We start from the raw sequence: 288,358 nt of genomic DNA, 5'->3' as shown, positions 1-288,358 counted from the left end.
ACTCCATATACGTGTACATGGACAGCATTTGCGCTCGTTATCACAATATCCGTTTAGGTCACACCTTCGTTTAATTTAATTCCCCTCACGTAGCATGTTTTGGCAAACAGCTACCATCAGACTAGAATTGAAGACAATGGTAAATCCTTAGTCTTAATTCAAAACGATACCATTTGTGCCACAAACGACCAATGCTTCTGACACGGGTGTTACCGTACTATATCATCAAACATATTGTTCAACTGAAAATAAATAAGTTAAACGTACAATCTAGAAGGAAACTTAGAATAAAGACCACATTATTTGATAGTCCTATTAAACGAATTTCACTTTATAAGGGGATCATCAGACTGTAACTTACTATCGGCACCAATCACTATAAAACAATGGTTAACAACTTTTGTAAGGAAATATCATCGGAAAAGTGTGTTACAAGATCTGTCTGAGTAAAAGTTATTTCGGATAGCGGTGCCATGAAATAACATCAAAGCTACAACTACGTCGTGAATAAATGAGAAGACGAAGTACTTTATGCTAACAGAATAATTTTATTGTGGTAAGCTTTCTTATTTGCTCGCTCATGTTGTCTTGTTCTGCAGCGTAGTTAACAGAGCCGTTACAGTTCTTCTACTGCGCCTTTCATACGCTGTAGTTTGACGGATTTGTGTTCTCCTTTTATAAACTTCATCATTTACATTTTAATTTTATTCACTCTTAATCTACATTATATGCCAAATAGGCCCTTCATTACACTCAAATGATTTATGAGCCCTCCGCATTTTCATCAAATACGGCTGTGTAATTGAGGCTTACTTCTATTCCCGTTAAACTTTCATTACAGTTCTGTTCATTTTCACTATTCACGTTATCGAGGACATTCAGTAGGTCTACTGAAGTTTCGTAATTTTTCCGATTTCATGCTTCTACCGGTAGGCAAAATGTGACAATAGGCTCTTCTACTTCAAATCATTCTGATGTTGATCTAATCTTCATCCGTGTACTGTTCAATTAATTTTTCTATTCTCATCCAAGTTTTTTCAACGACTTTTCATCTGTACAGTATAAAATTGGATTCTGGTTTACAAATCATAAAAAAAGAATGCTTGGAATGTTTGAATGAATTAATTCCTGTTCAAATAACTGGAATTTGCCTCGTCTGTCACAGAGGTTAATATTTGCGATGCAGTTGTGCTTTTCAGTTTCTGACGTTTTAATTGTTTTGCAGGCTACGGCGCTGGATTTGCTGCCGGCGCTGGTGGTTACAGACACGGTCACAGCTACTACTGAAGGCACTTCGTACCATGCGCTCTGAAACGTTCAAGTTCGGAAAGCTGCTTATCTCTAGGCTCTCTAATTTTATTCACAGAACCATTTTCATATTTATTCCTATTTAACCATGAGACAAGCTGCTGATCTTGTAGCTCCATCTTCATCCTGTTGCTATAAACAGCAGTCGCTGATATAGTGTACAAAAATAACGTTATTTTTGTTGTTAAACACAGTAAAATAATGTTTCTGCCTTTGTGTTACTTTATACAACAGTGCTTCTCTGAATAACTACTGAAGTTGTATGTATATATTTTCTGTTGATTTTTATACATTTTGTATGATTTATTAATATATGTCGGACAAGAAATAAAATATATATTTGAATAACAACAAAAAAGTTTTTCTAAACATATGCGTGGTGTTTGAGTGCAGAAATTATTATCTTCAGACAAGACATGAGTGCAGAATGTTTTATTGGAATTCCAGCACAACCTCTTAGACTGCCTATACGTCATGCGGAGGAAAAAGGTGATGTACGCAGTGAAATACCCTCAGTGTTTATGCACTAAATTTTGGAAGTGACACGCTTTCTTGAATACGAAGGCAAGGTACTAATCTATTACGATTGGCGTTTACTAATATTTTGTGCACTTTCCAATGCGAAACTCTTGATTTAAATTTCCGGTATAAAAGAAGTGAAAACGAAGTTTCTGTTGGATATTAAAGAATATTATGTTCACTACTTAGTACATAGTAGGTAGGGGAGTTGATACTGAGAGACACGTTAATACTAGACGTAGCCCATATGTAGTTTGTAAATAGTTTACAGAATCCACTTTCTGCAAGTACAAAGCTGATGAGGTGCTATGGAACCTTCACATGTTGCTCCATACCGTCTAGACTGGATTCAGAAATATGCCCACACTTCACTGTTATATTTCTTTTATGTGTTAGGACGAGATTTTCGTGTCCAGATTTTTTGACGAAAATCTAAGTCATTCCACAATTGGTGCTGAAATTCTTCTGTGAGGTAAAAGTCACACATAATATCTCATCATCCAGCCCTTTATAACTACCGTTTCATCTCGGGGAGCGAGCAGTGTTACATAGAGTGTAAACCACGGGACTCTTTTTCACGAGATGTGATGCTGAAATCTTCACTCTGCCATCCACAGATTAGTATCTTCTGGTGTTGCTCATATGATGAAGAGAAAACGCCACCCATTCTCGTTGAATTCAAGCTTGCGATCTCTATGTAATGACCTCATTGTCGACTGATGTTGAATCGGAATACAATGTTCTTCCTACTCGTTACCCAATTATGGGAGTTATATATTGCTATTAAACTATTCACTTATCGTTCTGTATTAATCAGCTTTTACTAAGTAATTTTATTTGATTGCATCTGAAAGTGATATCGCTGGGCATTCTTGAATTTCTTTCGCTGATCTTACGAATGAGTATCTTCATTACCAGTTGTAATCTACCTACAGTGATTCTGCAGCCATCGCTATTTTTATGAATTATACTGGTGGCGTAAGGCGCTCCTTTTTGCTAGTCAGTGATCACAGATTCTAAGCTTCTAAAATGCAACTCTGCATTTCATAGCTTAATAGCAGCATATCCGCATACGTTCTAACCGACCTTGAATCTTTAGAATACAACTACATGAGCATTATGGCCCACTGTGGCCTTAAACGTGGTCATTGACCTTTTTAAGATCATTCCATGATCCTCAAGATCATGCATGACGTCGTAGATGATATTGAACTCACGATGTTATCATCCTAATCTTTGAGATCATCGTCCTCCTGCTTGTCTCCAGCCGATCATAGCGCAGTATAAAAAGTAAAAGAGCTAATGAAATAGCCCAATCATGTTAGCGGAAAATTAAAAATACCGTCCAATGTCCATGACTCCAACCAATTACAGTGCATTGATCCCCAGCCAATTATAATGGAATATTTAAAAAATCCAAGATGGCAGAAATAGCTCAACTCTATTAATGGAAAATTAGAAACACTATCGCCCTCCCCTTGTCCAGAAGTATGTGCAGTATTGAAAGTCAAAGATAATGGAAACAGACCAATTTTATGCTTTATACTCCATGCTCCCTTCCCTCTCTCACCAAGCAGTCAGGATGTAGGATTAGGCAATAGCTCAAGTGCATAAATAGGTAATTAAAATCTCTCCCCTCCCCAAACTTTAGCCAATTAAATGCAGTATTAAACATCTAAAAGTAGAGAAATAGCCTAATTGTGGATGGAATTAAAAAAAAAACGGCAACGAATCTGTGCATAGTATCAAAAGTATGTGTAAAAATGGTAGCAGACGAGGTACTGGCAGAAGTAAAGCTGTGAGGACGGGGCGTGAGTCGTGCTTGGATAGCTCAGTTGGTGCCGGCACGGTAGCTCACCGTGTTCGGTCAGAGGGTTAGCTGCCCTCTGTAATTAAAAAAAAAAAAAAGAAACTGAGTTAATCGATCACCAGCGAACTTAAAACGGATGTCTTACGACGTCCGCCCCAAGCAGATTCAACGAACAAAAGGGAACAAAATGAGAAAAGTTGGTAGATCTCTTGCCTGCGAAAGGCAAAGGCCCCGAGTTCGAGTCTAGGTCCGGCACTCAATTTTAATCTACCAGGAAGTTTCGGTATCAAATTAGTTTATTTTCGACGTATGCATCAAGTCACGCCCCGTTCCCTTCTTATTCTCAGCCAACCATAGCGCAGTATTAAAAATCTAAGATGACTGAAACGAGCAAATTGTGCTTTATATTACACATCCCCTCCCCTCTGTCTGTAACTATCACATCACAGTATTAAAACGATGCACAGAAATTGTGTCAGATTACATTATTTCTGACATGCATTTAGCACTCTCCTCTTCCCATCTCCAACGAGTCAGTCCATAGTATAAAAAAATCACACCAGCTACTGATATGCAGTGAAAATTACAAAACTTCCACTTGAAATTCAAAAAAATATTCATTATTTCCTAGAAAGTCACATACTTGTGACATAATATTAAATGATGTGTAAAAATTATGTGTAAGTTCCAATATATATACGAACAAATCAATTACGTACTTTACACTCCTCTCCCCCTCCTCATGCCAACCAGTCAGAGTATAGCATTAAAAATCTCTCCGGATGCAGTAAAAAAATTATGCGACCTCCACTGTACATCTTGCTCATGTGTTGGTTCACATCTTTCCACCTACGTCTCGTTATTAATATACTCTCTCGTAACGTTTTTGAAAAACTGTAAATATTGTGATCTCAAATATTCTTTCATCACAGACATGCATAGAGTGCACATATTACGGAGCATCAGTTCTGGTCCTTACCTGCCACTGCCAGGTACAAACAGTGGCCCACTGCAGAGTTACCTCTGCATGTCTCAGCTAACCCGGATAAGGCGCACACCAACTCACAGACACCTGTGTGGAAACAGACTATGGAGCGAGTAGGAAAGAAAACAAAAAAGAACTCAAACACAAAATATGGTAGATATAACACTTATTATAATAAATTTTACGGTCAATGTTTTTTAATTTCTTCCACTATATGAGCAGTTTTAATGGATTACTAAATTTCCATACAAACTATACAATTTACATTATATACATTTTACATACTCTGTTTCCTACATATAATGGAATTAGTGTTTCATTGAATTTCCATGGAAAAGGAAATACAATTTACAATTAAATCAAATTATGATGGATCACAATTTTTTTTATACATGAAAGAAGGTATTCATCTCAATTTACATATCTTACACTCTTCACATTTTTCCTGCATCAGAAGATGTTACTCAACTCCCATTACATTTTTACACTATTTCCATTTTTTCAATCCTCAAAAAAATCTGCTATCTACAATATTCACAGTTTACATTATTCATGTATTTACTTTATTTGGATTCATCATTATCATTTTTCGTGAAGTAATGTCAGCAGGCCAGTGTACTTACCCTACCAGGAAGTATATATCGTTTTTCGTCCTTACCAGGTAAAGTGAGTTTAAATCGTTTAATAATCTAAACAACATGCTGCTTGTAGTGACTGATAAAATGCTCAATGGTTTTCACTTCCGAATCCAGCCACATTCGGGCTCAAGTACGTATAGTTTTGCTCGTAGGCCTACTAATACTGTGAAGCGGCCCCCACTCGGTTCGTCTTCCATCTGACCAATCATCTGTTCATTCACCAACAGAATATTGGTTATTCGGTGGGAGTCCCGAAATGTCATACCTCGTCACTCCTGATATCCTCATAGCTTGATGTGGTATGTGAGGCTATCAGTGTCTGCCTAGCACAATTTTACACATTTTGGCGGAAATCTGTTCAATGTTTATCCGTAACGCAAAATCACAAATGAGAGTTTTCTAAATATCTAGAATCACCATTGTAAATGCGATTGGTTACTCGAAAACGGCATTTAGTCTGCTAAGTACAATTTCCTTAAAAATAACGCTGCTTTGAAAATTAGGTTTTACAATTAACGCAGCTACTCCGCAGCTGCCCTTCCATGATGTTGCAAGTGTGATGTTCCGCATCTTCAGCATATTTTGCATGGTCTTGCCGAACATAGCATTGTTCGAGTTCAGGCCGTGGGACAAATCTTCATTCATTTCTGCAGCTTCCATCATTATCGAATACGGCATAGTTCATGAGTTTGAAGAAATTTTTCTCAAACTCGATCCATGCATTGATACTGTTTTGTGGTATTAATCTCTAAGTGTGGCTTCATCTAGGGAGCTTACCTGAACGATAAAATTCTATGAATTTTTTCAAACCATATTGTTTATCAAACGTTGTTTCAGATTTCTTTTATGAATAACGTCGTTTTTTCCCATTCAACAATATCTTTTCTTTTTAATGTCTGAAAGGAATGCCATATTTGCTGGACATAAGGGTTAATCTGAATGTAAATCGTGAATGGTTTCAGGGCATTCAAGATCTGCTTCCAGTATGTATCACGTGTTCCAATCGTCTAGAACGTTTTCCATATCAAAATTTTTGAAGCTCTCTGAAGGAAGCCATTTTAAATTAGATCCAGGAAGATGCTGCAACATCGCCCAGCTATACAAGTTATTCACATCGAGAAAAAATATGTAAGATTTTTTGATGGTTTTCATGATAATTGTAGAAGAATCTGTTGTTGACAACTGCATACCTGAAAGAACAATCAACAATTTCCCCTCTGATGCCTCATTCCTCAAACTGAGATTGTTCAATATCGGTTATTAGTTGCAAATCCCCTTTAGCAATTTTCAGCAGAGTGTCCAACACCAAACTAGGTGAGATAATGTAATTTGTAGGGTCTAGTTCGTATGTCTGCAAAAGTTTTCAAACGTGTTGACAAGGAACAGCATGGCAGTTTTCAAATATCAATCAGAGTTTTCTTCGAATGCCTTACAACTGAATGCATTCAGTACGCTGCAGGCTTTTTTGTATTCGGTCTCAGTTATTGTTTTGCCTGTCAGTAAACTCATAAGGCGGGTCCACACTGAGTGCGACGCGAACAGCTGTAGCAAAGAAGAGTGCTTATTTGAATGCGTTCATCAGGTAGAATCCGCAACTGTGATAAATTATATGTAAATTGAAGGCGGAGAGCGGAGGAAAGGGAGAGGATCATTTCTGTCTGGTACATTGGGATATTACGCGGTATCAGCGGCGACGAGAGAAAACGTGTACCGAACTGGACTTCGAACCATTGCGCCATGCGGAACACAGCATTATCGCAAGTGCGCGGACTACCTCGGCACGTCTCCCGCCTGATCCACGATCCCATCGAGAACTATCTATCAACAGTTCCTGTCCATTTCCTCCATGTTCGCTACTCTGGGATTCCCACAGGAGGCCTGACGTATTTGTGCATCCGCACAGAAAAAGGAGGATCCATTGCCCAGCTAGGTGTATTATTGATGTAAGCTGGAGAAATGAATTAAAATTTTACCCACGGCTGGGACTCGAACAATTCTATATTCGGCAAGACCATGCAAAGTATGTTGAAGATGCATAACATTATACTTGCAACATCAGGGGAGAGCAGCTGCATTAATCGTAAAACCTAATTTTCGAAGGAGCTTTAATTTTTAACAGACATTCTGACGATAAGAAAGGACAGGATGGTAGGACATAAATAAGACATAGAATGATTTCCATAGTATAGAGGGAGCCGCAAAAGGTAAAAACTGTATAGGAAAATAGGGATTGGAATACATCAAGAAATAGTGAGGATGAAGATAGAAGTGCTACTTTCAGATGAAGAGGATAGCGCAGGAGAGGAATTCGTGGTGGCCCACATCAAACCAGTCAGAAGACTCAAAAATGGTGTATTGTGTTCATTTACATGAATGCATGGTGCCTGTTCTTTCGGACATGTCCGGAAGAACACACATTCATATAATTAATAAGCCTAGCTGGCCATTGGATCCAAGTTCTTCAGGACAGATGCAGAAATACGTCCGACCTCCTGTGGGAATCTCAGAGTAACGAACATGGAGGAAATGGACAGGAACTGTTGATAGATAGTTCTCGATGGGAGTGTGGATCGGGAGTGAGGCGCGCCGAGGTAGTCCGTGTAGTTGCGATAACGCTTTGTCCCGCATGGCGCAATGGTTAAACGCACCTGCCTAGTAGTGCAATACACAATTTGACTAGTCTCCGCTGATTCAGGGTAATATCCCCATGGAGCTGACGGCAATAACCTCTCCCTTCCCTTTCTTCCGCTCTCCACCTTCATGTAGAGGAGACTGCGCCGCCCCGCTCCGAGGCGCTCATTGTCGTAGATGTAGCGAGCCGAGACTGTTAAGCGCCTCATTTGCCGTGCTGCACCCTCAGTTAAAGAAGAAGAGAAAAAACCGTCGCCACTGGGTAACACCGATGTTAAAGAGTAAGGCATTGTACGGTGGAAGTAATCTTTTTAGTGGACTGCTTGCAGCCAACAGTGGTCAGTTGGAAAACTTATATCCACTGTCTTTCGAGGACTTCCAACATCTGTTGGATGTGATCGAACCATCCATAAACAAGTACGACTTAAATTTTAGACGTGCTATATCTAACAAAGAGAAAGACTGGCAATAACTTCGCGCTTTCTGACAACTGGAGATTCCTTTGCGAATTTGTTGTATGTGCTCAAAATATCTAACGAAGTATACCAATGATTGTCATCGAATTTTGCGACGCTTTCAATAATACCCTGAAACCCTTTGTAAAGGTAAAGCATTTACCGTCAAAATTAATACGATATAGCCTAATTTTTCATTTCAGTGTTCTGGTGATGAGGAATGCCTACACGATTCTACGCTAAATGTCGTGGAATACGTATTAAATATGACACTTTTCATGAGAGTCTTGGCGATTCAGCTTCTACTAACGAACAAGAAATGGCGTGCCAGGGAAAGATTTTCAAGTAAACGTAACAAGAAAGAAGATCCGACGCTTACAGCGTCTTGGAAAATGTGTGAAATGTACGTCCTGATGAGTGTTCTACTTTTGGGGAATTTATTACAATGCTGCTCCGCCAGCTTGACAATCTGAGTAGATCAGTTCTAACGCACAAGATAAACAATTTGATATTCTAACCGGAGACTGATTTTCATTCACAGCATCTAACAACATATAGTTTTTCTTCTTCTGTCGTCCGTTCTCCTCAATGCAGTTCTGTTCCTGAAGAGCTCCTCCCCCCAGTGCAGTCCTATTCTGCAACTTCTCCCTCGAGTGACTTCCAGTCACCTCCGCCCCTCTCACTTCAAACACATTCCCCTAATCAGCCATGCAGCAGCAATAGAAACATGGTTATTTTTTGATTATGTTATTGGATGTGTTAATGTTTGCAGTGAAAAATGATATATTTAAAGAATTTTGGTCCTGGAAACAGTTGTTCTGCAAAGGTGTCAGTGTCTGAGGTGGCATAACTGTGGAGTCTTAGAAAATTTGACAGTCAGTAGTGGATAGCTGCGGTGTGCAGCAAGCAGAATTTTTTTCGTTGAGTTTACAGTGTAATGCATGGACACATTTTTGGGACTACGTGAGTTGCAGAATTATTGCAAGGAGGAATGATGACTCAGAACAATGGTTGGGTAGTAAACGGACATAAAAAAGGTTTTTAAATGAAACAAAATATTATTTGATGAGATAAAAAGTTTATTTTTATTTTTGCAGACTTGTATTGTTGATCCACTTCACCCTCGTCACAGTCGAGTTTTTGATAATTATTCTACTGATTATCTTCTGAGTTAATTTACTGTATCTTGGAAGTTATTATGTCAAATGAGTTTTCATATTAGAGTCTATAATTGCACTCATTTATAAGTTCCTTCCTAACCCATTTTCCAGAATTTAAAGGTTGAGTCATGTGTCTCATTGGCACTCTGTGTCAAGATTATCAGCCCAAGTTCCCTTTACCAAATGTAGTTAGTTTTTAGCAGTATTTTTTTAGCTGTTGCTGAGTCTTGCTGTGCTGCTGTTTCTGTCAATACTTCATTTTGCTGGTGAGATTCACAATACGTGAATGCTTCGTTTCCTTTACACAATGTAGGTTCTGTCAGTTTCCTTATTTCACCAGGGCCATTTGTCAGTGCAGAAATTTTCTTGTGTTTCAGCTTACATTCTTATACAGTTCGACATTACAGTGTCGTTCAAACAGTTCGCACTGACCAAGTCTACTGAGTGTGAAATTATTGGTTTGATTATTTATTTGCTTGTAGGTGAGATTGGTTTTCAAATGCACAGATTCTTTTCAGTTTCATGTAAGTGATGAGGCTTTGAGTTCAGTAACACACTCAGGTTATCAGTTCACATTCCTTGGTCTGTGTTTAAGATAACACACATTCAAGTAATATTACATAATGATCATCATCCGTCTACCGCATTCACCTCTGCTCCAAGAAACTCGAACAAATTCCATAAGCAGTGACCGAGCGACGTGGCACATTAGTTAGTACACAGGACCCGCATTCGGGAGGACGACGCTTCAAACACGCGTCAATCCATACTGATTTAGGTTTTCCGTGCTTTCTCTCAATCATTTCAGGGAAATGCCAGGATGATTCCTTTGAAAGGGTGTGGCCGACTTCCACCCCCTCATCCGCTGGCACCTCGCTGTTTGGTCCCATCCCCCCAAATTAGCCACCCATATTCCATTTAGCAGCCCTTCTCAAATACTTTTGATGGCTTTGGTTCAAATGGCTCTGACCACTATGGGACTTAATTGCTGAGGTCATCAGTCCCTCAGAACGTAGGACTACTTAAACCTAAGTAACCTAAGGACATCACACGCATCCATGCCCGAGGCAGGATTCGAACCTGCGACCGTAGCGGTCGCGCCGTTCCAGACTGTAGCGCTTAGAACCGTTCGGCCACCCCGGCCTGCATACTTTTGATCCCTAAGTGCATTCTGTTAACTGTAACGTGTTTCTGTGATTAGAGTATCATTTTTATTCGTGTGTAGATATTTACGTACATAAGCTTGTAACCAACAACAACAAAACCGCATTCAATAAACATTTCGTTGTACAGTTAATTGCTTCTTAGTTATGAAGGACGCTCTGAAAGAACGTTTTAAAACATTATGAACACTTGTTACAGGAGAACTCACTCGGCGGGACCACAAGATCCTGTTAAAAACACACCAATAATGACCCCATCTCTCAAAGACAGGAACGCACAGCTTGGTACAACAGGTAGTTCAGATTATCTCAAATACAATTACAATCAAGGAAATTAACTGGTTAAAATCTAAATCTAACCACAAGACCTCTGTTTGTCTAACGGCAACCAGTGCCTTGGTACAATTGATCTGACTCTAATTTCGACCAGAAGCTGATTCATTAAAACAGTGATGGGGTATGAAGTATAAAGGAAGGGCAATATAATACCGCAAGAAATTTTCAAACGAAAACTAGCGTCTAGTACAATACTACAGCCTATATTTACGACCAAAGAGCCGACCGAGTAAAGCTCTGAAGGTCGGGTACAAACCAGAAAATAATTAGCAGGTCGGATAGACTATGACACCAATCACCAAGAGGATTACAGAATGTTACTCCCCTTTATCAGTAAGCAGCTCCATGGATCCTCGGTGCGCCGAGGCGGTTACTGAGTGGTGGCGATGACAGCCAGGTAGAAGGGGGCAGCCAGGCCACGAGCGTGTTCTGACACAGATGTCACCAACCAACCGAAGAGATGTCGGCCTGCTGCTTGTAGTCGACGCTGACCCCAATGAAATACTCCAGTATCCTTGCTCTGCGCAGGCCCTCCTTGCATAGCTCGTGGCTTCGACTGCTCGGACCTCGAGACCGCCTGTTGTCGTGACGCTACCGCCAGTCCCCAATCTTGGTGCCACATTTCTCACGCCAGCGAACCCGTGTAAACATCGGCAAGCAAAGAGCTTCTGGGGACACAACCTACAGATACCAACTCATACTTATAGATATTGACAACAGAGCTGAAACATGTTCATGTTTTCGAAACACTGAATAAAGACGTTTCTATAAACGTCTACATCATCGAGTATTCAGATTATGACTGAATGGCTGTAGAAGATAAGACAAAAGAGAAATAAGGGGAATGACAAGTAACTCATTGTTGTACCACTGCATATTACCACAATCTTTCGAGAGAGACAAGTGAATTGGTTTATGTTACAGGTTGGTGATATTACTGACATATGTCATTTACATTACATAAAAAACTTCTCGAGGCTCGCACGGAATAGTATCACTGCTCCCATTAGATCCACTGTGGTATGTGAATGCTTACTCTGTTGTTTTCATTCTCAGGTAAGATAATATGCACACTCAATTAACTGTGTTCAATATATACCAGTTGGAAGTATCTAATGAGAAATAGTTAATGATGGGAAATTGCGAAAAATACTTAATAAAATGAAAATTATTTAATTTGGAAATTTCTGATGAAAGGAACTTTGGACCCTGACAGTATTAAATGAAATTAACCTCGTCGCGGAAATGCTCACTTACAGTAGCTGAAACTCACAAATGCAGAATGTGTCCACCTCCAATTTATTTCACTGCAGGCAACAAGAGTTATGTAATTTAGCCCTGTCTTACCGGCAATAGATGTTCAGTTCTATTCTGCAGCAGCGTAGCTGCCAGTGACAACGCTACTGGGATTCTATAAGCTGAAAGAAAAAACCACTGCACTGAATGCTATAATTTGCCACATCTCATGAAAGACAACACTCTAGCCACTCACCATTTTGTTCATTTGCTAACAATGCTCTTAGTGCTCATTGTATTAAAAATGCATTCGAAATGTATGCTATTTAAGAAAATAGGGAGGATGATTATAAATGAAAATTAAAATGAAATCAGAATTTATTTAATTTTCTCAAAATTGCAAATCTAATATTTAAACTCCTATTAATAAAATTATTTTCAGTCCTATCAAACACACCAAACGCTACAGAAGTATAAAACTGCTGTCAGTTTTACTTCTAAATTATTAAGTCAAAAATCTCCTTTTAACTAACAGTTGTGGATGGAACTTTCTAACACCTTAGGCATATGACTGATAAATCGTCTCGTTTATCTAACACTTGAAATCTCTAAACAATGAAAATTAAAAAACTATGATAATCGCTAAATGCATGCAAAGCAATGCGGAAAAATATATTTTTTGGTTGCTGAAGCATTTGTGCGTCAAAACCAAATTCCAAAAGGCTTTCCTACAGTAACAGTCAATTCTTAGCTCTCACCCACTTATAAAAATTTCTCATCTTCAAAAGGGAACCGCTTGCTCTGACCCAGAGTTCCTCAGCTGAGCCGACCGATCGTCGTCACATCTCGTTCAGGACTCGACTGCGACCCGTGCTCACCGTCGCTGCTGTTCTGCCTACCACGATCTTTTTTACTCAACAATGTATTCCTTAATACTCAAAGACGATGTATCCTGTCATGTGTCCAAGCTTTACAAATGTATCCGTGGAAGTTAAAATCCTTGCAATCGATCTGTTTAATTAAAAAGGTTGATAAACTCGTGCTATCGAAAATATGTGTGAGTAAATCGATACATTACACTAAATCGATACATTACAATTACAGCCGACTAACATTTTATTATATATAAAATTTCTTCTTGATGTAAGTGTCAGATAAAGTGTATAAGTGACAGACAATGTGTTTCTCTCAGATTCTTCTATAATTGAAGTCAAATTGGAAAATGTTCCCATTTCATACAAAGTAAGTGGCCTTCTCCTTACACGTACCTTTTACAGTCACCATTATGACTGGTAAAAACGAGTTTGTGAAATTTATGAAATTTAGTAATAAACTGAAACTGTCATTCCTGATTTGTGCAAATACACAATGCTTATTGGAACCAATCGCTGCTTATAGTCATTATACAATTCTGGTTCATATCCGATGAGGTACATTTGCATAGTCGATTCAGTCGTCGCCTCCTGTGTACACTGTAGCTATAACCAGTACTTCCCGGTTTAAATTGTATAGAGGCAGTGCCTATGTGGAATTGTTTACTCAAAAGCTGTATGCAGTAGCTGAGACTGTAAACATCTTTGTTACAAAATAGTCATCTGATATTAAACCCCTTGGCCGGGGGTGCTGGAAGGGGAGGGGTGGGGAGCTATGGGGGCAATAGCCACCTCCCCCCCCCCCCACATGGAATATCATATTACACTGGATAATACGACATCAGAAATCACTGAATTTATTACTTCAACAGTTACTACCCCAGTCTGGGGTTGACATATTCAGTAAAAGGAAACAGAGACGAATGAGCACGGCAATTTGGGCAGAAGACGGAAATATCCAGTGAATTTTTTTACAGATTTTTTTAAATTCATGTCAAGTTCAAGTTTTTACTTTCACGCCATTTTCTGAAGCCAGAAAATTAATGAAAAGTTGTTGTTGTAAGTTGACCTTTTTATGGTTAACGTAATTTATAAAATCTCCCATGTTAAAATAAGTTTTTTTTACCCTGAACTCCAAAATATTTACCAAAAACTACTTTAAGCAGCACCAAATTTTACCAGTTTGTCGGTGGAGGGACCCGACTCTCGTTTTGTTATGTTGTATTCCATTCCCCCAAACCCCCTCCTCCCCCATTAGCCCCCTCCCCCTTGATCGACATCGAGAATCGGCGTTTTGCTGTGCAGGAGTCTGCACATTATCACAGGTGCGTCCCGATGTGCAGCAGGCCTGGCTTCGGTGTGAATTACTGGCATTACTATAATGTGTTCATCATTTTGTAAGTAGGCTGTTTAGGTTTTTATATTGGTAACGCCACGTAGCGCTCTGTAAGAATATCACTGACAGTGCTGTGTGCGGTCTGTGGCTGATTTGCGTTGTTGGAGTATTTGGTATCGTAGTGTTGGGCAGTTGGATGTGAACAGCGCGTAGCATTGCGCAGTTGGAGGTGAGGTGCCAGCAGTGTGGATGTGGGGAGTGGGATCGCGGAGTTTTGAGACCGGATGATCTGGACATGTGTCCATCAGAGAGAGTAAATTTGTAAGACTGGATGTCATGAACTGATATATAGTATGACTTTTGAACACTATTAAGGTAAGTACATTGTTTGTTCTCTATCAAAATCTTTCATTTGCTAACTATGCCTGTCAGTCGTTAGTGCCTTCAGTAGTTAGAATCTTTTATTTAGCTGGCAGTACTGGCGCTCGCTGTATTGCAGTAGTTCGAGTAACGAAGATTTTTGTGAGGTAAGTGATTCATGAAAGGTATAGGTTATTGTTAGTCAGGGCCATTTTTTTGTAGGGATTATTGAAAGCCAGATTGCGTTGCGCTAAAAATATTGTGTGTCAGTTTAGTGTTGATCAGAATAAGTAAAGAGAGAAATGTCTGAGTACATTCAGTTTTGCTCCTTTTCAAATACTTGGTAATTTTTTTGTAGAATAAGTTGTTGTGGTGCACCACTTTAATGACATAGCCACTAAGATGTGAATAGACGTTTCCCTAATCTGCATTGTTGTCTTTAGTGTGCTATTTTTTCTGCTTGTGTGTTTGTCATGTTTAGATATAAGTTATTGCATTTGCTGCTGCTGTTTGCCAGGCATAGTTCTACAGAATTTTATGTTGTATTAAGCTAGTTTTACTACTGATTTATTTTTCTTGTTGCTGCACATTGGCTCATATTAGTTGTAATGTTGCATTTGCTTTGCTAATTTAGATATATTGCTGCTTGCTTTGCCAATTTGCATTTTTTTTGTATTTGCTGTTTGTGTTAATTGTTTTGTACTGCTGCATTTCCTCGTCCCTTAGTTTATATTTCTGAACTCAGTAGATTTAAGTTAGCTTATGAGGGTGGGATACTATATAAGGAACTAACTATGGAGAGTAGGGAAAGAATGCATTGAGAAGTGATATGAAAAAGATTTTGGCAAAAACGAGTAGTGTACAATGAAGGATAATTATTTTGAAAGAGGGTATGGACAAAACAGTAGGGTTTAGGGACACCAGGTATAGATAGGACTTTGGGAATAATGAAGAACTAAGGGAGATCTCCAAGAAGTAAAGAAAGTTTTGTTTGCAAATCAAATATTACAAGTAACGCAGCAAAACAAACCCTGTCCTTTCCTTTTGTGTTATCCCGCTAAGTGTTCGTGTGCCCTTGTGTATTTGTGTTCTTCCAGTCTCTGTGTACTGTTTCATAGAACTTTTTTCTCTTCTAATACTAAGCTACATTTACTATGATGAGGAATACTGTTATCCTCAAACATAATTTGCATTAATACTATGTTATTTACTCTGTAAAGATGTTTAGACATTATTTATTCTGTTCTGTTTTAATGCTCATGTGTGAAATTAATGTTTCGAAAACTATTCTCATTATTTTATTTATTTACTTATGTCATAATCCCTGTAACACTTACGTATATGTTTATTTCTATTCTTTTGTAAAGCCTGTATTACTACAAATGCTATCTGTATTATTATGTTTTAATGATATTTTCTGTACCTTTGTAATTGTATTCTCATGTTATAAAATTGTAACTGACAGCAGTTCATCAAATTAAGTAACTTATAAGCATTCATTTCACTGCACACATTTCTGTTGGTCATAGTATATTCACAATATGTGAGAAGTTGGACTGTTAGTGTTTGCATGCTTGTTAATAATTCAGCAATGGACTAGTTAACAGTCTAGGACAATTCCAAAAACTTTGTGAGTGCGCAAGTGGTGGTTTATGGACTTGCTATATTGTCCGCAAGACTCTTCAACAGATGGCTGCTGGGCGAATCTACAAGGACTACAGTGGGTCTGCATCTTTGATGGCCCACAAGTACCATTATTTCTACAAGGACTGCAGTGGGTTTGCCCCTCTGGTGGCCCACCAATACCGTAATCTCTAACAGGACTACGTGGTCTGCTGTGTGATGACCTACCTATCAATATTCTTCAAAACTTCGACTGACTCTGCTGTGGCTTTGCTCTGTTGTGGCCCATTACCTGTCTTCATTTCAAGAATCAGCATTGTCTTTCCGTTGGAAGGACAACACTACTTCTTCAAGACTGCATGGAAATCCACTACTTCCGTGTGCATTTTCTTTTACTGCTCAGACTTTGAGAAAAAAAAACTCCAATTACTACAGTGATGAATGATCAGGACTGTCTTTATGGACTGTGGGAAAAATTTAGCTTTCGACCAACATTGTATCGGTAAGTGTGTGCATTTGATACATTTGTTAGCGTTAATATAATTTTTTTTAACAAATATGTATTGGCCAGTGCCCAAAACAATTTGTAAAATTTTTTGTGAGGAGCATAGGGGGTAATGTAAGAAAGCTGTTTAGGTTTTTATATTGGTAACGCCACGTAGCACTCTGTATGAATATCAATGACAGTGCTGTGTGCACTCTGTGGCTGATTTGCATTGTTGGAGTATTTGGTATTGTAGTGTTGGGCAGTTGGATGTGAACAGCGTGTAGCGTTGCACAGTTGGAGGTGAGCCGCCAGCAGTGTGGATGTGGGGAGTGGGATGGCGGAGTTTTGAGAGAGGATGATCTGAATGTGTGTCCATCAGAGAGTGCAAATTTGTAAGACTGGATGTCATGAACTGATATTTATATTATGACTTTTGAACACTGTTAAGGTAAATACATTGTTTGTTCTCTATCAAAATCTTTCATTTGCTAACTATGCTTATCAGTAGTTAGTGCCTTCAGTAGTTAGAAAATTTTATTTAGCTGGCAGTATTGGCGCTCGCTGTATTGCAGTAGATCGAGTAACTAAGATTTTTGTGAGGTAAGTGATTCATGAAAGGTATAGGTTATTGTTAGTCAGGGCCATTTTTTTGTATGGATTATTGAAAGTCAGATTGCGTTGCGCTAAAAATATTGTGTGTCAGTTTAGTGATGATCAGAATAAGTAAAGAGAGAAATGTCTGACTACATTCAGTTCTGCTCAGCTGTTTGAAAATCAAATAACGTAAGGGGTTTAGCAGCACAGTAATTCATAAATTTTTCTAAGGGGACGTTTCTATGTTCCACAATCTGAGCAAGTACGACGGGTATTTCTTGATCATGAATCTATGTGAACAAAAGACAACGGATGACTATGAAGAAATTATTTTAAATGCAGATCGTGTTTCTATTATACCAATGACTGTGGTAAACTACAAAACTTTGACAAAGAGTGTTCCAGTAACACATCACGAGTAGATATGCAGTACAAATTTCACCTTTATTGATTCACTAAATTTTATGATGTGTTCCCTTGAAAAATGTCCTTGTTACCTGAAACCAGAAAAACCCAAGAGAATGAGGGCATGTTTATCCGATGATCATCAAAAGGGAATATTTGTCTGGTGATCATCAGAAGGGAATTTTCACACATGAATATGTGTAAGCAATGAATCAGTTCCTTCTGAAATTGCGAACCCTCAATCGAAAAGACTAAAGGCAAGTCCACACTGAGCGCGTCGTTCCGCGCCGCGCAGTACTCAACGGCTCTGCGTGGGTCTGCACGCCCAGTTTGGACGAGGAACTGCGCCGCGTCGTGCTATTTTTCGCCTGCTGTCGGTACATCAAAGGAAGATGCGCGTTTGCACGCCCTCAGTTTGGAGGGGGGCTTCGGCTGGCGGGCGTGTAGTGTACTGCATGCGTAAATTCACCTTGTGACAGATAACTTGTTCTCGCTTTGTAGGCGGGAGGTGTCCCCCAGAATGGTGTAGGACCGGAAACAAAGTGAAAACCTCTTAGATCTGTATAGTCAAAGGCGGGAACTGTGAAATCCGTAAGGCAATAATCACCACATAAAATAAAAAAAAATATGCTTGGCAGTATTAAACAAAATAAGCCCTCAGTCACAAATCTTAAGTCTTTTGACCAGATTTAAACACTTCTATTAGTGCCTTCATCCGAAATTAAATTTTCAAATTGGCCTATAACGTCCAAGATGCTACTGCAGGCGGGTGTTAAATGACTGCACAATGGAGAATAATAAACGCTAAAATGAAAATTTGGATCTGTCTGACTCCCCCCTGAAGCAGATCTTAGAATCTCTTAATGCTCTTTAACATATAAATTCCAACCTAAACAGAAATGAATGATTAAGGAACTAATTATACTAAGTGAGAAACTTTGTTGCTGCTTATACATTTATTGTATATTAAAAACAATCTTTATTACAATTGTTATATTTCCAAACCAAAATTACTGATCCATTGAACAGCTCTGCGCTTTTATTATGACTGCGCGATATAAAATAAATTACGCAAAATGACAGACATCATCTATGTACCAAACACAAGAAGACATTACTTTTAAAGATGATCTACAATGGAGTGCAACGTCAGTGGAAGGTAGTTATGAGTTCCAAATGCTTTTAGTGTTTGTTAGTGTCCAAAACCGAACGCGTTGCCGCCATAATCAGGCGAACGCATTACTGAATAGGTGTCTCTAATTCAGCTGCTCATGAGTCTATTATGTTGCTTCCTAGGTGCTCAGTAAAATACACACATCAAAAAAAGTTTTGCCTCACCTCGGTTTCGAGAGTTCCGGAACCTGTAGAGAAAATTGGAATAGAGAGCAACATAAACACCATTTCAGCCCTTTTTATTGTTCATGAAAACCACACATTGCATGTCGTACCACCATACAACGAGAGCTTCAAAGGTGGTGTTCCAGATTGCTGTACACCCAGTAGCACATCCTCTTTCATCGATGCATGCCTCTGTTCGCTGTGGCATACTATCCATAAGTTTATCAAGGCACTGGTGGTCCAGATTGTTTCACTCCTCAACGGCGATTCGGCGTAGATCCCTCAGAGTGGTTGGTGGGTCACGTCGTCCATAAACAGTCCTTTACAATCTATTCCAGGCATGTTCGAAAGCGTTCAAGTCTGGAGAATATGCTGGCCGCTCCAGTCGAGCAATGTCGTTATCCTGAAGGAAGTCATTCACAAGGCGTGCACGATGGGGGCACGAATTGTCGTACATGATGACGAATGCCTCACCAATATGCTGCCAGTAGCGTTGCACTATCGGTCGGCCAATGGCATTCATGTGTTGTACAGCCGTTACAGCGCCTTCAATGACCACCAGCGGCGTACGTCGGCCCCACATAATGGAACCCCAAACCAGCAGGGAACCTCCATCTAGCTACATTCGCTGGACAGTATGTCTAAGGCGTTTAGCCTGACCAGTTTGCCTCCAAACACGTCTCTGTCTGACTGAAGGCATATGGGACACTCATCGGTGAAGAGAACGTGATGCCAATCCTGAGCATTCCATTCGGCACGTTGTTGGGCCAATCTGTACCGTGCTGCATGGTGTCGTGGTTGCGAAGATGGAACTCGTCACAGACGTCAGGAGTGAATTTGTCTCTGAGCACTATGAGACTTAGCTTCTAAGGTCATCAGTCCCCCAGAACTTAGAACTACTTAAACCTAACGAACCTAAGGACATCACACACATCCATGCTCGAGGCAGGATTCGAACCTGCGACTGTAGCGATCGTGCGGTTCAGACTGTAGCGCCTAGAACCTCTCGGCCACCCCGGCCGGCTCGGGAGTGAAGTTGCGCATCATGCAACCATTGAGCACAGTTTGAGTCGTAACGCGACGTCCTGTGGCAGCACGAAAAGCATTAATCAATGGTGGCGTTGTTGTCAGGGTTCCTCTGAGCCATAATCCGTAGGTAGGCGGTCATCCACTGTAATAGTAGCCCTTGGGCCGCCTGAGCGAGTAATGTTATCGACAGTTTCTGTCTCTCTGTATCTCCTCCATGGCCGGATAACATCGCTTTGGTTGACTCCGAGACGCCTGGACATTTCCTTTGTTGTCCGCAGCTCGTGATCTTGTGGCTAGCGTTGCTGCCTCGGGATCACGGGGTCCCGGGTTCGATTCCCGGCCGGGTCGCAGATTTTCTCTGCCTGTGGACTGGGTATTTGTGTTGTCCTCATCATTTCCTCACCATCATTCGTGTGAATAAAATAGGACTGTATAAAAGTTGGGACTGAACGGGCGCTGACGACGTCGCAGTTGAGCGCCCCACACACCAAAATCATCATAATCATCAACTTCCCTCGTTGAGAGCCCTTCCTGACACAATGTAACAATGCAGAGGCGATGGAACCGCGGTATCGACCGTCTATGCAAGGTTGAAGTACGGAGAACACTAGCCGTGTACCTCCTTCCTGGTGGAATGAGTGGAACTGATCGGCTGTCAAAGGAACTGTGTCTGTGATACAATATCTACAGTCAACATCTATCTTCATGAGTTGTTGCAACTGGGGTAATGCAAAACGTTTTTTGATGTGTGTATGTAACTGTTATACACTGTATTTTACATATATTTCAATAAGTACACCATAAAAAGCATCGTCTAAATGATGGAAGTACTTTAACCACCGGAGGATGTCTGCTTCATCTAGCAGATAATATTACGCCTATTTATAACAATAATTGTTTAAATACCTACATGATCATGGTGATAGGAGTGTCACATTTAAAAACGTTTGATTTGTGTTACGTGGAGACAGATACCTTCAGACACATACAAAGGTGAATGTTACTAACAGGTAGCTTCATAGCCCTTGCACATTCCTTTAGGAGCATACTGCGTACTTTTCCGTCCTCATACGTACACATGGCTCTGAGCACTATGGGACTTAACATCTGTGGCCATCAGTCCCCTAGAACTTAGAACTACTTAAACCTAACTGACCTAAGGACATCACACACATCCATGCCCGAGGCAGGATGCGAACCTGCGACCGTAGCAGTCGCGCGGTTCCGGACTGAGCGCCTTAACCGCGAGACCACTGCGGCTGGCCATACGTACACATAACTGTTACAAATCACAGGAAACATGCATCAACCAGAGAGCATTCTAAGACCTGTCATTTTGCATGGACAAAGTTATGGGCGGAGGGATCTGTAGTGACGTGGTCACAGTGATGTACACGAGGCTGTGATCACATGACTGCAGGATCTATTTTGATGATACACGTTTTCCGTGATTTGTAACAGTTACGTCCATGTATGAGTGCAGAGAAGTATATGGTATGCTGCTAAACGAATGTGCAAGGGCTAGGAAGCTATATGTTACCAAGGTTCTTTCCTACAAGACGTGTTGTGAAAGTTGTTCTTGTAAGCTGATTAGTATTTACAAGACCGTATCTATAACATTCGTGATGCACATGTGTGGGAACGTGCCAGTCCCCACGTAACACGAAACCAACATTTTTATCACCAATATCCTGTAAGTAATTTAAACAACATTTCTAATGCGCACGTGTAACGTTGTTCACTAGTATGTCTTACTTCCTTAATGTTCTTTTGATATTATATTGCTGACATTTGATAATGACCTAAGGCTGGAACTGGCCAGTAATGTAATTTATATGCACGGTACATTAAAAGAATAAAACAGACAGCCTACGGTGGTTAAAATGGTTCCATTATTTAGACGATACATTTAGGTTATGGAACTGTACGTGAAGGAATTACAAAAAGTAACAACGGAACGGCAGGAGCTGTCAGAGGGTGACACTCAAATCTGAAAAATGCAGTAGCCAGGGGAAACTCTAAAAAAAAAAAAAAAAAAAAAAATAGGTTTATAGTCAAGGACAAACTTAAAGAATGTACAATTGTACAGATGGCAACATACACGACATAATGCGAAGATAAGTAATGAAAATAATCTACTCATTACGGTACAACAGTACTGAGACAAAGCTCGCATTAAAAAAGTAGGAAGAAGTACGTTTTTTCCGCGAGTGTAACTTCAAGGTAATTTATTTATATGTGAACACGAATGTACTTCAGAGGCTTCAGTGTAAACATTCTCGAACGATCGTCTCCATTGAGTAACGCCTCGGAATGTACACAGCGCTTTGGTAGGAAAGATAACACACGCACGGCAACGTAATCACTGGCTGCGCGATAAGAAGAGAGTTGGGTTGGCTACAGTCGTCAGGTGGGCGCGACCATTAGTTTAACAGGGAAAAAACATTCAGTATTTCCGCAAGAAAGTAGTTCACAGCATAGCTGCACGTAGCAGCGGCGGGCGTTCCGATACGTGCACGCCCGTGACGAGTTTTGAAACTGCCCTGGGCTGCGGCCACTGCGTCTCAGAGCCGGGCCGAATCGAGTGCCATGCAGGAGGACGATCTGGCCGCCACGGGGACCCGGGCTTTCGCCGCTCCCGTTTGCCTGGGCCTACACGGCACCTCGTGGCAAGAAACGGTTTGGCGCGAGCGGGGGTGGAGCAAGAAGCGGGAGCAGACTTTTTCAGAGGCTTACGCACGGCACTGTAGCACCGCCCGTATAAATGGGCACCGATCGACAGTAGAGGCATCAGTTACACCTTAAGTGTGCGCCAAGTGAACTCACAAGCAGATATGATCCGTGGGCAGGTGAGCTGGAATGGTAGCTTTTCGCTATTCTTTAGCTTCATATAAATTGGCGACTCAGTTATTGACTTGACTTATTTGTAGTTGGTCTTAATGCTATGACTATTTCTCAAGAGAAATATTCGATTGTATTCTACTATTGCATCAGAAACAAGTTGCGGCCTAATATTTTCGCAAGAATTTATGATAATCGTACGTGGATCTGCACATCTTAATACTCGGCAAGAAGGTGATAAGACAGGAAGGAAGGAAGATTAGTGTTGACGACGTAGATATTACAAATGAAGGACACGCTAAAAAGGACTACTTGAAACAGTCTTGCACCCTCTGTATCTACCATTTAAGCTATCCTCAGTTAAGAATTGTAGACTGAGGTATTTTAATCGATTAAGAAATTTTTAAAACGTCCCTTGATAACGCAGTCATGGACCATTAATTCGTAGTATGGTGGAGGTTACAGCTATAACCATTTCCAGATAGCCCTTACTCAAGAGAAATATTCAATCGCAAATGAATATCTGATACTGCGAGAACAGTTTCACACGGAATCCTTGGCAGAATCAGCAATAAAAAACCTATTCCACCTTGTGAAACAAATATGAGACAGGTTAACAAGGATGTAATAATTCCCGGTGTTGACAGGGGTGAATATAACCGAAGCATCAGTTTGCTAAGTCATTGCTGCAAAATATTGAAGAGAGTTATTTAGGAAAGAATGGGAAGCCTGTAGAAGGCGACCTTGGAAGAGATGAGATTGTGTACTGGAGAAATTTTGGAACACGCGAGGCAATGCTGATTCTATGTCTTATCTTAGAATAGGCTAAAGAAAGGCGAACCTACGCTTATAGCATCTATGCATGTAGAGAAAGCTTTTGGCAATGTTGACTGGAATAAATTATGAAGGCAGCATGGATACAACACAGTGAACGAAAGTTTGTATAGAACTTGCACAGAAACAAGACTGCACTTAGAAGAATCGAAAGGCTTTATATGGAAAAAGTGGCTGAGAGAACGAGGTAGCGTTGTGGACTATCCCCGATGTTTTATCGCCGATGTTATTCAATTTGCGCACTAAGCAAACAGATAAGGAAACAATGGCGAAGCATGGGAAGGGCACTAAAGTTCAAGGAGAATATATAAAAGCTTTGAGATTTGCTGATGACACTGTAATTCTCTCCGAGACGGGAAAGGACTTGGAAGGGCAGTTGAACGGAATGGGTAGTGTCATGAAATGAGGTTATACGATGAGTATCAAAACAATTAAAACAAGAGTAATGGACTACAGTTGATTTAAATCAGGTGATGCATATGGATTTAGACTAGGAAATGAGACACTAAAATTAGAAGAACAGTAAAATAACTGATGATGGCCAAAGATGAGAAGATATAAAGTGCAATTTGGCAATACTAAGAAACGCGTTTCTGAAAAAAGAAGTTTTTTGACAGTGAATATATATTTAATTGTTAGAAAGTCTTTTCTGAAGCTGTTTCTCTGGAGAAAATCTTACAGGAAGTGAAACACGCACGATACACTCTTCAGAAAAGAAGAAAATAGAAGGTTTTGAAATGTAGTGCTAGACAAAAGTGCTGTAGATTTGACTGGTAGATCAGATAACTAATGAGGAGGTAGAACATCTAACTGGGGGAAAAGATATTTATGGCTGAACTCGACTAAAAGAAGAGATAGGTTAAAAGGTTACAACCTGAGGCGTGAAGCAATCGTCAATTTGAAACGGAAGGAAGTGTGAGGAAAGAGGGAAGATGAAAGTTGTAGAGGGTGAACAAGGCATGAATACAGTAAGGAGTTTCAAATGAATGTACATTGTATAAGATAGGGTAGCGTGAGAGCAGCATCAAACCAGTCTTCGGACTAAAACTACTGCCACCGCAACAAAAACAATGTCCCACTGTCGAACATTTTGGAGGGTGGTTATACAAAATCGCCTCAAATCGGTGGAGGGAATCAGTCGTGAGTTACAAAATGCTACTATCAGTCCAGCCAGCAAAGTGACACTGCATGGAGCAGAATGGTCGAGCAGCTCCTCATAAGGCAAATGTCTTAGTCAGTACTAAACGACAATTGAAATGGCGTAAAGGGCGACACCGATGGACAGTGGATCAGGCTATACCCTCTGGCAGTCCGACGGAATGGTCCGTGTTTGACGATTGCCAGAGAACATTACCTGCTAACGTGTGTAGTCTCAACAGTTACGTATGAAAGAGGTGGTGTTACCGTATAAGAGCGTTTTACGAAGTTTGGATGTGGTCCCCTCATTGCGCTTAAGGAAACTCTAAATGAGGAAGGTAAGGAAAAGTCTTACACCATTGTTACCGCCTACAGTAGAGGAACGGTTCGGAGACGCTGACTGTTTGTACCAGCATGAGAATGCACGGTGTTATACAGAAGCAACTGTGAGGCGAGGGTTTGGGACAATTACATTCCTGAAACGGTCTGGCCTGCCGAGAGGGGACTAGTTTCGGGATTCAGGATATCGACTTCTGTCTAGCCCACAGCGTCCAGCAACACTACCTTCTCTGGTTTCGACTCGTGAGGACGAATGTGCTGCCACCTCACTGAAAATGTCCCCAACAGAGTACAAGCCACCATAAAGTCCAAGTATGGACACTCCCACCTCAGTGCCGTCCAACAGGTGTCCGGATACTTTAAATCATATGGTTTACAAACTTTCGTGTACTAGATTTCGATGAGAAAGCGCATAGAGGAGGCTACAGGACAATATTATGGTCTGAATTACGTAAATAATGCAAAAGATACTAATGAGGGATCTAGGAAAAAATATTCAAGGAAACATTTCTGTAGTATTTAATGTTACATCAACAGCGATAGCATGTGTAAATGTTATGGCCACTCAATCAGAAACAAACCAGAAAATGAAGAAGAGTAATAACAAAATTGTACCAAAGTTCACCAGGGAAAAATTTTGGGGCAAGTGTCAAAACTCCATAAGCGGATGACAGAATAGGATACCCTTATATATATATATCGCCTCCGAAAACGTATCCATTTAGTAATTCACTACTTCGATCAAATAACATTCTCATAAGGAATTTGGAAATATCATTTAAAACGTGAATTGGGATGTCCATTCTTGTTCGACTTTGTGTTTAATCTTTAAGCAGTTCACTAAATTTTTTGTTTTGCTTTGTTTTCTTTCCAAAGTGCTCACCAAACGAGATCGAAAACGGCATCGTAGGTCTGCTGTGGTTGAAGGACAGTTAAATTATTAACGATTTATTTTATAAATCCGAGCAGTATTTTGCCTGTCTAAGCATTGTTCATTTCTGGATTCGATGTTTGAAAGCCCGCTACTAAATAAATATCAGAAAACGTAATCACGTGACATTGCTTTAACATTTTGTTCCAACTGATTTCCAATGAGCTATATCGTCCTCTATAATGCTGGTTGTTAGATTTTTGTATTTGTTGGAACACCATAATTTTGTATATAATCATTCGAATTTTGGGGGTAAAAATTAGTATCACCAGACGAAAGGAAAGTATGCTTTCAGAATGAGTATGGAATAAATAATTACAAAAGGTGATTGGTGGTATGCCATTTCGATCTTCTCATTGTTACTAGATAGTCAAGATATGATTGTATACTTGACAGATGTATGATACTTTCTTTCATATATGAATTTGTTTTCAAATTTGCGTCGTTAACTGTCTTCAGATATTGGCAGCACTGTTGCTGTTGGGGATTGCTGCAAAGTGCCAGCAGGCGCTGTGCGGTCACGCCCACTCCTACGCCCACCAGACGGGTCCCGTGGTGGGTCCCGCCCATCCAGTCACTGTGGGACACGCCGGTTACGGGGGATACGGACACGGACACGGAGGACACACTGTGGACTACGTGGTAAGTCTGTAGTTTGTGATGGCGGTGCTACACGGCGCTTATCTAAGCGATTCCGTTGATAGAAGACTGACTTTCTCCCGCTAATCTCATTAAGTGCGTCCTAGTGTCCTCTTAGTGTCATACTGGCGAATAATAAATATGAACAAACAGTCTTTAAATTTACACGAAAATTAAGTTAATGGGACCGTTCACTGTCTTCGAAATACGATCCCCTACTTACATCTTGGTCAGGAATGTTCCTGTATAGTGAAGCACCATGGATAAACACGGAAATAATGAGAGAACAAAGCTACCAACAATTTACAAAATATTTTATTTTATTTAGTTTGATTTAACCAGGGGGACAAGACAACGGTGCTCCTCAGCCCCTGATGCTCACACCGAAACGAAGTTCATTGCGTAGTATAGCTCCCTGGCATTCTAGAAAAGCCCACTAATATCGTTAAAGCGTAGTACGAGCCCGTTGCTAGATATCCGTTGCAAAATACTTGAGCATGCATGTTTATTCCCCTTTATAACTGGCTCGAATCATGCCGCAAAGTCTAACTTACTCCAACGTTAGTCACTCAAAATTAATGTCTTATCACTAAGAGAGACCTTAATTCGCATGATCACTCCTTATGGATGTCACTGAAACTGTTTTTCCTTTGTCATTTGGGGTCGTTTGGTCTCAGATTCATTATACTTCCCAATGACTCTCACTTGAAATACACTTAGCTGTTCTATCTGTAATCAGGAATCAGTACCGGTACTAGAAAGAAAACCTTGTTGAGGAGTACGTGCGCTCTGCTCTAGCGTCTTCGCCGAGGTTCTTTCATGGGCCACCATCAGCCTCACTCATTCGTTGTGCTGAACTCACCAACAGTGCATGAACGTGTATCAATTCCACAGATGTTGCGCATGTATACGTTTCAGGTTAGTAGCACCTTCCGATTTGCTCCCAAGGATATGACAGTAACACTCGGCTAAGGTTGGCTCCGCTCTTTCCTTTTGATCAGTTCTCTCAGGCTCTAATGGAGGTTAGACGGTTGGAGAACCGAGGATTTATATCGGCTGGAACTTTTATCATCTGAGGGCAGCACAATTTTCAGTTCGAGTCTTTCAGCGCCATTGCCACCTGCTTAACCCTCAGTTATAGTGAACTCTGTTTCTCTTTGTATTTGAAATCCAAAGAGGTGGGGGTTAATTTTTCTATGCAGCTTGTGTCAGACTAGTATTAAGGTTTTCTCTGTAAATCCAGGCATACCCGAAGTACGAGTTCGAGTACGGGGTGTCTGACGGGCACACAGGGGACCACCACTCCCAGAAGGAGCACCGCGACGGAGACGTCGTGACTGGCGAGTACTCGCTCAAGGAGGCGGACGGCAGCGTGCGCACCGTCAAGTACCACGCCGACAAGTCCGGCTTCCACCCTATTGTACACCACTCGCACCACGGTGAGTAATTCCAAAAAGATACTTTTTTAACAGGTTGGAACGTACTCAACAGAGCAAGAGTGCTGTTCATTATTTCCTCTCAGTACCACCAGTTACTTCAGTTCTGTACACATACTGTGGTTTGCTACATAATATCTGAATAACTGTGTAAATATAGGTCCTATTTTCTGTGTTAATAAAGTTACGGATCTTGACCATCTGGCTTCTCATAATAACGTCATGATCTATTTATTCACTATAAAGAGACATGTGAATATTCTGTAGCGATGTACCCAATAAATGAAATAAATTCCATATACGTGTACGTTGACAGTGCTTGTGATCGTTATCGCAATATCCGTCTAGGTCCAATCAGATAACGTGTTTCGACATGTAGCCATCATCAGATTCGAATTGAAGACAATGGTAAATGCTTAGTCTTAATTCAAAACGATACCATTTGTGTCACAAACGACCTATGCTACTGACACGGCTGTTACCATACTATATCACAAAACATTTTGTTCAACTGAAAATAAATAAGTTAAACGTACAATCTAGATGGAAACTAGAATAAAGACCACAATGATTGAATAGTCTTTTTAAACGAATTTCACTTAACAAGGGGATCATCTGACTGTAACTTACTATAGGCACCAATCACTATAAAACAATGGTTAACAACTTTTGTAAGGAAATGTCATCGGAAAAGTGTGTTACAAGAACTGTCTGAGTAAAAGTTACCTCCGGTAGCGGTGCCATGAAATAGCAGCAAAGCTACAACTACGTCGTGAATAAACGTGAAGTATTTTATGCTAGCAGAATAATTATCTTGAAGTGAGCATTCTTATTTGCTCGATCATATTGTTTTGTTCTGCTGCGTAGTTAACAGAACTGTTCCAGTTCTTCTACTGCGCCTTTCATATGTTGTAGTTTGACGGATTTGTGTTCTCCTTTTATAAACTTCACCATTTACAGTTTTATTTTATTTAGCCTTAATCTAGCTTAGATGCGAAATAGGCCCTTCATTACACTCAACTACACTTCTGAAGGATCTGCATTTTAATCAGATTTGGCTGTGTAATTTAGGCTTACCTTTAGTTTATGTTCCCGTTAAACTTACATTAGAGTTCTGTTCATTTTCACTATTTACCTCATCGAGGACATTCAGTAGGTCTACTGAAGTTTTGTAATTTTTCCGATTTCATGCTACCACCCGTATGCAAAATGTGACAATAGGCTCTTCTACTTCAAATCATTCTGATGTTGAACTAATCTTCATCCCAGTAGTGTTGAATTAATTTTTCTTTTCTCATCTAAATTTTTTAACAACTTTTCGTGTGTACAGTATAAAACTTGATTCTAGTTTACAAGTCATTAAAAAGTGTGCTTGGCTTCTGAATGAAATTTTCACTCTGCAGCGGAGTGTGCGCTGATATGAAACTTCCTGGCACATTAAAACTGTGTGCCGGACCGAGACTCGAATTGGAGAACTTCGCCTTTCGCGAGCAAGTGCTCTACCATATGAGCTACCAAAGCACGACTCAGGACCCGTCCTCACAGCTTTAATTCCGGCAGTACCTCGTCTCCTACCTTATGCTTGGCTTGTTTTAATGAATTAATTCCTGTCCAAATAACTGGAATTTGCCTCGTCTGTCACAGAGGTTAATATCTGCGATGCAGTTGTACTTTTCAATTTCTGACGTTTTAATTTTTTTTTTGCAGGCTACGGCGCTGGATTTGGCGCTGGTGCTGGAGGTTACGGAGACGGTCACAGCTACTACTGAAGGCACTTCGTACCATGCGTTCTGAAACGTCCAAGTTCAAAGTGCTGCGTACCTCTAGGCTCTCTAATTTTCTTCACAGAACCATTTTCATATATATTCCTATTTAACCATGAGATAAGCTGCTGATCTTGTAGCTCCATCTTCATCCTGTTGTTATAAACAGCAGTCGCTGACATAGAGTCCTTGTGCAAGTTACTTTTGTTGTTAAACACAGTAAAATAATGTTTCTCACTTCGTACTGCTTTATACAACTGTGTTTGTCTTAATAACTACTGAAGTTGTATGTATATATTTTCTGTTGATTTTTATACATTTTGTATGATTTATTAATCTATGTGGGACAAGAAATAAAATGTCTATAAGAATAACAACAAAAAAGTTTTTCTAAACGTGTACATGGTGTTTGAGTGCAGGAATTATTATCTTCAGACACGTCATGAGTGCAGAATGTTTTATTGGAACTCCAGCACAACCCCTAACTCTGCCTACACGTCATGCGGAGAAAAAAGGTGATGTACGCAGTGAAATACCCTCCGTGTTTATCCACTAAATTTTGGAAGTGACACGCTTTCTTGAATACGAAGGCAAAGTACTAATCTATTACGATTGGCGTTTACTAATATTTTACGCACTTTCCAATGCGAAACTCTTGATTTAAATTTCCGGTATAAAAGAAGTGAAAGCGAAGTTTCTGTTGGATATTAAAGAATATTAGGTTCACTACTTGGTACATAGTAAGTAGGGGAGTTGATACTGAGAGACACGTTAATACTAGACGTAGCCCATATGTAGTTTGTAAATAGTTTACAGAATCCACTTTCTGCAAGTACAAAGTTGATGAGGTGCTAGAAAGACTAAATGTTTAGGATCGGACTTTCGCAGGTTGCTCCATACCGTCTTGTCTGGCTTCAGAAATATGCCCACACTTCAATGTTATATTTTTTGATGTGTTAGAACGATATTATCGTGTCCAGATCTTTAGACGAAAATCTAAGTCATTCCACAATAGGTGCTGAAATTCTTCTGTGGTGTGAAAGTCACACAAAATATCTCATCATCCAGCCCTTTATAACTACCGTTTCATCTCGGGGAGTGAGCAGAGTTACATAGAGTTTAAACCACGGGACTGTAATGTACAAATCTTCAATCTGCCATCCAGATTAGTTTTTTCTGGTGTTGCTCATATGATGAAGAGAAAACGCCACTCATTCTCGTTGAATTCAACCTTGTCATCTGTTTGTAATGACCTCATTGTCGACTGATGTTGAATCCGAATACAATGTTCTTTCTACTCGTTACCCTATTATGGGAGATTTCTATCGCTATTAAATTATTCACTTTTCGTTCTGTATTAATCAGCTTTTACTAAGTAATTTTGTTTGATTGCATCTGAAAGTTATTGATATTGCTGGGCATTCTTGAATTTCTTTCACTGATGTTACGAATGAGTTTCTGCATTACTAGTTGTAATCTGACTACTGTGGTTCTGCAGCCTTCGTTATTTTTATGAATTAAGCTGGTGACCTAATTGCTCCTTTTTGATAGTCACAGATTATAAGCTTTTCGAATGCAGCCCTGCATTTCATAGCTTAATAGCAGCATATCCACATATGCTCTAGCCCACCTTGAGTCTACATCTACATCTACATCTACAGGGTGATTCAAAAAGAATATCACAACTTTAAAAATGTGTATTTAATGAAAGAAACATAATATAACCTTCTGTAATACATCATTACAAAGAGTATTTAAAAAGGTTTTTTTTCACTCAAAAACAAGTTCAGAGATGTTCAATATGGCCCCCTCCAGACACTCGAGCAATATCAACCCGATACTCCAACTCGTTCCACACTCTCTGTAGCATATCAGGCGTAACAGTTTGGATAGCTGCTGTTATTTCTCGTTTCAAATCATCAATGGTGGCTGGGAGAGGTGGCCGAAACACCATATCCTTAACATACCGCCATAAGAAAAAATCGCAGGGGGTAAGATCAGGGCTTCTTGGAGGCCAGTGATGAAGTGCTCTGTCATGGACTGCCTTTTTCGTAGGACTCTCCATACAGTTGATTGTGGAATTTGCAGCTCTCTGCTAGCTCTGCGAGTCGATTTTTCTGGGCTGCGAACAAATGCTTGCTGGATGCGTGCTACATTTTCATCGCTCGTTCTCGGCCGTCCAGAACTTTTCCCTTTGCACAAACACCCATTCTCTGTAAACTGTTTATACCAACGTTTAATACACCACCTATCAGGAGGTTTAACACCATACTTCGTTCGAAATGCACGCTGAACAACTGTCGTCGATTCACTTCTGCCGTACTCAATAACACAAAAAGCTTTCTGTTGAGCGGTCGCCATCTTAGCATCAACTGACGCTGACGCCTAGTCAACAGCGCCTCAAGCGAACAAATGTACAACTAAATGAAACTTTATAGCTCCCTTAATTCGCCGACAGAGAGTGCTTAGCTCTGCCTTTTGTCGTTGCAGAGTTTTAAATTCCTAAAGTTGTGGTATTCTTTTTGAATCACCCTGTACATCTACATGTACATCTACATCTACATGGATACTCTGCAAATCACATTTAAGTGCCTGGCAGAGGGTTCATCGAACCACCTTCACAATTCTCTGTTATTCCAATCTCGGATAGAATGAACACCTATATCTTTCCGTACGAGCTCTGATTTCCCTTATTTTATCGTGGTGATCGTTCCTCCCTATGTAGGCCGGTGTCTACAAAGTATTTTCGCATTTGGAGGAGAAAGCTGGTGATTGGAATTTCTTGAGAAGATTCCATCGAAACGAAAAACGCCTTTCTTTTAATGATTTCCAGCCCAAATTTTGTATCATTTCTGTGACACTGTCCCATATTTCGCGATAATACAAAACGTGCTGCCTTTCTTTGAACTTTTTCGATGTGCTCCGTCAGTTCTTTCTTGTAAGGATCCCAGACCGCGCAGCTGTATTCTAAAAGAGGACGGACAAGCATAGTGTAGGCAGTCTCCTTAGTAGGTCTGTTGCATTTTCTAAGTGTCCTGCCAATAAAACGCAGTCTTTGGTTAGCCTTCCCCACAACATTTTCAATGTGTTCCTTCGAATTTAAGTTAGTTATAATTGTAATACCTAGGAATTTAGTTGAATTTACGGCTTTTAGATTAGACTGATTTATCGTGTAAATGGATTGAAGTAAATGAACACAATACATTACTTTTGAGTCTTCTGACTGGTTTGATGTGGCCCACCAAGGATTCCTCTCCTGCGCCAACCTCTTCATCTCAGAGTGTCCTCATTTATTTGCTGGACGTATTCGAATCCCTGTTTCTGTCTACAATTTTTACAACTCCCTCTACACAATGGAAGTCATTCTGTGATGTTTATGCCCTACCATCCTGTCCTTTCTTCTGGTCAGAATGTTCGAAACAACAGATGTCACGCTGGGCAATGGATCCACCTTCTTGAGTGCAGATACACAAATATGTCCGACGTCCTGTGGGAACCTCAGAGTAGCGAACGTGGGGGAAATGGACAGGGACTGTGGACAGGTGGCGCTCGATGGGAGCGTGAATCGGCCACGAGGCGTGCCGAGGTAGTCCGTGCAGTTGCGATAACACTGTGTACCGCATGGCGCAATGGTTGAACGCACCTGTCTAGTAGTCAGGAGATCCCGGTGCAATACATGCAGGGTGTTTATAAAAGAATATCGGTGTTTTAACACAAGGGTTGTGTGTACGGCGCCTCCGCTACCAGCAGACGTCCCTGAATTAAGAAACCGGATCGAAGCAGCTGTTGCTGCAATCACTGAAGACACACTTATCAACGTTTGGGAAGAACTCGGCTATAGACTTGATGTGTGCCGTGTGACAAATGTTGCGCACATTGAACGTATATAAGGTTCTTGGTAAAACTGTTTGAGTTGCTCTTCCATTTGACATATCATTATCACTGTAAGTTTAATATAATAAATATTACAAAGCGTTTAAACCCTGACATTCATTTATAAACACGCTGTATTTTGACTCGTCGCCGCTGATTCGGTGTAATATCCCCATGGAGCTGACGGCAACAACCTCTCCCTTTCCTTCCCTTTCTGCCGCTCTCCACCTTCATGTAGAGGAGACTGCACCGCCCCGCTTCGAGGCGCTCATTGTCGCAAATGTAGCGATCCGAGACTGTTAAGCGCCGCATTTGCCGTGCTGCGTCCTCAGTTAAAGAAGAAGAGAAAAAACAGGTTGGGTTGGGGGGTTGCTTTGAGGAAGGAGACCAGACAGCGAGGTCATCGGTCTCATCGGATTAGGGAAGGACGGGGAAGGAAGTCGGCCGTGCGCTTTGAAGGGAACCATCCCGGAATTTGCCTGGAGCGATTTAGGGAAATCACGGAAAACCTGAATCAGGATGTCCGGATGCGGGATTGAACCGTCGTCCTCCCGAATGCGAGTCCAGTGTCTAACCACTGCGCCACTTCGCTCGATCGCCACTAGGTAACATCGCTGTTAAAGAGTAGGGCATTGTACGGTGGAAGTAAAATTTTTAGGGGACTGCTTCCACGTAACAGTGGTCAGTTCGAAAACTTTTATCGACTGTCTTTCGAGGACTTCCAACATCAGTTGGATGTGATCGAACCATACATAATCAAGAACGACTCAAATTTTAGACGTGCTATATCTAGCAAAGGGAAAGACTGGCAATAACTTTGCGCTTTCTGGCAACTGGAGATTCTTTTACGAGTTTGTAGTAAGTGCTCAAAATATCTAACTAAGTATACCAATGATTGTCATCGAAATTTGCGCCGCTCTCAATGATACTCTGAAACTCTTTGTAAAGGTAAGGCATTTACCGTCAAAATTAATACGATATAGCCTAATTTTTCATTTCAGAGTTCTGATGATGAGGAATGCCTACACGATTCTACGCTAAATGTCGTGGAAGACGTATTAAATATGACACTTTTCGTGAGAGTCTTGGTGATTCAGCTTCTACTAACGAAGAAGAAATGGCGTGCCAGGGAAAGATTTTCAAGTAAACGTAACAAGAAAAAAGATCAGGCGCTTAGGGCGTTTTGGAAACTGTGTGAAATGTACGTCCTGATGAGTGTTCTACTTTTGGGGAATTTATTACAATGCAACTCCGCAAATTTGACAATCTGAGGAAATCAGTTCTAATGCACAAGATAAACAATTTTGTATTCTATGCGGAGACTGATATTTATTCACAGCATCTAACATCAGATAGTAGTTCTTCTTCTGTAGTACATTTTCCTCAGTACAGTTTTGTTCCTGAACACCTCCTCTCCCCAGTGCAGTCCTATTATGCAACTTCTCCCTTGAGTGCCTTCCAGTCACCTCTGCCCCTCTCGCTTCAGTTGCCCCTAATCAACCATGCAGTAGCAATAGTAAGACGGCTATTTATTGACGATGTTATTGGATGTGTTAATGTTTGTAAAGGAAAATAATATATTTGAAAAATTTTGGTCCGAGAAACAGTTGCTGGGCAAAGGTGTCAGTGTCTGCGGTGGCAGAACTGTGGAGTCGCAGAATCTTTGACAGTCAGTGGTGGATAGCTGCGGTGTGCAGCGGGCGGAATTTTTTTTGTTGAGTGTACAATGTAATGCGTGGACACATTTTTGGAACTATGTGAGTTGCAGATTTATTACGAGGAAGAATGATGACTCAGATGAGGTAACATTTTGTCTACATCAGAACTTAGAAGTACAGTTTAAAGTATGAAAACACAATTATAGAAAATAATTGAACGTTCTGGCGTCTATAAGATTTTCTGCTATACCTGCTCTTCTTACTACATAGGACAAACAGGACATGCCTTTACAACCCGATATAAAGAACATCTTTTAAGAAAAAGTGGCACTACCACCCAAAATTCGTATTTTGCTGACCACCTCGCGCCTAAAGCTATTCATGATATCAACATTTTGCACATCGAGAATAAAGGGCGTAGATTAGATACTATTGAAGAATTAGAATTTTTTAAACATCTTTCTCGAATTAATAGCCTCATTCTCAATGAGCAGCTGCAGTTGCGTAATAAAAGCTTCTTCAGCGATATAAAGCCGTTGAAAGGATCCTGTAGCCACCTTTCATTAGTCCGGTAGCCCATTTTCATTACCATTTCTCTTTCTTTTCCTCGTTTCTCTATTCTATTTACTCTCATAGTAGTGTGATTGAATGAATGTGGTTGTGTGTCACGTTGCTAGACGGTGGCGTAGTCTGCTGCAGAAAGTCTGCGATAGTCGTACAGATTCAGCAGCAGTTGTACAGAATAGCCAACTCTCGTAGTGGTCAAGTAGCAAAGAGGTTTTCGCTACTTGTGAGAAATCCACCTTCGTTAGGTTGGTGGCAGAAATGGCATCTTTGGGTTTTCCGGGCCATGCGGAGCATGGAAGAGGCTGGAGGAGCGGAAGGCAGTCTGCCGCCGGTACGGGAAGCGTCCACAGCTGTGCTCCAGTCGAAGAAGGGTGAGTTAGACTGACCGCGTGGCGCGTTGTTATTTGGCGAGGGGAGAGCTGTTAGCCTTTGGTCTCGCTTTTCAGATCTGGAAGATTGCTTTGCCTTGTCGCAGCGAGGAATGCAAAACTTTGGCAGATTTTTCTTTTAGCAAATTTCTGTAGCAGACTTGGATCCGCCGGAAGAGCGCCACACAAAGGTGTTGATAAGAAGTGAGCACTCGCTTCTGTATGAATGTCTGTTTGCCTTCAGCTGTGCCTGTATAAGCTTTCACCTTTCTAAATATTTAGAGCCTTGCCTTCTCGTAAATTTTCCTTACTTTCTGTGTCTTTCGTCCGTGGGGAGCCAACCACGGGGTAGAACATTATAGTTGTTGGGCTACCGGCATCACTAACTGTCTGATCGCATGTTTGTTTTAGAAAATGTTAACATGATTGTATGATGTGATATTGTTGCAACTTGCCCACGATACCTCACGAATAGTTACACATGGCGACCCTGCCAGGATTTCGGTAAACCAGAAATCTTCTGATGCACAGTGAGGATTAGTTATTTTCGGTTGGATGTGCTAATTGGTATATTGTCTTTCTGTGATACAGAATTTACGTGAATTTATGATACAGGTGTGCATTTTCTTACATGTTTTATCTTGTGTATGTATTACTGTATAGAGATTGTGATTTAGTATTCAATTGTGTTACAAGTGTGGGATGACTCTTGTCCTGTGGCATGTATCGGTGTCATATAGTAAATCTTGGGTGCTTTGTGGGGACTGTGAGTCCATTAGGAGACTTTGGCATTATTCTTGTTGTATTTTGGAGCACGGAGTAACTATCCTTATGATGGAGACGCGTAGCTGTTCAGGGAGCCGCGATCGGAAAAACCTGCCAGACAATAACTCTGAACAAGGACGAGGTCAAAACGTCGAGCGCGACCAGGAACGAAACGCGGAAAACGCAAGTACAAGTGTTGTCCATCCTGAGCCCGCTGTAGTGATTTCGAATCATTCGATAGATGCAAATTCATTACAGACTATGCTACGACAATTACTAGACAGTAATAGGAGACATATCGAGGAAGTGAATAAAAAACAAGCGGAAGAAAATAGGAGACATAGCGAGGAAGTGTATAAAAAACAAGTGGAAGAAAACAGGAGACATATCGAGGAAGTGAACAAAAAACAAGCAGAAGAAAATAGGAGGCATATCGAGGAAGCAAATAAAAGATTGACTAGTGAAATAGTACAGGGTGTTGGGGAGAAACTGGCGATCATTGACCAACGCATCTCCGCCTTAGAAGAGGGGCAGCAAGTCATTAGCAAGCAGGTGATGGAGCAAGAAGAAAGGTTTGCTGGGAATATACGTATACTAGCAGAACAATGCCAGAGTGAACAAGCGGCTCTTGAGTCCCGAGTAGGACAAAATTCCGCCAGGGATCTCCGCGCGTTAGCAGAACAATGCCAGAGTGACCACGCGGCTCTTGTGTCCCGAATAGAGGACACTACGGCTAAGTGCCCGGGGTCCACCTTAGCGCGCAGGTAGAAACCCTCAGCCAGGCGATAATAGTTCTCGAGCGAGAGCAAGGGCTTACGCAAACACAACAAGACACGGCCCACCGAGAGATGCGAGAAGAAATAGCCAGAATTTCAGACGCAGTGGCGCGTAAGTCTGACAATAATAGGGAAACGATTACCTCGTCATCAGCGGATGCAGACGAAATACGGTCGGTAACGAAATGTCCGCGTGGACAGTGTGAAATAAAAATACAACAAAGAGGGGTTACCGAGGGAATATGTGAGCGCATGGCCCGTTTAGAACTTCACCTAAAAGGGTTAAAGGCCCATGAAATTGAAAGAAATGAACGAAAGGGCCATTATTCCGACGATGATTCCGGGAACGATGGCGAATTTGATCATCGTCATGATCACGGATCTCGTACCAGGTGGGAACGGCGCGGATCCCCTCAGGAACGTTCACCAAGGGAAACTCACGAATTTGACTTTAAACATTTTCTGACCGTGAGGAAGTTTGAAGTCTTCCGTAACTCGGCTACGGGGATTCACCCGCGGGCCTGGTTACAGCAGTTCGAGTTCTCCCTCCCTCCTACGTGGCCCAGTGCGCACAAGATGGAGTATATGTGCGGCTACCTCGAAGGTGAGCCAGCGGCGCGGATGAGGTCAATTGCACGCAATTGCTACACTGTTGGGGAGTTTCGACAACACTTCCTGTCGATCTATTGGTCAGTGGCAGCCCAAAGTCGTGTAAAACACCGACTCATTATGCTACCAGAGTTAAACAGGTCAAAATTCTCCAGCCCTGTGCAGATGTTCGAGCACATGCAGCAGGCGAATGAACATCTTGACGATCCTTATGGACCTGCGGAAATTATTCGTATTTGCCTGGGAAAGTTTCCAATGCAGTTGCGGCACATTATCCTTGCAGGACGATGTAAGGATGACGTAGAGAGTTTTCGCAATCTTCTTTTAGAGCTTCAGTGTGATGCGAATGGCACCACGCAGAATTACGGTCAGAGCGCCTACGAGCAGCGGCCACGCAAGCGAAGCCGCAGCCGTAGAGATAGGTGGCAATACAGACGTAATGGGTCGTCTGAGAGTTACAGAATGCGCGAGCGTTGGCAGCGTCGCGACTCCTCACGGAACGCGGGCAGAACAAACGATGCCAATGGTCATCGTTCGTCGAGAGGAAATCAAAGACACCTCAGAGAGTTTAGAAGATATGGTAATGAGCAGAGATTTAGGCGCAGTTACAGCGGACCTAGGAACGGTAGTCGTGATCGACCACAGAATAATTATCGAACAAGCAACAACAGGGGTGCCGTAAACAGTACAGGTGGTCCGCCAGTGGGTGTTGAAATTCGTCCCGTAAACCCGCGGCACAATCCGACAAATGCCTCTAATCAAAGGGATCAATGACTGTTGGCTGGCTCGGTTGGCGTCAACTTAATGAGGACCGGTGCTATTGATGATACTGATGTGCATTTGATAAAGGAAGACGTTATTATGGAAGATTTGTTGAGGGAGGGCCACAGTGTTGGTGTGCCTGCGGTAAACCCAGTCGTGTCTGCTTAGTACAATTACAGTGTATATTTTCCAATTGTTTTAATTCACTCTGGAGTGATTAAAATTAAAGTGTATATTTTCTATGAGTTGTAAAGGGTCCCCCAATATATGTGTAGTTATTTCTTCTTATGAGCAGAAAAGAGTAGTGTTGTGCAGCTTCATAACGTATGAATGTGAATGATTATGAGGCTCAGATGAAGCGTTTCCTATTACAGTAAGATGGCTTTTGTTTTTTGATGACTAAAAAGGTATTGGGCGTACTGACTTGGCGAGTCATTGGAAGTAAGGTAATTCTTGATGATAAATTACAGTTTTAATGTTCTTATTCCCCTTAGGTGAGCATGATTCAGTGAGATTTTTCAAATGTACTGCGATGTTGATGAAGCGACTTGGTGACTTGTAGGCGAAGGATTTGTATACGAATGGAGATTAATAGTGTTTGATTTTCAGAGTTGCCATCTTATAAGATATTTGGAAACTGTAACTTGCCATCACATACTACTAGGTACGGTTGAAGACACCAGGATGTGAAACCCCAGAAGACGTATATGGAAACAGCTTATAAACTCAAGCAGCTTGATATTTAATAGAGAATCAATGCGACTACCTCCAAGCTAAAATAACATGACGGTAGGTGAGGACCCCTGGGGACATGTGGTGAGTAAGTGTGTAATCATTATGAGTATCTTATGATAGCAGTAAGTTGGGTACTCATGGCCCTGGACAATGGATTTCTTTTGACAGTATTTTTTTATGTACTTATAGGACGAAGTGTTTATGTGTTTGCTAATAGGATAGGATGATTTTTATTTCCATTTTTATGCCCACTGACCTTTTGCATTAGTCTGATGAGTAGATGTTGAAACATTTACCATTCCAGATGTGACTTGAATGAACCTTCTGTGTCTCATTAATCATAACTTTTATTATGCAATGTCCATAGAAAAGAAGTCTCGCAAATTTTTCACAGATCAGCAAACATGTTCTGCAAACCTTGGAGGAGCAGTCAATGAACAACGATATGGGTATTGGTGTTGAAAGGAATATTTTGTTTATATGTGGGAATTGTAGTCGGGCTATATGGTGATGGTGACTAGTACGAGCTGTGTAGATTGTGTGTGAGAGCGTAGTTAGGAGTAGGTAGAGTTTTGTGTCTGTAGCTAGCAGCGGCGCCAAATCCTATCCAAATGCTGACCAAACCTTGTACAAGATCTACCCTGAATGATTGACAGCAGATGTAATGCTGGAACTATATTTTATAAAAATGATTTTTTGTTTGTTTGAATATTGGTTATGTAATTTTCCTCATTGTTTTTTTTGTTGATATTGTTAACAAGGCCCTTCTTGTCAAGTTAATTTTGGGCAATATTCCACGTATTGTTCAGGAGTAAGAAACTCTGCTGATTTTGTGGTAATCTGTACACATGATATTTTGTAACGATCTCTGTGAGCGCAGTTATTAAGTGGGTGCAAGGCCGCCTAGGGAGCCTCCGCATCAGAAAGCACAGGGCTTGGTCCACCGGCAGGCGTTGCAGAACCCTGCTATCAACGGCGAGGCAGTGGTGCGGCGAGCGGTCACAGCTGTTTCCCCATCAGAGGGGAGGGGATGCTGGTCTTCCCCCAAGCCCAGGCTCACACCGGGGCCCGCAGGCGTATCACCACGGCAGCTCCAGCTGATGGCCGGCGTTCCACCCCATGCGCTAGTCATCTGACAAGCGAAAGGGAAAGTATGACGCACACCAGGCGAGGCCGCCGATCCCTTAGCGCCGCTAGTCCAGACGGCCGCTGCGGTGAGGTAAAGCCCACTGCCCGGAGGGACACGGGTCCCACCACTGACGCATCAGCTGAGACGGTGCAAAGAGGCGATAAGCGGGTCTCAAGCCCGACACCCGCACGAGTTTACGTCGACCTCGATGCGACGCGATGCGCGCGTGTCTCCCCATTGACACGACCGGAGACGGGGGCGTGTGTCGGTAAAACACATTCCTCCACAACACACGGACGACGACCGCCAAGCCGCCTTCTCGATGATGAGGCAGGGCCCACAAGTGGCGATGTCCTGCAAATCTGCAACGCCGAACCATCCCACAGTATGGACGCAGAGGGTGGAAACGGGCATGAGGCAACGTCGCGGGGTGCTGTCTAGGATGAACAACCTGGGTTACAACGGACGTTACAATCAACGCCGCTGCGAACTCCCCAGTTCAGTGTTGTGGTCCCCTAGTAGCTTATTCTCCAAGTCGCCTTTAGAAGAGACGCCCACCCCAGCACCTAAAGAGAATACCCAGTGAAAATACCATGTGACGAAACTGCAAAATGACAGCGTGTCAACGAGCTGGTTTCTGGGTGTGTTTTTGTACTCATGTCTTATTTTCCATAGGTGGTTATTTACCAGCTGTCATTCCATTGGGTTCATTAATGATTTTGTATCACTGTATTTGATGTGAAAATTGTATTTTGCACTTTCACTTACATGTTTTTATTTATGTCAGCACCAGCTGATACTAATTTGGTTCGTGATAATGATTTTGCAACATTGAATTTGTTTATACATGTATATATTTTGTGTACCTGTTCATCTATGTCTCTATGTTAACTTTTGATAATAGGTTTAAGCAATTTTAAGATAATATCTCATGTTTGTTGTCGTTGTAGGTCAGATGACATGATGTTAGCGTACAGTATCACTTAATTTAATTTGTTTTGTTAGCCTTGCGGACCGCATGAGGTCACAGTTATTGACTAAGGTCAGATAAAACTCATTTGGATCTAAGAGATCAATCAATTCTTTTGTGCTGCTGTTTGCCTGTTGCAATTGTTGCTCGTTAGGGTATGTTTCTTTCGAAGACTGTTGGCGAATCTCCTAGCATGGCGAGAAAATTCGCGGCACAGTCTTCTCCGGGACGTTTGGGGTGATGAAAGGGTCCTGTAGCCATCTTTCATTAGTCCGGTAGCCCATTTTCATTACCATTTCTCTTTCTTTTCCTCGTTTCTCTATTCTATTTACTCTCATAGTAGTGTGATTGAATGAATGTGGTTGTGTGTCACGTTGCTAGACGGTGGCGTAGTCTGCTGCAGAAAGTCTGCGATAGTCGTACAGATTCAGCAGCAGTTGTACAGAATAGCCAACTCTCGTAGTGGTCAAGTAGGCAAAGAGGTTTTCGCTACTTGTGAGAAATCCACCTTCGTTAGGTTGGTGGCGGAAATGGCATCTTTGGGTTTTCCGGGCCATGCGGAGCATGGAAGAGGCTTGAGGAGCGGAAGGCAGTCTGCCGCCGGTACGGGAAGCGTCCACAGCTGTGCTCCAGTCGAAGAAGGGTGAGTTAGACTGACCGCGTGGCGCGTTGTTATTTGGCGAGGGGAGAGCTGTTAGCCTTTGGTCTCGCTTTTCAGATCTGGAAGATTGCTTTGCTTTGTCGCAGGGAGGAATGCAAAACTTTGGCAGATTTTTCTTTTAGCAAATTTCTGTAGCAGACTTGGATCCGCCGGAAGAGCGCCACACAAAGGTGTCGATAAGAAGTGAGCACTCGCTTCTGTATGAATGTCTGTTTGCCTTCAGCTGTGCCTGTATAAGCTTTCACCTTTCTAAATATTTAGAGCCTTGCCTTCTCGTAAATTTTCCTTACTTTCTGTGTCTTTCGTCCTTGGGGAGCCAACCACGGGGTAGAACATTATAGTTGTTGGGCTACCGGCATCACTAACTGTCTGATCGCATGTTTGTTTTAGAAAATGTTAACATGATTGTATGATGTGATATTGTTGCAACTTGCCCACGATACCACACGAATAGTTACATCGTTACTTGATATTTAATTTCGGGTTTCCTCGTGCAGTTACCGAAATGTTTTTTGCATCTAAGTCAACTCATAGTTTTTCGTATATTAAATGGTTTATATTGGCTGTATTTCATGTTGTAGCGTTTTCTACAGGCTGTGTCATTCAGCCCCTTTTGTATTTTCTATAATGGTGTTTTCATACTTTAAACAATGCTTCTAAGCTCTGATGTAGACAAAATGTTACCATACCTGCTGCTGTTAAACAAATTATTGCCTTTACATCATCTACTAAAAATGTTCATCATAATATTCGCCTGTCTTTATTTGAGTGTTAAATAGTCAGTTTGTACTTATGGCTACTAGATGGCACGCTTGGTGCAATGTTCACCAGTCCGCACTTGCTAACGCGGGCGCCTCAGTCTGTTGCTAGCTGTGGCTTTATTGGTATGAGCAGCCCATAGTGGCTCGACTTTCATGTATTCTTTTTAAAAAATTTTGTGACTAAAGCCTTTCTGGCTTGATATTTATCTTATACTTGACATGTAAGCACTGTTACTCAATACTTTCACTTTTATATACAAATTTTTTTCCCCATAAATTTATATTTAATTTTGATGAAGGCACTCATCCGGTCAAACGACTTAAAATTTGTGACCGAGGGCTTATTTAGATTAACATTAATTTATAAACGGTCATTGAACTAAGCAGCCATGTTTAAAACACTCATTCTTTGTTTTTTTGCTTCGTCGATTCCAAAGCCGACGCCCCCGCGGCCTACTGCCAAGCATTATATATATATATATATATATATATATATATATATATATATATGTGGTAAACTACAAAACTCTGGCAAAGAATGTCCCAGTAACACAAATGAATAGAGATGCAGTTAATCTGAATAAGCCCTCGGTCACATATTTTAAGTTGTTTGACCAGATATATATATATATATTTGTTGTTGTTATGTGGTGATTATAGTCTTTTGGATTCCACAGCTCCCACCTTTGTCTATACGGATCTATAAGGTTTTCACTTTGTTTCCGGTCTCGCACCATTCCGAGGGGCACCTCCCGCCTACAACGCGAGAACAAGCGATCTGTCACAATGCGAATTCACGCATGCAGTACACTACAGGCCCGCCAAACGAAGCCCCCTCCAAACTGAGAGCGTGCAAACGCGCACCTTCCTTCCATGTACCGACAACAGGTGAAAAATACACTCCTGGAAATTGAAATAAGAACACCGTGAATTCATTGTCCCAGGAAGGGGAAACTTTATTGACACATTCCTGGGGTCAGATACATCACATGATCACACTGACAGAACCACAGGCACATAGACACAGGCAACAGAGCATGCACAATGTCGGCACTAGTACAGTGTATATCCACCTTTCGCAGCAATGCAGGCTGCTATTCTCCCATGGAGACGATCGTAGAGATGCTGGATGTAGTCCTGTGGAACGGCTTGCCATGCCATTTCCACCTGGCGCCTCAGTTGGACCAGCGTTCGTGCTGGACGTGCAGACCGCGGGAGACGACGCTTCATCCAGTCCCAAACATGCTCAATGGGGGACAGATCCGGAGATCTTGCTGGCCAGGGTAGTTGACTTACACCTTCTAGAGCACGTTGGGTGGCACGGGATACATGCGGACGTGCATTGTCCTGTTGGAACAGCAAGTTCCCTTGCCGGTCTAGGAATGGTAGAACGATGGGTTCGATGACGGTTTGGATGTACCGTGCACTATTCAGTGTCCCCTCGACGATCACCAGTGGTGTACGGCCAGTGTAGGAGATCGCTCCCCACACCATGATGCCGGGTGTTGGCCCTGTGTGCCTCGGTCGTATGCAGTCCTGATTGTGGCGCTCACCTGCACGGCGCCAAACACGCATACGACCATCATTGGCACCAAGGCAGAAGCGACTCTCACCGCTGAAGACGACACGTCTCCATTCGTCCCTCCATTCACGCCTGTCGCGACACCACTGGAGGCGGGCTGCACGATGTTGGGGCGTGAGCGGAAGACGGCCTAACGGTGTGCGGGACCGTAGCCCAGCTTCATGGAGACGGTTGCGAATGGTCCTCGCCGATACCCCAGGAGCAACAGTGTCCCTAATTTGCTGGGAAGTGGCGGTGCGGTCCCCTACGGCACTGCGTAGGATCCTACGGTCTTGGCGTGCATCCGTGCGTCGCTGCGGTCCGGTCCCAGGTCGACGGGCACGTGCACCTTCCGCCGACCACTGGCGACAACATCGATGTACTGTGGAGACCTCACGTCTCACGTGTTGAGCAATTCGGCGGTACGTCCACCCGGCTTCCCGCATGCCCACTATACGCCCTCGCTCAAAGTCCGTCAACTGCACATACGATTCACGTCCACGCTGTCGCGGCATGCTACCAGTGTTAAAGACTGCGATGGAGCTCCGTATGCCATGGCAAACTGGCTGACACTGACGGCGGCGGTGCACAAATGCTGCGCAGCTAGTGCCATTCGACGGCCAACACCGCGGTTCCTGGTGTGTCCGCTGTGCCGTGCGTGTGATCATTGCTTGTACAGCCCTCTCGCAGTGTCCAGAGCAAGTATGGTGGGTCTGACACACCGGTGTCAATGTGTTCTTTTTTCCATTTCCAGGAGTGTAGCTCGAAGCGGCGTAGTTCGTCGTCCTAACTGGGCGCGCAGACCCACACAGAGCCGTTCTGTGCTGCGCGGCGCGGAACGACGCGCTCAGCGTGGACTTGCCTTTAGTCTTTTCAATTGAGGATTGGTAATTTCAGAAAGAACTGATTCACTGCTCATATATTCATGTGAGAAACTTACCTTCTGATGATCATCAGAAAAACTTTCCCTTTCGCTGATAATAAGATAAACATGTCCTTATTCTCTTGGGTTTTCCTGGTTTCGGGTAACAAGCACACTGTTCAAGGGAACACATCATAAAATTTAGTGAATCAATAAATCTCAAATTTATACTGCATCTCTATTCATTTGTGTTACTGGGACATTCTTTGCCAGAGTTTTGTAGTTTACCATATTCATTGGTATAATAGAAACACGATCTGCATTTAAAATAATTTCTTCATCGTCATCTGTTATCTTTTGTTCACATAGATTCATGATCAAGAAACGCCTGTCGTACTTGCTCAGATTGTGGAACATGATGAGCACACTGCAGCCAGGACTGCTCCACCTCGGTATGCACCTGTGAAATGACAATGACCTCGGTGCTTCACATCGTTTTTTGCTAAAGGTTTCTTGCAAATGTGCAGACTCCTGCACAGCGAAACGCCGATTCTACTAAGGGCAGGGTCGATTCTAGAAGTCGGTCAAGAGGGGAGGGCTAATGGGGGGGGGGAGGGGGGGAAGGGTGTTTGGGGGAATGGTATATCGCTTAACAAAAGGAGAGTTGGGGTCCTCCACCGACAAATTGGTAAAATTTGGTGTTGCTTTAAGTAGTTTTTGGTAATTGTTTTGTTCAGGGTAAAAAACAGGGTAAAAAAACTTATTTTAAGACGGGAGATTTTATAAATTACATAAACCATAAAAAGGTCAACTTGCAACAAATAAGATTTCATTAATTTTCTGCCTACACAAGATGACATGAAAGTAAAAACTTGAATTTGACATAAATGTAATAAATAAATAAAAATAATTCTGTAACAGAGTTCACTCGATATTTCCGTCTTCTGCCCAATTTGTCATGCTCATTCGCCTCTGTTTTGTTTCATTTTACTGAATATGTCAATACCAGACTGGGGAAGTAACTGTTGAAGTAATATATTCGCTGATTTCTGAAGTCGTTTTATCCAGTGTAATATGATACTCCATAGCCACCCTCCCTGGCACCACCCCTGTCTGTGGGGTCTAATAACAGCTGAATATTTTGTAACAAAGATGTTTACAGTCACAGCTACTGCATACGTCTACTGAGTAAACAATACCACGTAGGCACTACCTCTATACAATTTAAACTGGAAAGTACTGGTTATAGCTGCAGTGTATATAGCAGGCGACGACTGAATCGACAATGCAAACGTACTTGATCGGAATATGAATCAGAATCTGTATTATGACTATAAGCAGCGATTGGTTCCAATAAGCATTCTCTATTAGCACAAATCAGGAATGACACTTTCAGTTTACTACTAAATTTCATAAATTTCACAAACTCGTTTTTACCAGTAGGTGTCATAATGATGACTGTAAAATGTACATGTAAGGAGAAAGCCACTTACTTTGCATGAAATAGGAACATTTTCTAGATCAATTTGACTTGCATTATAGAAGACTCTAAGAGAAACACATTATCTGTCACTTATACACATTGTCTGCCACTTATATCAAGAAGAAATTTTATGTGTAATAAATAGTTACTCGACTGTATTTCTAATGTATCGATTTACTGAGACATAATTTTCCATAGGACGAGTTTATCAGCCTTTTATTAACAGATCGATTGCAAACATTTTAATTTCCACGGATACATTTGTAAAGCTTGACTAAAAAAGAGTGTGGTAGGCAGAACAGCAGCAGCGAGGAGCACGAGTTGTAGTCGAGTCCTGAGCGAGATGTGACGATAATCGGTCGGCTTATGTGAGGAACTCTGGGTTAGAGCAAGCTGTTCCCTTTTGAAGACGAGAAGTGGATAAGAGCTAAGAATTCAATGTTATTGTAGGGAAGTCTTTCGGAATTTGATTTTGACGCACAAACGAATCAGCAACCAAAAGATATATTTTGCCGCATTACTTTGTATGAATTTAGGGATTATCATACTTTTTAATTTTTATTGTTCAGAGATTTGAAGTGTTCGATAAACGAGACGATTTATCACTCATTTGTCCAAGGTGTTAGAAAGTTCCATGTACATCTGTTGGTTAAAAGGAGACTTTGACTTAATAATTTAGAAGTAAAATTGACAGCAGTTTTATACTTCAGTAGCGCTTGGTGTGTTTGATAGGACTGCAAATAATGAGTAATTTTATTAATAGGAGTTTAAATATTAGATTTGCAATTGTGAGAAAATTAAATAAGTTCTGATTTCATTTTAATTTTCATTTATAATCATCCTCCCTGTTTTCTTAAATAGCATACATTTCGAATACATTTTGAATACAATGAGCACTAAGAGCATTGTTAGCAAATGAACAAAATGGTGAGTGGCTAGAGTGTTGTCTTTCATGAGATGTGGCAAATTATACCATTCAGTGCAGTGGTTTTCTCTTTCAGCTTATAGAATCCCAGTAGCATTGTCACTGGCAGCTACGCTGCTACAGAATAGAACTGAACGTCTATTGCAGGTAAGACATTATCAGGGCTTAATTAAAGAACTCTTGTTGCCTGCAGTGAAATAAATTGGAGGTGGACACATTCTGCATTTGTGAGTTTCAGCTACTGTGAGTGAGCATTTCCGCGACGAGGTTAATTTCATTTAATACTGGCAGGGTCCAAAGTTCCTTTCATCAGAAATTTCCAAATTAAATAATTTTCATTTTATTAAGTATTTTTCGCAATTTCCCATCATTAACTATTTCTCATTAGATACTTCCAACTGGTATATATTGAACACAGTTAATTGAGTGTGCATCTTATCTTACCTGAGAATGAAAACAACAGAGTAAGCATTCACATACAACAGTGGATCTAATGGGAGCAGTGATACTATTCCGTGCGAGCCTCGAGAAGTTTTTTATGTAATGTAAATGACATATGTCAGTATTATCACCAACCTTTAACATAAACTAATTCTCTTGTCTCTCTCGAAAGATTGTGGTAATATGCAGTGGTACAACCCTGAGTTACTTGTCATTTCTCTTATCCCTATTTCGTCTTATCTTCTACAATCATCCAGTCATAATCTGAATACTCGATGCTGTAGACGTTTATAGAAACGTCTTTATTCAGTGTTTCGAAAACATGAACATGTTTCAGCCCTGTAGCGAATGATACATTGGTGAGCCGTGAGTTAGTACACTGTTCTGTCTGGGGCCACTAGCTCAAAGGTAATATGAACTATCCCTCTTGCGGCCCTTTTGCCACTATCTATGAGGAAGAGTTGGTATCTGCAGGTTGTGTCCTCAGAAGCTCTTTGGTTGCCGATATATATATATATATATATATATATATATATATATATATATATATATATATATATATACGGGTTCGCTGGCGTGAGAAAGGAGGCACCAAGATACGGGATTGGCGATAGTGTCACGAAAAGAGGCGGTCACGAGGTCCGAGCAGTCAAAGCCCGGAGCTACGCAGGGCCTGTGCAGAGGAAGGATACCGGAGTACTCCACCAGGGTCAGCGTCGACTACAAGTAGCAGGCCGACATCTCTTCGGTTGGTTGGTGACATCTACACTCTTGGAAATGGAAAAAAGAACACATTGACACCGGTGTGTCAGACCCACCATACTTGCTCCGGACACTGCGAGAGGGCTGTACAAGCAATGATCACACGCACGGCACAGCGGACACACCAGGAACCGCGGTGTTGGCCGTCGAATGGCGCTAGCTGCGCAGCATTTGTGCACCGCCGCCGTCAGTGTCAGCCAGTTTGCCGTGGCATACGGAGCTCCATCGCAGTCTTTAACACTGGTAGCATGCCGCGACAGCGTGGACGTGAACCGTATGTGCAGTTGACGGACTTTGAGCGAGGGCGTATAGTGGGCATGCGGGAGGCCGGGTGGACGTACCGCCGAATTGCTCAACACGTGGGGCGTGAGGTCTCCACAGTACATCGATGTTGTCGCCAGTGGTCGGCGGAAGGTGCACGTGCCCGTCGACCTGGGACCGGACCGCAGCGACGCACGGATGCACGCCAAGACCGTAGGATCCTACGCAGTGCCGTAGGGGACCGCACCGCCACTTCCCAGCAAATTAGGGACACTGTTGCTCCTGGGGTATCGGCGAGGACCATTCGCAACCGTCTCCATGAAGCTGGGCTACGGTCCCGCACACCGTTAGGCCGTCTTCCGCTTACGCCCCAACATCGTGCAGCGCGCCTCCAGTGGTGTCGCGACAGGCGTGAATGGAGGGACGAATGGAGACGTGTCGTCTTCAGCGATGAGAGTCGCTTCTGCCTTGGTGCCAATGATGGTCGTATGCGTGTTTGGCGCCGTGCAGGTGAGCGCCACAATCAGGACTGCATACGACCGAGGCACACAGGGCCAACACCCGGCATCATGTTGTGGGGAGCGATTTCCTACACTGGCCGTACACCACTGGTGATCGTCGAGGGGACACTGAATAGTGCACGGTACATCCAAACCGTCATCGAACCCATCGTTCTACCATTCCTAGACCGGCAAGGGAACTTGCTGTTCCAACAGGACAATGCACGTCCGCATGTATCCCGTGCCACCCAACGTGCTTTAGAAGGTGTAAGTCAACTACCCTGGCCAGCTAGATCTCCGGATCTGTCCCCCATTGAGCATGTTTGGGACTGGATGAAGCGTCGTCTCCCGCGGTCTGCACGTCCAGCACGAACGCTGGTCCAACTGAGGCGCCAGGTGGAAATGGCATGGCAAGCCGTTCCACAGGACTACATCCAGCATCTCTACGATCGTCTCCATGGGAGAATAGCAGCCTGCATTGCTGCGAAAGGTGGATATACACTGTCCTAGTGCCGACATTGTGCATGCTCTGTTGCCTGTGTCTATGTGCCTGTGGTTCTGTCAGTGTGATCATGTGATGTATCTGACCCCAGGAATGTGTCAATAAAGTTTCCCCTTCCTGGGACAATGAATTCACGGTGTTCTTATTTCAATTTCCAGGAGTGTATGTCAGAACACCGTTTGTGGCCTGGCTGCCCCCTTCTACCTGGCTGACATTGGCACCACTCAGTAACCGCACCGAGGATCCATGGAGCTGCTTGCTGATGAAGGGGAGTAACAGTCTGTAATCCTCTTGGTGATTGGTCTCATTGTCTACCCGACCTGCTAATTATTTTCTGGCCTGTACCCGACTTTCGGAGTTTTACTCGGTCGGCTCCTTGGTCGTAAATATAGGCTGTAGTTTTGTACTATACACTAGATGTCGATTGAATATTTGTTCTGATATTATATTGCCCTTCCTTTGTAGTTCATATCCGATAATTAATGTTTTGATGAATCAGCTCCTGGTCAGAAATAGAGTCAGAGCAATTGTACCAAGGCACTGGTTGCCGTTAAACAAATAGAGGTCTTGCGTTTAGATTTAGATGTTAATCCTTTCAATTCCTTGGTTGTAATTGTATTTGAGATAATCTGAACTACCTGTTGTACTAAGCTGTGCGTTGCTGTCTTTGAAAGACAGGGTCATTATTAGTGTATTTTTAACTGGATCTTGTGGTTCCGCCGAGTGAGTTCTCTTGTAACAAGTGTTCCTTCAGAGCGTCCCTCATAAATGAGAGTTAATTAACTTTTGACGGGTTGGGGTCCAGTAGCACCTTGTTGCTGATTGAAATGAAAAGGTTGCTTGTTTTGAAGCAACCCTCATCACTGTCATAATTGTTTCCTAATTTGTTTAACCTCTAAGCATAGGTGTGCATCTTAACTCCGAAACTTTCGACATACAGTTTCCAAATTTAAAAAAATACGTCATTTTTTGAGTAATTGAAACTCTCTTCTCATAAACATTACTTACATCTTTTCATGTGTTGCAGAAGGGCATTTAATAAGAGAAACTGTGTCCAGAACGGTTGTAAACATCACTCTTTCAGCCGATAACAGGCGGGCAGCAGGTCCGGGCCCTTGTAATTATTGTCATGTTGTTCGTGTGCCCGCATCTCGTGGTCGTGCAGTAGCGTTCTCGCTTCCCACGCCCGGGTTCCCGGGTTCGATTCCCGGCGGTGTCAGGGATTTTCTCTGCCTCGTGATGGCTGGGTGTTGTGTGCTGTCCTTAGGTTAGTTAGGTTTAAGTAGTTCTAAGTTCTAGGGGACTGATGACCATAGATGTTAGGTCCCATAGTGCTCAGAGCCATTTTTCTGTTGTTCGTGTTTTGATTTCTCTTGTAAAACCTTATTAATTTCACCAATTTGTTAATTTGTAAAGAAAACAAATTTATGATTATATATTGTTGAATAAAAGGATTGTGTGTAAAGAAAGTTACGTTGGTGGGTCCTCCCTTACACGTTTTCCTTACCAGTAAATACCACGTATCAGTTGGCAACGAGTAATTGGTATTGCTGATATTTACACACACTTTGTGCATGCTTATTTCCTGGATGCAATTCTGCTACATTAACCACCTAAAACAAGGCTTATACTTTAACTCAACGTTTATTAGTATGTATTTACCTGCTGATACCTTAGAAAATTTCATGTATACTACTGCATAAAATCCTTCATTTTCACTAGCATTAAATGGCAATTGAGTTACTCCCTTAACACGAGTACATACTAGTCTCCTAAATGCAGACTTGGCATCATCATGTAATTTGATATGTTTTGGTATTGCTTCATTCATTATAATATTATTATTGTTACTAGGTTGGTCAATGAGACTTTAGATTACCGAGGTGATGGTCTTCTTCTTTTGCAGGTTCTCGCTGCTGCTCTGCTACCGCTTCTTCTTCTTGCAGATTTCCCAGCTGCTCAATCAGATCACAAAAAATGGTTCAAATGGCTCTGAGCACTATGGGACTCAACTGCTGTGGTCATAAGTCCCCTAGAACTTAGAACTACTTAAACCTAACTAACCTAAGGACAGCACACAACACCCAGCCATCACGAGGTAGAGAGAAAATCCCTGACCCCGCCGGGAATCGAACCCGGGAAAATCAGATCACAGCTCGACCGGTAGGAACGCAGATATTTTGATGCTTAATCAGGAGGCCCGCAGATTCTGTAACAATAAATGAAGAAACATGTATTCACATATGATAAACAGGAAAATATCGGGATTCGATAAGCAGAATACTTACATTTGGGAATGTTCGCCAGAGAACCGCCACCGCCTTGTGTCCGTCGCGCAGTACAGGTGTTAAGGAGCTGCTCCCCTGGAAGACGACGGATCCGCGTCCTCCCATCGACATGACGAAGAATGTATCAGGATTCATCAGACCACGCCGTTGGTTGCGTGCCCATTTCAGTCGTAGTTGCCGATGTCGTGGTGTTAACACTGGCACATGCATGGGTCGGTGGCTGCGGATGCCCATCATTAGGACAGTTTTGTGCACTGTGTGTTCAGACACTGGTAGGGTTCCTGCACTTAACTTAGGATCCACTTAGCAACTAATAAATACACTAAACCCTCCATTGTCAAATTTACCTTTATTGTAATTTTAATTAACGTGGAAGCTATAAAAACACCAAACATGGAGGCAAAATGTACGCATCTAAAAGCTACTTAAAAAGGAATAAAATCACTTAAATTTGTTACCAAAGAGGAGAATACAACGTCCCAATACGGATCTATCTAACACTTACATTTTACTGACATTAAATATATCAAGATAAAGAATCATACATGTGACGAGAACAAACGAATCACAATATCAATCTTTACAGATGAGAATACGACTATATCCACGAAGGTTCGCGCTCTGGCAAGGGTGATACTTAACTTCAACATATAAGGTGATTACAGTAAGCACTGATTCCACTCGACAAACGTAGTAACGATATAAGCGAGAGAAATGTACTGAAGGAGGATAGCTGGATGTGCCGTAGTTAAAAGGGCCACTATCAACCCCGTCAGGAAGCGACCCCCGTGAACACATCAGTTTCAGCTACCTGCAACATACACTGAGTCATTTGTAGCTTCTTAAAAACAATTAACATGAAAAAGGCACAACGTGTAACACACTAATGAAATATAAACGACTACTTCACAGAACTAAGTCCTCTTCAGACAAAGCAAACAGCAGAATATTAACAACACGTAAAATACTTGTAACCTATAACAAACTAAGGCACCACGTAATAGAATATCGTCGTGAGCTCATAGAATACTCAGTTTGACTTGCCTGTTTATAGGTCTTACAACTCAAAAATGGTTCAAATGACTCTGAGTACTATGGGACTTAACTTCTGAGGTCATCAGTCCCCTAGAACTTAGAACTACTTAAACCTAACTAACCTAAGGACATCACACACATCTATGCCCGAAGCAGGATTCGAACCTGCGACCGTAGCGGTCGCGCGGTTCCAGACTGTAGCGCCTAGAACCGCTCGGCCACTTCGGCCGGCTCTTACAACTCAACTTAATAGTGTCAGCTAAAGCAAACCCGCGGATACAAATCTCGAAATATGACATGAATAATGATTGAAGCCACTGACAATGCTAGGCTGCCACACGGAGGAGACAATAGTACTTTACAGCGGCACACAACCGACCTTACATCTCCAATTTAGTATAATCAGAATAAACAATTTTGTGTATAATAATTACTTACAGTACCATGTCAAACTCCGAATAACACTTATTACCCAAGGTAGGTGCTGCTATCGAAAGGCACCTTGAGTAATACAGAGTTCGAGTGTATTCACTTATTGGAAGGGTTTCAACTTTACATCCCTTTCCACATACCTCTCTGTTTATACACTTCTATAACTTCTGCAACTAAAGAAGGGCATATAACACAGATTTAAGCAGAATAAAACAGTACCTTAATATGGCGCAAATGGCTTCATTTGCTTTACACGTGGGATATCTTCACCATTCAGTAATTCCGAAATATATTCACCAACACGTGAGAGCAAGATGTCGCCGTGATATCAACTATTTACTTCAAATAATTTCCTGCACAGACACAAGGCAGACGAAGTGTTTTCACATGCAACAGCGGAGAGCATCACACATTTCCTCCGTCACGCCATAGACACATCTCAATTTCAATGGCCAGTAACAAGAACCTATACAAGCCCTCGCAGCAGAAAAGCCCCAAAACACAACAGTGCACCACCGCGATACCAAACCCGAGGTCCCATCAAGTCACTACCGGGATCTCTCGCTGAGCCTGCCCATAGTGTACAGGCGTCGTACCACAGGCTTCACGGTAAACATCAACATGCCACCTCCGACCCTGCGAATATCCACTCCGCTGTCTCTTTTCCCTCCCCGTTAACCACCCGAACACCGGCCTGAATCGCGGAAGGCAAAGATGGTGACCGTATAATCGATGGCAGCGATGCCATTCTAAGTGAGAGAACACTGGCGCCAGCCGCGCCACGGCTCACACACACTTGTATTCTGTGAGATCAAGAACAAGAATCGGGATTAATGTAAAAAAAACTCGTAGAAGGGTGGCCCAACTTGTATCGCCACTTATCATTCCCTAACAAATATTATTATTTAGTAACAATTCAATCATGAATCAGCTGACAGCTACGAAGGTTCTTACGAAGTATACATAAATAGTTGAGATTTTCAAATTAAATTCACAATGTATAAGGACATTTGCATTACATATAAAATTACAATTAGTGCTCAAAAAGTCAACTACGTACCATAATAGTGTCCCGACTACAAACAGTTAATTAATTAAATAAATCTGCGGCGGCACTCTGTCCCACAACTAGATCACAACTGTGGCTAATCCCACAACAGTACTTGAATATGAGTTCAACAAACATTAAATTAAATACATTAAAATGCATACATCTCCACTGATTATTCTGCTCTCATACAGACAAGATAGCGCCAAGTTACGTGAAACCGAAGCAACACTAGTACTTTACTGACTGGTCACAAGTCTGTTCCACATAAATAACGTTAAGTACTTTAATAAATCACCGGCCCTTAAAACACAAAACTATAATGACAACTAAACCCCTAATTTTTAGAGAAAATAAGATATTCACTGCTCATTTAGCCCAAAGACTTTAATCACATGCCCACAAGGGCCTTACAATAACAGAAATACTGAGTCAATTACTTCCTAATCTGACGGCAGCCCCACCGTGCCATGATACCAAAAGAATAACAACAAACTACTCAGCTTGAGGCTGGAAGGGGAGATCCACAGAATTGCGTGTGACCTCCCAACACTTAGGCCTCATGGGATGATGAGAAGGCAGCCGAAGCAGAAGGAAAAAGAGTGCCTGCCCTGGACCAGCAGAACAGCAATGCGTCAACCGCTGGCGATACAAAGCTGTCAGCATATCCAAAAAACAAGCAGCAAAAAACGTTTGATAGAAAGGCAATACTTAGAAAGGCAATTGAAAATTCAACTCTTATAACTTCAGTATCAGAGTGGCCTGCTCACAACATTGCAAGTTAACCTTCCCAGCAATAACAGGAAGCAATGTAATAGGCCATTTAAAAGAATAATCACGTAGTAATTTCAACAAGATTTTAAAAATCAAGGTATACCTTTATTGGGGCCTCTTAGGGCTTAATAGAGACAGTAATTGGGATACGCACTAAATGACAGATGGTCGGTCAAACTGTACAATTATAACCCGAAAGGCTTCTCAACACGGAGTAGAGAGTGTGCAAATATAAGCACGCACACACGCATGACCCACATGTGCGTACTTTTAGACTGAGTGCATGCACACAACTTTAGCCACAGGCCAGATCCTATAACTCGCCCCGGGAAGGGCTATGAGGTCTACAACAAACAGAAATTCAGTCAGTAGTATCAAATAATAACAAAAAAACATGATTTCAAGAAGAAGATTAACATTGTAAAATACTAGCTTGGCACATACAGAAACCTCCAGATTAAGACACACAGCCCCAAGGGCCACCGAAAGGCATAAAAAAACTGAATACCTGGCCAGCTCACACCGGGCAGAATTAACAATGTTTAAGTACAGTACTTACTAAACAGTCTTCATAGACAATTTCAAACAAATGCCAAGGAGGCCAGTAGCTTTAGGACTCCAGGTAGGGACCGGATAATACTGGCCTGCTGCTCATGTTTGCTAACACGTTGTGCAATATATCCTTGAGTATTTAGCACACCACAACTGAACTGAACTGATGCGCGTTGTAACCAGGCTGCAAGCGACGAGAGTCACTTCTTGCCTACGAAATTCTTCAGCTTAAATTATCTGTCGTAGCGTTTGCAACGTAAGAGGAAGTGAACTTGTCTCCAAACCATAGTAGCCTCAATACATGAACCTTAGATGAGAGACACATACGCACACGATGTTTCTTGTGAGAGATTATTATAAAAGTAAAGTGACATTGTTGAGAGGTTGAGTAAATTGTTTTCCTTAATATGTTTCTGGTATTAATCATAAAGGCGAAAGAAATGGGGCATTCAAGGTGGGGGAGGGGAGGGGGGAATCTTCACTACTGGAAGAGGAAGGACCACATATTATTGTAATTGGTATAGTCCACCACCGACTATATAGTTCGAATAAGCACTTAAGTTTGTGAAAACTACAACATACAGAGACAAAGGCCCCAATAATACTGTAAGCAGGGTATGTATAAAGCAGCGATTTATCTTGATTGAGATTGCAGATAGACAACGTACACGCTGTGTGACCGGCAAAGTAAGTTCGACGCCTAGTACGGTCAAAAATTTTGTAAATTTGTGGTTAGATCTTATGGGACCAAACTGCTTAGGTCATCGGTGCCTAAGCTTACACACTACTTAATGTAAATTAAACTAACTTACGCTACGGACAACACACACACCCATCCCCGAGTGAGGACTCGAACCTCTGACTGGGGGCTGGTACGGTCACTGAGAAGTCGTTAAGAGAGGAAGGAATGTGGAAGCAAATGCCTTTGTAACTATTTGCAGACGCCCGTTTGAACAAAAGAAGTCCAATACTCAGCTATAACACTCTTTGATAGTCTGCCCATTTAAATGAAATGTCTGGTAGACAGGAGATGTGTTTTCAAACGTAGTTTAAAGTTGGTTCTCCTTAACATTCCCTCCTATATCACTAACGAAATCTTGAAATGTACATAGATGTAACGTTTTCTTCAACTGACACATTAGACGTTGTACCCCTAAAGTTCATTGTGAATTTGGTCTAACGAATATGGAAGTAACTAACCAAAAAATCTCTAATGCACTGCAGAGTTCTTGAAATAGCGTTTTCATTTTCACGGAGAGAAACTGGTTAGTTACTGTGGGCTTATCTTAATAGTTATCGTGTACGGGAACAGAGGAGGCACAGAGACTGTTGCGATAGTCAGTTATTTATGGAAATGGCTTTCTCCTTACACGGTGTCCAAATCAAATGTTAACGAACACGCGCTAAAATTTATCGAGCGTGAATGACTTTTCTTGTTCATTACATAATTATATTCGGCCAAACGGCAGTCAGGTGCACGTGAGCTTTCGCCGCTCCTGTTTCTCTGCATCCTCTAACGGCCGGCAAGAAACTGCGCGCACGTTAGCTGAAAATTGGAATTCCTGACAACGCAACAAGAAGCGAAGCAGGTAGTTTTTGAGGGAGTTACGCAGGGCGCCGGGCTGATGTGTGTATAAATAGGTCGTAACACCCACCTGCGGCACCAGTTAACCGCGGTAGCCATTCAAGGACCAGGCAGGAAACAGACATGGCTCGTGGACAAGTGAGTTACTCTGAGAGCTGTAGCAGTATTCAACGATTGATAACTATACAACTCGTCATAATGTTTTAGTTATGAGGGATCACAATCATTTGAATGACAACATACTGACTGCTACTGTGTAGACTTAAATATAGCTTTATTTCACGTTCATTACGACACAGTTTCAACTGGAAGCCTTTTTCAAATGTTTGTGTGGTATATGGATAAACTTGTAAGTATGAGAATATACTTGGATTAGGTGCCAAGTACTCCGTAAACCGCACAATGGAAAAAACATGCGGGAGATATTTGGCCGCGAGATGTCACTATATACGGTGTATTATGCGCTTACACTCATTAAGAGGAATACTACATCACGGATGTTATACACAGATGCCCACCTGATGGTGTTGCGGGCACGTGACGCAGTAAGGAAAGAATGTAAGCCGAGGAGAGACGAATGGGCAGTCACAGATACGGTGCGGCGAAGATACGGGAAGCAAATTAGGAAATCCACTGAAATAAGCGGTTTTGACAAAGGATACATTATATATCTCATCTCTCGGACATCCAATGAGTATAATGGGCAGGGGCACTATGAATATAGTGCGGGACAATAAGTTGGGAATGTGAGTTTCACAGGAGGCGTGCCAGAGATAAGTCCCTGCAGTGGCACTATCCTCCGTGTCCTCGGTGGCTCAGATGGATAGACCGTCTGCCATGTAAGCAGGAGATCCCGGGTTCGAGTCCCGGTCGGGGCACACATTTTCAACTGTGCCTGTATGCAGCTAGGGGTATTCGTTTCATTGTAAAGGGCACATTGTTGTGGCCCTGCGGCGGGAAACGAGAATCTCTGAAACGGCGAAGCTGGTCAGCTGTTTGCGTACTACTGCCGTGAGAACTTATGGAAAGTTATTGAAGGACGGCGAAATAACGAGTAGGCCGTGTGGTATTGGAGGTCCACGTCTCATCGCAAAAAGTAGTGTCGGAGGATCCCCTACTGTGTAATCTAGGATAGGAAGCGACCTGTGGTAGATCTGACAACAGAGTACAATGCTGGTTCAGGCACAAGTGTTTCGGAGCTCCCCGTTCCTCCATTGACCCAGCAACATCGTCGGTTACGATTGCAGCGGGCACAGTGTCACTAAGTTTTCGTCGTGGATCAATAAAAATGTGTTCCTTGTCGAGTAAATCGCCTTTCTTTTCACATTAGGTCTATGACTGGATCCTTACACGCGTTCATCCAGGCGAATGGCTGCTTGAAACGCGCAGCGATCTACAGATGCAGACCAGTGAAAGCAGAATTAGGCTTTGGGGTAGATTGAGTTCGGCTTCTAAGGAAGCTATGGTAGTTAGACTCGTGGACACCATGAGAGCAGTGAACTACGTGAACACTATTGTGGACCACCTACGGGGTATTCAAAAAGTCTCTCCGCAGTGCCGTATGCCTCAGTGAATATACCGAAATGAGACTCAGTGAAATACAAGTTATTAATTTATTGAATATTCATTTTTACTTACAAATTTTCACATTAAATGTTGGAAGTGTTCCCCCCCCCCCCCCCCTCCTCTGTTGTTTATTACATAATTCAATTCCTTTAATAATGTTTCCAAACACATGCTGTTACATTTATTCTGTAACAGAAGCAGTGAAAGTGGATATTACAGTTTTCAATTGATGTATGGATTTTGGGCTGTTTTTATAGACAGTTGCTTTCGCTGCACCCCAGAAGAAAAATTCGGATGGTGGCAGGTCAGGCGATCGTGGACGCCAAAGTCCCTGTCAAATTATGCGGTCATCGAAAACATCAGCAAGCAGTGACATTGAAACGCGAGCTGTATGTGCGGTTGCACCATCTTGTTGAAAATAACCGTTCAGTATTTCATTTAACACAAGTTCTCCTATGAATGCGTACAGAATATCACTGCAGTATCGTTGTGCGTTCATTATTTTGTTGAAAAATATGGGACCCACAATCCGACGTCTAGAAATTGCAATCCAAACTCCTATTTTCACAGAATTAAGTGGTTCCTCATTAATACACAATGGATTTGCAGTACTCCACATACGAGAATTTTGCGAATTCATGCACCCGGGTAAATGAAACTACGCTTCGTCAGTGAAAAACGTTTCATTAAGAATATCTCTTCCATTTTGTTGAACGAAATTTTTGAACCATTGACAATAATGCAGTATCTTGCCATGATCAGTATTTTTCAGTTCTTGCACGACTGTCACTTTGTATGGGAAAAGTTCTAATTTTTTCCTTACAGCTGTGTGGGCCGTTCCGACACTAACATCGATTTCCTGGGCGAGTTTTATTACTGACTTGTTCGGGCGCATGGACATTTTATCACAAATATCGAGTTCTTTATCCTCAGACAAAACGCTAGGACGACCACTTCTCGGTGCATCTGTCACTGAACCCGTACTTCGAAATTTGTCAATCAAATCTCCCACAGTATCGCGATGTGGGAGTGTTGTCTCCGGGAAAACTGAATTAAATGTTTGACGAACTGAAACTGTGTATTTTTCCGCCAGCTTTGAACACTTGTTCGACTAAAACTACACGTTCTTCGATGGTTAGCATTTTAACAGTGGCAAAAACGAAACAAACGAACAAAGGAACTAAACTTAAACGTTCACGTCAACACGTAACGACACACACCAATGATACTACTGACGCTGGCTGAGATAAAAGAAACAGTAGAATGTTGGGAGAGTCCACTTGAAGGGAAATAACCCAGACAGGCGAACAAACATATGTCACGCGCAGCTAACAATCATACGGCACTGCGGAGATACTTTTTGAACACCCCGTACATCCCTTCATAGTTAAAGTTTTCGCTGATGGCGATAACATCTTCCATCAGGTGACACAACTCATATTGACGTCTTAGTTAGCAAATGCCCCTGATCTGTACCCAATGGAACACATATGGGGCGCCAGCTGCGTGCCCACAAACCACCGTCCCGTAATTTATGGGAATTTTTGTCCTGTGAGTAGACATCTGGTGCCATGTTATTCTGAAAACCTATGAACGACTTGTAGAATCCATACCAAGCAGAACAGCTCCTGTACAGTGCTTGAAAAGTGGAACAACACTTTATTACATAGGTGGTCATATCGGCACATCGGTGTAGATACATTTGCAATAAAATATTTAATTGTATAGTACGACCAAATTCCTACGTTGTTACCGCTTTGTGATTCGAGTGCTTGGGCTCTGACTCAAGCAAAAATTTGAAAAAGATTTCGCAATGGAAACTGTGCAGTAATTTACAGAAAATACAATAATGTTCCTGTACACACCTCCACGTGAAGATGATGCTGATGTGGCTCGAAAACTACCAAATGATACAATAAATCGTATCAAATTCGATATTCGACAGGTTGTACATTATATTTACATAAACTGCCAGTTTAAATCACAGTTTCTGTTTGGCTTCCACAATGATACAATCTGTCGTGACTGTAGTTAGAGACCCACCCCTATCTGCATTGAGCCTAGACTACCACGTCCACCCATTGGATATAATGAAAATGTAATATTTTAACCCTGCCAGCAGCAGCTCCGGTGGCAAACTGCAACACTGAAATTACTCTGACGGCAACTTTGGTTCCGCTGCAGGGTTACCGTATGTTAATGACATAAAAGAAAAAAAATATGTCGATAATGATTCTACAAAAGGAAAGGTCCCATCTTAGCGTCTACAATCTAGTTCCGAGAAACCAATACCCATACGGTAGCCAGAAACTGCTGCTTGCAAGTCCAGTAGTCCTGCTGTGATTGTTAACACAATACGTGTAAGACTATCATGTCCAATTCAGAATAACGTTCTTCTATCTTCTGTATCTTCTCCGTAAGTACAATACTGCAGAAATGTATTCCCCGATTATTACGAACATGCCGCACACTAGCTCGTTACCATTTGCGTGGAACTACGGCTCCAAATGTGATACATAGAAGGAAATAAAGCTAAATATCTAGGTTACAAAAATTATAAATGATGACGGCTCTTAGTTTTGAACTATTCCGAAGTACAGAAACGGATAACCAGGCATAAGACCATAAATCCTTTAACTGTTAATTATCACTGTTCGACATGGGTTCTATTTCTGATATTAAAGTACGTGCTTCTAGACCATTTTACCGTGGGAAATTCAAATATGTAAACAAAATATCGTTGTCAGGGATACTTTTTATGTAATTTGTATATTCACAATTCATGGCAAACACAGAGACGTTATAGAGAAATACGGGTATGTTGCCGCATCCAGTAGTGATAGAACGTGATAATTTCTTGTGCAACAGCAGGTGGGAAGAGTCAGACATCATTAGGTTATCCCCCGCCTCACCTATGCCATTAAGACCACCTGAAACATCAACTCGAACGGTGACAGCCGGTCGCTGCCTTGGCAGTAAAGCTTCACGCCTCCTAGGGGCAGGTGCATCGAGTTTACAACAGTGGTGTTAGCCGCAATTTGTGTCAGTCTTAGCAAGTGGGTGTTTTGGCTGACAAGTAACTGTCTGTCATATTTCCGAGCATGGTTGAATTTTTTAGTTCCTGTGTGTAAACTGATTGAGCCTGGTGCTGAAGGTAAAACGACTGCTGGTTTTTACACATCAGCGTTCCTCTAGTTCCCTACTATTAATTTAATACAAGTGTATTACCAAAGTGGTATTTTTAAATTTTCAGAAATGCCATGTAGTCGTGGATGTCGATATAAGCCGAACAACTTCTGCTACATCTGTGGGAAGTTCACTTTTGCCAGAAACAGGAGGAAAATTTCTTCAGTCATAAAGAAAGCATACAAACAAGGTAGGAGACCAAGATAAATAATGGGCACCACATTTCTGTTGTGCTACATGTTACTGCAAACTAATTCAGTGGTGGAAAGGTAAAGAGAATGTGGCGTTGTTTGCTGTTCCCATGGTGTGGAGGGAGCCTAAGGACCATGTTACTGATTGTTATTTCTGTCTAACAAAAATTCAGGGTTCTACAAACAAGAAGTCGAAGAGGCACATTGTTTACCCAGATGTGCCTTCAGCGAGAATGCCAGTGCAGCACTCCGACAACCTTCCAGTACCTTCAAGAGCTCGAGGTCAAATTCCGAGTGACAGTGAAATAAGTAGTACTGAAGAAATCACAGATGATGATTCTTTATATCGCTGCACAAGTGAGTCATCGCCATATTGTTAACACAGGCAGATTTAAATGATTTAGCACATGATCTAGGAGTAAACAAAAGGCTCAGCTGCTTGGTTCAAGATTTCAAGAGTATAATCTACTGCACCAAAGTACTAAAATCAGTTTGTTCAGGCACAGAGAACATGCCTTTATCTTATTTTTCAATTGACGAAGCACTGACATTTTGCAATGACGTTGCTGGCCTGATGAAAGTGCTGAACTTCATTTATATTTCACAGGAGTGGAGACTTTTCTTAGATTCATCAAAAACACGTCTGAAGGGTGTTTTGCTCCATAACGGAAATAAAATACCCTCTGTTCCAGTAGCTTACGCTAGTTTGACAAAAGAGAATTACGAATTCGCACAAAGGATGCTAAATTCATTAAAATACAATGAACACAAATGGAAAATATGTGCAGATTTCAAGGTAATTGCTATGATACTGGGAATGCAACAAGGCTACACAAAAGTATGCCTGTATTCTTTGCGAGTGGGATAGTCGAGACCGAAATTCTCACTACGTGAAAAAAAAATGGCCTAGGCGAAGATGGAAACTTGGCGAAAAGAATGTACAACGTGAAAGTCTGGTAGCTCCTGAATATATACTACTTCCACTGCTTCACATCAAACTTGGCCTGATGAAACAATTCGTGAAGGCCATGGATCCAACAGGCTGTGGGTTTGCATGTCTAGCTACCAAATTGCCCCGTCTCTCAGCTGCAAAAATAAAGGAAGGTGTATTTGTGGGCCCATCAAATCAGGGAGCTGCAGAAAGATGCAAATTTTGAAGCATGTTTAACTGATAAAGAAAAAACCGCATGGGACTGTTTCAAGATGGTGTTGGAAAACTTCCTCGGAAGAAGAAAAGCTACTAACTACAAAGCAATGGTGAAAGATATGATCAAAGCATATCAGCATTTGGGGTGCAATATGACTTCGAAGGTACAGATGATGGACTCTCATCTGGACTACTTCACAGAGAGTTGTAGTGACGTATCGGATGAACACGGGGAAAGGTTCCATAAAGACATTTCTACCATAGAAAGGCGCTATGAAGGGAAGTGAGTACCTTCTATGTTAGCAGATTATTGCTGGCATATCATTCGAGAGAAGAAAGATTCACAATACAAGAGGAAAAAGTGATGTGCATTACAAGGCAGTGGCTCACTGTTTGTCAATTTTCTGTAATTTCTCATGTTAAATAAATGCTTCAAAGTGCATACACAAAGGTTACTGTGTTATATGTTAGATCCCACCCTCCATCAATGTGATGAACTTATAACATCATAAAGATGTGCATTTGTTTGTCGAATTTCACCTCACGTTTGCTGCACTATATCAGAAACTGAAAAGAGAAATAAAATTGCGATTACTCATAAACTATCTCTGACAGAAAAAAACCAAAAACTGTTTTCAATTCAGCACTCAAAATACAACTAGGATCACAATACTTTTTATCAGAAATAGAAAAAAAGTTTTTTTTTTGTAGAACAGTGTTATCGAAGTATCGTTCGAGTATCGGATCAACTTTTAATTTTAAGAAACTTTATCGGACTTATCTTTTGTTCACTTTCTTTGAGTGCGTCAATAGTTAGTTAGATGCCTGCTGACAAAAATCACGCCGTGTCGCCCGCGGAAATTGTGGTCTGGTAAGTTCGGGAAGTGTAAGTGTGTGGATGATCCGGGGTGCCGGCGATTGATGTAAACAATCGAGTGCGACGGACAGTAACTAGGTGTTGCCTGTCGTTTGGTTACAGAGCTAGCTTTAACTAAATACTTTTTGTTAGTGGATTGATAGCGGAAACTAAATCATAAAATCGTTCTTTATCTCAAGAACTGATGAAAACCCGCGGCAGCGTTTAAGAGACTGTCTTAATTTTGTGTACAGATAGGGCGGACAAATGCTTTTAGATTGTGAACCGTGCTTTCCTAAAAAATCAACAAACAGGGCTCACACTTCAAGGCTTAACGATTTGAGACAACACATAAGGCGATCACATGATACGCGGTATGTACAATTTGAAGGAACGATGAAGGTAGGGTCCGGTCGTGTAAAGCATAAAGAAAAATCAACCTTGGGCATTTATATATCGACAGCGGAGCCAACAGCAGTAATCCGGTTAAAAGAATACGACAAAGAAGCATTGGAGAGCCTCTTGGGATTTCAGAAATTGGCAGCTGTGGACCAGTGCACAGTAAATTCAACTTCCGATAAATGTCCTGTAAAATACCACTTTAACGTTTAACAAAGTTAAAGGAATACGTTTAGTGAAGTTAGCTTTTTGATTAACGCGAGAAAGGACATGCATGTGGAGGTTTCCTTGGCGTGTCGACATCGGCACTTGGTAGTCACCTTACACTGCCAACTGACGCCGTTAATAAACGACAAGATTTTCTTACAAAACGGGAAGTTTTGCGAGTGTCTCCCAAACGGTCTTCACACATGGCGTGTTTATTCGTACTTCTGCTGAAGTAGATCAGTTTGCTAAAGTCTTTAAATCACGCTCCTTTCCTGTGTGCCTGCAGATGTTGCCGGCTCTGTTGGTGGCGGTGTTGGCCGCCAGCTGTCAGCGAGCGATGTGCGGCCACGCCCACTCGTACGCCCACCAGACGGGTCCCGTGGTGGGTCCTGCCCACCCAGTCACCGTGGAGCACTCCGGACACGTGGGCTACGGACACGGACACGGAGGACACAGCGTCGACTACGTGGTAAGGCGCAGCAGCGCTGCCGAGTGAGGTAGCCAATAGTCTGGATTCAAATCACCATCTAGCAACCCAGATTAATGTGCATTATCAACTTCTCGTGGCGTAATGAATAGTCCATTAAATTTCGGGCATACAGCCGCGCAAATAAAATTTTATTTGCGCGGCTGCATGCCCGAAATTTGATGGATCAGATTGATCTGTCCATCATTATCATCTACATTCATTGATTAGGTTCAAGGAACCTGTTGCAGCCTAAGTGTCTTAGCTCTAACGCTCCCTGGGTCGACCTAGGTCGCTTTGAGTATACATTGCAAAACTTTTTCAGGATAACTGTCTTATTGCAGTCTGTCTACATCTTGCTTCCCTTTCTGCTTATATGTGTCACCTTTTTCTGTTATACCAAATATTCTAAGCTTATAGCTAATATCTTATTCTAGCTTCTTCTTCTAGCTTTTAGTTTACATTCTTTAAATGATCTGAGGAAATTCATTTCTGACGTCACTATCGATTTATGTCTACCTCGTTTGCTGTCCAAGCCCCAGATTCGTCATGTAGCACTGGAACAGGTAGTGTTTTATAGACTTCCAGTTGCGTTTCATTAGTTACCTCTATGTTTAATATTCTTTTTGTCGTTCCACAGCTATCCCGAAGTTTTGGTGTTTTATTCTTTATGTGTTTACCATAATCAAAAGAAATGTCGCAGCCCAGGTAGTCAAAATGACTTACGCGCTTCACTGTTTCGTTTTCTATCACTGTTTTTGACAGCACCTCTTATTTTCCCTGGAATGCTATTACTTTTGTCTTTTCTATTGATGTTTATAAACTATAATTTTGGCCAATTTTGTTTGATTTAAATATCTCATTATAATTCTCCTCCAGGAGTGGTTATTATAGTTGCAGTGTATATTAATGTTTTTGTATAATCGTGTCATTTTTATGTAAATTGAATAAAAATGGAGAAAGACTGCAACCTTGCTTAACTCTTTGGTTAATTAAAATGTCATTTTTCATAATTTTGTTTTCTGTTTTAATTGCAAATTTAGTGTGCCCGTTGTTCACCTAAATCGATTAAGGTAAATGCCGAGATGCTTCCTTTTCAAATGGACACGTCTAATTTCCTCCCTCACACGTTGTGCCATGGGAGTTTGTACTTTGTGTCTGATTACCTTATCGTCCACGGGACCGTAAGCTGTAATCTCCCTTCCTTCCCCTACAACAGAAATGTCGCCAAAGCACCATTTTGTTCGTATTGAACGTTTTATTGTTTTGTCAACGTGTCGGTTACTAGAAACGATCAAGAATGTAAAAGGAAATGGGTTTCGTTATAGAGAACCCATGGTGCCATTCTCTTGAAGTAATGTGGAACTAAACCAGAAAGACTGAAGACGCGCACGAATGTTTGGTTAAACTTTCCATTGAACAACTTATAATCATCTTGAGCTAACAGAACCTACTGCACCGTGACTCATTTTCCTTCAAATTACACTCATAAAAGTTTCTCCTTATCTTGGTCATTACAGAACTTGCACTACTTATATCACAAGGCAGTTCAACATAGGATTCTTTCAAAATGAATAGGTCATTTTCCCCATAGTGGTTAATACTATTGCAACGTACGACGGTTTATATCAATGTGATTGTAGATTAAAACTTTGTGGTGAAATGTTGCACGTCCATCCTCACTGCCGGATGAGCACTGCCCAGAAAAGGCAAAGTTATGGCCCTAGTCCGGCACACGGTTTCCATCTTCCTGGAAAAGTAAGTTCAGAGCACATCCCCCTGCAGAGTAAAAATTTAATTCTGGGAACATATAATATTATATGGCTATGGCTGGGGAACCTAGCCTGCCTCGGATCGGATCCGTCTCTTGGAATAACGATCAGGGCTGATTAGTGGGCCACCGTTGATATACTTTTCAGGCAGTTTCCCACATCCAACGAGGTAAATACTGGGCTCGTACCTCCATCCCCCCTCAGATACTCTCTACGAAAATATTTAGAAAACTTCTCAGACTTGAACAAGAGATATTCTACAGACCCTCACAGATGGCGTACACGAACTACGTCCCAGGTGACGTCAGGAAGGAGATCAGGACACCAACTAATACAGCCAAAACCAAAAGAAACGGAAGAAGCAGAAGAAAGAAAAAGATATTTTCTTCTTCCATTAGATATTCGATAGAGATTCTGGGAAGTTCGGAAAGTAGTAGTGAAGTATTAGCAAAACTGGAGCTGTGATACCCCTCGTGAATGGGGTGACAAAACGCCCCCAATAATCAGGATTGTCCCGTTTTTGAGCCTCAAAAATCTGTCCTGACTTTGAAAGAAATTATTAATTTGTCACGATTTTCAAAGGATTGTTTTCAAACATTTCCAAACCGGTTAAAAAATATTCTGACTATCGATTTTATAAACTAACAATCGAAATTGACATTTCTTGTATCGGTACACCCTGATACGTGTATAGATGAAGCACTATGATAGTACTGTAGCCGGTTTTCTCATTTTTAACCATGGATTATAAGTTGTCCCACTTTTTGACCAAGATCTACATCTACATCTACATTGATGCTCCGCAAGCCACCCAACGGTGTGTGGCGGAGGGCACTTTACGTGCCACTGTCATTACCTCCCTTTCCTGTTCCAGTCGCGTATGGTTCGCGGGAAGAACGACTGTCTGAAAGCCTCCGTGCGCGCTCTAATCTCTCTAATTTTACATTCGTGATCTCCTCGGGAGGTATAAGTAGGGGGAAGCAATATATTCGATACCTCATCCAGAAACGCACCCTCTCGAAACCTGGACAGCAAGCTACACCGCGATGCAGAGCGCCTCTCTTGCAGAGTCTGCCACTTGAGTTTATTAAACATCTCCGTAACGCTATCACGGTTACCAAATAACCCGGTGACGAAACGCGCCGCTCTTCTTTGGATCTTTTCTATCTCCTCCGTCAACCCGACCTGGTACGGATCCCACACTGATGAGCAATACTCAAGTATAGGTCGAACGAGTGTTTTGTAAGCCACCTCCTTTGTTGATGGACTACATTTTCTAAGCACTCTCCCAATGAATCTCAACCTGGTACCCGCCTTACCAACAATTAATTTTATATGATCATTCCACTTCAAATCGTTCCGTACGCATACTCCCAGATATTTTACAGAAGTAACTGCTACCAGTGTTTGTTCCGCTATCATATAATCATACAATAAAGGATCCTTCTTTCTATGTATTCGCAATACATTACATTTGTCTATGTTAAGGGTCAGTTGCCACTCCCTGCACCAAGTGCCTATCCGCTGCAGATCTTCCTGTATTTCGCTACAATTTTCTAATGCAGCAACTTCTCTGTATACTACAGCATCATCCGCGAAAAGCCGCATGGAACTTCCGACACTATCTACTAAGTCATTTATATATATTGTGAAAAGCAATGGTCCCATAACACTCCCCTGTGGCACGCCAGAGGTTACTTTAACGTCTGTAGACGTCTCTCCATTGATAACAACATGCTGTGTTCTGTTTGCTAAAAACTCTTCAATCCAGCCACACAGCTGGTCTGATATTCCGTAGGCTCTTACTTTGTTTATCAGGCGACAGTGCGGAACTGTATCGAACGCCTTCCGGAAGTCAAGAAAAATAGCATCTACCTGGGAGCCTGTATCTAATATTTTCTGGGTCTCATGAACAAATAAGGCGAGTTGGACAAATAAGGCGAGTTGGTTGCAGGTATGAGACTCCCGCTTTTGTCCAAAGAAATTACGGTCCCCCTATTTGCGAATCGTATACGGATAGCTCAGTCGCTAAGAGCATTGCCCGGGAAAAAGAAGTTCCTGGGTCAAATCGTTGTGCAGCAGACAATTTTAATTTGCGAGCGAGGTTTACAATAGTATAGACACTTCGCTCCAGAATGGAAGACTCAGTCTGGTGTGACTGTTGCTGCTTTTTTTTTGTCATACACGATGAACACTACAACGGCAAAACAGCTGCCACTAAAATGAAAATCAGTGCTAAATGTCCGACGCATATAAACTGTAACGAAGGCGGGCAACAACAGTGGTAGACAGTTCCGTTTGGTGAGTCCCTCTTACTGCTGTACGTCAACCGACTGATTGCCTTGTTTTATGATCACAACTGAAACGAATGAAAAAATAATTTAATTTAATTTAAGTGGCTTTCACATGTGAATAAATATTTGCGCAAATATGTCGTGAGAAAGATTCCGAATAAAACTACACATAAGAAATTTAACTTTTTACGTTTCTGTGGATCAAAGGACTTAAGTACTCCGCTGAAGGATACTTAGTATAGCGATTCTTCAAAGCCCGAAACATATGGAGTAAGCGCAATCACAGTCACAGCACATATTGTCTGTGTCATGTTACTGCCAAGCTTCTGAACAATGTTAATGAGGAATTGATTTCTAAACTATAGGAAGTATTATCCTAACACTGATTCTTGATGTTACTCTGACCAGCTTCAATGTTCTCTCGCAGGCGTACCCGAAGTACGAGTTCGAGTACGGGGTGTCTGACGGGCACACAGGGGACCACCACTCCCAGAAGGAGCACCGCGACGGAGACGTCGTGACCGGCGAGTACTCGCTCAAGGAGGCGGACGGCAGCGTGCGCACCGTCAAGTACCACGCCGACAAGTCCGGCTTCCACCCCGTCGTGCACCACTCGCACCACGGTGAGACACTCTTAACACAAGTCTATACTGATTAACTTCTCGTGGTTGGGGTTCACAGTCACGCAGAATTTTTTGAAAGACATCATATTCGCCGTTGGCTATAGACATTACTTATTTTACAACGTTGGGTGTCAAGGATGTTACCGTTGGCAACAGTTCATGTAATTTACATTTCTGTACGATGTACGAAGCTTGGCGCTCGTTTATTGCTGCTATACTATGTGATTGGAATACGTCAAGCAAATAATTGAGGACGTAGGTTGCAAGTGCTACTCTGAGATGAAGAGGTTAGCACAGGAAAGGAATTCGTGGTGGGCCGCATCAAACCAGTCAGTAGACTGATGACCAAAAAAAAAAACAAACTATGTGATAAAAAGTATCCGGACACCTGGCTGAAAATGACTTACAAGTTCGTGGCGCCCTCCATCGGTAATGCTGGAATTGTGTTAGCCCACCCTTAGCCTTGATGACAACTTCCAATCTCGCAGGCATATGTTCAATCAGGTGCTGTATCACTTCTTGGGGAATGGCAGCCCATTCTTCATAGAGTGCTGCAGTGAGGAGAGGTATGGATATCAGTCGGTGAGGCCTGGCACGAAGACGGCGTTCCAAATAGCCCAAAGGTATTCTATAGGATTCAGGACAGGACTCTGTGGAGGCCAATCCATTACAGGGTTGTTATTGTAGTGCAATCACTCCACCGCCATCCTTACATTATGAACAGGTGCTCGATCGTGTTGAAAGTAGCAATCGCCACCTCCGAATTGGTCTTCAACAGTGGGAAGCAAGAAGGAGCTTAAAACGTCAGTCTAAACCTGTGCTGTGATAGTGTCACGCAAAACAACAAGGGGTGCAAGCCCCCTCCATGAAAAACACTACTACACCATTACACCACCGCCTCCGAATTTTACTGTTGCCACTACACACGCTGGCACCAGGCACTCGCCATACCCACACCCTGCCATCGGATCACCACATTGTGTGCCGTGATTCGTCACTCCACGACAACGTTTTTCCACTGTTCAATCGTCCAATGTTTACGCTCCTTACACCAAGCGAGGCATCGTTTGGTGTTTACCGGCGTGATGTGTGGCTTATCAGCAGCAGCTCGACCATGAAATCCAAATTTTCTCACTTCCCGCCTAACTGTCATAGTACTTGCAGTGGATCCTGATGCAGTTTGTGATTCCAGTGTGATGGTCTGAATTGATATGTGCCTATTACACATTACGAACCTCTTCAACTGTCGGCGATCTCTGTCAATCAACAGAGGAGGTCGGCCTGTAGGCTTTTGTGCTGTACGTGTCCCACGTTTCCACTTCACTATCGCATCGGAAACTGTGGACCTAGGAATGTTTAGGAGTGTGGAAATCTCGAGTACAGACGTATAACACAAGTGACACCCAATCACCTGACCACGTTCGAAGCCCGTGAGTTCCGCGGAGCGCCGCAGTCTGCTCTCTCACGATGTCTAACGACTACTGAGGTCGCTGATATGGAGTACCTGACAGAAGGTGGCAGCACAATGCACCTAATATGAAAAACGTATGTTTTTGTGGGTGTCCGGATACTTTTGATCAAATAGTGTATATAGTTACAGTGAACGAGCTCATTTCTGACATTGACATGTACACATCTCGGGAGATTATAAAGTTTGAAATGTGTTGATGTAAAATCTTTTGCAGTAGCACTTGATAATGTACTTAGGACCGAAATTGCAATTGTGAAACACGTAACTTCTACAGTCAACGGCGAATATCACGTCCTTTGAAAAAGAACAGGTCTATTTCATTTCCAGGTGTAAAGTATTTAGAACAAACGTTAACTACGTACTACCTTTCATATTATTAAAGAAACTATACAGCCAGAAACCTCTAAAAACTACGTGGACAGCAGTTACGCTCTTATTCGAACTACTGATTTTCTGTGGAATCAAGGTATTGATTCAGTCTCTTACAAAGACCTTCATAGATCTTTTATTTTGTTATGGTGACAATCACAAAAGAATTTCATTATGCAGTAACTGGTTTCAAGCAGTCAGTGGTCACCATAAGAAGGCCATTACATATAAAGGGCGGAGGTAATGAATTATTATAGAATCTATAAAAACTTCCAAGTAACTGTATACATAATGATGAGACAAGAATAAAGTTGTACCTAAAATTACATGCTAAAATCTGTGCCGTGTAAGATTCCTGTTGCTTTCTCAACGTAAGAACAGCCAACAGCAGGTGGAAATCAAGGTTTCACAAGCCGAATGAAATCTTCACTTTGCCTATCCAAACATGTCTGATAGTGATAGTCAATTGTTAAAAATCATGTCGCATCATTCTAATGAATGTAATTATAAAACATTCCGAAGTGGTTATTCCTACGGTAGACACGCATGAACGAAGTTAGTTCCATTAATAAAACCTCTTCTTGCATGACTAAGAACTGCAAAAACACTTGTCTGTCTTGTTGGATGTTTTATAATATAAGGACATATTGGTTACGAGCTTGGTCCATGACGAGTTTATGTGAGATCGTCTATTAAATTTGGGTTTTACCATCTCTATGGACCTCAAGTGTTGCCGTGAAATAGACTATGTGAGAGTTTCTTTACCAGTAAAGATTTACACAGTTTAACTCGGTTTTATTTAATTAAAACTAACATATTATTTAAGGAAAATATCTATGACATTCCAGTTGAGATTCAGGCCTGTTGTTTCACAGTGCATTACAGTGTATAGAGCAAAAACTATGAATCTGTGACTTATGCTTGTGAAAAGAAACTGACGTTCGGTTACAGAAACATCGATGTTGTCGTAGCAGAATGTTTTTGTATTAAAGTATCAAATGTGTCGATGATTAATGGTATGAAACAGACGCTGAACAATCTGTTCATCGTTATTTCTTTCCCGTTTCGTTTTATTGCTGATGTTTTTATTTTTCCTCCTTAGGTTACGGTGATTCAGCGGGCGCCGCTGAAGTGGGGCCGCGGCCAGGTTACGCACACTACTGAAGGCGTCGTACCTGAAACCACAGAGATACGGAATGCAGGGCGTCCTTAACACGAGACGAGCCAACAGCTGCCTAGTGAACTCGTAAAAGATGACAACTGCTGGACTATATTACGATGTGAAAGGAAATAAGAGAAAAGCCATTGCTTTGTTATTTTCTTAGAATACCTTTCTTGGTATCCAGACATACAGGTTGCTCAGAAATAGTTTGAAAAGCTTGTAAGGGTGTTGCAGGGGAGGTTGTGCTGGGAAATAGTTGTTAAGGAACAAATTCGATATGTTGCGCCGTTACCGAGTTTCTTAGCATTGAACTTTGTCAATTTGCTCGATGCGTGAGCAAATTCAAGCACTTGCACGCTCTAAAATGTGGAAATGCACAGACATTTGTGGGTATTTGAGTGACCACTTGTTGAAATGCTCATCACCAATTAAAATGTGTCTTTTTCAGAAGTGATAACCTTAAGCTAAATGAGGAAAGGCTAAGTTTGTCCGGTTTGAGGAAACCAAACGAAGAACACGTTTGGCAACGCTCTCTGGCTGGCTACTTGAATCTGCTGATGGGCTAAATTCAGTGCTAAACAACTCGGAAACGGTGCAACGTATGGAATTTTTGTAACAGCTGTATCTCAGTGCAACTTATCCTGCAACACCCTTGCTAGCTTTTCAGACTGTTTCTGACCACCTTGTACGTTTAGTCTGAGTGTAAGACAATAAAATCCGTGTTAGTTTAGGAATTACTCACTTCACGCAAAAACCTACATTCTTCAGTGTACACGTCAGATGAAACTGCATTGTCGTAAGGTTACCTTCCGCATATTGTAAATGAACTCTAGTATATTTTTTATGATAATTTGATATTAACCGTTATGTACCATTGTGTAAAAAAACAATAAAACCATCATAAATTTAATTCATAATTATAGCAGACGTGTTGTTAATATTTCTATTGACTTAGAATTAATTCACAACTATATCTGTAGTAGGCTAGCAACCTGTTGTAGCTTTGCACGAGTAGCACTAAGTATCAGTGGCTGGGCGACTTCATAACATGTACCAGCTGACAAAAAAGACGAATATGTTCCTTTCATCCCTGCTACAGCAGGTTGTATTTCTTATATGAAACGAATTGTACAGATTAGTAAAGTTTTCTCAGTTTATTTATATACTTTGACTCTCAGGACTCTCAGGACACTATCCCTCTGAGGACACATACTTCGACATCGTTTGCTTTTCGTTTCTTCTGGATACTTTGCTCATTGATCACAGTAAATCGGTAACGCCCTGCTAATGATTTGTACCTTGTTGTTGTTATTGTGGTCTTCAGTCCTGAGACTGGTTTGATGCAGCTCTCCATGCTACTCTATCCTGTGCAAGCTTCTTCATCTCCCAGTACCTACTGCAACCTAAATCCTTCTGAATCTGCCTAGTGTATTCATCTCTCGGTCTCCCCCTACGATTTTTACCCTCCACGCTGCCCTCCAATACTAAATTGGTGATCCCTTGATGCCTCAGAACATGTCCTACCAACCGATCCCTTCTTCTGGTCAAATTGTGCCACAAACTTCTCTTCTCCCCAATCCTATTCAATACTTTCTCATTAGTTACGTGATCTACCCATCTAATCTTCAGCGTTCTTCTGTAGCACCACATTTCGAAAGCTTCTATTCTCTTCTTGTCCAAACTATTTACCGTCCATGTTTCACTTCCATACATTGCTACACTCCACACAAATACTTTCAGAAACGACTTCCTGACACTTAAATCTATACTCGATGTTAACAAATTTTTCTTCTTCAGAAACGCTTTCCTTGCCATTGCCAGTATACATTTTATATCCTCTCTACTTCGACCATCATCAGTTATTTTGCCCCCCAAACAGCAAAACTCCTTTACTGCTTTAAGTGTCTCATTTCCTAATCAAATACCCTCAACATCACCCGACTTAATTCGACTACATTCCATTATTCTCGTTTTGCTTTTGTTGATGTTCATCTTATATCCTCCCTTCAAGACACCATCGATTCCGTTCAACTACTCTTCCAAGTCCTTTGCTGTCTCTGACATAATTACAATGTCATCGGCGAACCTCAAAGTTTTTATTTCTTCTCCATGGATTTTAATACCTACTCCGAATTTTTCTTTTGTTTCCTTTACTGCTTGCTCACTATACAGATTGAATAGCATCGGGGAGAGGCTACAACCCTGTCTTACTCCCTTCCCAACCACTGCTTCCCTTTCATGCCCCTCGACTCTTATAACTGCCATCTGGTTTCTATACAAATTGTAAATAGCCTTTCGCTCCCTGTATTTTACCCCTTCCACCTTCAGAATTTGAAACAGAGTATTCCAGTGAACATTATCAAAAGCTTTCTCTAAGTCTACAAATGCTAGAAACGTAGGTTTGCCTTTCCTTAATCTTTCTTCTAAGATAAGTCGTAAGGTCAGTATTGCCTCACGTGTTCCAGTATTTCTACGGAATCCAAACTGATCTTCCCCGAGGTCGGCTTCTACTAGTTATTCCATTCGTCTGTAAAGAATTCGTGTTAGTATTTTGCAGCTGTGGCTTATTAAACTGATAGTTTGGTAATTTTCACATCTGTCCACACCTGCTTTCTTTGGGATTGGAATTATTATATTCTTCTTGAAGTCTGAGGGTATTTCGCCTGTTTCATACATCTTGCTCACCAAATGGTAGAGTTTTGTCAGGACTGGCCCTCCCAAGGCCGTCAGTAGTTCCAATGGAATGTTGTCTACTCCGGGGGCCTTGTTTCGACTCAGGTCTTTCAGTGCTTTGTCAAACTCTTCACGCAGTATCGTATCTCCCATTTCATCTTCATCTACATCCTCTTCCATTTCCATAATATTGCCCTCAAGTGCATCGCCCTTGTATAGACCCTCTTATACTCCTTCCACCTTTCTGCTTTCCCTTCATTGCTTAGAACTGGGTTTCCATCTGAGCTCTTGATGTTCATACAAGTGGGTCTCTTTTCTCCAAAGGTCTCTTTAATTTTCCTGTAGGCAGTATCTATCTTACCCCTAGTGAGATAAGCTTCTACAACCTTACATTTGTCCTCTAGCCATGCCTGATTAGCCATTTTGCACTTCCTGTCGATCTCATTTTTGAGACGTTTGTATTCCTTTTTGCCTGCTTCACTTACTGCATTTTTATATTTTCTCCTTTCATCAATTAAATTCAATATTTCTTCTGTTACCCAAGGATTTCTGCTAGCTCTCTTCTTTTTACCTACTTGATCCTCTGCTGCCTTCACTACTTCATCCCTCAAAGCTACCCATTCTTCTTCTACTGTATTTCTTTCCCCCATTCCTGTCAATTGTTCCCTTATGCTCTCCCTGAAGCTCTCTACAACCTCTGGTTCTTTCAGTTTATCCAGGTCCCATCTCCTTAAATTCCCACCTTTTTGCAGTTTCTTCAGTTTTAATCTTCAGGTCATAACCAATAGATTGTGGTCAGAGTCCACATCTGCCCCCGGAAATGTCTTACAATTTAAAACCTGGTTCCTAAATCTCTGTCTTACCATTATATAATCTATCTGATACCTTTTAGTATCTCCAGGGTTCTTCCATGTATACAACCTTCTATCATGATTCTTAAACCAAGTGTTAGCTACGATTAAGTTGTGCTCTGTGTAAAATTCTACCAGGCGGCTTCCTCTTTCGTTTCTTAGCCCCAATCCATATTCACCTACAACGTTTCCTTCTCTCCCTTTTCCTACACTCGAATTCCAGTCACCCATGACTATTAAATTTTCGTCTCCCTTCACTATCTGGATAATTTCTTTTATTTCATCATACATTTCTTCAATTTCTTCATCATCTGCAGATCTAGTTGGCATATAAACTTGTACTACTGTAGTAGGTGTGGGCTTCGTATCTATCTTGGCCACAATAATGCGTTCACTATGCTGTTTGTAGTAGCTTACCCGCATTCCTATTTTCCTATTCATTATTAAACCTACTCCTGCATTACCCCTATTTGATTTTGTGTTTATAACCCTGTATTCACCTGGCCAGAAGTCTTGTTCCTCCTGCCACCGAACTTCACTAATTCCCACTATATCTAACTTTAACCTATCCATTTCCCTTTTTAAATTTTCTAACCTACCTGCCCGATTAAGGGATCTGACATTCCACGCTCCGATCCGTAGAACGCCAGTTTTCTTTCTCCTGATAACGACATCCTCTTGAGTAGTCCCCGCCCGGAGATCCGAATGGGGGACTATTTTACCTCCGGAATATTTTACCCAAGAGGTCGCCATCATCATTTAATCATACAGTAAAGCTGCATGCCCTCGGGAAAAATTACGGCTGCAGTTTCCCCTTGCTTTCAGCCGTTCGCAGTACCAGCACAGCAGGGCCGTTTTGGTTATTGTTACAAGGTCAAATCAGTCAATCATCCAGACTGTTGCCCTTGCAACTACTGAAAAGGCCGCTGCCCCTCTTCAGGAACCACGCGTTTGTCTGGCCTCTCAACAGGTACCCCTCCGTTGTGGTTGTACCTACGGTACGGCTATCTGTATCGCTGAGGCACGCAAGCCTCCCCACCAACGGCAAGGTCCATGAGAGTAAAAATGTTATTAGAGATATTTTACTCAGTTTGCAGTCTTTCTAGTTTTACATCAATTTTGGCAGTAATTCTGAGTTCTTTTCAGGCATTTTAAGATCGTTTTTAGCCAATTTTCTGTCACTGCAGTACAACTTTGTGTATTTGTATAGGCGTGAATTGCTCATTACACAGAGATATCGAGTTATAAAATTTTATTCATGAAAAAATGCTGACTAAAAACAGAGTTTACTGACCTCTGGACGCTTGCGATGACCCTAGACAGCTTTCATTAAATTCACCACTTCAGTTAAAACTACACTTACGCACTAGACCAGGTATTACGTGCATATCTTACTCGCGTAAGTACGGTAACTTTTGAACCTCTGAACCTCGGAAACTGATAATAAAGTCGAAAAACATTTCAAAGTTCCTCGAAAAAATAATTTTAAGAAAATATTGTAAAAATTTCGGCAATTTTCCATGAACAGAAAATACAGAGGTGGCCATTCCCACAGTTGCTACTTTTGGTGGCCAAAAATCTTGGTTTTTCTTGGTTTTCTCAGGGACCGCCCTTGAAGAAATAATGCTTTTATGAGCCGCCTAACGTTCATCCTAGACCACATATAATGAAGAAGAACCAATCGATTTGGTCAATTTTCCTGAGCTGGATGAAGTGTGTAATGCTTAAATTTTTATCGTGTGTTCAAATGTTCAAATGTGTATGAAATCCTATGGGACTTGACTGCTAAGGTCATCAGTCCTAAGTTTACACACTACTTAACCTAAATTATCCTAAGGACAAACACACACACCCATGCTCGAGGGAGGGCTCGAACCTCCGCCGGGATTAGCCTCACAGTCCATGACTGCAGCGTCTAAGACCGATCGGCTAATCCCGCGCTTGATCGAGTGCTGTAGGATAGTTACACTACACCCGTTCTTCCGATGTGTATACAAATGGTCGCTAAGTCAAGAGTTAATGAAATCATTTGACCCCTATTTCTGTGATCAACAGAACCCGAGATATGACCCTCTGAAAAAATCGCTTTTTGGAACATATCGGTAACGTGCACGTACCTTCCTCGTGAATTAGTCTGTATAGTCGATTCTACTTATTTCCTGAGGCTAGCTTTCACATACAGACCGAAAACCGCGGCAGGCGACGTATAGATTCTGCTCAAGCACCGCTGCTCCCTAGAGTTTCTGCGGCTGTTACTTTACTGCTTATCTGGTCAGATACCGCCTCCTCTCTATCTGACCAGCACATAGCTCCCATCGTTGCCACGAGATGTCACTCCAAACACCAATTAAATACGGGACATGTAACAGTACGTGTATTAAGCAATCATCGCTGTCATAAAGAATGAATTATGCACCCAAATCTTCGTGAAGCAGTCTGTTTATTAATGAAAACCGCATCTAAATCACTACGGTAGTTCTTGAAATCACCCGTCAGAAACAGACAGAGAAACGCGACAAGGGACGTTAATTTATAATATGTATAGATGTTAAGTATTTTTATTTACCATAGTATCATTTACGTGTCGCATCAACGAAACTATATGACACAGACGAGTGTGCGAAGACAGAAAAGGAAAATAAGTCTGTTCATTCTTATATGCATTGCATTTTCCTGATGTTTATGTTTAATGTTTTTCATTCGGTAATACTTGCTGACAAAAAGAACTATTGCATCTATCTACCATAAGATCATTTGCATGCATAGTCTGGTGTAGAAACGGATACTGTGACGTTCTACTGTTTCATGGAGTGTACGCCTGTTTCATGGAGTGTACGTCGAAACGTGCAACATTTAGTTCTACATTCAGCTGTTACTTTTTCGCAAACTCTCCAGCAAACAGGAGTATTTTCCCTAAGGAACTTATTTCAGTCATAGAAATGAACGTAAGAACAATTGTCCTCAAATTGGCAAACATTCTGGTATCAAGAAGTGTGTGTTTGCTGATGTACCTAGACGCTTAACACGTAGTCTCAGCTGCTGCTTTCGATATGCACGTAATTTTCAGGTGGTGGTTATATCTACGACCTGAAATGCTGTATTATCGCTTTAAATTTTTCTTATCTTTATGGAGAAATATCTAGTTTTTTAAGGAGTTTATTGAGAGATAAAAAGATCTAAGTTATTACGTTAATAAAATTTCAACGTATAGTAGTATGAGGATACCAGCTAACAAGGAGTACCTAGTTATTATTTCTGTTGGCACCTGACGACTACTGGCAAGCATCGGAACTTGTTCTATATGCGCCACTACGCTATCTTACGACCGGAAACAGTTGGTGGACTCTATGCGTTTGTTTGTACCTACCATCTGAAAATTTTTTGAAGTGTTATGGAAATCAGGCTACATCGTAGCTGGAAGTTGTGGATTTTGGCTTCAATAAGTGCTTTATTTATTTCATTTTAATGGTATGTAAATGTCCTTTCAGTATTTATTAAATTACGTGCATCCGTATAGCATATGGCTACGAAGGAAAGTGAAGATGGCGGGGAGCTTAACATGGGGTAAGTAGTGATATGTCATATGGGGTACCCCATACTTGGAGCTTATTTGCAAATTTATTTTTGTGATCGAATACATTCTCTATGACATTTTTGAAATGAAGAAGATAATATATTATTACGTGGCTTCGATACAGAAAAGAAAGGTTTGGGATAGTGACCATATGAGCGGAGGGAAAGAAATGGGCCACTTAAAAGCAGCTAGACAATTCTGTGTAGCACAAACAACGTTAGAAAGGTATGTAAAGCAATGGCGAGAATATGACAGCGAAGATATTACTTCAATCTTAGGAAGAAAGCTGACATTTCGACCGGACTTAAATCTGACTTGGTGAGGAACTCCCCGTTAATGGAGGAGCGATTTTTTGGAGTGACCAGCACTGATTTAAGGCGATTGGCTTGCCGCATAGCCGTGTCAAATAATATCGCGAATAAGTTCAATGAAGAAACCGAATCCACCGTTAAAAGTGGTTGCAGGGATTTATAAAACCCCATTCATCAACACTGTGTTAGAATGCCACAGGGTAATCCTTTTCTGAGGATGACTATATTTTCATATACATTGGAACCGGAAATGCAGAACATTAAGTTCAATCCTAATCGGCTATATAACTACGATGAAACAGGGATCAGTGTAGTGCAAAACGAAAGCACTAAAGTTATTGCCGTAAAAGGAAGAAGAACAGTAGTGTCGTTGACATCTGCAGAGCGTGGCTGCCTCATTACTGTTGTAGCCTTTATGAATGCTTCTGGACATTATAGTCCACCTTTAATTGTATTTTCGCGGAAAACGTGAAGTAGAGTTTATGGATGGAACTCCACCAGGGTGAATCCATGTCCGTCGTATTTCAGGGTGGATGAGGCAGATATTTTCACACAGTGGTTTAGACGTTTTATCGCAGTGGTAAAACAGACTAAATTAGACCCTGTTGTCCTCATATTTGATGGACATTACTCCCAAACTAGAAACATGGATGTCTTTGAGCTGGGAAGTGATAATAGGTTTCAGTTGCATGCCTCCCACCTCACATTTCTCATAAGATGCAACCTCTAGACTGATATTTATGAAATCGCACAAGACTTTCAACTGCCAGGAAAATGAATCGCGATTAAAAAACAATTTCTCTCGCACAGTTACAGTACTCCAGGTGGGAAAATTATTTGCCAATGCATATCTCCGCGCTGAAACTGTTGAAATGGAGTTAATGGTTTTAGAAAAAGAGGAATCTATCCGCTGAACCGAAAAATGTTGAAAATCCATGACTTTGCTGTACACTCTGGAAACGAAGCACTTACCGAGCGCCAAGATCAAGTCATCTGTCAATGAACTTCAAATAACTGATGATAGGCCTATAGTTTACAGCAAGAAAGGAAGAATGAATTGATTGTTGGTGTTAATAACGATCATCCTCCTTTACCTCCTCTGCATTACTGCAGATGACGTGTCACTGAGTACATTTGTTGTGTGCATGCAGTATACGTGAGGCGCCTAGTCGTTTCCACTGCACTGTGTGGAATACGAAGGTTCTGTTATAGTTCACTAACCTGCTGTCTTCAAGTTGATGTACCCAGCGCAGAAAACAGCACGCATCCTGCCACAGACAACATGACTGTACATCTCGACTGCCTAATCCAGAGTGACGAACAGGAACTTAAATAAAAATTGGAAACACATCCTACGACAGACAACATGTCTGTTCTTCTCGACTGCCCAATCCAGAGTGACGAACAACCCGAGACACTTCGCGCGCCATATCAGAAAAGGCGTGACCCGAACGCTTCCGAAGTGCTTCGTCTGCAATTTCGTCAGTCTTTTGTTTTTGATTTAAGTTGTTTTTAATAATTATAAAATGACTGATTGATAGTCAACTGTTAAGAGATATTTATATTAAAAAGTGAAGTCTTCCAATGAGTAGTTTAACTAATAATAATAACTATACTTTAACGTTTTGGCGCCCTTGCTCCGAACACAGCAGCCAATCAGAGAGTAGTAGCATTATGCAGGCGGTCTTTCTCACGGGAATGGTACCGAATCTAACATCTGTCACAGGTACCTCACACCACATTTCGTCATCTATATACTTCTTGCATCTCCACTGCTCTGGGAACAGCTTCTTGGAGCCTAATATGATGGCTGACTAATTCAGAAACATTACAAGTTTCAACAAGGGATACTGTGAGTGCTGCACACGTGTGTTTCCTGCCATACAATCTAATGCCACTGCTGATGTCTTAGCATGTTGTTCTGAACAAAATTCACCCTCTTCGAAATCACAAATTCATGCGTTAAGTTGGTTGGTGCTATCTGCAGATTTGAATCTTTTGCCAACTATTTCTAGTACTGCTGCCCAAAGAAATTCTAGACCAGGTTCGGTGAAGATCATAACTTCATCGACACATACACAATAACTAAAAAAATGGCTCTGAGCACTATGGGACTTAACATCTATAGTCATCAGTCCCCTAGAACTTAGAACTACTTAAACCTAACTAACCTAAGGACAGCACACAACACCCAGCCATCACGAGGCAGAGAAAATCCCTGACCCCGCCGGGAATCGAACCCGGGAACCCGGGCGTGGGAAGCGAGAACGCTACCGCACGACCACGAGATGCGGGCTACACAATAACTGGCAAGAAGTCAAATGAAGAAGATCGTCAGAGTTGATAATCAAAACACTGCAAGCTCTACTCAGGGTAAAGGGTCCTAGAAGATTACGAAGAAATATTCCTATGCACAGAGAGCGTGAACTAGCTCAGCTAAACAAATGGGGAAAAGAAGAAGAAAATTTCTAGATCTTCCAACTTCATCTCCTTCAGAAGATTCAGAATTTTCTTCTCTGCCAGAGGATGATGACTGGGGAAATGAAAGCTAAGATGAAGCTGATGCTGACTGTATCTATTATGCAGGATTGTTTTCAGATGACCTGTCAGGTGAAAAGTGGATCCGTCGTCAAAAATGCCTGAAATAGGCTCCCAAAAGCTGTGCGGGTAATCCTGTGTAATGTGCTTCAAATGCAATTAACGGAATAAGAGACCCTATGTGATAATTTTAGTTGTTCTTTCATTTACTTAAGTTGATTTAGGGTAAGAAGATAATTTTTATTTAAGTGTTTTCTTTTTGTGACTGAAGAACTTAAAACAGTGCATTAAACTGTTTCTAGTAATGCTGATTTATTGTCATGTTTTAACTGAAAATTGTAAGAAAAGGCGGTACCCCAGAATAGGCGCCACCCCCATATTGGAGACCGTTTTTGGAGTTTTCTAAAAATAAACCACAAAAGAAAGATCTAAAATGTAAAAACCTAAAAGCCAAATAAATCTAATCATAGAATCCCAGTTTTAACATAAGTATAAAAATAGTGTTTAATTCTTTTAATGGTGTTAGCGGTATGAGACAAAACCAAAAGCTACCCCATATTGGGACACTTTAACTTTCGAAACAAAAATTCGACCAAAAACATGCATTAAATTTTCTACAAATGTATCTAGTGTCACTTCGCTTGTCATGTTTAGCTCGTGCAATACACCTTCTGTGGTCGATCTACTTCTGATGTTCCTTGATTAGCGAGATAAAGTGGCATTCGGTTAGGCGTAAGAGATTACCACAATCACCCGATCTCCTTCAGTGATGGCCCTCTGTTTGCAGTTGGTGGTGATTTCCTGGGATCTCCTCGATAAATTTCTGCTGAAAATCAGTTACTGAAACACAATGTTCAAATGGCTCTGAGCACTATAGGACTTAACATCTTAGGTTATCAGTCCCCTAGAACTTAGAACTACTTAAACCTAACTAACCTAAGGACATCACACACATCCATTCCCGAGGCATGATGCGAACCTGCGACCGTAGCAGTCCCGCGGTTTCAGACTGCAGCGCCTAGAACCGCACGGCCACCACGGCCGGCGAAACACAATGTGATTAGAAAGTTTTCAGAATGGATCCTCTACTGCTTACTGGTTTGGTGGGCAGGTACATGGAGGGTGGGGAGTGAGTCACTGCCTTGTCCTTGAACGCCCTCTGACAGAAAACTGCATTTCCTTTATTCAGTTCGTTGTGGCAGCTGGTTAAGTACGGGTCTGTTAGGGTTGTTACCGGATTCTATCTGCGTGAAAATGGACGTAAAAACTGAGCAATGAGTTTGTGTGAAATTTTCTTTTAAAACCGGGAAATCAGATTCTGAGACTTACGAACTATTAAAAACGTCTTTTGGAGATAATTGCATGAGCCAGTCAAATGTTTTTGTTTGGTTCAACAGATTTAAAAATGGCCGCAAATCATTTGAAGATGAACCACGATCCGGCTGTTCTTCCGCTTCAGAAACGAGTGAAAATGTTGTGAAAGTTCGCGACTCAGTGCGCTCTGATCGTAGACTTACTATTAGGGATATGGCTGATGAAATTAATTTAAGTTTATATGCAGTTCAGTCAATTTAACTCATGATCTAAACATGCGTCGAGTGTCTGCAAAATTTATTCCAAAAGTGTTGTCAAGTGACCAGAGACAATACCGACTTGAAGTGTGGCAAGAACTGATTAATCGGACTAAAAATGATCCAGATTTGTTAAATAGGGTAATTACAGTTGACGAATCGTGGGTATATGGATATGATGCTGAAATCAAAGTGCAGTCTTCGCTGTGGAAGACTCCAGGTTCACCATGACCGAAAAAAGAACGACAAAGTCGGTCGAAGGTGAAGACAATGTTGATGATTTTTTTCGATTCTACCGGTATTGTGCATCATGAATTTACCCCTGGAGGACAGACAATTAACCAGGAATACTACAAATGTGTTCTTCAGCTCTTGCGTGAAAAGGTTTGGAAGAAAAGGACTGCATTGTGGAAAGACAGGAGTTGGGTGCTACACCATGACAATGCTCTAGCTCATCGTGCCTTCTCCATCATTGAAGTTTTGACCAAATTCAAAATTCCTGTGCATCCACAACCGCCATATTCCTCTGATTTGGCCCCTGCGGACTTCTAACTGTTCCCTAAACTGAAATTTTTACTGAAAGGGAAGCGATTTGACTCGATTAAAGACATCCAGGCAAATACGGAGAGCATCCTTAACACATTTCAAGAAAAAAATTTCCAGGAATGTTTCCAGAAGTGGAAACACCGTTGGAGTCGGTGTGTTCAGTCAGAAGGGGACTATTTTGAAGGAGATACAAAAAAATGTTCAAATGTGTGTGAAATCTTATGGGACTTAACTGCTAAGGTCATCAGTCCTTAAGCTTACACACTACTTCACCTAAATTATCCTAAGGACAAACACACACACCCATGCCCGAGGGAGGACTCGAACCTCCGCCGGGAGCAGCCGCACAGTCCATGACTGCAGCGCCTCAGACCACTCGGCTAACCCCGCGCGGCTAGGAGAAGCATCGCAGTAGCATGTAAGTACCATCATTGTACAATTACAAGCCCATTCTTAAAACTTTCCAATCAAATCTCGTACATTCCTTTATGTTTGAGTTTTATATAACAGGCGAGCGTTCACCAGAGACAGATCTACCAAATGGAAAAAAAAAAAAAAAAATTATGCCACACTCTCCAGAACATCGCATCACGTCTTCCCTGTCGACGATATTTTCAGTGTAGCTTACGATGAAAGCTGGTTTTCTTTTTACTTCGTTTGCGCTTCTGTCAATTCTGCCAGTCGCTATAATTTCGTTTTTATGACGAGTTGAAAGCTTCTTCACTTCCCGCTTGGCCTGCCACTTGAGAGCAAGAAGTTTATCTGTTGACATGAAATGCAGCTCTCATGTTGTAAGTTTTTTGATAAAGCAGGCGGCGATTTACGGTTTTTCCGTACAGTTACACAAGCGTTAGTCACTGCGTCATGCAGATAAGGAAATAACGCCGGGTTTGAGTGACAGTTGTGTGTATGACCTTTACCAACGTAGCGTTTTAGTAAAGTAAGAACAAGGCTTCCAGGTATTCCAACATCTACAACAAAATCAGTTCTTTTTTTCGTCCGTTGGTGCATCCACATAAATAACAAGGTCAAGAATATACCCCGTTCCACACTCATACAACACCATAAAATTTACGCCAAATCTATGGCGCTTGGACGGGTTGTACTGTGTGAAGAAGACATAGCCTTTGTAGAGATCTAAAATTTCGTCAGTTCCAAATCTTTTAAAGGATGGAGAGCATCTGAAAATGCTTTTCTAAGGTGAGCCAATATTTACCTAATTTTCTAGATTTTATCGTTTCCAGAGGCTACATTGTTATCAACAAGTGTAACAGTCTTACTAACAGAAGGTACCTATCTCTTGGGATAATTTGCGCTAATAGACAGTAATCGACTGTTGGACGAATAGCTGTTTATATGATATTTTCTCACTGGAATCATCAGACAATTTACGGCAAGGAAACAGCAAATTTCGTCAATGTTTACGTTTTTCCAACGTCGCAGTCTTGATTTTGCACTGCTGTCGTTGCAAAGGTGCTCTTAATGTATATTACATGGTTCAGCTAAGTAGTTCATACTTTCTTGGCTAAAAAACTTGGAAGCAGTCATATAGTGGTACAGCAGAACAAACATCTAAATTGACGGTTTTGCTACCGGAATGATTGTTACTGAGATTATTCACTTTGGGGTTCAAATAAGAGTCTATCCATCTAAAATCATCTGTTTTGTTTCTTTTAGCAGGTGAATCGGGCATATGCTGAGGCTCTTCTTCGGAATCGGAGGAATAAGCGATGGTAACATCACAATCTGGACGTGCATTTATTGGTTCAGCGTTTGCTGGTGCACTAATATTCTGAAAGCTTGTGGTGACGGAATAACCAACAGATTCAGCGGGATCAATATTTGTCCAACCACAATCAGCTGTACTGGGCATGATGAAGTGCTCGTCGTAACTTTAATTTAGAAGCCTAAGATGCTCATCTCTAAACAAACTGTAACGTCATGTCCGTTTATTCCGTAACATAGAAAGCGCAGCACACAAACTGAGTAATGTTACGATACCAGTGACCTATAAAGAGATTCCAGCAACCAATAATTCGTTCGGCTAATTCCTAGCATTCCAACGATTAGACCACATACTAGTGCAAGAATAGTCTCCGGCTCGCTGGCCGATAGTAGACAAACGTATCAATAGTTTTGTAGCAGGGGACCGCTTTTAATATTTTTCATAGTAGGTCGTATATATAGGCCTGGAACACTGAAACTTTTAGCGTATACATACGTATGGAGCAGTGAGAAGGTTAATGTTAATGTTTACTTCCATATCTGCCACGATTAATTTCTATCTTCCGTGATTCTACATGTCCTTCTCGATGGGCGTTCTGAAACTTATTTCTCATTCTTTTGCAATATAATGGTCGATAAACAACAACAGTATTATACAGAGAACGTGGGGTTCTATGGGATAGGGACTACACGACGGGAAAATAAGGACAGCGAATAACAGTGGTTCTTACAACCTTCAAGTATGCTTTTTTTTACATCCAATATCCAACTACGTTGTTGCTAGAATCCAGACTGAGTTCCACAAATTAGGGAAAAGAGTTACAAAAGCAAAATACAACTGACCTAAATACATTCTGTTGATGACACAAAGGTGAAAGTACAGTTCCGCGTTCTGACTTTATTTAGGACAGACCAGGCCGACCGACCACCGTATCATCCTCGGCCAATGGCGTTACCGAATGCCCGTCACCATGCCGTCGTAGGGTTTCTTGACCTTGAAACCGTTACTATCGTTGAAGTCACGAATGATGGCTCTCGAGCTTAGGTTTGTTCTGTGCACCTACGTCACGCGTTCTCCTGTAGCCAGTGAACGTTCAGTAGTGTTCTGAGCACTCTACTAAGAATGTTGTATACCTGTACAATGTGAGCATTATACACGACCTCAGCGAGTTATTACTGAATTTTTGTTCCATTTGTTGTGAGTTGTCACGGCTGATGGTGATGGTGAGCTACAGATACTACACAAGAAATCGAGGGTCATAATTTGCGGGATACACGCTTTCACGAAGCGCGAAGCACGTTTATGCGCGTACCACTACTGCCGCTTGCAACTGGCAACAACGCAACCCCCGCCGTTGTCTCGATCTGCGCTGTGGACTGGACTGTAATAATCGGTCACGTAGCTCCCGTGGAAGCAACGGGTTTCTAACGTAGGCGAGTTTGTTACAATATACGCACAAGCTATTACGCTGGTGCATTTTAGTTCTGCTTGTTGCTGTTCCAGATGCTATATGTTTATTTATAGACTGTCATTTTTTATTTATGAAGATGAAATGGGAGATACGATACTGCGTGAAGAGTTTGACACAGCACTGAAAGACCTGAGTCGAAACAAGGCCCCGGGAGTGGACAACATTCCATAACTACTGACGGCCGTAGGAGAAGCAGTGCTGGCAAAACTCTACCATCTGGTGAGCAAGATGTATGAGACAGGCGAAATACCCTCAGACTTCAAGAAGAATGTAATAATTCCAATCCCAAAGGAAGCAGGGGTGGGCAGATGGGAAAATTACCGAACTATCAGTTTAATAAGCCACAGCTGCAAAATACTAACGCGAATTCTTTTCAGAGGAATGGAAAAACTGGCAGAAGCCGACCTCGGTGAAGATCAGTTTGGATTCTGTAGAAATATTGGAACACGTGAGGCAATACTGACTCTACGACTTATCTTAGAAGAAAGAGTAAGGAAAGGCAAACGTACATTTCTAGCATTTGTAGACTTAGAGAAAGCTTTTGATAATGTTCACTGGAATACTCTCCTTCAAATTCTAAAGGTGGCAGGGGTAAAATACAGGGAGCGAAAGGCTATTTACAATTTGTACAGGAACCAGATGGCAGTTATAAGAGTCGAGGGGCATGAAAGGGAAGCAGTGGTTGGGAACGGAGTAAGACAGGGCTGTAGCCTCTCCCCAATGTTATTCAATCTGTATATTGAGCAAGCAGTAAAGGAAACAAAAGAAAAATTCGGAGTAGGTATTAAAATCCATGGAGAAGAAATACAAACTTTTAGGTTCGCCGATGACATTGTAATTCTATCAGAGACAGCAAAGGACTTGGAAGAGCCGTTGAACGGAATGGACAGTGTCTTGAAAGGAGGATATAAGATGAACATAAACAAAAGCAAATAAGAATAATGGAATGTAGTCGAATTAAGTCGGGTGGTGCTGAGGAAATTAGATTAGGAAATGAGACACTTACAGTAGTAAAGGAGTTTTGCTATTTGGGGAGCAAAATAACTGATGATAGTCGAAGTAGAGAGGATATAAAATGTGTACTGGCAATGACAAGGAAAGCGTTTCTGAAGAAGAGAAATTTGTTAACATCGAGTATAGATTTAAGTGTCAGGAAGTCGTTCCTGAAAGTATTTGTAGGGAGTGTAGCCATGTATGGAAGCGAAACATGGACGATAAATAGTTTGTACAAGAAGAGAATAGAAGCTTTCGAAATGTGGTGTTACAGAAGAATGCTGAAGATTAGATGGGTAGATCACGTAACTAATGAGGAGGTATTGAACAGAATTGGGGAGAAGAGAAGTTTGTGGCACAACTTGACTAGAAGAAGGGACCCGTTGGTAGGACATGTTCTGAGGCATCAAGGGATCACAAATTTAGCATTGGAGGGCAGCGTGGAGGGTAAAAATAATAGAGCGAGACCAAGAGATGAATACACTAAGCAGATTCAGAAGGATGTAGGCTGCAGTAAGTACTGGGAGATGAAGAAGCTTGCACAGGATAGAGTAGCATGGAGAGCTGCATCAAACCAGTCTCAGGACTGAAGACTACAACAACAACAGTACAGTCTTGCTATTTGAGTTTACACGTTGCCACTTTGTAATCTGGAGATAATGGGTGGAGCTGTGGACGCTAGGCAATGGAATGACAAGTAGAGAAATCGTAACGTTTCCGACATATTCTTCTGTTTCATTTCAGTGGGGGGGGGGGGGATGACAGCAGTGGAGGCAGCCATTATGGGGATAATGCCGCCGGACGTAGCAAGGCAAGAAAATGGGTTTCTCGTTTTATGGTGGATCGTTTTGACATTAGTGACTCTAGAGGTTCAGGAAGAACTTCAGGGTTTGATGAAGATCGTTTAAACGCATTGATCCACAAATATCCACTTCAGAACTGGCAACTGCGATGAACTTTGATCTTTGGATCCATGGGGAAGGTTAAAAAGTCGGGTGTATGGGTACCGCTTGCTCTAAGCCAAAATCACACAAATAAGAGGATGCATATGCGCATCTCTGCTTGCTCATTATCAATTGTCTCGTGAACTACACCGACCATTCCTAAACTGTATCGTTAACGGTGCCTTTATGCCAACGTAAGGAAAAGAAAGGAATGATTGGGCCCAAACAAAGCAGAATCTGTCCTACAAAGACCTGGTCGCATCCACAGAAGACAATGTTATGGATATGGTGGAACAGCAACGGTGTGGTGTACTAGGAATTGCTTCCCTGAGGTGTAACCATCACTGCTGACATTTATCGTCAACACGTGACAGGTCTTGCGGACGCGATCCAAGAACAACGAAGAGGAAGACTGCGTGAAGTGATGCTACTCAAGGATAACGGCAGCCGGCCTTCTGCTACACTGACAAAGAACGCTGTACAGATGGTGGGTTGGGAAGTTATTTTGCATCCATCTTGCTGCCTCAGATTTTCACCTTTTCGGCTCTCAGTCGAACAACCTTCAAGGAACTTCCCTTCCGGATGAAAATGTGCTCTGTACATGGCTTAACGAGTTCTTCGCCTCAAAGCTCCATGATTTCTACAATCGTTAAATTGAAAAGATATCTCAGCCATTTCAGACTGTTGTAAATACGAGGCGTGTTTTCTATGTAAGGTCCGTTTGAACATAAGTACACAACGAAAGGTTATTTCAAGAAAGAAAGTACATACTTCACTCTATTTTTTGACATAGTTTCCAAGCTTGTTTAAACACGTATCATACCTCTCAACAAATTTTAAAATACCTTCTTCATAAAAAATTGCCGCCTGCTCCAATAACCAAGAGTTCACTGCCGTTTTCGTGTCGACTTCATCATTGTAATGGTTGCCACTGAGGTGTTGTTTGAGGTGGAAGAACAGATGGTAATCGCTCGGCGCAAAATCAGGACTGGCAGGTGGATGGTGTAAAGCTTCCCAGCCAAAACTGTCCAATAAATCGCGGGTCTGACCTGCAGTATGAGGTCTTGCGTTGTCATGGAGAAGGACAATTCCCTTTGTCAGCTCGTGTCTTTTGTTTTGAATCGCCCTGCGTAGCTTTCTCAGGGTTTGGCAGTATGTTTTTTCATTGATAGTGGTTCCTCGTTGTATGAAGTCGACCAACAAAACACCATGCCTATCCCAAAACACGGACGCCATGATTTTGCGCAGGGACAGAGGCTGTTTGACCTTCACCTTTGCAGGCGAGTGTGTGTGTGTCTCCATTCCATGCTCTGTTCCTTTGATTCGGGCGTGATATGCGAAACCCATGCTTCGTCTCCAGTTACGATCTGACTCAAGAAGCCGTCACCTTCTTCGTGATAACGAGTCAAGAACTTCATCGCACACTCAGATCTTTGGTTTTTGCGGTCCTCTGTTAGGAGTTTCAGGACCCAACGGGAGCACAGTTTCCTAAACTTTAGGTGTTCAGAAACAATGTCGTAAAGTACTGATCTCGACACATCAGGAAATTCGGTTGAGAGACCTGTTATTGTGTAGCGCCTGTTCTCACGAATCCTCGCTTCAATTGAAGCCACCAAATCGTCTGTAATCAAAGAAGGGCGACCGGAGTGGTCCTCATCATGGATGTTGTAACGGCCATCTTTGAATTCTCGTGCCCACTTACGCACTTTGCTTTCACTCATAACAGTATCACTGTACGCTTTGCAAATCTGTCGATGAATTTCTGCAGCGCACAGGTTCCTTGCTCACAAAAACCGTATCACTGAGCGGACCTCACACGCGGCAGGCGAGTTGATAGTCTTAAACATTTTGAAAGCACAGAACAGAACTGTACAGGTTAGCTACAGAGCTGAAAATGAGCACAGTTGTTCCCGAGGCATGCCGGTCCACGACGCACGCGCTCGTTATGGTATGCCCGCGAACTAATAGTGTCTACAACAAAATGGACCTTACTTAAAAAACACGCCTCGTAGTAAAGGCGAATAGGATGACTGAAGTCTTGCTTATGTGTATCTGTTGTGTTTACTAAACGTATGGAAACACGCTGCTAATTTACGCACTAATCCAATATATGTTAACCAGAAGCGATCCAGTCCACTTGAATGTGTACACAACATGGTTGAGCGTGGAGCAGGAGTCTGTAGACAGCAACTGCTACAAAGATCAGTCACGTTACGTGCTCCACACCACTACCAGCGGTATATTCTCAAGGCGAGTGAAGAGGACGACACCAATGCACGATAAGCAGTGAGCAGCCACGTCATGCCAACTAACGCACCTACTTGTCGCAGACTGCTTTCATTCAGCATCTACATTTACGTCCTCTCGCTGCAAACTGCTGCAAAGTGTGCATCTGATAGTGCCATGTATTAGAATTTCTTTACCATGTATTAGCATTTCTTCTCATTTCATTCCGTAAGAAGTACAAGAGGAATGACTTTTTAGTATCTCGATGTGCGATGTAATCTTGTCTGTAGTGTATTCCTTCTTACTTAATAAAGATCCCTGAAATCTTTTCAATAGGCTCTGCTGGATACTCGAGTGTATTTTCAAGCGTCTGTCAGTTCAAGATTTTCAACACTTCCGTGACACTTTCCTGTGAGCCAAACTAGACGATCACTATGAGACAAAATTAAATTGTACCAAGACTGATGTAATACTGTATCCACATCTCAGACTGATTACGAGAGCACAACTTATCTTACCACGAGGTCCTACCAAGTTAGCCAGAATCCGACTGAGCGGCTGTCGCCCACTCTGAAACCAGCAAGGGGGAGAATGTTGAGCCAAACACCAATTTTACCTCATAACAATGCGTGTGAAAACTCTCATACAATACTACTTATCTCTACCTGTTGGTAAAGAGCTCCTGCCCTTCTGCCTAACAATCCTCACAATTGGTTCACCTCTTACTTTAACAATAGACATCAAAATGTCATTATTCACTGTTTTGAGAATGGCTGTGATGTGGGGTCTGAGTAGAGTACGGTCAAATAGGGAGTGCCCTATTTCGGTGTTGGGGCCACTCCTGTTCCTTATTTTTATAAATGATATGCCCTCTAGTATTACGGCGCTAAAATATTTCTGTTTGCTGATGACACTAGCTTGGTAGTAAAGGATGATGTGTGTGACATTGGCTCGGCTTCAAATAGTGCAGTTCATGACATAAGTTCATGGCTTTTCTTGTTAACAGTGTCAGCTTATTCCCAAGAATAAGCAGCTTTCACGCAGTTCATACTCGGCAGAAATCCAACCTGCACTTGGATCGGACTTCCTTAACCCTTGTGCAGAAATGTGTGCAGTATTCTTCTGCATCCATTTTCAATTAGCAACCACAAGAATTAAAATATCTTAGCAGTAATCCACGCGCTTTCAAATCGAAACTGAAGAGTTTCCTTATGGGTCACTCCTATTCTGTTAAGGAGTCCCTTAAAAAATTAAGCTGATTCTTATGTTACATTGTTGACCGCGTTTACTTAAACTTATGGCTTGACTTTTTCTGGGTTCATAAACATTTTATTTTTATCTGTTATTACTTTTATGTTGTAATTTCATTTGCTGACACGTTCCATGACCTTGGAGATTTGCTCCCCAATTTGGTCCTACGGAACTTGACGTATAAAAAAATAAATAAATAAAATTGGCAAAACTGCTCTTGCAGACTACAGGACTACCTTCATTCAAGAGAAACACACTCTTCTGATACAGTCAAGCCAGAATTATAGAATGATAACACAGGTTTAGGACACGGGAAGAAAGGGTTGGGATAACGTAGATGCAATGTCTGAAGAAAAAAAACGCTTGGGTCTTTTCCTTCTTTGAGATTTCATCCCATAACATATCGGAAGATAGGGGTATCAAGAAACCAGAAACAGCACGACTAAGAGATACAAAGATATGAAATGGATCTGACAGAACACAGTCATCACCCTGTAGTTCAGAACTAGCCTAGCAGTGGTTGATAGGTTCAATAAATGAAACATTTATTTTTATGTATTGTTTTAAAGAGGCCAAAAAGCAAATGAAAGTTACAATACACACACACACAAACACACACACACACACACACACACACACACACACACACACACACACACACACACACACATTTTAAAGAGCGTTGTGCCTGATAGGTGACATACCTTATGCATGCCATTTCTGGCGTATTCCCTTTCATTTTTGCCATCTTTAACATCATTTTTACTATGTCTCTATGGTAGAAGGGCGAATATTCACTATGGGTAATGCAGTGAGTACTGGGATCTCTAATCATCCTTGGTCTGGGTGACCTGCGGCAGAGCCAGGATACCTGCAGGGGCCATTGAACATAGAGGTGGCCTGAATTTCGAGAGGCCTTCCTGCAAATTTAATTCTTTACTGTCTGCAGACAACAGCGACCTCTATCAGTGTGACCAGAGTTGCTTCCCAGCCCACTGAACACACTGTGGAGCGACTGGGAAGGCGACGGCCCACTCCTGGTATAATCACTTTACGATAGTCTGACATCCCGGCATAACTTGCCCGACGCTACCAGCGAGTAATGTATTCCGATCTTCACAGAAGTGGCCACTAGTCGACCTGCTGGATCCAACTCTCAGGCACCGGCAGTTCAATGAACTTTTGGTCTTGTCTATGCCAGCATAGGTGTAGGAAATCGATTGGGCGAATCATGATGATGCTCTATGATGTCAGAGAGCCTCGTCCTGAAATTGGTTGGACAAGAACTCATTGGATGATTATATGTCGCTTGCCAGTTTAGTACAATTTTCCGCAGCACATTGAGTCTTACGATTGGAGCATGTTCCTGTGGCCGCCGCCAGTTGCGAACTTTGGACGGTGGTGGAGGTCACAGATGGCTCAACTTCGAAGCTGTGCGTTTAATGCGTGTTAGGGAGAACGCTCTCGATCTAGCCTCGGTACGATTTGTGGGCGCAAGATTTCGTGTTAGGCGTTCTTCTCTTTATCGCACGCTGTCGGTTATCCGGACAGAGGTAATTGATGTTAGGTTATTCCCCAGGGATGGAGCGTATTACAAGATTCGAAGATTTTATTGTCAGCACCATCTGCTTGCTGTTTTCGGACTTTGTATTGTTGAAGGCGTCTGAGGTAAACTCCACCCCAAAACCTGGTTAACACAATTCACTAACGCAACAGCGTCACGGCCATTACAGGCGAAACTTGAGTTCCTTCACTGACACATCGGGGGCCCAGCTGCAGAGAAAATGCATGGCATAGGGACGAATTGCAGTTCATATCAGGAATTTGCCGGCGCATTTCCTTCTTTTCGTTATGTTGACATGAAGACATCATTTCTCATACATCAGTAATTAACAGCGTCAAAAGAATTTCAGTATCGCATAAAACAGAGGATTTTATTTTGACCAGACCTTGAAGTGTCAGAATATAAAAACCCTGCAAAACTGTCCAGGAACCAGTTTCTCGATGCGTCATACAATAGTGAAGAAGTCATTAAATTTTGTTTATCCAAACTTCAAAGCAAGTGCCAACTAGCATTTGTGGGAAAGTGTGGCTCAGATGCCGAAGCATTCAAGAGTTGCTCCATATGCCCTAACTAGTGTTTGAAAAACAGAACACAAATGAGCAAAGGAAACGGAAAAGTAATAACTTTAAAAATAGATTACAAGGTCCACCAGGAAATAATAATGGTACAACAAATGATTTCAGTGAGATTCATGGGAACCTTCATATCAGAAACAAAATTCACATACACAAGGACACTGGAAAGGACGTAATAATGACTGTCAGTATGAAAGAAATTGGTGAGAGCAGAATGAAAATAATCAAAGGGATGACCACGTCGAAATTTGTCTGCTGAAGGTCAATTCACGTCAAATGAGAGTTCCAGGAGAAATTAATATCAGGTTCATGCAGCAAATCCTTACGTACACATAGCATATGCCGAATTCTTCACTGGATATTCCTGAAATGACACATTGCCTTGAGCTTCAAGTAACATTTACGTGGACCGAAATGGCCATAGCTCAGGTGAGTACGCCACACCACTTCGTTCATTAAGTGAGGGGAAAGACGTTCCCTACGTTGCTTCGGTGGAAAAGCATACGTTTTCTCAGAAGGTAGACCTACCTCACGGCTGTTTGACTCCTGTCGCTCCACTTCTGTTTCACTTTCAGTACGTCAGGATCTTCGTGTTGCTCCTGCTTAATATCTTGCATGCTGCAGGTCATGACATTTTCAAATTCGTGTAGTATAAGCTGTAGTTGCTCTCCTCAAGATCTTCTTTAGTACTACTCTCAAGTCCTATAAGTCAGTGTGATAAAGCGTCAGTGATGACATTCCGACTTGTGTATTTTTGGTGAAATTGTATTGGCACAGATAGGTTGCCGATCTTCTGTGGCTTTTTGCAATAAGTAAAATTTCTAATGCTTTGTGGTCCGCCGGCCGGAGTGGCCGTGCGGTTCTACGCGCTACAGTCTGGAGCCGAGCGACCGCTGCGGTCGCAGGTTCGAATCTTGCCTCGGGCATGGATATGTGTGATGTCCTTAGGTTAGTTAGGTTTAATTAGTTCTAAGTTCTAGGCGACTGATGACCTCAGAAGTTAAGTTGCGTAGTGCTCAGAGCCTTTGAACCATTTGTGGTCCGTATGGACCCTCGTTTTCCTGCCGTACAAGAAAGAACTCAGCTCCCAGAAGCAATTGTTTTCCAGCCCCATTTCCTGCTTCAAGCTAGTCTTGGAAAATTATTACTCCTAATCCCTAGCACGAGCTGTCAGTAACCATACAGAAGTCTTCGGCTAAGTTTTGCTGTGAGAGGATTGGCGCTTGCAGAAACGCCGATTTCAGTGACTGGAATTCCCTCTCCGCGGTTTCTTCCTAGTCCCAGGCCGTTTTTCGTTTGCTGTAAGTTGATTTATCTGGGTATAACTGCGTGTCTCCACATGGATGAACTGGCTGTAAAAGCTTACGGCTCCTATGAACACTCACCCATAATAATGTGTTCCAGTTATTTAATAGACGACATGCAGAAGTTCGATTTTTCAACGTTTACTGCCACTCCATACTCTTGGAAGGTGTCCAGGAGCTCTTTGAGGAACGTATTGTGTTCCCTCCAAGATTTTTCTACAGTTAATAAGTCATCGACATAACAGGGAGTTGTCATTTTAGATTCTCACTCATTACAATTTAACCCTCTTACATATGCTGCAGACGAAATGTTAAGTCCGAATGGGAGTCTACAAAATTGGTGGCACGACCGAAAGCTATGAATGCAATGTACTGCCTGGGGTTGGGGTGCAACTAAATTTGCCAAAACCAGACCCTCAAGTCAACGGAGGAGAAAACTGAATCTCCATCAAGTTTTTGAAGGAGCTTCTCTAACTCTCAGGATCGATGACTGTATTTATCCGACGAGAGTCCAGCGTCCGCAGCTCGTGGTCGTGCGGTAGCGTTCTCGCTTCCCACGCCCGGGTTCCCGGGTTCGATTCCCGGCGGGTTCAGGGATTTTCTCTGCCTCGTGATGACTGGGTGTTGTGTGCTGTCCTTAGGTTAGTTAGGTTTAAGTAGTTCTAAGTTCTAGGGGACTGATGACCTCAAATGTTAAGTCCCATAGTGCTCAGAGCCATTTGAACCATAGAGTCCAGCACCAGACGAATGCCCCCATCCACCTTGTCAACTAGTCTTACTTGGTTGTTATATGTGCATCTTGCAGGCTCTATTATAGCCTCTCTGCTAGTTCTTTCCCTACTCTTTCTCTATATACCATAGGAATGGCGTATGGCTGCCCAAAAAAGTTTTTGTGTGGTCGTACATTAAATCCATACTAATGGTTTCTGATTGATCCTGTGTTAGGTACAAAAATTTCCGTGTGTTACACAAGCATTTCTAGCTGGTTCCTATGCTGATGGGGTTCGATGTTCTTCACCACCCCTACCTTTACTTCAATTCGCTCTTTTATTTCTTGGATTACAGCCTCTGTTTCGTCCTCTTGCATGTTCTATCCGAGGAGTCAGATCCAGGTCCTTTCTTATCATTATAATCTGCAAAATTCGGCCTAAAACAGTTGCTCGGGAGCCGTGGCTGTATCTCATGCTCTCTGGATTTGGTAGAAACGTCCTTGTCCTTTCTTAGCACCAGTTCTCTACGGCCTAAATCGAGAATGGCTTGCTGTTCGTTTAAGAAGCCTACCTCAATAATTAAATCAATAGCAAGATTTTGCACTACATAAAATTGATTTCGATTTTGTGCCCTTGGCAGATGTATTCACTTCTGGTTTGTTCGGTGACCTCTGCGCGTTTGCCAGCTAGCGCCCCCTTCATTTCAGTCTTCTTCATAGAAAAAGTGGACAAATTTCTCTTATGAGATCATTGTCTGAAAGCTGTTTCAGAAATTGTCATTGTGCGGCTGCCACTGTCGACAGTCCTATGCATCTTTACATCCCCTACTGTGACTGAAATTATTGGTTAGAGATTATGTTGAGTTGCTGTTTGTTGCTCCTCGAGCAGTATTTCTGACAAGTCTTCATAATCAGGTAAGTTCACACGGCACCTCTGGTTGGTTGTGTGCATTCCCTGTGGGCCATATCCAGCTGAGCCTGGTATCAGTTTCTCACATATTGACCTCATTGTTAAATCCTTGCCAGATTAGTTGCCTATTTGAATTGTGTCCTTTGACATTACGGTTTCCATAGGGCTCATTGCGATAATCCATTCTACTATTGTTATTTACTGGTCGACCTTGCAAGGTATTGTTAAAATTATTACTTCTCCCTTTCCTTTGCTCACGCGCATCTTGTCTGTCAAACACCAGTTGTGGCTCATGCTCTTGAGCGCATTAGTATCTGAGTCACACTTTCCCACAAGTGCTAGGTGGTACATGCTTTGGAGTTTGGAGAAACAAAATTTTATGACTTCTCCACCGCTGTACACTACGTCCAGAATTTGGTTCCTTTTAATCAACCCCTCGAACAATTTTGTAGGGCTTTTATATTCTGACACTTCAAGGTCTGGACAAAATATAGGCTCCTGTTTTATGCGATCCTGCAATTCTTTTGACCAGTAGGTAGTCAGAAATGCATCCACGAATTCCTCATAGGAACAGTAAGTCGCCGCTACGCCACACATTTACTCTGCAGTTGAGCCCTCAATGTGCCTGTAAACGATCTCAAGTTTCGCCTGTAATATCCATGATACTGGTAACGAATTATTGAATTGTGTGGAGCGATCATTTTCTTTGAACTTTTGAATCTTTAGGATCTTTAACAAATGCTTGTAATCAAAGTCTGTTCCCATTGTTGAGTTTGCGTTAAGTTCTGGGTTGCATACTCTCGTTAGCACTATGTGAGCTCATATCTCATAATTCAAGGTGTGACTACTCAGCCCAGTATCACGAAGGTAACGGCACTAAGTGTTTTCCTTAAGTGAACTGCAGGTATTCGACACGCACACAGAACTTGGCTTCGTGCGCGGACCCTGCACGTGGCGAGCAGCCGATAGCCGACACAACTCCTCCCGTGACATCAGAACGTGGTGTACCCGTTGTGCAAGTCGCCCCAATAGTCATAAATGGTGTTGTACGCTCTCAATTCTTTGTATAGCGTCGGCAAATGCAATTTACTCTTGTGCTTCAGGTATGCTATCGATACTGTATTAACGTGTGTCTTGAGGCTCACCTGGCTGACCCGCTTACTGGTTCTGTCTGCCGTTTCCCTGGCCGCTGCTGCTGTTGTTTTAGCTACACCTGCTTCCTTCCTTGCTACTTACATTTCTTACGCCATGCTCTTATATTTCTTGACCACTGTCAGTTCGTTTCGGATTTCATCCATAAAATTAAATATTTTCTGAGCATCCCTTTTTGATTCTTCCTTTTCCTGTTTACGCTGCCTTTTAGTCTCTTCCTTTTCCTGCATACGCTACCTTTCAGCCTCTTCCTTTTCTCGCTTCCTATTTTGTTCTGACTCTCTTAGAATACTTCTGATATAAAATTCACGCCCCCTTTGCGCTCACTACACCAGTTAGTGATGTAACTCGCGGTAGGTGTGCTCTGCTGCTTTGTCGTGGCAGAATTGGCCTCTGCTTGCTTCCGTCTGTGTCCTGGCGATCACAGACACTGTATGTTTTCATTTGCTTCTGTTTCTACCTCTCCCTCACTAGAATTACCTGTCTCAATAGGCTGTACATAATATGCCGCCGAATTAAATCTCAAGCTCTTCACCACGCCCTGCACTGACCCACTACTAGTTCCGAACCGTACACGTTTCATTGCGCTGTGTCTGGCTGTCCTAGACTCACTCATTGCCAATATTGCTCTGCTTTGCGTGAACATTCATGAAGTCACAGAAGAAGTAACACTTCAATCCAACATCTAACACGTGTCGAGAGAAATGTTTTTAACTCTTCTTAACCTATTGATAATTGAGCATTACGTAAACAGTACATTCGCTCCTGGCAAACTTTTTCCCATGCAGCTGCAACGTCGTAAATCGTCATATAGACAATGAATGTGGTGCGGTGCAAAACCACACCTATTAACCACTGAAGTGTGATGTGGTACAAGAACCACACACATGAACGAAAACAGTGAAACAAATAACAGAAACTTCAACAAATACAATAATTAATATATTCACACAGCTATCTACAACTAACGTGGAATCTAAAAAAGTTGAGGTTACTGAAATTATGAATATTTAATTCAAATAAAAAATATTATTTGATTACTGACAGCCACTCAGCATTCTCAAGCAAAATCCTAGGCAAGGTCGCCATATTACGTGAGGTGCCATGGTTAAGAAGTGTTTTGTGAACACTTCAATTCTAAGGGATCTGCATGTGGCAGGATCACCCACTCAGCCCCCTCCCCCCATTCCAAACAAGCAAAAAGATGAATAAACACGGATACAATTAGTGAAGTGACCCAGTAAATGATAGAAAGAGTTCCACCACATGATAATTTAATTCAATTACAAGATAATTAGTTTCCTTAGTAGTCATTAATCAATATGGGAGGAAATGGCAGGTATTAATAGACTACTGAATGAAAAACTCCTTAGGTATAACAAAATTGATTTATTGAGATAAAGACATGGAAAATAGTTTATATATTATAACAGATCCTCATAATAAGGGGACAATGACTGCAATATCGAATAAGAAAGTGGTCACATACTTGAAGACGCCCCACTCTCAAATAATGAGATGAGTGATTTCATCACCCACTTGAGTCCACACAATAAATGCTACATCCTGACTATCTGACAGTATGGTGATCCGCAGTGAGAACTCTGATTAGAAAAAAATAGAAAATTTGGGTGGTATTGGCGACACCGGTAACATGTGCTGCTGAAGGATTCAGTGCAAAACTTTTACAAAGTCCCAAATATACTGGAGCAGCCAAGATAGTTTACCACAAACGTCTTCAGCAGTACGAAGTCGGCAAACAGCAAACAAGTGGTACAGTCGTTGAGATCTGCGCCGCTGATTCTTCTAATACTCTCCGTCCATGAGACAAAACCCGACAAGAATTACTTTTGTCAGGGAATCGAGACAGTGTACTTGCTAGCTAGTGATGAAGTGTCTCCAGGAGGAGACAAAGAGGACAATGCCTAACACGAAACCTCGCATGCAGAAGGTACTGGGGCTAGATCCAGTGTGTCCCTCCTAATGCGCATTACGCTTACACTTTCGAAGTTGAGCCATCCTCGACCCTCACCACTGTCGAAAGTTTATAATCGACGGCAACCACAGGAACATGCTCCAATCGTAAGATTCAAGGTGCAGCGAAAAATTTCACTAACTCAGCGAGCGTAATATACCCATCCAGTGGGGTCTTGTGCCGCCAATTTCAGAACAAGGCTCTCTGACGTCACAGAAGGTCATTGTGAGCTGCCAAATCAATTTCCGCCCACGGCTGCGCACATATGACCAAAAATTTATGTGATTGCTTGTGCCTGAGACTCGCACCTAGCAGGTCGCTAGCACCCAATTCCGTGAAGATCGGAATACATTACTCGCTGGTGGTGGTCGACCAAGTTAGGCCGAGACGCCAGAGTGTCATAAAGCGATTACAGAGACGCCGGGCCGTCGCCTAACCAATCGCTTCACAGTGGGTACAACAGGCTCTAATGCAAATCTGGTTGCGCGCATAGAACGATAGGCGAGCCACTAATGTCCACTGGCCCTAAAGGTAGGTCGCTCAAGAGCCAGCCCGCCTTACCTTCACCAGCCCCGCAGGAATCCTAGCTCTGCCGTAGACTACCCAAATCGAGGCTAAATGTACTGCAAAGAAAACATGTAGTCTCACACCAAGGATGATTAGAGTTCTCATTATTCATTGCATTACTTGCAATGAACTTATTCGGCCTTATCCCATTGAGACATAATAAAAATAATGCTAAGATGCCAAATATGAGAAGGAACAGGCCAGAAAATGCACGCAAACGGCACGTCACCTCTCTTGCAGATAAGAATCAACAGTGACTTATCGAAAATCAAAGAACATCGAATAAAGAAGAACTGAATCGTAGAAGGAAATGCACACACAATGAAAAAAAAATATATACAGTGTGTTCATCCAATCATCAGGCACATTTTCTCTGGCAGATACTTACAATTTCATTTTTACAGTTTGCAGCTAGTCAGCCCTAACAAATAATACTGCTCGTCACATTTTTCATGTGATGCCTATTATCGATGTAGAACGTCGTTTTTTCATTACAAATGGAACGATTTTTAAATTATAGCTGATGATATTCGTTTTATTGGTATAAAGTTTTTGTTTGTTAAGCCTTATCTCATTCCGTTTGCAGAAAAAGCAAAGTTGGAAAATGAGGTTCAAAATAGGTTAGCGCGTGATTTTATAGGAGTGGTCAGTTCATGTAATACGCCTCTCTAATAATTCTGAAGAACCATGACACAGTGAGATTTGTCCTAGCTTCAATCATGTTACCTGAAATTGATCGAAGGGAGAGTTTGGAGGAGTTGTTGCAAAACTTTTGTATATTACATTATCTTCCATTGGCCTACATGAAAGTTACTGCTGGATTGTACTGCATCACAAGTGTCAGCAGTATACTACAGTTCAAGTGGCTTCCCTTTGGTCTCAATGTTCCTGTTGCTGCATTTATTTGTGAACTGAATGCAACACTCGCAGACGATTTAAAGAGCAGGGTTACCTTGTATGACAATTATATTTTGATTGCTGAAAATATGTACGCACACCACAATGAGGTACTGGGGCGATTACTGGCAGTATTTGAACAGGTTGGAGTCACAGTAAATCCAGAAAAATCACAGTTTGATAGGTGAAGTAATATGTTTTTAGGTCATACCTGTATTAGTTCGTCAAATGGTATGCATACCTTCAAGCAACTCATCGCACTGCTGATCAAAGGGCAAATTACCTTGTCCACTTTCACCACCATCCATTTGTTGAAATTCAGGTTGCAGGTCCACCTCGGTTAGAAATGAAGACAACTCATTTCAGACAATCTTCAAACTGTTTTTTGAATATTCACTTAACGTTAATGCAAGTCTGACATTGTTTGGTGGGAAATCAAAAAATCGACGTCCAAAGTCACGTCTACTTTTAACAAAGGCACGATCATCAAATTTGCTTCAAACACAGTGCACTAACAACTGAACACTGCCTCTTCACCTCAGTACTGTCGCTGATGATGAAACTGTACAGGTCTCCAATTCCTAGCAGCTTTGAAACACTTTCTCATTGATAATAGAAAAGTGGCTGCCAGTGTCATAAAGGCAAGTTAGACACGCAGATAAAGATACAACAGGATTTACTGCCAGAGATTTGGTGTTCATAACTAAAAGTGTCTCCCTTATATCTTCCTTATAGACAAAATCAGTACCCCACTCCTACTCTGTCCTACTCTGCATTCGTCTCCTCTACCTCTACTCCTTCTGCTACTCATACTTGTTATCGCTGGGTTGCTGGCTTGTTGTCTGTTGGCTTTCTATGTGGATCCGTGGAGCATATCTCAACACATTGCAGAACCACAAATTGCTGACATTTCTTGCTTCGTGTGTTTACTGGTTTTCATTCCTGTAATTCTGCCTATTCAGGTTTCACCTCCCAGTGATGACTTCTCCCATGCTTGTTAAGGTCGTTGTGATAGCGATTCCATTCACTTTGTTAGCAAGGTTGGTGCTCTCCACCAAAGTGATTTCAGCCACCTTGTATCTCATGCCTGTTCTGGCTGCTTCTGTTTTGTTCTGTTTTGTCTCAGCTCATCGGAATGGTTCTAATGAGGCTGGGTCGTATCATACATTATTGTCCTTTGCATCATACTCTAATTCTTGCAAATCACTATTGAAAGCTTCCACATCATCTTAGCATCTAACAGCGGAAATAAAACGTCTAAGATGCACAGGCAGTTTGGTGATGTAGATGCTAATTAGCATGCTAGGGCTGTGTGGACTATACAGAAATTTATTCTTCTTAAAGATCTGTTTCGAAAAATTCACTGGACGAGTAAATCCTTATTGTTGTAAACTTGCAAGATGATGATGCTGTACTTAGCGCTATACTGAACAGAATCAGATCAACATGCCGATAGGAATAATGGTCAAAATTCTCAATATATACCTCTTTCTTGTACAATGGCTCCCATTTGGAGTGCCAGATCCCCCTCTAAATATCTGGACATAAACACAATCGTGTACCCAGCAGGCCTTGTGGGAAGCGCTGAATAATAAACTGCTCCAGCCACGCCGTGGGATGGATGTCATTTAAGGAATAGCGGAACACTTCGAATTTCCGCACCGTGGAGAAATGTTTTTAGTCAGAGCCATACATTTCTCGCTGTGCCTAAAACCATTGGACATTCCTACCACCATCTGCACTGTGTATGGGTTTGTATGTTTCTGGTCCGCAGTGCCATTTGTTCTTGTGCCTGGAATCATCTACATCTGAACATGTGGTTTCATACTGAAAATGACTAAATACAGAATCAAGCACTTGATCACTCATACAAGAATAGATTTAGCAAGAGAGAAGTTACCACACCACTGTATCTAATGTCGTTAATGCAGACTGAGCAGAGAAGTAAGTCATCAGAATGAACAGGTATGAAAACTGCGAAAAACCGTTAAATTGAAAAAAAAACCACACAATAGTAATGAAATCCCACTGTACATATAGGTACTGATTGTCCATCAAAGAGAGACAGAGCAATCAATTACAGAAAGCGACAACACGCCCCCTGTATAATGTAATGAGCATGTGAGTGGACAGAAACGGTCATGCAAGAAAATTATGGAAATACATTAAACGAGAAGGCAGATAAACTTTATTTCGGCGAATAGATAATCATTTTATGAAGAAAATTTAACACAATTAAAATGAAAATCCGAGCAGGCACCTTTAGATAATCTAGTAAACCACAGCTTAATGAGAAAATTACCCACATTCTAGACCAACACAACTAGGGAGTGAACATTTTTGAAATATTACAAAAGCATAATTGATCCTATCACCGTATCACACGAAAGCATGGCTGAAACAGAGACCCACAGTCCGTTACTAATTGGTAAATTTAGAATTCCAAAACCACATAAGGTGCAACTACAATCCTTTAATTTAGCTAAAGAATTGAGGAAGAAGTAATTTGATAAAATATCTAACGAAGCATGGTTCGTTTGTTTTACCGTATCATGTGGACAAAGTGTAGTCTGATTAAAATTACTTGATAGTTGACGCTTCACATGTTGAAGGAAGTCTTGTTGTCTTCCAGGGCAGTTTTGCCAACGTAGGGTCGTTATGCAGGGAGATTTACCAATAGGTAGAGACACGTAGCTTTTTATGGCTTAGTCCTCTCACTCTCTCTGGCTCCCAGAGTGAGCGACCACTGGTCAGTCGGATCATCTGTTTTGTTCTGTTTTGTCTAAGCTCATCATAATGGTTCTACTGAGGCTGGGTCATATCATACACTATTTATTTATTTATTGATTTATTTAACCTGGCGAGATAAGGGCCATCAGGCCCTCTCTTACATCTAACCAGGCATTCTACTTATTTTACATTCATATGTTTTAGTAGGCATGTTAAACTACATCTAGTACAAAAAGTGAAATAAACAATTTGAAAGGTACACCTGGAAAAATACATACATATAGAGTTTATATTCTTAGGTCACAAGTACTGTTATAATTAGACATTATTGAAGAGACAGATTTTAGATAGGAGTGCTGGCAGCAGGGAGTATGAGGGAGACTCATGGTGAAGGGAGGAGAAGAATAGAGACATGATGAAACATAATTAAGGAAATATAAAGGAAAAGAAGATTGCGTGGCTAATAGAGATAGATGAAGAGGAAAGCATCTCAGGAGCAAGGTAGGAGACGCTAGCTTTGCTATTTGACAGATGAGGGGATTGTCCTTGTACATTAATTTTGTGGAGAACTTTGTGAGGATGATAGTAGGAAATGCTTCAACTTCTTCTTAAGAGCAGCAGGAGATCGAATTTTGCGCAAGGTAAGGGGCAGTTTGTTCCAGAGGCAGACAGCGGCAACTGAGAAGGAGTTTGCAAAAGTTTTTGTTTTGTGAGTGGGCACAGTTAGGATACCAAATAAGAATGACCTCGTGTTTCGATTATGATGGCATGACAGGTTTTTAATCTCTGAAGCAAGGTACTGGGGTGCTTCCGTGACGAGAAGTTGTTGGAGTAGACATAGAGTGTGGTAGTCACGCAATTTGTCCGGCCGCAGCCACCCTAGCTCGGAGCATGAAGCACTAACATGATCATATCGGCGAATGTTGCAGGTGTAACGCACACAGGCATTCATGGTTAGCTCTAGCCGTCTTTTGTTTTCACTACTCATGCCTTGTTGAATCACATCACGATAGTGGAGGTTCGGTAGAACGAGTGCTTGCACGAGCTGGCGTTTCAAGTCCTGTGGAAATATGTTCCGAAACTTTTTGAGAGCATAGAGACAAGCAGACGTCTTTCGGCACACTGCGACTGTATTCTCCGCCCAGTTGAGATGCTCATCCAAAGTTACACCCAAGTTCTTAAGTGTTTTCTGATATGGTATTAGAGTACCGTCGAGCAGAATAGGAGGTAGCCGTTCGCGGAAATCTGAACTTATTAATTTCTGAGGGGCTATTAAGATTACTTGCGTCTTTTTTGCATTTAGTTTAAGCTCCAGGTTTTTCGCCCACGTCACTACTGAAGACAGATCATCATTCATCTGAGCGATTGCAGTGTTTACATCTTCAGGTCTGAAGCTTAGGTAGAGCTGGAGGTCGTCGGCATAGAAATGATATTTACAGGAGGACAGAACCGACGAAATATCGTTGACATATAAAGAAAACAAAAGTGGTCCTAAGACTGATCCTTGTGGCACTCCCGAGGAAACATGTTTCCAGGAAGATCTTTCATTTACGCAGACAACACATTGCTGTCTGTCTTTTAAGTAGCTTTCAAACCATCTCATTGCACTATCAGAGAAATTAAGCTGTTGCATTTTTCTGAGCAGTATGTCAAAGTTAACAGTGTCAAAAGCTTTGCTGAAGTCCAGTAGCGTCAGTATTGTTGCCTTTCGATTGTCGATGGCATATTTCAGGTCATCAGTTACTTTAATCAGAGCAGTGTTTGTGCTGTGATGTTTATGGAAACCGGATTGAAATTTGTCATATAGGCTGAATTCATGCAAGTGTTCAGTGATTTGGTCATGAACAATATATTCAAGTGCTTTGGAAACAGCAGGCAGTATGCTAATTGGTCGGTAATCACTAGGCAGTTGCGGGTTTTCGATCTTAGGGATGGGTCGAATTAAGCTTCTTTTCCATGCAGTGGGATATATTCCGTTCACGAGGGAAAAATTAAATATGTCAGTTAAGATAGGTACTAAGATATCGGCAACATTCTTAATCATGGTTATACCGATACTGTCGTTGCCTATTGCATCAGAAGAGATTCTCATTATTGTTTTTCTTGCCGTATTTGTTGTTACATGTTTTAGATGGAAGGTATCGTTGTTAGTTATCCTGTTTGGGGATTCTTGTGGACGGTAATTATCAGCTGTGCTGGTATTCAGAGGTGCAGAGAAGAATTCATTTAATTCGTTAGTTGACACATGAAAAGTAGTTTCCGATTTTGCCTTTCCGACCCCCAAGCTACGGAGATTCTTCCATAGAGTCGTGGGCGTCAGATCGCTGCATACAAGGGAGCGAGCGTGCCTGTTTTTAGCATTGCGAATGCATTGTTTCACTCTGTTCCGTAGCTTTCTATATTCTTCGAAACGCTCGGGTTTCGGATCTGCCTTGAAACGCCTGTGGGCAGCATCCCTATTAGTCATCATTTGACGTAATTCAGCTGTCAGCCATGGAGCAGGAGATTTTCTTACACGGATTGTGCGCACAGGTGCATGTTTGTCATAGAGGGCAGTGAGTTTATCACCAAGTTCATTAATTTTGCCGTCGATTTTGGGTTTTCTGATTATTTGATGCCATGAGATTTCTGAGCAATCGGCTGTTAGAGCGTCAAGGTCAATACGTTTCATGTTCCTACAAGTTATGTAACGCGATTTGATCCTTGGGGGCTGCACAGAGTAGGCCAGGAATATTACATCATGTGCTGAGAGGCCATGGGCCGATGTTTGGCCAACATCTCTTACTTTGTCAGTCTGTTTCGTTGCGATTACGTCTATAAGAGTATGACTGTGCGCCGTATGGTGTGTAGGTTGTAATGCAAGAATGTTCATGCTATTGCAACTAAACAGTCTTCTTAGGTTTATTGCGGAGGGAGTGTCTCTTAGCAGGTCTATGTTCAAGTCACCCATTACGATGACATGTTCGTATTGACACTGAAGTGAATGTAATTCCGACTGGAAGGAACTCATTGAGCTTATTTTTGGCGGCTTGTACACGACGCCAGTCAAGAATTTCCGACTTTGTATATTTATTTCAATGAACATGAATTCAGCCTCTTTTTCTTCAGCAGGATTTGACGTACATAAGACTTTCGCTTTGAGATCTGTTCGTATATACGCGCCGACCCCGCCACCTCGCTTTTTTGATCTGTCAGCCCTAAGAAATGTCCTTTGCATCAGACTCTAATTCTTGCAAATCACTATTGAAAGCTTCCACATCATCTTAACATCTAACAAGCCATTGGTAAGTCATGTTGTGCCTCTCATAGAAGGTACGAGATGTGGATACATGTAATGTAGTAGGGTTGGCGCACTTTAATTTTGACTTATAGTGAGGTTTCCGGCTTAGAACATTAGGAAAAAATTTGTGCTATTGTTTGGAGTATAATTTCGCACGTATGTCTTTCTGATTGTTACGTGACTACCGCTACCATACTCCATTTAAAACTACTTCATAGCTGACACCTGTCAGTTGGCGCTACAGTGTTAACACATCGGCTACAGCTCGGTTAAAGGCCACATGCAAACACCGTTTGTCACTTCACAAGTGTGGAAATGCTGTTCATGTAACGCGGAGCAATGTTGGAAGCTGCTACCATCAGGTACGGCGAGAAAGCGAGATGTTGGGTGTACAGCTGATTTTAAATGACCGGTGATTGAACCGCGTCAGACAACACGTTCAGTAGCTCTTAATTTACGTTCTTCTTCTAATCTAACCATAACCTCTTCATGTCCAATACACCCGAGAAAACGGCGGTCAGCAACCTACGGCGTTACTATAAATCACGCTCGCTTTGCTCACAGCGATTAAAGTTCACCTGTAGGAGCAAACTCAGAGCAGAACAAAAGCGAACTCTGCAGTCCTGGTTGGAATTCATTTACAGGTTACAGGCAACATACGTAGATTCCAAAAGCAAAAAGAATGATAGAAAAAAAGAGCAAATAAAAAATCAATACAACGATGAGAATGAAGCAACAAAAGATTAAAAATAAAAAATTAGACTGAAACAAATTAATTGAAAATAATAATCATCACCCATTTTGGTAAAGATGTAAGGATGATACTGGAACCTGCATGCCGTTACACCGCAGACTGTGACGTTACCATTACGTTACGGAAAAACTGCAGGCTATGTTGTTATATTTATTTATCTATAGCAACAGTTCCAACGATCATTTTTTGCTTTCAAAAACTTCGGTTTTACAACATGTCACATGAAAATTTCTCACTGTAGCCCGATCTCTGTAATGATAATCGGGTGTGTGAAGCCAAATCGCATCTTGTGCGAAAGAATCCAATAGTCTTTGTCTAATGATGTGTACATAATGTGTTATTTCGTTACCGTCGTTGTGTGTGTGTGTGTGTGTGTGTTTGTATGTATCATGTGTGATGAAATGCGAAATAAAAAGACCAGACCCAGGATACGACATACAAACACAACAAGAAAAAAAGCCAGACAAGGAATTGAAGTTAACTGACCATTTTTTGTGGCAGACTGGCAACAGCAAAGAGTTCAGGCGTGATATTGAGCACTGTGATTGGAGGAAGACACCATCACTATCGCCGGCCGCGGTGGCCGTGCGGTTCTGGCGCTGCAGTCCGGAACCGCGGGACTGCTACGGTCGCAGGTTCGGATCCTGCCTCGGGCATGGGTGTGTGGATGTCCTAAGGTTGGTTAGGTTTAAGTAGTTCTACGTTCTAGGGGACTTATGACCTAAGATGTAGAGTCCCATAGTGCTCAGAGCCATTTGAACCATCACTATCCAAGAACGAGAAACACACTCATGTCACACAGAGAGACAAGGCATACATATTGAAAACTCATAATTAGGACATGAGAAAAAAGGTATTGGAATAATAGCAGATTAAAAGAAAAAGACACACGGCTATTTTCCTTACTTGAGATTCGATTCCGTTACGTGCAGGAAGCTAGAGATATTGAGAACCCAGAAGTAACACGGCTAAGAGAAGCATAAATATGAAATGGACACGATGGATCCCTTTCAATGTGACATAAAAATTGACATGTGTGAAAAACTAGCTTCTGCTTCAAACGGGTAAAAATTATGTTGACTATACTCATTCGGTATTCGATAAAGAGAGCACTAAGCAACTACCAACGAACTCACAACTTAATTTCAAATCTTTCTCAACATTTTCTGACTTACAAGCTTAACATCAAACATTTAACACATTAACTCATGTGTAAAGTTATAAAGAGCCCAGTGGTAATGCGAGAATTACCTGTGATTAATTTATGCACCGGAACGAAATCTAATACTAATACGCAAGTACCGTGAAGATACACTACTAAAATCTGTGCAAAACATGTAATCTGAACCCATATTAATATTATATGGGCCAAGTTGTGTACCCCTAATTGCCAACTTCTGATAAAACAATAAATAGCATGAAATATTCTACAAACAGATCCAGAATTGTTAAATGAACAAGGTATCTTCTCTATTGAAATGAGAAAGGTTATTAATTGAAACAACCGCTTTAATGCAGTAGAAACATGCATAGAGTATTATGTTCCAACATAATGATTCAAAAGAACCACAGATCCAACAAATTACAATTACGTCAAAAGAAATAATTGAATGACAATGATGCCATAAAGGTATGCGTGAACTTTAACACTTGTTGACTCCCCATCATCTCTGCTCTTGCGCAAGCCTCAAAGTAAAAGTAGTCAATAGCTCTCGCGTGCTCTCTGCCATTCTGCCTGCAGATGGCCACTTCTCTCTTCTGCGGCAACACTCCGAACAATGCGTCTCTCCCCACATACTTCATCACAAACATATCACAAAATCTTAGTCAACAGAAGGAAAGTACCATCACCTCTGATCCCCCAGTACAACTAGATCTGAGGCACGTAGTACGTGATCACTGTAACCCTATTCCATTAAACCTCGTAACAGTAATAAAAACGAAAGGGAGGCAAGTGTTCAGTGTTTTCTGTCTTTTAAAGTAATCGGACCTTTGAAGCCGTTATACGCAGTGGATCTCGATTCGTTAAGGAATTGGGGTTTTCTGGTGTAGTTCTAAATTGAACAGTATTCGGAAAACAGCAAATTTAATATTCTGTAAAATTTTGCTTAGTATGTTAGTTCAGTGATGGCTTAAAGCATAGATAATCGGTGGTTACATTGTTAAATATCAACGAAAAATGTTCAAGAATAGGTTCACTGTTAAAAAAACGTGAAATGTGCCAATATTTATATAACATCTGCGTTTAATGTTGAGAAGTTGTTTCCTCAGAAGGTCCGTTTGTGTCAATTTTTACCGTTACACCATTTTTATGGATATATCGTGACAAATGAAATATTTTAACCTATAATATTTTTGAGAGAGTAGATTAAACAGAAGGAGCTTTAATAACAAAGAATAGAAGGAAGATGAATGTTTAACGTCTGGTTAGTCATGAAGCCGTTAAAGTGAAAGCTGAACCTCAGATTGGAGAAGGATGGGAAAGGAAACTGGACGTGTTATGTCCAGCGGATTCCTCTCAGTATGTGTCTTGTACGATGCAGAAAAAAACAAACAGGAAAAACACAATTCTGTAAGGCTGAACGGAGATAAGATCTTCTCTCCTTCCGAAAGTGCATCCTCTCTCGCCCCTTAATAAGACATTGCTCCCTCCTTTTTGTTTACCAGTGACAGTGTTGCGGGTTTTGCCTCTCTGCTGGGACGGGATTCACGAAGACGCTCTAGTACTTTAACACACAGTGTCAGGTACACAGGCTTGATATTTTTCAACATCCCCAAGAATAAACTCTGTGTTACCTGTTACAGGCGTTAACCGGCAGAGGAATATTTTGGCCGAGTCAAAATTCTCAATACAGGACAAAGTGCCCCGATCTTCGTGGTTGTGTTCACTACAATACCTTTGATGTGACACGGAACTTAACTATCTGTTTCGTAAAATTTTCAAAATTTTACCAACGATGTTACAATTAGTATCAGTTCAAGTACTTTTCGTGAAGAGTTTTCACGCAGAACCGTTTGGATGCTAACTGCCTTTGAAACTGAAACCACACTCACTGAAATCACAACAAAAGATGCAATATATCATCGACTGCATGTCAGAAATTCACACTCATCATACTACATGGAGGTGATTCAACAAACGATCTTCGAAAATGAAGACGCATGACTGGCTTAAGACGGGCAGGGGACTTGCTTTCTTGATGGGTTCACATAGAGACGGAATTTACCATTTGAGAAGTTTCAAATATGTAATGAATTTGTTTTGCTGATCGGCTTATATATGAATTTAGACACAAGAACCTCTTTAATACAAGTGAAATATCAAGACTTCCAGAATGTGGGTTCATTAAAAAAAAGTACATATGATATTAATCTAAGGTGCCATCGTCAATGTGAATCGCGAAATAATGTATCTACATTTCAATAATTTTATGCGACAGGCTGCGTGAGAAACTGTCATTACGTACATTCAATAACCAGTAAGTATACGTAAAATAGGACTATGAAAGCCAGGTACATTGGGGAACTGAATGTATTTGTCGATATAGCGACTGTACAGTATAGATCAATCAATACTGATAGCATTTCTACACAAAATCGCTGTCTCCGCTTAATCGTTACATCGTTGGCATGTACTCATCCCTAATTAAGTTCTCCCTGATTACTCGACATCGCTTAAGATACATACTCGGATGTTCCTTTTTAAAGGACGTAGTCAGTTCCTTCCACATTTTTCAGCATCCCTAATTAAGTTCTCCCTGATTACTCGACATCGCTTAAGATACATACTCGGATGTTCCTTTTTAAAGGACGTAGTCAGTTCCTTCCACATTTTTCAGCAGTCCGACTACAGTCGACGAACTGTTGAAGACTGCTGCAGTAGGGTTACAAGTTGTTCGTTGGCTATTGCACTTTTAATTATGACACGCCAGTTTTCCTGAAGGAATTTAAAGAGAAACAAAGAAACAAATGGTTCTTTTAGGAATGAAATACAGTTTCGAAAAGATGCTACACTTAGCCAGTTTACTGTGACGCGTTTCTGTGTCATTAGTATTGGGACAATGAATAGTTATTCTGCTGTACACATACACAACTGCGATTAGTTACCATTTTCATCACATAGGAAGCATCCGAAATTAATACAGCTCGATCTAAATTGAAGGTGTAGATGGGAAGAAAGGAAAAATAAGGGAGGGGATTACTGGTGTCAGCTGTGTCGGGACATTACGCGAGTCAGCGGTGACGAGTAAAATTGTGTACCATACAGGGAATTGAATCCGGGTTATTCCGCTTCCTAGGCAGATGCGTCAACCACTGCGCCATCCAGGACACAGAGCTATCGTAACTGCACGGACTATCTCGGCGTGCCTCAAGGCCGACCCACACTCCCACCGAGCGCAATCTATCTCCATTTCCTGTCCATTTCCACCATACTCGCTGCTCAGACTCCCAAAGGAGGTCGGACGTACTTGTGCATCTGGTCTGAAGAAGATGGTTCCATCCCCCATCTAGGCGAATCAATTAATGAATGGTGTCTGTTCTTTCGGACATACATGCCCGAAATAATAGACACCACGCATTCATATAATTCAGCTGGTTTGACTCATGGTGAAATGGACACCTTTTATACTACAAATACACTAATAATCTGTTCGAGATCCGAGTTCGTAATTAGCAACTAATGTACTGCTACCGCAAACAGAACATGTCATCTTTAGATGGTCCGTAAGTGCGGCTTTTGTAGGCGACAGATTGATACCTGTGTTTCGTAATTATTGATTTACTGCAAAACGTGAAATCATAACAACCTCACGCTTTGAGAGAGAGTGTCTGTGAAGGTTAAACATAAACTGGACACTACACTTCAGTGTAAAGCACCCTGTTACATGTGAACTTCGTAAACAACTTTTTGGGGTACTATCATGTTTTCCTTTCTGCATTTCATTGCTCTTTGTTTTTCAGAATACTGCATTCTTCCGAGCTATTTGGTATCGTTATCTTTCTTTTTTTTGTGAATTTTTTTTTGTGGCAATGCCTATCTCTCTACTCCTTCACTTACCACTCACGGGCACCTTCGTCAATTTGCGCTAGCCTTTACATTTCTGTAATTTCTACAGTTCTTCTGCTCTCTAGTTCACTGAAAGCCAGACTAACCAATATCCAGTTAACGACTCTCTACTTTTGTAAGGGTACTCTATACAGGTTTGTGACATTCTTTTTCTTCTTTTTCTTCTTTTCCTTCTGCCTTTCTCCCTTATTTAAACGGGGAAGGCATGTTAATTATCGAAATTGGCATTGTAGAATGTGGCTAGAAGGCCGTCCTTTCGCCACCCCTGCGCCCAGTGTCATCCATGCGACAGTGTGTGCAATTTCTTTAAATGTTAACGGATCGTGTAACTGAGGCAGAACGTGGGTGCCAGCCCAGTATTCACCTAGTGGGATGTGGAAGTCTTCACAAAAGATACATCTAGGCTGGCGGACACACCGGCCCTTATTGTTAAGGGCGCGCCTCCCCGAATCACAGAAACTGCGTACTAATACTTGCGGCTATCCAGTCGGGTTGGTTTTTAATATTATACTGTTGTAATTTATAATTTGGTACTTCATTCGTTCGTTCATTTAATATTTTCCCATCTTATTTTTAACATTGGTTTACCCACATGGATTTCAACACGCACGCAATTTTTTTGATTTCTCGTTTCTCCGCTGGCCGCTTCTTACTTCCGTACAAATCTTTGCTGTAAGCGTTAATTTCTTGACACGCATGGATAGTAATGTTTCAGGAATTTGGCGTTTCACCGGACGGTTCCGCGTTCCAACAAGGGTACTTCCAGCAGGCGTAAATACGTGACAAAATTTAGTCCATTGGCACAGCACGCCAGGACTGTGTCCGAGCTACAGCTTGGTTGATTGGGTGACCTATCCGCCCGTGAACTTTCGCCGCTCCTGTTTCTCAAGTGCCTTCGAACGCTGGCAAGAACTGAATCGCGCGCTGGCTGGGAATTGGGGGTACTGGTCACACCACTACAAGTGAGATTGCCTGTTTTTGCCGAAGAGTTATGCACAGTGTACGGCCATCGTGTGTATGTAGGTACCTAATTCAACACAATGGGAGCAGTCCAAGTGTAGTAGCTGTTTTACTGCAAAACTTGAAAAATATGGTTCGCGGACAGGTGACAGCGGACAGGACAGCAGCATAGTATCTGTAGCAGGATTGTGGTACTTGAAGATCCTCACGACTGGACTGGTTTCATTGGCAACAAGATTTCATAATATGGCAGTACTATAACTATTACCGAGTTGTCGATAACTTCTCATTTACGGGCGAATTTACAATATATTATGAGTCACTTCATGTAACGTACATTCACTTATCGTTTGCCCCTAGGATACAGGATGTAATTAAGCAAAGCTGTGCTCTTGCAATTTGAAGGAGCGTTATGCAGTCGTACCACGATAGTTCGTTATGGTTGGTTGTTTCGGGGAAGGAGACCAGACAGCGAGGTCATCGGTCTCATCAGATTAGGGAAGGATGGGGAAGGAAGTCGGCCGTGCATTTTGAAAGGAACCATCCTGGCATTTGCCTGGAGCGATTTAGGGAAATCACGGAAAACCTAAATCAGGATGGCCGGACGCGGGATTGAACCGTCGTTCTCCCGAATGCGAGTCCAGTGTCTAACCACTGCGCCACAGCTCGTTATGTGTCCCCATACTATACAAGTGGTTAATTACCGTCACTTATGGGATTATGTTTGGAAACTGTATTAATGTGTTGCATATTTGCCTTTAGTCACATCTACGATGTTTTCTGTAAAATTTACCTTCAGTGTTAACCACAAAGTTCATAGGATCTGCAGCAAAAGTCTTCGTGAATGACGCTAATTAACATTTTGATTGGCTTGTCCCAGGATCTAAGATTAATATTTATATGTTATATGAAGCAGTCACTATTCAGAGGACTCAATCTTCCCTCGAATCACTATTTTTGGATGTACTGAATCGATGTTACGAGACTAGAATAAAAATGCTAGTAAAAAATGCAGTGTCTTCAACACAAAAGGAAAAAAGAAAACAGATTTTTCTTTCATTCCTTCCACTCTCATCGCAGCGTTTCAAAGAAAATAAGTTCTCTTCTGAGCGCCAAAGGAACTGATATAGGAATGCGTATTTAAATACAGAGACATGTAAACAGGCAGAATACGCCGCTGCGGTCGGGAACGCCTATATAAGACAACGCCTATATAAGACAACAAGAGTCTGGCGCAGTTGTTAGATCGCTTACTGCTGCTACAGTGGAAGGTTATCAAGATTTAAGTGTGTGATCTGAGGCTTTCCCGGCGAATATGCTGTATCCAAGGTTCTCGGGTGTCCAGCCGGATCCGATCGTCGAAGTTCCACGATATTTCGGCGAATAACCGTTCCGCCATCATCAGCTGGTGATTCCATCAGCACCACCTGATGATGGCGGAACGGTTATTCGCCGAAATATCGTGGAACTTCGACGATCGGATCCGGCTGGACACCCGAGAACCTTGGATACAAGATTTAAGTGAGTTTGAACGTGGTGTTATAGTCGGCGCACGAGCGATGGGGGACAGCATCTACGAGGTAGCGATTAAGTGAGGATTTTCCCATACGACCATTTCACCGTGAATATTAGAAATCTGGTAAAATATCAAATCTCCGATATCGCTGCGGTCGATAAAAAATCCTGCAACAACGGGACCACCGACGACTGAAGAGAATCGTTCAGCGTGACAGAAGTTCAACCCTTCCGCAAATTACGGCAGATTTCAACGCTGGGCCATCAGCAAGTCTCAGCGTGCGAACTATCCACCGAAATATCATCGATAAGGGTTTTTGGAGCCGAAGGCCCACTCGTGTACCCTCGATGACTGCACGACAAAAGGTTTTACGTATCGCCTGGGCCCGTGAACACCGACACTGGACTGTTGATGACTTTAAACATGTTGCCTGGTCTGACGAGTCTCGTTTCAAATTCTGTCCAGCGAATGAACGTGTACGGCTATGGAGACAACCTCATGAATTCGTGGGACTGCTCAAGCTGGTATTACGTATTGGCTACTACATTTCACATTATAATCTCGTATTACCATTTTCTTTCCAAATAATCTGCAGACACTTCGCTAATACTCTTTTAATATTGCCTGGTGTAACTAGTTCACTGCTAAATTCAGTGTCATGGAGTGTGTTCCTGCAGACGGCGTCGGCACTGTTGGTGGCGGTGGTGGCTGCCACCTGTCATCAGTCACTGTGTGGCCACGCCCACTCCTACGCCCACCAGACGACTCCTGTGGTGGGCCCCGCCCATCCCGTCACTGTGGGACACGCCGGCTACGGCGGTTATGGACACGGACATGGAGGACACAGTGTTGACTACGTGGTAAGAACTCTTCGTTGAGTGTCGTCAAAGACACAATTCGTTGTCGCTGTTGCGTACTTCATCATTGCGAATTGCGAATTAGGTTGGTTGGGAAAGTGTGGCTAACGATCGCTCGTTGCCTTTCTTAATGGAACCATTCCAGTTTTCGTACTGAGCGATTTGGAGACATGGGAAACCTAAAACAGAATGACTAGACAGGGCACTGAATCTCCATCCTCGATGTCCATTGCCTCAAAATCGTGCCAACTCCATTGCTGGAAGGAAAGTATTCTTTTCTTGGCGGTAGTGATTGTACGGCCAACGGCCTTGCCGCAGTGGTAACACCGGTTTCCGTCAAATCACCGAAGTTAAGCGCTGTCGTGCTGGGCTAGCACTTGGATGGGTGACCATCCGGTCTGCCGAGCGCTGCTGGCAAGCGGGATGCACTCAGTTCTTGTGAAGCAAACTGAGGAGCTACCTGACTGAGAAGTAGCGGCTCCGGTCTCGTAAACTGACATACGGCCGGGAGAGCGGTGTGCTGACCACAAGCCCCTCCATATCTGCATCAAGTGACGCCTATGGGCGACCGATACCGTTGGGCCTTCCAAGGCCTGTTCGGACTGAGAGAGAGACTGTACAATGCACCAGTCATTTTCGTCTATAAGGTTAACACGTAGATCGTATCAGTTGTGTGGTAAGGTTCGTTCTATGCCATGTAAAAAGTTGACATGTACTTCTCCTTCATTCTGCTACAGTAATTGCGTCAAATAGTGTTCATCTGCTACTCTGCTATCTCTGTCTCCCTCTCGTTTCCTCCTGTATATATACATACACACACAAATATTTACCGGTCACGAGATTTAATCTTAGTTCAGATTATTCTCTGAAAGAGGAAAGAGACACATTTATTTATTTATGTCACAGTCTTACGACATCTTACTGTTTTGGCGATACGACAAGGTACTTTATGGATAAGCATTCATAACACCTGTGAAATAATGTCGACATATTGATACACTTGATCAATGTACGTAGCTTTTGCCAATAATAACTTGTTGCGTAGGTGACCAGTATCCAGCTATGTTCGGACGAAGGTACAGCTGTCGGTTTCTTAGATGATTATAATCGGAGGAAGGAGAGGAAAAACGTCATCCATTAGCAGGCTCCTTAGACAAGCGTTATGCCTCAATTGTGAGAATACATCACACATACTAGCTGCAGTAATACATATTGCGTGTACTGTCTAGACTGATTTTCACAAAGATGTTTTTGGACTCTCGAATTTAGCTTTGGACAGTGTTATTTGTGACTGTTTGGAGTATATTTTTGTCATACTTAGCAAATACAATGTCTTGTGATCAATTCCAAAATCTGTCGTTGTTAATAAAATTGTGTAGCTAATTGGTTTGTGCGGTACAGAAAAGTGATTGGCAAATGCGTTTCCTACAGTCTTTCGCTCTTGATGTTAGCTTTGCTCATGTCTTGTATCTTCCTAGGCGTACCCGAAGTACGAGTTCGAGTACGGGGTGTCTGACGGGCACACAGGGGACCACCACTCCCAGAAGGAGCACCGCGACGGAGACGTGGTGACTGGCGAGTACTCGCTCAAGGAGGCGGACGGCAGCGTGCGCACCGTCAAGTACCACGCCGACAAGTCCGGCTTCCACCCCGTCGTGCACCACTCGCACCACGGTGAGAGACTCTAATGTACACTCAGGACTAAGAACATGCAGGATTAAGAACAGACAGCAACAAGGTCACATTCAGTTATATGGCTAGGCGTTCTAATAGAAAAAGAAAGGCCGTATACTTAGATATCCCTCGAACAACAGCAGGTACGAATTTTAAGAAAGTAACTTCCGCATGATGTGTCGCTGGCAAGTAAAATAGTTCGATGAAACATTGACCATGTATAAAAAGAACTGCTACAGTATAGTAGGGAAAGTAAGCGAAAGAAATACGCAAAGAGAGGAACAGAAACAACACTTTCATTCGAAGACTTCAGTTTCGTCGAACTAGCAGCGGTTCATGATGATACCCTGGGCATTGCAAAGTGTGGGATACGGCAGTCCACTTTCTAGAGCGTGCTTCCATGCTGGCCACAGGGTTGACAAGTTCTTGTGCCAGCGCCTTCCATTCCTCCACCAGCGAGGTTGACGGCTGCTAGACTGTGGTTGGTGCACCTGAACGTCGTGCAGAGTCTCCCCCAACCATCACACACCTGCTCGATGGGATTAAAGTCGGAGAACCTGGCAGGCCTGTCCTTTTGCCGCCCGCGGTGATCACACACCCTGTAAAGAAGAATACCCCGCCTTTTGTAATGTCCTGGGACCATCATGAATGGCGGTGACTTCACTACACTTAATATCATTGAATAAAAGCATCATTTCTGTTCGCCCCTTTGTGTATTTCTTTCAATTATCTTCTTTGCTGTACTGAAGCAGTTCTTTCTATATACGGTCGAAGTTTCATCGAGCTACGTTACTTGACAGTGACACAGCGGAAGTTGCTTTCGGTCTTAAGTTAAATTCACATCTGCCTCATATCCGTCAGTGTCTTCTCGTAGGTCATTCGGAACTATCCACCTGGCAATATCACTGGAACCCCTAAAAAACAATCAATTTTTCTAATGTGTTAACGCAGCATAATTGCTGGAGCTCATCCAAGACCATCCTGCAGACACTTCTTTAAAGAGCCAGAGATCTTCACTGTAGCCTCACAAAATATATATACAGGCTGAGTCACCTAACGTTACCGCTGGATATATTTCGTGAACCACATCAAATACTGACGAATCGATTCCACAGACCGAACGTGAGGAAAGGGGCTAGTGTAATTGGTTAATACAAACCATAAAAAAATGCACGGAAGTATGTTTTTTAACACAAACCTACGTTTTTTTAAATGGAACCCCGTTAGTTTTGTTAGCACATCTGAACATATAAACAAATACGTAATCAGTGCCGTTTGTTGCATTGTAAAATGTTAATTACATCCGGAGATATTGTAACCTAAAGTTGACGCTTGAGTACCACTCCTCCGCTGTTCGATCGTGTGTATCGGAGAGCACCGAATTACGTAGGGATCCAAAGGGAACGGTGATGGACCTTAGGTACAGAAGAGACTGGAACAGCAAATTACGTCTACATGCTAACACCTTTTTATTGGTCTTTTTCACTGACGCACATGTACATTACCATGAGGGGTGAGGTAAACGTACACACGTGGTTTCCGTTTTCAATTACGAAGTGGAATAGAGTGTGTCCCACTGGAAACGCGTCGACGTATGTGGTATCAGCATGATGGTGCACCTGCACATTCCGCAATTAACACTAGGCTGACCCTTGACAGGATGTTCGACGGGCGTTTCATAGGACGAACGTACACACGTGGTTTCCGTTTTCAATTACGAAGTGGAATAGCGTGTGTCCCACTGGAAACGCGTCGACGTATGTGGTATCAGCATGATGGTGCACCTACACATTCTGCAATTAACACTAGGCTGACCCTTGACAGGATGTTCGACGAGCGTTTCATAGGACGTGGAGGACGCATAAATTGGCCAGCCCGTTCTCCTGATCTTACACCTCTGGACTTCTTTCTGTGGAGTACGTTAAAGGAGAATGTGTACCGTGATGTGCCTACAACCCCAGAGGATATGAAACAACGTATTGCGGCAGCCTGCGGCGACATTACACCAGATGTACTGCGGCGTGTACGACATTCATTACGCCAGAGATTGCAATTGTGTGCAGTAAATGATGGCCACCACATTGAACATCTATTGGCCTGACATGTCGGGACACACACTATTCCACTCCGTAATTCAAAACGGAAACCACGTGTGTACGTGTACCTCACCCCTCATGGTAATGTACATGTGCGTCAGTGAAAAAGACCGATAAAAAGGTGTTAGCATGTGGACGTAATGTGCTGTTCCACTGTCTTCTGTACCTAAGATCCATCACCGTTCCCTTTGGATCCCTACGTAATTCAGTGCTCTCCGATACACACGATCGAACAGCAGAGGAGTGGTACTCAAGCGTCAACTTTAGGTTACAATATCTCCGGATGTAATTAACATTTTACAATGCAACAAACGGCACTGATTACGTATTTGTTTGTATGTGCAGATGTGCTAACAAAACTAACGGGGTTCCATTTAAAAAAAACGTAGGTTGAAAGGTGGCTACACTGAGCCACAGCGCCAGAGATTGCGCCAAAGAGTATTATTCAGCCGCCTCCACTGGCAGTTCTTGTCGTGATGTGGCAGCAGTCTGTTCTTGTCGAGAGGTCGTAGTAGGGAGTGCTTGTGGAGTGGTAGTAGCGAGTCGGTGTTGAGATGTTGTAATAAGGAGTGCTTGTTCCATGTTTTATGCAGTTGTTGATGGGCTAGACAGCAGATGTTGTTCGAATGGAGATATTGTAATGACCAGAGTGCTTTTCGTCAATATATATGAAGGTAACAAAATTCCCTGTTTTTTTTTTCATTATTTTAATGTCGTAAATAATGCGTCATTACAGGTTCAGTCAACAAAGCATCTGGCTTACACTCTAATACAAGAACACAAGCCAGATGCTTTGTTGACTTAATCATTGAAAGCATTTTATGTGAACATTTGTATAAACTGATTTTTTGTGTATTGTGTAAACTATTATGTAAAGTCACATGTATGAAAGAATTTGTATTGCTTACTGTATTTTACATATTAGGTTATTGAAAGGTCAGTGCAAAGCCAAAATTTTATCTAATTATGTGATATTTACGTATTAATATTATCTTTTATTTTTGTCTGTATTTTTGTGGACGAATTTGGTGGTATTTTCACCACCAATGCTGGCAAAAACACCATCAAATTCTGGCCCGTGGAGGAAGGGCATACGAAAGGTGGCTACACTGAGCCACAGCGCCAGAGATTGCGTCAAAGAGTTTTATTCCGCCGCCTCCACTGGCAGTGCTTGTCGAGGACTCGTAGTAGGCAGTGCTTGCTGAGATGTCGTAGTGAAGAGTGCCTTTCGAGAACTGGTAGCAGTAGAGAGTGCTTGCTGAGATGTCGTAGTGAAAAGTTCTTGTCGAGAAGTCGCAGTGGAGAGTGCTTGTTCCATGTTTTATGCAGTTGTTTGATGGGCTAGACAGCAGATGTTGTTCGAATGGAGATATTGTAATGATCAGAGTGCTTTTCGTCAATATATATGAAGGTAACAAAATTCTCTGTTTTTTTTTCATTATTTTAATGTAAATAATGCGTCATTACAGGTTCAGTCAACAAAGCATCTGGCTTGTGTTCTTGTATTAGAGTGTAATTCTGGTTTTCTTGCGCAATTATAGTATTTCTATTTTTTTAATTACTTCAGTATAAATGGTATTTAAAATTTCTTGTCTTGTTGAAGAAGAACCGTGCCAGATGTGTACGTTGAATCACACTCCCACACAGAGAACAATTACACTTGTGTTTTGGTTTCGTAGGTTTTATAGTTGCTGGGGACTTAATTAATTGATTGTGTTAACGGAAATTTTCTATCATTCTTTGTTGTTGTCCTATGCAGTCAGGCTGCGTACAAAAACTGGTCAGGGCCAACCGTTTACGAGACTTCGTAATCGGACAGACAGTTACGAAAAATTAAAAAGTATTTGCATTTCATATCTTTATAATTAAGCCCCCAAAGGTAACAAAACTCGTTTTTTTTTCATTATGTCAATGTCTTGAATAATTCGACATTACAGGTTCAGTCAACAAAGCATCTGGCTTGTGTTCTTGTATTAGAGTGCAATTCTGGTTTTCTAGCGCAATTATAGTAGTTCTATTTATACCATAATTGCGCAAGAAAACCAGAATTACACTCTAATACACGAACACAAGCCAGATACTGCATGAGGGCTTAATTATTATAATGCAAATAATTTTTATTTTTCGTAGTTGTAAGTCCAATTACGAAGTCTCGTAAACGGTTGGCCCTGACTAGTTTTTTTACGCAATCTGACTGCATAGAACAACAACAAAGAATGAAATGAAATTTCCGTTAACACAATTAATTAATTAAGTTCCCAGCAACTATAAAACCTACGAAACCAAAACACAAGTATAACTGTTCTGTGTGTGGAAGTATGACTCAACGTACACATCTGGCACGGTTCTTCTTCAATAAGACAAGAAATTTCAAATACCATTTATACTGAAGTGATAAAAAAAATTAGAAATACTATAATTGCGCAAGAAAACCAGAATTACACTCTAATACAAGAACACAAGCCAGATGCTTTGTTGACTGAACCTGTAATGACGCATTGTTCAGGACATTGAAATAATGAGAAAAAAAAGAAAAGGAGTTTTGTTACCTTCATATATATTGACGAAAAGCACTCTGATCATTACAATATCTCCATTAGAACAACATCTGCTGTCTAGCCCATCAAACAACTGCATAAAACATGGAAAAAGCACTCACTACTACGACATCTCGACAAGCACTCCCTACTACGACCTCTCGACAAGAACTGACTACTGCCACATCTCGACAAGAACTCTTCACTACGGCATATCAGCAAACACTGCCTACCACGAGTCCTCGACAAGCAATGCCAGTGGAGGCGGCGAAATAAAACTCTTTGGCGCAATCTCTGGCGCTGTGGCTCAGTGTAGCCACCTTTCATATGCCCTTCCTCCACGGGCCAGAATTTGATGGTATTTTTGCCAGCATTGGTGGTGAAAATACCACCAAATTCGTCCACAAAAATTCAGACAAAAATAAAAGATAATATTAATACATAAATATCACATAATTAGATAAAATTTTGGCTTTGCACTGACCTTTCAATAACCTAATATATAAAATACGGTAAGCAATACAAATTCTTTCATACATACGACTTTACATAATAGTTTACACAATACACAAAAAAATCAGTTTATACAAATGTCCACATAAAAAGCTTTTAATTATTCAAAAAAAACAAGTAGTTGATAGTTCCAGCAGTAGCACCCAGCAATGGCCAACAGGTGCAAACAGCAAGAAGTAACATCATTTCAGTAGAAACAGTTTCAACAGTGGCACCCAGCAATGTTGAGTAGGAACAGACACTGACAAGTGACATCATTTCAATAGAAGCAGTTCCATCAGTTGCACCCAGCAATGTTGAACAGGTGCAGACAGCAACAAGTGACAACATTTCAGTAGAAGCAGTTCCATCTGTGGCACCCAGTAATGTTGAACAGGTGCAGACAGCAAGAAGTAACATCTCATCACTGGTTGAGCAGTTCCAACAGTGGCACCCAGTAATGTTGAGCACGTGCAGACACCAACAAGTGACATTATTTCAATAGATGCAGTCCATCAGTGGCACCCAGTAATGTTGAACAGGTGCAGACACCAAGTGACATCATTTCAGTAGAAGCAGTCCATCAGTGGCACCCAGCAATGTTGAACAGGTGCAGACACCAACAAGTGACATCATTTCAGAAGAAGCAGTTCCATTAGTGGCACCCAGCAATGTTGAACAGGTGGAGACACCAACAAGTGACATCATTCAGCAGAAGCAGTTCCATTAGTGGCACCCAGCAATGTTGAACAGGTGCAGACACCAACAAGTGACATTATTTCAGCAGAAACAGTTCCATTAGTGGCACCCAGCAATGTTGAGCAGGTGCAGACACCAACAAGTGACATTATTTCAGTAGAAGCAGTTCCATCTGTGGCATTGATCAGGTGCAGACAGCAACAAGTGACATCATTCAGCAGAAACAGTTCCATTACTGGCACCCAGCAATGTTGAACAAGTGCAGACCCCAACAAGTGACATTATATCAGTAGAAGCAGTCCATTAGTGGCACCCAGCAATGTTGAACAGGTGCAGACACCAACAAGTGACATCATTCAGCAGAAGCAGTTCCATTAGTGGCACCCAGCAATGTTGAACAAGTGCAGACACCAAAAGGTGACATCTTTTCAGTAGAAGCAGTCCATCAGTGGCACCCAGCATTGTTGAACAGGTGCAGACAGCAGTCCATAATATTCACTATCACTAATCACACTGTTCATCAGACTTTATCAGCAGAAATTAAACATGTCCTAGTGGCACCAATCATGTAGAAAAAGTGCAAGTAACAGTCCATAATATTCACTATCACTAATCACACTGTTCATCAGAGTTTAGAAGCAGAAATTAAACATGTCCTCGTGGCACCAATCATGTAGAAAAAGTGCAAGTAACAGTCCATAATATTCACTATCACTAATCACACAGTTCATCAGCAGAAATTAAACATTTCTAAGTGGCACCCATTAAGTTGAACAAGTGCAGGTAACAGTCCATAATATTCACCATCACTAATCAGACAGTTCAGGCATGAACAATAGTTTGAATGCACACACAATTGCTTTTACAAAATTATTATCAATGCTTTTACACTAAACATACAAATTATAATAAACACACAAATTATATCAGATAATTGTCATCTTAACTATTACAAATGCACAAATATCAGTAACCCTATAATATTTATGAGTGTCAGTGCAAGCCACCACAAACAAGTAAAATAATATTTAGGAGATAGGTCGGTACCAATTTGGGATTGGGAAAGGAAAACACACAAAACACACTCACTTATCTTTCATCCACATTAAGTACTACTGTGTAATTGAATAGTGTTAACTGTGTAAATGCAATTCTGTCAAAATTTGATGTTCATCATGTGTATCAAGTAGTAGTGGCAGCAATGTATTACTGTCAATACTAGTTAGTCAACGTCATAGTCATCATGTCAAGACCAATGTTTGCCAAGCCAGATCAAAATGTACGGTTGCTGAACAACTGTCAGTGTGCCAAGATATGCAAATGCTTCCTCTCTCCAAAAAAAAAAAAAATGTACTGCTTGGGTGATTTAACAAGGTGTGTGTGTAGACAATCTTCCTTCTACTTGAGTGTTCTAGTCTGCCATCTTCATCCTCCATATAGACCAACAAAAAAAAAAAATATGCTCCTCACTTACTTTACCTCTTATCCACCAAAACTCCAATAATCATCAGCATCACATAATCTCAATACTTCAATACTACCTCTTATGTCGATACATATAAATCTTATCATCAATATCATTTACCTTTCCTCTTGTCCACCAAAACTCCAATAATCATCAACTTCATATAATCTCAATACCTCAATAATACCTCTTCAATACATCGATACATATACACCTTATTACCAATATCATTTCACTTCCATAACAACTCTTTCCTCTAGTCAGTCTCCTCGAACAAGTACAGATAAAATTCTAATGCAAACTTCAATTCATCATCCCATGCAATCCGAAGACACAATGTCCACTCACAACCTCTGTGTGGTCCACCTGACCCATATCTTCTACTCATTATGAATTATAAAACACATGTTGGTTACCTTGTCCATCATTAAATAAAAGAAATGCATACATGACCTCTAACAGACTTTAGTTCGAATAACTCTCAGTAATCAAGTACGATTATGGAGTGTGAATGATCATAATATTTCACAGTGTGTACACCACTTCAAGAATCATGGCAGAAGCAAACATGTGGAGTATTTTTTGTGTCAAGTGTCACTTGCTATTTCAATTGCTCACGAAGAATGCAGTGTTAAACTGTCAATGGTCTAACCCTAGTGTTGGTATTTCATGTCGTTAGCTTCCTTCCTATTAGCATAAATTTATACAGCTTTCATAAAACCTCCTGCTCATGTGACTTCAATGAAGTTTCTTGTACTAATGTCGTTCGTCGAATTATAGCAGTTCATTTTCATATCTTAAAAATATAAGGCACTGAGCGTAAGCAAAACATGCAACAGCGCGTAAATATACCAGTAGAGAACAGAATGTCAACAAGTGGATGCAGCACAATTCCTACAACGAGGCTCTGCCAAGCAAACAATCTGTAATTAACACCATAGTGTGACCTAAACTCTATGTTCGTACACAGTATATCAGCATTTCTATATACCAAATTAAAGAGTAGTTATGACAACAAACAGAAATGTATAAATATGCAATCCATAAGCAAGGCAGCAAATATATGTCTTACACAATAAACGGGTCGTTAGCATCACATCAGCATAAGCAAATACATGTTCATATGTAATCTTAATAAGTAAACATGAAGGCGCAAGCAGATAAATCACAAAGTGTAACTTACATACATAACCATATCAGCACAATTAATCATGTGACAATTACAATTTAAATAAATAAGCACAGCAGGCACATAATAAAAAGAATATGACGTCAGTGAAAAAGCATAGCAGCCAAGCGATGCATAATATATATATAAATAACAACCCTGTTCATTAATCAATCATTGTCAAAATCAGTTAATGTACGCAAGCACGTCGCTTCACAAGTAAATTCATAGAACATGAAATTTAGCACAAAGTATGAATCACGTAATCACGAGCAGCAAATTACGTCTAAAGTACGTACCTAAGTGGAAATATGTTACCTGAAAAATAATTTCAATTCATAGTTCCCAATTAAGTTTATTAGTTTCTTCTTCGAAATTACATTCTTCCTGAAATTTTCTCGATAGCAAGTCGTCTTAACGTCGGACACACACAGAATTAACCTGAAGTTCTTAAATATTTTATAGAACCGTATCCTGAAAAATACTGAACGTTAATAACATAATTCATTAAGTCACTATAGCTTTATACTGAATTTAATCGGAGGAATTAGACTGTGTATTTGTTTACGGCTGTCAGTGCATTCGCACTAAGCGCTCGATCAGCTGTAGGCGCGTGACGTAGGAAGTAATTGTTTGCGGTCAACGACTGCCTTGTGCGGCGCGCAGACTTGACTGTTGCTCTAAGTATGTGCCGCCGCCGGAACACGGCGCGGTATCCTTGTATTCTCCGTGTGTTTACGTACAACTGTTAGTTTCTCACAAGTATGTCATTCCACAAAAATTTTAACGTTTGATATGTGATGTATTCCCTTAGAGCGTCGAGATTTAAGAGTTTCTACTTCAACAGTGTTATCATTAATAATTTTGCCAATTCTATATGGACCGTTATAAAGCAGAAAAAATTTGCGACACAAGCCTTTTCCTTTGTGAGACAAACGGTGAGACTTAAATAACACTTTTTGACCAACTAACAAGGTTTTTAAACGACCAGGACGCTTAGCTGATTTCTCTCTTCTAGCAGCCGCAGATGCAATATTTCGTAGAGCCAGGTTGACAACTTCAGAATGCCGCAGTTTCCGTGTAGGTGGAAAAGGAACGATTTCAGAAATGCGATTTGTCGGTGCTTTGTTTTTTAATATCAGTATTGGCGGTAAAGAAGTTGAGTCATTAGGAAGTTCATTCAGAATGTTTTGAAAAATATGAAGATACTGATCCCAAGTTCTGTGATTCTGATGACAATAAAGTCGACACAATTTATTGATTTCCTTCATCCATCTCTCTGAAGCGTTAGATTGAGGGTGAAAAAGTGAAATGAAAATTGGTTTAATTTTACGACGCCGTAGAGTGCGAAGCCAAATTTTAGAACGAAACTGTGATCCATTATCTGATATAACCTTATCAACATGACCCACTTCTTTAAGAAAATGTTTAATGAAAGCATTAGATACTGAACAAGCTGTTGCTTTGCGTAAAGGTGTAAAACACACATATTTTGATGTCAATTCCACTGCTACCAAAATGTATGCAAAACCATTAGTAGAACGAACCACTGAACCGAACAAATCGACTGCAGCCATGTCCTTTAATTTCGCTAAGGTACAGTAAGTCCAAACGGTAATTTCCGGTATCACTTTTGGGTAAAATAGTCATATCCGGTTATTCTTAAACGATTCTCTAGATAGATTGATAGTCGAAGAGTTGTTTTGACAGATGCAAAGAATAGTAAAAGAGTAGGCAGCGGTGCAGAAAACTAAAAGGGAAATAGCACCACTACAGCTCGGGGCCCTATGCACGCTACGGCACATATTCACTTAGTGTAGTGAATCCCCTGAGGACTTTAATAGCCGCACATATATTCTAGTTTGTGACTTAGTGGCCAATTTGGTGGAAGTGCGTACATAAATTGATCTAACCATGAACATGGATGTATGTCATTCTTAGAATTGCGAAATATCTTAATCTTCCGAACAGTTAAGGAGTGTTTATAGTCAAAGTTTTCTCCTCGTGGCGACAAAGACCTACCGCGTCTGTCCCAGTCCAAATGTCGATTATTGTCAAGTTCACACGCCTGGCGCTCTCTTGTTGCATCCCGTAAATGAAACAAATTATTTTCTTCAAAGCCCTCTGCTATCTGTGATTCTAAATTTCTTCCGCTGTCTTTTCCTACGATTTCGCCTTCAATTTGTTTGACTTGCTTTCGTAATGCCTCAACTTCCCTTTTAATGCACTCATTAAATTTACCCTTATTTTCAACATGCTTATTTATGTTCTGGTACTCTTCGGTTTCTGCAAATGGCAATGGTGCTGTATCATCTGAATCTCTGTCCCCATTTAAACTAAGACTTGTCAATTTATCTGAAATCTCCTCAACTCTTTCCGATAAATCACCTATTTGTTCTTTCTGTTTATTTACATCTTCCGTAAGTGTCGCGACTCGGGTTTCAGCATTAACACATTTAGTAGTTAACTGTTCATACTGTTGTGTTAGGTTATTTAATCTGTCATTTGGTACGGATTCCTCGATTCACTCAAATATTTCTTCCTTATCGTGTGCACGTTGTAAATTTAACTCTAAAAATTTTTGTACTATCACGCGATCTCTTTCTTCCTGTTCTCTATCCTGTTCCCTTTGTCTAATCTCTACTGCAACTAATCTATTATTGTGAGAATTCAAAATCGGTTGTACTTCTTCTCTAATTTCTTTCTTTAATTCATCTTTCATATTTTTGAAACATGTCCCTATTCGTGAATCTAACCATGTTTCCATTGTTTCCATCTCTGTTTTAATTGTTCCTATTTGTGATCCCATTGTTTTTAATTCAGATCCCAACTGTGATCCCAGTGAGTCTAACCGTGTTTCCATTGTTCCCATATCTGGCTTGTGTTCTTGTATTAGAGTGTAATTCTGGTTTTCTTGCGCAATTATAGTATTTCTATTTTTTTTAATTACTTCAGTATAAATGGTATTTAAAATTTCTTGCCTTGTTGAAGAAGAACCGTGTACGTTGAATCACACTCCCACACACAGAACAATTACACATGTGTTTTGGTTTCGTAGGTTTTATAGTTGCTGGGGACTTAATTAATTAATTGTGTTAACGGAAATTTCATTTCGTTCTTTGTTGTTGTTCTATGCAGTCAGATTGCATACAAAAACTGGTCAGGGCCAACCGTTTACGAGACTTCGTAATTGGACATACAACTACGAAAAATAAAAATTATTTGCGTTATAATAATTAAGCCCCCATGCAGTGTCTACCGATCACATAGTGATAGTTTTTTTCTTTATTGTGATTTCATTTCCCTGCCCCCATATAGGCAGGGGAGGGCTGGCAGCGGCACTGTCCGTCGCTCTTCAGCCAAGTGACATTACAAAAAATTAAAAGAGGGGACTGATATCTGGTTATCGCAGGACAGAGCGGATCAGGTTGTGGAAAGGGGCCAAGATCAATTACTGTTAGTTATACAAGAACACACAACTTTATTCCTCAAACCAATGCACAGTTTTCTCTTTAAAACAATAAAGATCAATTCACGGCTGAGGGCCCAAGTAACTACTCCAGAATTATTTTAAATGATTCCTTTTAAAACGCCAGGATTTAGAGCAATTGCTGAAGGCCTCACTTAAGGAAAATTGCAATATCTTCTCAGCTGAAGGTCGAAGTAATATCGCAGATCAGCTAAGGAAATTCTTGTTCCAGTAATCGCGAAAAGTTCGTTTTTGTTTACATTTTGCGGGGTTTGCCTTACCTCCCGTATGTGCATATTTAGCGTTGTACAGCAATCTTAAGTGCATTTACTACAGATTAACCGATTAAATACGTTCATTAGTGTGCTCTTCAAGCTTGCCATTTAAGGTTTTTCTTTTATTTGCGTATTCTTACAGTAATCTCAAAAAGTTCTTTTTGGTTACATTCGGCTGTTTAGGCCTAATTTTTGAACGTGCATATTTAGCGTTATACCACAAATTTAAGTGCATTTGCTAATAGTTCACTTATATATTAGTTTCCCAAACATATTTGGTGTCCTTTTACATCTGTATTTAATATATTATTGTTATCACTTAGTAAATCTCTTAACTAATATCTAAACTACCATGGATACTATGTGTGTGAGCTGCAGTAGGAAAGTTAGTTCAGGGGTTTTGTGCAGCTGTTGTGATAGGTGGTTTCATTGACGTGGGGATTGGGGAAGCAAACGAGAATCTTCCATTCTTTTGCAGGGTTTGCTGAAGAGATAGGAGTATAGCTGAAGAGGAGGAGAAAATTAAAGCCCTTCAGGCTGATTTGGACAGAGCGAGGGAGGAGCTAAAGTGGTTAAGGGGGGAGGAAGGTAAACAGCGGTGGGAAGTGGTAGCTGGGAACAGAGGCCACAGAAAGAGAACAGTGTCTGACAGTTTCCCAATTGGCACAACCAATAGATTTGTCTTGCTACCACAATTAAGTAAGGAAGAGACTCCAGTAGAAGTAGATGTAGTTAAGATGCAACAGAGTCTCATCAGAAAACCAACTGTTTCAAAAAAAGTATAAAGTAAGAGGAAAGTTCGGTTGCTAGGTAGCAGCCATAGAAGAGGTGTGGTCCAGATGTTGCAGGAAAAATTAGGTGACAGGTACCAGGTCACAAACTTTTTCAAGCCAAGTGCATGCCTTAGCCAGGTGGTAGAGGATATAGGTTTCTTGTGCAAGGGTTTCTCAAAGCAGGATCATGTGATGACAGTGGATAGAGTGGGAAACAGTATTGATAGGGATCACGACTACAGTATTGAGTGTGACCTGGTGAAAATAGCCTCTGCAACGACCCATACCAATGTTGGGCTGGTGCCTGCTTTCGTCCAGCATGATCAGCCCCAATTGAAACGCTCTGTCAGGAGATTAAATATGGAGTTGTATCAGTTGCGTAGGGTGGCCACTCTGTCAGACATTGGATTGGTTCCTGTCGAGGTTATTGACAGAGGGGATTTAACAAGGCATGGCCTACATCTCAATAGGGAAGGGTAAACTGGTAGGGTTGTTAGCGAAATCCATAAGGGGGGGACACTAGTACTCATGGATGCACCTCTTTTTTAGACTAATATCAGTGTCCAATGAGAAGTTCAGGCAGGTAGGTGCTAAAGAGATCGAAAACTCACAAGATTCTCACAACAGCAAAGTAAATAATAATGTTACCACATTTAACCAAAATATTGTTGGATTAAAGAAAAAAGTAGATTCTTCCAAAAGTAAAGTAAAAAATAATGTCACCATTTTTCACCAAAATATTTCGGGATTGAAGAATAAAGAAGATGAGCTCCTGGTTTGCTTTGATGACACTGAATCTGATAATGTAATAGATATACTATGCCTGTCTGAGCATCACATTGTGTCTGATATGGAAAAGGTAAATATATGTGGTTATAAACTAGCTGCACATATGAGTAGAGAGAATAAGGTAAGAGGAAGAGTTGCCATATATGTTAAAAGTTATCACTGTGTAAAAAGCTTAGATACAAAAAAGTTTTGTCTAGAGAAACATACAGAAGCATGTGCCTGTCAACTTGAACTGAAGGAGGACTATTTTATAATTGTATATAGGTCCCCTTCAGGAAACTTTCATTTACTCTTGGAAAACTTGGATGCCCTGTTGTGCTGTCTGTCAAATAGGGGAAAGCAAATTATTATTTGTGGGGACTTCGATGTTGATTCCCTGGAAGAGTGTAATAGCAAGAATGACCTGGAAGTCTTCCTCGGTTCTTTCAATTTGACACCTGTCATTAATATTTCTACTCGGGTAGTAAAGGACAGCAGAACATTGATAGATAACACCTCTATAGACCAAGATAAGTTTAAAAACATAAATTCTTGTCCTGTTGAGAATGGCCTTTCTCAGCTAGTTACAGTATATGACATAGCGCCATACATTAATTCAAAACTACCCTCAGAAGTTGTGCGTTCAATTAATGACTCAACAATTAGAAATTTCAGGGAAAATCTTCAGAAGTTAGACTGGGATGAGGTGTACAAGGAATGCGATGCTAATTTAAAATATAACTTATTTCATGATACACTTGTAAGAGAATTTGAAAACTGTTTCCCCAAGAAAGTAGTTAAATCTAATTATAAGAAACAATGCAAAAAACCTTGGCTCACTAAAGGTATAAACATATCTTGTAACCAAACAGGGAACTGTATCTAACAACAAGAAAGAGTAATGACCTAGAAACAGCCAAATATTATAAAAACTACTGTACTACATTAAAAAGGTTGTTAAAAAGTCCAGAAGGATGTGCATCATGTCTGAGATTAATACCTCTGATAACAAAATCAAATCAACTTGGAATATTATTACAAGGGAGACAGGGCAACCAAGAGTACAGGATGACGGCATTACCATCAGAGTAAATGGAAACTTGACAAACAAAAAGTCGGAAGTTGAAAACATTTTGAATAATCATTTTTTAAATGTTGGAGAGAAAATAGGGTCTAAATGCTCATTAGAAGAAGCAAGGCAGTTAATGAAGAGGACTTACCCACAAAAATTGATACAACTGAAATTCCACACTCCTCTCCTTCTGAAATTAGGAAGGTAATAAACTCTCTCAAGAATAAAAGCTCACATGGAATTGATGGCATTTCCAGCAGGATAATAAAAGTTTTTCCCAAGAGATAAGTGGATTCTTAGCCACATATGTAATAGCTCTCTGAAGCAGGGTATTTTCCCAGATAGACTGAAGTATGGCATTGTTAAACCACAGCATAAAAAAGGGGATACATCTGATGTCAACAACTACTGCCCAATCTCTCTTCTGACTGCCTTATCCAAAATTCTTGAAAAAGTAGTGTATTGTACAGTAGCTTCACGCCTTTGCAAAAATAAAGTTTTAACTAAATGTCAGTTTGGTTTCCAGAAAGGCTTTTCAACGGTAAATGCTATACATACTTTGACTAATGAAATGTTAAACGCTCTGAGTAACTGGAAGTCATCCGTTGGGATTTTTTGTGGTCTCTAAAAGGCTTTTGATTGTGTAAATCATGGAATACTTCTAGATAAGCTCAAGTACTGTGGTATAAATGGGACAGACCTCAAATGGTTTAAATCATACCTAACTGGAAGAGTGCAGAAAGTTGAAATAAGCAGTTCACATAATATGCAAAAAACTGATTTCTTAAACTGGGGAACAATCAAGAATGGGGTGCCACAAGATTCAATCTTGGGTCCTCTGCTGTTCTTGATATATATTAATGACTTGCCATTTTATATTCACGAAGATGCAAAGCTGATAGTTTTTGCCGATGATACAAGTATGGCCATCACACCCAACGGACGAGAATTAACTGATTAAATTGTAAACGATGATTTTTGGAAAATCATTAAGTAGTTCTCTGCAAATGGGTTCTCACTGTTGTTGTTGTGGTCTTCAGTCCTGAGACTGGTTTGATGCAGCTCTCCATGCTACTCTATCCTGTGCAAGCTTCTTCATCTCCCAGTACCTACTGCAACCTACATCCTTCTGAATCTGCTTAGTGTATTGATCTCTTGGTCTCCCTCTACGATTTTTACCCTCCACGCTGCCCTCCAATGCTAAATTTGTGATCCCTTGATGCCTCAAAACATGTCCTACCAACCGATCCCTTCTTCTAGTCAAGTTGTGCCACAAACTTCTCTTCTCTCCAATCCTATTCAATACCTCCTCATTAGTTACGTGATCTACCCACCTTATCTTCAGCATTCTTCTGTAGCACCACATTTCGAAAGCTTCTATTCTCTTCTTGTCCAAACTGGTTATCGTCCATGTTTCACTTCCATACATGGCTACACTCCATACAAATACTTAAATCTATACTCGATGTTAACAAATTTCTCTTCTTCAGGAACGATTTCCTTGCCATTGCCAGTCTACATTTTATATCCTCTCTACTTCGACCATCGTCAGTTATTTTACTCCCTAAATAGCAAAACTCCTTTACTACTTTAAGTGTCTCATTTCCTAATCTAATCCCCTCAGCATCACCCGATTTAATTTGACTACATTCCACTATCCTCGTTTTGCTGTTGTTGATGTTCATCTTATATCCTCCTTTCAAGACACTGTCCATTCCGTTCAACAGCTCTTCCAAGTCCTTTGCTGTCTCTGACAGAATTACAATGTCATCGGCGAACCTCAAAGTTTTACTTCTTCTCCATGAATTTTAATACCTACTCCGAATTTTTCTTTTGTTTCCTTTACTGCTTCCTCAATATACAGATTGAATAACATCGGGGAGAGGCTACAACCCTGTCTCACTCCTTTCCCAACCACTGCTTCCCTTTCATGCCCCTCGACTCTTATAACTGCCATCTGGTTTCTGTACAAATTGTAAATAGCCTTCGCTCCCTGTATTTTACCCCTGCCACCTTCAGAATTTGAAAGAGAGTATTCCAGTTAACGTTGTCAAAAGCTTTCTCTAAGTCTACAAATGCTAGAAACGTAGGTTTGCCTTTTCTTAATCTTTCTTCTAAGATAAGTCGTAAGGTTAGTATTGCCTCACGTGTTCCAACATTTCTACGGAATCCAAACTGATCTTCCCCGAGGTCCGCTTCTACCAGTTTTTCCATTCGTCTGTAAAGAATTCGCGTTAGTATTTTGCAGCTGTGACTTATTAAACTGATAGTTCGGTAATTTTCACATCTGTTAACACCTGCTTTCTTTGGGATTGGAATTATTATATTCTTCTTGAAGTCTGTGGGTATTTCGCCTGTCTCACACATCTTGCTCACCAGATGGTAGAGTTTTGTCATGACTGGCTCTCCCAAGGCCATTAGTAGTTCTAATGGAATATTGTCTACTCCCGGGGCCTTGTTTCGACTCGGGTCTTTCAGTGCTCTGTCAAACTCTTCACGCAGTATCTTATCTCCCATTTCATCCTCATCTACATCCCCTTCCATTTCCATAATATTGTCCTCAAGTACATCGCCCTGGTATAAACCCTCTATATACTCCTTCCACCTTTCTGCCTTCCCTTCTTTGCTTAGAACTGGGTTGCCATCTGAGCTCTTGATATTCATACAAGTGGTTCTCTTCTCTCCAAAGGTCTCTTTAATTCTCCTGTAGGCGGTATCTATCTTACCCCTAGTGAGACAAGCCTCTAAATCCTTACATTTGTCCTCTAGCCATCCCTGCTTAGCCATTTTGCACTTCCTGTCGATCTCATTTTTGAGACGTTTGTATTCCTTTTTGCCTGCTTCATCTGCTGCATTTTTATATTTTCTCCTTTCATCAATTAAATTCAATATTTCTTCTGTTACCCAAGGATTTCTATTAGCCCTCGTCTTTTTACCTACTTGATCCTCTGCTGCTTTCACTACTTCATCCCTCAGAGCTACCCATTCTTCTTCTACTGTATTTCTTCCCCCATTCCTGTCAATTGTTCCCTTATGCTCTCCCTGAAACTCTGTACAACCTCTGGTTCTTTCAGTTTATCCAGGTCCCATCTCCTTAAATTCCCGCCTTTTTGCAGTTTCTTCAGTTTCAATCTGCAGCTCATAACCAATAGATTGTGGTCAGAATCCACATCTGCCCCTGGAAATGTCTTACAATTTAAAACCTGGTTCCTAAATCTCTGTCTTACCATTATGTAATCTATCTGATACCTTTTAGTATCTCCAGTATTCTTCCAGGTATACAACCTTCTTTCATGATTCTTGAACCAAGTGTCAGCTATGATTAAGTTATGCTCTGTGCAAAATTCTACAAGGTGGCTGCCTCTTTCATTTCTTACCCCCAATCCATATTCACCTACTATGTTTCCTTCTCTCCCTTTTCCTGCTGACGAATTCCAGTCACCCATGACTATTAAATTTTCGTCTCCCTTCACTACCTGAATAATGTCTTTTATCTCGTCATACATGTCATCAATTTCTTCATCATCTGCAGAGCTAGTTGGCATATAAACTTGCACTACTGTAGTAGGCATGGGCTTTGTGTCTATCTTGGCCACAATTATGCGTTCACTATGCTGTTTGTAGTAGCTTACCCGCATTCCTATTTTTTTATTCATTATTAAACGTACTCCTGCATTACCCCTATTTGATTTTGTATTTATAACCCTGTAATCACCTGACCAAAAGTCTTGTTCCTCCTGCCACCGAACTTCACTAATTCCCACTATATCTAACTTTAAGCTATCCATTTCCCTTTTTAAATTTTCTAACCTACCTGCCCGATTAAGGGATCTGACATTCCACGCTCCGATCCGTAGAATGCCAGTTTTCTCTGTCCTGATAACGACGTCCTCTTGAGTAGTCCCTGCCCGGACATCCGAATGGGGGACTATTTTACCTCCGGAATATTTTACCCAAGAGGACGCCATCATCATTTAATCATACAGTAAAGCTGTATGTCCTCGGGAGAAATTACGGCTGTAGTTTCCCCTTGCTTTCAGCCGTTCGCAGTACCAGCACAGCAAGGCCTTTTTGGTTAATGTTACAAGGTCAGATCAGTCAATCATCCAGACTGTTGCCCCTGCAACTACTGAAAAGGCTGCTGCCCCTCTTCAGGAACCACATGTTTGTCTGGCCTCTCAGCAGATACCCCTCTGTTGTGGTTGTACCTACGGTACGGCCATCTGTATCACTGAGGCATGCAAGCCTCCCCACCAACGGCAAGGTCCATGGTTCATGGGGGGGGGGGGGGGGGGTTCTCACTAAACTTTGACAAATTATTTCCATACAGTAAATGGAATGACACCATTAATAAATATAGACTTAGATCAGAAATCGGTAGCTGAGGTAGAATATTCAAAATTTCTAGGTGTATGAATTAATGAGGGTTTGAAATGGTAAAAACACACTGAAAATCTGCTGAAACGTTTGAGTTCAGCTACATATGCTATTAGGGTCACTGCAATTTTTGGCGATATACATCTCAGTAAATTAGCTTACCACGCCTAGTTTCATTCTTTGCTTTCGTATGGCATCATATTCTGGGGTAAGTCATCATTGAGTAAAAGAGTGTTCATTGCACAAAAGCGCATAATCAGAATAATTGCCAGAGGTCATCCAAGATCATCATGCAAACACTTATTTAAAGGGCTAGGGATCTTCACTGTAGCCTAACAATATATATATATATATATATTTACTTATGAAATTTGTTATTAACAATCCGAACGAATTCAAAAGTAATAGCAGTGTACATGGCTACAACACTAGGAGAAAGGATGATCTTCACTACTCAAGGTTAAATCTAACTTTGGCTTAGAAGGGGGTAAATTATACTGCCACAAAAGTCTTTGGCACTTACTTAATAGCATCGAAGGTCTGACATATAGCCATATAGCATTTAAAAGGAAATTAAAAATATTTCTGAATGGCAACTCCTTTTACTCATTAGATGAATTTTTGGATGTAGTAAGTGGGTCATTTCCCCACCTCCACCCCAAAAAAACTAAGTGCCATGTAGTATTTTGTGTAATGGAATATCTTGTATAGACACCTTTTATTAACCTGAAACATTCCACATCATTACAAAGTGTATTCATGACCTATAGAACAAGTACTAATGTAATCTAAACTAATCTTTAAAAGCCAAGCAGTTACAAATTTTGACTAAAGGCCGTATTAAGGAAAATTCAAATTAATTCTTTCACTGAAAGATCTATAAATTTTTTTTTAACACAATAAAAGAGAGGCTTTAAGGATACAATTTTACACAGTAGAACAGAAAAACATCTTAAGAAAACTTGAAGTATCTTGTCGGCTGAAGGCCCAAACAATTACTCAGAAATAAAGACAATCTTAAGATAAACTTTTACAGAACACGGCTGAAGGCTGTTTTAAGAATTCAAGATAATTAAAGAGAAACATTACAGACAAAGATTTACACACAATAGCTGAAAGCCACAGATTTTAATACAAATGCGGCTGAAGGCCTAAATGTGAACAAACAAGAATTTCAAATAGAACATGGCTGAAGGCCTAATTTTAAAATAGTTGACATGAAGTTCGGCTGAAGGCCATATACTAAACATAAAACAGACAATATTAATACATCGCTGAAGGCCTGCCACAGTACCTGGGACCAAATAAAACGACAATCACAAACAATAAACAGTGGTGCTCAGAAGTGTTCGAAGAGTCGGGCTGGGAGGAAACTCTAACAACAGTTTAGGTGAGACAGGCAGCCAAGTGTAATAATAAACAATCGGGTGGCAACACCACCCAGGGATGGCTGAAGAACCAACCAACAACCTAATCAATTCCCTTCCCCCCAACCAACAGCACAACAACCGAAAATGACTCCCTCACTGCTCTGTCGCAACTGACCGACTCCCTACTCCAGTATGCAGACAACCTTCATATGCCCAATGAAAATCACAGAAGCACACACAGTTCCATGTAAACACTTGCACCAAGAAATCTGACAATCCTAAAAACCGATCACCGTGGAACAACAAGGAGAAATGACGTCACACACACAGAGTTTTCATAAGCAGGCAGCGACCAAATACACATCATCCAATGAGACGACCGACCGAATGATCAACCAAGGTCTTCCCCCTCAAGTTCTGAGTGTCGGCAACGGTCAGGCTAGTCTTGGCTGTCTGGAGTTCACTGCAGCTCTAACCTGACTCAACTCGATGTCTGTTTGGAACTCAGGGACATGGCGACCCAGGCACACTGCCTCGCACCCAACCATGCAGAGGGAACACTTGCCCATTGGCCACCTGACATCTCTGCACAAGGACGGAACCAACCCACGTCCAGCAAGATGACCAGCTGACAAGGCCCAGAAATGGTCAAAAGACCAAATACACATCGGACGATGAGGCGACCAACCGAACGACCAACCAAAGGTCGTCCCACTCCAATCTCCTTCCATCAGACAGTTCATTTGTGTCGCCAGCGGTCAGCGAGCACTGGCTGCCCGCACCTCACTGGCACTCCATCCCTGACTTCACTGCTGGTCCATCCCCCGACTGCCTCCACTACTGGTCCATCCGCAACTCAGACGCACAACGTCCCGTAGACACTAGCTCAGACCCAACCATGCAGAGGGATCCCTTGCCCATTGGGAAACCGACATCTCTGCACAAGGCAGGAGCTGACAAAAGCCCCCCATGATGATCAATTGAAGGAGCCAGAGGCGATTGGAAGACCAAATACACGTCGCCCGATGAGGCGATCAACCGAACAACCAACCAACGGTCGTTCCCTCTACAATCTCCTTCCGTCGGACAGTGGATGTGTGCCGCCAGCGGTCGGCGAGTACTGGTTGTCCGGACCTCACTGACGCTCCGTCCCCACTTCACTGCTGCTGTGTCCCGACTGAGTTCCCAACTCAACTCCAGACAGACGACGACCTGGAAATACTATCGGTCGCTCCAGTGGTGGTACGACAGTGCACCTATCGACAAGCGCTGCTGCTGCCACTCACGGGCAAGTAAAGCATGAAGTTAGTGACGCCAGTAAATAGAATAAGAAAACGAGGCGGCAGTACTGTAAGAAAATATGACAAACAATTAACGGAATGAACAGGAGCCGCACACGGCTCACAAAATATACATAAAATAAGGACGAAAAAAGGGCGATATAAAAACATAGTACATGGTGACAATGGAAGTTAGAGTATACATTGACACGAGGACATTCATTGGGGGACATTGAAAAAAGTTGATATAAAGTTAAAAGAACACAGTTGGCAATTTGTGGGGGCACTTAAAATACACTGGAGTCACACACACAAGTTAAAAGTTGGCCACAGTATAAAAACACGCAGATTGAGATACACTTAAAAAACCACTGTAAGTCATGGAGCACACCCAAAGAATAAAAACTGCCAGGAGGGACCTGCTGAGGGATGAGATGCCGGAGAGGAGGGAAAATAGTAGAAAGGAAGGTGAATTGGGGGGGGGGGGGCTGGCTCTGAGCACTATGGGACTTAACATCTACGGTCATCAGTCCCCTAGAACTTAGAACTACTTAAACCTAACTAACCTAAGGACAGCACACAACACCCAGCCATCACGAGGCAGAGAAAATCCCTGACCCCGCCGGGAATCGAACCCGGGAACCCGGGCGTGGGAAGCTAGAACGCTACCGCACGACCACGAGATGCGGGCGTGAATTGGGGGGGGGGGGGGGGGGCTGGACGGGGTGGGAGGAAAAGAGAAAAGGGACTTGGGGGGCGCACCAAGAGGCAAGAGACGGGTGGTACAGGAGATGGAAGGCAAGTCAGAAGGGAGTACAGAAACACAGAAGGGGGGCAAAGGAAAGGGAATGGGTGTAGGAGGGAGGAAAACCGCTCACGGGGAGGGAAAAGGAGGGGAGAGGGAGCCCAGAGGAATAGAAGGGGGAAGGTGTGGTCATAGTAACAGCCTGAATAATTTCCTATGTTCTAAAAGTAGCATACTTGTATCCTGAGAGCAAATATAAACACTGATTCTAGAGTTGAAGACAACAGCACAAGTAAAACAGTGTACATAGTTTCGGTAGAGAAGATGTGTAGCGGACTGCAGAGTGTTCTGTGCATAAGCTAAGCTGCCTGAGCGTCGTGACCATTCAACTTCGTTTTCTGCCTGTCGACGACATGCCAGCCGCGGGATGTCACTATAATGCGAAAGAAAATACTTCCCAATTCTGTCCACATATTACATGAGATCTTACACACTTCCACATATTACATGAGATTTCCCAGACTTCTGTGAAGAACAAAATGAAAATGAATTGTTTCCTGACTAGTACAGAGATGTTAAAGGTTTTGCTGTATCAGTTCAAAAATGCTACGTGATCCGTATATTTACAGGCTGATCAGAGAAACAATACTGCTTTGCTTCTCTCAAGCTTCTCTCATAGATTCCGTTATTGTGTAAAACAACACCATGAGACACAGGAGAAATGGAATCGGTAAATTAGATACTGTGTTAGTCAAAGCGTTAAGTAGACGTAATTCACACACGAATGTGTTGTTAACAATGCAGACGTCACTTAAAATTTGAAAGCTTCAGCTCCGGCATGATAAAAATTACGAAACGACTACAAAATTAGCGGTAATCTTCATCTATAAATTCATATGAAAATGTGCAGGGGCATTTACTTTTTATTATGAAGTGCAATGCAGTTTTAGATATCTGAAGTTATGCGTTGCCTACCAGCATTTACGTTACTACTGCAAATGCCACAATATTCGCAGGTAGGGGAGTGTGCCTTATTTAGCTAGTGTACATAGGAACACACGATAGTTTTTGGTCATTATCTTAGTCTAGTGATCGGTTTTAGAACCACACGAAGGAATCCTATTAGGCTATCATAAACAGCTTCCTCCATTTTTACAGGTTTTTTTTTTTTGCTGTTAGGCATGAGTTTGTGTTTGTTCAGCATTTGTAAATTTGTCGCGTTGTACACTTTTAAACGCTGCATAATACCGGGTCTTTCAAAATTAATAACGGGGCTTCAAGACTTTGTACGTTTTATTACATTCAGTTTACAATTATAAACAGTACGTCAAATGAAAGAGCACTCAAAGAGCTTTTCTTAAAACGTTCGTCACATGGCACACATCGAGCTGATAGACGAGTTCTTCCCAAACCTTGATCAGTGTGTCTGCAGTAATTTTTGCAACAACTGATTCAATTATGTTGATCCTGTTAAGTCGGTGGTAGCGGAGACACGTACATATAATCCTTTTTTGGTACAGATCACATGGGGCCAGATCGGGTGAAAGTGGAGGCCATGTGAAACAATACGTCATGTGGTTCCTTTCGGCCAACCCAACGGTCGAGTACAACATAGTTTAACCAACAGCGTACTGAATTTTGCCGGCGACATGGCGCACTATCTTGCTGCCAAATAAGGTTTTTATTTTCTTTCAATTGAGTAGGGAGATATAGTTCTAGAGCATCAAGATAAGAAACACCAGCGACAGTTGCTTCGCGGAAAAAGAAAGGACCACGAACTTCGCGTCGGGATATGCCACGAAAACATTCAATTTAGGGGAGTTTCGTAGGAAGTGTACGATCTCTTGGGTATTTGCTAAACTCCAGATGCTCACATTACGGATATTCACATTTCCATTCAGATGAAATGTCGATACATCACTGGAGGCGACATGATCCAGAAAATCTTCATCCTTTTGCAGCAACATTTCGTTTGCAAAGTTGACACTTAAACTGCAGTCTATAGGCTTTAGAGTTTGTAGTAACTGTATACGATAAGGACATAATCGTAAGCGTCTTCTTAAAAGTCTCCACACAGGCATCACTGAAACTGAAAGACCCTCCCACTAGTTCAACACGCTCTTCAATCCCTCTAAGTTGTCCAACACACTTCCTTTTGCAAAGACAGCCGGTGTCTTCAAACTGATGGATTACAACGGAACTTAATATGGCACGCACATTTCTCTATAACAATAGATTCATACAGTATAACACAAAAAGCTTTCTATTTACTGATCGTCATCTTTGCAACTAGCCCTTTCTAATGGAAGACACAGGAAACAGTGCATACGCATACGCAACGATGTTTGATCAAATAACGTACAGGAATGCAGCCATGTGGCGTCGTCGACAACCACCGATATTTCATCAGAATCTTGCCCTACCATTTTCAAGGAGGAACTGCAGCAAGTAAGCTGCGTGCAAGAGAATTTAAAACCTCAGTTTTCAGAGGAACTCTGGCAAGATAACATTCGCATACACTATAAACACTAGTGCCATCACAAACCACAGATGAGTGACGTCAGATCGATAGTGAAAATAATAATCAATGGGCGAGGCAGCATTAACTCTGTCCGTCTGTTTTTTTACAAGGGAGAGAGCAAGTTTCATTCAGAGCAAAAACCACCGTCTCTATTTGTGAGGTTACTTCCTCAATAACACTACCCCAATAGCTAGAAGTTGTTATATTCCAGAGGATGACCGGTGCTAAGACAACGTTCTGCAATGGCGGATTTTCTCGGCTGTGTGCCGCTTATGCTCAGTCAGCGGTCCTTCGCAGTACCGATAGCGTGACCAGTATATGGCATGCCACAATTGCAAGGAATATGCTAGACACGCGGCTTCCGCAAACCTAGATCATCCTTTGTGGAACCTTGAAGGTCCCTGATCTTACATAGTGGTCGAGAAACGCACTTTATATTTCCGCGAAATACGACCAATTCTGTCTTAGTAGACTTTAGTGCCACCTCTATAATTAATCACTCACCTGGTGCACAGCTGGTCGAAAGCGTAACGAATTCTGACGAAAGGTGACTTCTAGATGGGCTAACGCCGCTGATAAACTCTCAGGGTCCAAGTTGACACGGGACCTGTGAACCAAGGTACGAAGTACACCTTCACGTTGAGGGAGATGGCGACGACTATCAGCCTGCGGATACAAGTCAGTGTGAATAGGCTTCCTATAGACGGCATGTCCCAAAGTAACATCAACTTTCCTCCTCACCAACACATCAAGGAAGAGAGACAGTCTTCCTTTTCCACCTGCATAGTGAAACAAATATTCGAGTGGATTGAACTCAGGTGTTCTAAAAATAGTTCAAATTCTCATTGACATGAGGCCACAAAAGAAAAGTATCGTCTACTTATCTAAAAATACACGCCGGTCTCAAAGCTGCCGTTCCTCGAAGACCTTCATAAACAAACTGGTAATAACAGATGACAACGGGATTCTCATCCAGCTCCATCCGTTGCTTGTAGTACTAGTCACTGAATAAAGAGTAAGTGGGAGCCAACAAATGGCGAAAGAGGTTCGAAAATTCAGCACCAACCCCATCATCAATAAAACGTAAAGGATAAAACAGAGGAACACAAGAGCAAGATTAAATCTAAACTTCAGTCTTTCAAATGCATTCCCTCTAATTGAAACAAGAAATCCATCGAGTTCTTAATGTGGTGCTCACACCGACCTATTTGCGGCTCAACAGAGTAGCAAGCCAAATTTTAGTAGACGATGTATCGGAGCACCAATGTTACTCACAATCGGAAGGAAAAGGAACCCTTTCCTTGTGGACCTTATGGAGGCCATGTAACCTAGGGGGGAGGTAGGAATTTCCCCTGCCCAGTGCTTACTTACTGCAGTTTTGCCTCGAAAATATCAGGGTGTGCTCCTGTCGAAACATTGGCGTTTGTCGATGTCACCCTGCTACGTTCTCGTAAGGTATGTGAGTATTGTATACCCAGAGAGAAACTCAGGTCTCACAAAGCTGTTTGAGCTGCTCTTTCATTTGATGTATTCTTTATAATTGTCAGTTGAGTGCAATTAATGCTGTAAAGCCTTAAAACCCTGATATTCGTTTTGAAACATCTAGTATATTACAGTTGTATTGTTAATACTGCAGATACAGAATTTTATTCTGAGTTAAAAGCCATATATTTTTAGAATTATGTAACACGTGAACAGCTGAGCCATAGTCCGTTGGTCGTACACCGTCCTGTACAGAACGGGAGAAGATCTTTTACTGTGGGACATATGATACTTGCAAATAACTGAGTTTCTTCCATGTCTTAATAATTTTACCTATCTTGAAAATGGAAATTTTTCCTATTTTTTAGTAGCTTCTATTTTATAATCTGTTTAATTTGTTACTAGTTTTCATAATACTTTTCCTTAATTTCACTTACGACTTGTTTGTGTTTAAGGGTAATCATGTGATTGACAGACTATTAAATACGATGTTGAAAAGATTTTCTCGAGTGCAGTTTCAATCGAATATTTTTCCTAGATACATGATAAAGCTGTACCTTGGAACACGTTTCCATATTTGTAAAAACCTCAAATCTCCAGAGTAATTTTTGTAATTTCATAAAAAGACTGAAGTACTTAAAAAGAGAGTGTCATCATTTAAAAATAGAAAACAAAGCGTATGGGACTTCTATTACAGCGCTGGCTTGATCTGGAAGTCTGAAAATTGTTCCAAAGGTACTACACTGTCCCCTCCTACATGTACAGAGGCACATATACAAGGTAGCAGGTACTGAATTTCCGGAACAGTAACACAAATACACTAATGTAATGTCACATCTCCTTTTGCCCATCATAGTGCAGCAACTTGACGTGGTACGAACTCAAAAAGTTGTGGAAGTCCTCTGCAGAAATACCATGCTGTCTCTATAGCCATCCATAACTGCAAAAGCGTAGTCTGTGCATGATTTTGTGTACGAACTGACCTCTCGACTATGTCACATAAATGCTCGATGGGATTCATATACTGCAGTCTGGGAGCCAAATCATTCTTTCTAGTCGTTCAGAATGTTCTTCAAACCAGTCGTGAACAACTGTGGTCTGATGACATGGCGCATCGTTATTTGGGAAAGTGAAGTCCATGAATGGCTGCAAATGATTTCCAGGTAGCCGAACGTAACCATTTTCAGTCAATGCTCAGTTCAACTGGACCAGAGGACCCAGTCCATTCCATGTAAACACAGCCAAAACCACTAGGGAACCACCACTAGAGTAGTGGAGCAAAGCCAGTACAATTTTGGCACCTGATTGATTTATAACATTAACCTAGTGTTCTGCTAAGTGTTTTTTTTTCATGTCACCCCCACCCCCTCGGGTAATTCTCCTTCTCAGAACTCCCTATCCTTCTTCTTCCCTCCTGGCATGAGTGCTCCCAACCCCTTCGTCTCCCCCTTATTCTGACACGACTGTTCCCCACTCCTCCCCCTTCACCTGGCATGAGCGAAATTTTGACAGCTGTCCAGACGTAGTAGCGTTGGGGGATCACCATTCATTACAAATGTTGGACGTCATAGGCTGAGCAGATTGATAAGGCGGGACAGGTGGCGAACTGTGGCGGAACTAATATCAGACTTTAATGCTGAGCAGAGTACAAGTGTGTCTCTACACATAGAGCACCGAACACTCCGCAACGATTGGACTCTGCAGCCGATGATCCATTCATGTGACAGTGTTAACACCATGATATCGACAACTATGACTGATATGAGCAAGGACCATCGGCACTGTACGATGGTGCACTGAAAGAGCCATGTGTCGTCTGATGAATCCCGATACATTCTTCATCATACCAATGGGAGGGCGCGAATACATTGTCAACCACGAGAACAGCTCCTTGACACCTGTACTGCGATTCGGAGATAAGCTGGTGACGGCTCCATTATGCTGTGGCGAACATTCACGTGGGCATCTATGGGGCCAGTGGAGCTTGTGCAAGGTGCTATGACAGCCAAGGAGTATCATACAGTTGATTCTATTCTTCTTTCTGTGTGGATTGTTTGTATGGATGTAAGTGTGTGTGTCTGCGTCTGTGTGTGGGCTTTGAGGAATCTTTTTTTTCTCATCATACGTGTTGAGTATTTATTTAATGACGTGTTTCTTGAATTGTGTAATGAGTCTCGGGCAACAGCATTCTCTCGTGACTGTGATTCTATTTGATTCTTTTTATGTTATGATTAATACAACTGCAAAGTAAATGTTCATGTATTTATTAATTTGCGGTCGTGGCGTTATTTCATGTACGAGTAGCGTTTGAAAAGTCCGTGCAATGTCCGAGAGACCACCAGCGGCGTGTATCGAGGTCATGTTTAGTTGGTAGCATCTTTGGAAAGAACATACACCAAGTTTGAGCCATATTGGTCTATTTCTTTGTGTTTGGCATTCGTGTGAATCAAGGAAGTCGAGCGATTGTCAAAAAATGGACGAAGAAGAATTTCGTGTGGTGATTAAACATTACTTTATGAAAGGCAAGGCGCTTCAGGAGACTAAAGATAAGCTTGATAAACATTATGGTGACTCTGCACCTTCATTTAGAACAGCTTATAAGTGTTTTCAAAATTTTCGGATTGGCCATATGAGCACAAGTGATGCTGAACGTCCTGGACGCCCTGAGGAGGTTACGAATCCAGAAATCATTAATGAAATCCATGATATGGTGGTAGATGACAGTAGAGTTAAGGTGCATGAGATTGCTAGTGCTGTGGGCATCTCGAATGAATGGGTACATAATATTTTGCATAAACTTTTGGACATGAGAAAGCTATCCACAAGATGCGTTCCGCGATTGCTCACACTTGACAAAAAACGGAATCGTGTGAAGTGTTGCAAGGATGGTTTTCAGCTTTTAAGAAAGAATCCGCAGGACCTTAAATGTCGTTTCGTCACTGTGGATGAAACATGGATACATTACTATACTCCTGAGACCAAACAACAATCTAAACAATGGGTTACCAAGGGAGAATCTGCACCAAAAAAGGGAGTCCTTCGGCCAGAAAGGTTATGGTGACAGTCTTTTGGGATTTGCAAGGGATAATCCTCGTCGACTATGTGGAAAAGGGTAAAACCATTACAAGTGCATATCATTCATCGTTATTGGACCATTTGAAAACCGAGCTGCAAGAAAACACCGGCGATTGGATCGCAAAAAAGTCCTTTTCCAACACGAGAATGCACCAGCACACACCTCAGCAGTTGTGGTCGCGAAATTAATGGAAATAGCATTCCAACTCGTTTCACATACCCCCTATTCTCCCCTATTCTCCAGCTCCCTCGGACTGCTATTAATTCCCCAATTTGAAGAAATGGCTGATGGGACAAAGATTTTATTCAAACGAGGAGGTGACTGCAGCAACTAATAGCTATTTTGCAGACTTGGACAGTTCCTATTACTCAGAAGGGATCAACAAATTAGAACAGTGTTGGACGAAGTGTATAAGTCTAAAAGGAGACTATGTTGAAAAATAGAAAAGTTTTACTTTTCAGACGCCCCTCGTAATTCGATCCAATTTTCCAGCTTGGGAGATACCTCAATAGGTACTATTTGATTTTTAATATTTGATGTTATATACTTAAGAAAGAATCTCTATTCTGATTTTGATCGAATGTTAATCAGAGAGGTAATTTTCCAACAATTCATTTTAAATTTTATTGAAATAATTATTCATTAACTTCTACAATATTTGACTGAGACACACTCAGAGTTAACGGAGACCAAGCACTCTTTCATCGTATTCTGAGCAGGTATAGCTTAAGGTCCCCCACTCAGCCTTCAGATTTTTAGAGTTCTCGTTAATTATTGTGTTTCAGACTTTCTATCCAATTGCCTAGCATTTGCCACCACAAACAACACCAATTTCTGTATTGTACGCTGTAGGAATACCACAGGGCGCCTAAATCTTGTCACTTGTATATGGGCCTATTGTTCACATTATTGAAATTTGCAAGCCACTACATTCTGCATATCGTCTGCGGTATGGTGTCGACAACACCTTCTCAGCCTTCTCAGTCCTCTATCCTATCCTTCAGAATTCCAATGGCCTCTGCAGATCCACCTAAACGAGTTTACATAGTGGTGCAACCAGCACCTCCTCAAGATAAATGCAATCAAACTCCAGGCAACAATTATGAAACTAGCCATCCACACCCTTCGTCTCCATGACTTTTTTTCTGATAATGTATGACTGTCGTACTCCATTAGATAACTAAAATACTAACCTATGTGGCAATTCCTACTAACCACTTACCATAAAGTCCACAAGACCAAAACTGCTGCAACTATCTACTAAGTATAGGGTTGCATCCTTCCACACCTATAAAGCACTGTTCTGTCCCATCCTCTGTTATACAATTGTAGCCTGTAGGTACAGTCAAATTCTATTATTCACTTAAAATTCTCTATCGTCATACAGTCCACCTTGTTTTCCCTGTCTGTTTACTCTCCCCCACCTGACCCCTTAACCAACTCAACACACTCCCGACCCTCATCACACACATTGAACTCGTCAGTATATCTTATACATCCTACTAGCTCTATTGTAAATGCCAATGTTTCTAATTAATTTGCTATATCAGTTGGTTTCAACAACCCTGGTCCAAACGACCATACACCTACACTTTCCTTAGACAGCTTTAACGGATTCCGTCTATCAGACAATGAAATTCGCCTTTATGTTAGCCCTGCTACCAGATTTAACGCACTACAGTCCTGCCCTACAACATGGCTCCTGGCCTTGCCTCCATCTTTTCTACATTAATCTCAAATCCTATGTGTCCCTCAAGATTGACACTACACCAGTACCCAAATACCAACCCTGTGTTTCATCGATACCTACTCAACCAAAACCTCCCAACTTCCTCTCTCCAAAATTATCCCTCCCCATTGTCAGTCTTTCCAGTTTCAGTGCAGTGAAGTGTTCTACCATTTTACCAGTATTCCTCTTCATCAGTGTGTGATCAGGCTTTTGGTTTTATAACTCTCTATATTGAGGTCAGCAGAACAAATAGAGTTGTACCAACAATTGATGAGGCACAGTCAGTAAACAGAATAGATTGCTCAAAATATTTGAATAGTCAGTAGATAGAGCAGATTGCTCCAAATATTTGATTGGACATACTAATGGAAAACTGAATTGGAAAGAGCATACTCCTGAGTTTCTCAAACAATTAAGTTCAGTTACTTTTTCTCTTGGTACACTAGCTGATCTTGGAAACAAATAAATCATCCTCCTAAAACATTTAGCGCATTGCCGCTCAGTAATGTCTTATGGAATAATTTTCTGGAGTAACTCACTACTAACTGAAAAACAAAAACTACTGGTTGCACAAAAGTGTACAGTAAGAATAAAGTGTAGTGTTCACCTACAGTCATCATCTAGATACCTCTTCAAAAAGTTAGGCATTTTAATTGCACCATCATGATGTATAAATTCGCTGATAAAATTTGTCATAAATAATCTAACACAATTTGAGAAGAACAGTGATATCTATGCCCGTAACACTGGAGGAAAAAATGACCTTTATAACCATTATTTACGCTGTCAGTGGCTCAGGAAGGAGTGTAATTTGCAGCAAGAAAATTTTTTGATTATTTCCCCAATAACATAACATCGTGATGTTGTACCGACTAGTCTAATATAGGGTCCCTAGGAAGCTGTTTTCTCGGATCGCTAGACAACAATTTTTTTTTCCTTTATTGAATTTCGATTCCCCCCGAGGGGGGCGGGTTGGCAGCAGCTTAGTACTCTGCTCTTCAGCCTACAGGATTTTTAAAACATATGAATATAAGAAACATAAAATCAGGCGATAAAACGGTGACTGAAATTGTAAAACGGCGGAAAATTGTGGAAAGTTAAAACATAAAACAAAGGGTGGGGGATGCTAATAAAATACACAGGAAGCAGACAGGTAAAATAGTAGACAGACAATTAAAAAACACCATGACAGTCTGGTTTCTGTTCGCAAGAGATATAAAAATCACACCCAGCGACAGTATGATGTCTGTTTGAAACACTTAGGAAAATATGCACAACACTTAACAATCACTGGAAACACTGCACGAAAAAGTCAGCATGAAGATGACACAACACAGCCAAGGGCAGATGGGGGGGGGGGGGGAGAACCTGGACAGGTGAGGGGGAAAAAGGGGGGAGGAGAGGAAAAATGAAAGGGGGGACCGTCGGAGGGAGAGGAGTCATAAGGGGGGGGCAGGGCAGACGTGAGAGGGAATGGGGAAAGGAAGAGGGAAATGCAAAAGGACTCAGGGGAGAGAAGGGAGGTAGGGAAAAAACAGGATGGAAAGGGGAATGAGAGAGAGCCCAGGAAAAGGACAGAGGAAGGGAGGGGGAGGTGGACAGAGTTGATAGGAGGGATAAATGGCGGGAGAGAGGGCTTCATCTGGGAGGGGGAGTTGACAGAAGCCACCTTGGGAAAAGAGATGAATGGTGTAGGGATGGAGGGTAGGGGAGACACAGCAGTGAAGGCGCAGCAGAGGGCGGGGGTTGGAGACGAGAGGAGCAACCAGGGGATGAGGGGGATCAAGACGGCGGGAGGTGTAGAGTATGTGGATATGTTCGAGGAATAGGAGCAGATGTGGGAAAGGAATCAAGTTGTAGAGGATCCGCGTGGGGAACGGCAGGCGTATACGGAAGGCGAGGCGAAGTGCATGGAGATGGAGGATCTGGAGGGGCTTATAGAATTTGGGGGGGGGGGTGGATATCCAGGCGGGACTGACATAAGAGAGGATGGGACAGCTTAATGATTTGTAGGTGTGGAGGATGGTAGAGGAGTTCAAGCCCCATGTCCGGCCAGAGAGGGGTTTGAGGAGTCAAGAGGCGGTTGTGAACTTTGGATTGGATAGAGCAGATATGAGGGATCCAGGTGATGTGACGGTCAATGGTGAGGCCAAGGTAGGTGAGGTTGAGGGGTTTGTCAGCGTACTATAGGCTGACGTCGTCTCACAGCCCTCTCTGGTCTTCCGTTCTTGATCGTACTGCCAGCGCTTATCGTTACGCTGGGGCACATAAAATATCTCACAGGTAGCAAATCGAGTTTTAAATCTATCCAAAAATCATTTCTCCTGGACATCTCCTTATACTCAATGCACGAATTTCTGTTTAAAAACCGGCAGCCTGAAAAAAATCTTATTTTTAAGCTTAGGTAGGAAAAAATTGTGTTCATTAATGTTAACCCTAATGATGTATACATATTCTGTAAACTTACTCGTTCCACATCATTTCGATAAAAGAGTTGTTGAAATGATCTGTGGAACACGTAGCTAACTTACTAGCTTAATTTTTTATAGCTACTTGTTTTAACTCAAACGTTTGTGGCATATATTCGCTACTGGCGAATCTTGTCCCTTGAGTGGTTCTAACAACCCTACCACAACAAAGGTCAAAATTTTAATAACGATTGTGGTGTTGATCACGCTGCTAAATACTGCATTATCGGGCAACAACAGTCATATTATGTGGCAGGTGTCTTTAGAGCACAGTTAATAAAGTCATTTCATGTAATAATGAAAAAACTAGGCACTCATCTTTTTGTGTTTCCCACGCAGGTCTCGTTGTATTATCATGGCTCAATCGTTGAAAATCTAAGTGGTTATGATTCCAAGCTCGGATGCAAAGAGGCGTAGGTTTTATCCTGCTATATTCAGAAGTTTTGTAGATGCGCTTCTCAAACCATTCTTGGAGATTAAACCTTTCAAAGTTAGCACAATGGTGATGTAAAAAAATAATCAGCACTTCGAATTTAAGTTACACTTCCTTTTAACTGCTTTTATTGCAATATCACGTATCACACAAAACATCACTTCACAATACTCATTTTATAAGCCAACTATAATATGCATCTTTCCAACATGACGTCCAAGACTTGACCTTTTCAAGGTCCGACTCTCTAACAACTCAACAACTAACTAACAATCGCTTACGCGCCCAAAAATCAGAGTTACAAGTACGCCAAAGATCATAGTGACAAAAGAAAGAATACACATAAGAATAATATCATTGAAATATAAACATATCGATGTATCACAAATGAAATCAAATCTGAATGTTGTCTCAGAAATATGTCAACTGCTTTGCAGAAACACAGCAGAATATTACTGGTATCGAGAGGTTCAGGTGAGGTGCCGTAATGGTTGCGTAATTCAAGTACCATTACATGGTGAATGAATGAAAGTATCATAATTAATAAAATATTTCACTTTTTGACATTATATAATGAAAGTGAGGGGCATCTAGATATCGGGGGAAACAATAAGGTAATGTTCTGAAAACATCTATTCAATTTATATCGGCACGAAGTTCCATAACTTTGGGAAGTTTTAACAGTAAATAATGTTATAGGGTCACTGAATAGCAAAGAATGTCTGAAATACGTGTTATCGTGCGTTTTAACGTCTACTCTGTTCTATGAATTATTACAGCATACAAAATGTTTGTGATCCTGTCCAAAATTCGAGTACGTTTCCGTGTTCTTAAAATCATAACTGGGGGTATAATATTTTGATAATATTCTTTTGAATGATTCAACTCCTGCTTTCCGATAGTTTGAAAAATCATCTACTGATTAATAATTTAAAAGTCGAACTATACCGTTTATACAGTTGTAGGAACCATACCTACAACGAACACGCCTTGTGACGTGACGTCACTTATCGACTCGTGTAGCTTGGTTACCGACCCGCAAATCTTACGCGTGTCCGGTGCTAGCGTTTGATGAACCGCAGGAAAGAATGTGTTAGCTACTCCTTACAGTGCAGTCTCTTACGTCTGGCAAGGCTCCGCATATACCTGAAAAATTAGAGAGAAAAGGAGCAGAAACAGCTATGACAGATTGCTGGTTGATCCATGTCACTCGTCTTGCTGAGATTGATCCACGTCACTCGTCTTGCGTAGACGTCAAAGTTACTTTAATGGCATTATGCTCATAGATGTCTTGCAACGTATGCTGTCAGCATCACTCTAGGTTTTATGATCTATCTAATGTTTCAACATTCCGTATTTAAAATATCACTTGTGTCTTAACACCCTTCACCGAGCGAGGTGGCGCAGTGGTTAGACACTGGACTCGCATTCGGGAGGATGACGGTTCAATCCCGCGTCCGGTTATCCTGATTTAGGTTTTCCGTGATTTCCCTAAATCGCTCCAGGCAAATACCGGGATGGTTCCTTTGAAAGAGCACGGCCGATTCCTTCCCCATCCTCCCCTAATCCGATGAGACTGATGACCTCGCTGTCTGGTCTCCTTCTCCAAAACAACTCAACTCAACTCTTAACACCCTTCTCTAGCTTCTATTTGAAACCACGAAGCTTTCTTCGTTCCCGCTTTCCGTAGCATCCAAGTCTCATTTGTAAAGATAGGGGCTGTGTGGTGCATTAGTCTAATGTCAATTTATCAGTTTAGTCTAATATCGAGTTTTTATATATATATATGAGGGAAAAAATCAATACAACTTAAACAATCTGGACCTAAAGTTTGGCAGCCTCATGCGCAATGAACGTATCTTTTGCCTAGTCCACCGTGCAGGAAACGGCGCAATTAACACTGCAAGAATTGGCCCGATGTCTGCTAATCTCCACAGTCACGAAACAAACACCACGATAAGACATGATATATGGAGATTTATTTTAGTCCACGTAGTAGCAGAACGGCTTTGGATGGTACGTACACTGCTGGCCATTTAAAATGCTACGCCACGAAGATGACGTGCTACAGACGCGAAATTTAATCGACAGGAAGAAAATGCTGTGATATGCAAATGATTAGCTTTTCAGGGCATTCACACAAGGTTGGCGCCGGTGGCGACACCTACAACGTGCTGACATGGGGGAATTTTCCAACCGATTTCTCACACACAAACAGCAGTTGACCGGCGTTGCCTGGTGAAACGTTGTTGTGATGCCTCGTTTAAGGTCGAGAAATGCGTACCATCACGTTTCCGACTTTGATAAAGGTCGGATTGTAGCCTATCGCGATTGCGGTTTATCGTATCGCGACATTGCTGCTCGCGTTGGTCGAGATCCAATGACTGTTAGCAGAATATGGAATCGGTGGGTTCAGGAGGGTAATACGGAACGCCGTGCTGGATTCCAACGGCCTCGTATCACTAGCAGTCGAGATGACAGGCATCTTATCCGCATGGCTGTAACGGATCGTGCAGCCACGTCTCGGTCCCTGAGTCAGCAGATGGGGACGTTTGCAAGACAACAACCATCTGCACGAACAGTTCTGACGACGTTTGCAGCAGCATGGACTATCAGCTCGGAGACCGTGGCTGCGGTAACCCTTGACGCTGCATCACAGACACGAGCGCCTTCAATGCTGTACTCAACGACGAACCTGGGTGCACGAATGTCAAAACGTCATTTTTTTCGGATGAATCCAGGTTCTGTTTACTGCATCATGATGGTCGCATCCGTGTTTGGCGACATCGCGGTGAACGCACGTTGGAAGCGTGTATTCGTCTCCGTCATACTGGCGTATCACCCGGCGTGATGGTATGGGGTTCTATTGGTTACACGTCTCGGTCACCTCTTGACTGCACTTTGAACAGTGGACGTTACATTTCAGATGTGTTACGACCCGTCTCTCTACCCTTCATTCGATCCCTGTGAAACCCTACATTTCAGCAGGATAATGCACGACCGCGTGTTGGAGGTCCTGTACAGGCCTTTCTGGATACAGAAAATGTTCGACTGCTGCCCTGGCCAGCATATTCTCCAGACCTCTCACCAATTGAAAACGTCTGGTCAATGGTGGCCGAGCAACTGGCTCGTCACAATACGCCAGTCACTACTCTTGATGAGCCGTGGGGGATTAGCCAAGCGGTCTAGGGCGCTGCAGTCATGGACTGTGCGGCTGGTGTCGGCGGAGGTTCGAGTCCTCCCTCGGGCATGGGTGTGTGTGTTTGTCCTTAGGATAATTTAAGTTAAGTAGTGTGTAAGCTTAGGGACTGATGACCTTAGCAGTTAAGTCCCATAAGATTTCACACACACACTACTCTTGATAAAATGTGGTATCGTGTTGAAGGTGCATGGACAGCTGTACCTGCACATGCCATCCAAGCTTTGTTTGACTCAATGCCCAGACGTATCAAGGCCGTTATTACGGCCAGAGGTGGTTGTTCTGGGTACTTATTTCTCAGGATCTATGCACCCAAATTGCGTGAAAATGTAATCACATGTCAGTTCTAGTATAATATATTTGTCCGATGAATACCCGTTTATCACTGCATTTCTTCTTGGTGTAGCAATTTTAATGGGCAGTAGTGTAGTTCAGTCTTCAGGTGTCATCCATATTTTAAGATGATGGACTCTTTCCCGCCACTTGTCTAGTCTCTTTTGCTGTGGTGGTACCGTGACTGACTCAGCTGTCTTACGGAACCTGTTTCTTGATTTAAATTGCGAGCGTGTCTCATGTAACGAAACAGACGACGAACTTTAGCCTTTAATACTATAAATGAAAATCATCTTCTTAGTAACACAAGTAACACGTTAATGTTTCACCCTTTAATGATTTAATTTGTACTCGAACTTTCTGGCTACCATACATACGGAACGTGGGGATGAAATAAGAATACAGGAAAGAGAAAACCATGATTTCATAAGTCGCGTCGATTGAACGACCTGCGATCGGCAGCGGCATAGTTACAATCCCAATTTATCGACTTTATTTTTTAGATACATAAGTAAAACACACAGTGGATAGATTAGATTCCTATTTTTTTGTCTGGGATGTGTTGTCCTGAATTATACTAAAAGTATTTCCTATCACTCGATTCTAACCAGAGTTTTCGTGGAGTTTTCTTTTGTTGTAAGGCAAATGCTGGAACGTAATCCACTCACAGATTTTCCCAGATAGAACTTGCTAAACCTTGCTTCGATCTCGTCTAATACTTCTCTGGAAAGATCAGAACTTCAACAGTACAGGGAATGAGAGTAAAAACAGCCTTTCGTACTTTGTATGCTGAGACTGAGGGAGATATAATGATAGTCCAGAGCTTTACGGAAAACTATAATAAGTTGGGCACGGATAATGATCCGAAAACATCTTTTCAATTGATGCCTGTGTGCAAAATTCTGTAAGCTCAGAGAATTTTAATACTGCAAAAATTTACAAGGTCATTGAGAAACAACAACTTTTTGCCGAATGTCAGAATGTAGCTTCTAGAGGGAGATGGGTGTTAGACATTCGGTAATGATACAGTACCTCTCACTGACAGCTACATCCACTGCTTTCTTTTAATGGGATCTTTGACACACAGTGGCAATGAAGAGTTAGACTGCAGGTGGCGTTGGCAATTGATATTTCAAGTATTTGGTGTTACGCCACATGGTTCCATATTACAACGTGCGTATAAACGAACGTGACCCAATTTAGTCGGTTGAGAAGTGTCATAACAGGTACGTCCAGCGCTCGCTTAGCTAGACTGGCAGTCTAAAGCTTTCGCCGCCCCTGTTTCTCCAGGCCCAGTGATCGGCAGTAAGAAATTGTGTGGCCGGCTGGCTGATAGAAGAATTGACTGCGACGTAAGAAATGAGACAGTTTCTTTTTTACTCCAAGACGTTACGCAGAGTGTATAACGTTCGTGTGTATAAAAGGGCCCAAATTCTTGGGAGCAACACCAGTTGTCTCACAGCAGCGACCAAAATACTTCAGTTACTCGCCTAAAGCCAATATGATACTCGGACAGGTGAGTCGCTCTGACAGCTGTTTACTAACTGTAATTGTCTCCATTCCTTCCACCACGTGAACCACTCGTCTTACTAATTGACGGCCAGACGGTGAAACGACATTGCGAAACATCGATCTGATGTTTCCCCGGTGTATTTCTAACTTGTGGAGTTCTCGGGTGTCCACCCGAGCCACATCGTAAGTTCTACATTTCGGCAACGAGTCTATTTCATTCGCTTCTCATCTACGAATGGAATTATATTATTAATCATATGTGGCCAGTTACTCTGACTGTGCCGCATGTGTGGGTGCCCGTTCAGCACAATGTTGTGGAACCACTGCATATGACTTTACACTTGTATGTCGAGATAACTGATGTAGTTAAGATGTTCTAGTTTCATATCACTTATTCATTCTTTGAGCGGCCAGCGAAGAAAATTTAGTGCACTAAATGCGAGAAATAGTAAACTTACAGAGCTTAATTATGCTTGTTTTAAGATGTATCACAAATACGAACATAATATGTGCAGAAAAATTAAAGAGTAATAGAAAATGATATACTGTAGTCTAAACCATTGTAACGTTGCGACGTAGATTATGAGAAGATATTGAACAAAACTTCCACAATTTCATACGTAAACGTTGACTAATTGAGTATATTACAAGCATGTGAATCTGTTGTTCGATTTCAGCGAAATGTTATTACACTTCATTCTACTGTTGTTATTTTTATTCATGACATGATGTGTAAGCAACTTAATTTTTAACGGGTACTTACCTTCATGTAATACTAATCTCTCTGACAGTATTATTCAGAACATTAGGGCTTCATACAGTTTTCTGAATTTTCTGTAATCATCATTGGTCCCATTTTGCTGTGACTGAGAAACTGCATAAATTATGATAAGGTGCCATATGGCATGACAGAGCACCAGCATACAGGAATTTTCTGCGTTTAATCAATCTTATTTTATTTTTATTTTGAACTGCTTGCATCTTTACTTTGTAGGTACTATTTATGTAATGTAATTGGTCTTTCATGCGATATCAAAAATTACTTCTGGTGCAAAACGAAGCCTCTTCTCCTCTAACTTCATAGAAACTTCTAGTTCCTAGCAAGTCATTCAAAATGATCTAGATACTTTCAAGCGTGTGTAGGGAAACAGCAACTCAAGAAGTTTTTGTTGTTGCTGTTATTGTTGTAGTGATCTCCAAAAGCATGGCTGCCAGACCAACGGTGAAATCATCTTACGTGATTTAGTTATGCACGGGCGAGTCCGCCACCGCCGAGCGTAGGAAATTGAGGACCTTTTTTAACACGGCTCCACCTACCAGAACATTAATTTACGAGTGTGAATAGAAGTTTAAGAAAACATGAAGTCTTTATAAAGAGACAAGTAGTGGGCGGCCATCGGCATTTGAGGAAAAGGTTGAACTGATCAAGAGAACGTTCCTCTGGTGTCCACAGAAGTCAACGTCTGTTGGCTGTTTCGCACATGATCAGGTAGTAGTGGCAAGTGAAGTAGATGATATATGCTTTATACTATGAAAACATGGTAGAATATGCGGACTGAAAGCAAATTCTGAAAAGAGTGAATACCTATGCAGTGGAGAAAATGTATGAAACATAACAGTAAAAGGCCAGCAGATCAAGACATGTAGGAAAATAAAGTGTCCTATAGAAGTATTGTAGAGCATATAACGACCTATGGATACGAGTGGGATATGAGCTAACTTGGAAAAAAGGAAAAGAAATTGGGAGTTGTAGAAATGGACTATCTCGGAAGATAGTGTAAAATATCTCGGCGAGAAATACAATTAGGGACGCAAAGGGAGCATCATAGATAGAAAAGAAGAACGGCAGTTTGCCTGGTATGACTATAAATGCGAATTACGAATGGCAGATGGCCGAAGAACATCTTGACGTGCCATCTGCAGGGAAGAAGAACACGGAAACGGATGGTTGCCTGCTTGGACGGGATAAGGAGGCCATGACAAAATGTGAATCAGAGGAAGACGTGGAAGCATGGGAAGATAGAAACCAGTACCGACAGATAGGTGGGATGAGGCGACATATGTAGAAACCCCACAGAAGGGAGAGAATTTTTTATTAAATTTGGTGGCAATTTCGCCTTCATTTTCAGTTTCGTATGGAGCGACACTATAAAACGTCAGGTTCCTGTGTGGCCATTGCACTGTGAACTGTTCAATTGGTACCATAATCGCTGTCACAAGCTAATGCCCGCTACTTCAGTGTTCGCTTGTGAATCTTACATTTGTAAGATGGCCGTAATTTCAGAGCAGACAAAGATGCTAAAATAAGGATAACTTCTTTCTAAAGAAATTATTCTGTCGAAAATTTGTTTCCATTTTACTTCAGATTTCATATTCACCTTAACAAAATCAGAAAACTTATTTTAATATATTGTGAGAATACGCCATGTTCTTCATTAACTAGTGGTACTTAAGTTTTGTAGGAGCATCGTTTAAATGGTACAACCTTAAATGCTGATGGTCGTTCCTCATAAATGACCACAGTTATGTGGCAAATACCATGTTTGTGGCTATCACATCATCACGATAATTCCCATACTTCTTGGATTAAATCACCTTGCAGATGCCTATGAAGCTCCTTGACGTATTTCCTTGCAGATGGCTGCACTGTTGCTGGCGATGATGGCTGCCACGTGTCAGCGAGCGATGTGCGGCCACGCCCACTCGTACGCCCACCAAACGGGTCCCGTGGTGGGTCCTGCCCACCCAGTCACCGTGGAGCACGCCGGACATGGAGGCCATGGACACGGACACGGAGGACACAGCGTCGACTACGTGGTAATGCTTCTTAACGTCTCTTCGATGTGAAGTTTGTTTGGCAGGTAAATCGGTTTTGTGAGGGTGGAAAGTGATGTGCCGACAGAAGTGCCGACACAGTGTGGTTTGAGGAGACCGAAATGCACGCTATAAGCTCACGCCGGATGGCGAGAGGTCTGAAACAGGATACGTAATGAATGCTATAAAGAAAAGTGCGTAGCTTCTGGAATACTTAACTTTAATCCATCATTTGTATACATCGTTCTTGATGAGACATGCTTCATACGATAACTATCAATTGCTATGGCGCCTTGCTAGGTCGTAGCCATTGACTTAGCTGAAGGCTATTCTAACTATCTTCTCTGCAAATAAACGAGGCTTCGTCAGTGTTGCATCGCTAGCTAAGTCGTCCGTACAACTGGGGCGAGTGCTAGTAAGTCTCTCGAGACCTGCCGTGTGGTGGCGCTCGGTCTGCGATCACTGACAGTGGCGACACGCGGGTCCGACATGTACTAATGGACCGCGGCCGATTTAAAGCTACCACCTAGCAAGTGTGGTGTCTGGCGGTGACACCACAGGAAGAACTTAAGGAATTCTCAGCATTGGATCTGTGAGAATGTTTACGAGCAATACTCGTTTTCGTAGCCGAGATCACCAATGCATACTTCTGCTGTGGCTCTCGGAGGTAGCTGTTCCATTCCTGGCGGTGGGAGAAGACGAACCAAAGTCTTCAATTAAATTCCATGGCTCTTCACAGTGTCCATCGGACGGGGTCGCATGCTCGTAGTCCCCTTGATATAATTCTAGAAAAGCAGTCTATGTGCCGGCTTCCAGTCTCTCTTTTCCTTACAAACATAATGTTCTTCTATACAGAAGCCGATTATTGTCACCTTTACTCAACAGATACACGTAAGAGACAACTCTCATAATACACTGCGTTGGAAAGTATCATTGTGCGCAGACGAAGAAGACCTTTCTGGTTGTCAGCTGTGGTCCAGTAAACCAATGAGAAAATATTTTAGGATGCCTTTATATGGAGACTTTCTCATGTTTCCCAGTAGTCGATATTAATGTCAACAATTCTTCTCTCTCTTTGACACATACATGTGTTGGAAACTGAGTCCATTGGAGCAGTAATAGGATAAGTCTTGTGTATGAATAGCGGTTTAAAGTTCAGACTGGTCCATCTCTTTTCACCATACCTCTTCCTTCCCCATATCACCGAATTATGCACATTGTGAGACACCCTACAGCTTGCGAAATAAGCTGCTGGCTATGATAGACTCATTCATGATAAACTACAGAGCATAGTCCTCAGAAAAACAGTTTGCACTTGGCGAACACTTCTTTAATTACTGTACAGAAAGGGCTGCATGGTTCGGTAAGTTCTGTTTTGACAAGCTTCTCATAGGACTTGAAAACGTGGAACAAATCCATGACTTTTTAATTTAAATTGAAAGGCTTTCCTGAGGCGCCCTTTGGTTACTGTGTAGAGCAGCTATTCGCTGTAAGATTTTGTTATTATCTACATCCTACCGAGATCTTCCGTTTTATCCTTTTTAAAATAAATACTTACTAAAGCTGGAATTTTTAACTAGCTTGATGGGGAATAAATAGTGAATCTTACCTTGATCGGGTAGCTCTGACTCACATTCTTCTACGGAATTAAGAAAAGCAAATTAATAAATCTAAGTAAGGTACCAGAAAAAAAAACTTTCCCTTGTAACGAAACTTAGTATCTATCAATAATTTGGGGCAAATTTAAACGTTGATTGTTCGTCCTATGTAATTTCGGAACAGCGCCAGCAAGACGATTCGCGAGAGGTGTGACTGCACCTATCCCAGTAGTTTTGCGACAGACGTTACGTCACACCACTGACAATTTGCACAGTCAGAAGCACGATATGAAAAGGAAAGGAAGGAAGATTAGAGACGAAGCACAAACTCGCATTAGGAAAGGATGGGGGAAAGAAATCGGCGCTGCCCTTTTGCAAAGGCATGTGGCATTTGCTTTAAGCGATTTAGGGAAACCCGGAAACCTCGATGGGCAGATGTAGATTTGAACCATCGTCCGACGAATGCGAGTCCAGTTCGTTAACAAGTGTAACACTTGCCTCAGTCCCGCGGTATAGGGGTTAGAGACTCCCCCAGATATTCGCGTCAGAAGCGGATCTAAAACATGCATTCTTTTCCTGCGAACGGTCTTTCCTTGTAATATCAACACTATGCTCACATCATAAGATGAAAAAAGTTTACAAAGGAGGCGAGGACTTTTAAAGTGATGGAATTTTTGAACATAATTAGGAGCTACTATGTGTTCTAATATAAATTTGCTGTGATCTTCAGCTGTACTACAAATTAATACGGAGCACGTTCAGTGTTCCCTAGATCAATTACAAATAAAATTACATGAACAAATGCTATTGCTAGAACAACTAAATTTTGTCCCTGCCACCTTACTGGCGAAGCTGCAGCTGATGTAAATGAATAACAATTCTTTTTTCATTTGCAGAGAACTTACTTCTAACACTAATTCTTGAGACTATGTGACCCCCATTTTTGATATTCTTGCAGGCGTACCCGAAGTACGAGTTCGAGTACGGGGTGTCTGACGGGCACACAGGGGACCACCACTCCCAGAAGGAGCACCGCGACGGAGACGTGGTGACTGGCGAGTACTCGCTCAAGGAGGCGGACGGCAGCGTGCGCACCGTCAAGTACCACGCCGACAAGTCCGGCTTCCACCCTATTGTACACCACTCGCACCACGGTGAGACACTCTCATACTCAATTACTCTGTTGGCTTACATACTTGACTGAGTATGAGCATCATCGCGCACTAATAAAAAATTGTGGTTGTGTACCAACAATGATAGGTTTTGTGTTTGTAAGGATTATGAAATATTATGTTTGGAGGGGAATCGGCACTCAAGTAGAGATTCAGTCGAAGACTTATCACTACACTTTTCTTCTGCAGAACTTCATGATCCCAGATTTTATTGTTTTGTTGTCAGATGGTACACTACTGGCCATTAAAACTGCTACACCAAGAAGAAATGTAAATGATAAACGGCTATTCATAGGACAAATATATTATACTAGAACTGACATGTGATTACATTATCACGCAATTTGATTGCATAGATCCTGAGAAATCAGTACCCAGAACAACCACCTCTGGCCGTAATAACGGCCTTGATACGTCTGGGCATTGAGTCAAACAGAGCTTGGATGGCGTGTACAGGTACAGCTGCCCATGCAGCTTCAACACGATACCACAGTTCATCTAGAGTAGTGACTGGCATATTGTGACGAGCCAGTTGCTCGGCCACCATTGACCAGACGTTTTCAGTTGGTGAGAGATCAGGAGAATGTGCTAGCCAGGGCAGCAGTCGAATATTTTCTGTATCCAGAAAGGCCTGTAAAGGACCTGCAACATGCGGTCGTGCATTATCCTGCTGAAATGTAGGGTTTCGCTGGGATCGAATGAAGGGTAGAGCCACGGGTCGTAACACATCTGAACTGTAACGTCCACTGTTCAAAGTGCCCTCAATACGAACAAGAGGAGACCGAGACGTGTAACTAATGGCACTCCATACCATCAGGCCAATATGGCCATGACGAATACACGCTTCCAATGTGCGTTCACAGTGATGTCACCAAACACGGATGCGACCATCATGATGCAGTAAACAGAACCAGGATTTATCCGAAAAAATGACGTTTTGCCATTCGTGCACCAAGGTTCGTCGTTGAGCACACCATCGCAGGCACTCCTGTCTGTGATGCAGCGTCAAGGGCAACCGCAGACATGGTCTCCGAGCTGATAGTCCATGCAGTTGCAAACGTCGTCAGAACTGTTCGTGCAGATGGTTGTTGTCTTGCAAACGTCCCCATCTGCTGACTCAGGGATCGAGACGTGGCTGCACGATCCGTTACAGCCATGCGGATAACATGCCTGTCGTATCGACTACTAGTGATACGAGGTCGTTGGGATCCAGCACGGCGTTCCGAATTACCCTCCTGAACCCACCGATTCCATATTTTGCTAACAGTCATTGGATCTCGACCAACGCGAGCAGCAATGTCGCGATACGATAAAGCTTAATCGCGATAGGCTACAATCTGACCTTTATCAAAGTCGGAAACGTGATGGTATGCATTTCTCCTCCTTACACGTGGCATCACAACAACGTTTCACCAGGCAACGCCGGTCAACTGCTGTTTGTGTATGAGAAATCGATTGGAAACTTTCCTCATGTCAGCACGTTGTAGGTGTCGCCACCGGCGCCAACCTTGTGTGAATGCGCTGAAAAGCTAATCATTTGCATATCACAGCATCTTCTTCCTGTCGTTTAAATTTCGCGTCTGTCGCACGTCATCTTCGTGTTGTAGCAGTTTTAATGGCCAGTAGTGTAAAAATGAGGTGGCATTGTTCATCAGCTCCTAAAGGAACAGCAGTTAGGACAACGTATCTCCGCACGTAGTTGCGCACTCTTGGGTTTCTAGAATCGACTTTTGAAAGCTGAAGTCCACGTATCTTGAAGTAGTCCCTCAGTTGTCCTCAACACGCTTTTCCACATCCTAAAGACGGAGAAAGGGTAACATCACTGGCGGAACAAACGAGTTTGTGTCCGTCGCAGACCGACCGTACACCATGTCATTTCAGCACATCCATTGTAAATGGCATATAAGTTGTGGAATAGATATATGCTTATTTTTTGCGTCCATCTCCTGTACACCATATACTATGTACTCGTACGCGAATTGAAGTACAATCAAGACTCAGCGCAATACAAAAATCACTCCCTGTATGTAGAAGCAGGATGTGAGTTGGTTAGAGCTGTTAATAATCAGCTTCAATAGAGAGTTTTACGAATTTCGTTACAGAGCATATAATTTGATATAGGTAAATGTTATGATTTTTGGGATAATTAGAATGTTCTTCAGTATACGAAGCATTCCGTCTGAATTAACGATATCTTTCTGAAAACCAGCCATGGTAAAACTATTCCAGCTGGTGTGCAAGACGTATGAGACAGAGGAAAAACCTTCTGACTTCAGGAAGAATTTAATAATTACAATTACAAAGAAAGCAGGTGCTGACACGTGTGAATATTACCGAACTATCGGTTCAATAAGTCAAGATTGAAAAACATCCACACGAAATATTTACAGAAGAATGGAGAAACTGATAGAAACAGACCTCAGGGAAGATCAGAAGAATGTAGGAAGAATGAGATAATATGGACACTAAAACTTGGAAGATAGGTTAAGGAAAGGAAAACTAGAATTTGCAGACTTACAGAAAGCTTTTGACAGTGCTGACAGCGACACACTCTGTAAAATTCTGAATGTGACAGAGCTAAATTACAGAGAGCGAAAGGTTGTTTACAAATTGTACGAAAACCAGATGGCAGCTGTAAGAGTCGATGGACACAGAAGGAAAGCAGTGGTTGAGAAGGGAGTGAGACAGGGTTGTAACCTATCCCTGATGGTATTCAATCTTTAATCCGAACAAGCAGCAAAGAAAACACAAGTAAAATTTGATGAAGGAGTTAAGGTTCAGGGAGGAGAAACAAAACTTTATGGTTTGCCGTTGAAATTGTAATTCTCTCAGAAGCAGTAAAAGATTTGGAACGGTGACTGAATGTAATGGACAGTATCTTTAAAAGAGGATATAAGACGAACACACAAAAAAAGCAAAACATGGGTAATAGAATGTAGTCGAATGAAATCAGGCGATGTATAGGGAATTAGATTAGAAAACGTCACAGTAAAAGTTGTTGCTATTTGGGCAATAAAATAAATGATGTTGCTCGAAGTAGATAGGATAATATAAGATGTAGACTGCCAGTCTATGAAGAAGTTAAATTTGCTGAAGTCGAATACGCATGTAGGTATTAGGAAGTCTTTTTTGGAGGAATGTAGTCTCGGACGGAATGAAACATGGATGATAAAGAGTTCAGACAAGAAGAAAAAGAAGCTTTGAAATATGATGCTACAGGAGAATGCTGAAGATTAGATGGATTGATTGTGTAACTGATGAAGAGAAACTGAATAGAATTAGGGAGAAAAGAAATGTGTGACACAACTTGACTAAAAGAATGGTTGACTGATAGGACACATTCTAAGATATCAAGGGATCACCAGTTTAGCAATTGGGGGAAGTGTGGGTGATGATGACTGTAGAGTGAGACCAAGAAATGAATATAATAAGGAGGTTCAAATGGTTATAGGTTGCATTAGTTATTCGGAGATGAAGAGGCTTGCACAGGACACAGTAGCATAAAGAGCTAAATGGAACCATTCTTCGGACTGAAGACCACAACAACAGCAACAACGTGGCATTTACTGTAATGAACAAGATGACGCAGTGGTTAAGGATGTAGCATCTCATTCGGGATAATCTGGTTATATATCTCCGTCTGACAAATTAAGTTTTAGTGTTTACCCTTTCTGTTAAATCGCTTAACGTGAATAACTGATCGGAAAGTATGTAACTCATTTCCTTCTCCATCCTAGTTCTGTCCGGATTTGTGCTCGATATCTGATGACCTCTTCATCGATGGGGTGTTATATCTTCATTTCTGTCTTTTAGTTATTCTTGCTTTATGGACACGAAAATTAATAGAATGTTCGAATAAAAATTGCCTACAGTCACAATTTGTGTTTTATTAAATTACACGACACATTTCGGATCTTGCGAGACCATTTTCAGATGCAATTAACATTTGTGCTTGAGTAAGGTGAAATGTTTTCTCCTATTATGAAAATGTTAGATATTTGCTTTTGTATTTCATGAATGGAATGCGGAAAACATGTGAGAAACAGTGGAAAAAAGTAAGAAATTTACCCAACAGACAAGGAAGAACATTTTTAAGTTTTTGAGGGCAGCATGCGTTGGTTATTGATTCTATCGTCGCACATTACAATTAACAGTTGCGTTCCCCATTAACAATGAGTTAGGAAACTTATTAGTTCACGTCATAGAGATAGATAATCAAAAATTCGACAGCAGTGGAGTGTGTAAAATATCATGGCCGAGTTATTCTGCCTACTATACAGGGAAAAGAGACATAAATTTCAAAACTTTTTTCCTAGAATAATGCTTTCAGGCTCAACCACTTTGAAAAATCAGTTAATACGCAGCATAAGCTAGAGACCAAACACGTTATCAACAGGATACAAAGTGATTTGATAGTACTACACAGTGAAGCCAATGGTAAGACGTGACGTGCAGCGACAGAATGAATAAACGAATGTATGCTGACCTCAAAAGTTTAAAATGTTCTTCCTCGTTTGTTTGGCAAGTTTCTGAGTTTTTCCCCCACTGCTTCTCATATATTTTCTGCGCTCGATCCACGGAATGCAAACCTAAGAACTAACTTTCTCATAACAGGAAAACGTATTTCATGTTACCCCAGAGCAAAAGTAAATTATGTATTGAACGATTTGCACCTGAAGGTGGACCCATAGGGACCGAAATGCATCGTTTAATTTAATAAAGTTGTGATTGCAGCTATTGTTATTCTAACTTCCTGTGTATTGGACACAGTCAATTTGGATACAATTAAAACGAAAATTAATTACGACTCCTTCGATGATGGCCATTTCTAAGTCGTTCAGTCTTTGCAGTTTCAACACGCTGGTGTCAGAGCTGTAAACAGAGTCAGGACCGGAGTGAACGTCTCAGTCGCGGAGTGTGTGCTATTTTGTTACTACCAGACAGTTTAACCTGTGTGCCGATTCGGAAATCAAAGTATGAACCCTGTCATTTGTAGGTAGTGTCCTAACTGACTGAGCTAGCCAGGCACCCTAACTACCACATTCACAGCACCGCTTCCTCCAGGACTTTTCCTCCCTTCCAAACTATACAGCAGTTCTCCTGCATGCTTTGTTGCACTGGGACTCCTGGGAGATAGGAGGAATTCTAGTCCAGCAATGCGTCTAGGAGAGCTTTAGTGGAAGTTGGAAGATAGAAGAGGCACTGAGTGACGTGAAGCTGTGAGGTCGGGTAGGAGTCGGTTAGGGCACTGCCTGCAAATGACTGTGTTCACAGTTCGGATACCGATATCGCACACCGTTTGAGTTTGCAAAGACGTTTTGAGAACCAGCGCAGCCACAGAACTAAGAATAAATAGTGCTATGAAACACGACACACTACAGAAAATTGGACGATTAGTAGATGTATCTGTCACTTCGTGTTTAGTTTTTAACGCTTTTCTTTCTCCTTTGTAGGCTACGGCGCTTCACCTGACGCAGGATTCCCACGAGGTTACGCACACTACTGAGGGTGCCTCTTCTGCAGCAGCTGGAGCCCAGATTGCAGAGACTGCCTTCCGCCACGTCTCCTCACGCCCTTAGTGATAAGCTTCTACTGATCTCGTAAAAGCAACATCGTAAGCACGCTGTCTTAGTATCTTAAGTGCAGTATTGTAAACTTCAGCAAGCATTTATTATTCCCTTGAAACCAGTTCCCCCATTCCACGACATGTGATTATAATGTAGCCAAGTTCCTATTAGTGAGATGAATGTTCACTCCATACTAACCCTGCTGTACTGCGCCACGTCGGAAGAAACTGCCTTGTGAAACATTTTACTTCTTTTAGTGTAAGTGCAGTCTGTACCGTTATTTTTGTATTGGTTGTATATTAATACTTTTGTACTGTTGATTATAATTTAGAAAAAAAACAATAAAAAAATAATTCTTGCAGAAACAAGACGTTTTAGTAACCTCACTATTGCCACAAGTGCTATCAGAGTCTCCCAATAATGGAATATACATGTAGGGTGAATGGATGAAGATACACCGAGTGTCCCTCCTAGCAATCGTTGGCCGCATTTCCTCTGCAGTTTCGTTTTTGAAGAGTGTAGGTGGAGTCAGCCCAAACAAATATTTATGCGATACTCAGTGTCTCTGATGCGATGTCCAGTGTCGACGGAAAGCGTCGGTTTGTTTCAAATTACAAAAGAAATGATTTTTCAAGCGGAGTTTGCGTGCCCATTAGAAACAGTGGTCCTAAATTCGTCTAATGAGATATTCGTATGAGCAGTATGTATTAACACGGAGAATTACCAGTACTCCAGCACTGACCGAGCAGCACTGCTGCAGAGCAGTAGATGTCAGTGCGGGTCTGGACAATGCTATCGCTACCGGAGTACTCTTTATTATTCGTGATTTACTGTCTCTGTCAATTCATGTCGATAAAACGAAGACGAATACTGCACTAGATTAATTTTGGAGCACTGCTTCGAATGAGCAGGTAACACACCGCTTCAAAAATAACTTGTTTGTAACAGGAAACAAACTGACGCTTTCAATCGATACTGTATGTCGTATGAAAGACGTGACGACAGTGTTGTACGGAACGACTCCAGCTACACACTGCAAAAATAAATTGCAAATACGTGTGTTTTTTATTTCTTGGTGCGACAAAATTTACGTCGTCCATAAATACTCTACACATTTAATTAAATGTGTCACACCAATCATAAGGCTCACAAGATAAAATTACACTTAAACCTATAGCGACAGCGAGTGTGATTAGCATCGTTATCAGCAGTGAGATCACTAGTCTTTGACAACAGTCTGATAATAATCACTATACCCTGGCACATACAAATACCACTCTATTTATAAGCTTCAATATCTGGAGTAAAACTTGACATTGAAACTTCACACTAGCGAGCGAATACAAAGAATAACCGATGAATATTTTTCCATAAACTTCCCTGCTGCTGAAAAATGGATGTACGAACGTTTCGGCCACTTTTGCTGGTGGCCTTCATCGGGGTAAGTAACACCTTTGCCAGCCTCAAGGACAATACAGCATTCAGACAGTTTCCAGCGGATGCTTTATATTTTCATATGTACAGTTAAAATATCTCTAAATTAAAATGTAAAGAAAGTAAAATGGGTGCATACAACAGTGGAGAACAATGGTACAGCTGATGCTGGACAAGGAACTAGTGTCCGTCAGTATCGATTCTTGATGCAAAAATGGCACAACTCATAAGGTAACACTATGAAAATTGTGGGGATGTGTTGTTAAATTTTCTATCAACAATGTCAATAATCACCTGCGCCAGTTAATTACTTTACCAGAACAAGTAATGATTTTCTACTGTTCTGACAACATTCCCCAATTACACTGTTATCAAAGTCCAAATGGTATACATCATGAATTCTCAAATAAAGTGGACCTAAAAATATTCACCAGAGACACGAAAAACAATGTGACGAAAAGGTCTTATCCAGCATCTACGTCAATTGTGGGTTGAACACGTCCAGTAGTAGAAAAGTAACATGACTGCAATTGAAAAGTCTTAACCAAGCATGTCGTAAACCCAACTCTTCTACTGGACGCCACTTAATGAAATGGTGATCTTATTCAACTTAGTTTCGGTAGTTTAGACGGTACAATGAAATGGAGTTGTTTCCAAAGAGTATGTTCACATTCAGCTTCCTAAAACATTTTAGTTTTCCGCAAAAGCCATGGCCTCCGTAGAAAGAAAATTGTCTCATTATCCTTTGTTATTGATCAGAGTAAGCGAAGTAAAAAGATTCTTAACCTGTGAAATTACGTTAATAGAGATATACTATTTTAAAGTAATTAATTTCGATTCTTAGTTTATTTAAACTCTGTCTAGTCCGACATTTTTCTAATCACATAGTTAAAACTTATTTTGCAGTTTGTTACTAATTCATCCACAGAATATAGTAGGTTCCCTATGCAAAAGAAACGAAAGGACGTGAAGCGACTGAGACGGTTGTGGCATAAGGCTTCCGCCCGCCGTGGAGAGGCCTTGGTTGCGCTAAGAACTATAAAGCTCATTTGGAACTGAAAGTCAACGCGCAACCGAAATTTTTCAGAGCGCGCAATGTTCCCCACGCATTGCGTGATGAGGTCGCAAGAACATTAAACGATTTGGAATCACAAGGTGTGATTGAACGTGTACGGGCTTCTCTCTGGGCATCACCCTTAGTAATTTTGCCAAAACCTTCCGGAAAATTGAGACTTTGTGTGGACTTCAAGGCAACAGTGAATCCACAACTAGTGACTGCAACTTTTCCTTTACCCCGCCCGGAAGATCTTTTTGACAAACTGTACCCGGGTAAATATTTTTCGAAGTTGGACCTAGCAGATGCGTACTTGCAAATACCGGTGGACGAAGAATCCCAGCCGGCCGAAGTGGCCGTGCGGTTAAAGGCGCTGCAGTCTGGAACCGCAAGACCGCTACGGTCGCAGGTTCGAATCCTGCCTCGGGCATGGATGTTTGTGATGTCCTTAGGTTAGTTAGGTTTAACTAGTTCTAAGTTCTAGGGGACTAATGACCTCAGTAGTTGAGTCCCATAGTGCTCAGAGCCATTTGAAGAATCCCAGCGCGTTTTGGTGGTTAACAGGCATCTTGGTTTTTACCGATTCAAACGACTGCCATTCGGGTGTGCATCCGCCTCTGCATTGTTTCAGCAATATCTACAAACTGTTTGTGCGTCGGTCCCTACTGCAGCAAACTATCTGGACGATATTGTGATCTCTGGAAAGACGGAAGAAGAACATTTAGCCAATCTCAGAACATTATTTCAGGTCTTGCGACAAAATGGTCTTCGCTTGCGGAAGGACAAATGTGTGTTTTTTGCTCGTGACTTACCCTATCTGGGACACGTACTCAATGCGCAAGGCATACGTCCTAGTCCAGAGCACCTCCGTGCCATACAAGACTTGCCTTCGCCGCAGAATTTGAAGCAGCTACAGAGTATGCTGGGAAAAATAAATTACTATCATCGCTATGTGCGCCACGCCTCTTCCATTTCAGCTCCGCTTCATCGCTTACGCCGTAAAGGTGTTCCGTTCGTCTGGACGACGGAATGCGAACGCGCCTTTCGCCAGTTGAAATCGGCGTTGCTTTCCAATACTTGCCTTACGCCATTCGATCCCCGGAAGCCCCTTTTGTTGATGGTGGATGCCTCGGATTTTGGGATCGGTGCTGTGCTTGCGCACAAAGATGGTTCGCACGATCACCCTATTGCCTTTGCGTCCAAATTGCTCTCGTCTGCGCAAAGACATTATTCACAGATCGAGAAAGAAGCTTTGGCTCTCGTATTTAGTGTTACAAAGTTTCATGATTTCTTGTATGGTCGTCACTTTACCATCATCACGGACCACAAACCTTTGACATCGCTTTTTCATCCGACCAAGCCTGTACCTCCACGTACAGCGCAGAAATTCATTCGCTGGTCTATTTTCCTCTCGCAGTACCGCTACGATATCTTGTATCGGTCCACTGCTAAGCACGGAAACGCCGATGCGTTGTCCCGTTTGCCTGTTGCTGAGGATAGAGCATTCGATTCCTCCGAACTTGCTTGCATGTTCATTGATTCGGAAACCGATGACGTGGTCGACTCGTTTCCGATCGATTTTCGTGGTGTAGCTACAGCCACAGCTGCCGACCCTGTCCTTGCTACCGTTCTGCGTTTTGTTGCTACGCAATGGCCCTTGTCAAAGTCGCGGATCGAGGATCCGTTGGTTCGCCGATTTTTTGCTCACAAGGAGAGACTTTTTGGAAAAATGTCTGCAAATTCTTCACAGAGACGAGAAACACTGTCTGAAGGCACAGTCCGGTTCACTGATAGGACCTAATTTACCATAGACAAGTTAAACAACCGAAATAAATCGAAACCAAACAAGTTCACTGCAGAAGAAGAACGAAGGACGTAAAATGACACAAGTTTTGTTTGTCCCTTGTATGTTGCAAGAAGACTGCACTGTCCTAACACAGGGATCGCTTGTCCGGAATAACTAGTTAGCTTAACATTTGCGGCACACAACGGAGGTGTGCCCAGCTGTTTGTATGTATCGTGATTGAGTAGTGAAACTGCAGCTCCGGTATCGAGCTGGAACGGTATCACTTTGCTGTTAATATCCAAATCAACAAAAAGTTTATTGTCCTGCTGACGACAAGAGCGACTGTCTCGTGCAACGTGAACTGACACTGGTACAGAATCACTTGCGACATGACGGGATTTCCGGCGATGTCGACGCACACTACTTGTGGGACGAACACAGTCACTGTTAGAGAGAGTAGCACTGGGCGGAGTAGCATGAACTACATGAATTTCCATGGGCGAAGTGTCGCAAGCCTGAGTATCCTTGGTTCGATTCCGATTCTGGCACGAAGCAAAGGGCCTGGAATGGTTGTGAGCTTCCGATCAGAGCTTTTTCTGGCAAACACTTTGAACATGTCCTTTTTTATTACAGAAAAAACAAATAGCCTGGCAGGACAGGCAATTCTCACGCGAATGTCTAGTAGCACACCGCGGGCATGATTTCACTGCATTTGCATGCTGGCACGGGACTCGTGGCTGAGAGCGAGGCGGCTTTCGCGCGGCCGGGTGCAAGGGCTGTTTACTGTTCCGTGCAGCTTGCCCGGCGGGCCGGTTAACCTGACACACGGGTGGCGAAGTTTCAAATGATTCCTGAGCAAAGTCAAGTGTGTCCTGCCTATCCAATATGTCCATCACTTGTTGAAGGGAGGGATTGACTAGTTTCAAAATCTGTTCCCGTATACGAACATCAGAAACGTTCTGTGCAATTGCATCACGCACCATAGTATCTGAATAAGGGAGTCCACATTCACACTCAAAAGCACAATCCCTAGTAAGGCCTTGCAAGGTTGCAACCCACTCCCTATTAGTCAGACCGGCCGTACGTTTTGTACGAAAGAAGGTATACCTTTTCGCAACTATATTGACTGATTCTTTGAAATATGCATCTAATGCAGACAAAATTTCTTCGTAGGACAGAGTTGCTACGTCACGTTGGGGAAATAATTTCACTATCACACGGTACGTCTGGACGCCTACAGATGCTAACAAAAAATGCTGCCGCTCGTTACCTTGAATTCTGTAGGGGGCGAGATGAAATCCAAATTGGCGTGACCACTCCGTCCAGCTTTCCAGTGCAGCATCAAAAGGACGAAAAGGTGGTGCAACTGCGTGTTGTGGCTGCGTGAGCAGTGGAGCGGCGGCTGCCGCATCGTTTTGCAGTGCACATTGACCCTGGACGAGCCGTCCAAGGCCATCCAATAAGGCCTGCGTCTGCTGATTCTGCAAGCGATAAAATTCGGACACATCTGGAGAATGTGGCGAAGCCATTACACAAGTAAATCAGCAGTATCAATACGAACGCAAAATTCTCGTCGCCAAACTGTTGTGACTTGGCAAGACAACCAAGCCACTCTGAGGAAGCCGAAAGGCACGCGTTTAAGCTCACGCAGGCTGGCGTGAGGTCTGGAACAGTTATAGGAGTTGAGTCTAGTAAAAAAGGTACGTAGCTTCTGGAATACTTAACTTTAATCCATAATTGGTGAACATCGGTCTGACGGTACATGCAGCACAAGATAAATAGCAAATGATAATGGCGCCTTGCTAGGTCGTAGCAAATGACGTAGCTGAAGGCTATGCTAACTATCATCTCGGCAAATGAGAGCGTAATTTGTCAGTGAACCATCGCTAGCAAAGTCGGCTGTACAACTGGGGCGAGTGCTAGGAAGTGTCTCTAGACCTGCCGTGTGGCGGCGCTCGGTCTGCAATCACTGATAGTGGCGACACGCGGGTCCGACGTATACTAACGGACCGCGGCCGATTTAAAGGCTACCACCTAGCAAGTGTGGTGTCTGGCGGTGACACCACAGGACATATGGTTGGAAATAAGGGAATAGCTTACGTGATACCAGAGGGAGCTATAGAAGAAAAAATTATAGGGGAAGAATACATACAACAAATAATAGCGGACGTTGACTGTAAATACCACTCTGAGATGGAGAGTGGCACATGACCGTTTGGACATGAGGCAACAGCTGTTGCAACCGTAGTAATTGCGTTGATAGTATCCTCTAGTGAGTTTTGGAACTGGTAGTGCTAGAATTCAATCGATGATCTGTTTCGTCGACTAGTATTACTACATCTATTCAACTTACCGGATTGTATTTGTCTGTCCGCCACTACTGTTACGATGTTCTCATGTTCAACATTGCAGAGATTCATGGCCAGGACTCTCTGTTCCATTGCGTAATTGCTGTGTCGCAACTCTTTCTCCACAACTATTTCAACAGTAGAATTATTATCAATGAAATTCTTCTGGGTTTGAGGCCGCATTGTCATCTACAAAATTTCGACGTTCCGGTGACTGTTGCAAGGCGCCTTCCTCAGGGTGTATTGCTAACTGCTGAATGAGCGCTACTTTGGATACTTATATATTATGGAGGAGTGCTGTCATTGGATGTGAGGGTGAGGAGGAAGGGTATTAGTTCATTTTATTGGTCTTTGCATTGCGTGTTGTCATTGGCGGAAATGGGCGTTTTGCATTGGAGTTTCCTTTACTGCTTGCCATTGATGGAAATCGGCGAATAGGAGACTGAGTGGCGCCTACGGCGTAGCGTTGTTTACCAAGTGCCTAGTATCGACTAGGCCGCATCAACGCTCTGTGTACCCTCAACTGCTGTGGCCTACAGCACGCCTGTTGCAAAGCTGTCACAGCTGGCAGCCAAGACGCTGGAAGTCGGTACCCGTCTTCTCTATTCATATTGTCGGGTCGCTTGGCTATTTCATTAGCCTCTATAATCTTCCCCCTCAAACTAAACCGCTGTTTCGCCAGTACGTGCACCTCTTGAAATTCGATCTTCATCCTGCACTGTACAAGAATTTTGTTGACTGTGACAACGGCCTCCTACAGTAGGGTTATTGAACTATAACGTTCACACAACTGTAATAATTGTCGCTGTTTGTAATTTCTAGCTAATGGATGGTATTAAAAACACAGGCTGTGTTTTACGCACCAAAAACCCATGCCCATCTTTAGTACAGCGTCATTTGCTTTCTAAGCGTATTTCCAAGTGGAGTTGAGGATCCACGGTCGGGCGTGTCGCTTTTGAATGGTGTTATTACTAAACCTTAAATTTGAGTATACAACACCATCCTCGGTCATGATATGTTTGCATCTGCATCTATATTCACACAAATTCTCAGCAAGATGCTGCACAGTGCATAACGGAGTTTACATGGTACCAGCGGAATCAATTTTCTCTCCTGTTCGACTAGAGCACGCAGCGAGAGAAAAAATTGTCTACGCTAGATAATACGTTGGTGCAGCACAATGCTCGCACAGTCGTCTTCTTACACAGGTTCTCGATATTTGTCCAATCGTATTTCGCGAGTAATAACACGTCTTTCTTCCGAGCGTCTCTGTTACAATTTGGTACTAGCTGTTCCGAACTTTTGAAATCCCGGATATGCGCCTCTGAATTCGTTGGATGTCTGTTTTCACGTAACTGCTTTGAAGTAACTGAATTGGATTCATATAGACTCAGGGTCTTGTATGCGATTTCCTTTACATGTCCTCTGCTTTTTTCCAGATCTTATTCTTCCATTCACCTTCCCTAATACTGATTTTACACTGTCCAGTCAGACTGATGTGACACCTGTCATAAGTCTGAATAACCCACCTTTTACAGTGAGTGCGTGGAGGCAGAAAGTCAGTGAGGTTCTGGAAGGTACCGACTCGGATGTGGAGCCATGACGACTACATGGCAAGTATAGCCCGTCCGAGGTGGTCCCACCGATTATCAATTGGGTTTAAAACGGTGGACTTTGATGGCTAGGGGAGTACGGTAAACTCACCTCCTCATTCCTTAGTTTTCAACATTCGTGTTTAGCACCACATCTCAAATGCTTCGATTCTCTTCTGTCTCGATTTTCCCACAGTCCATGTTTCACTACCATACAACGCTGTACTCCAGACGAACATTCTCATAAATTTCTTCATCACATTAAGGCCGATATTTGATATCAGTAGACTTCTCTTTTTGAGGAATGACCCTTTTGCCATTACTAGTCTACTTTTGATGTCCTCCTTGCTTCGTCCGCCATTGGTTATTTTACTGCTTAGGTAGCAGAATTCCTTAACTTCATCTACTTCGTGACCATCAATCCTGATGTTAAGTTTCTCGCTGTTCTCTTTTCTACTACTTCTCATTACTTTCATCTTTCTTCGATTTACTCTCAATCCATACTCTGTACTCATTAGACTGTTCATTCCGTCCAGCACACTTCGTAATTCTTCTTCACTTTTACTCAAAATAACAATGTCATCAGCGAATCGTATCATTGATATCCTTTCACCTTGAATTTTAGTTCCACTCCTGAACCTTTATTTCCAACGTTGCTTCCTTGATATACAGACTGGATACAACGGGCGAAAGGCTACATCCTTGTCTTACCCCCTTTTTAATAGGAGCACTTCATTCTTGGTCGTCCACTCTTATTGTTCCCTCTTGGCTGTTGTACGTATTGTATATGACCCGTCTCTCCCTATGGCGCTGGGTGTTGTGTGATGTCCGTAGGTTAGTTTGGTTTAAGTAGTTCTACGTTCTAGGGGACTGATGACAATAGATGTTAAGTCGCATAGTGCTCATAGCCATTTGAACCCAGTTTGAACCATTTTTTTCCCTATGGCGTACCCATACTTTTTTCAGAATTTCGAACTTCTTGCACTATTTTACATTGTCGACTGATTTTTCCAGGTCGGCAGATCCTATGAACGTGTCTTGACTTTTCTTTAGTCTTGCTTCCACTATTAACTGCAACGTCAGAATTGACTTTCTCGTGCCTTTACCTTTCCTAAAGCCAGACTGATCGTCATGTAGCTCATCCTCAACTTCCTTTTCCATTCTTCTGTATATTATTCTTGTAAGCAACTTTAATGCATGAGCTGTGAACCTGACTGTGCGATAATTCTCGCACTTGTGAGGTCTTGCCATCTTCGGAATACTGTGGATGATGTTTTTCTGGAAGTCAGATGGTATGTCACCAGACTCATACACTCTACAAACCAACATGAATAGTCGTTTTGTGGCCACTTCCCCCAAATGATTTAAGAAATTCTGATGGAATGTTAACTATTCCTTCAGCCTAGTGGATCTTAAGTCCTCCAAAGCTCTTTTAAATTCTAATACTGGATTCCCTATCTCTTCCAAACCGAGACCCGTTTCTTCCTCTATCACATTTCGGAATCAGTAGGGAGACTAGGCCGTTTCTGGTGCATTTTGTTAGTGTAGGTTGCCTACATCAGGGGCAGATATGCACTCAGGGGCAGACCTATTGTTCTCCTATGATTGACCAGTACTTAACCTAATGTTCTGCTAAGTGGTCTCCCATGTTGCTGCACTTAACCTATTGCCATCCCCCACCACCTCCCACTCCCCTTCCCCCTCAGGAAACTCCGCACCCCTCGCTGCTACAAGTACACTTTCAGATCTGAGTTAACCTATTGTTCTGTTAAGTGCTTTTCCACATCACCCCATTTTCTTTTGGTTGACAGGCACTTAACCTATTGTCCCTCCCACCCCTCCCTATCCCCCAACCACTTCCCCCTCTCACTCTTATCAATCTGATTGACTACTTAATTAAATGGATCAATTAATTAATCTCTCTGGTGGGAAAGTGCCACACCCTACCTGGTAGGAAGTTCAAATTCCATCAGGACAGTGCAACCAATAGTAACCTAAGAAAATGGTGGGAAGATAGGTCACATTGACTACTTAATTAAATTGATCAATTAATTAACCATCTTCGCGCCACACTGCAGCAGTGCCGAGTCAGTAGCGGTGCGTGCGGTGCTGCCTGGTGCCCCTCCCTCCGTGGTGTCCGCCGAATATGGCCCCCACCTCGGTTGGCGCGGTGCTAGGCGGCGCCAAACGTGTGCCTACTGCCCGGCAGTCTCCAGCCAGCGTGGGAAGCAACGCCCTCCTGCCACGACACCCCAGTGACGTCTGCCGCAAGGCGGACAGAGGGGAGAAGTCCGGCTGTGTGTGACCCGCCTGCGTGCGTGGCACACCAGCCGCTGGCAGCCGTGCATGTGCAGTGTGCTGTCAGGGCATGGAGATGAATCGAATAAAATAAAATAGCTCCTAAATTAGGTCCAACATACCCCTGGTTTGACATAAGTAAGGCCACGCCTACCGCGGGAATATTCTTAAGGATGTGAAATTCAAATTTCGTCAGATTTTTGTGAGTGCCATGCCCACCTGGACTTGCAGTGAAATAGTTAAAGCGTCCACAATGATCCTCAACCGACCACCACGTCCCCTTACCAACCCATATTGGTGGGCTAACGTATCTTAATGTGCACTAACATATACTAATAAGCACAGTGCACTACCTCATACAAGATGGCTGCCGTGACTTCAGTTGATGACGCAAGTGCCACACCCCCCTGGCTGGAAGTTTGAATTTTGGCGGGAAAAGAAGGCCAGTTTGTCTATCTCCACTAACCTAAGTCATCCGACCATCACCTCTTCCCAGGAATTAGCGGGAAAAAGACTCAGTTGCGTAAACTATTTAGACAACGTATGGAATACATGGAAAAGGTATATTGTTTATTTATAGAAAAATCTGTTTGTGGGGATTGGATTTCTCTTGCTCATCATGCTCGGCTGTTTGGAAGCATGTAGGCCTTGCAAGAAGCAGTTGCATAGGGCAAACATGTTGCATAACCTAATGTTAGCACTGTAATCTGGGTGTCTTGACCTAATGTTTGAGTCTTTGTCGGCACTTAACTTATTGTTCTGTTAAGTGGTTTTCCATGTCATGGCACTTAAACTATTGTATTGCCTATGATATCAAATTAAGTAATCAATTATGTCCTCCCACCATTTTCCAGTACACTTTTCGAATTTCACATGCTTCTCAATCCCATTTCTGGCGCATTCTCCTTTGTCACCCACCCCCTTAAACTATTATACTGCATTTTACATAAAAGTTATGCAAATTAATGTAGTGTTCTACACATAACATATGCTGTACAGTAGACCAGTACAGGTCAGAGCTGAATGTAGTAACAGGAGGGAAAACTTTTGTATTATGTCTACTTCAAAGCTAAAAAAAATTTAGAGCCAACTAATTAAGTAGTAGAACATTAATTCTCAGAGCAGCTCGGTTCAGTACAGTCTGATTGGATGGAATTTCATTAGTAATAGTATTTAGCATGTAAGTAAGTTAGTCAATACCTCTGATTTAAGTAAAAAGTGTGGCTCTATAACCGACATTCCCTTCGAGGTATCTCCAACATGTGTTGGATTCTAGTAATAATAATAATAAGTTAAGAGTATCACTACATTGAACTGAAATGTATCTCAAGAAATATATATGTATTGCAGATCCCTAACTAAATTGTAAATTCGAGAACTGAATTGAAACGAATAAAGGATAAAAAATTCGTTACCCTACATCACTGTACTTATTTAAAAAAACCCTAATCAATACTTTTTTGTTAAAAAATATATGTATGTTTGAACATTCTGCAGTTACATCTTACAAAATTTGTATTTGGCACCTGGCAGGGGTGCATGGCAGGGGGCGTGAACTTTCCCACCAGAAAGGTTAATTATTCGATCAGTTTAATAAAGTAGTCAATGTGACCTATCTTCCCACCATCTTCTTAGGCTAATATTGGTTGCATTGACCTGATAGAATTTGAACTTCCCATCAGGGGGGTTGGCACTTTCCCACCAGAGAGGTTCATTAATTGCTCAATTTAATTAAGTAGTTAATCAAACTGATAAAAGTGAGAGGGGGGATGGGGCTGGGTGAGAGGGAGGGGGTGGGGGGATAATAGGTTAAGTGCCTGTCAATCAAAAGGAAATGGGAGTGATATGGAAGAGCACTTAACAGAACAACAGGTTAACTCAGACCTGAAAGTGTACCAGTAGCAGTGATGGGTGAGGAATTTCTTGAGGGGGTTGGAGAGGGGGAGGGGGTGGGGGTACAATAAGGTAAGTGCCTGTCAATCACAAGGAAATGGGGGTGACATGGAAAAGCACTTAACAGTTAACTCAGACCTGAAAGTGTACCTGTAGCAGTGAGGGGATGGGGAATTTCCTGAGGGGGGATGGGAGTGGGAGGGTGTAGGGTGGGGGCAATAGGTTAAGTGCTGCAACATGGAAAAACCACTTAGCATAACAATAGATTAAGTATGTGTCAATCAAAGGAGAACAAGAGGCCTGCCCCTAAGTGCATACCTGCCCCTGATGTAGGCAAACCCACACTAATGAAATGTACCAGAAATGGCCTAGTCTCCCTACTGAAATCTCTGTCTGACCTTGATGTAACCTAACTTACCCAGCCTTTTCCAGGTATACCTCCTCCTTGTGTGATTCTTGAATGGAGTATTCTCTGTTACTAGCTGAAATTTATACAGAACCCTATTAGCCCTTCTCCTTTCCCATTCCTTGTCCCAAGCCCAAATTTTCCTGTAACCATTTCTTCTACTCCTTCCCCTGCAACTGCATTCCAGTCCCCCATGACTATCAGATTATCATCTCCCTTTGCGTACTGTGTTATCCTTTCAGTATCCTCATACACTTTCTCTACCTCTTCATCTTTCGGCTTGCGACGTTGGCATGTATACCTGAACCATCGTTGCCGCTGATGGTTTACTGTTGAGTCTGGTAAGAACAAATATGTCACTGAACTGTTCACAGTAATCAACTCTGTGCTCTACCTTCCTATTCATAATGAATCCTATTCCAGTTATACCATTTTCTACTGTGTGTATATTACCCTATACTCATCACTCCAGAAATCCTTGCCTTCTTTGCACTTCTCTTCACTGGCCCCTACGATATGTAGATTTAGCTTTTGCATTTCCCTACCACATTCAAGCTTCCGACTCGTAGAACGTTATTCTTTCGTTGGTTATTAAATCTTTTTCTGATGGTATCCTCCCCCTTGGCAGCCCCCTCCCGCAAATCTGAATGGGGGACTATTCCGGAATCTTTTGCCAATGGACAGATCATCATGACACTTCTTCAGTTATAGGCCACGTGTCCTGTGGATACACATTATATTTCTTTAATACAGTGATTTCCATTGCCTTCTGTATCCTCATGCCGTTGATCATTGCTAATTCTTCCCCCTTTATGGGCAGTTTCCCAACCATGAACATCTGTCCGCTCCTCTGCCCTCTTTGACAAGGCCATTGGCCGAATGAGAGCGTCTTCTTATGCTGGAAGTCTTCGGCCGTCAATGCTGATTATTAACCAAAATTTAAGCACTGGTGGGATTCGAATCTGGGACTGAAGACATATTGACTATGAATCAAAAACGCTACCCGTAGACCATGGGTGCGTAACTATGCTCAGATGCAGAATTTGTGAACAGGCAGAATACGGCACTGCGGTCGGCTGCGCCTGTATAAGACGACTAGTTTCTGGCGCATTTGTTAGATCGGTTACTGCTGCTACAATGGCAGGTTATCAAGATTTGAGTTTGAAAGCAGTGTTGTAGTCGGCATACAAGCGATAGGACACAGTATCTCTGAGGTAGTGATGAAGTGAGGATTTTCCTATACGACCATTTCACGAGTGTACTGCGAATATCAGGAATCCGTTAAACATCAAATATCCAACATCGCTGCAGCCGGAAAAGGCTCCTGCAAAAACGGATCCAACAACGACTGAAGAGAGTCGTTCAGCTTGACACAAATGCAACCCTACTGCAAATTGCCCCAAATTTCAATGCTGGGCCATCAACATGTATCAGCGTGTTAACGTTTCAACGAAACAGCAGCGATACGGGCTTTTGGAGCCTGCACGATGTAAAGCTTTACGCCTCGCCTGGACCTGTCAACACCGACATTGAACCGTTAATGACTGGAAACATGTTGCCTGGTCAGACGAGTATAGATTCAAATTGTATCGAGCTGATGGACGTGTACAGATATGAAGACAGCCTCATGAATCCATAGACCCTGCATGTCCTCAGGGGACCGTTCAAGCTAGTGGAGGCTCTGCAATGGTGTGGGGAGTGTGCAGATGGAGTGATATGGGACTTCTGATATATCTAGATAAGATCCTGACGGGTGACACGGACGTAAGCATCCTGTCTGATCACATGCATTCATTGATGTCCATTGTGCATTCCTACGAATTTGTATTAATTCCAGCAGGATAATGCGACACCCCACAGGTCCAGAACGTCTAAAGAGTGGCTCCAGGGACACTCTTCTGAATTTAAACACTTCCACTAGCCACCAAACTCCTCAGACGTGAGAATTATTGACCATATCTGGCATACCTTGCAATGTGGTGTTCAGAAAAGATCTCCATCCCCTCGTACTCTTACGGATGTATGGACAGCCCTGCAGGATTCAAGGTGTCATTTCCCTCTAGCACTACTTCAGAGATTAGCCGAGTCCATGCCACGTCGCGTTGCGGCACTTCTGCGTGCTCACAGGGGTTCTACACGATATTAAACAGGTGTACCAGTTTTTCTGGTTCTTCAGTATGGATCCAGTGTTCGTATTGCCACACTTGTGGGTTAATACGAAGCGACTGGCAGCTATAACTTACATAGACCACGTGCACATGTAAACAGGACATATCATTCGCAGTGCTAGCTTACAAGACTAAGGAAGTTTCTGTACTACAGCTGTCAGAGAACTGCAGCGTTGCGAGTGATGCGTCCCTTTGACGTAAACTGTGACTAGGATTCGTTCACGGCCTGGTGTCTTATTTGTTTCATTCATTTCTCAGTGCAACGGATGTCTCTGCTGATATCTCTCTTTCGTGAGTCTGTGCGGCTGTCAGACAAATTTGAACGACAGTATCATCTTTTTCACTGTCAAATTCCATTATTTTGAGATTAAAGCTCTTCTGTCCATGTCAGTTTACAAAAAAGTATTTTTGCGGGAACCGCCTTGAGCAAAACACAGCTATTTTTATTCTTCTTTTACCAAAACCTTTTCACTGAAATTTCAGCATCATCAATGGTTTTCTATTTTAGTTCTACTATTTAAGTTCTATTTAGTACTACTTGTACACACATGTTTGAGTTTATATGAAAGTATTTACAAATTTCAAAAACAGGCATAGTTTTGTATAGATATGCCTTGTTACCTGAACATATGGTTTTCCTGTTTGTCGTTTTTTGATGTACACTTCTCTTTCACATTTTGTCATCTGCAGCCATATAGAACTTAATGTAGAACAACTATTTACTTAGAGGAAAACTACCAAACACAAAAAGCTATAGTCGTAGGAAAACAAATAATAAATTAATACACAGCTCTCTGCAACATAGCACTGTTCTTTACCGTCAAAAAATATCAGACGGTAACAACGCTTAAACACAAACAACCACCCACCCACATATACAAACACACACAAACTAAATAACACATGCAGATGACATCATATGCCTTCCACGTGACACACTCAGTCGCATCCAACAACATCACAGTGTCATAAACATAGTTTATGCAAAAATAAAATTCACCACAGAAACAGGAAACAACAAAATGTTAAATTTCCTTCACCTCACAGTACACAGACACAACAGCCAACACCTGTTCTCCATATTCAGGAAATTCACCATCACAATCACAACCATACGCAAATACTTTAATCATCCAATCACGTACAAACTAGCCGATTTCCAATACGGGTTTCTCATTCTGAACAAAACTCAGCTCAATGTAGACAACTACAAAAATCACAAAATCATAACACAAATAAAGGGGGCACATAGCAGACTAAGACAAGCAGCTCGTCACCAACACACAGACACACAAAATTAGACACACAGTACATAAACACACAGAACACAAGCTGTACATGGACAAAACACTAACAAAAACAATCAAATGATTCTCTCTCACTTACAACAAAGCAGTCCACAGAATAGGTAACATGATCTGAAACACAAGAGCTAACAATTGACTGCAGAACAGATAAATCAATGCAGAGAAAACAAAGGTCAAGCAGTACAAACACAGACAAACAAAACACACCTGGTATCTACTAGTTGACATGCCAGGACTGCTGATCAATTTATAGAGGGCAGGCAAGTAGAATCTTCAATACCAGATATACAGAACACAGAGGAGCATTAAAAAGTACATCAAAACAGATTTGAAAATTCTCAGATACAGTATCAGCCCTCCCACAAAAACTAATAATGGAGGAAAATTACAAAATACAAAAAGCTGTAGTCAAAGGAAAACAGATAATAAATGAATACACAGCTCTCTGCAACATAACTCTTCTCTCTGTCCTGAAAGAACTTTTGGACAACGCCAACCAATAAACACACCCACCCACCCACCCACACTCATCCCCCTCCATCCCCCCCCCCCCACACACAGATGCAAAACTAAATAATTAAAGAAGACCCACAAAGCCTCAGCTATGAACACAAAAAAAGATAATAATAATTGAATAAATAAAACAACCCCATTCACCTATTCACTCACACACACATGCACAAATTGCAGATACACTCACAAAGAACACATTTAGCTTTTCCACTCTCAGACACTTTGTTTTTGTAGTTTGTAAACAGCGACATCGAAAGTTACGTTGCACAGTTTTTCACAGTGAAGATAATGGAGAAACCAGAAAAAATAAGCGAAACAAATTGCTAACACACACACACACACACACACACACACACACACACACACACACAAAAACACACAATGTTCCACATATGTCTAACCACAACATTCCCAGTTGTAAAATTAAGAAGTAAATAATTTTTCTATATTAAGTTCTTAATAATTGTAGATGACAAACTATAAGGAAAATGAGAGTAACGCAAAACACAAAAAGATCAGGAAAACCACAGCATGTGGTAACAACGTATATACATACAAAAGTTTGTTCTCATATTTGGAAATACTTTCTTAAAAAATCAAATTGATATGTGTACAAGTAGCCAAGATCACATCACCTGTTTAATACCTAGAAACCAAAAGCCCACTGACGATGCTGAGGCTTCAGCAAGACATGTCTGGATAATACGACAAAGTGGACCCCTCCAAAAACCAATTTACTGCCGAATTTAAAATTTCGGCTTTCTTTGTGCTGTCTTCAGTTTCGGCATCAGACGGGGCCATAGAGACAGAATAAAAGGTTCGGGAAAATTATAGTCAGCTGTACGCACAACCCTTGTTACCAATACACTAATGGTCATTCATTTTTATCTGTTAGTGTTCCCGTAATCTTTTTGTAACGAGAGTGTAGTAGTCTCCGTTCGTCTCTGTTTCCACAACATTCTACAAATGGTAACATTGAACTACGTTGGGTTCCTTGCCATCTTTGCTGATGTCATTACTTTACTTGGAATGTAGTTATTCAGACAGTGGTTTGTAACGTCTTTTAATTCCAGCCATAATTTCTGGGGTTTGCAAGATCTGAACTGAATGGTCTCAGTTCATTTTTTAAATGAGTAGATAAAGTATGTCTATCAATTGCACCAGTCTTAAATACTCTTGTAGCTATCTTGACGACGTTTTTCGTTGGTTACCATCGTCCCTGTGATAGCAGCACATTCGCTAATCCCACTCTAAGTGTGAAATTTTCTTGGTGATGAAGTCTGTTAGTAACTGGGAGGACTACACTACTTCTTTCTCATGTTCATTGTTGGACCAGTTGTTCGAGGTAGTCAGACAAAGTTTTGAGTATTACTTCGCAAGATAGTTGACTCTTACCGATAATACAGCATGCGTAGTGTTCTAGGGTGGGTAGGTGTCATCATCTACTATTACCATCTAGTCGATGTATTTCCATGTTCTCGAGTTTAGGCTATCTTCGAATGACTTTACAACTAATGTGTCTGAATCTAGTGGTCCCTAGAAACTCCAGAATATAATTCTAAATCCACCAAAACTAGGTGCTCATGTCCATATTAGCTCGCAACTGCATTCATTTTGGACCTCACTGGACTTAATTCTTCTGCTAGTCATTATAAAGACACCTCCTGCTGATGAGTCTGACCTATCTTTCCAATATGCTTTCCACATATTATCCATAATTTCCTTACACACTACTTTTGGTTCAACCAATGGTAAACAGATATGGTATAAAGATGTGTAAATGTTATATGAGAAAAGATAGAGAGAGAAATAGATTTCAATAAACTCACTAAATAATATATAATTTTTAAAGCATTCATCCCGTGATAGAAAACGAGCATTCAGTTTGTAGGCACATCGACAGAACTACTTATTCATTAATCAAGCTTTGAGAGACGTTTTAGTTGGAAAAATGATTAAAAGCAACTTATCTTTTGAATGAAGACACATATACTAACAGTACGCAGTACATGTTGGAAGCAATTAGATATTAAGATTCATTATTTTTTGTCCATTGAAGATAAGTGAATTCTAATAACAGAAATGCAAGGAGGAAACAAAATCCTATGAAAATGATGTAGTAATCATAATTGTATCACAAACAGTAAAAATACCGTGAAAATCAACAATTTTCACCTTTACCAGCAGAAATTGTAAATATTTAAACTTTGATTAGAGGGCCAACTATAGCCCCCAAAATTATTGTTATATGCATTCGTAGTGTGGAATTTTAGCACACAGCTAATGGCAAAAACAGAATTTTAATCAAACGTATGGATCATAAGTCGTGTAAAGGACTGTTGATGACATGAGGCTCTTATGTGATGCCAATGTGTGTGCACTATTCGTGTGTAGGGACGCCGAGAGTTGGAGATGGGCGGCAGTTTTCTGGAAGCGGTGACAGGGTCTATAAGATCAGTGGCCATGATCCTCTGGGTCACAGAGAATGAGAAGGCGGCACACTTTGGGAGGATTGAACGAAGCAGCGTCTGCATGGGTATGACCAACGGTACGGCCGCGGCGCGGAGTAGCCGCGCTGTTAGAGGCGCCATGTCACGGATTGCGCTGTCCCACCTGAGAGGAGACTAGAGTCCTCTCTCGGTCTTGGGTGTGTGTGTTGTTCTTAGCATAAGTTAGTTCAGCTTAGTTTAAGTAGTGAGCAAGTCCAGGAACCGATGTCCTCAGCAGTTTGATCCCTTAGGCATTTACACACATTTGAACATTTTTTTTTTTTTTTTTTTTTTTTGCCGGTACACCCACATTCGTTGGGCGTTTGAAATATTTCACATTCCTTGGACTCTAATTTGAAAAGAGTTCGACTTAGTCTCAGACAGAATTGTAGGGCATTTATTTAAATTCCTTAACTAATTGGCATTTAGGAAAGTGAATGTTTGAGTCGATTAGGCAGTTTATTGGTTACGATATTTGAGAAATTTTATAGCTGTGAACACGGTCGGGCATTTCCAGCTAATTTATTAATGTATTTAACTTACGTAGTGAGCTGCTATCCATTGTATTGCGGGCTCGAGCTCTTTTAACAGTTCGTCATAACAACTTGTATTGATCACTAATCAACAGTCGTTTCCAGTTAGACACAACGCTTGAACAAACACGTGAAGATTTAACTGCTGAGCTACTTAAAATCGAATCGAAATATCAAAAAATTTCTGAATATGTATAAACATAAATTTGTGAGCATTTTCAGAAATTTTTTAATATTTCGATTTTAAGTAGCTCAGCAGTTAGATCTTCACGTGTTTGTTCAAGCGTTGTGTCTAATTTTTGAAGCTGTTGCTTTGTTCGCACATGATTTTGTTCCATTTGTTACTGTGTTTTTTTATGATTTTGTATTAGTTGCAATAACAATGTATTAGTGACCGAAACATTATCCTTTGTGGTTTTTGATAGTGCATTTGCATCGGCAATATTCGTATTTTGAAAAGAAGAGAATGAGTCTTCACTTAATGGAGAAAAGTGCAATGACGAAAAACTTGAATCTACTGTATTTGCAAATTTGGTTCTGTTATTTCGCATTCATGAGGCGAATTGCTTCCGACCGATCGATCGAAAGTAGTTCGCTGTTCACCGATTGTTTCACTTTCTTCCCTGTTGTTTATTACCTGGTCCATGTCCTTATGCACAGTTACCAAATCATTGTCTTGAATATTTGTCACTTCGTTACTAGGCGATGCTAACACGCTACGCTTGTCATTTCTCAATCTGCTTTGCAGCCTAGTGTTACGCTTTTCAGATGCCATAATTATCACAGTATTTCACACGATAACAAGAAAAAACAAATTTAAAAAGTAAAAATAGGAAGACACACTAAACTAACCCTGAAAATAATCAATATGTAATGAGTTGCCAAAGCGACTGCGAGATACTTAGTGCAAATCCATATTCATACCACAACTGCTTAGCTCTTTACAACCATAAGAAACTACAACTACAAAGGAAATTCCATATACAATTACGTGCTAGCAGTAAACAATAACTAATTTCTAATCATCTACTAATTATTCAAACTACTTGAAAATCAGAAGATTCCAGTGAAGTATTCTCGGGTAAGGTTCAACGGGTGAAACTTCTGTGTTTTTACTTAAACTTCTGAATGGAACTGAATCTAATGACTAACGCCTCTAGTCTTCAACACGAGATGAAATTGCTGAGTGCAACTTAATCTTCTTACTGCTGAGTGAAACTGAACGTACAGTCTCATTGCTATTTTTTTTATCATTTCACTGACCTACAGAATTTTCCCTGACAGATACAATTCAAACTTATCCTATTCATTTATGACCCACAATATACAAACGCATCGCAATTTGACATCAAATAATTAACAAAAAAGAATGACCCTGAATTAAGAAGAGATCCTAACAATAACCCATACATTTCAGAAGTCACCACACAGAAAATCTTCATGACACGAACTATAGCAAATACAGCAAGCACCAACTACAGCCAGCTAAATAAAAATATTCTAACTACTGTAGGTTCTAACTATTAATAGGCATTTGGTTAGCAAAGGAAAGATTTTGTTGCCGAGCAAACAATGTAATCATGTGACATCCAGTTCCAAAATAATATAATCGTCAATAATTCCATTATTCAAGCGTTAGCAAATACATCAGTCATCATTTTGCAATCCATGTCCAACCAATGCTAAATCTCCATGATGGACACGCGTCCAGACCGTCTGCTAGCATTAACACTGCTAACCACCATCACTGCTAACTATTAACTTCTAACTGCGAGTCCGATCAGCCACAGAGTCTTATACAGAGGGCGCCCAGCTCTTTCAGCGATATTCATGCAGTCTATAGCGCTGCCAACATAGAAACACATAAACAGGGTACTTACAACCCTTAATGTTGCCGCCCTTGCTTTTAATTTCGTCGAAGGTTGTTTCGACTTTTCTATTTGCTGAGTCAGTCCTTCCGACGATCATTTCTTTTTGGTATCTTCATATTTTTCCTGCAGCCATTTCTCCTTGGCTTCCTTGAATTGGATATCTATTTCATTTCTTACTGGGTAACATTGTTTTATTCTAATCTCTCCCTGAACGTTTCTATACTTCTTCCTATCGCCAATAAATTGAGGTATGTCTTCTGTTTCCCAACGTTTCTTCGCAGTTATCTTCATTCTGTGTTTGTCGAACTTCCGTGAGTATTCATTATCAGTTTACAATCTTAGAGACCTTCAAAGGCATTTCATCAATCGTTAGTACACTCCTGGAAATTGAAATAAGAACACCGTGAATTCATTGTCCCAGGAAGGGGAAACTTTATTGACACATTCCTGGGGTCAGATACATCACATGATCACACTGACAGAACCACAGGCACATAGACACAGGCAACAGAGCATGCACAATGTCGGCACTAGTACAGTGTATATCCACCTTTCGCAGCAATGCAGGCTGCTATTCTCCCATGGAGACGATCGTAGAGATGCTGTATGTAGTCCTGTGGAACGGCTTGCCATGCCATTTCCACCTGGCGCCTCAGTTGGACCAGCGTTCGTGCTGGACGTGCAGGCCGCGTGAGACGACGCTTCATCCAGTCCCAAACATGCTCAAGGGGGGACAGATCCGGAGATCTTGCTGGCCAGGGTAGTTGACTTACACCTTCTAGAGCACGTTGGGTGGCACGGGATACATGCGGACGTGCATTGTCCTGTTGGAACAGCAAGTTCCCTTGCCGGTCTAGGAATGGTAGAACGATGGGTTTGATGACGGTTTGGATGTACCGTGCACTATTCAGTGTCCCCTCGACGATCACCAGTGGTGTACGGCCAGTGTAGGAGATCGCTCCCCACACCATGATGCCGGGTGTTGGCCCTGTGTGCCTCGGTCGTATGCAGTCCTGATTGTGGCGCTCACCTGCACGGCGCCAAACACGCATACGACCATCATTGGCACCAAGGCAGAAGCGACTCTCATCGCTGAAGACGACACGTCTCCATTCGTCCCTCCATTCACGCCTGTCGCGACACCACTGGAGGCGGGCTGCACGATGTTGGGGCGTGAGCGGAAGACGGCCTAACGGTGTGCGGGACCGTAGCCCAGCTTCATGGAGACGGTTGCGAATGGTCCTCGCCGATACCCCAGGAGCAACAGTGTCCCTAATTTGCTGGGAAGTGGCGGTGCGGTCCCCTACGGCACTGCGTAGGATCCTACGGTCTTGGCGTGCATCCGTGCGTCGCTGCGGTCCGGTCCCAGGTCGACGGGCACGTGCACCTTCCGCCGACCACTGGCGACAACATCGATGTACTGTGGAGACCTCACGCCCCACGTGTTGAGCAATTCGGCGGTACGTCCACCTGGCCTCCCGCATGCCCACTATACGCCCTCTCTCAAAGTCCGTCAACTGCACATACGGTTCACGTCCACGCTGTCGCGGCATGCTACCAGTGTTAAAGACTGCGATGGAGCTCCGTATGCCACGGCAAACTGGCTGACACTGACGGCGGCGGTGCACAAATGCTGCGCAGCTAGCGTCATTCGACGGCCAACACCACGGTTCCTGGTGTGTCTGCTGTGCCGTGCGTGTGATCATTGCTTGTACAGCCCTCTCGCAGTGTCCGGAGCAAGTATGGTGGGTCTGACACACCGGTGTTCTTTTTTCCATTTCCAGGAGTGTATTTCTGTATACCACTACTTTCCAAATACATTCTCCTCATTCTTCATTATTACTAAAAGGAGATCTGAGTCTATATCTGCTCCTGGATACGTATTAGAATCCTAGCTTTTTCCAAGTATACCTCCTCCTCTTGTGTTTTTGAGCTGTGTATTCGCTATTACTAGATGAAATTTATTGCAGTACTCAGTTGTCTTTCTCCTCTCTCATTCTTAATACCGAGCCTATGTTGTCCCACAACTCCATCTTCTAGTCCTTCCCCTACTACTCTGTTCCTGTCACCCATGATTATTAGATTATCACCTCCTTTTGTATACTGCATTCGTCTTTCAATATACGCAAATACATTCTTCATGTCATCATCACCTGCCTGTGACCTAAACTATCGTTGTTGGCCTTGGTTTGCTAGCGATTCTGACGAGGGTAACTCTGTCACTAAACTGTTCACAGTAAGTCACCCTCTGACCTACCTTACATGTTTAGGCTTTTGAAGGATGCTTTTCTATCCTTCATACTTTAATAAGTTTAGTATGGAGACCGTAGGTATTAATACATTTTAGGCCTTTATAAATAGTTTTATACGTTTTATTACGAAGCCTTAACTGCCAGTAACATCGTGCACTTATGTTCTACATCATGTAGACAGTGGGAAACATAGTACTAAATGGTGGCACATCTAGTTACTGTGTGTCTTTGTCCTTTTTGATAAGTTTATTAACTGCATATTGGAAATGATTGATAGCGACTATCTGTTGTGCAGGAGAATAATTTATGTAACTAACACTTAGAACATAAGATCACGAAAGCATGCTTACTACAGGTTGATTCAAGCAATACTCTGTATGTATATAATATATATGTGTTAAGAGTGCATACTACATTCCATACGCTTCTGTCCCATAAAACGAAAGGTTTCCCTCCTCTTATTACATTCAGCTTTGGACCTGTAGTGGTCTACAGTACACATTATATGAGGATATTATATTCCACTTATAGTGCTATACCCATATTTAATGTTGCACAACGCTTTCCTTAACGTAAGGAGTGTAGCTTTTTCTCTTTTTGTATGTACAAAACATTATTATCTTTTTATGGTGTACTGAAAAACGTAGGAAAAACATACATGTAGCATGAGCTGTACATCGTACAGCGATTAGTGATGGTTTCTTTCCTTCCAGGTGTTCTTCCTTTGCTGTGTGCTGCACCTACACATCGAACGTAGTGGTTTCTAGAGATATACTTGAGACCAGTACTTGAGTATGTGCTATTGTTTTCATACTGATATTTAGTTTATATTACTACCTTGTTCCTCTTTGTACTGTACTGTTGGTATTGTATAGCATATATTAATTGTCTAAGGAGATTAAGATTAAAATTATAAAATCTTTCTGTGTTCCCTTTCTAGAAATATATTTATAATTTTTAATACGAACTACCTTACTCTCTACACCTGTTTGTCTTCCTTAACATACATTAAATAATAATTATGGATATGCAGCACTCTCTTTTATGGTTAAGAAAGAACTGTTAAGTATTTTACAAAATTAAAACTTTTCTTTTTTTTTTAAAAAAAATTGCCCCGATTTAGATAATTCTCTGTACAGTTACATTGTAAACATGCATGTGGACGTATATTTGTGGTTATGCTTTAAACGAAACGCTGTGAATCAGTTTTGTTACTATTATGGTGCCACCTGGTGGCTGGTTGTGATATCTGCCATGATCACTAACCAATCAGTCTGTATCCGGCTTTTAAGAGAGCATGAGCATGTACTTTTGGTGGAGTGTGTATTACAATTTATGTAATGACAGTTTTACTTTTGACCTGCCGATATATGTTCATGGAATGTCTGTTGATTATGAGACACATATTAATGTACCCATGTACCAGATTCTTTGAAGTGTAGAGCATAAGGTACATTATGAGTCCACTTACGTTAAAATATTATGCAGGTATCTCTCGTCCAGTTTCGTGCTCACTGGGTTTATTCTTTGCAGATCCAAAGATAGCAACATAGTTCGTTGAAACCGGTAATCTGAATAAATGCTCTACTAAAGCGATCGTGGCATTCTCAAGTATACTACTTCTGTTGTAGTAGCAATCGTCCCCAGAGTGAGTTAATGTCAAGCATATACAACAACACGACATACCATCCTTGCCCCATTCTGATGAGCATTCAGCATCCATTCAGCAACTGCCACATCATTTCTGTTGTCATATCCAGCAGCTCCCCACAATATGATTCCAGGAGAAGGAGAGGTACAGAACTACAGAATCGCAGTTCTGTTTGTGTATACGGACACTTTGGCGTTGACCTGATCACCGGAAAATCTAAATTCCGTTCGAGCAGTCCTCAGAAGGTGTAACGGCACCGACCGACCTCCGTGTCGTCCTAAGCTGACTGGTGTCATTGGATGCGAAGATGGAGGGTGGTGAGATCATCATACCGCTCCCCCGACCATTGTCAGTTTTCGCGACCTGGAGCCGCTACTGATGGGTCAAATGGGTCCTCAAGTGGCATCACGACGCTAAGTGCATCTCTGTTGATCAAAAGCGCATGGCGGTCTGGTGTCCCCCATAACTTCTCTGATCTGACAGGAACTGGTATCTCCAACCATGGTACGGCCAACAGGGGCGAAAAGCGTCACTGAACACCATAGACTATCGCTAGTGTCCCAGTTGGCTCTGGTTCTATACCCTGCAAGTCTCCGCTGTTTGTGGTGTGGCGCCGGCGGATAACTCGAGATCGTAACTTAGCTTCTAGTACCCTATTCCCGATGTTTCGTTGTGACGCACTGGCTCTTCGCGGATTTCAGCTGTTATCTTTTCTCCCTTCGTCAGAGGCAGCCGAATAATCCTACGATCTTAAGATGGTAGGTATTACTTCCTGAGGGAGTTTGGTTATTCTTCTTGTCTAACTATCGTCCTGAGTACATCTCGTCACCGTGTGCTTGGCAGTTGTTGCACTACAGACATCTGTCTGTGTGACCTGTCGCTATGACGCTCCCTCGTCCTTCATGGCAATGATTTGCCTTTCCCCACGCCCATGTGGACGTCTTCTGAGATCTCCACACGAAATTTTCCGAGAATGTTAGAAATACCAAACAACCATCCTGTACTTACATCACTTCTCATCTGTAGAAACTGTCTTTTCTACAGTGAAAATAAGTCTCCGTGATCACTAAATTTTAATTTAACGCTTACCGTAGGTATGGATATAATGTAGTATCACTTGGTCAAGTTGTTCATGGTGAACACCCTCCATTTCCGTCGTTGTAATAACAGTCAGAGGCGCCCTCAATATTTCGTATGCCTAGCATTCCACCAGACGGTTGCAACACGAATCGTTCTAGCGTGTATACACAAGTGCCGTAAGTCAGTTAATTCGTACGTCAAGTCATAACTGAGTCCGGGGCTCGGTTTGATTGTGTCACCTGCTCGCCCAGAGCTCGCGAGCTTTCGCCGCTGCTGTTGACAACTCTGCTAATCGCCCGCAAGAAACGGCAGCGCGCCGACACAGCATAGCAGGTACCGACTGCGGCGGAAAAAGGGAGGCGGACGCTTTTTACGAGGACTTACGCAGACTGAGCCACGGTCCTATCTATAAATGGTCCCGAATTCGGAACAGCAGCACCAGTTCGCTCATAGCAGCCGACAGAGTACCTCACTGGGGACAAATATGGTTCATGGACAGGTGAGCTCCATTGACATCAGTGCAACAGCTGTTATATTTCACACTCGTCCGCGTGAACACCTCATGTTCCTAACGCTAGGAGAACGCCCTGGAGTTATTTCCCTCAAACAATGACATGTTGCTGTTGGTAATAGCTACTCCGTTTTCTTCCACTTGACAGTTCTTTACATCACAGTTGTTTTATCTGTCTTTGATTTAGCGTTGATACACAACTACATGTAGTTTCAGAACGCTATTGACAGCTTTGCCATAATACGTCCGCGTTAAACTAGCAGTTCTACTTGAAGTTATGGTAATGAAAGAAAAGGATTAAATAAAATCGAATCATCATATGCTACAAACAGGTGATAGCGGATCTTAGGCCTCTCTTCGGATATACATGTTCCTAATTTAGATATTTGCTTGATATAGAGAGGAGTAACAATATTTGTCTACAACGCATATACGATCCAAAATGTATATCACTCTCGCCATAGGATATTCCTTCAGAAATGTAAATTACAGAAATTACATTGGAAATGGAAATGCCGCGTGGTGACTGGGGCCCCCTGTCGGGTTGACCGTTCGCCTGGTGCAAATCTTTCGAGTTGACGCCACTCCGGCGACGTGCGTGTCGATGGGGATGAAATAATGATGATAAGAACAACACAACGCCCAATCCCTGAGCGGAGACACTCTCCGACCCAGCCGGGAATCGAACCCGGGCCGTTAGGTATGACATTCCGTCGCGCTGACCACTCAGCTACCAGGGGCTGATAGAAATTACATTTATCCACCAGAACATTATCACCACCGACCTACTATCGATATAAACCCATCCAGGCAATAGCAACGTGACCTGGCGAGGAATGACTGCTAGTCAGACACACGCACGATGCATGTAGTATCATCGAACATGCTGTCCGTTTGTAGAATGGGGAAGGCGTGCGATGTATCTGAGTTTGACGACGGCAGATTGTGAGAGCCCGGAGGCTCGGCACGAGCATTCCTTTAACTGCATGGCTTGTCGTTTGCTCGAAGAGTGCTATGGTGAGGCTCTTCAACTTGTCCAGACGTCGTGAAGTTGGGCAGTCATCCCTCATTACACACTTCGAACGTCGGAGGCTGGACAGACTGGAAAACAGGACAGGCGACAAACTGTGGCGGAACTGACATCAGACATTAATGCTCGGCGGCGTACAGGTGTGTCTGAATACACAGAGCATCAAACATTCCTGACGATGCGTTTTTGCAGCCGACGACCCACGCATCTACCAATGTTAACACTATGACTGAAATAGGCACATGCCACCGACACTGAACGTTGGCGCAATGGCAGAGCGTTGCATGGTATGATGAATACCTAGTACCTTCTTCATCATGCCGATTGGAGTGTGCGAATCCGTCGCCTTCCAGTGGATTAGCTCCTTGAAACTGAGATGGTGGGACGGTGACAAGCTGGCGGCGGCTCCATTGTGCTGTGAGGAACATTCACGTGGGCATTCATGGGTCCAGTGGAGCTCGTGCAAAGCACCATGACGGCGAAGGAGTATCGTTCACTGGTTGCAGACCACGTACTCCACTTCATGACATCATGTTTTACGACTGCAGTGGCATTTTTCAGCAACATAAAGTGCCATGTGACAAGGCCAGGAGCGCGATAGAGTGGTTCGAGGAACACAGTGGCGAGTTCCAGTTGACGTGCTGGCCCCCCAGTCCGGCCGAACACATCTGCGATGTGACTGAACGTGGCGTCAGAGCTAGTCGCCTCCCCCTCCCCTCCCCCCAATTTACGGGAATTGGCGACTTGTGCAGATGTGAAGCCAACTCGCACGACCGACCCACCAGGGCCTCGTTATTTCCATGCCACGAAGCGTCGCTGTTGTTAGCCGTGACAAAGACGGACATACCAGCTATTAGGTAGGCTGTCATAATGTTCTGGCTGATCAGTGTATACATCTGTGTATAACCTACGTATTCTTGTATTTTCTTTACATCTGGAGGTATTAGGTCTTATAAGCAGAGTCTTAAAGCAGAGAACGTCCTGAATCACAGTAACTGTCCGGTGATATTATAGTCCAGTGATATTCTGACTGCGCTCAGGTTACGCAGAAGGTGTAACAAGCAGTAGGAGTCACTTTAGTAGACTTGTAGTACCAAGCGCTTTCTTTTACTGTTTTGGTTCCCATGAAATTCTGTGTCTATATTCTTACATGACTTAGGTGTCTTCTTAGTGAATCTATGATGTGCACTGTATAACGACCTATTCGATGAGTTTATTTCTTGAAACGCTGTTTAAAAAAAGAATGTCGGCAACTAATACTTCAGCGACGTTTCTTTCAAACGGAATACTAATTTTACTTATAATTTTATGTAGTCAAGACGAAACAACGTTAAAAGTGAGTTATCACTATAACGTTTGGCAGCCGCAATCAGTGTGCGTTGTTTGCTTGATCACTCGTAGTGAAATTTTCTCTATAGTATTTAAGTATTTTTTCCCTTTCATCGTCGATCAGTAGGTATAAAAAGCAATATATGGGAGATGAGATTCTTTTGGTTTTCGACTGCTCATTTCCACGGCAGTGCATTTCTATGTGTTATGTCTAACTGCCATATTTGGTTGGCACCTCGTTGTGGTATATACCAAATGGGCAGATGATGTGATAGTTGTCTACTTTTGTCTTTTCATTCGAAGGCACGACCGTACTGTTTCACACTGACACTGAGAAATAAAATTTGTGATTGTTACATTTCTGCTTTTCTTTTCTTTAGATTGGTTCTGTTTGATCAGTATTAATCAGCTTACGTAGCTATGTGCTTTGCAGGAAAGTTGACCATCTGCGTCATCTGATTCGTGTAATGGAAATGTAACATAAGTCTTCTTGAATTTTTGTGTCGGTAGACTTACAGCGAACTTCATCAGCTACTACTCACTGTGATGCTTGTGGCATGATTAGCGTTCAGCGGTAATGAATCAGGGTCTTCATTACGAGTTTTATTGCTGCTAAGCGAGATTTAAACCTTGGATTAATATTTTTCGTCGGAACTATTCGCGCAATGATTGTTCTTGATTAATATTCAGCTTACTCTTCATCACTAGCCTACTAAACTGTGATCTGAGTCGATGTCCTCTCCTGGATACGCCTTATAATCCAGTATCTGAGTTCGGAATCTCTGTCTGACCGTGATTTAATATAACATTTTTCCCGGATCTCCCAGCCGTTTCAAAGTATACCTCCTCCTCATGTGATTTTTGAGCAGGGTGTTCGCTATTTCTAGGTGAAAATTACTGCAGAATTCAATTAATCTTTCTCTTCTCTCATTCCTAGTACCAGGTTCATAGTAACCCTAACCCTTTCTTCTGCTGCATCCTTTATAACTGCACTCCAATTCTCCATGACTATTAGATTTTCGTCTCCCTTTACGTGTTGAATTACCAGTTCAGTATCGTCATATATTTTCTCTATCTCTTCATCCTCAGCTTGCGGTGGCTGCATGTATACCTGGATTATTGTTGTCGGTGTCGGTTTGCTGTCGATTCTGATCAGCACAACCCTATCACTGAGCTGTTCACAATTGCTCACTCTCTGCCCTACTTCCTACTCGTAAAGAATCCTACTCCCGTTCTGCTTCTGTTGATGTTCCTCTTATCTCATCTTACCAGAAATGCTTGTCTTCTTTCTATTTCACTTTTGTGAGGCCTACTATATCTAGATTGAGACTTAGCATTTCCCTTTTCAGATTTTCTAGTTTCCCTGCCAAGTCCAGATTTCTCACATTCCACGCCCGTACTCGTAGAACGTTATAGTTTCGATGATTATTCGATCTTCTTCTCGTGTTCACCTCTCCATTGGTTCACCTCTCCCTTGGCAGTCCCGTCCCGGAGATCCGAATGGGGGACTAGTCCGGAATCTTTTTCCAATGGAGAAATCATGAAGACACTTATGCAAGTACAGGCGACGCGTGCAGTGAATACCCATAATGTGTCTGTAATGCAATGGTTTTCCTTGCCACTAATGGGCTACGTGTGGGGGAATGTGAAGAGCATAGTTTACGAGATTCCAGTCGATACTCGCACGGACCTGGTTAGGATTACCGCAGCCGCAGAAGTAGTAAAAACTACTGGTTTCTTGAGCATGTAAGACAGTCACTTTGCGTCTCTGTACACTCGGTGTTGATCGTAATAGTCGACATTTTGAACTATACCTGCAGGAGAAGGTTTTTCCTTTCTGTACACTGAGAGAGCGGACTGACATTATTGTGACAAAAGCGTATTTGTTTCGTCTGAGGGTTGTTGCATTACTCTGTGTTGTGTGCTGTACCTTTTGGTTAATGCACATTAAAAACTTCTTCACTGCTGTGAAAGTACGTCCACAGACACAAGCGTGGTGGTGCTAACAAACCGAATAAATCAAAATTAAATTATTACTCTGTAACGAGATGCCTGACACCGTAGATAGCTTAAGCCAAAATACTGAGAAGCTATTCGCGAACAACGTGTGAAAGCTTGTCGATGGATTTCTGATTTACCCTGTAAAAGTATCTGACTTGCACATGCTGCTGTCGTGCACGAAATGATTTACAGACGTTGTATTTTTTCGTTCTTAAATTCGCTAATGTAAGTCGCTTTGCTGCTGCCTACAAAACGCCATAACACGGTTTATGTTCCTGCAGATGGTGTCGGCTCTGCTGTTGGCGGTGATGGCCTCCACGTGTCACCAGGCGATCTGCGGCCACGCCCACTCCTACGCCCACCAGACGGGTCCTGTGGTGGGTCCCGCCCACCCAGTCACCGTGGGACACGCCGGCTATGGGGGATACGGGCACGGTCACGGAGGGCACAGTGTGGACTACGTGGTAAGGCCCTAGCATCAATTCCTGTCAGTGCTCGTGAATGGACCACTACTATCTCTAAGCAAGACATTCTATGATTGCCGTGCGGGATTAGCCGAGCGGTCTAGGGCGCTGCAGTCGTGGACTGTACAGCTGGTCCCGGCGGAGATTCGAGTCCTCCCTCGGGCATGGGTGTGTGTGTTTGTCCTGAGGGCACTTTAGGTTAAGTACCGTGTCAGCTTAGGGACTGATGACCTTAGCAGTTAAGTCCCATAACATTTCACACACATTTGAACATTTTTCTATGATTATTGTGGCCAATTTATTAATGCAAAATCCATATTATAAGCCAATACTGAACTTCCGAAAATTACGAATTAATCTGTTGAAACTGGAAAATGTTTCAATAACACAAATGGCAACTTATTTTATTTGCGAAAAACAGCAAATACTTGAGGTCACGCAACAATTTATTCAGCTCTGTTAGCGACAAACTTTGGAAATTTACTCTCACGACAACGAGAAAAAGTCATTTCACCATTAGTATGAACCAAGATACGTTCACGTGATGGAGTTGCTTAAACCGGCAAAATAATCACAGCTATTTCTACCTGTTTACAATACGCCTTCGTTCCCTCCAGACGAAGTAAAGTTGTATAATCGCCCCTACGTCTCTCTCTCTCTCTGTCTCTCGACATCATCTGTCAATTGTTGTACAAACCTGTCAGTTTACAGACAGGTCAGTTATTCAGTATCAATAAAAGTAACAAGGGTACACATTTACCATTAGACCTTAAGAAGGAATGCCGAAAACACTTCCACAGTGCTATGGGAGTATCATTTCCACTTTTTGCTAACTATGGCTCAGAAGTGAAGATTATCAAAGTGTAAATGAACTGCTTTCAACTCGGTCTGGATTGCATAAAAAGTTTTATTATGTAATTTTTGAAAACATATCTCTTTGAGCAGTTAGCGTTTCGTGGAGTCGTAGCACCTGCTCCATCCAGTACCACCGACCACCACAACGTGGTAGGTTTGAAGGTGGTCTAAAACAGCCCGAAACAGGTAACCTCATATAAGAAAGAAGTTTCACTGCGGTTGTGACTGTTCAGGTTCATTTTTAAGATTTATTGTGTGGTTATAGATTTCAACAACATTTGCTAATCAGGAGACGAAAATAAGGTAGCAACCGGCAAGAACAATTCCATATTCTTGTTCAACTTTATGCTTTTGCTCTTGTAATGATATTATCTCATGTTGCTATTGCTGCCACGCGGAGTGCCCGCGCGGTTTGAGGCGCCAGGTCACGGGCTGTGCGGCCTCTCCCGCCGGCATGGGTGTGTGTGTTGTCCACAGACACAAGGGTGGTGGTGCTAACAAACCGAATAAATCATAATTAAATTATTACTCTGTAACGAGCTGCCGGATACCGTACACTCAGTCCTGATCGTAATGGTCGACATTTTGAACAACACCTGCAAGAGAAAGTTCTTCCTTTAATACGAGCTGTACTGTACACTGACAGAACGGTCTGGATTCCACAAAAAGATTTATCATGTAATAATAGGGACCGATGACCTCAGCAGTTTGGTTCCCTAGGAATTCACACACATTTGAACATTTTGTTGCTATTGCTGTGTTCCAAATGTTGCTCAACATCTTATAAATTAATGTTGGCTCCTTGAAAACTTACGGCCACATGAAGTCTCCGTGCTGAATAGGGCCTCAAAGCCAGAAGCTTTTTTTCGTGGTTAGAACGTTTAACGTCTTAGCAATCCACGCAAAACTTACGGCTCATCCTCATAAATTCTACCAATTTATCTCTCCCGTAATGTTTTAATTTTTCAGGGCGTTTCAAAGCAGTGTATACCCCAGTGAAAGATCAGTTCTGAAAACAACCCTGAGGTTTGGTTAATCCTACGAGGGCTACTTTTTTCAACCACCATTCGGTCGCGAAATTGGGACCACAGTGAGAATTCGGTGGAGCTTTACGCAGATGTATTGCTCAGTCTCTAGTATGCCCATGTAATTCAGCCATGTCGCGTTTTTCAGTTCTGAGCACACAGTGAACGCTTCTAGGAACAACAGTGTCTCCCGCCAAGCGTGAAGTGCCTGCTGGGAGGTTTCGCCTGATTTCGTGCAGCTTATCTAACGTGTGATGTGTTTCCTTCTTCATGACAGTTCTCGGCCGCAAACTGCAGGTGAACGAAGCCTATCCTGCAGCGTTTTCAGTGGGGAGCGTTTGATCACCCGCCACGCAGTCCGGACCTGGCTCCCTGTGATTGTCATTCCTTCGCTCTCCTGAACCGCTGGTTATGAGTACAGCATTTTTGCACAGACAACGAGCTTCACACCGGCGTAGGGAATTGGCGAAAACAGCAGGAGGCTTCCTTCTCTGACGAGGGTACTGAAAAGTTGGTACCACGCTACGACAGATGTCTAAGTCGGAGTGGTGGCTGTGTAGTAGCTGGAAAGTACAGTTAAATGTTGCAAATAAAATTTTTGATCTTCCCTGTGAATTCCATTTCGTGACTATTCGGAGGCTGAAATAAAAAATAGCCCCCGTATCTTCCAATAGTGGTAAGGCCAGCAATGTAAGCAGGATATTTTCTATGAGTTAGGGACAGGTGCTGACAAAATTCGAGCTCTAAGGACGATTGTGAGTCCAGCATGGGTAGCTAAGTCGTTAAGTCCAGTGCCAGCGAAAGACAAGGTCCAGCTTTCCGAGTCCCAGACCAGGGCGCAATTTTCATTTTCCAGGAACTTTCAAAACGGCGTACACTTCGCTGCAGAGATACATTTTGTAGGAAAAACTGTTTTCATGTCTAAATTGATTTGACACTATACTAACAGAGGGCTTTTATCAACAACCAACAAATAAAATTACGAATTAGTTTAATGTGACTGACGTGATTGTATGCTTTCGCAGGCGTACCCGAAGTACGAGTTCGAGTACGGGGTGTCTGACGGGCACACAGGGGACCACCACTCCCAGAAGGAGCACCGCGACGGAGACGTGGTGACTGGCGAGTACTCGCTCAAGGAGGCGGACGGCAGCGTGCGCACCGTCAAGTACCACGCCGACAAGTCCGGCTTCCACCCCGTTGTGCACAACTCGCATCACGGTGAGAGACTCCGATACTATTGTGGTCTTGAATTCCAAGACTGGTTTGATGAAATTATCCATGCTAATCTATCCTGTGCAAGTCTTTTCATCTCTGCATAACTACTGCAATCGGCTTCCACTTAAACCCATACAACCCGTAGCCAAGCCTTGTTATTGCTTTACAACTTTTACCCTCCATACTTACCTTCATCACCAAACACGATTCCTTGATGCGTTCGAATGTGTACTGTCAACTGATCCCCTGTTCTTGTGCCCTAAAGCTCTTCACTTCCCAATTCGATTCGCCGGCCTCGGTGGCCGTGCGGTTCTAGGCGCTCCAGTCCGGAGCCGCGCTGCTGCTACGGTCGCAGGTTCGAATCCTACCTCGGGCATGGGTGTGTGTGATGTCCTTAGGTTAGTTAGGTTTAAGTAGTTCTAAGTTCTAGGGGACTGATGACCACAGCAGTTGAGTCCCATAGTGCTCAGAGCCATTTGAACCCAATTCGATTCCTACCTCTTCGTTAGTTATTTTATCGACCCATCTAATCTTCAGCCTCCCTCTGTAGCACCACATTCCAGAAACTTCTATTCCCTCTTTGTCTGAACTGGTTGTCGTCCAATTTTCACATCCATACGAGGCTACACTCTTGATAAATTCCTTCAGAAAAGACTTCGTAACTTTTATGCTAGATGTGAATAAATTTCCTTTTTTCACAATCGTTTGTCTTTAAACTATTATTCTGCATTATGTATCCCCTCTATTTCGTCCATCATCCGTTATTGTGCTTCCCAAATAGCAGAATTCATGTACCACTTTTAGTGCTTCATTTCCCAATCTAGTTCCCACAGCATTACTGGAATTAATTTGTTTACATTCCCTTACCCTTCTTTTACTTTTGTTTCCATTCAGCCTCTTTTCACGACATTATCCATTCCGTTCAACTAATATTAAAAGTTGTTTCTAACCTCTGCTAACGTCAAATTTTTATCTCTCCTGTCTGTACTTTTCCTTTCCAAATTTCTCCCCGGTTTCCTTTACTGCTTGTTCAATGAGCGCCTACATTCAATGAGCGCCTACAGACTGATAGACGACGGGGACAATCTCTAACCCTGTCTCAGTTCCTTATCAACTTTATGGATGCAACGCAGGAGTAAGGGTGAAGAACAAGAATGTGCTGATGGTTGATCCTAGCTACGCACTAATACGAAGAGAAGATCGTAGTTAGGGATTCTCGAAAATAAGTTCCTGTATATTCAGGAACAGTCTGTTGTTTTAGGGATGCTGATGGAGATGGAAATGTACTGCAATGCTTACTTTAAAGAGTGCAACACTTATAGCCTTCATTTTTTTTCCATCTAGTTGTCTACAAGATCGTCAAAGCTGTAGTGAGATAAGAAAGGAAGCAAGATTAGGGTTTCACGTTCCGTCGATGACGAGACAGTTAGACAGATCTCAAGCACCGGTTGGGAAGTGAGTGATGTCAAAGAAAATGCTTCCCTTTCGACAGAACAATCTCTACCTTTATCTTAAGTAATTTAGAGAAGCCACGGAAGACGTAAATCTATGTGGACGAATGGGGATTTGAATCATCATTTTCTAGAATGCGTCTCTAGCGCCTTTCCACTGCGCCTTTCACCGAGCCTCGCTCTTACGTCGGCTAATTTATACCACTCACATGTGTGTGGTTGACTGAATAGTCTCATCACTCGCGAAATTTCGTTACAAACCCTTGCTTAGTGTTATTCTTAAGCTACTTGTAAAAGGGACCTGACAATGATCATTGATTAAAGCCATAGTTGCTTTAAATATTGCTGCCGTTATGGGCCATCATCAGATACTGTCAGCTGGTTTACTGTATAATTCCTGATCTTCAAGTCAAGTATTTTTGTACTGAGGCAGCCATACACGGCGACGAAATTGTTTCAGAGCAAAAATTCTGAAACCATCTGAAGGTGGCCATAATGATCGAGCCAGTAGTCGCCAGTAAGTATTACATCACAACTATGATTGTCGTAAATAGTCAATCCTAACTTTCCAACAATTGTTGTGTCTCAATGTCGACACTATGTCTACCCTTACAAAAAGAGTTGAATTTCTCGAAAAGTAATGTTATTTGAATTTCGTATCTGAATTTTTCTCTACAGTCAAATTAAAATGAAGCACTGGGAGGATTTATCATGCACAGAAACAGAAACTTAGCGAAAAGTTGACTATGTAATCTTCCGACAAGACAGAGCTCCTGCGCATCGTATCATTTGTGTTATTTTCTTCATGTGAAAATCTGTCATTGATGTACTAGCAGGGATGGCTTCAATGAAAACCAGAATTTATGAGCCTCACTCCTTTAGCTACTTGCCAGCTCAGTAAGTTACCGCATCATGATCAAGTCAACTATATTCCAAATTTGTAGAAGAGAAACAGAATGACATTTGGTACAGATAATGAACTATGTCATTAGTTCTATGTACGTTCGGCAACAAATGGAAGCCAAATCGGACAGCAGTAAAGTTACGACGGTTTTTAGATTGTCTTATTTAGTACGTATTTGAATAATTGATTGTTGAGGCTTGTGTCGGTAAATGATAACATGTATATATTTGAAAAGTTGATTATTCAAGTTTATATCGGTAGTGATACCAATGTCTTTGTCTGTGGTTTTACGGACGTGGGGTGTCTTAGCTACATTTCGTACTAAGCTCTACAGCGAAGCATAAACTTAAAATGCCGAAGGGCTAATATTTTGAAGATGGTCCTATTAGATGTGACAGAAATCCTTTGCTTTGCAGCGCTAATACTTGTATTTACTCCTCCTCAGGTTACGGGGCTGCTGTGGGAGGTGCTGGACCAAGACGTGGGTATGGATACTACTGAAGGTGTCCCGCTGGGTTCCACAGCATATCGACAGCATTCCTGTAATGGACGTATCGATGGATGTTTTATGTTAACATCTTAATGTCAATAACTGTTCATTATTATTCCATTGAATACTCTTTCTTGATTGTGGTATTGATATAATCTGATGATAACACAGTGAAATTTCTATCACTGAAGATACGAGCTATCTTATCATACCAAATGAATCAGAATGGTGACATTGTTCTTATTTTCTTCCTCGTGTAAATATAATCTGTGTTGCATGTTGATTTTATACATTTTTGTACTGTTTATGTAATAAATCTAAAAATAATAAAAACAGATTCCTGTTAAAAAAAGAACAGCTTCATTTTATTTAGCTTACGAGATAAGGCTCCTCTGTTTTCTTTTTCAGTTATGAAATCCGAGGAAAATATCGAGGCAGATAAAAATTTGTTTTGGATAATCCAGTTTTAGAACAAGTGTCTCAGATATCGTATTTAGGTTATGCTGTAGGTTTTGATTTGCACCCTGTTATTGAAAATAACATACACAAATTCCACGATTTCTGTGGTACCATTAGCAGAACACTAGGCCATGAAGTACAAAAAGAAACTATCATGACATTCTGTAGACTAATGGTAGTTCCCGTATTAGCCTACGGAAGCTATGTTAACACACACATACACACACACACAAACACACACACACACACACACACACACACACACACAAAAATGAAATTCAGAGAGCAGAGATGCGATATATTAAGGAATTAGATCGCCCCTGAAGAGCTAGTGCTGATTAATTAAGTTGCGCAATGGAATTTAAAGAAAGCGATAATTTATGGGTCTATGAGGATTGTATCTGTTGCGTGGGTATTACTTTACTTTCTACTTACCTAATGATATGGGCTTCATTAACTGTGACAGGAATATCAAGGGGTAAAATATATTCATAATGTATTCCATAACTGGGAGTTTAGATATTGAAGGAATTAAACATCCATTATAAACAGTGCTGAATCCAGTATTACACAGTTGGCCAAGCCACCATTTGTTGGCAACGTTCTTAGGTGGATGGGTGTAGCAATTTAATTACGCCGATTTTCCGTCGTCATTATCCTGTCGCGAAGTTCAACAACAAGTATGCAGTAACTGCAAAGCCAAGAGGACGATAGCTAAGGAAAGAATATTGCTGGGGCAGAGCGAACGATCATTATTTGCATAAAGCCAACGAGTTGACCTGCCTATCCAGCCCCATCAAGCTGTTGGTGCAAAGTGTTCTTACCGGAGTCAGAGATCATGGTGCGTCGTGCCATAAAGGTGTCAGCTCGAAAGGGCACTCAGTCTCTCTTCAGTCTGGATTTCAAGTCTCCCCTCCTGTCTAGGGAGCTGAAGTGTCCTCCATCATCTCCGCACCCTAGGTCTGTTGTCTCTCGTCCCTGTCGATTGAGTGCTAGAAACTCAACCCCTCTTGGCCTCTCGGCTGTTTTTATACTTACTTACTTTTAAGGTCTTCTCCACTCTCCTGTAGTTGCCCCGAATTCCCACTCGCCAGCTTTCACGATCAGGGCAGTCTTCATCTTCCTCTGACAGACCTCTCTTTCTCACCATTCCAATTACACCTACATATTCCATCGCTTTCCATAGTCTGTTGATGGTACAGAATCATATGGTCCAGCTGCGCAGAATATTTAGCATTTTAATTGCTCCTCTTGTGTGTTGGGTCATGGATTCCACATCTGCTTCACAGCTTCCCGAGGAATCGATAATCGATCCTAAGTATTTAAACTGCCTTGAGGCAGTACTATATCCCTTCTATCTCCTCCCTCTACTAGATATTCTGCTTTGCTTATTATTGTTCCAAGACCGAGTCGTTCAGATGCTTCCATTAACTTATTTATCATATATTTGACGTACTCTCTGCTTCGTCCTATCAGTACCAGATTATCGGCAAATAATAATGAGTAGGTAGTAGCAAGCTGGAAGATAAATCACACACTTCCGCATGACTGATTCCCCCATTCCAATATTTACTAGATACGTATTTCAAACGGAGTCGGCGACATATTGCAGCCCTTTGTAAATTATTTCGATATTTGTCTCACTCAAGTTTCTCACTACATTAAATGCTGCGTACGATTGCTGGTAGATTCTTTGAATTAGGGGTATCTATTGTGCTTTACAACTGCATACTCCATCGCTTCCAGTAGTTCGTTGATTGGTACAGAATCGTATGCTTTTCCTAAATCCAGAATGTTTGGTGTACTTCTTGACCCTTGGAATACGCCTTCTCACTTGTTTGTCTATGACTGAAAGTATGACCCACACAGGATAGCCCAATGGTAAAACCTCCTGTTCCTCTCACATCTTTCTCTCAATCTCAAACTTGTTCCTCAGTGTGGTGCTGGCAGAAGCAACAACACTAGTTCCCCTATAATTATTTGGGTGCATCTTCTTTCCTTTTTTGTAGATAGATACACACCACTGCCTTGGTATTTCCTCTCGCTCCACAAAGTGTCAGAAAAATTTAGATTTAAGTTGTAACAGGACAGCCTCCTCTAGCATTTCTTTTCCTCAACAGTAACTGTCGATACCAGTATCATTTTTTTCGAATTTCGGGTAGCTCAATATTATCTCAGTTGCTTTTCTGAAAACTTTCATATAATTTTATACACAGTATGTTATATTTCAAGCTAAAATTTATGGAAAGTAACTGCTTTATAAAATATTTTAATTTCGATGTTATAATCAATAAGTACTAGTTCTGAATGTCCAGTTAAAATTTTTTTAGAAATACTTGAAATTACATGTTATTTGTACATTGAAAATTTATATTATTAATTACGCAATCCTGAACTGTTTACTATTTTTATTTCTAAATTCGTTTATGAAATAATAATCGAAATCAAAACTATAACGAAAACTAGCTGGGTTTCATTTTTTAAGAAAAATCGTAAGCCCTTTGGAATATTGTTACTTCTGCAGAGTGTGAGGCTCGTAATCTGGCCTTGATGTAATAGGACGTATTTTTGTTTGGTAGGTACAAACAATGTAATTTTGGCTTTGTTAATGTGAAAAATCAAAATACTGTATGATATACTAAAATACGAGAAAATCTGTGGAAAATATATTTACATTGAAACATCCCCTTAGAAAACATTAAAAATTACTGTGCCAGTAAACCTCTTAAGTTATTTGATTTTAAAACAGCTCAGGAAAACTCAACGTACTCAAACAGTTTTCTCTTTACTTATTCTGATCATCACTAAACTGACACACAATATTTTTAGCGTAACGCAATCTGACTTTCAGTAATTTCTACAAAAGAATGGCCCTGACTAACAATAACCTATACCTTTCATGAATCACTTACCCCACAAAAATCTTCATTACTCGAACTACTGCAAAACAGCGAGCGCCAATACTGCCAGCTAAATAAAAGATTCTAACTACTGAAGGCACTAACTACTGATAGGCATAGTTAGCAACTGAAAGATTTTGGTAGAGAACAAACAATTTATTTACCTTAATACTGTTCAAAAGTATCATATATATCCATAAATTAATGATAACCATCTTTACAAAATTCCTTTTTCTGGCAGACACACATCTAGATCGTCCGCTTATAGTAACCTCTCAAAACTCTGGCATCTCTCTCTGCATATCCACCACTGCTGGCGGCTCTCCTCCAACTGCCCAACTCTACGTGCTGTTCACATCAAACAGCCCAACACTACACTAACGAATATTCCAACAATGAGTTGAAACAGCCACAGAATGCACACAGCACAGTCAGTGATTTTCATAAAGAGCGCTACGTGGCATTACCAACATAAAAACCTAAACAGCCTACTTACATAGCCCCCACGCTCCCCACAAAAAATTTTACAAATTGTTTTGGGTAATGCCCAATAGTGATTAGATATTTTTTTTCATAATTACAATACCAAATATCAAATGCATACACTTATTGACATAATGTTGCTCACATGCAAAGATTGTTATCACAGGCCATAAAGACAGTCCTGATCATTCATGACAGTAGTACAAAGTCTGAGCAGTAAAAGAAAATGCACACATAGAAGCAGTGGATTTCCATGCAGTCTTGAACAAGTAGTGTTGTCCTCCCAGCGGAAAGACAGTGCTGACTCTTGACATGCTGACAGGTAATGGGCCACAACAGAGCAAACCCACTTCAGAGTCAGTCGAAGTTTTAAAGAATATTGGTAGGAAGGTCATCACAGAGCAGATCCACAGTATTTCTTGTAGAGGTAATGATATTGGTGGGTCACCACAGGTGCAGACGCACTGTAGTCCTTGTAGAGAGTATGGTATTGGTGGGTCATCAAAGGTGCAGACCCACTGTAGTCCTTGTGGATATGGCCAGCAGTCATCCGTTGCGACTGTGTGGGTGCACAGTCCCCAACGAAGAGTCTTGCTGATAATACAGCAAGTCCATAAACCACCACCTGTGCACTCACAAAGGTTTTGGAATTGTCCTTAGAACCAGCAGTGCTGTTAACAGGTTCCCTGCTGAATTATCAACACACATGCGAGTGGAAACAGTCCCCCTTTTTTTTAACTTCTCACATATTGTGCATATACTATGACCAACAAAAAGGTGTGCAGTGAAATGAAGCTTAATTTGAAGAACTGGTGTCTAACAATTACAAATTTATGACATGAGAATAAAATTACAAAGGCACAAAATACATCATTAAAGAACATAATAATACAGATAACATTTGTATTAATACAGACTTTACAAAAGAATAGAAATAAACATATGCATCAGTGTTACAAGAACGATGACATAAGTAAAGAAATAAAATAATGAGAATAGTTTTCGAAATGTTAACTTCACACATGAGCATTAAAACAGAACAGAATAAATAATGTCTAAACATCTTTACAAACTAAATAACATATCATTAATGCAAATTATATTTGAGGATAACAGTATTCCTCATCATAGTGAATGTAGCTTTGCATTAGAAAAATTCTAACAAAGCTCTTATCAGCTAAACACATAAAAAAGGAAAGGACAGGGTTTGTTTTCAGTATAACATTTGGTACTGCAGTCAAACCCAAAACTTCATTCTATAGATATTATTTCAACATTTGTCCCACATAAAAACCCCAACTAAGCATGCTTTCTGTATTTATATGTTCACATATTTCATACCTCAATATTTTTTCCATTATCTTACCTCATCATTTATTTCCAAGAAAATCCTACCTAAACCTGTTGTCCCTAAACCCTCCTTTTTTGTTCATATCCTCTTCCAAAATAATTATTCTCCATTGTACACTATTTTTTTGACCAAACCTTTTTCTTACAGCGTCTCAATGCATTTCTTCCAGTTCCTCACAAATTCTCTTATATAACCTACCCCATCTTAAGCTAACTTAAATCTACTGAGCTCAGATGCATAAACTAAAGTACGAGGCAATGCAGGAGCACAAACAGTAGTGATAAAAAATTATACAAATTGACAAAGTAAGCAGCAGTATATCTAAATTAGAAAGGTAAATGCAACATTACAACAAATATGAGTCAATGTCCAGCAACAAGAAAAATAAGTCAGTAGTAAAACTGGCTTAATACAACATGAAATTCATTAGGACAATGCCTGTCAAACAGCAGCAACAAATGCAATAACTTATACCTAAACATGACAAAACTCCAACAGAAAAAATATTACACTAGAGTGATGCATCACGATAACTTACTCTACCAAACAAGTTACCAAGTCGTTGAAAAAATTATGTATGCAATTCCTGTGAAGGGAAATGTCTCTTTGTGCTCCCATTTTTAAGAAGGTAGATCATAAAATTATTATTTAATGCATCTATAGACAGAAAACAGTGATATTAGTACATATATCAAATTTTATTTTAACCCATGCTGCAGTGCAACTAGAAACTAGATATTAAACAATATGAGCAAGTATATATATAAAGCAAAGCATGAAATGTCATTCACTAGCTGTATGTCATTTCATTAATTATCAGCAATTACGAGCTCCAAAGTGTAATTAGATGTCTTCAAGTATGAGCGTGTCGTATTTGCGATGCTTTCTACAAAGAAATGTCTCTGCTTTTCAAAATGCGAATGTTGCAGGTGCAAATGCACTGCCGAAAAGCACAGAGGAACATGTTGCAGACACTAATACATTGTTACTGTAATTCATGCAACGAATGGAACAAAATCAGAAACAAATTGGGCAACAGCTTCAAAAGTTAGACTTAATGGAACAAAATCAGAAACAAACATAGCAAAAGCTTCAAAAGTTAGACGCTTGAACAAAGACGTGAAGATTTAACATCTGAGATACATAACGTCGAATCGAAATCTCAGAAAGTTTGTAATGACATAAAAACACAAATTTGTGAGCATATTCAACATACATTTTGTGCCATGAAAATGCATTACAGAATCACGAAGCAGCTTTAAATGAACTGCAAACTGTTGTTCATGAAAATCGCGACACCTTGCAAGCTAAAATTGACTCAGTTGCATCTACCGATTCGGTTACGCAACTTGCAGAAACTTAAAGGACACAGTAGATGCTCTAAAACTTGGTTCAGAAAAAGACACGGAGGAAATCACTTCATTATCAGAGAAAATAACCAAACTTTCAGATCAGTTCACTAACTTATCTACCAAGGTGGATGATGATCTGAATGACACAAGGCCGGTAGCCTTCACTGACACAGAAGAGCATGAACAAATTAAGAATTTTAAACAAAATCAGAATCAAATCAATACACAGTACAAAAGAGAAATCCGGGAAGTACAAGATCAGTTGACACAGGTAATACAAGAATTACATATTTCAGAGGAGACTCGCGCTCCAATACGGGAAGAGGGACTTAGAAATACGGAAAAGCCAGTAAATAATAACACAGGGCACTTCGGAAACTATGAAAGAAATTGGCAAGGTGCACCGAATTTTGAGACGAAACCACCGACAAGACGTAACAATGACCGATATGCGAATCACCGACATGATTTTGACTATAAGCTGTTCATTACTAAACGTAAATTCAAAACTTTTAACAATTCTGGCAACGACATTCATCCACAAGCGTGACTTTATCAATTCTCTCATTGTTTTCCTCCCAACTGGTCATTAGAGCACATATTGGAATTTATGTGTGGCTACTTAGGGAATGATCCAGCTGCAAGAATGCGATTGGTCATTCGCGATTGTCACAATGAAGGAGAATTTTATCATGCCTTCCTCTCAGCATACTGGTCTCAAGCTACTCAAGACTGAGTAAAACATAGCATCATAATGATGAAACACTTTGAACAATCTCAATTCTCGTGTCTTGTCAAATATTTTGATGACATGTTGCACAAGAATAAGTATCTGTCAAACCCATACAGCCCCTCAGAACTCATCCGCATTTTCTTAATCAAATTGCTTGAACATTTACGACATATTATTTTGGCAGGACGTTGCAAAGACGACATTGAAGCTTTTCAGGGACTCTTACAAGAATTGGAAATTGATTGAAAATCGCGGGACGCGAAACCAGGAAAACAACAATTATAGGTCACATCCATCACAATTCCGTGACGAGAGAAATAATAACCGGACACGACAAGGATATTCTTACAAGAAAAATCGTGACCAAAACAGACACCACCCGTATGACAGCCGTTGGCAGATTAATAATGACAGGGTAAGATCACCTCTCAGCACTAATGACTATGACAGAGACAATCATAGAAACAGACAATATGGGAGCCAGAACTATTATTATCAAGGGACACAGAATAATTTCAGACGCAACAGCTCACCGCGCAGCTACGATTCAGGGTGAAATTCTCCACTATGTGACCGACAAGAAAGAAATTACAGACATGACGACAGACGATATAATCTTAACAACAAACCAGAATTTAACCAAAATTGGCGTGATTCAAACAGGGCAGGGCCCCCTCGACAAGTCGTATTTGTAGAAGTTAGGTCTCTAAATCCCAGGAATGACAGGCGACAACAAAGAGGCAACAGACAATGACCTGCACCGCAGGCGGCCAGTTACGCCGCCTGGGCTTGAGAAAAATAACATAGAAGCTAACCTCGAGAAAAATTGCAGTATTCTTTACCGATGTATACCGCATGGTAATTGCGTTGAAGTTGAAACTCTGCATACTAGGAAGAGTAAAGGATTATACCACACTTCACGTTAGTAGTACGCTTTGTCACACTTAGAAACTGCTAACATGCAACAATGTTTTAAAGTTAACTATCCGGTCACGAACAAAGGGAACTTATTTAAACAGTAATTACGAGTGCATTTTGATAGTGAACAGATGACACAGTGTTATTGTGTGTACATTCTTGCCTGTTAGTTGCACGATTACGTAACGACTATAAGGCTTACATATTTCGAACATAGACTGCTAATGAGATTTTAATATAACATTTTGGTTTACTTGAAAATACATTCTGGATTTAACGTACTTCCTGTGAGATTACAAATGACTTAGTATTTGGTTTGTTTGAGAGCTACACGATTATATTACGATGCTACTAATGAGTGACACAATTTACATTGTTGCTTTTGTGCTGTATCTGTTTTATATCTGCACAGTGTTTCTGTATTATTCTGGAAAGTAAAACATGTTTTAGTAGTAACTCTTGTGGTATAGCTACAATGAGATAGGTATTTTTCGTTACACAGCAATGCTTTACAGTACAGTACTTTCGTGGTCACGGTAATGTACGTAATAACTACTATATCTATACGTGTAGCATTTCATTTTTGTTTATTGTGAGGTAAGTACATTGACTTCTACAGGACTTTGCTTACGGACAACGATAATTGCGACACTTGGCACATTTTTACCGTTACGTAATGACTCAGATTGTTTCACAACAACACGCACTGTTTAGCGCTACAGTACACGTATTTTAATGATTAATTTTTGTATTTGGAACATTTTTTGAAAGATTTTTGAATTACTAACATACAAAGAAGATTTTCAGCGATACATTTCATTCCATTGCCGTGATCTGTAACACCTGAGGGTATAATTACATTAATCCTCAGGGGGTACACGCCTAACTCGTATACTAAGCGTGTGGCAAGCATTAGGAGCCTTAGCTAATTTGGTATTTGCTTATACAACTTTACACATCGGTACCACATTCTCTAACACAGAATTGCACAGCTGTCTGATCATTTAAGAGAGATAAATATTTTTTTACTTTCTCAGTGACACATATTTACGTAATTACACAGTTAAATTGATTCGCACTTAGGAAGTTGTATTTTGTCTGTACTTTGTGAACTGTTCATAATTTTTTGGAACCATTGTGATACTATGAGAGCTTTGAATTATGTATTTGGTAAGGGATCATGATTTCTGAAGTGTGTGTGAGGTAGATGACTCTATTGAAGCGACCAGAGAGAATTTTTAAAGGTTTTGAGATTATTGGAGGAAGCTATGACGATTTTGAGATTTGATTGATGTGCTATGATTATATTATTACGACGACGATGTGTATTATGCTGTTGAGGCTTGTTTATGATCAATGAGATGATGCTATATGAGGAATTTGATTATGCTACATATTTATTATGATGAAATATTGAAGAAGTGTTGACGAATATGTATATGTGTAATAAGGTAAGGAATAATGAGTAGTGGTTAGAGACTCTGATTTGTGAAAAGGATGTTGGAAACCAAGAATCGTATTGTAAAAGTTATGAAATGTGTGTACATACGTGAATGTATCACAACACTGTTATTCATGAGATTTCGTTTCTACACATTTCTACTGCAATTTTTCGACCTGTGAATTTTTTTTTTTGTATGAGACTGTCACTGTAGCAGAAACTACTGTCGTAAATATTTCGCTAAGGAAGGTAAGTTTTCTGTTGTACTGTGTAAATGTTTGTCTTTAAAGGTTGCCTTTTATTATGTTGAAATATTATTGGGCTTTCAGTCGAGGAAATAATTTAAATTTTTTCTTAATATGGCTTTCAGCCGAAATTTGTAAATGCTTGCCTTTTAAAGAATTTTCTTTGCTGATCTGTAGTATTATTTGGGCCTTTAGCCGAAAAGATATTTTAATTTTACTTAAGTAAGGCCTTCAACCATTTGCCTAAATCCTTGTCTTGTAAAAGGAATTATTTAAACTTTATTATTGAGAAATTACTAGGGCCCTTGTTGTTTTAAGGAGAAAACTGTGCATTGTGTTTTGGAGCGATAAAGTTGTATGTTCTTGTGTAACTAACAGTAATTGATCTTGGCCCTTTTCCACAAACTTATCCTGATCCGCCCTGTATTGCGAGAGCTGATTTCAATAGTGTTTGGTCTATGAGGAAAAAAAAAGTCTAATGGACTTATGTCTCAAAATGCATGGTTTTCATGCTAAAGTCCGTTTATTCAGCGATACTTTCTAACAGAGGCCGCTGTCTAATACTCACTGTACAACGCAGCTGCAATTACAGTATGCGTTGAAAATGGTTTCCGTGTGCCCCAACACATATGTGTACGTGCCGTAGCATGTTCTGTCTCACACGTTCTCATCGGCTGGGCTGTATCTGAACAGTGTTAAAGGCAGCAAGAATACGCTGATCCAGTGTCTGCACATTTGGAACTGGCTCTGCATGCACGATACTTTTGGGATGCCCTTTAACCAGAAATCGCATGGGTTGATATCCAGTGAACGAGCAGGCCATGCAACTGGATCCCCTCGTCTGATCCATCGACCAGGGTAGACACGATTGAGACGCATCCGGACGTTAAGGGCGAAGCGGGCTGGGGCACCATTACGTAGCAGCCACGTAACCATTCGAATCATCAATGACACTTCTTCCAGCAGAATAAGTATTGTCACCTGCCAGAAACGCCGATAGTTCCGGCCTGTTAGGCGACATGGAAGGAAAACTGGTCCCAAAATACAGTCACCAATCATACTGGCCCATACATTCAGGATGTACCAATGTTGATGATACGCTGTCACCATACCACAGGGGGGGGGGGGGTGGGCGCGTTGTAGCCGCACGGTCTCTGGATGCCTTGCCACGGTTCGCACAGCTCCCCCCCTGTCGGAGGTTCGAGTCTTCCTTGCATTTTGAGACATAAGTCCATTAGACATTTTTTTTACCTCATAGACCAAACACTATTGAAATCAGCTTTCGCAATACAGGGCGGATCAGGATAAGTTTGTGGAAAAGGGCCAAGATCAATTACTGTTAGTTACACAAGAACACACAACTTTATCGCTCCAAAACACAGTGCACAGTTTTCTCCTTAAAACAACAAGGGCCCTAGTAACTTCTCAATAATAAAGTTTAAATAATTCCTTTTACAAGACAAGGATTTAGACAAATGGTTGAAGGCCTTACTTAAGTAGTGTGTGTGTGTGTTTGTTTTGTCCTTGGCGAAAGTTAGTTTAAAATAGATTAAGTAGTGTTTAAGCCTAGGGACCGATGACCTCAGCAGTTTGCTCCCACAGGAACTAACCACCACCACCACCACCACCGCCACCACCACCACCACCACCACCACCACCACCACCATCATAGGGGTTCTGCATACTATCGTACAGATGACTGTTGTGAAAGATACCATTATACATAAAGATGGCCTCATCTGTGAATAGGATGGATGACAAATCCTGGAATCGTGGTTACCTTGTGAAGAAAGCAGTGACAAAACTGCTCTAGATGTGGAAACTCTGTCACTAGTAAACCCCACACATGCTGTAAGTATAAGGGTAGTAACAGTTGTCATGGAGAATGTTCCACACGGTCATCTGGCTTACCCTGTACTGGCGGGCCAACTGCCTGGTGCTGAAACGGCGGTCGCCTTCCACAGTGTTAATCACATTTTCCTCCAAGTCTGGTGTCCGAACATTTCGGGTACGTCCTTCATGACTTCCTGCTTCCTGAAACGATCCTGTCTCAGATACAAGGCGTAACACTGTTGTAGACATTGAATGCTGTAATTGTTGTCGGCAGGGATAGGTCTTCTGATGCAACCTTGCTGCCCACCGCCCGTTGCCATTTGCCTTTCCGTAAGTAAACATCATGTCGACATGTTCTCGATTCGAATGTGGAACCATTGTGTACAACGCTGTCTCACATCCACTACAAAGTGAGTCAGCACGAGAAGTGAACCCGACACAACAAAATGTTTGTCCCGACCGCTACTCGGACCCGGGATCTCCTGCTTACATGGCAGACGCTCTATCCGATTGAGCCATCGAGGATACAGCGGACAGTGCTACTGCAGGGACTTATCTGTGGCACGCTCTCCGTGAGACCCACATTTCCAACTTTGCTGTCCACACACTACATTTGCAGTGCCCCTGCCCACTATTTACTGATTCCCACAAGAGTTTGAGCAATGTGAGTGCGTCCGCACTGAAGAAGATCATTGGCCGGTAAGACTTATTCATACGAAGATGATATCTGTTCATTCGGACAAGTCCGAAAGACATGTAGTTTCTGGCGGACACAGGAGTCGGTCCTGTGGTTTGCCACCCTTGCCGCAGAGTAATTTCATTCGCAGTTTCACTTGTCCAACCACGAAAACAAACACTTCATTTTTTTTCGTGCTCGCACTTCGGTGTGTTTCCAAGGCGGATGCCATCTCCATGCAGAGGTGACACCACGAGTAGCTGCCGCCATCAGCTCGCCGTGTTGCGCCGTTCTGTCGCTAATAACGCAGCTCCGGCCTGCAGGGTTTGAGGTGGTTTTTTCAGGCGCTCCAAATTCGAGGTTTCTCAGCAGTGGCATCTGTAGAAACGCTTTTTTCGCCTTAGATGATATCGTGGTACTCCATCCGATTTCCTATTTGTTTATCGATATTACATTTTTCACCTGTTGTCTTTGCTCTCTCTTCTCGTAGTACAGAAGCACACTACATTTCACGCAGTGTCGTTAGTATTAGGGTCTTGCCAACATCTCTATCAAGTGAGGACTATTTACATGTTTGGTTTATGTCAATACCCATGATGTTCCTTGGACAAATTCATGATCAATTCTGTGATCCATTTAAAGTAGATAAATGCAATTACAAATTTTTACGAGAGCACTTATGTATTACACAGTCACACTGACCAGAATGCTTTCCCGTAATTGTTTCTGGAAGGGAACTGCGGTTAATTAATTTAATAAATAAGTTATATGAGATGCTAACCATTATATCACTGCGTTACATACCTTGTGCAGATTCATTATAAACCCATTTGGATGTGATTTGCATAACATACTGATTCTGCCTCCCTAACTTGTATATTAGTTACGGTTTCCATGAAGATAAACACGCGGCTAGTTTCCAAACGATTTGGCCTCTATGATCCAAGTTCTCAATGTAGATTTTTCTGTGAAAAACTACGTCGTCCAGGTAGTTCTGGAGACACTTAAAATTTAAATCACCCAGCACATAGGTGTGACAGTACAGCTGCCAGCCCGAACGGACTTCGTTATATTCAAAGATGTTGCAACTTGTACAGAAATATTTAAGAACTTTAGGCTTCTCTGTGAGAGGTAGCCACAGTGCTTATAACGTAACATTCCCCACCGAGTTTGGGAACCAAAAGATCGACACTGCGTAGGGCTAGACCGACGAATTACGCTATCAGCCAAAAGCTGATCAAACTTTCTTAATTCTCTTATCATCGATGGTCATAACCTGCAGGGCGACTGCCGAACTGGCACCTGTTCCGTCAGCAAGATCTTATATCGGACTTTGCCAGCGACCCCTAGCATATCGATGTGTACTTTTGTGTACCATTCCAAGACAAACTAGGCACGTCCCGTTATCTACTGAAATGAGATATATCAAAAGGTGATACCTCTACCTCTGCAGAGCGCAACACCCGGCATGTGACGGTACCTGCACAAAAACTACTCCCCAGGCCTAAATTTGAACATAATGACTTTTTTGGCGTAATTTAATATGCATCCCGATGTACTCAAAATCACATTCTAGGAGCACGTCAGTACTCAATCTTTTGATAATAGGTCGAGAGAGTCGCTAAATGCTCAGATACAGTCGCACCATGTTTACTATCGGTAGTGGCCTTCCATTCGCAGTGTGACATAGCATACTCGATTTCTGCGTACCAAGTAACTTTCAAATACGCAAAATTTTACTGATTTTGAACACCTGAGTCCAGGTGTGGAAACTACTCGTCCAACAATTCAATGTTGGCTTGCAGACCTGAAAGGAGGCTGCCACAAACAGTGACACGTGCAGAGAGCGTGGGAAAGGGGAAGTGGAGAGTTCAGAGTATACGATGAAAAGATGTTCAGGGCTGACAAACTTTTATTTTAAAACTTTTCCTTATTTTTTTTAAGTTTCTTTTCTTTTCTAAAGCGCATCATCCGTTGGCCGGCTGCAGCCCCTATCCAGACGCCAGAAGTACCTTCCTTGATCCAGGTGCTGGAAGCCAGGACCGTACCATGATTATATGATAGCGGAACAAACACTGGTAGCAGTTACTCCTGTAAAATATCTGGGAGTATGCGTGCGGAACGATTTGAAGTGGAATGATCATATAAAATTAATTGTTGGTAAGGCGGGTACCAGGTTGAGATTCATTGGGAGAGTCCTTAGAAAATGTAGACCATCAACAAAGGAGGTGGCTTACAAAACACTCGTTCGACCTATACTTGAGTATTGCTCATCAGTGTGGGATCCGTACCAGATCGGGTTGACGGAGGAGATAGAGAAGATCCAAAAAAGAGCGGCGCCTTTCGTCACAGGGATATTTGGTAACCGTGATAGCGTTACGGAGATGTTTAGCAAACTCAAGTGGCAGACTCTGCAAGAGAGGCGCTCTGCATCGCGGTGTAGCTTGCTGTCCAGGTTTCGAGAGGGTGCGTTTCTGGATGAGGTATCGAATATATTGCTTCCCCCTACTTATACCTCCAGAGGAGATCACGAATGTAAAATTAGAGAGATTCGAGCGCGCACAGAGGCTTTCAGACAGTCGTTCTTCCCGCGAACCATACGCGACTGGAACAGAAAAGGGAGGTAATGACAATGGCACATTAAGTGCCCTCCGCCACACACCGTTGGGTGGCTTGCGGAGTATAAATGTAGATGTAGATGTACCACCAGTACTGATGCGGCATGGGTGGCAACGCTGGCACACACGCCATCCGCTGCTGAAGGAGCGAGACGCAGAGACAGCGGAACTGTCTTGCTCTGTTACAGACAACTGAATAAGTGACTAAGTCACACTGCAGTGCACACCACCACTGTTCGATGACTTAGTAGAAAGGCAAAGAGCAATACATTGCTTAAGCATTAGCATAAAATTTCATACGAAAACCTGAACAAGCTCTGACTCCATATTTATTGTAGTGCTTTGCGTTATGCATTAGCATTGAAATAAACCGGAAAAGCATTAATGATAATCAGGTCGCAGTTAATTTTGAACACTAAATTCTTTCAACACAGAATGGACGCAAACGAGCATTCACCATCAAAAAGTAACATAGCTAACGTTTCTTTACATGACTAGTTAGTAACCCAAAGCATTATACATAAGACGCAAACAGCGGTCACTCTAACCTTACTCAAAAAAGTGAACTCACAATTACTACCTTAATTAGCTTGATGGCTTTACGACTATGTCAATAGGCCCTTATAACAAACTATGGCAACAAAGCGACTATTCACACTGGAGTACAGAATGTATGAGACTGGCAATATACCATCTGAGTTTCGGAAAAGAATATCATTCACATAGTTTCGAAGACAGCAAGAGCTCGAAATATCGGACAATCAGCTGAACAGTTCACGCATCCAAGTTGCAGAAAGAAGAATAGGAAACAAAATTGACTATCTGTTAGATGACAAAAGGTAGGTAAAGGCACAAGAGGTGCAGTTCTCACATTGTGTTTGGTAATGGAAGCAGGACTGAAGAAAAATCAAGACACATTCATAGGATTTGTCGACCTGGAAAAAGTCTTCGACAACGTAAAATAGTATAAGATGTTCGAAATTCTGAGACAAATATGGATAAACTACAGGGAAAGACTGATAATGTATAATACGTACAAGAACAAAGGGGGAACAACAGGAGTGAAAGACCAAGAACCAAGTGCTCGGATAAAAAATGGTGGAAGGCAGGGATATATTCTTTCGCCCGTATTGTTCAATCTCTACGTTGAACTAGCAGTGAGGGCATTAAAAGAAAGGTTGAAGAGTGGGATTAACATTCAAGGTGAAAGGGTATCGATGATAATATTCGCTGATGACATTGCTATCTTCAGCGAAAGTGGAGAAGAATTACAGGATCTGGTGAATAGGATGAACGGCCTAATGGGTACAGAAGATGTGCTGGGAGTAAACCGAAGGAAGACGAAAGTAACAAGAAGTAGCAGAAATGTGAACGGAGAGAAACTGAACATCAGATCATAAAGCAGAGTAAGTTAAGGAATACTGTTACCTAGGCTCCAAAATAATCTATGGTGGATGGTGAAAGGAGGACATAAAAAACGAACTAGCACTGCAAAAAGGACATTCCTGGTCACGAGAAACCTATTTGTATCAAACATCTGAATCTGAGTAAGAAATTTATGAGACTGTACCTTTTGAACACAGCATTGTATGGTAATGAAACATAGACTGTTTGAAATCGGAACAAAGTAGAATCGACATATTTGAGATGTGGTGCTGCAGAAGAAAGCTAAAAGATAGGTAGACTGATAAGATAAAGTATAAGGAGGTTCGTCGCAGTAATGGCGAGGAATGGAGTATATGGAGGACCTGAAAAGAAGGAGGGACAGATTGGTAAGACATATGGTAAGATATGAAGGAATAACTGCCACAGTACTGGAAGGAGCTGTAGAGGGCAAAAATTGTAGAGAACGATAGATATTGGAATATATCCAATAAATAATTGAGGGCGTCGTTTGCAATTGCTACTCTGAGTTGAAAACGTTGGCACAGGAGAGGAATTTGTGACGGGTCGCTTAAACCAGTCAACAGGCTGATTGTTCGGAATAGGGCGTATGCCAATACGAAGCTTTTAATTCAAATATACGTTCCTGTCATATCCCTGAATATTGAGCATTCCTCCTGTGATACCCTTTCTAGGTAAATATCACTTAAAACATTAACGCATCTGAATATATTCGATTCATAACTCAGTTAATATCACGTGGCTATCTGTAGTGATTACTCACGCAGGTACGAAGTGGGTTCCTGAATCAGGACTATCACACAAGCGTGGCGATGACAGCGAGAGAGGGAACAATCACATAGCAGCCGGCCGTATTTCACAGAGAAATGCTCACAAGACAGTTGAAGAAAACAGTTTCCAGCTTTTAGGAAGTCATTAAAATGTTACGCCGGCCGCGGTGGTCTAGCGGTTCTAGGCGCGCAGTCCGGAACCGCGCGACTGCTACGGTCGCAGGTTCGAATCCTGCCTCGGGCAGGGATGTGTGTGATGTCCTTAGGTTAGTTAGGTTTAAGTAGTTCTAAGTTCTAGGGGACTGATGACCACAGATGTTAAGTCCCATAGTGCTCAGAGCCATTTGAACCATTTGAACCATTAAAATGTTACACTTGCAGGGCGGAGATCCTCAGATAGCTAAAGGACCTACCTCAAACTGCAAGAGGGCGAATGGTGTCAGTATTGCTTACAAAGATTGTGATTGTCGGACTATGGTCTCAGTCAGTCAAGCTGAGTTACTGCAGGGAGAAGATTCTAGTCTAGGGACTTCGTCAAATTTTGGAAGATGTGTAGACATCAGGCTCTTCTATTTGCAGCAACGAAGTTTACGGGAAACTACTGCACAGCGGTGGACGCCGAGAAATTGAGGTATTATGGCTAGGTATTGGATGAATTTCTACGCTATGTGCTATTAGGTTTGACGCTGCAGATTGTGAATGCTGTATTATTTCCTATGGCAGCTGGGACAAACTACAACTATACGCGTTTGCGTCCAAGACTTGAAAATGCGGTAAAAGCTAGGCGATTTCCCAGTTCTGTATGGTTTTCTAATCAATGTTTTGTATTGTACATATAAACGTAGTTAATACTTACTAAACTGATCAATTCCAAGCAAGCACTCTTTATTCCACCATCAGACTTTCTACTAATATTTTTGTCGTGGTTAAAATAAATCACCTCTTTGATCTCTGTCTCACAACCGACAGCGAGATACGAACTCCTTGTGTTCCCAGTCCCTAATGTTAGAACTCAGCCGTATTAACTTCGTCCACTACGCCGAAGATCAAGTCAGATAAAATCTTCTGCGTTTCCAAGTAAGGACAAGCATAAAGTCTGCAGAATACGACAAGGGATATAGCTCTAGAACGTAGTACGTCATTGGAATCCTCTGACCTTTCAACAGAATTATCCAGCCAGTTCTTGACGTACCAACAGTTTAAAGTAGTCTTGAAGTTTTTCACATTAATAATTTGAGAATAAGAATTAGTATTCCTTCAAATTAATTTAAAGTCATACTTAACAAATGCAACAAATCAGCGGAATATGTTAAATAGGACGCATTGTTTCAATAAATATTGATCTTCAAGTGTTACATGCTTCAGAGGAGAGCTGAAAAACGGGCGTATTGGAGGAAGTAGAAATATTCATACATGACCAAAAGTAGAAAAATGAAAGTCTGAACTAATTGACAGCTCTTCGCCTGCTTTAACCCAGTAGCATTAAGGCAGAAAATCCGTAATGACCAATAATGTGTATGAGTCTGTATGTTCCAGAGCACATCTTTGTGTATTTAATGTTGTCATTAAAATCATGAAATAGTTATATTCCCTCTTATTGTATATATCATAGATCCTTCGTCAAAATGTGGAGGAGATATTAAAAACACTGGGATCGACACATCGATAGTGAAGTAGAACCAAGCTTTTGAGCGCTATGTTGCTTCTACTGTACAGCGATCTTAACTATAATAAATAACGCGGTGAAAGTATTCTTTTCAAGTTTGTAAAGAGTCGACAGCAGCACCTAACGAGTAGAAGCAATGGATGAAAGTGTACGGTACAAGAAGGCATCCATTTCAGATGAATAATGCAGGAAACAGCACATGCCTAGACAGAACACAACTGCTTGAAGACCTACATGAATTCATATTAAATGTTTTTGTACTGGCAACTTTGCCCGATGCTGCAGTTGTATCTCGAAATGTGACTGATGGCCGTCTCTGAAACATATGTTGATAATTTCTTCCTCACTACTACTGTAAAGTGAATAACAATGCTTTACTATCAATAGTGTATGATAAAGTAAATGTACCGTATTTTCATATCTCTGAAATTTTAGTCAAAAAATTTAGACCATCTTATATTGATGAACTTTTATGGGACGATCAGCAACAGTCAAAGCTTGTGAGCATGTTGCAAGTTAGTTTACGTTAAGAAATAATTATTAAGAGAAAAAATTCGATACGTTGCTCCATTTCCGAGTTAATTAGCATTGAATTTAGGCGATCTAGTTTTGAAACGACCATTACAGGGGGTAGAGAAAAATATGGAAACAACAAAAAACACACCACATAACCACGTCTAATACGGTGTAGGAAAACCGTTGGCATTCAGATCAGCTGGCAGTCGTTTCGGAGTGGATAAATACAGGACTTGTATGGGTTTCAGCGGAATCTTATTCCACTCTTCCTGCCAAATAGTGGCAACTTCAGGTAACGACAACGGAGGTGGATAGCGATCACCCACCCTTCTCTCCAAAGCAGACCACAGAGGCTCATTAATTCAGATCGCGTGACCGCGATGGCGTGGGAAGTTGCGACTGTCCATCCTCATGCTCACAAAACCAGTCCTCGACGATGCATGCTGTGTGAAGATGGTCACTGTCGTCTTACAACACAGCATCACATACGGAGAACAAACATTGCATTGTCGGTTGGATATGATCAGCCAAAATGCTCACGTAATCCTTGGCAATAATGTGAGCTTGCAGTGTAACAATGAGCCTCAGAGAATACCACGATATGGCCAACCAATTCATGGGCGAATCGAATGCCCCCCCCCCCCCCCTCCAACCCCTCCCAGTCGTGTTTTGCTCTTGGGCAGTAAACTCGGGCAGAAATTGGAAGCAGTCTGGAAGAAGACTCATCCGACCCCAAATGACTTCCTTCCATTGCTCCGTAGTCCAGATTTTATAGTTTCGGCACCTGGAAAGAATGTCAAAGAAGGCTCATCCGTCCAACTGCTCCATAGTCCGGATTTAATGGCTGTGGAGCCACGTTTTCCTGTTGCGGCCATTTGTGTCGCTGATTAGTGGTTTTGGAATGCCAACTCGACGTGCAATTCCCTGTTTGTGGAGGTCCCTTCAAGCTGTCTCGGTGCTGATGGGGTTCATGAGTGCGACATTCAGTGACTTCTTATTTTTCGTCACAAGCCTCTTCAATGACCTTTCGCCAGGATCACTCAGTGCACACTTTCGTTCGTGTTGTCAGTTAGTTGGAGGCATTTTTTATGCGGTATAAATATTAGATCTGGTGCGTCCTAAAATATTAAAGAGTTTGGTTACCTTGCTGACGGAAGCATCCACCATAAGATACCAACAATATGCTCATGTCTGATTTCACTTAGCTCTAACATAATGCACTTACAACTACACAGAATCAATATGCTCATGTCTGATTTCACTCAACTCTAACATAATGCACTTACAACTACACAGAATACTGTTCTGACCACGACTAATTCAATGTGCTGAAGACATTGCACAAGTGCCGTTTGTGGTGAATACAACAGCGAAATCTGCGCGCTTAGCTGTCTTCTACATTTATGTTCAAGCGAGCATTTATCACTGGGTTCCCAATTTTTGTCCACCCCTGTAACTCTGTGTATCATTTTCTGGTGATTTCTACTAGACAAAGAAGTAAATCTAGCGCAGGATTTATTTCTCCTCCATTATTTTCAAGAAACTTTACGGAAAAATCTCTGGCAGATAAACTTTTACTCCAAGAGAATAGCTGTGAAAACCGGAGTGACAACCGTGAATAATAACTCTTAACGTGAGACAAGTAAAGAAGAGCATGTGGCATAGCGATATGAATCCACGATTAAGAAAGTGTAAAATTCTTCTTGCTGCTGTTTGTAGAGACACAATTTTTGTTTTTTGTCTTGTTTATACATGGACACTTAAGATTCTCCTTTAGGTTAAAAAGAGACTTGTATAGTGTAAGCTTAGATTGTTGATAACTCTGGAAATATCTTTTCTTATTTGTCATTTCGTTCGTTATCTGTCGTGCTCCTAACCTCTATCTGTACTGATGTATGTAACTATGCAAGTTATCATTCTGGAGAATAATAAGTACAACAAAATAGACACATTGTACTGTGCTTATTCACTTCGCTCACACTTACGATATATTTGTATTTCAACAGTCATACTTTGATAGTGTCGCTAGCTTTTTCTCACGACTAGAATTAACCAGCCTGGGCGCAATCTGTTTAGCTGCCATTGCGGCTATCTCACTGAGATAACTACTAATTGTAGTAATTATACACAACCTGCTTGTTGTTGTTTTAATCACGAAGTCTGATGAAAGAGAGAGAACAAGACTAGAGCACTTGAATTATTTGAAATTAACGGTTTCAGAGTAATTAATCAAGCCAGCTACTTCTAAAAAGAAATATTTCGAGTCTTTCGTTTAACACTTGATCTGGACACTCAATGTAAAATTTCGTTCCACGTTCAGTCGTCTGGAGGCATAAAACACGTGCTGCTAACTGCTGCCCCAGTGCTAGCTGCCTGGTTGCAGGCCTAGTCACGCTTATACACTCTGCAGATCGTTTAAATAAGTCACCAATATAGATGAAATTTTATAGAGCCATTCACATGACGATGCTGCACTTCTGCTGTACAAGTATTAGTTGCATACTTGAAATGATTTCTGATATATTTAAAATTACCTGCAGACATAAATTTTGTAATTAATGATCAAAAGAAGCATCCTGACACTTCTTAAAAAATCGAGTTCGCCAAGATCGCTAGTAATTCTTAGCAGTGGGGTAACGCCAATTTCAGGACACTTTGTTAGTGTGGGTTTCCTACATCAAGGGCAAGTTTACATTTAGGGACAAACCTTTTCTTCTTCAGTGATTGGCAGTTCTTTAACCTATTGTTCTGCTAAGAGGATTAAACCCCCCTGGGGATTATCCTTCCTTTTGCCTGACAGGTCCTTAACCTATTGTTCCCCCATCCCTCCCTCTCCTCCTCTTCCTCTCCACCACCTCTTCCTCCCCCATCCCTCAGGGAACTCCCCTCCAGAATACAAGCACACTTTTGATATCAATTTGATTGACTGATTGATTAAATCGATCAATTAATGAAATCAATCCTTTGGGAAACCTTCCAGCCCTCCCCCTCCCCTCCTCCTTCCGGAAATTGGAGAGGAACAGAGTAAGTTGATCGGTGATTTGCAGAGAAATCGATTGCAGTCTATGGAATATTGTTTAAAAAATTTAGACAATGTGTGGAATATTGTTTATCTAAACAATTTATGGGATTATCTGTTCAGATGAAGAATTGATCAGGAAAGCGATTTCAGTGTATGGAATACTGTTTAAACAATTAGGACAGTGCAGGAATCTTATTTATTTAAACAATTTACACAACACAAGGTGGTGTTTGGAATATAGTTTGTTTAGTTATTTAGTTAAAGAACTTGTTGGGAAACTGAGAGTAGTGTATGGAATACTGTTTATTTAAACAGTTTACAGGATACAAGATGGTGTATGGGATATAGTTTATTTAAAAACTTTGTCAGGAAATTGAACACAGTATGGAATATTTAAACAAATGCGGCGAATTTTTATTCTGATCGTGCTCGGAAACGCTGAGAATACTTAGCTCATATTTTCTACAGAGCCAGGGATGTTAAGGCTCTTATTATTTATTTTCCTGAAGGACAACTTACAACAATCTCAGCAGCAGACTACTTTGTACAGGTCGAGGAACATTGAGTGGTCATATTGCACTGACAGTTAAGCCCTGCAAAAGTGGTCCACAGGTCATGAATGGAACGAAGTGCGGTATAGTAGCCATCATTTGGGGTCTCCCATGTGTGTGTCTATCGTCAGCGTACTGCAACAAAGGTCAAAAAAGTCTCCCACTGTCCTAATGACAAATCAAATTGCAAAATGCCGCCGAGCACGGACCACATACCGCCATCCTTTAATCTTCTAGACCCCAAACAAGGCATCGAATGGTGGCATTCTGTTGATCGGAAAATCACAGACTCGCTTCCTGTCTCTGTCATTCTCAAGAGGCCACTCTATAATTGTCTGTGTGAACCAATGTCCCGAACATACAGTCGGAGTTTTGCGTCTCCCCTCAATGTTCCTATTGGCAAATACTGCAGACAAGGGGAGAGCTGATACAATTTTGATATCAAAAGTGGAGTGAGAAAACCTATTTGCGCTACCATTTCAAATTAATTGTTTAACAATTTACAGCAATCAAATAGATCGCTTAAAACGCTTGCTACCACCTTAAGAAGATCTTTCTTTGTAATAAAGCATATTTTTTACGTTTGAGTCTCACATACAAACATTATGCATTTATGAAATTTCCACAACAAATAGGTCGTAGCGCTAAAAATATCGGTCTTGTACGCACCAACGTTTGAAAGCACAAACACTATTCTCCACCACAACGTTCCATTAAACATATATGATGAAAAAAATTCTACCGATCACATAAATTAGCGATCACGAGGCACACAGTTCGTCGTCTACAGCATAGCCTCCATCCACACTGGTTAGGAGAGAGATCCACACCCGAACACAGGCGTGCATGCAATAAACTATCACAAACAATAAATTGATCAATCAAGGTTTTGACGTCACGACTTTGCTTTTAAAAGTACTGTAGAACTGGTAAGTTTGTTCTCTTCACTACATTACAAAGAAGGAGCGTGATGCAACAGAGACAACAGCAAATACCACTGCAAGACAGAGCCCACTGCGGTGTAGTGATCAGCACTAACACGACACACTTAAATCATGATCCAGTCTGTGGCAACAGGATGTTAGTCTAGATGTCAGAGATGGCCATTAATCGGGAAACTTTTTTTAAGCACAATAAAATTCCTAAACTGGTTCTCTCTGCTACATTCGGAAGGAGGAAAGCCTACTGCATGACAGGATAGAGACATCAGCAAATAGCACTGCAAGACAGAGTCCACTGCAATGTACTGAGAAGCACTAAACACAACACACTTAAGCCACGATCTAGTCCATAGCAGTAGTTCTCATTGCTAGATGCCACATACAGCTGAAAACACTTTCTCATGCCATGTGCTCATGTCCCAAGGTCCATATGCAGCGTGCCCATCCCATGTACACTATCAGCACTGTGTAAAGAGGTTGGTGAAAATTACCGCCGCGGCCACAGCTGCAGTCGTGGACGTGCATGTATGCTAAAGTACATCATCCCTGTGAATGGAGGGCATCCAGGGATGATTGGAGTGGTAGGAATTCAGGTGTTATCAATAGTTCCAGCGGAAATGTTCATCATTTTGAATCTTCTTTCATATAACACACACACACACACACACACACACACACACACACACACACACACACACACTCACACACATCCACTTCCGTCGTGCTCACCCAGCAGGCTGGTCATTTCGCCAACCCTCGCTGCTGTGGGCGAGATTAGACAGGTAGGTGCATTCTTTGTACACACCAAAGCCTGAGCTAATCCGTGACTTCCGATTGCTGACTTCTCGAAACCGCCCTTGCAGGCAGCCGCGCTGCACTGTGAAACAAGCAGCTGCAGATTGAATGTATACAGTAGTTTTAAACAATTCCACCCCGACATAGACCCACCAGTTTAAGAAATCTACTTTATCCAATCCGTGGTAACGTTGTTGTTGACCATACACCTTGGATTTCTCACGTGAAGTGTAGATTCCTCCCATTTATACGAGTTGTCTTCGAAGGTAGAAGAAATCGGACAATACACGCGTTTTCTCGTCAGTCGAGTATCGTTACCTGTTGTGAAAATCCTGCACAGGACTATGGCATAAGCTATTTTGCCTCAAAGTATTCTTTCACCAAGTACAAAAATATCTTTCCTTATCTGCCACGTCTTGCATCACAGGACAAAAATTATACGCTCATTTTTGACTCAAGATGGAGTGCTAAGATGTGCCACTGTCAGAGGACGCCTCTCACTTTCAAACTCTCTCTTATGGTAACCAAATGTCTCGCCACATACGTAGATACGAAGTCTCTTAATGCAACAGCACAGAGCAGTTGTAAATATAAGTTTTATACTACGTAAGTCTTTATATATTCGGTAACACATCTGATTTTATTACGATGATTGCCTCTCCCAGTATAAGTGGACGACTGATATATCGTTAAAAGATATCTGCGCAACGAAAAAAATACCAAGTGAAGAATCATATCCACGTTGCCCCAGCCATCGCCTACACCCGCCAGGCGACATGTCAATGATATCAAATTAATACGCTAATTAATTAAATTGATTATGAGAGTCACGTTGCATGGCGAGTAATTTTTATTTTTTAGTAGTCGGATTACTCTCACCAGGCAGCTCAAATAGGAATCTATCGAAGGAAGATGTTTTTTTCAAGGAACAGTACTGAGAACCGTCATTTGAAGCTGAACACAGAGTGGATTCTACCGCCTGGAACATACATTACACGAAAGGACAGCAGTATTAAATAACTGATCACAATGATTATGTTACCGTCACCATTCATAAAAAGCAGTCGTTGTTCTATAGCTATACACAAGAGTCGCTGATAGTGTAACGGATTCTGGCAGAAATGATGCCACCGATTTGGAATCAAGTCTCTCTATTCAACCACATACTTGCGCTTTGGAGCCTATGGAATCGTCTTCTAATGATTACAGACAATGGTGAATAATATTCGTGCCGCTCTCATATATGTCGAAACGAGTCACCTTCTCCAAACTTATCTGCTACAGCAAGACTCCAACGTGGTTTTAGACAATGCATCTTGTAACTGTTCCTCAGGCTCTGCCACAGCCTCCCTGCAGCTTCGTGACCGGGCCATGTTTTGTCCACTAGATGGAAATGGGAACAATCATGATTTATGATGTGTAAGATCAGCGCCAAAACGGAGCTTTCTCCTGCAGCACGATGTAGTATAAAATGCAGTATGAACAGTTATAGTGGTGTTTCTTATCGGGAAAACTAGGAAGACTGCACACCATACATGAACTGGAAAAATGATGAGGATTTAGCTACTGCATTACAATGCATTTCCAAACTACTTACAGGTACTACAATCTGAAGGAGATCTACATCCCTCTGGATTCATTTACATCTGTCACCCAAATATTCTATCATCATTATTTTGAACCATCCAACAGAGAAAAACTACGAACTATAAAAGCTCCATTAACTTCATCCGACAGAGCTCTCGATAAGATTTTTACTGCAAGTCTCTCTTCCGATATATCGAAAACAAATACCGTCTGCATGCTGGCAGCGAGCATATGTGGTGATCCTATTAAATACACACGTATTGATCCAATGGAACAGGTGGCCAGTGATCGAAGTCGCTTGCACAGATCAGTGTAAAGTTTTGTCGCCTGTACTGTAGGAGGACCATATCCCACAGACTATCTGTCGTAACAAAGGGTTCCTGTTTTGTTGTTTGATACATTGTTTTTTTTCCTCTGTAATACGTTTCATACGCTGACACACATTTTGATTTTTCTGTGAAGATTTTGAGGTATGTGTCAGGTTCTAAACTGAAATTAACACGTTTCGATCCATGGGCTCTCACAGAAAACTAGATGTCGCATGGTGTAAATCATGTTGCTGCTGCTCCCACAACACACACACAGGATGGCTGAAATAAAAGACAGTTACAACACAAGGAAACTGGAAGAGTTCTGCAGCGTTGTGGAGAGTTTCCAAGCTGCTGTCCGAAGGTGATTGATGACCTCTACATTTAAGCTCATCTGTCACAGTGACAGAATAGCTGATGGCTCTGCATTCCGTTTCGACTGATTCCTCATATTGGAGTCATGTACGCGATCACTATTTTGGTGCTAGCCATCCCCAGAAGGTGTTGACCCTCCACCAAAAGACTTTCTCCAACTTGAACAAGTGACGTCAGTCAACCATTTTGGGGTAATCAGCAGCATGCCAGTGGATGGATGGGATGGAAAAGACACTACCGATGGACTGTAATGAGCATCACAGTTGATAGTGCGATCAATTTCAGCAATTTTTTACAACGCCAACTGATGACGCAGGGCCGGCCGCGTTGGTCTAGCGGTTCTTGGCGCTCAGTTCGGAACCGCGCGGTTCGAATCCTGCCACGGGCATGGATGTGTGTGATGTCCTTAGGTTAGTTAGGTTTAATTAATTCTAAGTTCTAGGGGACTGATGACCACAGATGTTAAGTCCCATAGTGCTCAGAGCCATTTGAACCATTTGATGACGCAGTAGCATGCTTCCCCATTTTATCATCACTAAACCACCCCTCCTCTACTTTGCGAGTACCATTGCGAATGTAGATAGATGACTGTGCAGTACGTCCATTCATTGTTAATTCTCGAACATATACAGCAAAGTATATCAGACAGCGATCTACATATTTCTAACAGTTTGATCATAGTATGTAATTTACGATTACGATTGCCCATCTTCCCCTATGTGGATGGGAGTCACCGAGCATTATCACATTCTTAGGATAAAGTTAGAGGCTTTAACATCTCGCATTGTCTTTGACCAACGCTCCCTGCAACACTATCACCGATCTAATCTGCAGCTGACGAGAAGGGGACCGCTATATTCCACGTTTCGTGAAGGAACAGAGCGAACCGTGTGTTGTCCCGCACCCGTCCAAGGGTACACGATTCCCTCCAGATACGCGAACGTCTAGGAGGTTAGCACTCCTTATCGGTGTATGGTAAATATGAAAATGTTATGATGATATAATAGCCGGTTAAGAACGATAAACGGGTGGTTTTTATGCGTGATGGATGTCCAGATGGACGGAGTTTGAAGCATTTTATGCAAGTCAACTGCGCTATCAATTCTAAAGTATTGTTCTAGTGCCTGGAATCAGTACCAAGAAGGTATTGGTAAGAGAGAACATAAACACATGCACTCCGAAGGCTACACAGTTCTGCACTTAAAACATGCTATAATGTTACATCATTGCGGATTCCGACCTATTAGTAGTGTGGAATGCGTCGCTCTTACTATCCCAATTTAAGAAAAATATTTCCAGCGTGTGACATAATGCTCCTTGCAAGTTTCTCAGCGATAAACTGCGGCGACAAATGTAAAATGAAAAAAACTGTTTCCTTAAAACACCGATTCTTTGTGATACATGCACAATATAGCTTTCCAGAAGTGCATAGCGCCCACTGTTCACATCCGATTACGGTTCAGTGCTATATAAAATGATAGTCAGTAACTGGGAATGCCTCTTACAAAGAAAGAAACAAATGCATAGCAGCGGTGTTTGACATGTGAAATTACAGTCATGTCGGCACTAACTCCATGAACAGGACAGCTGTCAAGCAGATGTATACACTAGGATTGTAGTACCTCACAAACATCTGTCGCTAGTTTAGAATCATCATAGTTATGAAACTGAAGACTATTTTATCCAAAGATACGACAGGGGTATGGACTATGTTGCATAAATCTTCGTTCATATAGAGGAATATGTCAAAAAAGGATGGACATGTTTCATCACACATGAGATGGAAGTCCTCTGATGACTGAGAAGTCTGCTGTTGTCATACACGGAACATGCAGTTGTATACGAGTCGCACGTTGGTTATGTCAGACAACTGATGCATCCCGACACAAGAACGAAAAAAAGAAAAACATCTCCTGCTCTTTATAGAATGCAGCTGAGACACACTGCTAAACCCGCAGGACAGGACAAGTAGTAGGAATCGTGGAAGGGGTCGGGGTAAGCGGCTGTCAGTTACACTCCAAACATAACACTTTATTTAGTTGTCCAAACATTACAGCGCAACTTCTAAGCTTGACTATCGACAGAAAACGTCTGTAATTCTAGAGCGGCTGATGCCCTTGAATTAAATAAAATGATATAATAATTTTTTTTTTGACATAGAAGGCTCTAGGCTTTAACTTTAAATAGTATATAAGGCCAAGCGATGTCAGACTTGACTAGTCAGATAGATTAAGTTTTTCAAAAGTGGCTGAAGGCCAATAAATTTAAAACAACATAACTACAATAACCTTTTAATATGCGGAAGGCCCAAGCTTTATGACCAATAAGAAACCTTACTCCAAAACGGCTGAAGGCATTTGTTTTTAAAAAAAAAAAACTGTAACCAATTTCCTAAGGCAGAAGGCCCAAAGCTTTTAACCATAAATAGTATTTAAGCCCAAGTGATGTAAGACTTGATAAGTAAGAATCCAAAAATTTTAAAGTGGCGAAGGCCCATCATTTTAAGAACAATACAACTACGATAAATTTTCAACAGACAGAAGGCCCACAGCTTTATCTTGAAAGAATATAATACTTGATAAGTATGAAGCTTAAAACTTAAAGTGGCTGAAGGCCGGTGCTTTAAAGCAATACAATAAATTTTCAACAGACAGAAGGCCCAAGCTTTATCTTCAGACAATGTAAGACTTGCCCAATTTAGAAAAACTGACTTTTAAAGCGGCTGAAAGCCTTTGATTTTAAAAACACAATGACAAGCATACAAATTCCAACCATCAGCTATGAGCCATTAAAATAAATTAAACGCCAACAAGAAAGGCAATATAGGCAGCGTGGCTCAGAATTTTCCAGGAGGCTCAGTCTGCTCTTGAAATCTTAACGTTCGCTTAGGTGAGACAAGAAGTCGGCCCAGCTACACTCGATCCACCAGTAACACAACCAAGAGACAGTCAGGGACCCACCGACAAGATGACTTGCTAACCACCGACCAGTATACGAGAATCCCAAAGCCAAAGCGTTACAGACATAGCCGCCCGCAACCAAAAATACACTTAGCTGTCAAAAACTACTCACCATGTGGGACAGCAACAACAGGTGAGTAAAGGACACTGCCTGAGTTTACGTCAGCGACCAGGGCAGGTAACCGGAACACTAACGGCCACTAGGCACAAAATTCCACTGGTGCACTTGAATTTCAAATCGAGAAATATAGTTAATTCCACCTCACGGCGGCTAAATCTTCAAAAACTCGACAACTCGCTGTTGCTCCCAGGAAAACCGCCAACAGCGAACCACCAACCAATGGGAAAACGTGAACAGACGTGGCTTTGGTAGTTAAATCACCACTCAGTTTTCATGTCCTGGGTCGGTGAGCCACTAACCTCGCAGCACTCGGAACAGCTCCACACACTCCGACACTGCGTAGAGACTGTCAGCGGGCCCGGCCGACTGCGCCGGGCAATGACTTGCTTGCTGATCCGCTCCAACCGACCGACTCACTGCCAGTACTCCTGACAACATTTCAAACAAGTTGTCAGTGGAAATAACACTAACTACACACACCGTTTGACAAACACTTGCAACAAAAAAAAAAAAAAAAATGGCTCCAAGCACTATGGGACTTAACTTCTGAGGTCATCAGTCCCCTAGAACTCAGAACTCAGCACTACTTAAACCTAACTAACCTAAGGACATCACACACATCCATGCCCGAGGCTGGATTCGAACCTGCGACCGCAGTGGTCGCGCGATTCCAGACTGTAGCGCCTAGAACCGCTTGGCCACTCCGGGCGGCACTTGTACCAAGACTTGAATGACACTCAGCAGTGGCTGTGCAATCACGAAGACCAATCGGGAGTCGATACACACACACACTGCCAACCCATAAGCGATCGGCGAGCCAATTCACATCGTCTGGTAGGACGACCGACCGACGATCCACGATGACCATCCCGGCTCAAGTGATGTATGGCGGCAACGGTCTGCCTAGCCATGGACATGCGGACCTCACTACTGCTCCAACCTGATTGAACTACAGTTGAATTCTTTTATCTTGGCGGCTCGCGCATGCCCGCCCAGACGCGGGAGATTGCTGCGTTGCCAGTTGCACACGACGCACGCGCCCAGAGAAGCAGCGCCATAGTATAGTATAGTTCGCAAGCTTACGTTTAGGGGGGAGCGCGCAGTTCATGAAGTAAAGCCACCACGGCCGCATTAACCCTTTCGCTGCTACAGAGACGTGCTCCCCGCATTCCGCGCTGTGCGCGATTTTGTCACTGCACTGCTCGCCTGTGCTGACACATGGTGTTTCCGACTGCTTTGACACTCTTATCATTCGATTCCACAAAAACTATGTGGCCCAAAAATTAGATTTTTACACATCTTCTTGACTGATACCTTCCCCCCACTTCCTTTGACTGATTGAAGTGCTTTAAAATAAAGCCAAACGCGCCCGGTGTAAATAAAACTTTTATTACAGTCGCGAAAGACGGAATATTTCTCAATATTACATACGACACCTATGTGGTACTTAAATTAAATGAGATATTGTTATACAGTAAATTTTATATGAAATTTAGGTACCTTGTCCACATTTAATTCTCAACATTGTGGGAACTAAAATCGACCATACGGAAAGTATACGCTATGGACTTTTACCTCTGCAAACTCTTCAAAATTTCGTGCAATGGTTTACTACATTTAATGCTGCACAATAACTGGGCTGAACATCGAAACAAAATTAAGTCATTTATGGGGGGAAGGTATCAGTCAAGAAGATGTGTAAAAATCTAATTTTTGGGCCAAATAGTTTTTGTGAAATCGAATGATAAGTGTGTCAAAGCAGTGGGAACACCATGTGTCTGCACAGGCGAGCAGTGTAGTGATGACAAAATCGCGCACAGCGCGGAATGCGGGGAGCACGTGACTGCAGCAGCGAAAGGGTTAATGAAGAGACAAAGCACTAGAAATTTCAAAAAATTGCATTCAAACGAATAAAATTCGTGAAGTAAGACACTTCGATATTGTTTTTAAATAAAGAAAATATTTACTGTCGCACAACGTTTGAACTCTGTAACTTTCACTTTCTAACCCAACGCCTTAACCGTTACGCTAGCGCAGCTCGTCGTGCAATAGCACTCCATAAGGAGTCTAACAGGTCACGCAAAATTCTGACAAACACTGTTGTTATGCCTATGAATTACTCGCACTTCGTCGAAGTACAATAGGAAAGAAACAATTACCGCTGTTCTTTATTGCGAAAAAGCGGTTCGTGAAATTGATACAAACACCTTTCCTTGCTATCGCCTGAATTAAGAGTCTTATTGCTTGTTTGGTTTAATTAATTAATAGAAAATGAAGCAATTGGTATAAAGAATGGTTTTTCCAAACCTTCAAAAAACAAAGTCTGCTATCAAGACATTGCTTTTGTTCAGTTACTTTATTTATGACTGAACGTTTCTAAAACGGAAGACACTCGTCTGTACTCTGCTCTGCAGTCGAGATCTGGCTACGTCGTTCTCTGTTCATTGGCTGACTGTATTTTTTGACGTCAGATGCGCAGAACGAACCTAAACTCGGCCGCCAACATAAATGATGCGCACTTTAGGGCCGCATTCTAACTCTCCAACTGGCAGGTCCGAACTGCACTCCTGGCACGTTCCAACTGCTTCCACGACAGACGACAACCAGGAAGCAATAACAGTGCAGCAAAGTTAACACGTGAGGGCTATATTGACAGGCGCTGCTGCTGCCAGTGACATGCAAACAAAGCAGCAACTCGGTGACAACAGAAACTGAAACTAACATAACGAGGTGGCAACACAAAAAAAAAAAAACAGGATGTAAAATAAGAGATGGCATGGTCGCTAGCCACGCATGGCTCAGCAGCATCAGCCTACCATTAAATCATACCTCGTTACAGCTCCATCTCAACCGATAGCGCCATCCACTTTCTGCCATCCTTTAACTCAGACACAAGTAAGTTTAGAGGCAGATGGTTCTCTTTTTTCCAGGAAAGCATCAAAGACAGCAATCAACTCAAGTGAATCACTATTACCACAATTGACATACAGTAGAATGTTGCCTCGACGAAAAAAACGATTGTTTCCCTTGTTCCCGGTGCTTCCACGTCAACGTTTTCTCGTATTCCTCTTGATGTCACATACACGTTCCCATGTGCAAGAATTGTTCTGCGCCAAACAGAAGACATGCAAGTACTCCCTCAATTTCCCCGCATTTTACGTATTCGGCGTATTTTCCCTCAATTTAACGTATTTTCCATCATTTTTCGTTATTTTATTGATTTTATATTACTTCTACCCATGCGATCATGACATCACTTTTCATTCCTTATTCTAAAATTGCTTGTAAATGTAGTACAGTTGCAAACACCTAGCGCAGATTCACTATGTTTCTCATAGGGCGGCATAACATAGCACTGTACTTGACTGCATCCAGTCACCTCCAACCACATATCCTACAGTTGCAGTGCGTTTGCTCTGTTTTTTGCATTTGTTGTGGATGGCTCCCATGACCATGGGTGCACGAGTGTTTTCAGCTATCTCCAACGTCTAGCAACATCTAGTCACGACAACTACTGCTACAGACTGGATCATGGTTTAAGTGTGTTATGTTTGGTGCTTCTCAATACATTGCAAAGCCCTCTGTCTTGCAGTGGTATTTGCTGTTATCTCTGTCCTATCAGGCAGTAGGCCTTCCTCCTTCCAAATATAGTGGAGCGAACCCATTTATGAATTCTATTGTGCTTGAAAAAACCTAATCGCTACATCGGATTCCCGATTGATGGCGATTTCTGACATCTAGCCATGACAACTTATTGCCACATACTGGATTGTGGTTTAAGTGTGTCAAGTTTAGTGCTTCTCAATACATCAAAGTGGGCTCTCTCCTGCAGTAGTCTTTGCTGTTTTGTCGATTGCATGACCCACATTCCTCCCTCCTTCCAAGTGTAGTGGAGAGAAACTGTTTTGGAATTCTACAGTACTTTTAAAAAAACCAATCACGACATCAAATTCGCAACTGATGATTTTACTGTTCCTGATAATTGTATTGTCTGCACACATATTTTCATCTGCGGGTCTCTCTCCAGGCCAGTGCAGACAAGGTTATGCTGTAGACGGCGAACGGCACGGACCTCGCGATCGCTAGTTTATGTGATCGGTAGGATGTTTTTTTTCATCACTTTTTTTAGTGGAACATTGTGCTAGAGTAGAGTGTTTGTGCTCTCAAACGATGGTGCATACTAGACCTATGATATTTTTAGTCCTACGATTTGTTTGTTATGGAAATTTCATTACTTGATTTGCATCATGTTCGTATGTGATACTCAAATTTAGAAAATGTGTTTTATTACAAAGAAAGATCATTGTAGGGTGGAGGTGAGAGTTTTAAGCGAGCTGTTTGACTATTGTAAATTGTTAAACAATTAACTTGAAAGGATTGTGGAAATGGGTTATTTCACTCTATTTTTGATATCAATATTGTTTTAGCTCCACCTTCGTCTGCAGTATTAGCCAATACGAACATTGAGGGCAGATGCAAAACTTCGTCTGCATGTTTCGAGACGTTGGTTCACACAGAGAAACGTGGAGTGGCCTGTTGAGAAAGACAGAGACAGGAAATGAGTCTGAATTACCTGATCAACAGAATGCCGCCACTTGATTCTTTGTTTGGGGCCAGAAGTTCAAAGGAGGCTGGTGTGTGGTCCATAGTCGGTGATATTTATTAGTGTGATCTGTCATTAAGACATTGGGCAGTTTTGACCTTCGTTGCAGTACCCTGATGATAGACACACACACAGGAGACCCCATTTCATTCATGATCTGTAGACCACTTTTTCAGGGTTTAACTGACAGTGCAATATGACTGTTGCGTGTTTGTCCATCAGTACAAAATAGTTTGCTGCTAAGATTCTCGTAAGTTGTCCATCTACAGAAAGTGATGGTAGGTTTCGAAATATGTCATGAACTTTTAGATATGTAATTGTTCTGATTTTCTCATCTCTACTTGGACACCAGTGTACTTCGAAAAGTGCGGGAAAAAAAATAATGAGAGCCTTAACATTCCTGACACTGGCAGCAAATATAAACTGAACCTACTCAGCATTTCCAAACACGATCAGAATAAAAAAGCACCAGAATTGTTTAAATATTGCATACTGCAATCGATTTCCTGACAAATTCTTTAAATAAACTATATTCCATTCATGATCTTGTAGCCTATAAATTGTTTCAATAAACAATATTCCATACACTGCAGTCAATTTCCCGACAAATTCTTTAACTAAATAAATAAACTATATTTCAACCACCACCTTGTAATGCATAAGTTGTTTAAATAAACAATATTCCACTCATTATCTTAATTGTTTATAGAATATTCCATACACTGCAATCGATTTCCTGACGAATTTTTTAGCTGAATAAATAAAGTGTATATCATACACCACCTTGAACCCTTTAAATTGTTTAAATAAACACTATACCACACATTGTCTAAATTGTTTAAACAATATTCCACACAGTGCTAACGATTTGCTTCAAAATGGCCAATCAAATGAGCCCCCCCCCCCCAATTTCTGAAAGGGGGAAGTGATAGATAGGGCTGGAAAATTTCCCAGAGTGTGGATTTAATTAACTTATGGATTAAATTAATTATTAATTCAAATTGATATCAAAGCTGCACTTGTATCGGCGAGGGGATTAGGAGGTTGAGGGGAGGAGGGAGAGAGGGAGGGGTGAGGGAACAACAGGTAAAGGAGCTGTCAATCAAAAGGATGGATTATCCCCATGGGATCTTAATCCTCTCAGCAGAACAGTAGGTGCAGGGCCTGTCAGTCGAAGCAGAAGAATAGGTTTGCCTCTGAATGTATACTTGCCCCTGATGTAGGCGACCTGCACTAACAAATTGTCCTGAAACCGGCCTTGCCCCACTACTACTCTTTTTGATGCTATAATCGGTTTTGACAGATTTACACTGTAAGATGGCAAGAAATATGCCCCTTACATGAAGTCATTAAAGATCTTCTAACGTAATCAGACTAACAGCAGCCGGCCAGTTGCAAAGGATAAAGTAATCTTTACCTAGGTTTCAATAGATATAAATCTATCTTCTTCAGAAGATGGCAGTATTATAACAACATGAAGTACTGATCTTCTAACGCACGTTGAGCAAACAGTAGGGCTGAACAAAAATGACTGACAAGGCACAATGCATCTTGTAGAGGGTAATTCACATGACATGAAAACTTTGTGGAAACGCGTCGATTTACTGGAGGCTAGGTTATCCCAGGGAAGTATACAGAGTTGACTGTGGCTGGCTGGGTAACGGCGAAGGGAAGCAACAATAGGCAGCTTAGGGTGGCTCAAGCTATGAGAAAGCAGTAACAGGGCACGGCCTCCAGCTGCCTTAAGATGAGTGACAGTGAGTGGGTGGTTGACCCCATGCTGGTGTACCAGGAAGCAGATGGAGAACTTGTACACCTGTTGATAAATGTCCGTCGTTCCATTTTCAATGAAACATGCGAGTAAGCCATGCAAAGCTATGGTGGAGCAGTCAACAGAGGCCAAAATATGCGTGTTCGTGACTATAGGAACTTCACGCTGAATTCACGGTCGACAGAGTCTGAAGTAAATCAGGTGAAGAGCGACAGAATTAAATACACCGGCCTCCGATGGGAACATAGAACCAAGGAATTTGAAGTACTCTCCTGGGAGTCAGAATTCCAGAGAAACTGGTGTTTTTTGCAGATGCTAACCTTGATGGGTGGCCTGGGAGGAGCTAAATAGCAGAAGTGGAGAGGAAGGGAAATTTTGTTGGAATTTGGTCACTTCCCAGAGCAGGCATTGGTCAGCACTGGGAAGCGATGAATAATTAACGCGACTTGCACTGCAATTGGAGTAAGTGGTTTTGCTGGAGGGGAAACTGAGGTGAAGAGCGGACTGGAGAAGTCTCCGTAGAGGTCTTCCGTTCCCAGCTTGTCTAGAGTGCAGACGTGGCATTCTTTACTCAGCTTGCCTGAGAGAGAGTGAGCATCTCTGCACTTTAGGACTTAGCAAATGGAACGATTGAGCTTGGAGATAGAAAGTTTTCGTTCAGCTATGTACTGAGCAAGATAGCTAGGAGTGAATAGACGAGCGCAGCCTTGCAGCACCACGAGGTCGGCTGACGCCCGCATAACGACGCCGCGCCGCCACGATAAATTCAGTGACATTGCACCCGCTCCGGCCACTGATTAATTTGTTGAATCACGTCGGCAGAGTTTCCACGAGGGTTTCATGGGCCGTGTATTGTAGAATTCTTCTCACACTTCGCATTACGCCTGGGTAAGTCGATAGGAATTACTTTTGATTTATCTCGCTTTAATCCATGCAAACAAAATTTATTACCACTGCCTGTTAGGAGAGTCATGTAATGTGATGATTGAAGGTCGTGAGTTAAAATAAATCTGTGCTAATCGACTGCATCTGTTTTCAATCAAGTAGTTGAAATCCCAAGTAACTTTCTTAATTAATTTTATGTTCAACATTTGCATCTGGTGTTCAACAGCTGAATATAACATCAATGTGCACCCCTTTTTAATTAAAAGGAATCAATCCTGAATCAATTAATATCAACACTGCCACCACAGATCAATCAGGAGTCACAGGGCTTTATTACTTTCTTTGCGTTATCCGACATTGCGGCAGCTTTGCACTCTCTGTTGATCTGTTCGTCAATTACCTGAAGTGAACACACACCAAAACCAGATAAGTGATGGGTGGGGTGGTACATATGGCTGACCCATGCCAGGATACGATACTTCGGGATTTGCTAGGAAGTAATCTTGAAAAAGGAAATATTTCCACGTGATCCACTGCTTAGCCATTTTAATTGAAAAAACGGGTAGCATTAGTTACAATAAGTTACATTGTCTTCTTCATGTGCTGTCCTTTCAAATTGACATTTATAGATGCCTGTGCATTGTATTTGTGATTTTTTGGAGTACTTATGATGTGCAGTGCCGTAATCAGCCGATACTGAGCACATAGAACACAGTCATTGGTACTAGCCTTTTTGCCTTTTTGGGGGAATGCTTCATGAACTGTTTGTCGGGTCACTGCTCACACCCAGTGTACCAATTTGTGTCCTGATATATGTTTTGCGTTGTCTAATTATTGAGTGTAAGGGGTACCTGGTTTTTGAGTTTTCGTGTAACATAAAAGTGCAAATGATAACTAGGGGAAAAGCCAAGACAAAGGCAGAATATAATCAGACTCTTACTCGGGATAACATGGCTGATAGTAGGGAAAGCTCTACCGATGAGCGTGGCGAACGCGACTTGCAACTTCCTGAAACTGGGTCACACGACCGGTTTAGTCCGCTGAATAGCAAGGACGTTGATTGAGGCAGTGATACTGAGGGCTCGGAGGACGCAGGGAGTACAGGATTAATCCATAAGTATGGAAGATCCGGCCTAAGAAGCCAGAGTGTGTTGGAACAAAACGGTGTCCGACCACTATCAAACGATTCATTCACAAGTGATCCGACGGGGATGCGGAGACGGTACTTGTCTAGATATGGAAGGGTTCCTCAGAACAGGGGAGAAGAGTCGCATTTTCAACCACAAAAGAACGAGGATCAAAATGCCGCTACTCTCAAATATATTACGGAGCTGTTGCAACAGATGCAAACGGTGAATTTAGAGCAGAGCGCCAACCTTAATGCCGAAATTAAAAAGGCGAATTCGGAGTTGAAAGAGCAAGTAAAAGAGGAGGTAAAGAATCTCGGGGTCAAAATAGAGAAAGGGATTGCCATCATCAAACGAACGGCAATTGAAGCTAAATTAATTGCGAAAGGTGAAAGGAAAATAGCGAGAGAAACTCGGGATTCCACGCAAAGCACGGCAAAAGTAGGAAGGGTCATGTTATCAAGGCTACAAAGTCGGATAAAACGTATCGAAGAAAAGCAACAAGAGCAACCGGACATAGGGCCTAACGAGATGTTGAAAGAGGAGGTGGCGAAATTAAAAAGAAATTTAGAGGACGAGGTAAAACGTCTCATTACAGAGACATCAGGAAAGGAGAAGGGTGTAATTACTCCGTCGACTGAACCGTCACTTGCCGGAACACAGATAACCGCTTCACGGCGTGGCAAAGTTGACACTATAAGCAACGGGAGCCACGCCTTGATTCACAGCTCTGAGGCAACGACCGAGGTAAACACGGACGGCGCGCAGCAGTCCAGTGAGCACAATTACTGTCGGCTGATTAGATGCACTGAGCAACTATCGAACATACAGAGGTGAAGAGATGACGTTAGCGTGTCGGAACGAATTAGTCCACGTCCCGAAGTTCATACGAATCGTAAGAACGGTCGAAATGATAACTGGAATGATGACCGCTTTGACTTACTAGCATTTTGTGTCAGTCCGAAAGTTCCATCTCTACAAGGACGAAGGTAATAGGTTGCATCCAAAAACTTTTGTGGGACAATTCGAGTTATCTTTGCCCTCACACTGGCCATTGATGTACCAGCTGGGTTTTGTGTGCTCCCATATGGAGGGCGCGACCGCTGAGTGCATGAGAAATGTAGCGAAGACGAGCGTCTCGTCCGTAGAATTCAAAAATGTCTTCTTGGGCAAGTATTGGTCTAAAGAAACCCAAGAAAGGATCAAACAAGAAATTATGATGTCCAGAGATATGGAAGGGGCAGGGTACCGGAGTTCGGTCAAATTTTTTGAAAATACAACAAAAAGGAACCAGTACCTAGACAACCTATGTAGCGGTGCGGAAATCATCAGATTATACTACATGAAACTTCCCATCTCGTATCAACAATCACTTGCCGGTCGTTGTGGTATTTAAGGGTATTTTGCGCGAACTGGAATTCGCATTTCAAGAGGAACAGCCGCGGGAGAAACGCCGACAGCGTGAACAAAATAACAACCGTCGCAATAATGGACCCCAGTGGGATAGTAGGCCAGCACCGAACTACAACGGTCACAATCAAAATAAGAGTAATGGCAACTCGAAAAGAAGGTACACGGAAGAAGAGCGACACTCTCCGGTGCAACATAGTAAATCACAAAGGACCTGGGGCGATAATCAGCAATCGGGACGGAACAGGAATAATGGTTACCAAAATAACAACCAGGAAGAGGTCGAAGTCCGCCCTCCGAAGCCTGGTCCATCCCACCTTAACGGGCAGGATTACGAATGACTAGACCAGAGCGCTGACGCAGTAAATATAGGCTTAGAATAAGGATTTTTGCTAAAGTGTCTTGTTTTTTTTGTGTATGTACTGATCTTACTGGTAGAATGTCTCGTTTATATGTGCCTATATTTTGTGTTTTTATTATTAATAATGATATCTCGCCTCTAGATGTTGAGAAAGTGAAGTGCACTAGATTATTTTGTAAAAACACATGATTAAAGAATGGAAAACAAATATTTCTAGGAGTACCCCCAGAAAAAGATAGATTAGGGAGTCTGTAAGTTACAGGAAGGTTCACCGTAATTGTTTCTCCGTCATTGGAGAACATATTTAAGGTGGCCAGTCCCGCAGGTCGTTACGAGGACGCACCGACGCATCTCGTATGCCCCTGAATGCGTAAGAGGTGGACAGCTATACGCAGTTGCGTGAATTAGCGCACCCAGTGGATGTTAAAATGAATCGGATGTAATCATCTACAGAGCGAACAGCAGCATTAATACGCCAGAAATACTTGTTGATACCAAGATAGTGTACCAACTGCGAGTGTGAGCAGTGAGCTATATTTTTGTTGTTCCATTGTGATATTGCTAATCCGAAACATGTTCACAGGCCTTATAAAACCATTCGTGACAAAAGGAGAAAACGGGAAGAAAACAGAGGAGAGAAGAGGTGTCGCAATAGAACACGATAAAGGACGCTATCCAAACTTCCAACAAAAATCTTGATAAGACTGACACATGTCTAAGTTTGTTGTGTTTTATACATGTTCGCAGGCACAATAAGAGGGAAGTCTGCCACATAGGGAATTCAGAAAAAAAACAAGATTAGAGATAAAAAGTAGTAAATAGTAAATATGTAGTCGGGTTGGCCAACACCGTGTTAGTCGTATGAATTAGTAGCTAGAAATGGTGATGGTATCTTGATTTCCTATCCCTTGATTGTGTGTGTGTGAATGACTGTGAAGCAAGTTGTCTTCTACATTTTTATGTTTATGTATAAAGAAAAGTTCTGTTACATTTCAATTTTAATTGATCCTGAAGTTGATTTACAAACAAGAAAATCATTCCTTTTGGAATGAGACAGTTTCATTGTCTTCCAAAAAAAAAAACAAAAAAAGTGTGGTACTGATGGTTGGGGTGAACACACACCAAAACCAGATAAGTGGCTGGTGGGGTGTTACAACACTTTCATCATCGGATCTTGTAACATCACTACATGTACAAGCCTTTTTTAACATTGAAAATCACAAGTGATGTTATTTCAAATTGTAATAAAAATGGCATGGAATGTCAATCAGCATGTCACAAATAAAATATCACACAATTAAAACAAACAAGATATTGTGCTGATGTTCTGTCATACAACAATCACTTGACTCTTCAAGAGTAATACATTTTTCAGACCATATGTTTCCATAAATGCATCAGGGGACGGCTGAAACAGAACATTTTGTCGATAAATAGCTGTTTAAACAATATATTTGTCACAACAGTACGCAATGTTTTCTGTTTGTGAACATCAGCCATTATATTCCTCGTTTGACATTATTTTTGTTTCTTATGGCGTCAGAGTTACTGAAGGCGTGAATGCAGTATGTATTTACGTATAAATCTTGAAATTGTTTATAATTTATGATGAATGAATGTACGAATAAACGTATGAATGAAATTGTGAAATGGAGTAGTGAGTCACCTGGATACCATATACTTAATGAAAAGCATCCAGTAGATCCTAGAAGCAAAATTTTTAGTTCTGTTCATAAAGCAAGTAAATATGAAATTACTTACAGTTTTTGTGATATTTGGAAAATGCTGAGTTTGGCAGATGATTAAAGTATATTCTGAATTGGGGATTAGTCAAAGAGGGAAATTACTGGGTTGTGTGTCGTAAGCTTTTCAGCTGATTGACTACTGTCCTTGCAGCCAGTCAGAATAGACAACATTGGCGTATTCTGGAGAAGAGGGAGATCTACGCATGCTCGAATCGAGAAGTCGTGGTTCAGCTACGTTTAGGTATTTCATTTTACATTTTATAATGTATTTTCGATAAGAAAGACAGTGGTTCACAAATTACGAAAACAAGTGTAAGCAACGTTTCCGGCTCTTTTGAGATTTTAGAGATTTCTTAACCTTCTTCCCATAGGATAAGAAAACTTCCGGTGTCATAATGTGCGGTCACAAAATCGGATACTTGAAATTACTGAGTATTGGTGAACTAAATAGTTTTGATCGATCATATAAAACTGATAACCATCGTTGAGATGTAAAAGTGTCTATCGACGTAGATATTGTGGTTCTTCAGGCAGCAGGTCGCGTATTCCATACCCATGCTGGCTACTTTTGAGAGAATGTACCACACCTGTGAACGTGATAGTGCAAGCTGTGAGGAAGTATGTGTTTTTACATCAAGAACTCTTTGTTAGGACGGACTTGATAGCAGTCCGTGTATTGTTAAAATGGGAATATAGTGAAAATCTTTCAGACAGGAACTGATTGTGTTTACTAGCTTCACTGAGATCTGTTATCATGAAATCTATTTGCAGCAGGGACGTTTTAAGCATTCTGCTGACACATACAGCGCCGCCTGGCTTAACATAGATTTTCCTCTTTGAAATACGTTATACACTGCCGGGAAAAACTGTACATCTGGAAAGACGATGTACATTTTGATCTGATGAGGATATATGCCACCTGGTGAATCGTAGTTGTTCTGATAATGCTTTAAACATCGTCCGCCGACAGATACCGTACATGGCATAGTGGAATAGCTACCAGAGCGCCTTCTGTGTCTACCCCTTAATAGGACATGCTCACAACCATAAGAGTCTGTGAGGTGGAAACGTGGGAGGCATGCGGGCAATCAAGTCACAGAGACGCACACGGGCTTCTTACATGTTACTGAGCGAATGTGAAAGGCGTCAAATTGTGGCGGGATGGTCCTTTTGGAGGACTGCCACACAAACTGGCCCTTTTGTGTCAGCTGTGCAACGATGCTGATATCAGTGGGCACATTAAGATTCTCACACCCGTAGAAGAGAGACTGCTAGTCTACACAGCACAAACTTTCGCCAGGTTCGTCGTATTATAGGGGGAGCAGTGGGAAATCATACAGCTACTGCAGCACAGAAGAGAGGGTTTGTGACCCCAGACGTGTTAACACGAACTGTTGCGAACAGTTTATTGTCAGTGGGACGTACACCCTCATCTTCCTCTCCCACCATGACGCCGACCCGCACGTCTCGATGGCTGTTGTCATAGGAGAACTTGGAAGGTAAACGGCGGGTCGTGGTCTTCAGCGTTGAAATCAGAGTCTGCCTGCGCGCAAGTGACCCTCTCTCGCGCGCACGACGTAAATCTGGTGAGCCCTGCTCGTGGAGTCCAAGACACACTGGCCCCACCTACCCCCAGTCTTGTGGTCTGGGGACCAATAAGCTACAACTCTCGTTCAGTTTTGGTGTTTCTGGAGGGGACACTAACCCGCGCTAGGCACGTGCATAATGTTCTTGCAACGGGAAGGTTGGTTGTATGGTTGGTTGGCTGGTTGATTCTAGGGAGGGAACCAAATAGGGAGGTCAATGGTCCCATTGTACTAGGCGAGGATGGGGAAGGAAGTCGGCCGTGATCTTTCACAGGAACCATCTCGGCATTTATCTCAAGCGATTTAGGAATACCACGGAAAATCTAAATCAAGGTGGCCGGACGCGGGTTTGAACTGTTGTCATACCAAATGCGAGTTCAGTGTGCTAATCACTGCGCCATCTTGTTCTGTGGAACAGGAAGGTGATGCACGCCCACACACTGCCTGTGAAGTCAACGTGCTGTGAAAGACATGCAGCAACTTCCCTGGCCAGCACGATCTCTGGACTTATCTCAAATCGAACACATTTGGGATACGAGGAGACGAGAAATGAATTGTGCGTCTCTTTTACCAACAACTGTTACAGAACCGCATGAACAGGTTGGGCAGGCATAGCATAACGTATGCTAGGACAGTATTTGCCATCTGTACGATCGACTGGAAGCCAGAGTCGGCACCTGCCTTGATGCCCATGGATGCTACACCACATAATAATATGAAGGTTTCAGCCTGGGATGGTACGTGGTATTTTAGAACCGCTTGTACTGTTGAAACAATAAATCTTGAGTAAATTGGAAGAGTCTGAAAGGTAGCACTAATTTTTTTCCGGCAGTATTTGTCGCTTCAGCGTAGGCTGCAGTTCAAAGGAAATGCCTGCATATCTTACGGGAGCAGTCGACACAAGAAGTGGAGCCTTAAGGCCACCACTGAACTTCTGATGGAACGCCTGCGTGAAAGAGGCGACAAAAATACCAGTCTCATCTGGAGGAACGCTGCGGTCTGCCCTCGACCATGTTGGTTGGGTAATTGGCGCGCAGATTACGTCAATTCGGCTGCCGCTGTTTACCGCATGAGCGGGTCCAGCCACGCGCCCCAGCTTTCTCGGCAAACTCGGCGGCCATTGTCAGCAGCCGGGTGCAAAAAAAGGAAAAAGTTGTCAGAGGCGCCCGGCGAATCGAGAAGCAAGAGGAATGGGCAGCGCGGTAGGAAGGCGGCGGGCAACGTTGTTAGCAATTATAGGGGCAGGCCTGATACCTCTTAACGACGCGGACTAAGGATTTGACACACCAGCTGCCGTAGAATCTTTCAAGAGAAGCGGTGAAAAGACGAAGACATAGTATTAAGAAGGAAATCACCAGCAGAATAAAGAAAGCTTAGTTCGGTTGATAGCAAATAAAGAAGAGACTGAATGGTTCATTGGACCTATAATCAGGGAAGTGGATTTAATGAGAAAGTAAAACAGGGAGTTACGATGATGGTTTAATACTGTTTATTGTAGAAAGTTAGTGCACCATAACTGTTCATGATACTGGCAAACAAACTTGTAAGAAAAACCATATTATGTCAGTGACCACCGGCGATACTGTAAATAAAGTGGATCGTGTATGGTCTTAATAATATTTTTATTACAGTCTCAGAGGACAGTACTAAGCAATAAAACTTGTATAACTGCAACTGCGGGAAAAAGGTCGGAAAACATAGAAGACAAGCAGGATTAAGTGATAGCTTTGTGACTGATTACTAGTCACGAGGTTTAGTTGAGTCTTGAGTTTAGATTAAATTATTTTTTTAAGAACAAGATTTTACACGTAAATTAATATCGTAAAACATTTTTATTGGAGTTTAAAAAGTGATATCTCTATTGAAATACCATACACATAGCGCCCCTTTCAGCAGTTTATCTTTTTCTCTTCGTATCAGGTATTGGTGCGATTGAAAAGTGTATTTAGTTTTGCTGTTTATCGGTAAATTGAACATTAAGATTTCTTGGCGAGGAAGACTGCTATTTACTTTTTGACCGAATAGCTTGCATTTGCATGCCTTAACAGTGGTGTGTTAAATAACATTGATATTCAGGACGAATACAGAGGACACAGAATCATCAAGACTAATATAACTGCTTTATTTTTAACAAATGCCGAAAAAAGTCCAAAAAGACGATAGCTGACATGTTCTTGGTAATCCAAAATAGAAATGAACTGACGCAACAATTAGAAAACAGCCAAATACTTTTATAGTGGAGTATTCAGCATCTCTTGTAGACTAATCCTCTTTAAAGATAACTCCTCCACCAATGCCGGACGGAAATCACCCGACGATTTTGTCCACTTCTTGTTCAGCTTGTTTCTCGCTTATTACTCTGCTTCTTTCCATCGTTTGTCCTATGAGTGTTAGATTAATGAGGAGGGGAAAGCACTCAATAGGATGAGCTGTATAATAAGACTTATTATCTTAATAAGTTCTGAAATTTATAATATCCAGTTTTAAGATCTCTTATATTTTTTACACCTCTGAATCTTTCACTGTCTGCTGTCGGTACATTTCAACTCTTAAATTCTTAATGGATTTTAGTTTAATATAACAATTTTGAGTGTTTGGTTACCATATATATGCACAATGATATAAAAATACCATGTTAAATGGAGTGCTGGCTGGCCAACAGAGGGAAGGTATTCCGTAGCCTATCTCTGTGACAGAATCGTTTCGACAATTGTCCACAGCGGACATTGTCATTATTGCCTAGTTTCTGAAAGACGCTGCTATACAGATATGGTGCAAACGCAAAGGCAGAGGATAGTGGACTATAGACAGATGCCCATACTCAGTAGGAGATAAGCCGTATTATGAATTCTTGCCCCATCATTTAAAATGTAGTGTGGGATGACACAAGGGTGGTGAGGTAGACTGTGGATGTCGTCAGATAAGCAGTTACTTGTCGACGCAGTTTCCATGAGACCTTCCCCCCCCGTTCCCCCCTCCCCATCTCTCCCCCTCCCCCACACCCCTATTTCTTCTTTTCTTTTTGAGTCATCAGTGTTCTGACTGGTAGAATGCGGCCCACTACGAATTCCTCTACTGCACCAACCTCTTCGTATCAGAGTAGCACTTGCCCTCTACGCCCCCAATTATTTGTTGTATGTATTGCAATTTCTGTCTCTTCGCACTGTTTTTACCCTCCGTAGTTCCCTTTAGTAACATACAAATTATTTCCGGACGTCTTAACACATTTTCTATCTCTATGTCTCTCCTTCATAACAGTGTTTTCCGTATTTTCCTCTCTTCACCGATTGTGCAGAGACTTTCAAAGTCTTTATCTTACCAGTCCACCTGTCCACCTTATTTTCAACATTTTTTTTTTTTTTGCAGCGTCACATGCCAAATGCTTCGATTCTGTTCTGTTCTGGTTTTCTCACCGTCAGTGATTTACTACCATGCAATTCTGTTCTCCTAAAGTATATTCTAAAAATTTCTTCCTCAAATTGAGACCTACGTTTGATACTAGTTGCCTTCTTTTGGCCAGGAACGTCCTCTTTGTTAGTGCTAGTGTGTTTTTTATAGTCTCCTTGTATCGTCCGTCATGGTTCGAAGGCAGCAAAATTCATTAACTTCATCTACTTCGTGATTACTAATCTGATGATAACTCTCTCTCTCTGTTCTCATTCCTGCTACTTCTCAGTAATTTCGTCTTTCTTCGATTTACTCTCAATCCATATTTTGTACTCATTATACTGTCCCTTCCGTTAATTAGATCCTGTAATTCTTCTTCACTTTCACTGAGGGAAGCAATGTTATCAGCGAATCTTATCAATGATGTCCTTTCACCCTTAACTGAATCCCACTCTTGAACCTTTCTTTTATTTCTGTCAGCGCTTCTTCGCTGTATACACTGAACAACAGAGGTGAACGACTACATCCCCACCTTACACCATTTTTAATCCGTGCACTTCACTGTTAGTCTTCCACTCCTATTGTTCCCTCTTGCCTCTTGTACATATTGTATATTGACCATAATGTTCCTAACGTATCCCGTCTTTTCCTATAGCTTAATCCTGTTTTTCTCAATATTTCGAACATCTTTCACTGTTTTACATTGTCGAACGATTTTATAGGTCGACAAATACTAGGGATGTCTTGAATTTATCTTTAGTCTTGCTTCCATTATCAAACACATCGTGAGAACTGCCTCTCTGGTGTCACATATCAGACATTCAACTTTCGAGATATCCAGGAACGATGTATAAGGATGACTGCCGACAGTGCATGTGAACATTTACTCCTAATAGTTGTCATATTCCAAGCAGTGAATGGAAAAAAAGTGAATGGAAATAATAGCGTTCAGTTCTATGAAGTGTATTAGAAAGTTTAAATTGTATTACTGTAATTTAATATGCCTTTGGTATTGAAGAACAATATGTAACTACTTACATCACTTGCTTCACAGCTAACAGCAAATACCAGTTAAATAAGGAAAGTGCGCGGGCTGAGCGGTGCTGGTGATCGAGGGTACTTTCCTTCCTCTTATTTATCCTGTCCCCTAATGCTGTCTTCCCAGAGTGCGAGCTGTTGGAGATGATCTTTTATTTCAAAATTTCTCCTAATACAGTATGCTCTTCTCACGTTCCTTGAGTCTCGGCTCACAGCGGTCGAGATACCACCTTCCATTAGGTTGGGAAATGTGGGTCGCAGTTGGAGTAGCAGCGCAATGGACGTACTGAATTCGACAGCAAACAACTGTTTTAGGATTTAATTTTTTGAGACTTTTATATCACGACACCCAAATACAATCTGAAGAAAAAAACTACTATCCACGAAGGAATTAGTCGAATGGGATGGATATCGGTAGATGTGATGTAAATGTACAGACAAACAAAATTAAAGTTTCGGAAATCCTGGACAATTTATTCAAGAGATAGAGCTCCACAAATGGAGCAAGTCAATAAGGCGTTAGTCGACTTGTGGCGCTTATGCAAGCAGGGTTTGGGCTTGGCATTGACTGATAAACTTGTTGGCTGTCCTCCTGAGGGATATCGTGCGGATTCTATCTAATTGGCGCGTTGGTTGGTCAAAATCCCGCGCTGGTTTTATGGCCCTGCCTATAATATTCCTAACGTTCTCAACAGGAAAGAGAACCGTCGGCGTCACTGTCTAAAGTAAAGTTCGCCAGACGCAAAGATAAGCAGAAACTCTCGCCGTCTACAGGTGGGCGTTAGTTTGCTGAAATGTAAGCCGAGGAGGCTTGCCTGCCATGAAGGGCAACGAAACGGGGCAGAATGTCGACGTACTGCTGTGCTGTAGGGTTGCCGCAGATGACAACCAACCTTCTATGAAAAGAATCATCATCAGTCCTTGTTGTCAAGCCGTATTGCAACTGACAGACAGGTTGGGATCCCACCACTGTCCGGAACCTCTCCGGACATGTTGTTGTTGGTAATCGGCATTCAGTTCGAAGTGGGACTTACAACCGAAGACATATCTACTCCAATCAGTGAAGTTCTAGCACCTACGCCCCCTCCCCCCCCCCCCCCTACGTGTTCTCATGTTGAGCCAATGACATCATTAGTTATGATTGCAATGGTCCCAGCATCAATGGAGAATTATCGCCTGGTCGGATGAATAACTTTTCTTCTCAAACCTGCTCGACAATAGTATCAGGATACGCCATCACCCACCTGAACGACCCCTCAAAACACACACCATGCCCCGGACGCAGGCCGGTGGAATCTCTGGGGGGAAAATTCACTTGGGCTTCCATGGGATCTGTGCTAGAAATCGAAAGCACATGACAGCTGTGGGCCACGTGAACATCGTTGCTGATTACCTGCCACCTCTTTTACTTGATATCCTCTCCTATGCCGATGGCGTCTTGCCGAAGGATAACTGTTTGTGTCAAAACAAGAGAATCGAGCTGCATTGCTTTGAGAAGCTAATATTGTCTCGGTCATGAAATTGGCCTCATGTGATCCCGATGCAACCCATCTGGGACGTCGTAGGATGCCAGCTTCGCGCCCAAAAATCACGATAATTCGGTGGCCTGTGCATAGACAGCTGGTGACCCAAAACCTGCGGAAGTCTACAAAGCACTTACGAATCCATGCTAAGTAGAGATTGTGGGGAATTGCGCCAGAAACGTGGACCAACCAGTTATTAAGCACGTGATCCTAATGCTTCCGCTCGTCGATGTATATAGCCCAAGAGTAGAGTTCTTCACATAGGAAACTCATTTACACTTACTCCACTTTAAAATAATAACGAATATATCAGCTAACCTGAAATAGTTTCATTTTAGAGGAACAACAAAAAGTTTCCATTCGAAGGCTGTACAGTCCAAAATCGCTTCGCCAATGAGGAAAAATTGCCGTGAGCATTGAGGCAATCATCAAACCGACATACCAGGTTGAAGGTACGCGTTTGGTAAAACACTGTGTCTGGTGCGTGCAGTAGTCCACAATTGCCTGCGTCACATCCTCGTTCGACAGGAATTGTCGACGTTTCAGGGCATTTTTTAAGAAGCCGAGAGAGATCAGTACTATAGGACGAGTACTCGAGTACCTCCCACTTGAGCAGGCTCTCCTCACGATGCATTGTTCATGTTTCCAGATTCACCGCACCCACGTCGGAAAGACACGAATGCCACACTAATTCCTTTCCTACATGTCGGTTCCTGTATATGCGCATCGGGATCACGCTACATTGCACAAACAGAAACTTTTTGATCGCCCCTTCTACTTTGTGTAAGTTGTTAAGTTGTTACTATCGATAATAAAGATTGCTTTAAAAAAGTGAGGCACCCATAAGGGGAGGAGGAGACGAAAGGAAATTTCATGAGTTAAGGGGATTTGTTATATCAGTTACGTGATTACAATATCGAATCAATTTTTTAACAGCTAGGCAGTATGAGCCCATTTATCATTATGACGTTGCACTCCTTCCAGCTTGAATGCACGCACGATTCCGTAGACAAGGATGTCAAAGAGCTGCTGCCTCCTCTTTTGAGGCAAGCTGGCCCTCAGTTGTTGTTACTGGAACTTGATATTCTGAATGCTGGCGGTGGGACGGAGTTGATTTTCGATCTGGTCTCAAATATGTCCTATCGGGGACAGATCGGGGGTATCGCTGGGCTACAGGAGAAGCTCAGCATCACGAAGACAGTTCATAGAGAAACGTGCCACGTGTGGTCGAGCATCGTCCTGTTGAAAAATGTCATCACGGTACTGTAGCACGAGAGGTAACGAATAATGAAGGAGCATGTCGGTGCATGCCGTTGTCCTGGCAGAGTTCCCTCAACCACTATCAGCCGTTATTCCAGGAGTAACATGTCTGTACCTTTCCAAAACATTACAAGACTGGGATCTTTCTCTAAATCGCCGCCATACTAATCGACGATGATTATCCGAGGTAATGCGGAACTGCTTTTCATCACTGAACGCAATGCTACGCTATTCATCAGCAGTCCGTGGCTCCCAGTGATAGTATCAGTCACGCAGCCGTTCGTATTTTGACCTTAACGACAGCCAACGCATGGGACGGTAATTTGCTAGTCCGGATACTGCTATTGTCTGATCAGTCGTGTGGGCTGAGGAAGCATGTTGCACTGTATTGTTTGTTCTCTGGATGGCTGGTGCAGATGTGTACAGCGCGCAATACGGCGATCCGCCCTTATGGTGATCGGGTGTGGTCGAGCAGGATGTTGACGACGAGTATGCCTGCCCTCACATACTCATGCGTTTCAATATCAGGCCGTGGTCACATCCGGATGCCCAGCATATTTGGATGTTGCCTGATTCGACCAATCGACGAAATGGAGACGTAGTGAGATCCCTTTCAAACGATTCAACTGCTGATAACGCTGTCTCACATGAGTCTCTATGTCTCCCGTCCTTCACTGTGATTACCAAACATTCACGCCCCTGCCGCTTGTATACCGTACCAGGCCTAGTAACTAAATATGAAGAAACAAATCACTTCTGGTGGCTGTCCTAGCTGTAACAAAGAATTTCAACTTTAGTCGTTGTCGCAGCCGCCGCTGGTTTGTATCTATACGAAGTGACACTGACGCCTGACCATATCTTTCTTTGACAGGCTTTGTATATAACTAAACTTGAAAATATTTTCGTTGTAAATCCAGCGTGACACTCCAGTCTCTCTAGACGTTTGTGCACTCAAGTGCATTTAAAAAAGTCAGGAAAATGTGATGTCACAATCGCGACGTCGACCACTTGCTCTATGGACTAAAATACAAAATGAATTTGTTGCGTACTAAAATTATGGTTCTTCCGTCCAAGGAAAGTGGTTACTGAATAAGTTGCTACTGAAGTTTTATTGCTGACTTGGTTAACGTCAATAGCTGCTGAATCCTATAGATTATTGATCATCAGTTGTCAACAGCACGCACTACAGGATTTCTATACACTGTCGGTACAAAAAGTGTTCAGACTGCGTTAGCAAAAAATAGAGGAAAGTTAATATGGTGCTTTTAATGCTTTGTGATTTGTAATAATCTCCTCTCATTTGAGTACAGCACAGAAAATGTTCATACAACCATGAGAAACATAAAAAAGGTCCCTCTTTGGGATGTTGTACAACTCGCGCCTGACATTGGGCTGAAAGTCGTTTATGCCGTCAAACTGTTGATTCTTGGTGTGAATTTCTGCACTTTGTCGTACTGCGGTAGGTTCGTATTGATAACATGACTTATCGTCACCCATGATGATTTTTTTCACAGAAGAATTGTACACGTTTTACGTGCCAATTGAGTCGCGACAAGTATGCACGCGTCGTTGTTGTTAGAGAGTCAAGGTGTGCCGTACAAACTTTACACAAGTTTTTGTGTTCTTCAAAACATCTTGCAGCATGCCCTGAAGCCTTGATTTGGAGATGTCGCTCTCTTGTTATTTGTGACGCAGAAAAATTGACACACTATAGCCGTACGTCCACTGCTTAAGACTCCCTGCTCGCAACTGCGCTGACATGACTTATACAACAAGAACAAAATCAGTCTCGACTCTTTTTGAATGGACGGTGTAGTTCCCTGAGACAACGTGAATAAAAACCGTTCTCAATTGTGAAACAAAAAGACTGAGTGCCTTAATCCAGTGTCGACGCGTCAAGCATAAGTGGAAGGAGACGGGAGGGCGTTGGGAGTGAGGTAGTAGTGAAGACCCAATGGACTATTGATGATCGGGGAAGGGACCACAGAACAGAGGCATGACTGAAACAGACGCTATAACTACGAGGGTTGCCCAGAAAGTATTGCATCGCATTTTTTCTTCAGCAATTCTTTATCGAACATAGTGAGAACTACACACATGAAAGAATGATGTTTTATCTACACACCCTGTTTTTAATCTCCATCCCGTTCCATGGCCTTCCTCCAGCGCAAAGCAAGAGCGTGTATATCCTTTCAATACCAATCCATGTCCTGGTAGCGAAGCAAGTGATTCACTGTGTGAATCACCTCCTCGTCGTCCTCAAAATGTCTTCCACGAATGGCATCGTTTAATGCCCAAACGAGTCGAAGTCCGAGGGGGCTAGGTCAAGTGTGACAACCATGGATGCTCTCCCCAACCCCAGCAAATCGTGGAGCTTCGCCGAACCGCCTTCGTGTCCAGCGACTAACTGCACTTCTGTCGACAGTAGATACTGCATAGACTATACACGAGCGGTGAGAAATACAATGACGGCACGTTGCTTGTAACGTTCATCACCTATAGACACCATTTTAAAACTGTTCAGCAGCTACGCTCTGTGTCGGAAGTGACGGAAACATGACACGCTCATTCAGGAGACTTCAAATAATACACGCGTAGCGTTTCGCATTCGTGTTTTCGGCTGATAAAAAAAGTACGTTTCATTACTTTCTGGGCAACCTTCGTATTAAACAAACAAAGCAACACACTGATGCAGGTTATATAAACAAAGGAAGAAAGATGAATACGGGTACACATAGGAACACCCTTAAATATTCAGGAGACATAGCCTCCCGATCTAATTCACTTATAATTAAAAGAGGAAATGAGTAATGAATTTAGCCGAGAGTTCATAGTTAATAACTTTGCTCAGCTGCAGGTAGAAGCTCCATTACCTAATCTGACACCGGATTCGGTGGGTAGCCAACTAGAAGACTCAAATTAATCGCAGAGTTTGAAATCACCTCGCTCTCACCAAGGGCAAAATGTCAAATTAAAACATAAACATGCTAACAATATCACAACACATAACAAACTCTGGAAAGCTGGAAAGCTCAAAAACTTCACAAATGAATTGGACCGACAAAACGCCATAATAGCAGGACTCCAAGGAGTGAGAAATACAGCAGAAGATCCTTTTGAATCTCAAAGTTTTATAATTTACAATGGAAAACCAGAACAAAGTGCTATGGAACAGAGCCAACTATTCGGAGCAGGATTACAATCAATTTGAAAATGATAGATTGAATAACCGATTTCAAAACTATTTCTTCACGAATCGCAACTGTCTCTGAAACCCGTAAACAAGATCTACGCTATCATAAACGCCCATGTCCCTACCAATGAGAATTTTTTTTAACGAGAACTATGGTCGAAGTAGAAAAATTATGGGATGTTTTGGATCAGGCAATAAATCTAGTTCATAAATATCTTATTAGGAGACACATTAATTGGAGATTTTAATGCCCAACTGGGAAAGGAAACGAAGTACAGAGATATAACTGGAAAATGGGCTCCACAGAAACAAACTAATAGAAACGAACAAAGACTCGTTGAAAAATTCAGAAAGCATGGGATCATCTTTAAATCTACATATTTTAAAAGAAAACCAAGAAAAGTTATGACATGGAAACATCCTGATTGGATAAGTGGAAAGGGGCAGTTGGGCCCTGTCTACATGGACAAATTTTTGCATAAAGAAATTCGAAATGTTAAAGTAGTGAGAGAGAGAGAGAGAGAGAGAGAGAGAGAGAGAGAGAGAGAGAGAGAGAGAGACAGGTTTAGATCATTATTTGGTCAAAATAAAATCAAATTCTCCCCATTAAGGAAAAAAAGACAGAGAGCAATTGGAGGTAAAAGAAAGTATGATAAATTAATAAGAAATGACAGATATCAGAAAAACACACAAAATAAAACAGTAACGAATAATCTTGAGGCACTAATACTAGTTTTAAAACAGTAAGATGAAAAATCGGCCCCTGTAAGTCAACGTAGAAAACATGCCTGGTGGACTACGGAAAGTGATGAAATTCATGATGGAAGATGTCAAGCTTGGACAAAATTTCAAACTCACAAAACAGAAGAAAATGCAACTAACCTCAAAAAAATCTGAAAAAATTATCTCAAATTATCAGAAAATCAAAGCAGCAACATCCAAAGTATCTACAGAGTTGCACTGAAGAAAATTACTACAAACGAATCCCAGAGAGCACTTCAAAGCCTTTGGTAAACAATTACGTAATTACAGCCCTCCCACACTATAGCTGAGTAATAAAGATGCAAGAATAGCCCATAATAACAAGGACAATGCAGAAATCATGGCAGAAGAATTCAGCAAGCTCTTCAACTGTGATGAACTTGAAAAGCTTTTAACGATAGACACAACCACCCCTTTAGAAACAAAACCAGAAGATATACACCCACCCTCAGTACAAGAAATAGAAATTGCACTTCAAGGAATGAGAAGCCACAAAGTATGTGGTGAAAATCAAGTGTTTGCGGAAATGAAGTATGCTGTTAAAACAATTCAGACATCTTCACATATTGTTTTACAAAAAGTTTGGGCAACTGAAAAAATTCCAGAAGAATGGACCACAGCTATAATTAACCCACTTTATAAGAAAGGAGGCAAAAGTGATCCATACAACAACAGAGGAATCTCGCTCTTGGACTGTACCTATTTTATCCCAGAATTAACACAATAGAATCACCGAGCAACTGGATAAGGAACTGGGTGATTACCAAGCAGGCTTCAGACCTTGGAGAATCTGTCCCGAGCAAATAATTACTCTGAAATTGAACATGGCTTATTGCTGCAAACGAAACAAGCCACTATCAATTACATGTTTAGATTTTAAGAAAGCATATGACTTTATCTATAGACCCTCACTGTTAACAATTTTGAGACATTTCGGACTCCACCCAAAATTAATTAAACTGATATAACTTACGTTAACAAACCCAGATCTGGAAATTAAGTTCAGAAGGAAACTTTCTCAATCATTCTTGGTAAATATTGGTTTAAGACAGGAAGACGCCGTGTCAACACTCAATTATACGCTTCAATACATAATGAGGGAATGGTACAGGGACAATCCAAGAAACATTAAGGTTAGAAAACAAAAAGTTAGCAAAAAGTTGAACCGTATAGGGGTAGCGTCTTTGATTAGTAATCAAAACGTCGTGTCATCGGTCACGGGTTAGAAACCCGCCACCGCTTAAATTTTGATTAATGATCAGCACTGGCGACCGAAGACTTACGGCATAGGAAGTCACCCTCACTCAGCTAACGTTCTTGTCAAATAGGATGGAGTAGCAGACAGAGGTTCAGTGCACTCTCTTGTCCTAAGAGAGGGAAACTGCCCCTAAAGGCGGAAGAATCAGCAACGATCAAAGGTATGAGGATGCAGAAGGCAATGGAAACCAATGCGTTAAAGACAATAACGTGTACCCGCAGGACATGTGGCCTGTAGCTCAAAAAGTGTCATGATGATCTCTCCATTGGCATAAGATTCTTGAATAGCCCACATTCGGATCTCGGATCTCCATGAGGGGACAACCAAGGGGGAGATGACCATCAGAAAAATATTGAATAATCAACAGAAGTCGGTGCGCAGAATGTCAGAAGCTTGAACGTGGTAGCGAAACCAGAAGATCTTAAAAGGGAAATGCAAAGGCTAAATCTAGATATAATAGGGGTCAGTGAAGTGAAATGGAAAAAAGACAAGAATTTCTGCACAGATGAGTATTGGCCGATATCAACACCAGGAGAAAATGGTGCAACGAGAGTAGGATTCATTATGAATAGGAAGGTAGGGCAGAGTGTGTTACTGTGAACAGTTCAATAACAGGGTTGTTCTTACCAGAATCGACAGAAAACCATCGACAACGATAGTTCAGGCATATATGCCGACGTCGCAAGCAGAAGATGAGATAGAGAAAGGATATGAAGATATTGAAAGGATAATACTGTACGGAAAGGGTATGAAAATCTAATAGCAATGGGGGGCTGGAATGCAGTTGTAGGGGAAGGAACAGAAGGAAAGGTTGCAGAAGAATATGGGCTTGAGACAAGGAATGAGAAAGGAGAAAGACTAATTGAGGTCTGCAATAAAATTCAGCTAGTAACAGCGAATACCCTGTTCAAGAATCACAAGAGGAGGAGGTATACTTGGAAAAGGCTGGGTGATACGGGGAGATTTCAATTAGATTACATCATGATCAGACAGAGATTCTGAAATCAGACACTGGATTGCAAGGCGTATCGAGGAAGTGGTATAGACTCAGATCACAATGTAGTAGTGACGTAGAGTAGACTGAAGTGAAAGAGATTAGTCACGAAGGGTCAACACGCAAAGATGTGGGATACAGAAGTACTAAGCAATGACGAGATACGCTTGAAGTTCTCTAAAGCTATAGACACGGTAATAAGGAATAGCTCAGTAGGCAGTACCGTTGAAAAAGAATAGCCATCTCTAAACAGGGCAATCACGGAAGTTGGAAAAAACGAAGGTACAAAGAAGATAACTGCGAAGAAACCATGGGTAACAGAAGAAATATTTCTGCTGATCGATGAAAGGAGGAAGCACAAAAAAGTTCCGGGAAACTCAGAAATACAGAAATACACGTCGCTGAGGAATGAAATAAAATAGAAAGTTCACAGAAGCTAAGACGAAATGGTTGCCTGAAAAATATGAAGAAATCGAAAAAGAACTGACTGTTGGCAGGACTGAATTAGCATATAGGAAACTCAAAACAACCTTCGGTGAAATTAAAAACAAGGGGAGTGCAACGGGAATTACACTGTTAAATGCAGAGGAGAGAGGAGGTAGGTGGAAAGAATACATTGAAGACCTCTGCGAGGGGGAAGATTCGTCGGATGTGATAGAGGAAGAAACTGGAGTCGATTTAGAAGAGGTGGGTGATCCAGTATTACAGTCAGCATTTAAGAGAGTGTTGGAAAACTTAAGATCAAATAGGTCAGATGGAATACATAACATTCCATCTGAATTTATAAAATCATTGGGGGAGTTGGCAACAAAACGAGTATTCCAGTTGGTGTGTAAAATGTATGAGTCTGGCGACCATCTGACTGTCGAAAAAACATCATTCACACAATTCCGAAGATTGCAAAAGCTGGCAAGTGTGAGAATTATCGCACAATCAGCTTAACAGCTCATGTAACAAGTCATTCACAAGAATAATATAATGAAGAATGGAAAAGAAAATTAAGGATGTTTAGATGACGATCAGTTTGGCTTTAGGAAAAAGGCACCAGAAAGGTAATTCTGACGTTGCGGTTGATAATAGAAGCGAGACCAAAGAAAAATCAAGACGTGTTCAGAGGATTTGTGAACCTGGAAAAGGCGTTCGAGAATGTAAAATGGTGCGAGATGTTCAAAATTCTGAGAAAAATAGAGGTAAGCTGTAGGCAGTGACGGGTAATATACAATATGCACGAGAGACAAGAGGGAATAATAAGAGTGGACGACCAATAAGATGCACTTGGATTAAAAAGGGTGTCAGGCAGGGATGTAGTCTGTCGCCACTACTGTTCAATCTGTACATCGAAGAAGCAATGAAGGAAATAAGAGAGGAGATTCAGTAGTGATATTAACATTCAAGGTGGAAAAATGACAATGATATGATTCGCTGGTGACATTGTTATCCTGAGTGAAAGTGAAGAAGAATTACATGATCTGCTGAATGGAATGAATAGTCTAATGAGTACAGAGTACGGATTGAGAGTAAACTGAAGAAAGATGAAAGTAATGAAAGGTAACTGAAATTAGAACAGCGAGAAACTTAACATCAGGACTGATGGTTACGAAGTAGATGAAGGAATTCTACTACCAAGGCAGCAAAATAACCAATGACGGTTAGAGCAAGGAGGATATCAAAAGCAGACTAGCAATGGTGAAAAGGACAGTCCTGGCCAAGAGAAGTCTACTGGTATGAAACATAGGCCTTAATATGAGAAAGAAATTTCTGAGAATGTACGTTTCAGAGCACAGTACTGTATGGTAGTGAACCATGGACTGTGGAGAAAACAGGAACATAAGAGAATCGGAGCATTTGAGATGAGGTGCTACAGATGAATGTTGAAAATTATGTGAACTGATAAGGTAAGGAATGAACAGGTTCTGTGAAGAATCGGAGAGGAAAGGAATATGTGGAAAACAGTGACTAGGAGAAGGGCGAAGATGATAGGACATATGTTAAGACATCAATGAAAGATTTCCATGGTGTTAGTGGGAGCTGTAGAGGGCAAGAACTGCAAAGGAGGACAGAGATTGGAATACACCCGGCAAATAACCGAGGACGTAGGTTGCAAGTGCTACTCTGGGATGATGAGGTTGGCACAGGAGAGGAATTCGTGGCGCGCCGGATCAAACCAGTCACAAGATTCATGACTCAAAAGAAAAAAAGAGAGTATTTGCTGATGACCTCACTCTTTTCACCAACATTCAAGAAACCAAACAACAAATACAATCATTATAGGAAATAGTCTAGAGAACTGACCTTAAAATATCTTACGAAAAAACAGAAATAATGCTAACGGAACCGCCATTGGCAAACAAAATTAAAATTGGAGAACACAACATTAAAATTGTTGAAAAGTTTAAATACTTGGGATAAATAATAACACACAACCTGAAGGAGATAACGTCATGGCAGCGTAAACAAACTGATTAAAACACATTATGTTCTCAAGAAGACATATAACAAAAAATGCCTCTCAATAACCACAAATCTGGAACACTACAAAAGTCACACAGCCGCATATAACATATGTTAGCTAAACCATATCCGCATGTAGTGACGCCTGTGGGCTGAGGATGACGCGGTGGCCAGTCGGTACCGTTCTGCCTCCCAAGGCCTATTCGGACGGAGTTAAGTTTAGTGAAACTATATTTAAAACAACCAACACTGTAGCAGTACACAGCCTGCTCAAAACAGAAAAAAAGGTTAGTCAGAACATGCACAAATAAAAAATACCAAAAAGACTGAGTTTGAAAAATAACTTGAAACGAAACAGTTTATAAAGAAGTAGACCCAGTGACAAGTACAATGAAAAAGAAAGAGGTCTCTTTCCTAGGAGATTTGATGAGGACAACGGAAAATAGAATTAGCAGGAGAAAAATTGAGAAGAATAATTAGATGGATCACAGAGATCAAGGAGGACATGATGGAATTACAAATTACGATGGAGGATTTGAAGGGCAATACAGATGCGCTCGAGATACTTCAGGACAAACATATCACAGTACCAATAAAATTAGAATAGAGTGGGAAGGGTCATTTTGGATGAGGGGAGAAGGGCACAATCTGAAAGAATGAAAAACTATTGGGCCAAGAAGAAACAAAAGATCCTGATTCATAATATTGACTAAAGTGATCCAATGTAATCCATAAAATAAAACAGAAAAAGTAATAAGATCCAACAAAGGAGCAGGTGAGATTAAAAACAATCCTCTGTAGGAGTTACGTAAAATAAACATGTCACCTGTTACGTGATCAGAATGAATTGTCTGTCTAATGTGTTTCGCTTCACAGGTGCCAACAGAAGAAATGGAACATAAGAACCGATGTGCTCATTAATCCGTGACGACTGTCGCATTGCTAGCTCTCAGCATACCTGTATATTGTAACAGGTGTTTCTTTTGCTGTTAACGTAACGACAATGGCTACCAGAATACTGACCGAAAAACTGATTCCTGTGAGGTGCCGGCAGAGTATAAAAGGCTTGTGACTTGCTACCTTCATTAGTCCACTGGTGCTCTTAGCAGGGAAATAACAATGGCCCACTCACAGGTGAGCTGCCAGTGTTTATTCGTGCGTCGACTCTGAATATCAGAAAAGTAATATAACGAACAGGTTTCTTAATTTGGGGCTGGTAATTTCTCAGTACAAAGCCCTATTACGCGAATCAGAAAATTCGTGATAACTGTAAAATGTAGTAAACACAACCACTATGTAAATAGACCATATGTTAAACAAATGCTTCAATTGAAAAGTCGGTAGAAGTTTCCTTGGCTAAATAATATTGTGTCAAAATCACTATAGAAAAGAGATGGCTTATAAGCCTTGAAGTTATCAGTTAGTGAATAACAGTGATAGCCGGGAAAAAATTAATTGTCTTGTCTGAGTTACGAACAGTGCAACATAAGAGATATTTTTCGATAACATTCTATCATGAATGTGAACTGGCAATTGAAATTGAATAGAGGGTCCCTATAGACAAAACAATTCCGATAAGTCAGTAGGCGGCGAGATTTAGAGGGAGACATTAGAAAATTTGTCAAATAGCTAGTTATTTATTTGTGAGAAACACACACACACACACACACACACACACACACACACACACACAGAGAGAGAGAGAGAGAGAGAGAGAGAGAGCACAGGAATATTCCTTCTAGCTGAACACTGTTTTCTTGTTCATCTGCGTTCAGCAAACAAACAGTTACTTTACCGTTGTATAAGGTGAACACTGAGTCGACGGACAAATGTTCTGAGTTTTTTGACGGATAGTTTCTGAGTGAAACTTCCTGGCAGATTAAAACTGTTTGCCGGACCGAGACTCGAACTCCGGACCTTTGCCATTCGCGGGCAAGTGCTCTACCAACTGAGCTACCCATGCATGACTCACGCCCCGTCCTCACAGCTTTAATTCCGCCAGTATCTCGTCTCCTACCTTCCAAACTTCACAGAAGCTCTCCTGCGAACCATGCAGAACTAGCACTCCTGGAAGAATGGATATTGCGGAGACATGGCTTAGCCACAGCCTGGGGGATATTTCTAGAATGATAGTTTTAATCTGCCAGGAAGTTTCGTATCAGCGCACATTTCGCTGTAGAGTGAAAATTTCATTCTAGTTTCTGAGTGCTTTGATTTGAGAGACCCGTGTTCTCCTGTGACCCATTCGAAACAGTAATGTAATTGTGATTTATTCGGCTCGTTTCCCCAATTATCTTTGTGACTGTACATATATGGCACCTTCACAACGGCGAAAAACCCTTTCATATGAAATCAAAAGGCTTGGAACACAAACGACAGAGCGATGCAACAATTTGCGGAAGCAAAAGTTCTATGTTATCGTAGAACTATCACTGCCGTAAGTACAAAATCGAGACAATAGCGAGAATTACTGAATGCCAGCTGAAGGGCGACGAATGAAGTGGGCGTTACTGTTGTCAGCAGCAAGTGAACAGAAAAGATTTGTTTCCAAACAAGATACGAAGCTCATATTGTCGACATTTGCACTGTTGTACACATATAAATACAATACAACCATGAAACGGGCCACCGGAAACCGTGGATACTTCAGACCAAGTTGGTCAGAAAATACCCCTGAAGAAACTCCGAAAAATTCGAGATCACTCCGTATTTGTCCGGTGAAAATATCGGCTGGGTAAGAGGAGCAAAGAGAGGAAGCAAATTGTATTATTATCCTGGTGGTACTGTGCTTGCAGATGTCAGCTGCACTCCTGCTGGTGGTCGTCGCCTCCGTATGTCAGCAGTCACACAGCTGGCACGGACACTCCTATGCCCACCAGACAGCTCCAGTCGTGGGGCCTGCTCATCCAGTCCACGTTGGAGGCCACGCTGTCGACTATGTGGTAAGTGACATTAAACATGGCCGCCAGAATACTCAGCGAGAACAGTCATATTTTTCTCATCATTGACTGTTGTCTGGAATTCGAAGTCATATTTCTCGTTCCATGTGCAATTTACTGTCGCTTTAGTTAAAGAGTAAAATCTTCCACCACAGAATGGCTTCACCAGCGTAGCTTGTACTGCATCTCCATCCAGAATTATTAGGCGATCTGTCACACTAGAAAATGAGGATTTCGTTTCTCCTCAACTTATTTATTTCAGGTATCAGATGTCTCTTTTCATCATATAATGAATAGTATAGCGAAATTAATTTTGTTTCTGTTTGTTTTTGTATCTTTTTAGTATTAAAAACACAAGCACAATCACAGACACAGAAACACACAAACACACACACACACACACACACACACACACACACACACACACACACACACACACGCACACATAGAGAGAGAGAGAGAGAGAGAGAGAGAGAGGGAGAGAGAGAGAGAGAGAGAGAGAGAGAGAGAGTCGTGCTTCAGTTGACTGCTTCCAACCTAGCATTCAAATCAAAACTATATCTACAACTGTTCAAATATTATACTAGGGCTATTCGGAAACTAAGTTCCGACTGATCGCGAAATGGAAACCACTATGAAAATCAGAAATATTTTATCTGCAACAGTTAGCTACAGCTTCCAGCCACTGCTCTACGTAGTCACCACTCCGACTTAGACATTTGTCGTAGCGTTGTACCAACTTTCCAATACCCTCGTCATAGAAGGCAGCCGCCTGTGCTTCCCGCCAACTCTCTACGCTCATCTATAGCTCGTTGTCTGTGCGAAAATGTTGCCTTCATAGCCAGTACTTAATGTGAGCAGAGATTAAACACAGAGGGAGCCAATTACGGGCTGTAGTGCGGGTGATTAAACACTTCCCATCGAAAACGCTGCAGGAGCATTTTCATAGCCCCTGCAGATTGTGACCGTGAATTGTCACAAAGTAGGAACCGTATAACAGTTCTGTAATGTGGGCTGCATAACATCAGGCGAAATCCCTCACCAGGACCTCATATTTGTCGGGAGACACTATTTTCTACGCATCTTTATGTGCTCACCATGCGCTCAGAACTGAAAAGAGCGAAGTGATACAGCCGACAGCCGTACTAGAGACACCGTACAACACATATGTGCAAAGCTTTATTAGATTTTCACAGTGGTTTCCATTTCTTGACCGATCGGAACTTATTTTCCGAATATCCCTCGTATAAGCGCTGATAACTGGTACTTTCCATATTATGAATGTCCGCCCCCGGTAGCTGAGTGGTCAGCGCGACAGAATGTCAATCCTAAGGGTCCGGGGTCGATTCCCGGCTGGGTCGGAGATTTTCTCCGCTCACGGACTGGGTGTTGTGTTGTCCTAATCATCATCCTTTCATCCCCATCGACGCGCCAGTCGCCGAAGTGGCGTCAAATCGGAAGACTTGCACCCAGCGAACGGTCAATCCGACGGGAGGCCCTAGTCACACGACATTTACATTTTATATTGCGAATTATTAGGAAAATACCTACATCGGATATGCAGCATACAGAACGCATGTGGCGAGGAAAATGTATGTGTCTATTCAGTCTTCTGGGAGGGCAAGAAACTTGACTACTTTGAAACACAGCTATTCCGCTCACGAGAAGACAGACGCTCACATAATATTATGGGATAAAAACGTTGTGATTAACATCCATTCTAGTAGTAATTAAAGGATTATTTACGAAGTTTGGAGCTTAGTTATCGATATGGAATACTAACTGTAGCATATTAAGGTAGATAAACTAATAGAACACTACAAAAATACTTGAAGTATCTAAAATCAGTAGTTTTCGATCTGTGTGTTTTCAATCATCCTGTACTAACGGCTGGACTACTGAAGACGCCAAAATATCAGAAGTCTTAATATATTCATTCATTACTTTCTAAGCAACCTCACTGAGAAAGTGAACCTTGAGCTTTCTCTATCTACACATATCATTTTAGAAAGGACAAGAATTGCTAATAGTCGTGTACATGGAAGTACCATGCAGTCATTCACTATTATTCCGAAATTCCAGAATATACGAATGAAATGATGTTTTTGCGGTTATTAGCATATCTAAGCTAACGGTCTTGCCGCAGTGGTAACACCGGTTCCCGTCAGATCACCGAGTTTAAGCGCTATCGAGCTAGGCTAGTACTTGGATGGGTGACCATCCGGTCTGCCGAGCGCTGTTGGCAAGCGGGGTGCACTTAGCTCTTGTAAGGGAAACTGAGGAGCTACTTGATTGAGAAGTAGCGGCTCCGGTCTCGTAAAGTGACATACGGCCGGGAGAGCGGTGTAATGACAATAAGCCCCTCCATATGCGCAACCAGTGACGCCTGTGGGCTGAGGATGACACGGCGGCCGGTCGGTACCGCAGGGCCTTCCAAGACCTGCTCGGACGGAGTTCAGTTTTAGTATACCTTAAGTACTGGACGTTATTACTGTCTTTTATGTTTTCGGTATTTCGTCAACAAGTCACAGCATGCCGTTGAAAAATGGCCTAGCTCTGACGTAAGGAAATCATACAATTGCTACTAAACACTCGCTAATCTCTTCTCCCCCCCCCATGAACCATGGACCTTGCCGTTGGTGGGGAGGCTTGCGTGCCTCAGCGATACAGATAGCCGTACCGTAGGTGCAACCACAACGGAGGGGTATCTGTTGAGAGGCCAGACAAACGTGTGGTTCCTGAAGAGGGGCAGCAGCCTTTTCAGTAGTTGCAAGGGCAACAGTTTGGATGATTGACTGATCTGGCCTTGTAACAATAACCAAAACGGCCTTGCTGTGCTGGTACTGCGAACGGCTGAAAGCAAGGGGAAACTACAGCCGTAATTTTTCCCAAGGGCATGCAGCTTTACTGTATGATTACATGATGATGGCGTCCTCTTGGGTAAAATATTCCGGAGGTAAAATAGTCCCCCATTCGGATCTCCGGGCGGGGACTACTCAAGAGGATGTCGTTATCAGGAGAAAGAAAACTGGCGTTCTACGGATCGGAGCGTGGAATGTCAGATCCCTTAATCGGGCAGGTAGGTTAGAAAATTTAAAAAGGGAAATGGATAGGTTAAAGTTAGATATAGTGGGAATTAGTGAAGTTCGGTGGCAGGAGGAACAAGACTTCTGGTCAGGTGACTACAGGGTTATAAACACAAAATCAAATAGGGGTAATGCAGGAGTAGGTTTAATAATGAATAGGAAAATAGGAATGCGGGTAAGCTACTACAAACAGCATAGTGAACGCATTATTGTGGCCAAGATAGATACGAAGCCCACGCCTACTACAGTAGTACAAGTTTATATGCCAACTAGCTCTGCAGATGACGAAGAAATTGAAGAAATGTATGATGAAATAAAAGAAATTATTCAGATTGTGAAGGGAGACGAAAATTTAATAGTCATGGGTGACTGGAATTCGAGTGTAGGAAAAGGGAGAGAAGGAAACATAGTAGGTGAATATGGATTGGGGGACAGAAATGAAAGAGGAAGCCGCCTGGTCGAATTTTGCACAGAGCACAACATAAGCATAACTAACACTTGGTTTAAGAATCATGAAAGAAGGTTGTATACATGGAAGAACCCTGGAGATACTAAAAGGTATCAGATAGATTATATAATGGTAAGACAGAGATTTAGGAATCAGGTTTTAAATTGTAAGACATTTCCAGGGGCAGATGTGGACTCTGACCACAATCTATTGGTTATGACCTGTAGATTAAAACTGAAGAAACTGCAAAAAGGTGGGAATTTAAGGAGATGGGACCTGGATAAACTAAAAGAACCAGAGGTTGTACAGAGATTCAGGGAGAGCATAAGGGAGCAATTGACAGGAATGGGGGAAATAAATACAGTAGAAGAAGAATGGGTAGCTTTGAGGGATGAAGTAGTGAAGGCAGCAGAGGATCAAGTAGGTAAAAAGACGAGGGCTAGTAGAAATCCTTGGGTAACAGAAGAAATATTGAATTTAATTGATGAAAGGAGAAAATATAAAAATGCAGTAAGTGAAACAGGCAAAAAGGAATACAAACGTCTCAAAAATGAGATCGACAGGAAGTGCAAAATGGCTAAGCAGGGATGGCTAGAGGACAAATGTAAGGATGTAGAGGCCTATCTCACTAGGGGTAAGATAGATACTGCCTACAGGAAAATTAAAGAGACCTTTGGAGATAAGCGAATGACTTGTATGAATATCAAGAGCTCAGATGGAAACCCAGTTCTAAGCAAAGAAGGGAAAGCAGAAAGGTGGAAGGAGTATATAGAGGGTCTATACAAGGGCGATGTACTTGAGGACAATATTATGGAAATGGAAGAGGATGTAGATGAAGATGAAATGGGAGATATGATACTGCGTGAAGAGTTTGACAGAGCACTGAAAGACCTGAGTCGAAAGAAGGCCCCCGGAGTAGACAATATTCCATTGGAACTACTGACGGCCGTGGGAGAGCCAGTCCTGACAAAACTCTACCATCTGGTGAGCAAGATGTATGAAACAGGCGAAATACCCTCAGACTTCAAGAAGAATATAATAATTCCAATCCCAAAGAAAGCAGGTGTTGACAGATGTGAAAATTACCGAACTATCAGCTTAATAAGTCACAGCTGCAAAATACTAACACGAATTCTTTACAGACGAATGGAAAAACTAGTAGAAGCCAACCTCGGGGAAGATCAGTTTGGATTCCGTAGAAACACTGGAACACGTGAGGCAATACTGACCTTACGACTTATCTTAGAAGAAAGATTAAGGAAAGGCAAACCTACGTTTCTAGCATTTGTAGACTTAGAGAAAGCTTTTGACAATGTTGACTGGAATACTCTCTTTCAAATTCTAAAGGTGGCAGGGGTAAATTACAGGGAGCGAAAGGCTATTTACAATTTGTACAGAAACCAGATGGCAGTTATAAGAGTCGAGGGACATGAAAGGGAAGCAGTGGTTGGGAAGGGAGTAAGACAGGGTTGTAGCCTCTCCCCGATGTTGTTCAATCTGTATATTGAGGAAGCAGTAAAGGAAACAAAAGAAAAATTCGGAGTAGGTATTAAAATTCATGGAGAAGAAATAAAAACTTTGAGGTTCGCCGATGACATTGTAATTCTGTCAGAGACAGCAAAGGACTTGGAAGAGCAGTTGAATGGAATGGACAGTGTCTTGAAAGGAGGATATAAGATGAACATCAACAAAAGCAAAACAAGGATAATGGAATGTAGTCTAATTAAGTCGGGTGATGCTGAGGGAATTAGATTAGGAAATGAGGCACTTAAAGTAGTAAAGGAGTTTTGCTATTTGGGGAGCAAAATAACTGATGATGGTCGAAGTAGAGAGGATATAAAATGTAGGCTGGCAATGGCAAGGAAAGCGTTTCTGAAGAAGAGAAATTTGTTAACATCCAGTATTGATTTAAGTGTCAGGAAGTCATTTCTGAAAGTATTCGTATGGAGTGTAGCCATGTATGGAAGTGAAACATGGACGATAAATAGTTTGGACAAGAAGAGAATAGAAGCTTTCGAAATGTGGTGCTACAGAAGAATGCTGAAGATTAGATGGGTAGATCACATAACTAATGAGGAAGTATTGAATAGGATTGGGGAGAAGAGAAGTTTGTGGCACAACTTGACCAGAAGAAGGGATCGGTTGGTAGGACATGTTCTGAGGCATCAAGGGATCACCAATTTAGTATTGGAGGGCAGCGTGGAGGGTAAAAATCGTAGAGGGAGACCAAGAGATGAATACACTAAGCAGATTCAGAAGGATGTAGGTTGCAGTAGGTACTGGGAGATGAAAAAGCTTGCACAGGATAGAGTAGCATGGAGAGCTGCATCAAACCAGTCTCAGGACTGAAGACCACAACAACAACAATGTCTTCTCGTATTGCTAAGCGATATGTAAACTGCTTCGTCGTAATGGGGTCAAGACTTTGTTGAATGAGATATCTAATACTTTTGATTGTTGCAGGCATACCCGAAGTACGAGTTCGAGTACGGGGTGTCTGACGGGCACACAGGGGACCACCACTCCCAGAAGGAGCACCGCGACGGAGACGTCGTGACTGGCGAGTACTCGCTCAAGGAGGCGGACGGCAGCGTTCGCACCGTCAAGTACCACGCCGACAAGTCCGGCTTCCACCCCGTCGTGCACCACTCGCACCACGGTGAGTACCCCGAGATACTCTTGAAACGACAGGCTTCCTAAGCTACAGGTAACTCTTCTGCTATAGTAATGTCATTGTACACCTGTCGCTGACAAAAATGAAGAACGCCACTCCGACGCAATGAAACAGTACTGACGTTTTCCACTGAGGCCAAGAGTAACGCTATGTAATTACAACATAGCTGACACGTTCAGGGTTTTGTTCTATCTTACTCTAGAATCATCAATTAATTATACTACTTTTCGTCTTTATGCTGAGAACTTTTCCACAATTTGATTAAGGAAGGGTGATTAGGATTTGACTTCCCATTGACGGCTGATAATTAAAAATGGATCCTAATTTCTTACGGGGAAATGAGGAAGGAATTGGGGTTCAGATCTCTGATCGGCTGCTAATTTAGGTGAGAGTTGCTTTCGAAAATATTTCTTCTATTGTCTTCTCATGTAAATTAGAACGGCCGAACGGAGATCTGAACCCCACTTCTTTCAGAGACGTGTCCAATCTGCTACCTGTTGCGAGCCGTCAATCGGGTTTTACACAGTTTTACACGGTTTATAAATTTATTATCAGGAACCCAGAAATGTTCTTTGCTGCATTTTACAAAACAAGTTTGTTCAGGAACGGATTATAGTAACCGAACTACGTAATAAAATACAACCAAAGTTTCTTCATAATGCGTAAGTGCCCTGATGGATATGCGTGTCATGGTTATCGATACTGTGCTCTCAGTTTACAATGTGACTTGGCATTATAGATGATAAATTAATTCTCTAGCTCACAGCGCCACATTTCACTTTGCTGACTCGTTGTTCTGTGTGCTGACTAAGATATTTTTAAGCATGATTGTTGATATTACTACTTACTGAAATTGATTGCGTTGAGTTATTAGGATCCAGAATAAATGGCCAAGGGGTTTGTGTTTGGAATTAATCTTTCACTCACAGTTATTAAAATGAATGGAGTTTTGTGTGTGCGTGTGGTTGTGTCGAGGCTTCAGGATCGAGGATTAATGGCTAAGGGATTTGTTTTTGGAATGAATCTTCCATTCTGCATCAGTTGTGTGGTGTTCCCAACTTTCCTCGTGGATGAAAAATGTGTCCCGGTCGGGACTCCAGGACTCCAACCAGATTTTCGCAGGCATGCTCTTACTGACGATTTCTTCGTAATTCGATTTCTTCGAAGAGCGCTAGTCAAGCCAGTTAAGCAGGAGAGCTTCCGTGAAGTTCGGAACAAATGGGGAGGAAATAGCGCGAGTGAAACCGTAAAATCTTACCTGGATAGCTCGTTAGGTGAGAGGCACTGCCCGTCAAAGGCAGCATTGCGGGTTCGAGTCCTGTCTGGAAGTTACAGGACTCAGGACTGTTACCTGATCAAGTCATCATCCTGTGGTATATCGAGTAAGTATGTAACTTAATACTACGTGTTGTTGGTACAGCCCAGCATAAACGTAACACTATGGAGTTGTAGAGACAGACTGCTGTTGCATATTGCTATGTAGAAAGCGATCGCGAAGAAATGAAAAGCGTTACTCAGAGGACTACATCCCTCACTTGTTTCTAAATTTCTCTCTAATTATAACAATTCTGCAACTGTTACTCTCCTCTGATTTATTGCAAATGAGATTTAAATGTTCACCTTTCCCTCATGTTCTAAAACACACGAAATAACGCTAAATGTATACTGCCTTTGTGTTGTGTGTCCAGGGCACGGCGGCAGACACAGCACGGACGCTGGCTATGCTGGGTACGCGTACAGCAACGGCGGCTACTGAGTCCAGCTCAGCAGAGGACAGCAGGCGGAAGAAACGCTGATCCAGCCGCGCGTGCTCCTTCCTGCTCCAAGTACTGGGCAAGAAACGTGGCCAATTTTCTCATCTTTTAACTGTAAATAAGTAAATAAATGAAGTCTTCTTCTGCCAACTTTCGTGACAATTCGTTGTTTTCATCCTGCTCAATAACAGAAGACTGCAATTGCCAGATGATGTATAATGTGTAAAATGATTTATATTTTTGTTACTGTTTTTTATTTTATTGACATGAATAAAATTCTGGAAACTGAGAAACAACTGTTACTTGTACTCACCAGTCATCACCCAACACTGATGCAATTATTAATTTCTTTCTATTTTATAGCTGCAACTTCATCTCTGCACAACTTAGTCAAACATTAGAGCTTGTTTTTGGACAAATGGGCTAGATTTTAACTTTGGAAAAGCACTGCGCATCTATTTTTGTATTATCAAATGCACCCCATATCCTAGTCACCTACAACAGTAACTACAAACAATAAAGTTGGTAGGACATTGCTACTTTTTACGTATGCGTATTGACGCAACCGTAAACTTGAAAAACCATATAACAGAGCTGCTGAAACATTTAGTTTTATCTGCTTTCACCGTAAGAATGACTGTCAACGTTCGGGACTTAAAAAATAAATTATCTATGAATACTAGCCTCGCAGTCCATTTCTTGTTCATCAACAATTCATTTCAGATAGACGGTAATCAGAGAGATTCAAAAGTACAACACTAGAACGTAAAGTGACCGACATTATGCTTCAATGAATCTAACTTTGACAAACAAAGGAGGGAGATACGCAGCTATAAAATTATTTGACGATCTACTCATGAAAAAGAAAAAAATTCTGGCAGATAGCTGAAGTGCTTTCAAATGTAAATTAAAGAAATCCTTCTGTACTACAGAGAAATTCGTGAATAGACAAAAACTGTAAATGACCAGCATGTAGCCAGTTAAATACTTCTTTTCATGTACGGAGTGTCCCAGGATGGGTGCTCAATATTCAGAGATATGACAAGAACTATCATTCGAAGTAAAGAAGTGCAGTAAACATGGGCTCTAAAATGCATGCGTTAAGAGTTATGAGAAATTCTTCATCTTTGGTACTGTGAAGCAAGTTTCGTCTATTGCAAGCTCTTTGCTTTCCATTCTTTGAGACATGTTAATATGGACCAAAACATGAAAAAATGTCCATTAAAAATGGGCTGTAAAGTGCCTACCTTAAAACGTATGAGTACTTTTTCATTTGAGAGCCGATGTTTACTGGCCAATTTTTTTTGGTTTTGGAAATTTTTGGAAATTTGTGGTAAGATCCTATGGGACAAAACTGCTGAGGTTATCACTCTCCAAACTTACACACTACTTAATTTAACTTAAACTAACTACGCTAAGAACAACACACACACCCATGTCCGGGAGAGAGGTCTCGAACCTCCGACGGGGGGAGCAGCGCTAACCGTGATAAGACGCCTTATACAACGCGGCTGCCCCGCGCGGCAACTGGTTTTGGTCTATACTGTCTGCTGCCAAAATACAGAAAGAGAAGACATTTGTTTCGCAAATCAAAGATGAAGATGTGTTCATAGATATTAAGTAAGCATTTTAGAGCCCATGTTAACTAGATCTTTTCGCTTTGAACGATAGTAACTGTCGTATCCCTTTCCTCCTGGGAGACACTGGACATACGGCCTCACTAAAACCGTGAAGCACAGAGAAGGGTAGGAGAAAATGAAGTGAAACTGAATGAGTTGAGTGGGTAGAGGGTATGTCATGGTATTTAACTGACTGCAAAATGTAGTCAAATTTACGAGCAACTTCGCAGTATGAGCACGCTTACTAGTATCACGTTGCGCCCCCTCTGACCTGGATGCATACACAGATCGACTTGGGAAGGAACTCATAGAGCCGTGATATCCTCTCCTGAAGCAAGCTGGCTCACAACTACTGTGACTGGTCCCCGATGTCGTGGACGTTAGCACTTGAACGGAGTTGATGCCCAAGCTGGTCCCACATACTTTTTTTGGGAGACAGATTTGTGAATATTGCCGACCACTGGACTACCTCAAAATCACGCAAGGAGATCATAGAGAAACGCGCCGTTTGTGAACGAGCATTGTCCTCTTGAAAAATGGCACATTGGTACTGTCGCATGAGTGGTAACACATGATGACTGAGGATACCTCACGAAGTAGGCCCTGCGGCGCACTGTCTTACGTGACTCACAAATTAAAGTGTTAATCCATGATCAGATGCTAACAGTCGTCAAATGAAAGGGGAAAGCAAGAATGATCACGCCTCGTCAACGTGAGTTATGGATACTTATTCCGGACATGAAATCAAGATTATAGAGACTGAAGAAGAAGGGGCGATGTGATACTGTGAGAACAATTTGTGAGAGTACTGAAAGACCTAAGTGGAAACAAGGCCCCTGGAGTGTACGATATTCCTCATAACGATTGAGATCCTTGGGAGGACATATCATAACTATTTCACTTAATATCCAGGATACATGAGGCAGGATAAATACCATCAGACTTCAAGAAGAATGTAATAAATTCGTATTGCAAAGCTGCTGCTTACAAGTGTGAGCATAACAAAATCATCAGTTTCATTAGAAATGCTTGCACTGAAGCTGGTAGCCTTCATAAATATTAGTTGAAGCCAACCTCGAAAATATCAGTTTGGATTCCGGGGAAATGCCGTAGGAAGCAGACAATACTGACCAAACGTAGCATATTAGATTTAAGGAACACATTTGTTAATATCGACTGGACCACACTCTCTGAAATTCTGAAGTTAGCGGGAACAAAATAAAGGAAAAACATATTATCTGAAAAATCTATGCTGCTATTATAAAATTTGAAAGTCATGAAAGACAAGCTGTATGTGAGAAGAGAGTGAGACGAAGTTGTACCCTGTTCTTGATGTTTTTCTATTTGTGCGCTGAACAAGCTGTGAAGGAAACGAAGGAAAAATTTGGAAAGGAAATTAAAGTTCAGGGTGTAGAAATTGAAACTTTAAGGTTTACCGATGACGGCAAAGAACTTGGAAGAGTTGTTGAACAAAATGGATAACACCTTAAAAAGAAGTTGCAAGATGAAAATCAACAAGAATAGAACACTTTTAATGAAATACAGTAGAATTAATTCATGTGATGACGTCGTAGTCAAATTAGGGAATGAGAGATTAAAATCTATGGACGAGTTTTATTATTTGTACAGCAAAATAACTGATGATGGGCGAAGTTTGGACGATATGAGATACAGACTGCCTATAGCAACAAAATAATTTCTATAAAATCCAATTCGTTATCACTGATATTAAGAAGCAGAGAACTGAATAACTATTTTACAATAAAGTTTAAAATAATTTTCAAATGATTCATTAAAAAGTAAACTCTACAGAAGATAAATATTTTAACCATTTCACTTTGATTTAGGTAGAGAATTTAACACTTAAACAAACCAAAATGCATAACCCTGGAACAGTCAAATTCCTTTTAAAAATGTGATCTGTAACACTAAACGAGTTTTAAATAATAATTCGCTCAGCAAGTTTTAAAATACAAAATATAATTTTACGTTACTACTCTAATGAGAAAGAGTATTTTTTCGCTGCAAAAAATAGCATTATGAATAAGCCTCAGCCAGGCAGCAATTTAATTCCAGATGTTATAGCAAGGACGTGAACAATATTCCATCAAGTCAATGGTAAAGAAAGAAGCCGCTGCTTGGGGCTACACTAATATCGATGACTGTGGTGACAAAACGAAATCGACCTATGCAGTCAGATTATTTGGAATAACAATGGATCGGAAACATTGTGTGGTCGCTTCTTCTGACTGCTGTCCAGTGAAACTCTCGCAAGATACTTGCCACAGGCGACGCGTATTCGTCCAACTCACCCAAGGCGCGGACAACAGCGCCCTTACGATGATTTAAGCCAAAACATTACGACCACCTGCTAAATAGCTTGCTTGTCCGTCTTTGGAACGAAATGCGTAATCGATTCTCTGGCAGTCTGTTGGTACGTTTTCAAATGGTTCAAATGGCTCTAAGGACTATGGGATTTAACATCTGAGGTCATCAGTCCCCTAAACTTAGAACTACTTAAATCTAACTAACCTAAGCACATGACACACATCCATACCAGAGGCAGGATTCGAACGTACCACCGTAGCACCAGCTGAAGCGCCTAGAACCGCTCGGCCACATCGGCCGGCTTGGTACGTTTGCGGAGGTATGTGGGATTAGATGTCTACGCATAGGCCACGTAATTCGCTTAAATAACAGGTAGTTGAATTGCGTACGCGGTGATTGCGCCCGATAGCTATCCAGATGGGTTCCATAGTATTTAGATGAGGCGAATTTGGTCACCGAGACATCAACGTGAGTTCACTATAATGCTCCTCAAACCACTGTAGCACTGTTTCGGTTCCGAAACATACATATACAATTATACTGCTGAAAGATGACATTGGTGTCAGGGAAGACATCAAGCATGAAGGCATGCGGGTGGTTCGTAGCTGTCAACGTGTCTTCGATTACTGCCACAGGTTACATACAAGCCCATAGCATAATACTGCTCCCAACAGCCTGCGTTTGTGGCGAGCGTCACTTTTCGACCCAACGTCCACCTCGGTGACGGGTTTGTGGAGACGACCATCGACCAAGTGTACCGTAATGCACTTTGTCGAAGCAGCTTATCTCAATGGATTTACCCATTTGCAGCCCATATCTTCGCTAGAGTGATTCCTCGTCCGTGTCTTCTTCCCATACATACTTTTGTTACCTCGTCACGTGCCCGCAACGCCACCAAGCGGGATTCAGCGTTGCGGTGTGCAGTGGTCATTACGTTTGCCTTATCAGTATATATCGCCCAGGGTCATCGCTCAGTAACACCGCCAGGAAATTCAAATTAACTTCACCGGTGCAGCGCGTAGAAAAGGACAAAATTGAATATAAATTTAAATCTTAGGAAGCATTTTCTGAAGATATTTGTCCGGAGTAATTGTGGACGATAGTCATTTCAGACTAAAAGAGAATAGTATCTTTTGAAACGCGGTGCTAGAGGAGATAATTAGGTGGGTTGACCAGAACACTAATGAGGAGGTACTGAATCGAACTTAGGAGAAACAGAATTTATAGCACAATGTGGCTAAAAGACATTTGTTGGTAGGACACATTCTGAGGCATCAAGGAATCGTCAATTTGACAACTGAGTGTGGGGGGTACAAATTGTAGATGGAGGTTAAGTAAGCAGATCCAAATGGATGAAAGTTGCAGCAGGCATGAAGCGATGAAAAGGCTCGCACAGGAGACACTAGCGCGGAGTACTGCAACACACAGTCGGTTAGAGTGAAGACCACAACCTCAGCATTCCAGGGGTGTGTACTCTGGTGACCATGCCATGTGTAACTGTACACTGCGTTTGACTTTCGTTATATACAAGTAGTACTTACCGAAGTCTAACCTAATGAGGTCTAACTTAACAGGATAGTGAGAATGTTGTCGTTATTTGAAAGCTACTAAAGAAAAATCTGGAACCATTACAGATTTAATGGTGCATAAGAAAATAAGAAAAATAATTGTGCACTATTTTTTGGATGCGCGGTGCGGTGGGGGGGGGGGGGGGGGGGGGGTGATAGGGTTAACAGTCCCCTGACTGAGATGATATGAAATCTCGAGTACCATTCTTTCCACTTCAGGGGGACACCTACGTCCAGCGATCTCAGTTGTTTGTTGGATATACCTGATCTGAGTAAAATATGGGGTGTGCCAATTCTTCGCCTTTATCAAGACTTGAAATCTGTCATGGATTCTTTCAGTGTGTGATCTGAACAACAGCGACGTAATAGCAGCCCATTCTTCCTCAACAGCCGAAACTAAAGCAGATAGTGATATTGGATGATGGGCTGTGGAGCGAACTCATCCAAAATGTGTTTTAATAGGTTATGGCTGGGACTGTGTACAGGTCAGTCCAATTCAGGAATATTGTTGTCCACATATCATTGTCTCACAGATGCTACTTTATGTCAAGGTGGATTTTCATGCTGATAGAAACAATCATCATTTCCTAAATGTTCCTCAACTGCTCGCAGTACACGATGCTGCAAAATGTGTTCCTCTTTTAGAATACTGTTGCGCAGTGTGGGATCCTTACCAGATAGGATTGACGGAGTACATCGAAAAAGTTCAAAGAAGGACAGCACGTTTTGCACTATCGCGAAATAGGGGAGAGAGTGTCACTGAATGATGCAGGATTTGGGCTGGACATCATTAAAATAAGGGCGTTTTTTTCGTTGCCGCGGAATCTATTCACAAATTTCCAATCACCAACTTTCTCCTCCGAATGCGAAAATATTTTGTTGACACCGGCCTACATAGAGAGAAACGATCACCACGATAAAATAAGGGAAATCAGAGCTCGTACGGAAGGATATAGGTGTTCGTTCTCTCCGTGCGCTATACGAGATTGGAATAATCGAGAATTGTGAAGGTGCTTCATTGAACCCTCTCCCAGGCAGTTAAATGTGATTTGCAGAGTATCCCTGTAGATGTAGATGTTACAGTTGGCCCGGAAGAGAAGGAACAGTAATTCTTATTACAGATTAGAACGTAAGAAACATTTACCCTAGGCAACTCCCGTAAATGTTCGATTACATGATGTGGTTTCTGCATGTTCCATATCCGAATATTACAGCGATTCACTTTACCGCAGGTATGGAAGGTGGCTTCGTCACAGAACATAACTTTTCTAAGGAAATATCTTCACTCTGTGTTTTGATAAATACACTCCTGGAAATTGAAATAAGAACACCGTGAATTCATTGTCCCAGGAAGGGGAAACTTTATTGACACATTCCTAGGGTCAGATACATCACATGATCACGCTGACAGAACCACAGGCACATAGACACAGGCAACAGAGCATGCACAATGTCGGCACTAGTACAGTGTATATCCACCTTTCGCAGCAATGCAGGCTGCTATTCTCCCATGGAGACGATCGTAGAGATGCTGGATGTAGTCCTGTGGAACGGCTTGCCATGCCATTTCCACCTGGCGCCTCAGTTGGACCAGCGTTCGTGCTGGACGTGCAGACCGCGTGAGACGACGCTTCATCCAGTCCCAAACATGCTCAATGGGGGACAGATCCGGAGATCTTGCTGGCCAGGGTAGTTGACTTACACCTTCTAGAGCACGTTGGGTGGCACGGGATACATGCGGACGTGCATTGTCCTGTTGGAACAGCAAGTTCCCTTGCCGGTCTAGGAATGGTAGAACGATGGGTTCGATGACGGTTTGGATGTACCGTGCACTATTCAGTGTCCCCTCGACGATCACCAGTGGTGTACGGCCAGTGTAGGAGATCGCTCCCCACACCATGATGCCGGGTGTTGGCCCTGTGTGCCTCGGTCGTATGCAGTCCTGATTGTGGCGCTCACCTGCATGGCGCCAAACACGCATACGACCATCATTGGCACCAAGGCAGAAGCGACTCGTCTCCATTCGTCCCTCCATTCACGCCTGTCGCGACACCACTGGAGGCGGGCTGCACGATGTTGGGGCGTGAGCGGAAGACGGCCTAACGGTGTGCGGGACCGTAGCCCAGCTTCATGGAGACGGTTGCGAATGGTCCTCGCCGATACCCCAGGAGCAACAGTGTCCCTAATTTGCTGGGAAGTGGCGGTGGGGCCCCCTACGGCACTGCGTAGGATCCTACGGTCTTGGCGTGCATCCGTGCGTCGCTGCGGTCCGGTCCCAGGTCGACGGGCACGTGCACCTTCCGCCGACCACTGGCGACAACATCGATGTACTGTGGAGACCTCACGCCCCACGTGTTGAGCAATTCGGCGGTACGTCCACCCGGCCTCCCGCAT

General features: G+C 41.8%; 4 protein-coding genes and 1 pseudogene across 4 annotated transcripts in view; all 5 read left to right on the top strand.

The window, feature by feature from the left end:
- The window catches only part of LOC124545774 (cuticle protein 7-like), a 6,967-nt gene extending 5,640 nt beyond the window's left edge, over window positions 1-1,327 (top strand). The window contains exon 4 of the mRNA XM_047124720.1: window positions 1,226-1,327. Coding sequence (XP_046980676.1) covers window positions 1,226-1,287 — 62 coding nt within the window. The 3' untranslated portion in view covers window positions 1,288-1,327. The remainder of the gene's footprint in view (window positions 1-1,225) is intronic.
- A 57,615-nt stretch (window positions 1,328-58,942) lies between these two features.
- LOC124545773 (adult-specific cuticular protein ACP-20-like) lies at window positions 58,943-172,529 on the top strand. The gene is made up of 6 exons (XM_047124719.1): window positions 58,943-58,988; window positions 66,689-66,871; window positions 71,362-71,557; window positions 119,850-120,055; window positions 121,531-121,726; window positions 172,103-172,529. The coding sequence occupies exons 1-6, from the start codon at window positions 58,974-58,976 to the stop codon at window positions 172,153-172,155; spliced, it is 849 nt and encodes a 282-aa protein (XP_046980675.1). The 5' UTR covers window positions 58,943-58,973; the 3' UTR covers window positions 172,156-172,529.
- On the top strand, window positions 120,352-120,469 carry LOC124546363 (annotated as a pseudogene).
- Window positions 172,530-199,343: 26,814 nt separating the features above from the next.
- Window positions 199,344-210,361, top strand: LOC124545465 (cuticle protein 7-like). Its single transcript, XM_047124394.1, has 4 exons — window positions 199,344-199,390; window positions 204,044-204,226; window positions 207,132-207,327; window positions 210,125-210,361. Exons 1-4 carry the CDS (start codon window positions 199,376-199,378, stop codon window positions 210,178-210,180), a joined length of 450 nt encoding a protein of 149 aa, XP_046980350.1. The 5' UTR covers window positions 199,344-199,375; the 3' UTR covers window positions 210,181-210,361.
- Window positions 210,362-270,649: 60,288 nt separating this feature from the next.
- LOC124545463 (cuticle protein 8-like) lies at window positions 270,650-280,690 on the top strand. Its single transcript, XM_047124392.1, has 4 exons — window positions 270,650-270,682; window positions 272,344-272,490; window positions 278,485-278,680; window positions 280,384-280,690. Exons 1-4 carry the CDS (start codon window positions 270,668-270,670, stop codon window positions 280,449-280,451), a joined length of 426 nt encoding a protein of 141 aa, XP_046980348.1. The 5' UTR covers window positions 270,650-270,667; the 3' UTR covers window positions 280,452-280,690.
- Window positions 280,691-288,358: the final 7,668 nt, after the last annotated feature.

This window comes from Schistocerca americana, chromosome 8 (genome assembly GCF_021461395.2).
Source record: "Schistocerca americana isolate TAMUIC-IGC-003095 chromosome 8, iqSchAmer2.1, whole genome shotgun sequence".
Lineage (NCBI taxonomy): Eukaryota > Metazoa > Arthropoda > Insecta > Orthoptera > Acrididae > Schistocerca > Schistocerca americana.
The sequence above is the reverse complement of the archived record's forward strand: the minus strand, read 5'-3'. Positions and strand labels throughout refer to the sequence as shown.

Excerpts from the sequence above, each read along its gene's own strand:
- LOC124545773 (XM_047124719.1), top strand. Across the intron at positions 66,872-71,361 it reads GACACAGCGTCGACTACGTG|GCGTACCCGAAGTACGAGTT; the intron begins GTAAGGCGCAGC and ends GTTCTCTCGCAG. Across the intron at positions 71,558-119,849 it reads CGTGCACCACTCGCACCACG|TGTCATGGAGTGTGTTCCTG; the intron begins GTGAGACACTCT and ends TGCTAAATTCAG.
- LOC124545465 (XM_047124394.1), top strand. Across the intron at positions 204,227-207,131 it reads GGCACAGTGTGGACTACGTG|GCGTACCCGAAGTACGAGTT; the intron begins GTAAGGCCCTAG and ends ATGCTTTCGCAG. Across the intron at positions 207,328-210,124 it reads TGTGCACAACTCGCATCACG|GTTACGGGGCTGCTGTGGGA; the intron begins GTGAGAGACTCC and ends ACTCCTCCTCAG.
- LOC124545463 (XM_047124392.1), top strand. Across the intron at positions 272,491-278,484 it reads GCCACGCTGTCGACTATGTG|GCATACCCGAAGTACGAGTT; the intron begins GTAAGTGACATT and ends TGATTGTTGCAG. Across the intron at positions 278,681-280,383 it reads CGTGCACCACTCGCACCACG|GGCACGGCGGCAGACACAGC; the intron begins GTGAGTACCCCG and ends TTGTGTGTCCAG.